The sequence below is a fragment of the Zophobas morio genome, unplaced genomic scaffold, assembly GCF_036711695.1.
Source record: "Zophobas morio isolate AGI-343-1 ecotype UQ-CSIRO unplaced genomic scaffold, CSIRO_AGI_Zmor_V1 ptg000014l, whole genome shotgun sequence".
Taxonomy (NCBI): domain Eukaryota; kingdom Metazoa; phylum Arthropoda; class Insecta; order Coleoptera; family Tenebrionidae; genus Zophobas; species Zophobas morio.
The window spans coordinates 16,052,127-16,286,379 of record NW_026972119.1 but is presented as its reverse complement, the minus strand read 5'-3'; the positions used below and the strand labels follow the sequence as shown (position 1 = coordinate 16,286,379).

General features: G+C 32.7%; 1 protein-coding gene and 1 long non-coding RNA gene across 4 annotated transcripts; both read left to right on the top strand.

Moving 5' to 3' along the window:
- The first annotated feature begins 42,688 nt into the window (after positions 1-42,688).
- Positions 42,689-233,605, top strand: LOC135128579 (neurotrimin-like). Of its 3 annotated transcripts, none has more exons than XM_064055470.1 (11): positions 42,689-42,844; positions 120,807-120,866; positions 154,351-154,451; positions 187,771-187,978; positions 188,028-188,183; positions 204,747-204,875; positions 204,931-205,068; positions 221,448-221,597; positions 221,660-221,725; positions 222,095-222,184; positions 233,202-233,605. In XM_064055470.1, the coding sequence occupies exons 1-11, from the start codon at positions 42,787-42,789 to the stop codon at positions 233,360-233,362; spliced, it is 1,317 nt and encodes a 438-aa protein (XP_063911540.1). In that variant the 5' UTR covers positions 42,689-42,786; the 3' UTR covers positions 233,363-233,605. The 3 variants fall into 3 exon arrangements, with proteins under 3 accessions (XP_063911540.1, XP_063911539.1, XP_063911542.1); XM_064055469.1 differs by having other exon boundaries at positions 42,690-42,844; positions 204,931-205,071; XM_064055472.1 differs by lacking the exon at positions 222,095-222,184 and having other exon boundaries at positions 42,693-42,844; positions 204,931-205,071.
- LOC135128997 (uncharacterized) lies at positions 69,556-71,294 on the top strand. The gene is made up of 4 exons (XR_010280488.1): positions 69,556-69,872; positions 69,934-70,342; positions 70,398-70,930; positions 70,988-71,294. It is a non-coding gene; the product is annotated as an uncharacterized LOC135128997 (long non-coding RNA).
- Positions 233,606-234,253: the final 648 nt, after the last annotated feature.

Sequence of the window (234,253 nt, the reverse complement as noted above, 5' to 3'; positions counted from 1 at the left end):
TTTCTATTCCTCGGTTTTCCGTTATTTCGGGTTTTTCGATTTTTTGATTTTCCAGTTTCTCAATATTGCGATTTTTCGATTTTTGGATATTTCGGTTTTCAAAGTTTTCAATATTAGATTTTTCGATTTAGCGATTTCAGTTTTTTTTATGTTTCAGTTCTTCGATTTTTCAACAAAATTGTTAGAATTCTCGAATTTTCCTTTTTTCTATTTGAGGATTCTGTGACATTATATTTTTGATTTTTCACTTTTTCGACCTCAAATTTTTAATTTCTCGATTTTTCAATTTTTTGATATCTCGGTATTTAGATGTTTCAGTTTTGGGATTTTTCAGTTTTCTGATTCTTCAATCTTCTGTGGCTTTTCAATTTCTCGATTTTTCAATTTTTCGATTTATCGATCAATCAATTTATGGATACGTGGGTTTTGGGATTTTTCAGTTTTTCGATTCTTCAATTTTATACTTTAATTTTTGATTTCTGATATTTTAGATTTTCGGATTTTTCGTTTTTTTGAGTTTTCAGTTTTTCGATGTTTCAATGTTTCGTTTTCTAAATTTTACATTTGCCGATTTTTCAGTTTTGTTAATTTTTTGATTTTTCGAATTTTGGATTTTTTAAGTGAAAATTTTTAAAATTTGAATCCATCGGTTTTTCGATTTTGGACCATTTCGGTTTCTCAATTTTTAGATTTCTCGATTTTTCAATTTATCTATGTTTCAATTTTTCAATTGTTCGATTTCTGGGTTTTTCGATTTTTCGATTTCACAACTTTTAATTTTTTTAATTGTTCAATTTTCAAAATTTTTTTATTTTTAATTTTACGATTTCTTGATTTTCGAGATTTCGATGTCTTAGTTTTTCAACATTACGATTTTTGTAATTTTTTAATTTTTAGATATTTTGATTTGTCGAATTTTTGATTTTACGATTGGTCGATGTTTAGATCTTTCGGTTCCTCAAATTTCGAATTTTAAAATTTTTGATTTTTCTATTAAATTTTTCGATTTTTGAGTTTTTGGATTTTTAAAATTTTAGAATTTTTTGATTTTCCAATTTTCTAATGTTGCGATTTTTCAATTTTTCGACATTTCGGTTTTTCATTATTCCATTTTTTAAATTTTAGATCTTTTTCGATTTCCCGATTTCACCTATTTTTGACTTTTGAGTTCTTCGTATTTTCAATTTTATAGATTGTTACAATTTTCGAATTTTTACTTTTTCGATTATACGGTTTTTTGATGTTTAGATATCCCAACTTTTAAATTCTTTAATTAATTTTTAATTTTTCAATTTCTCCAGTTTTCGCTTTCTCGATATTTCGGTTTGCGGATTTCTAAAATTTTTTACTTTTCAATTTTTCGATTTCTCTATTTATCGAGTTAACGATTTCTCAGTTTTTCAACATTGCTATTTTTTGAAAATTTTCATTTTTTTATGTTTTAATTTGTCGAATTTTTAATATTTCGATTGCCTGATTTTTTAGATGTTTTCAATTTTTCGAATTTTAAAGTTTCGTTTTTCGGACTCTTCGATTTTTGATTTTCCAATTTTTCCATGTTGCGATTTTTCAATTTTTCGACATTTCTGTTTTCTATCATCCAATTTTTTAAATTCTAGATTTTGCCATTTCTCGTATTCAGCTTTCTTTGATTTCTCACTTTTTCGATTTTTTTACTCTTTAAATTGTTATAATTTTCGAATTTTCAATTTTTCGATTTTACGATTTTGATGTTTCAATTTCACGACTTTCAAATTTTCTAGTCTTTCGATTTTTGCAGTTTTCGATTTCTCGTTTTAAAAAATTTTTGAGTTTTCAATTTTTGGATTTCTCCGTTTTTCAACATTACGAATTTTGAGAATTTTCAATTTTTCGATGCTTTAATTTGTCGAATTTTTGATTTTTCGATACCTCGATGTTTAGATTTTTCGGTTTTTTTATTTTTAGAAGTTAAAATTTTGGATTTTTCAATTCTTCAGTTTTTTGATTCTTCAGTTCTAACTTTTTTTGGTTTCCTGATTTCTTGATGAATCGACATGCTGATGTTCCAATTTATCCCGTTGGTTACCTGCTTTAAAAATATTTCATGTTAAAATTATAATGGATTGGATAAGCGGAGGCAAAAATCAATGTCAAAAGGTTTGAGGTCGCACTTCGCATTTATGAATTAGGTAAATATTTTATTGAAACAAGGACGTGTTTCGAAAAACCTCTATTCGCATCTTCAGTCTGTTAAATCAAATGAAAAATTAAGTTTTTACCAGAGAACAGAAAAACATGTAGTGTTGAAGTACGAATTGCAATAAATAAAATATATAACTATAGTTATGTCATATGGTCTCTACTTGTACGGACCCCGACCCCTTGGAATTTGCGCCTTCCGGTCGTAAGATCTCGAACGGCAAGGAAAGTTCTGTCGAAATAACCCTTGACCAATTTTTTAATGAAGTCAATAAATTCTGAATAAGAATATATGATGTTAACATTTATAGAAAACTCGGCTACCGTTAGCCAGCTGCTTAAGAATCCAATACTTTGGTAGAATCTGGTGCCAGCCCGCTATACAAATGAAAAAAATCTCAGGGTTGTAAACAAAAATCCACCCCTTCGTGCGATGCAACGGCGATACTTGGCAAGGCGCGTGTAAAAAACGGGAGAAAATCGTGATTTTCCGGCCGGAGCATTCGACATGTCCACTTTAACACAGCCCTGTCTCACTAAATATTCCTCCTTCAATATTTGATATCGTGGCCCTGGTCGCCGTCAGTGCCAGCTGTGTAGAGTCACACTTCATAACCTGCAGCCTCTCGCTGCCGCTATCTCACTAATATCTATAGACGACGGATGATCGAGCGGCGCCAGCGTCGCCTTATTGGAAATTATATATCACCCAGGACTTTCCCCAGAACAGCGAGGTGGTAAGACGGGGAAATTAAGTAATCAGTGGAAGGACATACGGCTTTCGTCAACGTTTCCGGTTTTTATCAAAGGGGAATTCTCACTCGCTCCCTCTAAATTTTATATAAGTATATTATGCAGTCAAAAGTTCTGGTCACGATTCCAGGCAACATCCGGTGCACCTTACATCTAAATCATATTACCAACTTCTGGTGCTTATATTCTCTGGATGTGTCTTCGACAATTTTCTCTTCCCGCCACCGACGCCAATTCTTTTTAATGACGACTCAAATATTTAATGCGGGGAACAGCAGCCCATTCGTTTTCTTTGTGGGGAGATAATAACCAGAAGGGATGTACAGTGTAGCTAATTACGATAATTGAGGTAATTCTTCTCATTCGTAAAGGATAAAATGATCAGCAATAAAAAGTAGTGTTCTCGTTTCTGAAGTTATTGCTACTTTACTATAAAATAGTTCGGTTAGCGTAATTAGAGTCAAATTTGTACGATTAAAAACCGACGTTTACTGACAACGAACCTTAATCCAATCTAAACTACAAGGTGTTTCAAAATGACTTTCATCTAGTCGCCTATGAATTTTTCATGTGACACTGACGAGAATTCAAAAAACAGTAATTCCAAAGCTAACTACAGGGTTTTTATAAATAATTTTAAGGGCCATGGATAAATACATTAAATACGTTAAACACATTTATATTTACAACATCCGGCTTAGAGACCGTTAAGTAAAGAACTCCAGTAATACGCCTAATTGGGGGTGCCCATAAATGAAGTCCTGGAAAAACCCGTGCGCATTACTAGAAAAGGTTGGTATTTATTTACCTCCATAAAAAAGTACTTTACATTAAAATATACAATAAATGCAAAAAAAATAGTTAAATATATAGAATATTCAAAAATATGCATTTTGCATATTTCCCAAGCCGAGCGTTTAGGTAATCAGTTATGCCAGTGCGTATGGTATATGCCGTGAGTTCTTGGGCATTTAGTAAACTCCAAAACTGAGAGGCGGCACGTTTCCATGACCTCCTTCGACCCTATAATTTATTTAAGTAGTGCAGGAAAAATCGTTTACCACTTAAGGGGGAACGCTAGACGAGAGACAAGTTTGAATTGGGCGCCATTTGTTGCCTTAAACGCAACCAGCAATTCTTCTTTAAATCAACCTGACGCGCTGGGATAGACGACTACCGGACGTGGGTCATAAAAACATCCTAAGCCGATAATGCAGAATAATGATAATTAATGACAGGTGGCCCACAACATACCTTCAGCACAGAATAATCATTTCTCGTATTCTTTTGAGATATTAATTTTAATATTCGAGATAATTATTATATTATTCAAACCCAATTTAGACACTGTAGAGCAAACAAGGCTTATCAAGCCCGTCTATTAGTTTCTTCGCCTAAAGGTATTATTAATACCGTTTTCAAATTACACCAAAATTGAAAAATCGAAAACTTAATAATTGAAAAATTGAAACATTTTAAATGAAAAAAATCGGTAAACCGAAAAATTGAAAAATTTATAAATCGAGAAATTGAACAATCTAAAAATTAAACAATTTAAAAATCGAAACATCAAGGAAAACAAAAAATTAATGGAACATCTAGAACTTAAAAGTTGAAAAATTAAAATACCTATCGAAAAATTGAAAAACCGAGAAATCGAAACATCAAAAAATGGAAAAATTGAAGTACCGAAACATTGCAAAATCTCAGAACTGAAATACTGAAAAACTGAAAAATTCAAAACTGAAATCTTGAAAAACTGAAAAATGGAAAGAAAATTGAAGAATCGGAAAAGTGAAAAAATCCAAAATTGAAACATTGAAAAATCCAGAAATCGTAAAATTGAAAAATCACAATTGAAGAAAGAATTGAAAAATCAAGAAATAGAGAAATGGGAAAATCAAAAAATCAGTTAATCGAAAAATTGAAAAATCGAAAAATTTAGAAACGTCAAAAATTAAAAACTGAAAAATAAAAAAAATTTAAAATCGTAAAACTGAAATATCGTGAAGTTAATAAATTGAAAAACTGAAAATTTTTGAAAAAAAAAATCGTATCAAAAACTAAAAATTCAAAAAATCGAGAAATTGAACACTAAAAAAATCAAAACATTGAAATCCCAGTAAGTTGATAAATAGGAAAATTTAAAAAACAAAAATTTTAAAAATCCAAGAATTGAACAACAAAAAAAATCTAAGCCTGAAAACTCAGAAAATTGAATGATCGACAACAAAAAATCTAAAATTTAAAAATTCGACAAATTGAAAAATCATGGAACTGAAAAATCGAAAAGTCGAGATAGTGAGAAATCTAAAAGCCTAAAACTTTAAAAACTGAAAAATTAAAATATCGAAAAATTTAAAAACCGAGAAAACACAATATCAAAAATTTGAAAAATTGAAGAAACGAAATATTGCAAAATTCCAAAGCTGAAATATTGAAAAACCTAAAAATGGAAGAAAAATGAAAGAATCGAAACAGTGAAAAAATCCCAAACTGAAACATTGGAAAATTGAGAAATGGAAAAATGGGAAAATTAAAAAAATTAGTCTAAGAAATGCTACTGAAACATGTGTGCAACTACTACTAATAAAGAGTTTAGACAGTACTTCCCTCGCTATCGGAAACGTGACGACTGCATGCCTATTATGTTTTTTTTCACATTAGATTTCAAAGCATTCGGTTTTGTGGTTCCTGATTAAATCAATAAAATAAATTTGCGCATTCATTAAATTTTTTGAGTCACCCTGTATATCCGAATCCAAAAAATATGAATGGAACGATAAATTACAAGAAGAGACTCATCATATTTTGTAAATTTTAAATAGGATTATACGGCAAACTTTTGAGCTGACGTCATCAAATTTTTGGAGGGGATATGCAAATATATTTTGACAAAAAATTGATGATGCTCTTTATAACCTTAAAACATTTGCAAGATTTCAAAGCATTGGGTTCTGTAGTTCCTGATTAAATCAATAAAATAAATTTACGCATTCATTAATTTTTGAGGTCATCCTGTATATGCAAATCCAAAAAACATGAATGGAATGATAAATCACAAGTAGAGACTCATCAAAATTAATACAATTTAGATAGGATTTATTCAGCAACATTTTGAGGTGACGTCATCAATTTTTTAGAGGGGATAAGTAAATGTATTGTGATTAAAACGGTCCTGGTTTAATAAAAAAAAAATATTGTTCGTCTATAAAACAAGCTCGTCTTAGACAAAGTATTCGTAAAAAAATATGTCGTAAAAAAATTTACGTATGCTGGTCCCGACTGCGATTATACTTTAAATATTTTTTAGAAAATCCTGTCATGGATGTAGAAACATTTGTGACAGCCAAAGAGGTTTTTTTGAGAAAATTATCTTTGAATTTAGACTAAATTTAAATAGACACTGGGCAACAGGCACATTTGGGAAAAAGAAAGAAATTAGGGTTACGGCTTCAAATTTTGGACGTATTTACAAACTTAGACCGACTACAGCAATAGCTAAAACTGTGGAGTGTCTGTTGTACAGTACATTTAGAGGTAATAGTCATACATACTATGGACAGCAAAGTGAGGAAAAAGCTGTCAAGTGTTTTGAAATAAATAAAATTATAAAAACTGAACGTTGTCTTTATTTCAAAACAATTTCCTTACTTGGCTGATAGTCCAGACAGGGTTCTAGAGGATAGGAGTGCATTAGTCGAAATTAAATAGCCTTCAAAATCGCAAGATTTGTCTCCCGAAGAACCGGTTAGAAAAAAAATAATCAAATTTTGTACATTGACAGACAGAGAATTGAAACTAAAAAAAAAATCGTGATTACTACTTTCAAGTCCAGGGACAAATGCTTGTTACGGGTATTTCACAAGTTTATTTTGTTGTATGGACAACCAATAGAATAAATATAGAAACAATTTATAAAGACGAAGAAATATATGTAAAAAGATGGCAGATAAACTTGGCAGATTTTGCTTTGGCGCATTATTGCCCGAAATAATTGATTCAAGAAGAAAGAGGAACCTGCCTTTGCGAGAGATTTTTTTAAAATAAATAAAATTTGTTTCTATTTTTTTATCTACTTTAATAATTTATTAGGAGTACATTTTTCATCACCAAGACTTGCATATTTTTATTATAAATATATTTTGAAAATGATCTCTCGGCAAATGAAAACATATACGAGCACTTTTTTCGAGTAAACAATGAAGGGAGAAGTTACTGGGCGTAGGGCTTTTTTAAAACACCTCCTTTCTGGGATAAGTAGTAGATACACTTAGCTACTTATACGTGTTAAACAAAAGCTGTATTTTATATATTTTTTATTATTATTATAAATATGTTTATTAGTTTTATTAATTAACAAAGCAAAATATATATTAACAATATATAACAATGAATTTTTAGTAATCATGTGTATTGAATTCAGAATCCTGAGTGGAGTAAAAATATTATAGTTCCCCAGTTTTAATTCGGTTTTATCATAGTACCTCATTGCGTAAAAGTTAATTTCCTTAACAATAGATTACTACGGCCGGTCCTGGCGGCTTGTTATAAAACTGAGTTCCTTGCCATAAATTAGAAAAATCAGCCGAGAACTCTAACAATTAGCCTATGGTAGAGCAGGCGATAAGGGTTTTATCTGGAAAGTCGTTTCCGTAAATTTTAGTGGCGCTCCTATCGGCAAAGTACTGAACTAACTGCTCAAATTCTGTCGAATTGATACCCATTTTTTTCAATAATTGTTAGTTTTTGTTAAAAACTCTGCTAACCAATAGACCATTAATTTTCCTCTGATATTGCTGTTAAAATTATTCGACGTATTTTGCATTAATTTGTGGTATATTTTGATTTTAATAAACACATTATTATTTAAACAAATTGTACCACTAACAAACATTTAATGACTCTGCGGCCTGTAAAAAGTGATGTTTTATCCATGTGCTAATTTTCAAGCGATTCTATGATGGTTATGACTGAGAAAACTTGAAAAGAAAACATACAATGGTGCTTTTTTACGATATTTCTCAGCCATATTTTTTTAATTGAATGAACTGGTTTCTGCGCTCTAGAATATGAAAAAAGCTGCAGTTTGATGTATGATACATCTATATTAATATCATTTTTTCATACAAAAAACCAAAAAAATGTTATACCTCGTCTAGCGAGTCCCCTTAAGTAAAGAACTCCAGTAATGGGCCTAATTGGGGGTATCCATAAATGAAGTCCTGGAAAAACCCGTGCGCATTACTAGAAAATGTTGGTATTTATTTACCTCCATAAAAATGTACTTTACATTACAATATACAATAAATGCAAAAAACTAGTTAAATATGTAGAATATTCAAAAATATGCATTTTGCATATTTTCCAAGCCGAGCGTTTAGGTAATCAGTTATATCGGTGCGTATGGTATATGCCGTGAGTTCTTGGGCATTTAGTAAACTCCAAAACTGAGAGGCGGCACGTTTCCATGACCTCCTTCGACCCTATAATTTATTTAAGTAGTGCAGGAAAAATCGTTTACCACTTAATGTATCCAAATGTACCGTAATCGTACCATTTAGGAAACAACAAGCTCTTCTTGGCCTCCAAGTACGAACAAGAGATACTACATTTTTCAGAAACAAAAGTATGGTCTGGCGAGCTCCGCTTAACGCTGAATTTACCATGTCCACACTTCAGAATCAAATCGAATCAAATTTAGAGCAAATCTCCCGTTCCTCCCAGCTCCAGCGCTTGGTCGTTCTTCCCCCGGAGCGCCAACGCGCTGATGAATAACGAACCCTCGTTCTCATGTTTTCAATTAATGAAATCGACCCTCCTTGTTTATTTTTTTTATCGAGGCGCTCATTTTCCAGCAATATTCGAGTTAATTTCCTTTTTGGACTGTCCAAGTTGCGATAAGTCGGTCGAGCCCCAGCGGCAGCTTCCGGAAGTGGACGTAATGGTTCCCCGTAGGCCCATCCAGGCCGGCTGTACAGCCGTACATCTGTTTTGTCATTGTTTTGCTCGGCGCCGCGACGGCTCGAGGAGCAATTGCAGGCTCTGCGATATCATTTGATGCAATGACGTCTCGAGATAACGGTCACCGACGTCCGTCTCAGTGTACCGCTCCCTGATAACGTCGTATCGCAACATACGTATCAAACGTCGCTGGTAATTATGTTTATTTCAGGGGAGGTTTAAAGTCGCCCTTCGTGATCGGCACCCGCAACGTAAAGCAAAGCAGAAACATTTTATACTTTTTCGCAGCTGCGCCAGCTCGGCGTGGGGTTTATATTGCATTTTTGCAACATTTGTATGCTAGGTTCCGATCTACTCTAGATAAATAACTTTCTATTTCGCCAGACAATGTGTCATATGGAAATGCTAAGTTTTGGGGGTGGAGGAATGTGGGAAGTAGTAAATAAAATGGGGGAGCAACAGCGGAAAGTGCTCGTTTTTGTAATATATTCACACTTTGTATTTATTTGACCAGTTCTGATCAGTTTTTTCATGGTAATAATAATAATGTTTAAGTGTTTTATAAATGCAGAAGTGTTTCTATATATATCAATTAAGCAGGGATTATTGTTACGCATTTTCGTTATTAATATAATCTGTAGAATAAGATGTGCTATTTATTGAATTTATTGAATTTTTGAAATCTTAAGAATCTTAAAACAATATAAAATTGGAATAATTACTGAACGTTTTAAACAAACAGGAAAATTATAATTAATTTGCACAAGACTTTACTAATTTGGTTAATGGGTTAAAAAATATTTTATTGTAGTTCTCCTGTATAATTGCAAAATAATGTTACGAAATACCCATACGCCGCCCCAGTACGACGCCTATGGCCTATGGGTTACCGAGTTTTCTGGTATTTACGGCGATAATGGCTCATCGTGGATGACGTCACCCAGAGCGGATTACCGGAAGTCTCGATTGCGGCGTCCAGAAAAACACTCGAAGCGGCATCCGCTAAAGAAAGGCCTAGAAACGGAAGTCGCAATGGATTCCAGAAAAACCTCGATTGGGAAACATCGAGAGGGGAATACGAGTTTAAACAGAGGCCACCGTCAAGAGCGGATTATTATTGAGTCGCACCACGATTCCAGCGAAGTCAGCAAGTCCCTTTGGGGTTCGCCAGTGATCGTAGGAGGGTTCGCCACAAATTTCACACAGTCCATTCGGTAGCGATAATCCATTTTCGTATCGATAAACGATGACATATCGGAAAATATCAAAACTTGACGTACCACTGAATTAGTTAAAAACATCGTTGAAATCAGAAAATATCGATAATATTAATATTGATGGAATGTTATATAATAGTTTCATTTAGTTTAGTTTAAAACAGTATATTAAAACATGAAAGACGAAATTCCGGAGACGGACAGTGACGGTCCGGAATTTCGTCGATAAAGCGTGGGTGGGGCGTGCCTCCGTGCCAAGCCTTGAGCCCACTAGTGCCGCTGAAAGAGAAACGCGTCCGACCGATCTAGGTTTATGCGGACAGCTTCACGTCAGCAGAGGGTGGCCCTTCCGTCGGTAGCGGCGGTGCTCGGGCACCAGCTCCCTCTCCGGGGAGGGAGCACCGGGATTGACCTACAGCCGGAGCTCTAGGTGGTCTGGCGAAGATAATCTTACGGCTAAAATAATCTTGAATATCTACAAAAGAAACTTTACAAAATAAAAAAAAGAATAAAACGTCCGGTACGGTCGTTCCCTCCTGGACCGGCTCCCCCTGGCACGAGAAATCGCGCGGGGACTTTTGGAAAACTGCACACTGTGGAGAAAACGGCCACAACACCTTCGCTCTCAGACTTCAAGAATGAATCCTCTTTACAGGGTGACTCGAAAAAATTATCATTGTATTTCAGGAACCAGGGGAGTTCTGTCGAAACAACATTTGACCAATTTTTTAAACAGGTTCGCAGGCATCTGGGAAATTTAACAGGGGTACGTGGGGCTAGAAGTTTGAGGAACCCTGGTGTAGAGTATGGAAAAATTGAGATTTTGAAAATGTTGTATAAAAATGCACCAAAAATACTTAGTGTTTATGTCCGAGAGGAAAATTTTAATATCATTCAGTTTGATTTTTTTTTTAAATACTATATTACTTCATTGATTGATTTTTCAATAATTCGATTTTTCAATTTTTTAAATTGCTTTAATTTTCTAATTTTTCTTTTTAGATTTTGCGATTTTTTGATGTTTCGATTTCCCGACGTTTAAATTTTTTAATTGTTCACTACTTCAAATTTTTGAATTTTTAAGTTTCCGATTTCTCCATTTTTCGAGTTTTCAATTTCTCAGTTTTTCAACATTACGATTTTTGAGAATTTTTTAATTTTTCGATATTTTAATTCCTGTAGTTTTTTATTTTTCGACTGCTGTATGTATAGATGTTTCGATTTTACGAATTTTCGAATATTAAAATTTTTGATTTTTTCATTCTTAAATTTTTCGATTTTTCGATTTTTAATGTTTTGGATTTTTTTATTTTTCTGTTTCTCGGTTTTCCGTCTTTTGGGCTTTTCGGTTTTTCAATAGTTTTTTTTTTCAAATTTTCGATTTCTAAATTTTTTAACTTTTCAGTTTTCGAAGTTTTTGATGATTCGATTTTTTAAATTTAAGATTTATCGATTTTCCTACTTCAGTTTTTTTTTATTTTTCAGTTCTTCCATTTTTCATTATTTTAAATTCTGTTACAATTTTCTCTTTTTCGATTTCTCGACTTTTATATTTTTGAATTTTCAATTCGTCCATTTATCGATTTTTCCAATTTTCGATTTCTCATTTTTTCAGAATTAAGATTTTTGGAAATTTTTCCATTTTTCGATGTCGAATTTTTGATCTTTTTAATTGTTCGATGGTTATGTTCCGGTTTTTAAATTTTTCGATTTTCTAGTTTTTCGATTTTTCGGTTTTTAAAAGTTTCTGATTTTTCGATTTTTCTATTTCCTCGTTTTTTCGAATTTTCGGGATTTCGATGTTGCAATTTTTCAATTTCCAAATTTTTCGACATTTCGATTTCTTGATTTCAGCTTTTTTGATTTTTCAATTCTTCGGTTGTCCCATTTTTTAATTGTTACAATTTTCGAATTTTCGCTTTTTGGATTTTGCGATTTTTTTGATGTTTCGATTTCTCGACTTTCAAATTTTCGATTTCTCTGTTTTTCGAGTTTTCTCTGTCTCAGTTTTTTAACGTTCCGATTTTTGATATTTTTCAATTTTTCGATTTTTTAATTTGTGGATTGTTTTTCGACTGCTGGATGTTTAGATGTTTCCATTCTAGAATTTTTCGAATTTTAAAATTTTTGATTTTTCTATTTTAAAATTTTTCGATTTTTCGATTTTTAAAGTTTTTGAATTTTTGATTTTTCTGTTTCTCGGTTTTCCTTCTTTCAGGCTTTTCGATTTTTCGATTTTCCAATTCTTGAATGTTTTGTTTTTTCAAGTTTTCAATTTCTCAATTTTTTGACATTTGAATTTTAGAAGTTTTCTATTATCAGATTTTTAAAGTTTTCAATTATACGAGTTTAAAATTTTTCGACAGTTCACTTTTCGAATGATTGAATTATCAAATTTTTGTTAATTTTAGATTTCTCGATTTTTTAAATTGTTACACTTTTCAAATTGTCACCTTTTGGATTTTACGATTTTTTGTTTTCGATTTCTTAATTTTTAATCGTTGCAATTTTTAGGAATTTTTCAGTTTTTCGATTCTTCAGTTTAAAATTTTTCTTTGGTTAGCTGCTTTAAAAATATTTCATGTTAAAATTATTATGGATCAGATATCTCTAAGCGGAGGCAAAAATCAATGTCAAAAGGTTTGAGGTCGCACTTCACATTTATGAATGAAATGTTTTATTGAAACAGGGACATGTTTCGAAAAACCTCTATTCTCATCTTCAGCTTCTTAAATCAAATAAAAAATTAAGTTTTAACCAAAAAACAGAAAAAACATGTTGTATTGTTGAAAGTACGTCATATTGTTTCTACTTGCACGGCGTAAGATCTCAAACGGCAAGAAGAGTTCTATCGAAATAACCTTTGACCAATTTTTTAATTAACTCAAATTCTGAACAAGAACATGTGGTGTTAACATTTATAGAAAACTCGGCTTCCTGCAAGTTTCGCAGGGTTTCTCAAAGTGGGGTACGCATACCCCTTGGGGTTCGCCAGTGATCGTAGGAGGGTTCGCCACAAAATTCATACAGTCCATTCGGTAGCGATAATCCACTTTTGTATCGATAAACCATGACATATCGAAAAATATCAAAACTTGACGTGCCATTGAACTCGCTAAAAATATCGTTAAAATCAGAAAGTATCGATAATATTAATATTGATGGAATGTTATATAATAGTTTCACTTAGTTTAGTGTAAAACAGTATATTAAAAAATGAAAGACGAAATTTCGGAGACGGACAGTGACGGTCCGGAATTTCGTCGATAACGCGTGGGTGCGGCGTGTCTCGGTGCCAAGCCTTGGGCCCACTAGTGCCGCTGAAAAAGAAACACGTCCGACCGACCTAGGTTTGTGCGGACAGCTTCACGTCAGCAGAGGGTGGCGCCTTCCGTCGGGAGCGGCGGTGCTCGGGCGCCAGCTCTCTCTCCGGGGAGGGAGCACCGGGATTGATCTAAAGCCGGAGACACGGAGCTCTAGGTGGTCTGGCTAGGACAATCTTACGGCTAAAATAATCTTGAATATTTACAAAAGAAACCTTACAAAATAAAAAAAGAAGAATAAAACGTCCATTCAGTTTGAATTTTTTTTTTTATAAAAAATACTACATTACTTCATTGAGCGATTTTGCGAAAATGGCAGCAGTTTTTGGAGAACTGAGGTCAAAAGTAATTTCTGATGGTCAAAATGTACAAAACAACTGTGTAGGTAATTTTCAAAATTGGTCCAAAAAACGTGTTGAAAATTTAAGCTTATGGAAAAATGACTTCATTCTATGTGTTGCCTGGATTATACTTTTAACTCTTTGGTCTTTTTCTAAAATGTCTATATGTAGTAGCTTATAAAATAATTCAATTGGAGGGGTCCGAAATTCTTTTGAGTTGAGTTAACTGTTTCAATGGGTTAAATAAATACCTGTTAAATAAAGTGTTAAGTAGTCAACATAATTATTTAAAAAATAAATTGCACCACCTACGAGGATTTTTTTTTCGATCACATGTTATATCACACCGCACATAAAGTGTTATCAGAAACAATTACACCAACAACCTCTAGATTTACAATCAAAGAGAGGCGCGGTGCGAGAAATAGTTTTAGCATACCACACATAAATGAAACCATAATTCTAAATAAGAAAAACATAATGGAGTTCGGCATTCCGCGACGCTTTTAAGTGACCATATTACATCTCGTCTCGTAGTTTCTTATCGCATATGTGCCCATTTAGATGTTAATGTTTCCAAATAGGGTCCCATAAATATAAAATGTTGAAAGAAATTGATACAGCTTGTTCGTAAATGCAACACTGGTAATTAAGTTCGAAAAGTTTTATTGGTTTAGATGTAAGTTTCCCGAGTCTATCGCTTGGAAATACTGAAAATTGCAATAAAACGCACGGAGCCGCTTTCTTCGTACCGTAGCGCTATAACTGTAAAAATATTAAACGACATTTACATAGGTATTCGCTCTTATAGACAGTTTTATGCAATACATACACTTAAGGATATAATTGCATGAATGCTTAGCTAGGTTAATTCGCTTCATAACGTACAGGGCGATCCATTAACTCAATCATAACTAATAGCATTAAGATTTTTTCTTTACTCGCGTGTCTCAAGTTAGTTCCTCGTTTTTGGCGTTCCAGAATCTTTTGAACAACTTCTTCTAATGCAAGTACTGACTGCTCTTGTTGAGGTGTTTGGGAAACTTTGACTTTGATATCATTGAGCTGAGTCTGAAAGTCAGGTTTAAGATTTTCAAAGGACGATGACAGCCAGGCGCCGATCTTTAACAGATGCAAAGGAACCTCAAGTCTTGTATGAGGCTTTTCAGTGGTCCAGGTTCTGTAACTCTGTTGATTAACATATGCACTTTTTCAAACGTAACGAGCTGTAAGAATTTTCTTCAACTATAGATTCAACCCGATCAACAACGTTCCCTTCTTCCACAGTCCATATTTTTTCCTAATCCTTGAAACTCGAGCTCGAATAGGACTCAATTAGACAAACATCAAAATTGACACAGCGATATATTATCTAGTGCTTAGTAGTGCAAAAATTCGAATGAAGTGGCACATGAACGAATGAATTTCATAAACCACTAGATGTAAATCATTCACCTTCTAGTCTTTCAGAGCATCAACAAAAATCAGAAATTTAATAACCTTAGCAATTTAAATTGTCTTTACAGGAATCACGTTGTGGGTGTTAATTATTCTGGGCGTTTAAACAAGAACAGACGACGCTGCAAAGCCCAGTGCTGTCCTAATAAACATCACAATCAAGCCGTATTGGAATGTGTTTATTAATTGTCCTCTCTTGGGACGGATTTTGCCATATCTTCATCCCAAATAGAAATTAATTGTTGACCAACTCGTTAATTAATTACAGTGCTTAGCTGGGTGCGTCAAACCTGCATTAAACCGGAATTATCTCTCCATCATAATCATTTCTGGCCATTCCACTTCGTTATTAACCGTCGTTGAGCTTCTTCGCTGCGCTTCTTAACTTGTTACTTGCGTTTTCGTCCATTCGCTTTTAATTAGATATGAATTGTTTACGCACAAATAAAGCAGATTAAATTACTTAATGAAGTAAAATGGTGTTTGTATTTTAGAGGATAGCTCTTCTGTCGGTGGTGCTATTCAGAAATCGAAGCCGCCGAGCTGTTTGCCTATGTAAAACAGAGAATGTCTTTGAAAGCAAATTAATGCAGAACGGTACTGGAGCTCAGGGAGTCTTTGATTTTGCATAAATCAACTAATCGCCTAAAATAATATGTCTTGTTACAGCCACAGACGCGGACAAAAACAGGCGGTTTGCCACTTCGAGCATGAGGATTCCGTGCATTAATATTTCAACGAGAAGAGTCACGTCTGCTTTCCATAAAAAATGAGATCAAATCATCCAGTTACTTGAAAACACAAAGTGTGGATGTGGGGCGAGGTTGCGTTCGTCCGGATCGTCTAAGGGTTAGTTTGAGACTTCGGAATCTTGCAATTATCGTTGTTTGTTGATGTAAGCTGTAAATCTCTTTGCTAAATTGCTACTTCAGTTTATTATTATTTATCTTCAATGAATTCGTTGCTCAAGTCGCAAAAACAACTGCAATAAGCTTTTTATTTTCTTGCCGAATGTTGCATCCTGCGTTATTTGGAAAAGTCTGGAACATGATTAAAGTAAAAGAATATTATTCCTAGTGGCAACTGCGTTCTTAGAATTAATTCAATAAGTGTTTTCTTGTTGGATATTCATTCCTGGTTTGTCAAAAATTAATTTAATTAATTAATAATAATCTGAGCTTCTGACAACATTACCATTATCTTGCAAGACGACACTTTGGTATGAAATATATTCCAAGTTTAATGGAAAGGTGATTCCTAAAACGATGCATCTGGTTATTTGTAGTCAGGACACGTTGCACGCTTAGGTTGCGTTGGAAGCTTGACGAAATTATCACCTCTGGTCAATATGGTCCAAACTTTTGACACAATGCACTGCTACACCATACAAAAATAAATTATTTTCAGTTGTAAATTCTGATTATTGGCACAAGCTCTGTTCAGACAGCCTTTTCATAAATTCCTGGCGCCACTGTAACATCAAATTGGCCGGCCCCAATCTAGTGCATCAGGGTTAGTGCCCTTTTATGAGATGTGGTTGTTTGAGAACCAGTTTTTTTTTTTACACAATCCTTGCTCGAATTAAATTTTGTGAGTGCAGATCGCCGTCAAATCGCTAGGTAATACTCCGATTTTGCAATGATCGGTGGCCAAATTTAAAAATAATTCGGGACCAGGCCTGCGGTTTAAAAATTGATTTTTGTCACCCCGCGCATCCACGAAAACAAAAAAAAGAAATCCAACTCTCATTTCCTGGCGACTCACATCGATATTCACTGGATACCGCTCGCATTTGATAAAATTCCATAAAGCTCGCGGCATCAGATCAGCTGTTCAGTGAAAAATCACGCTTTGTTTACAAAAATACAAGTGTGGCGGTGAAACCGGGGAAAACACGTCTGGAATTATCCGAGGACGAGCAACAAGAGCGAAGTTCCTGAAAATCTGTGTGTTGAATTTCGCTAACCAAAAAATTGGATAATATCTAGTTTGGATACGTAAACAATAAGCTTGCTGTGGTTGTAAATATTTCAGTTGGATAATAATTATATAGGTAGATAACATTATAATATTCCTTAGAGAATTGTACGTTGAGTATTGTTATTATTCTAAGCACCACTGAAATTACTTTCAATTTGGACTTGATAATACACATGAATGATCTAACGTGGTTAAGCAGGGCCGTACTCAAGTTGTGTGGTGAACAAATCTTGCAGATACGTGGGCACTGAGAGGATTTTCAGGTGGAAGCGAGGCATCTCTGACGGTTTTGGCTGTTGACCGATCAGCTTTAGGCTCTTGGAATCTTTAAACTTCACAGGATCTCTAGAATTTCTAAGACCTGAAATTTTTGAACTTCCCAAAAACTTCATAGTTCTTGATAGTTTTTGGCATCCTTGAAAGCCTTGAAGCCTTTGAAAGGTTTAGAATATTTGGAATTTTCACAATACCTAGAATCTTCTCACAGTTTTTTAGAATTTCTTCAAACTTTGTTACTTTAGGAATCTTAGAACTTTAGTTATTTAGATTTTTTGGAGTATTTACAATTTGGAATTTCTTTAGTCTTTTTAATGTATAGGGCCTTTATGGTCTTTAGAACGTTTGAAGCCGTTGAAATTTTTGTAATCTTTGAAAACGTTCGCATCTTTAGAATTCTCTGTTGTTTTTCGAGTTTTCCTCGAAATCCTTTAAAGTTTGCGAATATTCGTGACTTTCAAATTATTTGTATTTTTCTCCGAAATTTGATAAAATATATTTAGAATTTCTATAATGTCTAAGATCTTCAGATATTATAATTTTTGGATATTTTAATTTCTTCCGAATTTTCATAATTTGTAAAACTTTCAAAATTTCTAGAATTTCCGGATTTTCCAGGTTAGGCCGATTTTTCAGATATTCGAAAATACACGGAATGTCCAGAATTTCCAGAGTTTTCAAAATTTCTATAAGCATCAGCCTTCAAAAATGAAATTCAACATCTTCCGAAGCTTCTAATATTTCTAGGTCTTCCAGATTTTTTACATTTTCTAAACTTTTACAAGTTTTCTAACAGTTATAGGACTCAATAATCTCTAGAGTTTGGAATTTCCGTAAAGTCCTTAAAGTCTTCAGAGTCTTTCCATTCTTCGGAAATTTTGGACACTTTAGCTATTAGAAGCTCTAGAATGTTTATAGTTTATAGAATTTCTAGAATCTTTAATATCTTGAGTAACTTTAAAATTTTTAAGATCTTGTTGGTTCTTCCTTAAATTTAGAATTTTTAGTGTATTTAGAATTCGTATTTTTAATTTTTGAAGCCTTTAGTCTTTAAAATCTTTCATTTGCTTTGAAACCTTTTGAATCTTTCGAACTTGCTAACTTGAGACAGTTAGAATCTCCAGAAATTTAAGAATCCCTAGAATTCCTATAATCTTTAGAACTTCTACATTTTCATCATTCATTTCTACAGTTTTTGCAATATCTGAAATTTGGGGAATCCTTGGGGCTTTTAAATTATTAAAATCCTTGTAGTTCTTAGAGTTTTTGATATTCTTGGAGTCCTTTCACAACGCACGAAAATTTTTGACAAATTCAGTTAAATGTCTAGGATTAAAATTTCTAATATCATTTTTATGAAGTTTCTAAAATTTATGGACGTCAACAATTTTTGAGTGTCAGAATTTCCAATCAAAAGAAGTGTTTTTAAATTTTGTACACTTTAGAAATACTAGAAGCTCTATAATGTTTAGAATTTCTAGAATGTTTAATATCTTGAGGATCTTTAAAAGTTTCAGATTTTTTTGGTTCTTTCTTAATTATAGAATCTTAAGACTTGAGTTTATTTAAAATCTTTAGGGTACTTACTTCCAAACCTTGGCACCATTTAATCTCCAGAATCTTTAGAATCGCTCGAATTTCTTTAGTCTGTTAGAACTTTTAGATTTTCGGTTTTTCTCGGCCCTCGGTATCTGTAGATAGAATTTAATTCTTTTTTCGGATTTATTAGGATTATTAGCATTTTTACGGTTTTTTAAACTATCTGGAATTTGGGAAATCACTGGAATTCTTGTAATTCATAGAGTTATTGGCATTCTTGGGATCATTTCACAATGTTAGAAAACTTTTCAGAAATTCAGTAAAATGTTTGGGATTTACGTCATTTCTAAAATCAGGTAAATTTTCGAAATTTTCCGGTTATTATTGTTTTCGGATTTTTAAAATTTATCTAAGTTTACACAATTTGCAAAATTTCCAGAATTTCCAGATTTTCGAAAATTTCGAAGACCATTTATACAGGTTTGTTTTAAAAAACTTCAATAATCTTTAAGCGTTACAATTTCCGATCCAAAAAGGAATCGTTTGAGTCTTTCAAATCTTTCCAATTTTTGGAAATTTTCGACACTCGAATTTCTTAAAATTTCTAGAATCGTTAATGCTTTCGGGATCTTTAATCTTTCGAAGATTTAGTTGGTTCTTCTTTATATTTAAAATCTTAAACTTAAACTTAGATAATCTTTAAATATTTCAAAAATTTTATACGTTACGAAAATTTTAAAGCAGAAATTCCAATAATATGACAAGGTTACTAAAGATTCCAAAGACTCTAAAGTTTGGAAAAAATGATTAAAATGTGAAACTATGAAAAATACTGAAAATTGCTTGGACTTAGAATTTCTGCGAAAGTTGAAAATCAGAACATTTTTTTAATTTAAAAATCTGCAGAATTTTATTGTTTAATCCGTCCTGAAATTATAAAGTTTCCAACCATTTTGAAATTTTTCAAAAAAAAAAAATCCTGGTCAACGCGAATTCCCAGAATTCCTACAATTCTAAATGTTTTTTAAATTGGGATATTTTTGAAAATAATTCCAAATCTTCTAAATAATTCGAGGACTGAAAATTATGGCAATTTTAAAGTATCCAACAATTCCAGGGATTTTAAATTTCAGAAAAAATAAAAAAATTCAAGGATTATAACGTGTTCGTAGAACTCAAGAATTTCAGCGAATTGAGAGATTCGTACAATTTAAAATTCAGGAAAGAGAATTGTCTAAATTCTCAAGATACAAAAAGTCTGACGATACTAGAGGTATTAGGGACCCTGAATATTCTGAAAACTCTGGGCACCCTAAAGAAGGTTCTGAGGATTCTGAAGATTTCGAAGACTGAAGATTTCAAAACTTCGAAGATTTCAAAGATTCCATTGGTCTTACAAATTCCAAAAATATATTTCAAGACTTTCGAAATTCTAAAGATTGTCAAGATTCTGGAGATTGTGAATATTCTGAGTGACTATATTGAAGTTTTTAAAAATTTCTAAACTTTTGAATAATTAAAGTACATACATATTTGGAAGATCTAAGATTCCAAAAAATATTCCAAAAATCTGAAGATCGAAGATCCAGGAGATTCTGAAAATTATAAAGAGCGCAAAGATTCCAGAGAATCCAGAATTTTCGAGAAATCCGTATATTCTAAGACTAGAGATTCCAGAAATTCCAAAGATTCCAGATATTCCGAAGATTCTGAAGAACATAAAAATCTCAAAGATTTCACAATTCCAAAGGTTCCGGAGATTCTAGGCAGTGTCTGAAGTTTCTAAGGAATCCAAGGATTCCGACTATTCTGAAGATTCTTAAGATGATACTGAGTATTTAAAAGCTGAAGACTGCAAAAAATCTGAAGCGTTTCAAGAATCCGAAGATTCTAAAGAAAATCTTTAGAAATTTACAATTTGCAATGTTTAATCTTTAAAGTTTTTAGAATATCTGAAGTTTTTCAAATCTTTGGAATCTTTGCATGCTTTGAAACATTTTGAATCTTTCGAACCGGGAAATCTTGCATTGTTATATTTTCCAGAATTTTTAGAATGGCTATAGTTCCAGTTTCAGATTTTCGTATTTAATTTTCTGGGGGAGTTTTAGGATTATACAGTTTTTGAAACATCTGGAATTTGGGAAATCTCTAGAATTTTTGAAATTACTAAATTTCTTGTAGTTGTTAAAGTTCTCGATATCCTTGGAATCCTTTTACAAAGTTTGAAAACTTTTCATAAATTTAGTTGAAATTTTCAGATATTATAATTTTTGATTTTAAAAAACCTTTCGGAATTTATATAATTTGCAAAATTTTCAAAATTTCTAGAATTTGAAGATTTTCTAAATTAACCCGATTTTTCAGATATTCCGTAATACACAAAATGCCCAGAATTTCCAGATTTTCCAACATTTCTAAAACCATCGACCTTCAGATATGTCAGAATTTTAGAATTCAACATTTTCCGCAATTTCCAAGATTTGTAGGTCTTCCAGATTTTTTACACTATCGAAGTTTTATAAAATTTGTGGACCTGTTTTTGTTTTTGACTTTTAGATTTTTCAATTTTTCACGTTTTCAGGTTTTTGATTGTTTCTTTTTTCCATTTTTCGACCTCGACTTTTCGATTTCTCGATTTTTTACTTTCTCAATATATTGGTTTTCGATGTTTCGTTTGATTCGTCAATTTTTCTACGATTTTTCAATTTTTCGATTCATCGATCAATTAATTTTTGAATATCTGAGTATTAGGACTTTTCAGGTTTACGATTTTTCAATTTTTCGTTTTTGAAATTTTTCGATTTGTCGTTCTATTTTTTGAATTTATGTTTTTCAATTTTTCAAATTTTAATTCATCGATTTTTAGATTTTGGACTACAATTTCGGTTTCTCAATTTTTAGATTTCTCGATTTTTCAATTTTTTGTTATCTCGGTATTTCGGTGTTTTAGATTTGGGACTTTTTTGATTCTTCAAATTTTCTACGATTTTAAAATTTTTTGGTTTTTCAATTTTTCGATTCATCGATCGATTAATTCGAATGAATATGTGAGTTTTGGGATTTCTGAGTTTTACGATTTTTCAATTTTTCCTTGTTTAAATTTTTCGATTTTTCAGTTTTATCAATCTATCGATTTTTCAATTTTTCGAATTTTCGATTTTTCGATCATTTTTTTTTTAATTTAAATTTTCCAATTTTTTGGATTTAAGATTATTTCGGTTTCTCAAATTTTAGATTTCACGATTTTTCAATTATTCGCTTCCCGAATTTTCAATTTACGAATGTTTCAATAATTTTCCATTTTTTTTTTTCGATTTTTCGACTTTTGGATGTTTCGATTTTTTAATTTTCGAATTTTTGGGTGTTTTGATTTTCAAATTTTGGAATTCACAATTTTTCCACATATCAATTTGGAATTTTTCAATTTTTGGATTCTTCAGTATTTCGACTTTTGTTTTTTTTTTAATTTAAATTTTTCAACTTTTGACATTTTAATTCGTCGATTTTTCGATTTTGGACTATTTCGGTTTCTCAATTTTTAGATTTCTCGATTTTTCGATTATTCGCTTCTCGAGTTTTCAACTTATCGGTGTTTCAATTTTCCAATAGCCCAATTTCTCGGGTTTTCGATTTTTCGACTTTTCAATTTTTCGATTTCTCAATTTTTCGATTTCTTGCTTTTTCAGTTTCACGATTTTTCGATTTCTCGACTTATCGACTTTTAGGCTTTTAGGTGTTTTGATTGTCCCATTTCTCTATTTTAGCTTTTTCAATTTTTCTAAATCTTGAGTATCCGGTTTCTCGATTTTCCGATTTTCAAATTTTCATTTTTTCAATTTTCCGATTTTTCAATTTTGTGATTTTTGATTTTTCACTTTTTGATATTTTGACTTCGATTTTTCGATTTCTCGAATTTTTCAATGTTTCTGTATCTCGGTATTTTGATGTTTCAATTTTGAGATTTTTAATTTTTCTGATTCTTCAATTTTTCTACGATTTTTCAATTTTTCGATTCATCTATCAATTTTTGAAAACGTGAGTAGAATCCAAAAATTTCAGTAAATTGAGAGATTCGAAAAAGTAAAAAAATCAGAGAATTGTCTAAATTCTCAACTTCTAGATACAAAAAGTCTGACGATACTAGAGGTATTAGGGACCCTGAATATACTGAAAACTCTGGGCACCCTAAAGAAGGTTCTGAGGATTCTGAAGATTTCAAAACTTTGAAGATTTCAAAGATTCCATTGGTCCTACAAATTCCAAAAATATATTTCAAGACTTTCGAAATTCTAAAGATTGTCAAGATTCTGGAGATTTTGAAGATTCTGAATGAAGGTATTGAAGTTTTTAAAGATTTCGAAAATTGACTAATCATAGTGCATATTTGGAAGATCGAAGATTCCAAAAAATATTCCAAAAATCTGCAAATCAAAGATTCAGGAGATTCTGAAAATTATAAAGAGCGCAAAGATTCCAGAGAATCCAGAACTTTCGAGAAATCCGTATATTCTAAGACTAGAGATTCCAGAAATTCCAAAGATTCCAGATATTCAGGACATTCTGAAGAACATAAAGATCTCAAAGATTTCAAAACTTCCAAACGTTCCAGAGGTTCTAGGTACTCTAAAGACTCGAAAGGTACTAGAGTTTCTGAACATTCAAACGAATCCAAGGATTTTGACTATTCTGAAAATTCTTTTTTTGCAAATAATCGGACGCCTTTTAAGATCTTTAGATAGTAAATACTTACAATTTGCAATTTTTAATCTTTAAGGTTTTTAGAATATCTGGAGTTTTTCAAATCTTTGGAATCTTTGCATGCTCTGAAACATTTTGAATCTTTCGAACCTGGAAATCTTACATCGTTAGATTTTCCAGAATCTTTAAAATGGCTAGAGTTTCCAGTTTTAGATTTTCCTATTTATTTCTCTGGAGAAATTTTTAGGATTTGTATTGTTTTTGAAACATCTGGAATTTGGGAAATCTGTAGAATTTTTGAAATTACTAAATTTCTTGTAGTTGTTAAAGTTCTCGATATCCTTGGAATCCCTTCACAAAGTTTGAAAACTTTTCAGAAATTTAGTTGAAATTTTCAGATATTTCAATTTTTGAATTTAAATTTTTTTTCGGAATTTAGATAACTTGCAAAATTTTCAATATTTCTAGAATTTAAAGATTTTCTAGATTAGCCCGATTTTTCAGATGTTCCATAATACACGAAATGCCCAGAATTTCCAGATTTTCCAACATTTCTAAAACCGTAGACCTCCAGATATGTCAGAATTTTAGAATTCAACATTTTCCGCAATTTCCAAGATTTGTAGGTCTTCCAGAATTTTTACACTATCGAAGTTTTATAAAATTTGTGGAACTGAATCATCTCCAACTGTTAGAATTTCCAATCCAGAAAAGAGTCTTTAGAATCGTCAGAGTCCCTAGAACCTTTCCAATCTTTGTAAATTTTGGATACCTGGGAACTACTAGATTTTATAATGTTTAAAATTAGTAGAATTTCTAATGTATAAAATCTTTAAGGTCTTTAGAATATCTGGAGTCTTTAGAATCTTTGGAATTTTTAGAATCTCTAGAATCTTTAGAATTTCTGGAATTTCTGTAACCTTTAGAACTTTTAGATTTACAACAGCAAACAAACTTTTTGTAAAATAATGATGTTCCTGCAAAGTAACTTTGTGCCCTGAAGACGACTCTGTTAGTTCGAGCTACCGATCGACAAGGAGTGGGCTGGATAAGCCTCTTGATGAATGACCCCATTCCAACTATTGTTACCGGACCTGCATTGGAGTATTACGTCTGGAGTCGAGTGAATCGGTCGAGTGCAACTGAATAAGACTATTCGTAACAGTGATGAATTAAGTAACGCGAGACTGCTACGAAAACGGCTACAGGTTTCAGTGTCCTATGCATTAAAATTAAGGAATTCGGAACTAGTTTCCAGTTGCATTTATTTTTGAAAAAGCTGGAAGTGCCAAAGCGGGATATTAGGACGGAAGCGAACGTCTTGTACATTAAACGTTAAAAATAAATTAAAGAAGTTTCGGGTTTTATTTGCGCGTATCCGAAAGTTGTGCCGTCACAGGCGAGTGGCCCGCTCGTCGAGGAATTAAAGCCCGGGGTTCAATGCCGGAAGCATCGCGATAAAAGCATGACCTGCTGCTGGCTGTCGACAAAGCTGCCGCCGCCGCCGGTCCGGATATGCGGAACAAACGACGCGACGCCTCATAAAGTCGATAAGGGAGGAGGTCCCAATCACTTAACTTGCTGGCAGAAGTCACCTGTCTCACAACAACCCCTTAACAATCCCGAGTTCTCACGCCATCAATTATTCGCACGTCTCGGTGGAGTGTTTATGTCGTTTTCGGACGTTTTTATTTTACTTAGTACACACAATTCATCCAGCGAACATACATTGTGAGTGTAAAAAATAAATTGCTTTGGCAGCGAACCAATTTCTGGGAATTTCGTATGTTTTATCTTCGAGCTGATGCGTGGATCCCATTTCTAGCTCTATACTTTACGTAAAAAAGCCATCCCATTTTCATATATTTGCCCTTTATTCGATGCATTCTTACACTCGAAATATTTGTCATCGGCCTCTTTCGCTCTCTTAACCCCGGCGAAAGCACCCCTCGACCACTATATCTCACGATTAAGCGGCCACATTAGCGCCATTCCTTTTTATTAAAATCGGACAACGCTGCAGAGAAATGCACCCGGAGATACAACTTATCGGAACGAGGACACCGTTTGCGGCTCTGTCCCGATTACAAATTACCTTATCATTATCAAGCAATGAAAACTTAACCGCTCTCCAAAAACTTCACGGAGAAAACTTCACACTTGTTCAACCTACTTCTCTTGAGTGGCTGTCATAAATATCTCGGCCGTTTCCGGTTTCGTTCTTTGCTAAATCTGAGATGTGTCTTAGCCACAGTGCCTTCTGAATTTTGTCAGAATTAATCTTCTCGTTTCTCCTACATATTCGTTGTCGCGGTTTTTAGGTCCAATTTCGTAAATGCCCGCCATGCTTTAAAAGCACTTTGTCTTTTGAATTGCCGGATTTTTTGTAATCTTTGTTAAACATACTGAGAACAACTTTGCGCATTGGATTTGTCGCGGTTGAGTCGCCGCCACGACACGAATTGCCGGCGTCTACTAGGATTCAAAGAGCTTAAGGTGTACATGTCATTAAAAAAAAGATAAATTTCACAGCCTTTAGTCCCTCACAACAAGATCTGATTAGATACTATTTAAATTCTATGAAATACCATACTCTTATCCTTGTAGTTTATGAATCCGTTCCAATTTTTTATCGTTGATATCCAGATCAGTAAATTTTAGAGAAGCATTGTAAAGGGACGTCGTAATTGTAAAAGTGCTTTGTTTTTACTTAATTTTCTTGTTTTATTATAAGTAATATAATTTCGAACTATTTTTTTACCTCTCGAGCGTAAGCTAAAGAAGTATTGTAATCATGTTTCATGACCCCTAGAATACAAAAAATAGGTCTCCCGTTTCCGTCCGTCTGTCTGTCTGTCTGCCGTCTCTCCAGATTTTATTAGACAGATAATAGTCTCGGAAACTACTGGACTAATCGTTGCCAAATTTTATATCTGTATTAGTAAATGTTATTTAAATTTTGTAAAATAAGATACTCCTGCATTTGTGGATTATGAATCTGTTTTTATCTTAGATATTCAGATTATTGGAAAAAAAATTCATAATTATATAACATTCTCTAATTTAACTTTATTGAAACTGCCCAAGCGAATGCTCTGAAATCTTATAGACGTTTTAAGGTTATCGCAAGATTGGAAAATCATTACCAAAAATTATTCGTTCATGAGGCCGATTGTTTAATTCTTCGGTTTTTCAATTTTTCTATTTTCTGATATTTCAGTTTTAGGATTTTTCAGAACTTTTGGTTTTCCTGTTTCTCGATTTTTAAAGTTTTCGATTTTTCAATGCTTCAATTTTTATCGTCCCTAAGTTTCGATTTTTCAATTTTTTGATATTTTATCCATTCGATTTCTCGATTTTTCAACTTCCCTACTTTTCGACTTCTATATTTCTAGATTTTTCGTTTTTCAGACTTTCAGTTTTTCAATTTTTTGATTTTTAAATTTTTCGAATTTTCAGTTTTTCGATATTTCGGTTTTTCGATGTTTCAGTTCTGGGACTTTTCAGTTTTTTGATTCTTCAATTTTTCAGTTTTTCAATTTTTGGATACGTGAGTTTTGGGATTTTCCACTTTTTCGACTATCCAGTATGATATTTATATTTTAATTTTTAATTTTTGAATTTTACATTTTATGATTTCTCGAATTCTCGTTTCAGTTTTTCAATTTTTCGTTTCTTAAGTTTTTCGATAATTCAGTAATTTTTGGTATTTCTAAGTTTCGGGCTTTGATTTCTCTATTATTCGCTTTTTCGACTAACCAATTTTTCAATTTTTTGTTTTTTCGACTTAGATTTTTCAATTTTTCAATTTTTCAATTTTTCACTTTTTCAGGTTTTTTATTGTTTCCTTTCTCCATTTTTCGACTTTGACTTTCCGATTTCTCGATTTTTCACTTTTTCAATATATCGTTTTTCGATATTTCAGTTGTTTGATTCGTCAATTTTTCTACGATTTTTCAATTTTTCGATTCATCGATCGATTAATTTTTGAATATCTGAGTTTTGGGATTTTTCAATTTTACGATTTTCAATTTTTCGTTTTTTAAATTTTTTGATTTTTTGATTTTTCGTTCTTTTTTTTGAATTTGTGTTTTTCAATTTTTCAGATTTTAATTCATCGATTTTTAGATTTTGGACTACAATTTCGGTTCCTCAATTTTTAGATTTCTAGAGTTTTCATTTTTTTTGTTATCTCGGTATTTCGATGTTTTAGTTTTGGGACTTTTCGGTTTTTTGATTCTTCAAATTTTCTACAATTTTGAAATTTTTCGATTAATCGATTGATTAATTTTTGAATACGTGAGTTTTGGGATTTCTCAGTTTTACGATTTTTCAATTTTTCCTTGTTTAAATTTTTCGATTTTTCAGTTTTATCAATCTTTCGATTTTTGAATTTTTCGACTTTTCGATTTTTCGTTTATTTTTTTTTATTTAAATTTTCCAATTTCTTCGATTTAAACTTATTTCGGTTTTTCAAATTTTAGATTTCTCGATTTTTCAATTATTGGCTTTCTGAATTGTCAATTTGCGAATGTTTCAATAATTTTCCAATTGTTCGATTTCTCGGTTTTTGATTTTTTGACTTTTCGATGTTTCGGTATTTCAATTTTCGAATTTTTGGGTGTTTTGATTTTCAGTTTTTGGAATTCACAATTTTTCAACATTTCAATTTGGAATTTTTGAATTCTTCAGTGGTTCGATTTTTCGTTCTTTTTTCAATTTAAATTTTTCAACTTTTGAAATTTTAATTCGTCGATTTTTCGATTTTGGACTGTTTTGGTTTCTCAATTTTTAGATTTCCCGATTTTTCGATTTTTCGCTTCTCGAGTTTTCAACTTATCGGTGTTTCAATTTTACGATTGTCTAATTTCACGGGTTTTCGATTTTCCGATTTTCAGATTTTCATTTCTTCAATTTTTTGATTCTTCAATTTTGTGATTTTTGATTTTTTGACTTTGATTTTTCGATTTTTCTAATTTTTCAATTTTTCTGCATCTCGGTATTTTGATGTTTCAGTTTTGAGATTTTTCAGTTTTCTAATTTTTCAGTTTTTCGACGATTTTTCAATTTTTCGATTAATCGATCAATTTTTGAAAACGTGAGTCTTGAGATTTTTCAGTTTGACGATTGTTCAATCTTTCGATTCTTCGATTTTTCGTCTTTTCGATTTTTCGTTTTTTTTTAATTTAAAATTTCCAATTTTTTAAATTTTTATTCATAAATTTTTCCATTTTCGACTATTTCGGTTTCTCGATTTTTAGATTTTCCCATTTTTCAAATATTCCCTTCTCGAGTTTGCAATTTATCGATGTTTTAATTTTCCATTTGTCCGATTTCCCGGTTTTTCCATTTTTCGGCTTTCCAGTTTTTCGATTGTCGATTTTTCGACATCGACTTTTAGGTTTTTCGATATTTTGATTTTCCCATTTCTCAATTGCAGATTTTTAAATTTTTCTATATTTTGATAATCCCTTTTCTCGATTTTCAGATTTTCAATTCCTCAATTTTTCGATTTCTCGATTTTCAATTTTTCGAGATCTCGGTATTTCGATGTTTTAGTTTTTAAATTTTCCAATTCTTCGAATTTCAATTTATCGATTTTTCTATTTTGAACTATTTTGGTTTCTTAATTTTTAGATTTCTCGATTTTTCAATTATTCGCATCTCGAGTTTTCAATTTACGAATGTTTTAATTTTTCAATTGTTCGATTTCTTGATTTTCGACTTTTCCATGCTTTGATTTTTAATTTTAGAACTTTTGGATGTTTTGATTTTGCAATTTTTCGAATTCCCAATTTTTATAATTTAAATTTTTCAATTTAAAATGTTCTCAATTTTTGGATTCTTCAGTTTTTCGATTTTTCAATTTTCCGATTTTATAAATTTTAGACTTTCGATTTCTCGATTTCCAGTTTTTTTTATATTTCAATTTTTCGATTTTACGATTCTTAATTCTTTTAAAACATCAATTTTTCAAATTTTTGAGCTTTACATTTTTCGACTTCTGTTTCTCGCTATTCAAAATTTTTCAATTTCTCGATTTTTCAAGTTTTCGATTTCTCGAATTTTCAACACTTCAACTTTGCGAATTTTTCCACTTCTGTATTTTTTAATTTTTCGATATTTTAATTTTTGATTTTACGGTTCGTCGATTTCTTAACTTTCCGATTTGTCGATTTCTCCATGTTTTAATATTTCGTTTTCTTGATGCTTCAATTTCTCAGTTTTTCGCTGTTTTTTAAATTTTCAATTTTAGACATTTCGAATTTTCGATACGCGAATTTTTTTAATTCAGATTTCTCGATTTTTCTATTTTTACATTTTTCTATTTTTCGACTTTTCAAATTTTCGATTGTTAGACTTTCGAAATTTCATTTTTTGTATATTTAGATTTCCTGGATTTTTCTTTTTTTCAAAATTCGAATTCTCTGTTTGTTTCCCCTTCGATTTCTCGATTTTTCAAATTTTTAAATTTTCGAATTTTCAATTTATTTACTTTTCGATTTTCAATTTCTCTATTCTTCAGTTTTTCCATTCTTCATTTATTTTGTTTTTTGATTTTTTGATTTTTCGAGTTTTCGATTTTCGATATTCGAAATTTGAGTCCTTCCACTTTTGGAATTTTGATTTTTCGAATTTTGTTTTACTATTAAAAATTTCAAATATTCAGTTCCGTTGTTCAGTCCTTCGACTGTTCATTTTTTTGGTTTTTGATTTTTCACTTTTACGATTTTTTGACTTGGATTTTCGATTTCTCGATTTTTCAATTTTTTGTTATCTCGGTATTTCGATGTTTTCGTTTTGGGACTTTGTTTTTCTGACTTTTCAAAGTTTCTACAATTTGGAAATTTTTTGGTTTTTCAATTTTTCGATTAATTTTTGATTACGTGAGTTTTGGGATTTCTCAGTTTTACGATTTTTCAATTTTTCCTTGTTTAAATTTTTAGATATTTCAGTTTTATCAATCTTTCCGATTTTTCAATTTTTCGACTTTTCGATTTTTCGTTAATTTTTTTTAATTTAAATTTTCCAATTTTTTCGATTAAGATTATTTCCGTTTCTCAAATTTTAGATTTCTCGTTCGTTTCCCGAATTTTCAATTTACAAATGTTTCAATAATTTTCCAATTGTTCGATTTCTCGGTTTTTCGGTTTTTCGATTTTTCGACTATTCGTGGTTTCGATTTTTCAATTTTCGAATTTTTGGGTGTTTTGATTTTCAATTTTTGGAATTGACAATTTTTCAACATTTCAATTTAGAATTTTTCAATTTTTGGATTCTTCAGTGTTTGGATTTTTCGTTCTTTTTCAATTTAAATTTTTCAACTTTTGAAATTTTAATTTGTAGATTTTTCGATTTAAGACCATTTCGGTTTCTCAATGTTTAGATTTCTCGATTTTTCGATTATTCGCTTCTCGAGTTTTCAACTTATCGGCGTTTCAATTTTCCAAATGTCTAATTTCTTGGGTTTTCGATTTTTCGACTATTCGTGGTTTCGATTTTTCAATTTTCAAATTTTTGGGTGTTTTGATTTTCAATTTTTAGAATTGACAATTTTTCAACATTTCAATTTAGAATTTTTCAATTTTTGATTTCTTCAGTGTTTGAATTTTTCGTTCTTTTTCAATTTAAATTTTTCAACTTTTGAAATTTTAATTTGTCGATTTTTCGATTTTGGACCATTTCGGTTTCTCAATTTTTAGATTTCTCGATTTTTCGATTATTCGCTTCTCGAGTTTTCAACTTATCGGCGTTTCAATTTTCCAAATGTCTAATTTCTTGGGTTTTCGATTTTTCGACTTTTTAATTTTTCGATTTCTTGCTTTTTTAGTTTTACGATTTTTCGATTTCTCGACCTATCGACTTTTAGGCTTTTCGATATTTTGATTTTCCCGTTTCTCCATTTTAGATTTTTCAGTATTTCTAAATCTTGATTATCCGATTTTCAGATTTTCATTTTTTCACTTTTTCGATTTTTCAATTTTGTGATTTTTGATATTTCACTTTTTGATTTTTTGACTTCGATTTTTCGATTTCTCGAATTTTTCAATTTTTCTGTATCTCGGTATTTTGATGTTTCAGTTATGAGATTTTTAATTTTATTGATCCTTCAATTTTTCTACGATTCTTCAATTTTTCGATTCATTGATTAATTTTTGAATACGTGAATTTTGAGATTTTTCAGTTTTACGATTTTCTGATCTTTCGATTTTTCGTTTTTTTTTTTTAATTTAAAATTTCCAATTTTCAAAATTTTAATTAATCGATTTTTCGATGCTTCGATTTTTCAATTTTCGAATTTTTTAATGTTTTGATTTTTCAATTTTTCGAATTCCCAATTTTTATAATTTCAATTTTTCAATTTAAAATTTTTCAATTTTTGGATTCTTCAGTTTTTCGATTTTTTAATTTTCCAATTTTTTCAATTGTAGGCTTTTCGATTTCTCGATTTCCAGTGTTTTTTAAATTTGAATTTTTCGATTTTACGATTCTTAATTTTTTTAAAATATCAATTTTTCAAATTTTTGAGCTTTATATTTTTCGACTTCTGTGTTTTTCACTATTCAAAATTTTTCGATTTCTCGATTTTTCAAATTTTCGATTTCTCAAATTTTCAACACTTCATCTTTGCGAACCTTTCCATTTCTGGATTTTTTAATTTTTCGATATTTTAATTTTTGATTTTACGGTTTGTCGATTTCTTAACTTTCCGATTTGTCGATTTCTCTATGTTTTAATATTTCGTTTTCTTGATGCTTTAATTCCTCAGTTTTTCGCGGTTTTTCAAATTTTCAATTTTAGACATTTCGAATTTTCGATACGCGAATTTTTTTAATTCAGATTCCTCGATTTTTCTATATTTCCATTTTTCTATTTAGCGAAATTTCGTTTTTCCTATATTTTGATTTCCTGGATTTTTTTTTTTTTGAAATTCGAATTTTCTATTTTTAAATTTTTTAATTTTCGATTTTCCAGGATTTCCATTTTTCAGTTTTTAGACGTTTTAATTTCTTACTTTTCGATTTTGGACATTCGAATTTTCAATTTATTTAGTTTTCAATTTTCAATCCTTCCATTCTTCCATTGTTGTATTTTTTGGTTATTTTGTTTTTTTGATTTTTTGATTTCTCGAGTTTTCGATTTTCGATACTCGAAGTTTCAATCCATCCACTTTGGAATTTTGATTTTTCGAATTTTTTGTACTATTAAAAATCGTACATTTCTTTCAGTTTTTCCATTCTTCATTTTTTTTACTTTTCGATTTATTGATTTCTCGATTTTTCGATTTTTCGATTTTTTAATTTCCGAATTTTTGAGTTTCGAGAATTTGGATTTTAGAACTTTCGATATTTCGATTTTTCGTTCCGCCGGTGGTCTTTACTTTATAGAAGTCAAAAAATCTAATTTTATTGTGTTTTACTCCAAGATTGAGGGAAGTTCTTTTGTAATCCCCTTCTACCAATTATTTAAATACTACAAATTAAAAATTGACATAATATTATGTATAATAACAAATGTAATTCACTGCATATCACGCCATGTTAAAACAACATGTCTGTTTTCAAGCAAAAACTTAATTATTACTGAACAATGAATTAATTATCAGATTTCGAGCTACATACCCTCCATTACAAATTGTTACATTATTAGTTAAGCCTAACAGAAGCTCAGAAAGTTCTAAGTGTGTCAAAATCAGGAATGGTATTTAATCAAAAGACCCCAGGGTATAATTTCAATTTATTCATATCCATTACAAGTTGTTACTGCAAACAGCCGGATAGATACCTACGTTAATTAATCAATTGATAAATGAATAAGCAACTGGCAGCAAAGCATGTTAATTCCTCTGTAATTTAGAGGTCATTTCACCTCATGTCATTTAATAATAACAATTATAAGCAGGTTTCGAACGGCGTAAAAAATGCAATAAATATAGAAACTCTAGTAATAAAAATTCCGAAATGTCGCGGGACAAAGAGCTGTATAAAAATGTAATCAACCTGCAATTATTATTCAAGGTATTTGCATATTTCAACTGAACTCAAATGGAAAAATTAATTAAGGAATATTAAATAGGTTTGATAGGAATTTCTTGTCTCCTGCAAGTTATAAAAATATCGAGCAGTTAGTGTATTCCAGGACTTCCAGCGTCATAGCGTACTTAAATAATAATAATAAAAAAAATATTCCATAATGGGTGACAGTGGAAATGATATTTAAACATACTATTAATTGTGAAACCGGCATAAAAATGCCTACACAATTTATTGAATTTGTTAGCATTTAACTCAAAATCGCATCCAATATTTCAGCTATTATTTTAAACTGGTGAAACTGGCAATTTCCTGTTCCTATTTCAGCAATTGGCAGCAGATGTGTATATTACATACCTATATTATATGTATCGATTACTACTTCATTTATACAAAATAATGAGATTATGTGTAGAATCGTGTTCGATGTATCGCATATACAAAACCTGATGGGCACATAATTTGCGATGGACCGCATCGACTCGTATTATGTTACATCTAACCCCACAAACACAGCAATCCACAGAACTAATCACTTCGCATAATTCATTATTTATCTTTCTCATTATTAATATGTCAATCCATAAATAGGGAACGTACGAAGTTTTATTTGTATGCATAATTAATCAAATCGTTATTCTTTATTGTCCAATAATCTGTTTAGGGGGATTCATACAAAATAAAAATGTGGAATTTGTCAAACAACAATTATTTTTAATTTTATTGATCCACAGAGTAATCAAAACTTATTAACCAAACAAGTTCTACCAAGCAGTAATTATGAATAACTAAAATGGACAATCTGAAAGTATGGAAAGATTGAAGTTTGATTGGTATGAGGAATGCGTTGTGTATAGTCAGTATTTTTTTATTTATGTATAATTACATTTATAGACTGTGCGTGTCAAGAGAATACAAGGTGTGTAAGTTATTTTTTCATGAAAGCAATCTCGGGTAACCAAATATATAAATATATAAGTATAATTATTATACTTGGACTAACTTCCACTTTACCTGTATTTTTCGAAACGTACATTGGATATTTTAGTGGGTTTCATTTGACGAATCACTAATTTCAGATCTCCCTGATGTTTCATAGTTTCTAGAATATGAAAAAGTAGGTCTCTCATTTCCGTTTGCCCATTTATTTGCTGGTGCTTCAACTGTTAAGCAGATTACTATGAAATTTTACTTTAATTTTGTATTTTAATCGCACAGGTAGGACTCAGCAAAATATGTATTGAATTTTCAGATATATATTATTCTCTTGGGATTTTTAAAATTTTTCGGGATTTACATACTTCGCAAAATTTTCGAAACCTCTAGAATTAACAAATATTGAAAATTAGCCCTCTTTTCCAGATAATCGTGTAGAATTTCCAGATTTTCCAAAATTTCCAAAACCATTTTTACAGATTTTACTTTTTCGGAATTTACATACAAAATTGTCAAAATTTCTAGAAATTCCAGAATTTCAAAATTAGTTTTATTTATCAGATATTCGCAAAGTCACACAAGTTCTACAATTTTCAGATTTTCAAAAATTTATAGACGGTAATAATCTTTTGTGTCAGAATTTAAAATCAAAAAAACTACTAGAAGCTCTATAATGTCTAGAATTTCTAGAATTTCTAGAAGTTTTATTACCTTGAGGATCTTTAAAATTTGTTGGTTCTTTCTTATATTTAGGATTTTTAACTTTAGTTTATTCACAATCTGCAAGATTTTAGAATCTCTGCAATCTTTAAAATTTTTGGAGTCTCCGAATGCTTTGAAACCTTTTTAATAGTAGGAATTTGGAAACCTTGGGACTGTTAAAATCTCCAGATCCTTTACAATCGCTAAAGATTCCATAATCTTCAGACCGTTTAGATTTTCGACTTTTGTATGTTTCTCAAGCATCTCTAGACAAAATTTTCTTTTTTGTTTAATTTTTAGGATTTTTACAGTTTTTAAAATATTACTGCAATTTATTTTGACTACTTTGTTTCTCACTGTTGAAAATTTTTCTATTCTCGATTTTACAAGTTTTCGATTTTTCAACTTTTCAGCACTTCGATTTTGGGAATTTTTACTTTAATGGATTTCACAATTTTTCAATATTTTAATTTTAGGTTTCACGGTTTGTCGATTTCTCGACTTTCCGATTTCTCGATTTCTCGATCTTTTGATGTTTCGATTTCTCAATGTTTCAATTTACAAATTTTTCGCTGTTTGGATTTCTCGATTTCACGATTTCGTAATTTTTCGACTTTTCGGGTTTCCGAATTTTCATATTTTCATTTCTCAAAATTTCGAATTTTCTAATTTTTCATTTTTCGATACTCGAATTTTTTTAATTTCGATTTCTCGATTTGATATCTTTTCCATTTTTCGATTTTTCGATTTTAGAATTTTAGAATTTTCAGTTAGAATTTAGATAAATCGTTTTTTCTGTATTTGGATTCTTGGATTTTTCGTTTTTTTGAAATTCAAATTTTCAATTCGTTTCCTTTTCGATTTGTTAAGTATTCAATTTTTCAATTGCTCGGTTTTTCAAATTTTCAGGTTTTCGAATTTTCAGTTTTTGAATCTTTGCATTTTCGATTTTTCTCGAGTTGTCGATTTTTGAAATTCGAATTTTCAGTCTTTCTACTCTTGGATTGTTTGAAATTTCGATTTTCCCATTTTTCGTCTTCTCTGTTTTGCACTGTTTAAAATTTTCCTATTTCCCGATTTTTCAAGTTTTCGATTTTTCAGCTTTTCCACACTTCAATTTTAGGAATTTCTCCGTTAACGAACTTTACAATTTTTCGATATTCTAGTTTCAGATTTGACGGTTCGTTGATTTCTCGATTTCCCGATCTTCTGATGTTCCGACTTCTCGATCTTTCAATTTTTCAATTTTTCGCTGTTTCGATTTCTCGATTTCACGATTTTCCGATTTTTCATATTTCGATATTCGAATTTTTTTAATTTCGATTTCTGGATTTGATATCTTTTAAATTTTTGGATTTTTCTATTTTAGAATTTTAGAATTTTCAGTTAGAATTCGGATGATTCGTTTGTTCTGTATTTGGAGTCTTGGATTTTTCGTTTTTTGGAAGTTCGAATTTTCAATTGGTTTCCTTTTCGATTACTTGAGTCTTCAATTTTTCAATTGCTCGGTTTTCAAATTTTTAGTTTTTCGAATTTTCAATTTTCGATTTTTGAATTTTCGATTTTTCAAGTTTTCCATTTTTCAGGTTTTGATTTTTCAATTTAATTATTTTCGATTTTCAATTTTTCCGTTCTTCAGTTTTTCGGTTTCTCAATTAAGTATTTTAATTTTCGATTTTTTGTTTTCTCGAGTTGTCGATTTTTGATATTCGAACTTTCAGTGTTTCTACTCTTGGATCGTTCGAAATTTCGATTTTTCCATTTTTCGACTTCTCTGTGTTGCACTGTTTAAAATTTTTCGATTTTTCATCTTTTCAACACTTCAGTTTTAGGAATGTTTTTGTTAATGAACTTGACAGTTCTGATATTCCGATTTCTCGATGTTTCAATTTTTCAATTTTTTGCTGTTTCGACTTCTTGATTTCACAGTTTCGTGGTTTTTCGACTTTTCGGATTTTCGATTTTTAAAATTTTCAGTTTTGAAAATTTCGAATTTTCCAATTTTTCATGTTTCGACATTCGAATTTTTTTAATTTTGATTTCTATTTTTGTCATTCTTTCCATTTTTGACTTTTCGATTTTAAATTTTAGAATTTTCAAATTTTGATATTTTGAATTTTCGATTCTTCAAGTTTTCCATTTTCCAATTTGTAGATTTTTCAATTGTTTACTTTTCCATTTTCAATATTCCAATTTTCAATTTATTCACTTTTCGATTTTAAATTTTTCCGTTCTTCTGTTTTTCGATTTTTCCATTAATTTACTTTTCGATTTTTGATAGTCGAATTTTCGATTTTTCAATTTTTAAATTCTCTTCTCTTAGATTTTCAAGTTCTTTTACTTTTAGATTACTCAAATTTTCAATTCCAGTCTGCAGTTTTTCGATTGTTCAATTGTTTTTTTTAATTTTCGATTTTCAGTTTTCGATTTTTAGACTTTCCGATTTGTTTATTTTTTTAATTTTCGAACTTTTGATTTCTCGATTTCTGATTTTTCGATTTCGTAGTTGTTATTTACGCCACTGGTTCATTGTTTATAGAGGTAAAGTCAAAAAAATATATGAATTTTTAAAATTTTTTGGAATTTACATAATTTACGAAGTTTTCAAAATTTCAAAATTTCCAGAGTTTCAAAATTACTCCTATTATTCAGATATTCGAAAAGTCACATAATGTCCAGAATTTCCAGATTTTATAAAAATTGTAGACCTCAATAACCTTAAATGTCAGAATTTCCAATCCAAAAAAGAATCGTTCGAGTGTTTAAAATTTTTCTATTCTTCGAAAATTTTGGACACTCTAGGATTACAGTGTTTAGAATTTCTAGAATTTCTACAATTTTTGAGGATCTTTGAATCTTCTTGCTTCTGAATCTGTGAGATCTTTAGAATCTCTGGAGTCTTTAAAATCTTTGGAATCTTTGAATGCGCTGAAACCTTCTGAATATTTTTAACCTGAAAACCTTAGAACTGTTAGAATCTCCAAATACTTTAAAATCGCTAGAATTTCTATAATCTTTAGAACGATTAGATTTTCGGCTTTTCTAGGTTCCCTCAGAATCTCTACAGAGGACTCAGTTTTTTTACACTGTTTAAAATTTTTCGATTTCCAGATTTTTCAAGTTTTCGATTTTTCAAGTTTCCAACACTTTAATTTTGGGAATTTCTCCGTTAATGGACTTTATAATTTTCGATATTTTAATTTTAGATTTGACGGTTCGTGGATTTCTCGATTTCTCGATCTTCTGATGTTTCGATTTCTCGATGTTTCAATTTTTCAATTTTTTCGCTGTTTCGATTTCACGACTTTGTAGTTTTTCGATTTTTCGGGTTTTCGATTTTTTAAATTTTCAGGCCTCAAAATTTTCATGTTCGATATTCGAATTTTTTTAATTTCGATTTCTCGATTTGTCATTTTTTTCCAATTTTCGATTTTAGAATTTTAGAATTTTCAGTTAGAATTTGGACACATCGTTTTTTCTATTTTCCGATTGTTGGATTTTTCGTTTTTTTTTGAAATTCAAATTTTCGATTTATTTCGTTTTCCACTTCTCGATTCTAAAATTTTTCAATAGTTCGCTTTTTCATATTTTCAATTTTTCGAATGTCCAATTTTGATATTTTGAATTTTCGTTTCTTCAACTTTTCCATTTTCCAGTTTGTAGATTTTTCAATTTTTTACTTTTCCATTTTCAATATTCGAATTTTCAATTTATTCACTTTTCAATTTTCAATTTTTCCGTTCTTCTGTTTTTCGATTTTTCAATTAATTTACTTTTACGATTTTTTGATTTCTCGGGTTGTCGATTTTTGATAGTCGAATTTTCAATTTTTAAATTGTTTTTTCTTAGATTTTTAAATTCTATTACTTTTAGATTATTCAAATTTTCGATTCCAACCTTCAGTTTTTGTTCAATTTTTTTTTAATTTTGGATTTTTCGATTTCTCGATTTTTAGTTTTCGATTTTTAGACTTTCCCTAAGATTTGTCTATTTTTTTTTAATTTTCGAACTTTTGATTTCACTATTTCTGATTTTTCGATTTCGGTAGTTGTTATTTACGCCACTGGTTTTTTGTTTATAGAGGTAAAGTCAAAAAAATATATATATAATATTTTTGAATTTTTAAAATTGTTCGGAATTTACATAATTTGCGAAGTTTTAAAGATTTCTAGAATTTCCAGATTTTCAAAATTAGTCCTATTATTCAGATATTCGAAAAGTCACATAATGTCCACAAGTTCCAGATTTTAAAAAAATTATAGACCTCAATGTTCAATGAATTTCCAATCCAAAAAAGAGTCGTTCGAGTGTTTAAAATCTTTCTATTCTTCGCAAAATTTTGGATACTCTAGGACTAGTGTTTAGAATTTCTAGGATTTCTAGAATTTTTGAGGATTTCTTATATTTAGGATCTTAGAGTTTTGAGTTATTTAGAATCTGTAAGATCTTTAGAATGTCTAAAGTCTTTAAAATCTTTGGAATCTTTGAATGCGTTGAAACCTTTTGAATATTTTTAACCCGAAAACCTTGGAACTGTTAGAACCTCCAGTTTCTTTAAAAGCGCTAGAATTTCTATAATCTTTGGAACTATTAGACTTTCGGCTTTTCTAGGTTCCTCAGCATCTCTACAGAGAACTTAGTTTTTTTATTTATAGGATTTTTAGTATTTATATAGTTTTTAAAAAATCTGGAATTTGGAGAATCTCTGAAATTTTTGAAATTACTATAACCCTGTGTGGTCCTTTGAGTTTTTAGCATCCTTGGAATCCTTTCACTATGTCCGAAAATTTTTCAGAAATTTAATAAAATTTTAATTATATAAAAGTATATGTTATACTTCGACTAGCTTCCACTTGTTTTTCTCATTAGAAGCCTAAACTGCATATTTTAGTGTGTGTCATTTCACGAACCACTAATTTCATTTTGCGACGTTTCAAAGCTTCTAGAATATGAAAAAGTAGACCTTGCGTTTTCGTTTGTCCATTTGTTTCTTGGTGCTTTTACTACTAACCACATTATTATAAAATTTTAGAATATTTTAGCATTTTCATATAGTAATACAACACCAAAAATTTGATCATGTAACGTACGAATATATCTCATTTGAACTGTGTGAATTATGCCTATAGTCTAAAAGAATTAAGACTGCGTAACTTCGAGAGTTTCTGTCAATATTTCGAAAGATTTCGAACGTTCTGTTAACAAAACTCTGCGTAAAAGAAAATGATGTTTGATTAATTTTTTCTCCTCGAAAGTGGGTGTGTTACGGCAAAAAGCCTTTTTTACGTTGACATGTAAACAACAGTAAACAACGTAGAAAACGTACACGTAAATGTGTCAGAAATGTTGACATTTTGAGGTTATATTAACAAACTTAACCATAGAATTCTATAAACTTAACAGTTTGGTAAACTAAATCACTACAATATCCCCAACCAGTAGTTTAGATTTGTCTCAAAAATCCCTAAACCGAAATTTTTTAGTTTCATTTTTTTTTAAATCGAAATTTGAGACACAGGAAGAACAAATTCTACAATCTATCACCATGTCAAAATGATATGGTTGTGAGTAAACAATCACGTAAACCACCTCACGTAAAATACGCGTTAGACTCTCAGGAAAACGAGCCGAATTTATAAATTTATAAATATCAGATATAGACGAGCGCGACATTGCTGTATTTTTAAATTTTTAAAACAGTTAATGTGGTGAACCATTCTTGATTACAAGATAGATTAAACCTCTTGATTAAACCTTTAAACACATATAACGGCTCGAAACCAAGGTAAATTCATAGACCACAAGTAGAGGAGTATAATATTTCATAAATTTATAAAATGTTAATTGCGCAATAAATGAGCTCATGTCATCAAATTATCAGTAGGGATGATTACCCAAATTTTGGTTAGCGTTTTACCATCCACATGATACATAAAAAATTGGACAACAATCGGGCCAGTAGTTTCGGAGGTTATCTGCCTAATAAAAATCCGGATAGACGGCAGGCAGGCAAACACACAAACAAGCAGAAAGACAGAAAAAGGAGTTACACCGATAAAACTTGATAAGTTGCGGAAAAAACCTTTAATGCTAAACAGAGCATTATTATCTACGTGAAAAATTAAGAGTACCAAATACTAATTTCCAGACGTCTTGAATCTAAGAACGATGTTTCCAGTTAAAGGATCAAACTTGCGATCCTATGGATACCAGCACCAAGAAGCTGTAGTATACCACAACTGAAACCTTTAGTGGGGTCTGAAACCCACAAAGAATCGTAAAAAACGAAGGCGAGACCCGAGTGGAATATAAACATGAACAACTGAACTACTTCCCTCATAGATCAAGATTTTTAGTAAACCTGACCTGACCTGACCTGATCTGACTGGACCTGACCTGACCTGACCTAACCTGCCCTGACTTGACCTGACCTAACTTGACTCGACCCGGCCTTTCTATTAATTGACACAATAAGTGTGGCAGAACTAGATATGCCTGAAATATCCTCTTAGATAAGCTGGGTCTAGAAATACACGATCATTTGCAGATTATAGATTCTTTAGAACTCCCTCAGTTCTGCACCAAGGGGAAAGTAGAGTGGATTTGATCAAACCAATGGGATACATTAGATTGATATCTGCACCGAATTAGACTATGAGGCTCCAAATGATTTCTCTAAATGATGGTAAATTTTACCTTCTCCGACTTTTCCAAATCAAAGAGGACACACATAAGGTTAAAATTTGGCTTCACTGAGAAGAGGTCACTTGAAACACTTCACATTTAATGCGATAGAAGACGTAGCGCAGGCTACCAATAATAAAACATATTTTAAATTAGAAATTATTCTCCTGTTGTTCTTTTTCAGCAACACAGAGTCTTGTTAGTAAAATAACTGTTTCAAATTCGTACATTTATTAGGAATTTCGAATCGGATGTTACTCTTATCTCTATTTGATGCTCCCCGTCACCAATTTACCCGAGAAAATGAACGTCTCGGCTGACACTGCAGAAATAATCCCAGAAAACACCAATCCAGCCCTTCTTCCTCGCCCCACAAAAACACCCCGATGCATTCCTCAGCCCTGTCCGTACGTTCGACGCCGTTATAAACGAGCCGCTGAAAATTTAACGGCGTCGCCTAATCAGGACAATAGCGTCTGACGGTTATGTAATTCCGCGAATTTCCGTGTTGATAAAGCGCCATGCGCCTCATCTATATCTACGTTAGCACCGGGCCGGAGTTTGTCGTATCTCCGGACACGTGGATCCGGACGGAGCCTGCGCGAGTCGAGCGCGAGCGGGCGACCGGACTAAAATCAGATTCCGCGTGTCCTCCGGAGCGAGAGCTAGTGTCAGGTGATGCGCCCGGTCGCTCGTTGTCATGCCTTCCGCGCTACTCGTGTTGGTGGTGCTGATGGTCCCTTCGCCGCCGGTGCACGGTAAGTGTCTGCATGGTGCGGGCCGCCGCCGCCGCCCCCGGCACGAACCCAATTACCGCAATTACCCACTAAATCACTTCGTCTAGAAACAGATTAGTCGTTTGCGCGACCGCGGCGCTGCTTTATGTCTACTTGTTGGAAAGTTGGGCCGTCTTGGAAGTTGGGGAGACCGCGAGGAACATATTTCACGCAGCCACCGGGCGGAACCTGGGCGCTGAACCGGAGCGTGTAGAACTTCACGCCGACATGAGCGGCGGCCGAGCCCGGAGCCTGGCACGGAGCGGCCCGGAGCTCCGGAGGAATGCACCGGAGGAGCGCCGGGGGCTGTCACGACGGGGCGATCTTTGACGGAAATGGGACGAGTCGGGGGATTCCGGACCGCGGAATTACGGAAAGCGGGAAGTTTGGGTTTTGATTTTAATTTCTGATGACGATATTGATTGGGTAGGGGCCGTAAACACTTTTCCACATGGAGTGCACGCAAATTCCTATTGAGTAGTTTATTGACTAGGGAGAAAATCGGAACGCGAGTCAAAGTAGAATGATATCGTTTTATTGGGGAATGTTTCGTCGAAAAACGCACTTTTTCTTAGGTTGGGTTTAAGGACTTAACTTTGCGTATCAGAAAGACGCACTTCTAAACATATTCTAAGTCGCTTTTTGTTCGACAAAACGGATTTCTAGACAAGTTTTTAAGTGACGAAAGTTCGCTGGAAATATGAATAAAAATGTACAACTGTGACGACAAACTTTAAGTAACTATAAATCCTTGTGTATAAAATTTGTATAAGTATTTTCTGGAAAAACTAGATCTGTCTTCGCTGTAATAGGTAAGAATCTGCTCAAATTAATGGTCAATTTTGTTTTATGGCACTCGGCGTTCGACGTGGATTTATTTCATGGTCTTGAACTTATTTGTTTAGAATTTCCAATTACAGAGTACACGGGAAACACTGATTTTGATTTTAGATTTTCACGTCGATATTGATTCCGAGGGATTTGTAAACGTTCGTCTACACAGAGTACACGCGAATTCCTACAGAATAGTATTGACTAAGACTCCGATGTCACTCTATTTTGTGGTCGGCTCGGAATTTCCTGAATACCTAGTTCTAGAGTGATGGAATGCACACTTGATTCTAGATTCTGATATCGGTATTAATTTGATAGGGACTTAAATACATAGTTTAATTTAATCTTGGTGTAGTGGAAAATCTTTTGTCTGTGTTTTATGACATTATGTAAATATGCGCTTACGCACACTTCCATTATATTTGTAGTAAACGTAGCTGTAACTCCCATGTTAACCAGTTTAGAACTAATTAGCTGCCACAAGCTTTGGTCCCGAGGGACAGACGGGCGATCTTTGACGGTTTTATCCAAGATTCATTTCCGGCCAGCATGTCTCTTTGTGTCTCCACATGCACTTTAACGAGAAATTTTAAACGATTTTGACAGAAATATACTGACCTGACTGGGCATGAATCGAATAGAGTAAAATAGTGTCAGTTTTATTTAGTTTTGGCGTCTCACGGTTCTGACATCGCTTTAACTGTGGTTTTGAATTTATCCGGAATTTCCGACTTATAGAAGGATGGAACGCCAGACTTTGGTTTTAATTTTTGATGTCGATATTGATTCGGTGAGGTTTCTAAACACTCATCCGTGTGGAGAAGGCGTAAATTTTAGAAGATCATATTTACTCAATCAAGCTAAAAGACTTTGTTTTAGTGGAAGTAGATATATAATTTACACTTTACAATCACTGGCTGATGCGATATTTCGTGATCCGGCTCGAGAATTTCCGAAATACCTAACTGTCTAGTAGTAAACTCATTTGGTGATTTTATGCTTTGATATGGACATTAAGTCGGAAATAATTATAATTATTACGCAGTCGTTGTTGTCACTTCTTGAATGCTCTCATGAAATTTTTCTGCTACTTCCGGTGTGCCTCAATGATCTAACCGGGGTCCGCTTTTGTTCGTTTTATTCATGAATGATATAGCTGACAAAATCTGTTGTAAAACATTATTATTTGCGTATGACGTAGACTCTTCGTCGAAATAAAATCAATTGATAGTGTACCAAACTATTAGGTATCCCATTTACAATATTTACGTGACACTATAATTTAAAACGCTGTTGTTCGTCTTTTGAAGCTTAAGTGTTCGACTTTTTTTTCTTTCTTCCTTTTGTCACAGTATTTTTTAATTTTTAGTTTCTAGTCCTTAATTATATTGTTATTAATTTTATGGTGACCCGTGAGCTTTAATTCTATATATCAATCCAAAAAATATAGAAAAAAAAAATGTAAAAAATATGAGCTGTGTTTGTTTTTATGAGCTAACTTGTTTATTTATTGCAAAAAACAAACTATACAAAGTTAGTTTGACCTTTTCTCTTTAAAAATCACAAAAAGCTCGTCAGGCTAATGAACAATACGACAATTAATTTTTTCTTAACAATTGAAAATCATTATTTTACTATTGATTCATGCACAAGACGAACCATCGTTATTTCTTTTTATATTATTAAGTTGACGTGGTTCGAAGACAAATTAAAAGTATGCGATTTACGTTTCTTCAAGATCCAAAAAATGATTGAAATAGATATATTTAATATTTTTTATTTTACTTATTTACCCCAAATTTGAAAATTGAAAATCAAGATTTCTGAAAGAATGTTACGTAAATTTCCTAAGTTTCACATTACCAAGTCTAGTGTATTGCGTTGGAAACCGATTTTGGTTTAGATCTGATCTCGGTATTAATTTGATGGGATTTGTCAACATTGATCGACACAGATGTCCCGCAAATTCTAACAGAGTAGTGTTTGACTATTCTGGCTCAATCCAAAATAGATTTTGTTAAATTTCAGTTACGAAAACTGTCGAATTAAAATCAATTTACAAATTTGAACTTAATTTTAACTAAGCTTAACTCTAGTGTAAAAATTTTAACAGGAATTGGACACTTAGAGGGTACACAAGTCTGAATATTATTATCTGCGCAGGCCAATTAGCATTCCTGTGATGTCTAGCTGTTCCAAATACATCGCACAATGGTATTATCGGTACCAGTGAGTAGCTAATAAGATTAATTAATGATTTGGGTTTGGCCACGTCTGCTTTGTGACCAGCAATTAGTGACAGACCCTGCTGTTTACAGGTTATTATTATTGTTAAATTTTCTAAATATCTGTTACGTCCAACATTAACAAAAAGCGTTGTTAATAGTCAATAACCGTATTGGAAATTTCGTTATTCAATAATTTAGAAATGATAAATGAATTTTAGTTATTATTTTGAATATATTATCGGCTATGTCGAATGACCAGTAGTGAAAATTAATATAAAATTTGTTGAGTCAATGTTTTAATTCGACCGCAACATTCAATTTTATTTTATTTATTTTAATTCAAACCGGGACAGCGCAATGCCATATTTTTCATCGTGTTTGTTGCTTTCGTACAAATCTTAGTTTGTGTTTGCCAATAATATTGTGACGATAATCGTAAGGTAAACTTAAAACTTATGAAAAAAAATTTTCAAAAACTTTTGAAAAATTAGATATTAAGTGAGATGCGACGATAGTTAACAATATCCTTTTTAAAAACAGGAGTGATAATAGAATATTTCCACATGCCAGGAAATGATAAAGTTTTAATTATTAAGTTAAAGATAATAGATAACGGATAAGCAAAAACGGCCGCACAATCATTAAGTAAAAAACAAGGGATATTATCATAACCAAAAGTTAAGTTAGACTTAATTGTAATCTGATTTGTTAACTAAAGGCTAGATGTATGTTAGTATCCATGGACTCATCAACAAACTAATTAGAATTGACATTGGCAGAACGAGTGAACCCTGAACTAAAGTGGTCAACAAAAACATTAAGTATATTTTTTGGATTATCAACTATTCGATTAAGGTAACTCATCTGCAACTATTCCGGAATGTTCCTTTAAGTTGCTAATATGACTTCAGAATTTCCTAGGATTCTCTTTAATATTGGTTTCAAGATTCCCAAGATATTTCACTGCGATGTGCCAACTTGATTTTATTTTTTAATAAAGCGTCGTTTGAGAACTTGTTTGATCTACAGACCAGAGCGCACTCAGGCCAATATCGTCTCTAAGCGATTTATCTATAAACCGACTTTCGTTAGAGCTGATCTGATACACATCCACTACGAACTAATCCGTTTCGACTATCTGAACAAAGTTTTTGAACATTTTAACGATTTAATACATAATATTCCGGAATGAAAAGAATTACACTTCAAATTGTATTATCAAATGGTAAAAAGGTTTATGAAACCGTGTTGAGTTTTTAGCTTAGATGTCAAGATGTTTGGAAAAAAATCAACATTTTCCAATTTATACTTATTGAAAACATGTTAAATCGTTTGTCAAGATTTATCCGTTCATGCCCCACAGAAATTGATGATGTCATCTTACAATTTTGTTGAATAACTGTTATTTAAATGTTAAAAAGTAGTGGTTTATAAATACGCTACTGAGATTTTTCGGCTTTTCGATTTCTCGATTTTTCAACTTTAGATGTCTCAATTTTTCAATATTTCAATGCTGGGCTTTTAAAATTTTTACATTTCGATTTCCCGATTTTTTATTTTTCGATTTCTCAATTTTAATGTTTCGATGATACGATTTCTCAATTTTTGTTCTCTTCCATTTTACGATTTTTAAGTATTTTGATTTTTCAAGTTTCTAAATTTCCAGTTTTCCCATTTCTGAAGTAATCTTTCTTTTTGTTTTCCCATTTTCCGACTTCTTCAATTTTTCGATTTTTCAATTTTTTGATATTTCTTTCAGTTTTGGGATATTTCAATATTTCGATTTTTCGACTTTTCGATTTCTGGAGTCCTGGATTTTTTGATTTCTCGACTTTATACTTTTTGAATTTTAAGTTTTTCCTGAAACTTTAAATTTTTCAATTTTTTGACTGTTTTATACTTCGATTTATCAATTTTTTAACTTTTAGATGTTTTAATTTTTCAATTTTTAACATTACAAGTTTTTCGATTTCTCGTGTTTTCAGTTCCTCTTCTCATATTTCCAAACTTTAACATTTTCGATTTTCCAATTTTTCTTTTCTTTTTAGTTTTTCGATTATTCAATTTTTTAATTTCTCGATTTCATTTAATTCAGGTGTTTTGATGTTGTGATTGTTCACTTTCTCGATTCATCAATTTTTCAATTTTTAACTTTTCTTCTTGGCTTTCGACTCCTCAATTTCTCGATCCCCTGATTTTTCGATTTCTCGATGTCTCAGTTTTTGGATTACTCGGTTTTTCGATTTTTACTTTTAGGCTTTTCAATTTTTCGATTTTCCAATTATTCGATGTCTTGATTTTTCAGTTCTTCAGTTTTCCAATTTCTCAATTAATATATTTTTGGTTTTCCTATTTCGTGACTTCACAAAGTTTCGATTTTTCGACTTTGCTTCGTTATTTTCGATATCTCAATTTTCCAATTTTTTAATAGCTCAATTTTTTTGATATTTCTTTCAGTTTTGGGATTTTTCAATATTTCGATTTTTGGACTCCTGGATTTTTTGATTTGTCGATTTTTTACGGTTTGAATTTTCAATTTTTAGTAAAACTTTAAATTTTTCAATTTTTCGACTGTTTTACACTTCGATTTCTTAATTTTTCAACTTTTCAATGTTTTAATTTTTCAATTTTTAACATACAAGTTTTTCGATTTCTCGAGTTTTCAGTTCCTCTTTATTTCAATTTTTCAAATTTCCAAATTTATACATTTTCGATTTTCCAATTTTTCTTTTTTTTTTATTTCTCGAATCATCAATTTTTCAATTACATATTAACATCTCTTCTCGACTTTCGACTCAATGTCTCAGTTTTTAGATTTTTCGGTTTTTCGAAATTTGACATTGTTAAATTTTCAGCTTTCCGATTTCTCAATTAGGTAATCTACTTTTGATTTTCCTATTTCCTGACTTCACAAAGTTTGGATTTTTCGACTTTACTTTTTTGGTTTTTCGATTTCTCAATTTTCCAATTTTTTGATTTCTCAATTTTTTAATGCTTTCGACTTTTCGATTTTTATTTTTGGATTTTCAATTTTTCGTTTTTAAAACTTTAGATTTTTCAATTTTTCGACTGTTTTATACTTCGATTTCTCAATTTTTCAACTTTTCAATGTTTTAATTTTTCAATTTTTAACATACAAGTTTTTCGATTTCTCGAGTTTTCAGTTCCTCTTTATTTCAATTTTTCAAATTTTAAATTTATACATTTTCGATTTTCCAATTTTTCTTTTTTTTTATTTCTCGATTCATTATTTTTCAATTATTAACATTTCTTCTCGACTTTCGACTCGATGTCTCAGTTTTTGGATTTCTCGGTTTTTCGATATTTGACGTTGCTAAATTTTCAGCTTTCCGGTTTCTCAATTAATCCATTTTTGATTTTCCTATTTCCTGACTTCACAAAGTTTCGATTTTTCGACTTTGCTTTTTTGGTTTTTCGATTTCTCAATTTTCCAATTTTTTGATTTCTCAATTTTTGGATGTCTTCGACTTTTCGATTTTTCGATTTTTTATTTTTGGATTTTCACTTTTTCGTTTTTAAAACTTTAGATTTTTCAATTTTTCGAATGTTTTATACTTCGATTTCTCAATTTTTCAACTGAAGAGTTACAAAATTGAAGGAAACATGTATCCAAAAATTGGGAATTTAAAAAATTGAAATATTGAGAAATCGAAAAGTCAAAAAAATAAAGTCGAAAATCACAAACTTACAAAATCGAAAAATTGAAGAACTGAAGAACTGAAACATCGAAACTTTGAAAGTCGATAAATGGAAAAATATAAAAATATATTAATTGAGAAATCGGAGTACTGAAAATTCAGAAACGTCAAAATTTGAAAATTTAAAAAATACTGAAGAACTGAAAATCGAAAAAAATCGAAAAATCTAAAATTTAAAATATTGAAAATCCAAAATATATCGTAAAATTGAAAAACAGAGAATTCCAACCAACAATAAAACCAAAAAAATTTAAATTCGAAAATCTAAAAAATATCAGGAAGTCGAAACTCGAAAATTAAAAAAATTGGAAAATTGAAAAATCGGATAATTCAAAAGATCGAGAAATCGAGGAGTCGAAAAGTGGAGAAGTCGAAAAATCGAAAAATGGAGAAAATATTGAGAATAAAAAACCACCAAAATTGTGTAAAAATTAATACAAAATAGAATACAAAGCTTCTAAAACAGAAAAATAAGTGCACTTTTAAAAAAAAATCTATTGCATGATTACGGTTCCAGTACTATTGCTAATTTAGGACGTTTTGTTAGTATCAAACCCAATTGAAGAATTAATTCTGAGTTAAACAAAAAAAACAATTGCATGTCAAAATCGAGTGAAACATATGTTATTATTTATTAACCATTTCCCGCAGATTTTTCGATTTAGCTTCTTTAGTCTCAATTTTCCAATTTTTGCATTTCTCAATTTTTTTGGTATTTCTTGGAGTTTTGGGATTTTTCAATATTTCGATTTTTCGACTGTTCGTTTTTTGGACACCTGAATTTTTGATTTCTCGATTTTTTAGTTTTTGAATTTTCAGTTTTTCGTGAAACTTTAAATTTTTAAATTTTTCGACTGTTTTATACTTCGATTTCTCAATTTTTCAACTTTTAGATGTTTTAATTTTTCAATTTTTAACATTACAAGTTGTTCGATTTCTCGAGTTTTCAGTTCCTTTTTATTTCAACTTTTCAAATTTCCAAATTTTTACCACGTCGATTTTCCAATTTTTCTTTTTGATTTAATTTATCAATTTTACAATTTTTTGATTTCTCGATTTATCGAATTCAGATATTTCGATGTTTTGATTGTTCAATTTCTCGATTCATCAATTTTTCAATTTTTAACTTTTCTTCTCGGCTTTCGACTCGATGTCTCAGTTTTTGGATTTCTCTGTTTTTCGATTCTTTACTTCTGGGCATTTCAATTTTTCGATTTTCCAATTATTCCATTTTTTTTTCAGTTCTTCAGTATTTCTATTTTTCAATTTTTCAATTTTTGTCGTTGCTAAATTTTCAGTTTTCCGATTTCTCAATTAATCTACTCTTGATTTTCCTATTTCTTGACTTCATTCACAAAGTTTCGATTTTTCAGTGCTTCAATTCTTCGAATTTTCGACTTTGCTTTTTTCGATTTTCGATTTCTCAATTTTCCGATTTTTTAATTTCTCAATTTTTTGATGTCTTCGATTTTTGGATTTTTCGATTTCTTATTTTTGGTGTTTCAATTTTCCGTTTTTAAAAGTTTAGATTTTTCAATTTTTCGAATGTTTTATACTTCGATTTATCAATTTTTCAACTGAAAAAATTACAAAATTGAACGAAATGTGTATCCAAAAATTGGGAATTTGAAAAATTGAAAAATTAGGAAATCGAAAAGTCAAAAAAGTGAAGTCGAAAAATCAAAAATTTAAAAAATCGAAAAATTGAGAAACTGAAGAACTGAAAAATCGAAACTTTGAAAGTCGAGAAATGGAAAAATATTAAAATAGATTAATTGAGAAATCGGAAAACTGAAAATTCCGAAACGTCAAAATTTGAAAATTTTAAAAATACTGATGAACTGAAAAATCGAAAAAAATCGAAAATTCTAAAATTTAAGATATTTAAAAATCCAAAATATCCTAAAATTGAAAAACAAAGCATTCCAAACATCAACAAAATGAAAAAAAAATTAAATTCGAAAATCTAAAAAAAATCAAGAAATCGAAACTCGAAAATTAAAAAAATTGGAAAATTGAAAAATCAGATAATGGAGAAAATATTGAAAATAAAAAACCACCAAAATTGTGTAAAAATTAATACAAAATAGAATACAAAGCTTCTAAAACATAAAAATAAGTGCACTTTTTCAAAAAAAATCTATTGCATGATTACGGTTCCACTACTATTGCTAATTTAGGACGTTTTGTTAGTATCCAACCAAATTAAAGAATTAATTCTGAGTTATACAAAAAAAATAGTTGCATGTCAAAATCGAGTGAAACATATGTTATTATTTATTAACCATTTCCCGCAGATTTTTCGATTTTGCTTCTTTAGTGTCAATTTTCCAATTTTTTCATTTCACAATTTTTTTTATATTTCTTGGAGTTTTGGTATTTCTCAATATTTCGATTTTTCGACTTTTCGATTTTTGGACACCTGGATTTTTGATTTCTCGATTTTTTAGTTTTTGAATTCTCAGTTTTTCGTGAAACTTTAAATTTTTAAATTTGTCGACTGTTTTATACTTCGATTTCTCAATTTTTCAACTTTTAGATGTTTTAATTTTTCAATTTTTAACTTTACAAGTTTTTCGATTTCTCGACTTTTCAGTTCCTCTTTATTTCAATTTTTCAAATTTCCAAATTTTTACATTTTCGATTTTTAAATTTTTTTTGTTTATTTTTCGATTTTTCAATTTTTTGATTTCTCGATTTATCGAATTCACATGTTTCGCTGTTTGATTGTTCAATTTCTCCATCCATCAATTTTTCAATTTTTAACTTTTCTTCTCGACGTTCGACTCGATGTCTCGGGTTTTGTATTTCTCTGTTTTTCCATTTTTGACGTTGCTAAATTTTCAGTTTTCCGATTTCTCAATTAATCTATTTTTGATTTTCGACTTCATAAAGTTTCGATTTTTCGACTTTGCTTTTTTGGTTTTTCGATTTCTCAATTTTCCAGTTTTTTGATTTCTCAATTTTTGAATATCTTCGACGTTTCGATTTTTCGATTTTTTATTTTTGGATTTTTAGTTTTTCGTTTTTAAAAGTTTAGATTTTTCAATTTTTCGAATGTTTTATGCTTCGATTTATCAATTTTTCAACTGAAAAAATTACAAAATTGAACGAAATATGTATCCAAAAATTGGGAATTTGAAAAATTGAAAAATTAGGAAATCGAAAAGTCAAAAAAGTAAAGTCGAAAAATCAAAAACTTAAAAAATCGAAAAATTGAAAAACTGAAGAACTGAAAAATCGAAACTTTGAAAGTCGAAAAATGGAAAAATATAAAAATAGATCAATTGAGAAATCGGAAAACTGAAAATTCATTTTCCGCAGAAATTCTGAACGCTTAGAGTCGACATTGGCCTGAGTGCACTCCGGTCTGTGGATCAAACAAGTTCCCAGGCGAATAGTCTTAAAATTACGAATGTTATATTTAAATCTACTGGACCTAGGCAAGCGCCATAATTTGGACTTCAATTTAATTTTCTTTCCAATGAGCTTGTATATTTTAATTCCACTGTCGTCCATTATCGAACCTTTTTTATTCATCTATGTTCCCGGAAATCCTTGCTTGTGATAAAAATAAATATTAACCAATCATTTTAGATCCAGCAACGGAAATTGGCTCCGGTTCGATTTTAAGGAACACTCCGACCTCTAATTTATTAGATTTTTTACAAAAATCGACACTCTTTACAGTAGAAGGCGGCCCGCCCGACGCAGACTAACCATTTGGGCTTTGGCAATTCTTCGGGGCGTCTTTCATTTGGCGCCCGCGGTGACTGTTTGTTTTCGGCTTTGGCTGCCCTCCAGCAGATGAATTGTAGGCTGCTGCTGCTGCTGCGGCAATGCACCAAAGATCCATTAACCCACCGGAACGACGCCGCTAAAGTGCTCTTTTCCTTCTCTTTGCCCGAAGAGAATCTGCCTACAAAGAGGTGCTTACTCAAACTCCTCGGTAGGGCATAGTCAGCCTCGATTAGCTTCCGCAATTTTGCAGCTGAAATGACTGATTTCCGTAATGCCTACCCGAGCCGCTGAAAACTGGAAACAGTGTGTGTCTATTTGCTCCACCGGGATTATAAAGGGGGAAATGTTTCAACGTGGGTATGTGTGCGTCCAGTTGAAATAACAGCGATGCGGTTTTTTCCGGTGACGATTGAAAATAATTTTACTGAAAGTTCGGGACAGTTCTGGATAAAAACGCGTTTTGGTTGTGAGTCGTGAAGTTGCTGTGGACGTGTGTCGCTTGGTTTAACTAGTGATGGACGGTTTCACTAGCAAAAACTATGGAGTGATTCTTGATATCACAATAGTAAATAAACTCAATTTTTCTGACAAGATATCCATCGTTCGCTTTCGACGTTTCCGAAATCATAAATAAAAACACTGAGACACGAATATGTCAAGTTCAAACATAACACATCTGGAGCAGTTTTTTCTGCACAACGCAACGAAAGAAAAACTGGCGCCGTTTAAAAGATTCGCGTGTGACTCAGTTATAAACAATAAAGTATGTCAAGACTAGTTTGTTTAGTTTTGTTGAGAAGAAAATAATCGATAAATTTATAAACAACTACCGAGGACTAAAAATTTTGTTTGCCTTTTAAATTAATTAAATATTGATCACACATTTTAATTAAAATAAATTAAATCTCCAAACGTGATTTTAGCCAATTTCCTTTATCACCTACTATGGTCACGGTTGAACTGATACGCACCAACAATGGTAATATTTGATTTAAGATTTATCATTTAAAAATGGCACATAAATGGAAATCTCTACTTCGTACACGTCTAAAATGATTTAAAACTCCCTTGATTATTTAAAAATAATGCAAAAACATTGTTGGTTTTCATTTGTAAATTTCCCATTAGCTAGAAGTTGCTTCTGTCACTGGAAAGTTTAATCCGATTTATGAATTTTTAGTTCGAATATGAATAAATAAACAAATAAGTAGCCTTACGTGTAGGCTGCGGACTGTTCAAACATGAATCAATGCAATAAAATGTATCTAAATTATTTAAATTTTGAAAGTGCCTCCAAGCTGTATTGAATATAAATTACTTCAGAAATCGCTTATTGGTTATTGTTTTAGCTTGGGGTGACAAGAGAAGGATTAGTGATTTTTATATTTGTTGCTTTTTATCTCAAAATACTTCGTTAAATTTCCAATACTGTGAAAATCAAATTACATTTAAACTGACAACCTAGTTCAGAAGAGGGGTAATGTGTCAGGTTGATTTTCGAATTTTGTTATTTTTTGCAAGTGTCAGTGTCACCTGGACTGATACTGAAATACTGCACTGCTATTTTTGAGTGTTAACATTAACCGTGATTCGACATGAAAATAGATTCGTATTATTTCAGTTGATTTATTGTGAATAAATTATTTCGTTTTCTGGTTTCATTCGCCTATTATATTTATACTTTCTGTTACATAACGAATAAAAAATAAGACCTGCGGCTCCTTGTTTTTCAGCTCATTTTATAAATAATTTTGGCAAAATTTGTAGTTAACTTATGATAATATGATATAAATATTAACGAACTAACAGAGCCCTGGCATTTTAAATGCTCCCATTAGGTTTCCAAACTTGTTAAATAAAATTATAAAGAGATCGGTTTGTTTTACGTCAATTGGGGGCATATTTATGTTTTCCTGGATGATATTTATTTTTGAGAACATACTACAAAAACTTCTCGATCTATAAACAGAAGCAAAAAATCGTTTAAGTATTCGCATTTTTAAACTCTAATTTGTTTTTTTTGTAAGTAAATGTAAAATCTATAAAAAAAATCGATGTAATGACTTTCAATAATTAGAAATTCTGAGTAAGTTTTCAGATCAAAAATGATTTAGAAATAAAAGTGCAATTTGTAGTTAATAAAAGAATTTGGGATTATTTCAGTAAAAAATTTTACAAAAGAAATTTTGGGTTAACTCTAAATTTTGTATAGTAACTCAAATTTTGTAGAAAATATGAGCATATTTTGAGAAAATATGGTTATCTAGGGCGAAATTTAGCTACAAAAATTTGAAATTTCCTGATGCGAACTTCATGACCATGAAATTTCGAAGTAGCTAGTTTTAAGATCAGATGAAATTTCTGTGTAGTATGAACAAATTTTGAGATAATTGTAGAATGTTTCACTTAATTGGTGCGAAATTTAGTGTTATATAGTCAAAATGTTCAGGAAAGAAGTTTCAGTTTCGAAATAAAACTTGACATTTTGGGTAAACTTTCTTGAGGTAAAACTGAAGGCGAAATCTCAATTTAAAAGTCCAGTTTCGAGGAAACAAGGTGAAATTTCAATAAAAAATATTTTTCAGTATTCGATATTTTGGATTAGTTCGTTCAAAATTTCCCAGTAAGTAATAGAAATTTCGAATCTATTCAATTTTCTTGACGATTTAAATCAAAACTTAAGACAAAGTTTCAACGTAAAAGTTCATTTTCGAGGTAATAAGGCGAAATTTAATTAAAAAATGATTTCAAGTCTTCGCTATTTTGGATTAGTTCAATCAAAATTTCCTAGTAAGGAATCAAAACCGTTACAAATATGTAGAAATTTCGAATCAATTCAGCTGAATTAAAAATTTAGTCACGAAAAGTTGAAATTTCTCATAAGAACTTTATGAATATGAAATTTCCAAGTAGCTAATTAGACAAAAATTTCGAAATGAATTAATCGGAATTTTAATTTGATAGGTTGAAATTTTGTGTGATAAGACGAAATTCCCATGTAATATGAACAATTTTTAGGTAATTGTAGAATTTTTTAGTCAATTGGTGCCAAATTTAGTGTTATTTAGTCCAAATGTTCAACGAAGTAATTCCAGCTTTGAAATAAAAGTTGAAATTTTGAGTTAACTTCCTTGAAGTTTTAAATCAAAACTGAAGACGAAATTTCAACAAAAATTATTTTTCAGTATTCAATATTATGGATTAGTTCAGTCAAAATTTCCCAGTAAGTAATCAAAATTTTTACAACTAGAAATTTCGAATCCATTCTACTTTCTTGAAGATTTAAATCAAAACTTAAGACGTAATTTTAACATGAAAGTCTATTTTCGAGGGAATAAGTAGAAATTTTATTGAAACATAATTTCTAGTCTTTGATATTTTGGATCAGTTCAAACAAAATTTCCCAGTAAGGAATCAAAACGTTTACAACTATGTAGAAATTTCGAATCAATTCAGCTGAATTAAAAATTTAGCCACGAAAAGTTGAAATTTCTCATAAGAACTTTATGAACATGAAATTTCGAAGTAGCTAATTACACAAAAATTTCGAAATGAATAATGGGAATTTTTATTTGATGGCTTGAAATTTTGTGTGATAAGACGAAATTTCCATGTAACATGAAAAAATGTTGAGATTATTGTAGAATTTTTCAGTTAATGGGTGCGAAATTTAGTGTTATTTAGTCAAAATGTTCAACGAAGAAGTTCCAGCTTTGAAATGAAAGTTGAAATTTGAGTTATCTTCCTTGAAGTTTTAAATCATAACTGACGACGAAGTTTCAACATAAAATTCCAATTTCGAGGTAATAAGGTGAAATTTCAGTAAAACATATTTTCCAGTATTTGATATTTTGGATTAGTTGAGTCAAAATTTCCCAGTAAGGAATACAAATTTTTATAACTAGAAATTTCGAATCAATTCAACTGAGTCAAAATTTTCCTATGAAAAGTCGAAATTTTCTCATAAGAACTTTATGAACATGAAATTTCGAAGTAGCTAATTAGGCAAAAATGTGTAATTGATTTTATCGGAATTTTGATTTAACAACTTGAAACTTTGTGTGATAGAACGAAATTTCTGTATAATATGAACAGATTTTTAAATAATTGTGTAAATTTTCAGTTAATTGGTGCAAAATTTAATGTTATTTAGTCAAAATGTTTCAGTTTCGAAATAAAAGTTGACATTTTGAGTTAACTTCCTTGAAATTTTAAATCAAAACTGAAGACGAAATTTCAACACAAACATTCATTTTCGAGGTAATAAGGCGAAATTTCAATAAAAAATAATTTCTGGTATTCAATATTTTGGCTCAGTTTAGTCAAAATTTCCCCGTAGGCAGTAGGTAATCAAAATTTTTACAACTAGAAATATCGAATCTAAGTTCCACCTTCTTGAGGATTTAAATCAAAACTGGAGACAAAATTTCAACATAAAACTCCATTTTCGAGGTAAAAAGGTGAAATTTCATTAAAAAATAATTTCCAGCCTTCGATGTTTTGGATTAGTTCAATCAAAACTTCCTAGTAATCAAAATTTTTACAATTAGAAATTTCGAATCAGTTCAGCTGAACTAAAAATTTTGCCACGAAAAGTTGAAATTTCCTGATAAGAACTTTATGAACATGAAATTTCGTAGTAGTTAATTAGACAAAAATTTCGAAATGATTTAAACCGAATTTTGATTTAATAGCTTGAAATTTTGTATAAGACGAAGTTTCCATGTAATATGAAAAAATGTTGAGATAATTGTAGAATTTTTCAGTTAATGAGTGCGAAATTTAGTGTTATTTAGTCAAAATGTTCAACGCAGAAGTTTCGGCTTCGAAATAAAAGTTGAAATTTTGGGTTAACATCCTTGAAGTTTTAAATCAAAACTGGATACGAAATTTCAACATGAGAGTCCATTTTCGAGGGAACAAGGAGAAATTTTATTAAAAAATAATTTCCAGTCTTTGATATTTTGGATTAGTTCAGTCAAAATTTCCCAGTAAGGAATCAAAATTTTTTTCAACTAGAAATTTTAGAATCAATTCAAATGGATTGAAAATTTAGCCAAGAAAACTTGATATTTACTCATAAGAACATTATGAACAAGAAATTTCGAAGTAGCCGATTAGACAAAAATTTCGAAATAATTTAGTCGGAATTTTTATTTAATAACTTGAAACTTTGTGTGATAAAACGAAATTCCTGTGTAATATGTACAGATTCTGCAATAACTGTAGAATTTTTCAGTTAACTGGTGCGAAATTTAGTGTTATGTCGTCAAAATGTTGAGGATTTCAATACAAAAGTCCAATTTCGAAGTAATAAAAAATCCAGTGTTCGATATTTCGGATTAATTCAGTAAAAATTTCCCAGTAAGGAATACAAATTTTTACAACTAGAAATTTCGAATACATTCAACTGAATTAAAACTTTAGCCACGAGAAGTTAAAGTTTCCTGATAAGAACTTCATGAACATGAAATTTCGAATTCATTTAATCAAAATTTTGAATTTATAGCTTGAAACTTTGGGTCATAAGACGAAATTTCTGTGTAATATAAACGAATTTTGAGAGAATTGTAGAATTTTCCAGTTAATTGGTGCGAAATTTAGTGTTATGCAGTCAAAAGGTTCAGGGAAGAAGTTCCAGTTTCGAAATGAAAGTTGAAATTTAGAGTGAACTTTCAAGAATAAAAGTTCAGTTTGGAGGTAATCAGGTGAAATTTCAATCAAAAATAATTTCCAGTACCTGCTGAAATCAGTTTTATCTTAGCAGCTATTAACCCCGCACACCCACCCTCTCTTTTCTTAGAGGGTATGTTATTTGCCAAAATCAGTTTTATCTTGGTAGGCGCTAGCCCCGCCCACCCATCCTCTCTTTTCTTAGAGAGTATGTCATTTACCAAAATCGTCCTTATTTTACAGGTACTAACCCCACCTACCCGCCCTCTTTTTTCTTAGAGGGATCTCATTAGCCAAAATCAGTCTTATCTTAGCAGCTGCTAGTTAGCTAGGATAAGACTGATTTTGGCAAATGACATACCCTCTAAGAAAAGAGAGGGCGGGTGGGTGGGGCTAGTACCTGCTAGGATAAGACTGATTTTGGCAAATGAGAAATTTCGAAGCAGTTATTTCGACAAAAATTTCTAATTGATTTGATCGGAATTTAGATTTAAATGTTTCTGTTAATTGGTGCGAAATTTAGTGTTAATTAGTCAAAATCTTAAGGGAACAAGTCGCAGATTCGAAATAAAATTGGACATTTTGTGTTAACATTCTTGAAGTTTTAAATCAAAACTGAAGACGAAGTTTCAACATAAAAGTCCAATTTCGAGGTAATAATGTGAAATTTCAATAAAAAATATTTTCCATCATTCGATATTTTGGATTAGTTAGTCAAAATTTCCCAGTAAGGAATAAAAATTTTTTTCAACTAGAAATTTTAGAATCAATGCAACTGGATTGAAAATTTAGCCAAGAAAAATATTTACTCATAAGAACATTATGAACATGAAATTTCGAAGTAGCCGATTAGACAAAAATTTCGAAATAATTTAATCGGAATTTTGATTTCATAGCTTGAAACTTTGTGTGATAAAACGAAATTTCTGTGTAATATGAACAGATTCTGCAATAGCTGTAGAATTTTTCAGTTAATTGGTGCGAAATTTAGTGTTATTTAGTCAAAAGGTTCAGGATTTCAACACAAAAGTCCACACTCTAAAAAAAGAGAGGGTGGGTGGGCGGGGCTAGTGTCTGTTAAGATAAGACTGATTTTGGCAAATGAGAAATTTCGAAACAGTTATTTTGACAAAAAATTTCTAATTGGTTTGATCGGAGTTTCGATTTGATAACTTTAAACTTTGTGTGATAAGATGAAATTTCTTGTAAAATAAATATACATTGTTGTTCAATACAGTACAAACATTGTGTAACTTGTTATTCGTTTCTTGTCAATTATTTTACTTCCTGAACGTAAGCTAAGGACTTTTATATGGGTTAAACTTTTCCTTTGTTCATTATTGTTTGATTTTCTACTAACATTGTGATTCAGCGTTAATTGTTGCACTAACGTTTTGGGATTTGGACGTTCTTTAACACTTCCAATTCCATTAAATCTTCAGTAAAACCGTTTCCATACGTTCTAGCGACCCTGTATGCATCCAGGTAAAAACTTTTCCAGTGGATTCGGAAGTTATGAACTCGTTACGAATCAATATTGTTGTTATTACTAGGTTTTTATTATTTATTTAAATAATTAATATAGATCAAGGCCTAATCTAACTTAATTTAGCGCGATTTGTCAATTGACCTACTTAGTGATAATAGTGATAAATAATTGAATAAAAGGAAGACTAGTCATGATAAGGCGACAATAAAAATATCTGGGAGGTAACGACCGGCTAAAAAAATTAACGAGATCGTACAGGCTAGTACACTTTGCTTTATCGTGATTTCATTAAACTTGGCTTCACAATGCGAGGTTTGTCGTTGATTAATTTTGTCGTGCCGGTAAATTTATCCACTGCCAAATGCTACTTGAAATATTTATCAAGCTATGTAAAATATATTTTCTAGTTTAGTTGACACAATTCAAATTAATTGAGTCAGATAGTTGTAGAATTTTGTTTCAGATCAATAAAGTCCTCTTACTATTTGAAGATAATTGTAATTTTTTTATTGTGCAAGTCATTTTTCGTACAGAGTCATTATTATTATTTTGATTATAACTGTTAACAATAACTTTTTGGCAAATATTAAATAAAACACCATAGTAGAATTTAGAAGTTGGTTGTTATCCATCCGTTCCTCTGCCTGCATTTTAGCAGACATCCTCCTAAAACAGTGGCCTGTATAACTGCAAGGATTTCGATCCTCCAAGAAAAAACTTTTTAAATGTTTATTTGTAAAAATTTGAGACTTTAAAGTTCATTACATTGTCAAGCAGCGCTGAACACTTGTATTTATTTGGCTACGAGAAACAACTTACACATGCATTTTTTGCCGAAATCTGTTATGTCAACACATCCACATCATGTGATATTAATATTTCACCCGAAAACTGTTTTGTTTTACTGCCAACCCACACCACAACATCCTCGAAAAAACTGTGTCGATTCGACTCATATATACGAATCCGCCGAATGCAAATGATGGAATAGCCAGTTTAAGCCCTCTTGTTTTTATTGACCTACGTTGTTAAGCTAATTGCGGTACTCAAGCGCGGACATCCGAAAAATTTCAAGCCATGCTCGTGGCATCATTCGTCCGTTTTCAAGAACACCATTCAGTTGCATTTCAATTTGAATAACTACTGCTGTCAAAGTGACCGATTTATCCAGCCCACGCAGTAAATCTCATTAACAGTAATTTTGTGGTCCAGCAGAGTTGTTTTCAACTTCCACTGGTCGACGAAATTAATTTGGCGTGCAACCGTTCGACAACAACGAATCGCTGCGGAGATTAAAAAATAAAGTGTTGACATTGTTTGCTCGCGAGGAGAAGGCATCTGCTTTTCATAATTTTTCTTGGGTGTGAAGTGCTCCGGGATTGTTATTACCACTCCTACTCATTACGAAGTAATGATGTTAGATGAAGACGTAGCGCTGGTTGGAAATGATAGATGGCTGTAGGGTTCGATATACTTCAAGATGGTGGTGAGATACACATGCTCCTTTTAAGAGAGTGTTTTTCTTGTGCACAACTTTCACAGATGTGAGTGACGCTGTCGAAAGTGTACGATTGTTATAAAGTCGAGCGTGCTGAGTTCATGATTTATCACTACATTGCGTTATTTCAGGAGAATCAAATAACACAAGGAAGAAGGAGCGCTCTAGTAGTTCTTAGCTGATTTATTATTATTATTTTTTTTTTGTAAAAAATGTGAACATACTTCAAAATTGCAGGACTTAATATTAAAATGTGCAATAAATGCAAAAAATAGTTAAATATGCAGAATATACAAAAATATGCATTTTGCATATTATCCGAGCCTTAATTATCACTAGGCTTCGGATCTTAGCTTTTTTGCCTTTTATATCTACTTCAGGCATTGCAGCGAAAGTTATATATTTAACGCCCATTTATTACTACCTAAAATGCCTAATTTACCGTTAGAGACCTAAAGTGTTAATTAAACGACCTAATTGTAAATTTTAAAAGACTTAAAATAGGATTCCACGAGCAACGAAGCGGACGTGCTTGCACAATAGAGATTTTTAGTGCATTTTATTTAGATTATAGTCGGAAGGAGGTCAATTTTTGAAAAAGAATTTTATTTTAGAAGTTTATTGTTAGTGATACTGAGTGTCTTTGCGTGTTAGTGAGTATGCTGGGGCCGGTTTTGATTTTTGTGCATACAGTAAAGAATCCTCAAAATGCCTAAGGTAAAATCATCCATGAAAGATAAAATGAAATTATGGTTAGCGAATAAATTGGACACTAATTTTCAATTTCCTTCTTCAACCAAAGACAATGAGTTATTCTGCAAAGTGTGTGGAAGAGTTCTAAGTAAACACTTAAAATACTGAAGCTTGAATTATGTTCACATTTTTGTTTCCTAGTTTAAGTGCGAAAAAAAATCACACTTTGAACAACACTGCAGTGGCGATGCACATAAAAAGAACGAGAATAAATCCAGTAATTTCATTATACATTAGTTGCGACAATGATTTTACGCAATTTTGCACCGATTTATGTAGGGCATTTACCGCAGCAAATATTCCATGGAATAAAGTTAGTTGTAATGAGTTTAAAAATTGTATGCATAAATATACAGGAAGGCATTTACCCTCAGAAAGCACTCTGAGAAAAAATTATTTACCAAACTATTACGATGGTGAGCACTAGAATTTTTATTTAAAAACTCTTTAACATAAATTTTATAATTTACAGGTAATAAAACAAATTAGAAATACTATTGGCAATAATGATATATCGATTAGCGTCGATGAGACGACGGACAGATTAGGAAGATACATAGCCCATTTAGTAATTGGAAAGTTATCTTCTGAAGAAGCTGGTGGTCCATTTCTACTAGATTTGAAGCAGCTTGATAAAACTAATAGCAACACAATCTCGAGATTTATAAACGAATCATTGGGTATGCCATTGATAATTTTAAGCATTGAAATTATTATAATTTATTTAATTGTTAATTTGTGGCTTTATTGTGACGAAAAGAAACTGAACACAGAAAAGTTAAATGGTTTGTATCAGAAGGTGCTTCATACATGATTAAAACTGGTACTAATTTGAGGGTGTTTTATGAAAATATAACACACCTAACATGTATGGCACATGGGTTACATTTGGTGTCTGAAACAATTAGACTGAATTATCCAGATGTCAATGGGATAATTAGCAATGTTAAGAAAATTTTTTAAAAGCACCAATAAGAGTAGAGTTTTATAAAAACAGTTTACCAAATACACCTCTTCCACCTGAACCTGTGTTAACCAGGTGGGACACTTGGTTCAAGCAGCATTGTTTTATGCAAAATACTTTGATGTTTTAAAACAAGTCAGTAAATATATAATGGTTTTTTACTATCATTCTTATATTGAATATTTTTGGGTTGTAATCTCATTGGAAGCCACAGATGCACAAAGCATTAATAAAGTTCAAGAATTCCTGAATAAAGCAAACGTTAGAAATGAACTCTTGTACATTAAAACTCACTTTAAAATTATTGCTGATGCAATAGAACAATTAGAAACTATAGGTTTAAAATTAAACCAAAGTATGGAAATTGTGGAAAAGGTGTATACATCTTTAAAAAACACACCAGGAAAGGTGAAGCAAATGGCGTTCCAAAAATTATGTTCTCTATTAAAAAACAAACCAGGATACGATTTTCTATGTTCAGTAAATAACGTAATTTGCGGTAATGGAAATGCTACCAACAATACATACATAAATGAAAAGGTAGATTGTTCAATATTTAATTTTGCACCCATCACTTCTTGTGATGTGGAACGCACGTTTTCAAAACTTAAAAGTGTGTTAAGCGATCAAAGGTGTAAATTTACAATCGAAAATTCAGAGAAATATAGTGTTTGCTGTTGTAACTCATTTTAAATACCTGAATTATTTTATTTTTTGTTAAATGCGACTTGCTTTAATTTGATCGCCATTTTTTTGCGATAACTTAGAATTAGTGGACATAACTATAGATCGTTTGTTTATTTAATCATTTTTTTGTTTGTTACACAAAATATTTGTTTGTATAATGTTTTGTTTAATGTTTTTTTTAATATATATTTTTTTGATGTAGGTATGCTTTTTCGTTGAGCAAATATTTTTCCCTCCACAATATGTCGATGTGAATTGAAACGTACCTGCGGCTTCCCCCACTCCTCTTTTTGTAGGCCAGTGTCGAGTGCAAGATCGGGTCTGTCCTAAAATTGAACGTTCGCTCTGCTTTATAAATTATTATCATTTTGTAACTTTGGAGACTGTCTTGAAAAATAGTAAAAGTAATAATGTAAAATCTCGTTTCAGAAACTTTCGTGCTCACAAAATAAGTTGTTGTTTTTAGCACTTGTGTCGTAATGAACGGCTTTAATAAATTAGACGGAGTTTCTCCTGCAGTCGTTAATGAACGATTAATTTTGAAATAACGAACCTCTAGGCATTGAAAACTCTAGTGGCACAACAAGATATCAGCTGGTTGAAAAATGTATCAGTGAGAGTTGAAAGTGGTAGTGTACCATAAATACTAGTTTATCGATTTGAAGGAGTGATGGTTTCATTTAAAAATGTGTTAAAGGAAACAAGCAAGCATCTTCCGGCCATTTACCTTCAGTATCATTTAAACACACGCAAAACCTTCGTGATGGCCGGCGTGACGTCATCAAAAGAAGGGTCGAATTTGATGTAAGAGCGACCGGGTGCCCTTACACTAGCCCTAAATTCTAACGTATATTTTACACCACTGAATCGAATCGTTATACCGAATCTTAAAAAAATTGCTGTAGCATAGATATAGCGAAACCGTGTTTTTCATTACGCATCCAGTACGTGTTGAATTTTATATTATTGTGTCAACACAGGGTCACACTGCGGTCCCCTGTCATTTTACGTCCAAGTTTTATAATTCAGGTCGGGGATGCACAGGGTTAAAAGTATCACAGCGTGTAATGCGAAAGTTTTCACCTTAGCTGTGTTTTCGATTCGCTTTTTAAACGTCGGGGGAAATTTTGTTATTGCAGATAGGGATCACTAAACACTATTTAAATTAAGGTTTTGTTGACAAGAAAATTTGTTTGGCTTGGACGGAACGAAAAACAGGAAGTGGATTTCTCGGTTCTTGTAAATAACCTTCGCTTTATATTTTGTAACAAAACATTTGTTTTTATTTAATTGATTATTATTGAGCGAGGTGGTGTTCTGATGAAAAGGGAATGAAGGGAAAATGTCAGGGTTTCACCTGTGGCGTTAGCACCATCATGATTAGACTAATATACTTTTCAGTAATTTAAAATATTTTTGACTTTTTTTTGTTGGTCCTAGCGTATCCTTTTGATTTGCGAAGTAGTTTTGTAAATTAGAAAAACCACACCGGAAAAATTTCTAGTTACATTTTAAATGATTTCCCGTTTTCGGACTTACAATGAGAAAATAATACACGTCCACTTTTTTGAAGTGTTTTAGAATGCTTAAATATTACAATTGAAATTGGCAAAATATCATCTGCTTGTCTGGGTCATAATTTTGAAACATTTTCGGATTTTTTCCACAAATCTTTTTAAGTCACCCCTTGAAATGTTCAGCTACCCAGAAATAAGGGTACTGAAAAAATTGCCCGTTGAATTTAAAATTGCTGTTCTTATATCCATAATTTTCTAAAGTACATAGTACATCAAAGCGGGCAGTAATTTTTTTCTCAATTCTAGTGGTGAATTGTGAGTTTCTTTTTTGTAAATTGCTAGAAAACTTTGGAAGCAGGTGTTTTAATGTTTTAATTTCAACTAGAACCGGTGTTCGAATCTCGGTTGTGTTTTTGTTATTTTGACGGTCACCTCGGAGTGCTTTTTTGAAAAAAAGATGAAACACAGTGCCAGGTGCAGGATTTGAGCCTGCGCTCGTTACTTTTGTACTATCAGATTTGAAAGGTAGAGTTCAAACAGAAAATTTTGGTAATCAAGTTGATACATGAAAAACAGGGTTCATTTCCGTCTATCTGTCGTCTGTCTGCGTCTACCGTTTGCGTCTGTATTCATTTTTTTTTGTGTAACCATTTCCACCAAAAATGTAATAATTACAGAGCGAGTTTTAGCTCTCAAAAATAAAAATGGCCATTAAAACGGACCCTTAAAAGTATAACAAATGCCTCAAAATATTTGTCTCAAGTTATTTAGACAGAATTTCTTCCGCCGCGAAAGTATAGTTCTGCATAGTAAATGATATTCACATTTTGTAAAATAACATCCTCCTGCATGTGATTCATGGATCCGTATTGAATTTTAAGCTACATATTTCATTTTAACTTATAGGGTTGTCATAAAGAAACTAAAATTCATAAATTAAAATTTTAGAATAGCCAGATTTGTTGCGTTGTATTCCAGGATCTAGTATTTGCTAAGATAAGACTGATTTTGGCAAATCACATACGTTCCAAGACAATAGAGGGCGGGTGGGCGGGGCTAGTACTTGATAAGACAAGACTGATTTTGGCACTTTTGAGATTTTCAACCATTTTTCAACCATATCCGAAAATTAGTTGAAGACATTTTCTTCTTAATTTCGATATCCAGAAGTCATTTTCTGCTTGGTTTCTACGAAAATTCCTAGCCTTTCCCAAAATCGCTAATTGAAATACAACAGATTTTAGTTTCGTTAGAATAGTTCGACATAAAATTTTTGTATGACATACCCTCGAAGAAAATAGATGGTGGGTGGGCGGGGTTAGTATTTGATAAGATAAGAGTGATTTTGGCACTTTTGACATTTTCGACCGTTTTTCAACTACATATATCCGAAAATTAGTTGAAGACATTTTCTTCTTGATTTCGATATCCAGGAGTTATTTTCGGCTTCATTTCCTCGGAAATTCCTACCATTTTTCCAAAATCGCTAACTGAAATATAGCAGTTTTTACAGTTTCGTCAAAATAGCTCGGTATAAAATTTTTATATGACATATACCCTCTAAGAAAATGGAAGCGGGGCTAGTGTTTGATGAGATAAGACTGATTTTGGCACTTTTGACATTTTCGACCATTCTTCAACAATATCCGAAAATTTATTGACGACATTTTCTTGTAGAATTCGATATCCACAAGTCATTTTCGGCTTCATTTCTTTGGAAATTGCTACCATTTTTCCAATATAGCAAACTGAAATATAGCAGTTTTTACAGTTTCGTCAAAATAGCTCGGTATACAGTTTTTATATGACATACCCTCTAAGAAAATGGAGGGTGGGTGGGCGGGGCTAGTATTTGATAAGATAAGACTGTTTTTGGGCACTTTTGACATTTTCGACCATTTTTCAACAATATCCGAAAATTTATTGAAGACATTTTCTTGCAGATTTCGATATCCAGAAGTCATTTTCGGCTTTATTTCTTCGGAAATTTCTAGCGTTTTTGGAAAATCGATAACTGAAATACAACAGATTTTAATTTCGTCAAAATAGTTCGATATAAAATTTTTATATGACATACTTCCGAAGAAAATTGTGGGTGGGTGGACGGGGCTAGTATTTGATAAGATAAGACTGTTTTTGGCAATTTTGACATTTTCGACAATTCTTCAACAATGTCCGAAAATTTATTGAATGCATTTTCTTGTAGTTATCGATATCCAGAAGTCATTCTCAGCTTCATTTCTTCCGAAATTTCTAGCGTTTTTACAAAATCGCTAATTAAAACAAACAGATTTTAGATTCGTCAAAATAGTTCGATATGAAATTTTTGTATGACATACCCTCGAAGAAAATAGAGGGTGGGTGGGCGGGGCTAGTATTTGATAAGACCAGACTGATTTTGGAACTTTTGACATTTTCGACCATTTTTCAACAATATCCGAAAATTTATTGAATACATTTTCTTCTTGATTTTGATATCCAGGGGTCATTTTTTGCTTCATTTCCTCGCAAATTCCTACAATTTTTCCAACATCGCTAACTGAAATATATCAGTTTTTACAGTTTCGTCAAAATAACTCGGTATAAAATTTTCATAGACATACCCTCTAAGAAAGTGGAGGGTGGGTGGGCGGGCTAGTATTTAATAAGATAAGACTGATTTTCGCACTTTTGACATATTCGACCATTCTTCAACAATATCCGAAAATTTATTGAAGACATTTTCTTCTTGATTTCGATATCCAGGGGTCATTTTTTGCTTCATTTCCTCGCAAATTCCTACCATTTTTCCAACATCGCTAACTGAAATATAGCAGTTTTTACAGTTTCGTCAAAATAGCTCGGTATAAAATTTTTAAATGACATACCCTCTAAGGAAATCTAGGGTGGGTGGGCGGGGCTAGTGTTTGATCAAATAAGACTGATTTTGGCACTTTTGACATTTTCGACCATTCTTCAACAATATCCGAAAATTTATTGAAAACATTTTCTTGCAGATTTTGTTATCCAGAAGTCATTTTCGGCTTCATTTCTTCGGAAATTTCTAGCGTTTTTCCAAAATCGCTAATTGAAATACAACAGATTTTAGTTTCGTCAAAATAGCTCGGTATAAAATTTTTATGACATACCCTCGAAGAAAATGGAGGGTGGGTGGGCGGGGCTAGTATTTGATAAGATAAGACTGTTTTTGGGCTCTTTTGACATTTTCGACTATTTTTCAACAATATCCGAAAATTTATTGAAGACATTTTCTTGCAGATTTCGATATCCAGAAGTCATTTTCGGCTTTATTTCTTCGGAAATTTCTAGCGTTTTTCGAAAATCGATAACTGAAATACAACAGATTTTAATTTCGTCAAAATAGTGTTACGAGCCAAACTCACAGCTCGTTGCCGGCCTGCTAGTGGAGAAGGGGTGAGTTCCTGCGGGTGCAAAGGTCAGGTCGCTAGAGGTTCGCAAAGAAGAGAGAGCACACTGTTTTGTGTAGCGACGTCGCCAGGGCGCCACCAGTTTTTATTAAGACACAATTACAACAACAAAAAACCGGAAAAATATTTAACTATTGTAATTGCAAGCTGTTACTTAAATTATTGGTTACAAGAAAACCTAAGGTCACTAATTAAAAATAAAATAAGAGTGATAAATAACTAAATAAGTAAGCAAAAGGAAATGAGTAAGATATTAATGATAACGATTTAATGCGACTAACGGTTTACGATGAATACGAGCAATACGAACGATAGTTTAATTACGAAAGGCGATGAACTAATTAACGATAAATACGAGCGATACGAACGATGTTTACGAAACGAACAAGTTAGTTGGGGTCGTAACGAATAACGATTTGATTAATTATTTCGAGGGCTATGAGATAAACGAAGTAGGCCACACGCTCGGTAGTCCTAACGTACGTACGAGGGTATTAACGTAGAGCGAAGCGTCACACTCTTACCGATTGTTATTACTAGGTTATGTGCGAGTGCTAGTTACGCCGAACTTCGAAACGTGTTGCGATACAATAAAGAAAAGGTAAGGCGACTAATACTTAATCTTAATGCGATGGAATGGAAGTACCATGGGCACCTGCCTCCTTCGATATCCACGACGAGATGTCGAAACACAGCGGCGTCGCAGCGAAGTTCCAGTCGATGTCGAGTCGAGGTTTTTGGTGATTCTCCAGCTGTTCTGGGAGGGCTCACAACTGCCCACGACAGTTGGAATTCATAGAATTCGTTCTCCCACTCGAAACTGGCTCCAATTTTCGATCACGGGAATAGCAAGATCAGCGACAAAACAAAAAAACTGCAAGGAGAGCAAAGTCTGAGAAGATGTTCGAACTCAGTCAACCCCAAGGGTTCCACATGTCACATGCACTTGGTAAGTAGCAAAATATTATCGTTAACATGAAAATAACCATAACCACTGTTCGAAGGGATGCCAGGGAAAAGCTAATCAAAAGATTTACCTGCGGATCGACTGCAGCTTCTCCGATGTTAGCGGGATGGTCTAGTGCCCTTAACCCAAAATCCGACAAAGTCGTAGTGCTCGAATGCACTATATCTTTTACAGCTCACAAATGCGCTCCAAGCGATAGCACCTTTTAGGGGACCCAACAGATCCAACGAATGCGATTCCAAACGTAACACCAAATAAAAGGTTGCTAAAACGAACTGCAAAAGAGGAAAGCACTAACCCCCAACACCATTCAACACGAAGTACCAAAGCAAAATGGATTCCCTTCCACCTGCGATGACGTGGCAAGGTAACGAAGCGAGAATTAACGGAAGTTTGGCCCTCTAGTGGCAAACTTACGAAACGTTGAATTCCGACGAAAATCCCTAATCGATGTAACTATTAAGTGGATGCGATGGTTATTACAAAAGAAAAAAAAACAAACAAGGCTATCAAGATTCCAGAAATGACGAAGACTCTAGGGGACGCTCCACGGCGTTTGTTCCCACCTAGGTAAGCAAATGAAATTCGCGAACAAAAATAACAAACAGAACGAAAATCGAATTTCAGAGTGAAGCTCTGGGATGGCGCGATCCATCCAGTTCCTTATAGCAAGAACCAAGCTGAAACGATCCAGAAGACCGATCTACAAACAGCGAGGCTGAAACACTCATCTGAGCCCCTCCAAGCTCAGAATCATCGCGACAGTCTTGCGACTGGGGGAGTCAAAAGCTCGGGACGAACCCTCCACCAAAGTTGTCCTTCATTGCCACCGTGCCCAACCCAACCACCCATGCACGAAATGACGAAACGAAAAAAAAACGAGTAAACAAAATGTAATCCGATCCAAGAATGCCAATAAAAACCGAAATAGCTACTGCGAATTTTCAATTCGTAACAATAGTTCGATATAAAATTTTTATATGACATACTTCCGAAGAAAATAGTGGGTGGGTGGGCGGGGCTAGTATTTGATAAGATAAGACTGTTTTTGGCAATTTTGACATTTTCGACAATTCTTCAACAATATCCGAAAATTTATTGAATACATTTTCTTGTAGTTATCGATATCCAGAAGTCATTCTCAGCTTCATTTCTTCGGAAATTTCTAGCGTTTTACCAAAATCGCTAATTGAAATACAACAGATTTTAGTTTCGTCAAAATAGTTCGATATAAAATTTTTGTATGACATACCCTCTAAGAAAATAGAGGGTGTGTGGGGGGGGTTAGTATTTGATACGATAAGACTGATTTTGGCACCTTTGACATTTTCGACCATTTTTCAACTATATCCGAAAATTAATTGAAAACATTTTCTTCTTGATTTCGATATCTTGAAGTCATTTTCGGCTTCATTTCCTCGGAAATTCCTACCATTTTTCGGAAATCGCTAACTGAAATATAGCAGTTTATACAGTTTCGTCAAAATAGCTCGGTATAAAATTATTATATGACATACCCTCTAAGAAAATGGAGGGTGGGTGGGCGGGGCTAGTATTTGATAAAATAAGTCTGATTTTGGCACTTTTGACATTTTCGACCATTCTTCAACAATACCCGAAAATTTATTGAAAACATTTTCTTGTAGATTTAATATCCAGAAGTCATTTTCGGCTTCATTTCTTCGGAAATTTCTAGCGTTTTTTCAAAATCGCTAATTGAAATACAACAGATTTTAGTTTCGTCAAAATAGTTCTATATAAAATTTTTGCCAATTTTTTATATTTTCGACCATTCTTCAACAAAATCCGAAAATTTATTGAAGACATTTTCTTGTAGATTTCGGTATCCAGAAGTCATTTTCGGCTTCATTTCTTCGGAAATTCCCACCGTTTTTCCAAAATCGCTAATTGAAATAAAGCAGTTTTTACAGTCTCGTCAAAATAGCTCGGTATAAAATTTTTGTATGACACCTTCTAAGAAAATAGAGGGTGGGTGGGCGGGGCTAGTATTTGATAAATTAAGTCTGATTTTGGCATTTTTGACATTTGCGACCATTTTTCAACTATATCCGAAAATTTATTGAAGTTATTTTTTTGCAACTTTCGATATCCAGAAGTCATTTTCGGCTTCATTTCCTCGGAAATTCCTACCATTTTTCCAGAATCGCTAGCTGATGTATAGCAGTTTTTTGCAGTTTCGTCAAAATAACTTGATATAAAATTTTTATATGACATACCCTCTAAGAAAATGGAGGGTGGGTGGGCGGGGCTAGTATTTGATAAGATAAGACTGATTTTGGCACTTTTGACATTTTCGACCATTCTTCAACAATATCCGAAAATTTATTGAAGATTTGTAGATTTCGATATCCAGAAGTCATTTTTGGCTTTATTTCTTTGGAAATTTCTACCGTTTTTCCAGAATCGCTAATTGAAATATAGTAGTTTTTACAGTTCCTTCAAAATAGCTCGGTGTAAATGTTTTGTAGCTAAAAAAAAAGAAATTATTACGTTAGGTCAAGTCAGGTCAGGTGCATGAAATAAGAAATAAATTTTACGATTAGATTAGATTCTATTTTAGTTTCCATTCCCACTCGACAGAAGAACATAATTAGCCCCGCCCATCCACCCTGTCTCCTTTTCAGTGATTGATTTTATTCGATCTGAATCAAATCTTAAACTGAATAATATACTGAGTTCAATCTCTGAGATCAATTTTCCGATAATGAAGATTTTTTCGAACTAATCCTTGTCCTTCAAACCAGTAGTCTTTTCCTCTTTCTAAAGTTAATGACCGGAAGACGTTTTCCTTCCTTAAACAGTCTCAGTTGTGAAAATTCGTAAACGATTTCTTTAGGAAAGAAAAGACAAGAAAATTAATCGATCTTTCCTCGCCCCGGAAGTGTAGTCCAAAAAATCCCGTTTTGAAAAATTCTAAAATTTGTTAGTGACTTTCGTTTAAGCAAAAATGTCGTATTCATAAGGCACGAACAGGAATTTTACCATCTAGATGATACTCATAATAATACATTTACAAAATCGGATAATAATCGATCCAGTAGTTTCGGAGATCTGTCTAATAAAAATCGAGACAGACGACAGACAGACAGACGACAGGCAGACAGAGGGGAACAGGGAGCTATTTTTTCGTTAACTTGGGGTTATAAAACGTCGAGAAAACATGAAAGTACCCAATCGTCCTTGGGTTCGGGAGCGAGGAGTTTTACAGAGCTTTCTTTTAGAATAAATTCGGAAATAGAGCTATATCAAAAGACTCGATCCTGCAATCGTTTAAACATAATTGTGTCTACCCAGCTAGAACAAAAAATCACAGGAAAAGAGTGTGAAAAATTCTGGTGGTGTTTATGGATTTGGATAAAAAATTGACAAAATTAAACCACAGCAGAGGTGATAGATAATACTGTTTGGACCATTTTAGTATTATTATCTTTGATATGTCACATTTAAACAAATCGATAGTTGATATAATTAAGCAAGAAGAAAATCAATTAACTAAGGTTTTTTTGATCACAAAATTATTTAAAAAAAACTTCGTGAAACGCGCTTTTTTCCACCACCTAAACAAGAAACCGGCTATAAACAGTAAAAGAGTGGATACCAGATTGTATAGAACAAGCAAAGAAAAAGTTTTCAACGGATTTGTTATGAAAGTTATTTACTCCTTAGACGAAGCCCTCAAAGTCTTGCCAGAAAACCCCAAGGATAATGTAGAGAACACGAAAAGTCGAGGATTTAAAGATCAATCCAGACGCTACTTTAGATTTTTGACAACAACCATAGGATAAAGAAAAATTTTTTAGGATACTTGACTTAGAACATAGTTGAGATTCCAGGAACTTTTCGTTGTTCTTAACTGTGACAGGGGGGAGTGAGAGTAGAATATGCAGCAGCTAAAAAATAGTAATGAAATTTAGGAGCAGTATGTAATAACTGAAAAATATACGCTTATTAAAGAGATGTCAGATTTAAATTTACTACAAAAGCACGCATTTCTGTAGATTCTCGCTGATTTATGGCAGGACGACTACAATAGAAGCGGTTAAAAAATTAGTGGAAAAAAATCTTAGTAACGAGGGAGGTTGGAAAATGGCCAGCAGCTTCCATTAGATAGTCCCCATATTTCACAACCACTGAAAGACTTTCTTTAATTGAGACTATGACTACCCTTAATAAATCGACTATGTATATGAAGGAAAATACATCCATTACAATAAATGTCCGACGAGAATTCTTACGAAATATAGCGGATAACATTTATCGATGAAAACTGTAACGACAAAGTTTTACAAACAACATCACCACTGTAAAAAGCTGAAAACTTGAAAACGCTCGAGGACAAGACGCAAAACGTGATTCCAGAAAATGAGTATAATTATGCGAGACGACAGAGAGTGTACTCACGATCCAAATAAAGCAGAGTGAAAATTTTGAGAAACAAAAAGTGGTCATCCGGATCGAAGGAGCAGTCACAATCATGGAAGTAATCGGCAAGAGAATCGTGAAGCGCAACTTTGTCTACTTTTTCTTTCCCTTGTTTTGATCTATAATATTGAGTTAAGTAAAGCCCGAACTATAAAGCAATTTCGAAGGAGCACAAATCTCGTATACACACGGAGAGGTTTTTCCCATTTTCCCACTCTGAATCATATTCTAATGGACGCGTAAATTTGATAGAATCCTGGAGTAATCCCAAGTGGAACTTAGTTCATTATTAATTTGCGTGGCTCGTAACATCGTTCGTTCATGTACGTGAGATGTTTTTTGCTGGCGGTTCAGATTTGGAGGGCAAGGTGGGTAGTAAGAAGAGCGATTTTATAGTGTCTGTGATTTAGGGCATCTCGTGGGTTTTAATTAATTTAATAGGAGAGCGGCAGTCGCACTTATTAATGAGTTTGCTAATTACGGCATTTAATAAGATGTCTCTGGGCCGGTGGGTTCGGTGTTATCCTGGCTTCTCTTAGTATTCCGCGCCGGGGACTCATATCGTTTAGTCTTCGGAAGCCGTGATTTGTTTTGATTACGAGTGGATGCGAAGTCAGACTGTGTTATGATTATGAAAGGTTTCGTCTATATTGCAGGCTCATTAATATTCGTAGCGAGCATAACCCATCATGTCGGCCTCACCTCCGTTGCTTGATTGATGAGCTCCGTAGCGACCAATCTTCTCGCAAAATGTAAACGAACACAAATTGGCCAACGACTGCGAAGTGGTCTTACCTGGTCGTAACGTTGATTTAGGGGAGGATCGATGGGCGTCCTAATAAAGAACGTTTTGAAAAATGCATCTCTGCACCGAGCCCGTCCAATTTGCGGGCGATAAATCATCGAAACAGATTAGAGCGGTCCAGTGGCGGGGAGAATATTCCGCCGCCCCCGGCGCCGCCCGCGGCTGAGCGCAGGAACGCTCGACGGCAGAGGTGCTACGAGTTTTTAACAACGGAATAGAGTTCACACATAACGTATTAAATATAACAAATACGACGACATCTGTCAAAAAATAAATAAATAATAATAATAATTACTACCTGCCATCACATTATAAGCTGTATACTGGCCATACGAATAGTAAAAAATGTGACAACAATCGGTCCAGTAGGTTCGGAGGTTATTTGTCTAATAAAAATGGGTACAGACACCAGACAGACAGACAGACAGACAGGCAGACAGGCGGAAATGGGAGACCACATTTTTCATACTCTAGAGGTCATAACACGTCGAGAAAAGATGAAAGTGGCAATTCAGCCGATGGACTCGATTACTAAAATTTATTCCTTAGCTTACGCTCGGGAAGCAATAAAATAAATAAAAAGTAAGGTAACAAAATTTGATCAATAAAAATTTATGTCATTTCTACCATCTGGCATTTTGCTTATCACTGTTAATATTTTTCACAGAAAAACTTCTTTCATTATTTTTTTAAACCTAGTTAAATTATTTTCACTGTTTCATTCTGGGTTATAAAAAATCTTATACATAAATCTATTTAATTTCATGGAAACTGTGTTCTCACCAGTTTAGTTTATCTTTAATTTGAAGACCAAATTTACAGAATTTGTATGAATTTTATCATTACAAACAGGGAATTTTAGACATTGCATTTTATCTTTATTAAGAACGATTTTTTTTTAGACATCCTCTCACATACTTTTATGACGTAGGTACTGACGAGATTAGATGACATGTCCTTTACATAGTTAATCAGGAAATTTGGTCCCAACATTAAACCTTGAGGTGTGCCTTAATTTGTCATCTTAGTACTCCGGATACAGGTAAAAGTTGTAAAAAATCGTTCTGTCAGGTCATTGCGGGTCAGGTCGGGTCAGGTCAGATCAGGTCAGGTCAGGTTGGGTCAGTTAACTTTCTTGATAATAATTTTTATGAAAATTTAATCAATCAAATTAACTGATTCATTAATTTTAAACAACTCACTGACGTTCCAGTCGTAAACAATCTTATCAGATCACATTATTTTAAAAAAGACTATTAAGAATGCGAGCGCAATGAGCACGTTTTTGTTTAATTAAAAATTACTTCAAGCTAAATCATTAATAAGAGAACTTAAAAATACGACTTGAAAGATTGTGTGTGACTAATGTCTGTGGAAGTGGAATATTTTGAATATGCTCGCTACGCTCGCATTTTGATGTAGAGAATCCGAAAATTATTATAATGAAAACTAAGTAGCTTCGTCGATCCTTCATTCCTAAAAGCTTTTGTAACACTAACTTAATAAATAAAAAATTGGTCGAAAGTTTATTCGACAGAATTTTCCTCGCTCTTGAAAAAATACACTCATTTTCAATTTCTCAGTACATGCTTAACTTCGATTATTTATATTTACATTAACGAATAAATTTTGATTAACAATTTATTATGCTTGCTATATCCTTAAAACATTTGCAGGATTTCAGAGCATTCGTTTCTGCAATTTCAAAGTTTTTGTACAATTGTAAAATACTATAACACAGGAGTAGGTAATTCTATAAAATTTAAAGAATTCGGCAAAATTATAAAATGAGGTCATCAATTTTAGTGGGGTATATACGAAAAAATTGTTATTAAAGATTTACCTCAAACGCTTGCAAGTTTTCAAAGCATTCGGTTTAGCATTTTCAAAGTTAAATTGTAAAAGGTTGTTATACGATTTTGATTTTTCCTTTTTTTCTTTCTTTGTTAATATACGTTACTCTATTCATAATAAAATACTTGAATCATGTTTAAAATGGTAAATTTTTGCCGAGAAATATCGTTTTTGAAGCTCCGCCCTCCGCTTTGAAAACGAATGAAAAATTTATGTCAATTGACATCGAAGTGGATGGGTGGGGCTTAATGTTTGACTTTTTTTTTTACTTAATGCATATATTTTTCTTTGAACAACACGATTATTTAAGAACATGTTTCACTTGGTAATTACGTCTAGAAAAATGGGATAGCAATTAAGGTCCTCCTCGTGGCTCACGATGAATAAAAAAAATCACCACAATTGAGATAGGGCGGGTGGGCGGGGTTTATATTTAATATATTTTTTTTACTATACGTAGTCTTCATTTCACAACAAGAAACATAAAGCACGTTTAAAATGGTAAATGTTTGCAGGGGAAGTATATATCCATTTTCCAATTAAGCTCCGCCCCTTGGTCTAACAACGAATGAAAAATTCATCACAACTGAGATCGGGGCGGGTATAGGTGAGGCTCAATCCTTGGCTTTGTTTTTTACTTAAAATATATACTTAGTTTTCTTTGAACAACACAATTATTTAAGAACATGTTTCACATTATATTTTCTTAGAGAAAAATGAGGATGGCAGTTGAGCTTCAACCCTCGGCTCACAACGAATAAAAAAAATTATTACAATTGAGATAGGGTGGGTGGGTGGGGCTTACTTTGTGTCTATTTTTTTCTTAAAATATATTCTTCTTTTCATAATAAAATGCTTAAAACATGTTTAAAGTGGTAATTTTTTACAGAGAAATATCGATTATGCAATTAAGCTCCGCCCTCTGCTTTGATAACGAATGAAAAATTCGTCTCAACTGATATCGAAGCGAATGGGTGGTCCTTAAACTTTGGATTTCTTTTTCCCTTAATATATACCTATAGTTTTCTTTGGACAATTCTATTATTTAAAAACATGTTTCACTTGGTAATTACTTGGAGAAAAATGAGGACTGCAGTTAAGGTTCGTCCCCTGGCTCACGACGAATAAGGAAAATCATGACAATTGAGATAGGGCGGGTGGGCGGGGTTTATATTTTATATAATTTTTTCTTACTATACGTAGTCTTCTTTTCACAACAAGAAACATAAGACAGATTTAAAATGATAAATGTTTGTAGAGAAATATCGACTTTTCAATTAAGCTCCGCCCCTCGGTCTGACAACGAATGAAAAATTTATCACAATTGAGATCGGGGCGGATATAGGTAGGGCTTAATCTTTGGCTTTGTTTTTTAGGTAAAATATATACCTTTCTCTGAAGAACACAATTATTTAAGAACATGTTTCACATTATATTTTCTTAGAGAAAAATGAGGATTGCAGTTGAGCTTCACCCCTCGGCTCACAACGAATAAAAAAAATTATCACAATTGAGACAGGGTGGGTGGGTGGGGCTTATTTTTCGTCTATTTTTTCTTAAAATATATTATTCTTTTGGTAATAAAATGCTTAAAACATGTTTAAAGTGGTGCTTTGATAACGAATGAAAAATTCGTCTCAACTGATATCGAAGCGGATGGGTGGGGCTTAATCTTTGGCTTTCTTTTTCCCTTAATATATACCTATAGTTTTCTTTGAACAATTCGATTATTTAAAAACATGTTTCACTTGGTAATTACTTGGAGAAAAATGAGTATTGCAATTAAGGTTCGTCCCCTGGCTCACGACGAATAAAGAAAATCATCACAATTGTGAGAGGGCGGGTGGGCGGGGCTTATATTTTATTTAATTTTTTCTAACTATACGTAGTCTTCTTTTCACAACAAGAAATATAAAACATGTTTAAAATGGGAAATGTTTGTAGGGAAATATCTATTTTGCAATTATGCTCCGCCCCTCGGTCTGACAACGAATGAAAAATTCATCACAATTGAGATCAGGGCGGGTATTTTAGGTTAGGCTTAATCCTCGGCTTTGTTTTTTACTTAAAATAAGTTTATAGTTTTCTTTGAACATCACAATGATTTAAGAACATGTTTTACATTATAATTTCTTACAGAAAAATGAAGATTGCAATTGAGCTTAGCCCCTCGGTTCACGATTAATAAAAAAAAATTATCACAATTGAGATAGGGTGGGTGGGTGGGGCTTATTTTGTATCTGTTTTTTTCTTAAAATATATTTTTCTTTTCATAATAAAATATTTAAAACATGTTTAAAATGGTAAATTTTTTCAGAGAAATTGACGTCGAAGCTGATGGGTGGAGCTTAATCTTTGGCTTTCTTTTTCCCTTAATGCATATAGTTTTCTTAAAACAATACTATTATTTAAAAGCATGTTTCACTTGGTAATTACTTGGAGAAAAATGAGGATTGCAAGTAAGCTCCGCCCCCGGCTCACGACGAATAAAAAAATCATCACAATTGAGAGAGGGCGGGTGGGCGGGGTTTCTATTTTATTTAATTTTTTCTTATTATACGTAGTGTTCTTTTCACAACAAGAAATATAAAACATGTTTAAAATGGGAAATGTTTATAGGCAAATATCGATTTTGCAATTATGCTCCGCCCCACGGTCTGACAACGAATGAAAAATTCATGACAATTGAGATCGATGCGGGTATAGGTGGAGATTAATCCTCGGCTTTGTTTTTTATTTAAAATAAGTTTATAGTTTTCTTTGAACATCACAATGATTTATGAACATGTTTTACATTATAATTTCTTAGAGAAAAATGAGGAGTGCAATTGAGCTTAGTCCCTCGGTTCACGATTAATAAAAAAAATATATCGCAATTGAGATAGGGTGGGTGGGTGGGGCTTATTTTATATCTGTTTTTTTCTTAAAATATATTTTTCTTTTCATAATAAAATACTTAAAACATGTTTAAAATGGTAAATTTTTCCAGAGAAATTGACATCAAAGCTGATGGGTGGAGCTTAATCTTTGGCTTTCTTTTTCCCTTAATACATATAGTTTTCTTTGAACAATACTATTACTTAAACACATGTTTCACTTGGTATTTACTTGGAGAAAAATGGGGATTGCAATTAAGGTCCGTTCTCTCGTTCACGACGAATAAGGAAAATCATCACAATTGAGAGAGGACGGGTGGGCGGGGCTTATATTTCATTTAATTTTTTCTTACTATACGTAGTCTTCTCTTCACAACAAGAAACATAAAACATGTTTAAAATGGAAAATGTTTGTAGGGAAATATCCATTTTGTAATTATGCTCCGCCCCTCGGTCTGACAACGAATGAAAAATTCATGACAATTGAGATCGGCGCAAGTATAGGTGGGGCTTATTCCTCAGCTTTGTTTTTACTTAAAATAAATATATAGTTTTCTTTGAACAACACATTCATTTAAGAAAACGTTTCGCATTGTAATTTCTTAGAGAAAAGTGAGGACTGATGAGGTGGATTTATTTTTTGCCCTTTTTTTCATAATAAAATATTTAAAACATGTTTAAAATGGTACATTTTTGCAAAGAAATATCGATTATGTAATTAAGCTCCTCCTTCTTCTCTGATAACAAATGAAAAATTCATATCGAAGCGGATGGGTGAGGCTTAACCTTTGACTTTCTTTTTTCTTTAATACATATAGTTTTTTTCTTTGGTAATTACTTGGAGAAAAATGAGAATTGCAATTAAGCTCCCCCTTCTGGCTCAGGACGAATAAAAAAATCGTCACCTTGAGATAGGGTGGGTGGGTGGGGCTTATATTTTATATATTTCTTTAAAACTCGACACGGGTTCATAAATTACACACAGGAACATTTAATTCTATAAAATTTAAAAAACATTCAGTAAAATTTTAAATTGATATCATCAATTTGTCTTTGGAGGGGACATAAACGAAAAAATTAATTATTTACCGTGCTGACAATAACCTTAAAACGTCTGCAAAACTTCAGAGTATTCGGTTTTGTAGTTTCAAAGTTAAATTGTAGAATGTCGATATACAATTCTGTTTCTTTTTTTTTAATTTGAATTCACAAACAACATGAGCATTATTTTATAAAGTTATAATAATTTTTCACTAATGTAATTTTGATGGGGATGATCAGCCAAATTTTGGTTAACATTTTGCCATTAACACGATATTCCTAATTATGTCAAATGAAAATCTAGGTCGACGGCAGACAGACAGACAGACTGACAGACAGACAGACAGACAGATAGACAGACAGACAGACAGATGAAAACTGGAAACCTATTTTTTCGCACTCTATACGTCATGAAACGTCGAGAAAAGATAAAATCAACCAGTCGTCCAATGAACGCGATGAGCTTATGCTCAGAAAGTAAAAAGAAAGTTTTCAATCCGAGCGCAGCGTGTTCAGGTTTTATGAAAACATTTTTTGAAAGTTATAAAATTTTCAGGAAAATAGCGTGGGCCTTTCTTGATTTGATAATTAAAATAGATTTGCTCATTTTTTACACACAACATATAAAATTTGATAAAGGTCGATGCGGCAGTTTCGGAGATGATCGGTTTAACAAAAATCGACAAACAGACAGACAGACAGACAGAAAGACAGACAGACGGAGGGACGAAAACCTATCTTTTCGTACTCTAGGGGTCATGACACGTCGAGAAATCATGAAGGTAGCCATTCGTTGGATAGAGCCGCTTGCACTACTTCCTTAGCTTACGCTCGCAAAGTAAAAATGGGTTAAGATAAAAGATAAGATTGACAACAATCAGTCCACCAAATTCGGAAATTGTCTAAATATCGACACAGACGACAAACAGGCACATCAAAATGGGAAACCTATTTTTTCATACTTTAGAGCTCATGAAACGTCGAGGAAACATGAAAATAAGCATTGGGCGAATGGATCCTGTAGTAGTATATTTTTAATGGAATATGAGCATACCATATTATAATACATTATAAAAGATTGTATATTAAATTGATTTTGTTGCCTCGGTATCATGATCACAACCCAAATTTCTTAAGATTTGTATTATATTATTCTATTATTGTATTTTTCAGAGCTCTTGTTTCACATTTGTTTGATTTTGATTTTAACAAAAAAAGAGACGTTTATTAAGCGATAAAAAAATCAGACAATAGGAGGCTGATCAGAATATCTATTTTCGCCAAATAAACTTGTTTTAAATATTATTATTATTATTACAAAATTATTTGTTTTAAGAGATGTGGTATTTTTCATCTGCTATTAAATCATTTTTATGTGTAATATTATGTCACTATTATTATTATTATTATTATTATTGCTTCAAACTGCCGGTATACAAAGTTTAAAAATATTTATCGCCTTCTTGTTAAAGGCAAGTTGTTTTATCAAATACATATTTTTGCGAATTAGTTGATAACCTTCGGTCGTTTTCCGATAAATTTGGTTTAGTGATTATTACAGATACGGAACAATGTTTGTCGTGTTTTAGTATGTAAATAGTTCGAAATAGTTGTAGATCAACAAGAAATTGTTTTTATATGGTGATACACGAGCATGTGGACATAACTGCAGCTCTAATCATGCTGTCAGCTTTGATGATATTTTTATTCACTTGTTATCCGAATGCAACATACAGCAGTTCGATGCGTAACCGTATTTTCACATCTGAGTGCGTCCTGCATGAAGTCCCTGAACCGAACTAACTAAAGTTACAAGTTGCAATGAAATTTTATTGGATGGACGTCTATAGCAATATTTTATGCCAATTTTATTCTGTTTAAGGGTCCAGTGCTCAATAAATAGACACTAGTGTGGCTTCAGATTTCTCCAAATTTTAGCTTTTTGGTTTACGTAGGAGGCTTCGAACGAATCGCAATAGTGTTAACACAGAATACACAATTGCTTATTTTTCCTCAAGCAGTATCTCCCTTGTTTGTTCGGCGAATTTTAATTACGAGTTGAGCGATTACAAAAATAAAATCAAAGCGGCTGCCGCCCCCACACGCTATTCACCGGTTTTCACTGTCAAGCCCACTTATAATTTTATAATACGGAACATTTATAAATGATTGTTAAATGAAACACGGTAAATCGGCCCCTTTTATATGAGTGCATTGCATCATGCCTGATGTGGATTCAAAGCATTTAATGACTTATTGTGGTCTAACTTAATGATTTCACATTTTGTATTTTTATTTTCAATGAGCTTTTAAAAGGAAGTAGCCTTCCGGAAGAATGATTCGTTCGTTGGAGCTGTTTAACAAGCAGGGTTCATTAAACTGATCAGCGAATTTTTACATTTTCCTTTACTTCAGCGGAGGTCGGGTTGAGGCATTTTTTTTAATTCGTGGCATCTTGCAAATGTTCGTATTTGACGTATTCTTTAAAGCCGAACATACTTATCTACTACCTGTCATATTGTCAAAATTAATAAAGCTCGGAATTATATAAAGGCAAAAATATGTAAATATGCGCAAGATTAAAGTTATGTATTTCTCCATTTAAACTAGTACGAAAATATGTACGCAATAACATATCCGAAAATTTTGGAATGAAGTTGGATACATCTCAACTTTTTTAATTGTAAAAAATAAATGGATATCTAAACGTAATTGTCTGAAAATGTCTGAGAAATGTAAAAATGTAAAAGCCATACGTGAAAAATGTAATTTAATATTTTTTTCGATGCTAAATCAGCGTGGGTTGAAAGTTCTGAAATTTTGCAGCAGCGTTGTTAACCTCTTTCTTTTAAAAAGTTCACGGGCAGGTACACCGTTACTGGGGCCATTTCCATTTAACTCGAGTCTGATTTTCGGCACGAACCAAAGCAATTTTCCGGCAACTTCCGCTTTTGCATTTTTTGTCCAATCGAGCAGACACGTGCAGGAATATTGTCGTTGTTCCTGATTGTTATCGAACCGTTCATGCCTTCTCTTTAAGTCAGATTATAAACATTCCCCGGGTCAGCGATGCGGCACTGGCACCTGGTGGACGCCACTGGAGCAGCCCATATTGCAACGTCAGTCCGAGCGAAACGCCAACTTTCGGACGCTTAATGCCAGACTTCTCCCCGTTCCCATAATGAGCTGTTCAGTGGCGTGGAAAATGAACTGGAGAACTCACAGCCGCTATTATACGAGAGGCAGGTGCGCACAGACCGCCGCCTCACTTCGACCTTTTGCCTATTCATCCTTCCGCTGTTTTATTTATCTTGCTAATTATAATTACATGGCGCCAAAACTTTGAACACTTAAATCAAATTCTCGACCTCTCTCTGTTTACGCATTCTGATATTTTTACCAGCAAAAAGCAGCATGAAGTGCGGAAATGATGGCCGAATCGAAAAACCTGACTTCGGGGAGGATTAGCGGCCACCACATAAATTACGCGATATTAGGGGCGGTGGTAACTGTAAACCAAGCGGTGTTTACTAAGTCGGCGCCGCTAAACAAAGTTTTTTCTGGACGCCCATTTTTCTGTGGAACGCGGCGTTTTCAAATTAAGTCATTAGCACACACGTATCTTCGGCTTTACGCTCCAGAAACCATAACACTATATTCGAGGCACGCTCTCCTAGGTACCTTTCAACATAAATCAGTATATTCTCCGAAGGTTTTAAGGGGTCACCACATAATGCCTCTTCTTTTACTGCTCGCAAAAAAAGAACAATTTTTCATAGTTACAACGCATCGTTCTGATCGCTGAAGGGAACTTATTGCCACTACCGACGAACTAATTACCACTAATGAAGATTAAATTTACTGCGCAGAGGAACTATGAACGATCTGGTCATTCTTTCTGCTATCTTGACATAAATATGGCATATAAAGCGTTTTTTGCTGTGAGATATTTATTAGCGTGAAACAATATTGAACAGTTGAATTATTATGAAAACAATCCATAAACGAATATGTTGTGTGTAGAACGAGAATTTTTTTTGAAAACGACAGAGCTTGACGCTGAAAATGCAAATTGCGGAAGGTTTTGTTGAATAGTCAACAAAAAACATCGTTTATAAATTATTCTTCGATTCTCACTGAGAAATCACTGAACTGCTCAAATGAAATTATTTTATTCAGTGTGAGGATGATGACATACGGAATGAATACACAAACTGGTCCTGCAGCACATGAATTCCTCTACGAAACTCCTGTGCATAGTGCGCGACCTCGTCACACGAGTATCCAAGAAGCCCGAAATGAAGCCCTTCGAGCAGCTCGTCTTCCTCAACACCTCGATCGGTAGCATCCTGGACACGTCCTGGGGCCCGTCAAGCTAGGGACTTTATCGCGTTATCTCACCCAAAAAACACTGAACAACTCAAATTGAATTGTCTTATCCAGTGTGATGAATGATGATTATTGTAGGACAAATTGGGTGGAAAAAAAAATAAATGCACAAATGGCACTTAATATGTTGTTAGTGGCGGTCCATTTTAGTGAGTCTTTATTACTAGAATACAGTGATGAAATATTTTTTTGGATCATCATGGTCCATTTCTTATATTTTCTCATTAAGAAAATTTACCGGCTTCAAAAGCCAATTTGATTTTGCCAACGATGATTTTCAGCAGTTGAGTTACTTTTTAGCCTCTATTAATTGGATCAATCTTTTTTCTGGTCTAGAATTAGATGATATGGTTACTGCTTTTTATAATGTTGTTTACTCTGGAATGGACATATATATTCCTAACAAAAAGGTATATTATTTTCCATCAACTTACCCCCGATGGTTTAACGGTTCAAATTTTCGGTTTCTCCATTTTTTTACTTTTCGATTTTTCAACTTTTCGATCTTTCAATGATACAATTTTTCAATTTTTATGCTCTCCAATTTTACGATTTCTAAATATTTCGATTTTTCAAATTTTGACGTTTCTAAATTTTCACTTTTTCGATTTCAGAAGTAATCTTTTTTTTTTTTATTTTCCCATTTCTTCCCAAAGTTTCGATTTTTCACTTCTTCAATTCTTCAATTTTTCGATTTTTCAGGTTTTTGATGGTTCAATTTTTCAATTTCTCAGGATTTTGGTTTTTCAATTTTTCGATTTTATAAGCTTACGATTTTTCGACTTCTGGATTTCCCGATTTTCAGTTTTTCGTTTTTTAAACTTTAGATTTTTCAATTTTCGACTGTTTTATATTTCGATTTCGCAATTTTTCAACTATTCGGTATTTTAATTTTTCAATTTTTAAAATTCTAGATTTTTGATTTCTCGAGTTTTTCTGTTCTTCAAGGGTGTTATTGAAAGGTACGTACAACAAAATGGACAGTTCTTCGCGAAGTCTAAGAAGTCGGAAAAACTTATTTTATGTTATCAAAATTATAAGGGGAAAATTAACCCTTATCCAACCTTTTTAGACGCTACTGAAGGATAATTAGATAAAATTAATTTATTTTAGTAAATCCTAGCAACTGTAACAATAAAACTTTTGTGAAGACTATATGTTGCTATAGAAACGAAAGATGATCTTTTTATCAGAGGCGTACAATGAATTTGGTCATAATTTTGAATAATTTTTATCTCTAAAAGGAGAACACTTTTACCTGAACTTTTTTTAACTTTTAGCACCCAGACTTCGAGACCAATTGCCGATTTTATTTTGTACGTACCTTTCAATAACAGGCTGTATATTTTAATTTCTCAATTTTCGGGTTTCTTAAAATTTTCGATTTTCCATTTTTGTTTTAACTTCTCGATTTTCCAATTTTTCGATGTTTCGATTTTTCAATGATCCGATTTTTCATGTTTGGATTATTTATTATTGCTAAAAGTAAAAGTAAAAAATAATTACCAAAATTGTGACTAAAAATACGCAAAAATTAATAGAAAATAGAACACAATGCTGCTAAAGCATACAAATAACTGTACTTTCCAAAAAAAAAAATCTAATGCATGATTACGGTTCCACTAGTATTGCTAATTTAGGACGTTTTTTTAGTACTTATCACAATTAAAGAATTAATTCTTAGTTAAACAAAAAAATTTAAATATTCCATAATTCAACGAGACGATAAATTTTGGGCATATAATATGATAGATCCTCCAGACAAATTTTATTTATATGCCTTACTTCCGGAGATAGTAGATTCTCGTTATAAAAGAAGTCAACCCATCAGACAAATTCCAAAAAACAAATTGTAAATTTAAAAAATTGTATTTGCATTCCCAGGAATAAATACTAATAGTGGAATAGGTCTACTGGAGATACCCCGTAAAAAAACGCCCCTATAATACTTTACCTCATAGGTGTTGCGGAAAAGAGTAGCAAAAAATTAAATTTAAATAAATGTGATTGTTCAGGTAAATAACTGGTTAGTGAAGTGATGAGAATCCAAATCTTGTCAGTTTTGTCTATTGATTCATATATAAAATGACAGATTATTAAAAAATATTCGAATAATTTTTTGAAAGAAAATATTTTAGTAGAATGTATCGAATTATAAAAATTTGCATACTTTTAAATCAAATTATGTCAGCAATGAAAGAAGTCGACTTGTAAAAGAGTTTCAACAATGTTCGTCGGCTAAGAGTATTTATGAGTTTTGTGACCTGAACTGATTACCTGAAAGCCCTAGTTTCACCTTATTTTCATTATTCAATATTTTTTAAGAAGCAAATATTTTGATAAATATAAATTTTAAACAAAAATGACCAGTTCTTGCCTATAGAGCTCAATGTTGTCTTTGCACTGATATAAAAGTTGAAGCGAAACATGCTCTCTCCTCGTCTAAAAATTGAATTTCCTTCGAAGAATGAACGATTAATTAAACACTAAACAATCGCTTATTTTAAAAAATATTCTGTCTTCCCCAGGGATTTAGACATAATCTATCAATTGAAATATCGATCTTTTTTTCAAAGTTAAAATTACTTCTATTTAGCTCATTTTTCGGTCTGCTGCTGGGCACCCTTAAGAAAATTTTTCAGATATGATGACTGTCAATGTTTTAAAACGTTAAGGACCCAATGTAAAGAACTTAATGAAAAAAAAAAGCGACAGAATTACAAATAACCTACAATTATTCTTCTGGAAATTCATTAATGATAGGGAAAAATGTAATGGTATGACTGGCACCGAAATTTCCAACTTCTTCGCGAAATTTTTTCCTGGGTGTGCGTAGAAGATGCTGACAATGATTTTGATCAGGAATTTGAATGTAGAAATGAAGTGGCTGATTCTGGACTGAAAATTGATATATCAGAAGTTTTTGAAAATATCGCTGGTCTTAAGCATTCCTTCCATCCTGGAACAGATGGAATTCCAAACGTTCTACTAAAGAACTCCATTTATACAATTACAGTGAACTTTTTAAGGTGTATTTGTCCCAGGGTAAATTTCCTAAGGCCTGTAAAAATAGTTACCTTACCCCTACTTTTTAATTTGAGGATAGTAATAAGTTCGACAGTTACAGAGGTATTTGCAATCAGTCTGCCATTCCGAAAATATTTGGCTCCATTGTTGCCAAACAATTGGAATGGATTTCTTCGACTACCATCTCTATTAAACAACATGATTAATAACCATAGGTTATTATTCTGTAAATTGAATAAGTTAGGGTTTAACAATAATATATATGTCGTCTCCTTATTTTGTTTCATCAGGCGTACCACAAGGACCGCATTCTGGACCAATTTTGTTTTACTATTCATTAATGGTTTAAAGCGTGGTTTTCGTTACTCCAATTTTCTGTTGTATGCGGACGATTTGAAGGTATTTAAAACTCTTAGTTCCGTAAAATATGCGCTTGATATATATCAGATCTTAAAATCTTATATGATTGGACTGAAAGCAACTTATTGCTTTTAAATGTTAACAAATGTCACATTATATCATTTCTTAATATTAAATTGCGAGTAAACTTTGACTATTATTAGGGTAATTCTACCTTGTCTCGTGTTGAAATCAAAGATTTAGCTGTGGTTTTCTGTTCTAGATTAATATTTAAGAATCATTATTATTTTATTTTTAATAAATCAATACGGACTCTTGAGCTTATCTGGAGGTTTATCTTCTTCGATCTCATCTACTTTATTGTTCTTCCATCTGATATCCTAATTATGAAGGAGACTGTGATTTACTGGAAAGAGTACATAGAAAATTCCTTCGCTTATTAGGGTCTAAACTTGATCGAACTCATATACAGGGTAATTACACTTCGATAATGTGTATTTTTCGTATTAATTCACTCGAAACTCGTCTCATAAGTTCCGATATTTCATTTCTTCGAGGACTTATTAAGGGTGATATAAATAATGCCTACTTATTGGGGAAATTATCTTTGATCGTATTGCCTGCTGATAGCAGATTGACTCGTAGTTATCTGATTTGTGGAATTCCTTTGTCGATAACAAACACATCACAAAACCATCCAATTAGACGAATGATGAACACAGCCAACAGACTCGCAGAGGACCAGAGGCTCAATATATTTAATATCAATAAAACTGCTTTTATAATCTTAATAAGGAGTATAAGCTATTTTGTAAATCTTTAATTCATAATTTATAATTTTATTTTGCTCGTATTTATTATTTGTTATATATATTTTTTTAAATTACTTTGTTGTGTTATTAATAAGTTTAATTAATATTGTAATAAGAATAAGAGTGTCCCGGTAATAAAATAATAAATATATTGTATTATATTCTATACATGGTTGGGCTGAAAGAATGTGGTTTATGTTAGAAGTTACAGTGGCAAAGATAACTGGATCAGAGGTAAATTAGATACAAGATTAGGTGCTCAGACTTATCTATGTTCAATTAATTCTTTAAATAATATAGTGTTACGATGATCGGTGATTAAAATGGGCGCGGATAAAACTCAACAATGTAATAACTCAAAGTTATAGGACTGATTACACAGCGATTAGGTACAAAATAATTCCGGCGCAATTTAACTGGAATCTGTCTTCACTCAATTCGACTCGCTAACGGAATGACTTTATCTAAACCCATATTCCCTTCTAGATGTTTCGCAATCGAGGTATTTCTGGAATACCCATCGGCGGCGTATGGGCGTATATAATAGTTTGGGAAAGTTATTGTTCAGGTTGCTAACCTAAGACAATTTAGTGAGAGAAGTGTGAGATATTTAGTGCTAAACAATATTGAACGGATGAATTAGGAGGGTTCTAAAGTTATGAAAAAAAACATTTTTCAGGAGAATCAATCATTTTTTATTGACACCTAAAAAAATAAAGTTCGATTTTAATTTAAGTATTCTACATTTGGTTTCAAGTTGGATCTACTACCTCTGAATCACTGAATAAACAAACTTTGCTTAACTATGCTTTCATTTGATGTTTACTAAACATATTCCCTTTGCTCGAACCCACAAGTAATATTCGCATCAATCGATGAGATATATTAATTATGCACTACTCGTTTTAGTTGCAGAAAATTTAAACGTTTCTAGAACGCAACTCCCAAGTTAAAACTTCCATAACAAAAGTAATAAACACTTCACCTCCACAATCCTCGAAATATATTTCCGCACGTTACTCCTCTCCACTGACAAACTTTATCCAAACCCAGTTAGAACAGTCTCGTTAAAATCGATGTTGTAACATCTTTTTAATCTGCTCTAATGATTGTACTAATGAAGCCAACTTCCATCTATCTCATTTATGTCTGAGTGAGGGACTAACCAGCACAACATAACCCAGTTAACGCAATTAAATTCCATCGTGATCAATTTTCTTGCAATTGTGTGCCACAGTGTTGCGGTTGGAATACCACATTGCTATAGGTTGCCGTGATGCATAGTGTTTACTGTTTTAATGCAATATTGCGCGTAAATCCGCTGAAAACGACTGAAACATATTACGCCGTAGACGTAGGTGTACAAAGCGGATTTCTTTTCATAAGGTGACGTTTCGTTAATTGAAAACGCGATGATTAATCGCGGACTTTGCACTTCTAATCTATTTCTATTTCTATTGCGAAGTGTGCGGCTAGCTTTCTTATGTAGAGTCAACAAAAATTTTCTGCAGAAACTGAATTATGTGCGCCTGTCAACGCTTTATGTCACCCGAGAACGAATTTCGTTTGAGAACATGAAACGTTCATTTACTTGCCTGGAATAGGATGTATAAAAATATTTTGTATCTAGCTGGGAGCCGGAATGGTTTTATGATCAACGCAATAAATAACTCTGTACAGAGCATTTAGCAATTATGTTATTTTTGCGTGGATGAATTTATGGTTTGCGCTGTTTTCAAATGATCAAAATTTATTAATAAAACTGTGTTCGGTGTTTGGGTAGTAGGTAAGCGCTGCGATTTGTTTTTGTTTAATAAAATGAATTTATTATTTGATTGACCACAACTGCGTTTTTACTGATGGAATTATTTGTATTTAATTTTTGCGGGTTTTTCACAGATAATATTTTGTATTTGTGTACGATATGTGTCAGCCAATTTGATATGTTTGTTTTATCGCATGTTTTATAATATTAGTACCCAAGGGTATAGATTATTGTATGTTTGTTAATAGTTATCAAGGAATGCAATGGCTTTATATTTCTTGTTTATATCAAGTGCCACTAATCCCGGTGTCTACCTTAACCGCGTCAAACTTTTTAATTACTTTTCAGCAAATGCGCTAAAATGGCGGCACGGTAATCATTCGGGCTGAGTTTTCTGCAATAAAGTTTAAATTGTGTCCACATAACTTGTATAGGAAACGGTTGTTATTAAACTTCTAGGCAATAGGTTATTTCGTGGTTGTTATTATCGGCTTGTTGTGTTGCTTTTCGGAGAAGTGATTACATTGTTTATTTTAATTATATATCCTAATCGAGTTCAACAGCGTGCAGTAATTATTAAATTACAAATAATTTTTAACGTCAAACGTTAATCTTTGAATTGATTACCCTTTGTTGGAAAGAAGTGCTTCCATGTTGAACTGTTAAGAAGGGTTGTTGAACAATAGTAACGTAAAACTGAATATAACATTTTATTACAATATTTATGTATACATATTTATAGTTATTTTTATTTCTTGCCGGCCAAGATTTGACCAAACAGAATTATTAGTATTACTGGAATTTTGTTGTAAATCAACAAGCCAACTTTTATCAAATCTAATCGTTTTATTACAAACAGACTCGACCTTTCATGACCCCTAGAGTACGAAGAAATGGGTCTCCCGTTTTCATCTGTCTGTCCGTCTGTCTGCCGTCTCTATTTTTATTAGACAGGTAATCTCCGAAATTGTTGGCCCGATTGTTGTCAAATTCTATATTTATATTAGGAATATCATGTAGATGGTAAAACGCTAACCAAAATTTGTCTAATCATCCCCACCAATTATGTGATGACGTCACCTCAAAATTGTACATAGTAAATGGGTTTTAAATCGTATAAAATAACGGTCCTACACATGTAGTTTATGACTCCGTCATGAGTCATTTTAACCGAAACGTCCAGATTTTTGAAAAAAAAATCAAAAGTGTAAAACATCATTTTAAAATTTAATTTTAAATCGAATGCTTTCAAATCTTGGAGATGTTTTAAAGTTATTGTAGGCACAGTAAATTGTTAATCAAAATCCCCCCAAACATTTGATGACGTTAAAAAAATCAAGTGACGTAAATTTTTTTTGACATAGGTTAAAAGATATCATATATCCCATAAACTATCCACAGTTACACCAATGAATGATCATCAGATAACACCTGCCGAATTAATAAATACCATCAATAAGACACACAACTGTAAATCACCAGGACCAGACAAAATCCATAATTTTTGGATAAAAAAATTAAATTGTGTACATATTCATTTACTACATCACTTAAATCAGTTCCTTCTTGACCCATCCTCCTTTCCAACATTCTTATGTCATGGTGTAACATACCTAAAACCTAAAAATAACGACACAAAAAATCCATCAAAATACAGACCTATCACATGTTTACCGACAATCTATAAAATATTAACCTCATGCATTACACAAAAAATCTATCAACACTGTTTTAACTCTGACATCATTAATGAAGAACAGAAAGGATATATTAAAGGATCCTTTGGTTGCAAAAAGCAATTAATCATAGATTCCATCATCTGTGAACAAGCTAGAAAAGAAAACCGAAACATATATACTGCTTTTATTGATTATAAGAAAGCTTACGATTCCGTCCCTCATTCCTGGCTATGCAAAATTCTGGAATTATACAAAATTGATACTAAAATTTGCACTTTTCTCAAATGTTCCATGGAATTTTGGAAGACGACCCTCCAAATAACCTTAAATGAACAAACAATTCAGTCAGATCCAATAATGATCCGAAGAGGAATTTTTCAAGGCGATTCTATTAGCCCGTTATGGTTCTGCTTAGCAATAAATCCCCTCTCAGATATCCTGAACAGCTGCAATTATGGGTTCAATATAAGAATTAACAAACAAAAAGAAAACAGAATAAGTCACTTGCTGTATATGGATGACATAAAAATATATGCAAGTACATAAAATCAGTTAACAAACCTATTAAATCTGACTGAACAGTTTTCCGGTGATATTGGTATGTGTTTTGGTATTGAGAAATGTAAGACCCAAGCAATCAGAAAAGGGGTCCAACACCAAGTACCACATATAACCCAGAATAACGAAATAATCGAAGCTCAAGAACGAAACAATACATACAAATATCTGGGTTTCTGTCAATCATCACACATCAATCATACCAAAACGAAAACACAGTAGAAAGATCAATAATAATAAAAATCAAGTAAGCGAAGTCAAAGTGCGAAGTAAAGTACACAAGAAGTAGTGAAGAAAAAACCAAGAAGAGTAAGCAGGAAGAAAAAACCCTCCGAGATAAGGTCGTACTGCTCCGAACTGTTGAAGTGGCGGGAAGGCCTTTCCGCTCGAGAAGGTTTGTTGAAAATAACCAATGTCGGATACTGAAGGGTCACTAACAGACGACGGTAAAAGGAAAAGGGAAGACGAATTTCATAAAGTGCTCTCCAAGAAGTCGAAAAAAGCACACAAAACATCACCCAAACAACAAGCAAAAAAGGAAGCAAGTAAAGTAGATATGGCGGGAATCGAGGAAAACACGAAATTACTAAATCAGCTGATTGGGATAGTTGAACAAATAAGGAAAGACCAAACAACTTACATTTCCGAAATAAAACAATTGAAAGAGGAAAACCGGAAAATGATAACACGTATCGAGCTCTTAGAAACCAGACTTATGAGGGTAGAAAAATTGGAAAAGAAAAACAATATAGTAATCAAGGGCGCAGATATCCAGAACGATCCACTAAAACAAGGAGTGGCTGAATTCCTACAAAGTAGAATTCAAGTCCAAGCTAAAATCATAGAAGCAACCAAGATAAAAACAACACTAGGAAAGGATATAATTGTTGCGAAACTGGGAAGCTGGGAGGATAAGCAAAACATTATGCAAGCCAAATCCAAGCTCAAAGGAACCAAGGTGTTTATTGATAATGATTTAACCAAAGAAGACAATAGAGTACAAGCCAACCTAAGGAAGCTGGCAAAAAACGAAAGAGACCAAGGAAAAAATGTCAAAGTAGGATATCAGAAACTGATCGTAGACAAGCAGATATGGGACTGGGATGGCAAATCGGAGAAAATAGTAGAGAGGAATACCAAGACATAAAACCAAAAGCATCTAATAAAACGGAGAAAATGACGACGAACTTGGCAAAGAATCTGGCAATGATTAATTCAGGGAATAGCAAGAAAACGTATATGAGAGTAGGAACCTGGAATATTAGAACTCTATCTGAGAAAGAACAAGAACTGGTGGACGAATTTCGCAAGGCGAATGTCACACTCATTGCGCTGACCGAAACAAAACAAAAGGGGAAAGGTGAACTCACACTAGGTGAAGAAGTCATACTATAATCAGGGGTGGAAGAAAACTTAAGAGCACAAGCGGGGGTGGGTTGTATAATCAAAAAACAATTTAGAAACAAAAATGTTTTAGATTGGTCTGGAATATCTGATAGAATTATGTCATTAACACTGGAAATAAACAAAGATCGAAAATACAGTCTTATTATTTTATATGGTCCTAACGAGAATGATCCGAAACACGAAAAAGATTCATTTTGGGAGGACGTCCAAAATGTCTGCGACGAGGCAAAATATCCTGTCATAATATTGGGCGACCTAAACGGAAGAGTTGGAAATATTACAGAAGGAACAGAAGGTTCGTTGGGCAGATTTGGGGAAGTAACAAAGAATACAAACGGTGAGAGACTAATTGAATTTGCTATAACCAACAGTTTCATAATATCAAACTCTTTTTTTGAACACAAAGATGAACACAAATATACAAGAGAAGTTAAAAGTAGGAACGAAAAATCAATCATCGATTATGTACTAATAGAAAAAAAGCACAGAAAATTAATTAAAGATGTAAAAGTAAATAGAAATGCTGAACTCGGTTCGGACCACTACCTAGTAATAGCGAAGTTAGGAATCCAGGAAGAGCCAAGAACGATTAGAACTTCCAAGAAAGCAAAGAAAAGCACGAAAGTATATAAACTAGCTGAAGTAGAAGTAAGACGAGAGTACCAGAGGCAGATAAACACAATGATAATAGATTTTGAAAATAGAGATAGTGATTACGACCTAGAACAAATGTGGGGCTGCTACAAAGGGATACTACATAAAGCGGCAGAGTCAGTTTGCGGAACTGTGACAACAGGGGGAAGGAAGATAAAGACCCACTGGTGAAACAAAAAAACACAAGAAGCAGTAAAGAAAAAGAAAGATGCTTGGAAAAAGTACCACCAATTAGGAACTATAGAAGCATATGAGGAATATAAAACGTACAGAATCATTGCCAAAAACACAATTAAAAAAGAAAAAGCAAAGGAGTGGGAAGAATTTGGGGAAAAAATGGAGGAGAACAGAAAAAGCAACCAAAAACTTTTCTATGCGAACCTAAAGCGATTGAGACAAGAAGAAAACAAATCAATGAGTCAAATCATTAACAAAGAAGGACAGATTCTCAACAACCCCACGGAAATTCTCGACAGATGGAACAGAAAATAATCAGGAAGCATCAAACTACGATGGCACAACGGTATCAGAACCTAGAGCTAAGATCACAGAAAACGACATCCACATAGACGAAGTAACATCGGCAATTAAATCATTGAAAAACGGCAAAGCGGCAGGTATTGACATGATCAAACCAGAGATGATCAAATATATGGGCAGAACTGGCACTAAATATCTACACAAGATACTACAAAGAGCATGGAGATCAAGGAGAGTCCCCGAAGATTGGTCCACTGCAGCGATCATACCAGTACATAAGAAAGGAAATTATAAAGAATGCGGAAATTATAGAGGGATTTCATTATTAAGCGTGGCAGCAAAAATATACGAAAGAATTTTGGAAATAAGGCTAAGATCAACAGTAGAAGATTCACTGAACGATGCACAAAGCGGTTTTAGGCCGGGCCACAGCGTTCAAGATCATATATTCACGATCAGACAATGCATGGAGAAATATAGGAAGTATGACAAAGAACTTTACCTATGCTTTATTGACCTACAAACGGCATTTGACAAAGTCCCAAGAAATCTTATATGGAGAGCTCTAGAAAAACATAACGCCGACAACAACTTATTAGAAGCCATAAAATCGTTATACAGAAACAATTGGAATATAGTCAGGGCCCACAATATGAAATCAACTATATTTGCAACTACAAAGGGTGTTAAGTAGTGTAGGTCACTTTCCAAGTGATGCCCGGATAAATGATCGGTAGTTACGCTAGACTTTTGGGAATGAGGTGAGATTAGAGAATAATAGCAGACTAACTTGTATGCTGTGATTCTAGAATCTCGAAAGTTGTTTTGTTAATCTAATCAATGCATATCATTACTTGGTCTTAATACCCGTAATGATAGAAGTCTTGCTTGAATGCCGGTCATTTCCGGGTCAGTGGTGGGTCTTAATAATAATAGGACTTTATTAAATAATAATATGGGAAGTCTAGCCATGGGCTATTCCACTTAACCTTAGATTTACAAGGAAATAAAACTAACTAAACAGTTTGTACATAAAACCGGAATAAATATCTAGACAGGAGTCAGCTAGGTAATGATCAAATTAAACAATTTAAACTAATTACATCTAAATTAAATAATCCATAATTAGAAACTAAATTTATACAAATAATAATAATAATAACAAAAAGTTAGCAACAAGCAATAGAACCATAATAATAAACCTAAACCTAAGTATTAACAAAGTACATTTTAACTTTTTTCCTAAAACAATATATTGAGGAATTCGAATTAAACTCTAATAAACATTTATTGTAAACCTTGATAATATTATACGTGAAAAATCTCAGAAAGATCTCTGAAAGATAGATGTATAATGTTTTGGCATTGACAGTTCTTGAAGATTCCTTAATGAAAGATTTGAGTTTAACATACTTTTCCTTGTATGAAATTTACGAAACAGAGAGGCAGACGAAAATAACTTGAAAGCAAAGATAGACAGGTGATGCTGAAACAATTTGTCAGTTTTCGTCCAATCAAGCTCGCAGATTTTTTGAGACACATGATCAAATTTCCTCAAACCAAAAATGAAACGACAACAATTATTTTGGATTTTTTGAAGACGGTATCTATCAATACTGTCAAGACATGGGTAATATATTACTAGGCAGTAATTTATATATGACAAGAGAAGAGACTCACATAATTTCTTCCTTAATTTAAAATTTAGTAAAAGGTAATTTGAATAAAATAGTTTCAATACTACATAAGATTTTTTAATAATTTTAGAAATACGGGTCTTAAAACGAATATCGTCATCAATCACCAATCCCAAATTTCTTACAGTATGCAGAACTGGTAGTTTTATGTTAGCAAATTTAACACTAATATTGTCAAAAAAAACATTTTTAAATTTTCGGGGATGGAAGCAAATAACTTTACATTTATTTATATTCAATTACAGGTTAATATCAGACGAAACATTTGGTATATTTTTTAAGTCATTGTTTATATGGTTGGATGCTATATCAACTTCGTTAGGTTGAAAATGATGCTGCAGTTGGGTCTCATCTGCAAAGGCTCTCTTTTTAGAAACTGAAGATATCTACAACAATTGGGACGTATATATAGTAAAAATAATTGGGCCTAAGACCGAGCCTTGCGGTACGCCTGATGTTATTAAGCCAATTTTGGATTTAGCAGACTCGGTTACAACTTCTTGATGTAGATTATGTAAATAGGATTTAAAAAACGAAACAGAAATTTGATTGAACCCATAATATTCCAGTTTGGTGCAGAGGAGGTGGTGGTCCAAAGTATCAAAAATAGATATCAGATAATATCTCTTCTTTTACTATAAATTTAAAGATTTGATTATAGATACATTTTTCTAAAACTTCAGATAACGTTGGAGGAATACTTATTGGTCTTAGATCTTCAGGAGAATTTACCTCATCGGTTTTGGGAATAGGATGAATTAAAGCCACTTTCCATAATTCTGGAAAGTATCCAGTCTCTAGACAGCAATTAATAATATAATAATAGTTTATTTCCCTACAGGTTACACCCAATTACAGGAAAATATACAATACTTAAGATTAAGGCAAACGGCGTGAAATTAAAGACAATAATAATACTAAAAATTAGGCTTATTCTAAATACTTAATAACATAATCAGAAATCTCTTTAAATGGTGTATAATATCAGTAATTGGCTGAACTATACTAGGACAACATAATTTAATCATGTAAGCTGAGGTACCATCAACAGAATATTGTTGAAAAAGCAGTAAGCCAATGGATTTTTTTCGGGAAAATGTTTTGGAAACACTGTTCTATTTTGTATGAATTTTTAAATGTTTTTAGTGACAATTTTTGCATGATATTATCAGTGAGAAAAAAAAATGGAAATTAAAATTAATCGAAAATTCGAAAAATCGAGAAATCTAATAATAGAAAAATCGAAACATTAAAAAGTCGTAAAACCGAAACATTGAAAAATCGAAGTATCGAAGAACTGAAAATCGAAAAATGAAACATCAGAAGATAGAAAAAATGTAAAATTCAAAAATCTAAAATTTAAAACCCGAATAACGAAAAATCGAGAAATCGAAACCCCAAATCTAAAAAATCGGATAACTGAAAAATCGAAACACCGTAACACTGGAAAATCGAACAACCGAGAAATCGAAAAATCAAGAAATCGTGGAGTCGAAAAGTCAAACAATTGACAAACCGAAATAGGCTAAAATCGAAAAATCGAAAAGTTTATAAATTGAACAATATATAAATTGAGAAGTTGACAATCAAAATATCGAAAAATCCAAATCTCGATAAATCGAGAAATCAAAAAACTTAAAAATTTGAAAAATTGAAAAATTCAGAGATTGAAAGATCAAAAGAACGAGAAATCGAAAAGTGATGAAGTCGAAAAATCGAAAAATAAAAACATCGACAAACAAAAAGTTAAAAGTTGAAAAATTGGAAAAGCGGAAAAATCAAAAAACGAAAAAATGGAAAGCTGGAAAAACCGAGAAACCGAAATAGGCCAAAATAAGAAAATTGAAAAACTGATAAATCGAAAACCTGAACAATCAAATTTCGATAAATCGAGAATGAAAAATTAACAAATCGAAAAATTAAAAAACGGGAGGTCGAAAAATCGAAAGATTAAGAAATATTGAAAAATTAAAATATCAGAAGATTGAAAAATCTAAAATTTAAAAATCCAAAAATTGCAAAATCGTAAAAGTAATAAGGTAGACACATCGAAAAATCCAGAAGTCAAAAATAGAAAACCCGAAGAATTGAAGTATTGAAAAATCCTAAAACCGAAATATTTAAAAACCGAAAAATCGAAAAAGTGAAGTCGCAAAATAGAAACCTTAAAAAATCAAAAAATTAAAGAATTGAAGAACAGGAAAATCGAAACACTCGAAGGTCAAGAAATGGGAAAATCAAAACATCGATTAATTGAAAAATCGCAAAATTGAGAGTTTATGAAATGCAAATTTGAAAAATTAAAAAATCGAAAATTTGACAAAATGACTATGAAAAACAGAAAATCTAAAACCGGGAAGTCCAAAAATCAAAAGTTTAAGAAATCGAAACACTTGAAAATTTCGAAAACTTGAAAAATTAAACTATCGAAGAACTGAAATGAAAAATCGAGAAATCGAAAGATCTAAAATTTTAAATATTGAAAAATAAAATATCAATAAAACTGAAAAATCTAAAATTTAAAAATCGAGGTATTGAAAAAACGACAATTGAAAAACCAAATCTAAAACCGGGAAGTCGAAAAATCGAATGATTAAGAAATTGAAACATTTGAAAAATTGAAATATGGAAGAGGTGTAATGAAAAATCGAGAAATCGAAAAATCTAAAATTTTAAATATTGAAAAATAAAATATCAATAAAACTGAAAAATCTAAAATTTAAAAATCGAGGTATTGAAAAAACGACAATTGAAAAACCAAATCTAAAACCGGGAAGTCGAAAAATCGAAAGATTAAGAAATTGAAACATTTGAAAAATTGAAATATGGAAGAGGTGTAATGAAAAATCGAGAAATCGAAAAATCTAAAATTTTTAATATCCAAAAATTAAAATACCAAAAATTGAGAAATCCAAAATTTAAAAATCGAAAAAGTAAAAAGTCGACACATCGAAAAATCCAGGAGTCAAAAATGGAAAAGTCGAAGAACAGAAATATTGAAAAATCCCAAAACTGAAATATCGAAAAACTGAAAAATGAAAGAAAAACTCACGAATCGAAAAACTGAAAAATTCCAAAACTGAAATATCCAAAAACTGAGAATCCAAAGAATCGAAATATGGAGAAATCGAAAAATCAAAAAGTGAAGTCGAAATATCGAAACCTTAAAAAAATCGAAAAATTGAACAATCAAAAACCTGCAAAATCGCAAGATCAAAAAACTGAATAACAAGTAAACTGAAAAATCCCAAAACTGAGAAATTAAAATATTGAAAAATTGAGAAATCGAGGAATCAAAAACGTGAAGTTGAAAAATCAAAACCTGAAAAAATTGAAAAATTGAAAAACCACAAAAACTGAAAAATCGATTAATTGAAAAATTGACAAATAAGGAGTTTATGAAAGTCAAAAATTGAAAAATCGAAATATTTAAAAATCGTAAAATTGAAGAGAAAAACTGAAAACCGAGAAATTGTAAAATCCAAAAATTGAATAATAAATAGGAGTAAACTGAAAAATCCCCAAACTAAAGTTTCGAAAACCTGAGAATTCAAAAGTTGAAACAGCAAGAAATTATGGTCGAAACCGGTTAGGATGTGTATCAGATCACGGATCATGGCTTATAAATGAAATCGTTTCCGAACGCTTAGAGTCCACATTGGCCTGAATGCGCTCTGGTCTGTAGATCAAACGAGTTCTCAGACGACGAATTGTAATTCGTGTGATCTGAATTAAAGTGAAGGAAACAATAAGCAGCTTTTAATATTCCGGTAAATCTAATGTCAATTTGCCGAAAGCAAAACGCGTTGTTAAAAATATTATGAGTTATGACATTTTTTCTAGTTAATTTTATTCCTAGTTAGAAACAAATACTGTTGCCAACATAAGTCGAGGAGTCCTCAACCGTCATTTAATTTAAACTATGTTCTCTGATTCTACCATTACAATTACTTAGTATTTCTCTGCGCAAGGCACTAGTTACTTTTTACAACTTTAATTTGATTCGCATACATTTCAATGTCAAAACCATTTAATATTAAGATGTTGTAAATCATATCTTTGTCTTCCATAGTAGAAACATTCTTGCCAGCACCTCTAACATAGAGACGAGGGTTCACTTTTGGGATTTTTCGACACAATAGTCAGAACCAAGCGAGGACGGAAGGTTATGAGCTTTTTTGAAGCCTCAAGACGGAGAGTAAAATATAAAGTTTGACTTGTTTTTGCATTTTTTTCAAAAACAAATATTGTGTTTTTTATATTTTGTGCATTACTTTATCATAACTCTGTATTTCACTTTGTCAATGCCAACAGAAGAAAAATTAAATAAAAGAGCTGATTTTTTCTAGCCGTGTCAAACGGCTTAAGGGTCAGACGTTTTATCGCGACATGTCGGCAGTGGACGTGACCCAGTGACCAGATCGTTTCGAGCGACTTATAATTGACAGTCGAATTTAAGTAACGGAAACAGGAGTCGGTTGTAAATCTGGCCTTTATCGGTTCCGCAATTAAAAGTTTCGGTCCGAGGTTGTTTCGGGCTCTGGAAACCGTAACACTCTCGGTAAGAAGGCGATATTTCACACAAGTGCTTTATTGTCGGCTTCGCTGTTGGATGTTTAATAAAAACGAGTTGTTTATGGCAGTTCGGATTCATTTGTTAATTTCGTCAAGCGCCGACGTCGGCCTCCGATGGCTTGCTTTATAGTTCCGGGGATCGAAAGCTAGAGAGAAACATTTGGCTTGGTTTCAAATTGCTGCGTTGCTGATAACAGCAAACCGGCGTGATATCTCCGCTCCGTCTGACGGGGGTGAGGTTTTTATAACAAGAATTTTGTTCGATCCGCGAGGGCGCTGATGGACTCGATAAGGACGGGGTTGTATGCAGCAGTTGCTGACAACATCAACCGAAAATGTCCACTCGGAAAACCATCCGCCACCCTCCCACTAAATAAAAAGCTCTCTCCGAGTTCGGACGCAAATTAAGTGCTCCCAAATCAAAGATTAAAGTCGTGGCTTGCGGTCGATAACACATACCCTCAAATTCTAACTTCTAAATTGGAAGGGATGTCTTATTGCGAACTCACTCCTCTAATTATATTCCACTTCGTCTAACCGCATTATCTACTCCTGGCTTTATGCCTATCTTTCATGGCTTAAAACGGGCTACCAATTAAAGTATATACTTACCTTATTACGGCAACAATGCCGACATTGCCGTTTGATACCGAAAATATGCTGCGAGTTTGTCGTAACTCCGCCAAACGAAATCTCCTACATACATCCACTTCTACTCCCTAAATTTCTAATTGTAACCGCCAAGTTCTTAGACCTACTTCAGCGGTTAATTTATGGATGTAACTTTCAAGCTCTTAAGCGTAATTATTGCAAAAGTGAAATTAATGGCTTCCAGAGACGCTTCACTCTGTTTTTGTTTACGTGAATATCATACAATGATCATTTTCATCGAGGAACTTCTATTTCACGAGGATACAAGCACAAAAGCCACCCTTTTCTATCTCTTGTGCAGACAACCGTTTTAATCGGAATTCGCCACTGGTGCAGAAGTGTTGCGTATGTTAAACGGTATCGACACGACTCCAATTCGATTGATTAACACTTCATTGTTCAAGCTGGCAATTCGTGTTGAATGTTTGTGAAAATGTGCATTTACTCGTTGTTTCTTGTTTAAACAAATACGGCTTTTCAATATTGTTTCTGTAAATTAATTGTTTGTGATAAATCAAAGACACAAATTACAATTCTGTTCCGTTTTGTAGTATTATTTAAAGATTTTAGTCTTGTAGTCTTGGTACCTCATTCTATGATCTTTGCCGTGCTAAAATTATCATTAATGTTGTCTTAGAGCAGAGGCAATTTGGTCGTGTACCTTTCACGATGCAACTTCACTGAACGTCCACGAAGATGTGAAGTATCAGTTAATTCGAAGATATTAGAAATATCAGCGCCAAAGCGATAAATAAGGATATTGTATTAAATAGTACGCCGTTATTTGCGTAAAAAGTATGAGACGATTTCAATAAAAACATAAGATCGGTATATACACCGAAACACTATCGGATCCAACACCGGCCCTTGGGGGACACCTGACAGTAGAGTTTTACTTAATCTGTTGGTAGATTCCAACAGTTCGTAAATGAAAATTGTACACACTGCGTAATTTTCCCACTTATTAACGAAAGGTTTATTAAAATACCGTCAAACACGAATTTCGGAAACAGAAAGTCAATATTCACTATTTGGCAGACAATACTTTATATGTTCAAGGGTACATTTACAAAATGGAAATAGAAATTTCACCATCGTTAGAGCAATATCATCACGACATTTTGAATTTCTTTTTATTATATTAGAGCTTCCTGGACCTATTTACTCGAAACTGGGTCAAAATAGGATAATTTTTGTATACGTTAAAGTTTGTACCACTATTGTAGTTTTCTAATTGCTTAATGGAATTATAATCCTGAATAGTAGATTGAACGCAGCAATAAACAATTTTGGAAACAGAAAGTCGATGTTCACTATTTGGCGGACTCTACTTTATATGCTTAAGGGCACCTTCACAAGATGAAAATAGAATTTTCAGCATCTTTAGAGCGATATCATCACAACTTTGTGGATTTGTTTTAGAAATAGAAAGCCAATGTTCACTGTTTCACGGTCTCTACTTTACATATATAACTATTTTGATTACCTTTGACTTGGTGCTACAAAAACTCCAAACGAAAGGGATTTGTAAAGCATATAAAAATATTGTGGCAATATATTTTATTTCTTAAGGTTTATCTGCCCCCGAATGCACCGAAAAAAGAACGGGTAATATCAAACTATTTAAGAATTTCGTTTGTCCATTTGATGAGGAGGAATTAATTATTGTTTTGGTCGTTGATCTGGGAATGGGAATAAATTGTCAAACTGTATACTACAAGTAACAGAAAAAATAGAATCTTTTACTTCCTGAGCGAAAAAATAACTCGAAAGTTGAGCACACATTAATTTCCGCACCCGTGCCGACCAATCAGAACAAAGTACATCGGCGCTAAATTCAAACTGGCCCTAAGTCGAATATTATTGCTTTAATCTGTAGTCTGAGCATTTTTTTTAATTCGCATCGATTTTTGAAGTATTTAAGATTCTTAGCTTTTCGATTTGAAGATTTTTCAGTTTTTCGATTTTTATTTCGTCCATTTTTTCAGGTTTCAATATTATAATTTTTAGATTTGACAGTTTTTGGTTTTTTTGATTTTTCCATTTTTGGATATTTTTATTTTTTGATTTTCAATTGTTGATTTTTTCGTTATGCGACTTTTTACTTTCGCTATTTTTGCAACATTTCGATTTTTCAATTTTTTTTTTTATTGTGCAATGTTTCATTTTTTCAATTTTTTAGTTTTTGGTTTTTAATTAATCAGTTTTTCGATTTTACAGTTTCTTTTTTGAATTTTTCAAGTTTTCGGTTGTTTTGTCAATTATCGAAGTTTTCAGTTTCTCAGGTTTTAAGATTACAATTTTTAAATTTCTTGGTGTTTCAAGTTTCGTTTTTTCTATTTTTGATTTTCAATTTTCAATTGTTCGATTTTTCAGTTTTTTTGAATTTTCAGTTTTTTCATTTTTAAGGTTACAATTTATCCTTATCCAATTGTTGACCTCTTAATTATTCGATTTTGAATTCTTTATTTTTGCAGTTCTTCGATTTCCCAATTTTTAAATTGTTTGGTTTTTCAATGTTTCTTTTTCGATTTTTCAGTTTTTAATTTTTTGAATTTGCAATTTTTCAGTTTTACAATTTTCCCATTTTTTGATTTTTTGAAATTTCACTTTAATAAGTTTGTCCTTTTGTTGAAAAATTAAAAATAAAGTACTTCCAAGTATGTTATTCCAAATTGTTTCGTTTCTTTGATTTTTTATTTTCTCAATTCGAGATTTTTAAATTTTTGTTTTTTTTAATTGTTAATTTTTCGATTTTTCCGTGTTTCGTTTTTACATTTTTCGATTTCTTGATTTTTTAGTTTTTCGATTTTCATGATTTTTATTTTTCAGTAATATTTTTGTTTCGTTTTTCCAAGTTGTTTTTCAATTTTTCGATTTTCCATGTATTTACAATTTTTGGTTTTTTAGATTTTTCAATTTCTCAATTTTTAAATTATCACTTTCTCAGGTTTCAATGTTTTTGATTCTACGTTTTTATTTTTTTTTCAAATTTACAATTTTGTAATTGTTTCATTTTTGAATTTTCCGATTTTTAAATTTTCACTTTTTTCAAATAATTATTGTTGGTATTTTTTTTTCAAATTCTTGGCTGCTCAATTACCCGATTTTTCAGTATCTGCATTTTTTCAAATCTTCGATTTCTCAGTTTTTAAATGTTTCGGGTTTTTAGTGTTTCGTCTTTTCGATGTTACAATTTTTCAATTTTTCCATGTTTCTTTTTTACAATTTCTTGATTTTTTAGTTTTTTGGTTCTCAGTTTAAAATTTTGGATTTTGAAATTATTTTTTTGTATTTTTGATTGTTTAATTTATAGAAGTTTTTATTTTTCGTTTTTTCACTTCCTCGATTTTTAATTAATCAGGGTTTTCAGGTTTCAATTGTTTTTTTGAATTATCCCATTGTTCAATTTCACAATTTTTTCATTTTTCGATTTTTCAATTTTTCGATATCTCAAGTTTCATTTTTCAATTTTTAAGTGTCATTTTTTCCGTTATTTCAAGTTTTCTTTATTTTTTTCATTTCTTCGATTTCTTAATTTTTTGATTTTTCGGTTTGAACAAATTTGTCCTTCTGTTGAACAATTAAAAAATGACAAATCGAGAAAATGGTGAAATAAAAATCGAGAATTTGAAAATTTTGCTTCGTTTTGTCGATTTTTTGGATTTCTCGATTTTTAATTATTCAGGGTTTTGAGGTTTCATTATTACAATTTTTCAATTTTCCAATTCAATTTTTTAATTTTTCCATGTTTCGACTTTTCAATTTTTCGATATTTCAAGTTTCATTTTAAAATCTTTGGATTTTGAAACTAAAATTTTTTGTATTTTTGATTGTTTAATTTATAGAAGTTTTTGTTTTTCGTTTTTTCAATTTTTCACTTTCTCGATTTTTAATTAATCAGGGTTTTCAGCTTTCAATATTACAATTTTTCGATTTTTCAATTGTTTTTTCAATTATCCCATTGTTCAATTTCTCAATTTTTTTATTTTTCGATTTTTCAATTTTTAAATTTTTCAATATTTTATTATTTTTATTGTTTTTCAGTTTTTTCGAGTCTCATTTTTTCGATTTTTTCAAGTTTTCATTATTTTTTCAATCCTTCGATTTCTCAATATTTTGATTTTTCAATTCAATTCAAAATTTCGGTTTGAATAAATTTGTCCTTTTGTTGAACAATTAAAAAATGACAAATCGAGAAAATGAAGAAATAAAAATCGAGAATTTGAAAAATTTTATATCGAAAAATTGCAGAATTGCTTCGTTTTGTCGATTTTTCGATTCCTCGATTATTCATTAACAGGGTTTTGAGGTTTTAATATTACAATTTTTCGTTTTTTCGATTATCCAATTCAATTTTTTAATTTTTTCATGTTTCGATTTTTATTTTTTCGATATTTCAAGTTTCATTTTAAAATCTTTGGATTTTGAAATTAAAAATTTTTGTATTTTTGATTATTTAATTTGTAGAAATTTTTATTTTTCGTTTTTTCAATTTTTCAATTTCTCAATTTTTAATTAATCTGGGTTTTCAGGTTTCTATATTACCATTTCTCGATTTTTCAATTGTTTTTTCAATTATCCACTTGTTTAGTTTCCCATTTTTTCATTTTTAATTCTCATTTTTTCGGTTTTTTTTTCAATTTTTCTTTATTTTTTCAATTCTTCGTCTTCTCAGTTTTTAAATTTTTTGATTTTTCAATTTTTAAATTTTTCAAAATTTCGGTTTGAATATTGACCTTTTGTTAAACAATTAAAAAATGAAAAATTGAGAAAATAAAGAATTAAATATTGAGAATTTGGAAAATTTTACATCGAAAAACTGCAAAATTGTTTCTTTTTGTTCATTTTTTCAATTTCTTTATTTTTAATTATTTTGATTTTTGATGTTTCAATGTTACAATTTTTCGGTTAATCAAAAGTTCAGTTTGAATAAATTTGTCCTTTTGTTGAACAATTAAAAAATGAAAAATCGAGCATTTGAAAAATATTGTATCGAAAAATTGCAGAATTCTCGATTTTTAATTGTTGCATTTTTTAATGTTTGGGTGTTACAGTTATTCGATTTTACAAAGTTTTATTTTGATTAAAATTGGAAATCAAGAACTTGAAGACTTTAAAATTGCAAAATTGCAAAATTGTTTCGTTTTTCGATTTTCCGATTTTGCAGTTTTATTTTCAATTTTTCTATGTTTCTACAATTTTTAAATTTTTCGGTGTCTCGATTTTTTAGTTTCTCTATTTTCATTTTAAAATTTTTGTATTCTTCATTATTTCAATGATACAATATTCCTATTTTCCAATATTTTACTTTGGATAAATTTGTTCTTTTGCTGAAAAATAAAAAAACACGAAATTGAAAAATTAAACAACTAAAAGTTTAAAACTCAAAAAACAGTAAAATCGTAAAATCGAAAACTGAAGTATCTGTAAAATTAACAAATCGGTGCCGATTAAAAAAATGCTCCCACAAAGTAATAAATATAAAAGCAAATCGTATGGTTTTCCCTAGATCTATGATATTGGAATGAGCACTTGAATACACACGATGAATAATATTTTAATTTGGCGCCAATTTGAATGTGTCTTGCTCTGATTGGTCGGCAAGCGTGCGGAAATTAATGTATGCTTGAAACTTGCCAGAGTGGATAGCGCGTACTAAATAAATAAAAATTTTACATTTTTACTGCCAATTTTACGTATTCGTGACGTCTTATGACCCCTGGAGTACGAAAAAGTGATCTCCCGTTTCCGTCTATCTGTCTGTCTGTCTGGCGTCTGTATCGATTTTTATTAGACACGTAATCTCCGAAACTAGTGGACCCATTGTTGTCAAATTTTATATATATATATACTAGGATATCAAACGTGGTTGTTTCTTTTTTTGTTCGATACTGGCTTAATTAGTAATTTTAGTCTTCTGTTTTGATAATACAACTCATTCAAATCAAATTAATTTCTACGTAACATTCTTTCGATGTATAAACATATACACTTGAAGTTAGGGTTGTTATTATTCTGAGAGGACATTTTCTCCCGTTGGTTATCTGCTTTAAATATATTTTTTTTCGTACGGCGCAAAATTTTATAATTTTTTTATAGAAGCAGGATTTGTCGGATTATGCTTCAAATTCCGTCGAAATGACCTTCGAACAATTGTAGTTTTAGAATTAATAGAAAGTTCAATTCTTGTAAAACACTGTGTACAGCATTGTTAGAGTTTCTGTTGTTCACGTAGTTTTAGTTACGCTAGAACAACATAATTGTAATTGCTGGAATAATGGAAACCTCATACTGGCGACGAGATAATTGCAAACCCATTGAATTCCTACAACGAAAACAGAAATTTCAATAAACAAAAGTAATAATCGAATAATCGAACTAGTAAAACCGCATCGAACACAAAAAAGCTGATTTATAATTGAAAACTTCCAATTAAAAACGGCAAAATAACACAGATATTTAAATTATTGTGCGAAAATTTATAATCCTAGAAATGACACGAGTGTAATTTTTAGGGTTCTCTATCTACATTAATTTAAACTGGCGGAACCACTCCGAAACTTAACTTGAGTCTGATTTATTACATCATACTATTGTTTTAGGTTCATAAAACCCGGCAAAATTATTACACTAAGGACAGAATGCGTAAGCTTCCACAAGATACGTCGAAGAGCCTACACACAATACAATTACAGACAAACCCTTTGCCTACTTACCCCGTAGAGCTCCATAATTGGTTGTCCGCAAGTTATGCGTGGCTTTTCTAAGCGTTTATCTTCTACGTTTAGCAAACGTAGCTGTTAATTTTAAGCTCTTTAATACTTAATGCCGAGCTTTAAAAGCCAAGTTAAACTGCCGATAATGTTGCGTTTGGTTTAACTTCATAACCGGAAGTTGCGGAATTATTAATACAATGTGGATTTTTCGCGAAAATTGTTAAGTCGCCTAGTCCGGTAAGTCTAAATGTGTATGATGATTGCTACGAAAATCTACATTTCGCCAGTTCAAAAATCATCTTGTGTAACTCAGTTTCGTGGAGTTAACAAACTCCTAAGTAGATTTGCTGAATCGGAGACAAGGAAATTCAATTACCTATAAAAGATCGTTGTATACCCTACGTGGATTTTTAACTTATAATGTCTATAAATCAACGCAATGTTTGACGAAATCCGGTTATGATCGACTGTGCAGTCTTTATATAACGATAAGAATTTTTTATTATCACTATCTAGAGAGAAATTGTTCCAGTGCCCTAACGGAAAATATCTGATTAACGTACAATTAACACAGTTCTTGAGTAGAAAATAATTTTAATGGGCGAAATAATGACTCAGTTTATGACAGAACGAAGTCTGATTTATTATAGTTCTTGAAACAGGCAAAGAAAATGAACTCCAGAGGTAATAAAAAGCCTCACGGCATCTCCACGATTTGCTCTTTTACACAGGTAAAAATTGAAGGTTCCAGCGCCTTTAAAAAGCAAATTACTTAATAGCCGGCTGTTAATTTTTAATAGAAAATATGTAAATAAACGGTAAAGTTTTTAATTAACGCCCCAACACCTTGCTAAAGAATTAAAGTTTAAAATTTCTTCGGCATAAAGAAGATGAAAAAAAAATTAAATTGGACCTGTCTTGGTTACTCTTCCTTACGAAGGTTATTGAGCAATCATTAAAATTCATAAACAAGCGAGTAAAATGTTGAAGAGAAGAGCGTTTAACTGGCTTACTACATTCTGTTCCCTGTTTTATTTCCTTAATTTTCTCCAACTCCTGGCTATGTGGAGAAAAACAAAATTCATTTGAATTTTAAAACGGCTTCTTCAGGCTCGGTATACGACATTTTTTAAGGCGACTTTAATTTCATTTAAATAACTTACAGCAACATTTGAATAATTTTCGGCAGGAGCATTTCTCACTTCACAACAGGTAAATTCGCCCGGCGCCTCCGCCACTTTTACAACCATCCGAACCATATTCCACTCATGAACATTTTAGCGGAATCTGGGTCTTAATAAGTTTGTTAACGGGAAGACTCGCGTTACGTCAGTCGTAAAAAGTAAATTAATGACAAAAGTACGAGAGCGTCTTGCCTACAGGCGGAATTAAATTATTTAGGAATTTGTATCAAAGATATTTGCGACAGGGTGCAGCGGATGTGGGAGCGGTATTCAAATTAAAAAATAATTGTAAATCGACAGTAAATGACGAAGTTTGGCGTTTGGCAAAAAACGGCGCTGGAAAAATTCGGTGCTTAATTACGTCGAAATTATTATTGAAATGAGTCTGGAAAGACGTTTGGTGGCTGCGGTAAGGAAGAACGTGGAAACGTCGGTTTTGGATGTAAAAATAAGGAACGGAACAATAAATTGTTAATTACTTGGTCTGATCGACTTTCGCTGTTACTGCTCACGGAGTTTACGAATGCTTAATTATGAACGAATTTGTAACGAATGTGAATCCAGATATTGTAAGTAAATTTTGTTCACGTGTACACGACCTTTACGTTTATGATTTAATAAGTAACAGCCAGGAAGATATGAATTATGCTGACTGTTTAATATTAAACATAAAATTGTTCCTGAACTAGATGTCCCATATATTGTTGTTCAATTTAAATACTCAATAATAATAAACACCTATTTAATTAAATTCGGCTGATTTTGAATTCAGCGTATTTGGTTTAAATTTATTTAATATTACCAGTTGCGTACCCTCTTGTTTATTTACTTCCTGCTCTAAACAAAGAAACAGAAGACCCTTTTATACTCGTGCTACGCAACGTTGTACTTTATGAGTTTACGTCTTGACAACATCAGATTAAGCTTTGTATGCTTTCGGATTAAGCAAGCGAAATAAGTTATACAGTTTTTATTTTTTAGCTAAAAATTTTGGAGTCTGGAAATTATTTTTCACTAGTATTATTTCCTTCGTTTTTTTTAGGTGATTTTGCTAGATCTAGAAACTACTCAAATTTCGTGTTTTTATTGTAGAAATATTTTTTCTTAGTCTATAGTTACTTTAAAGTTTGATTTTCGATTTCTTGTTAATACCGGGTGATTTTGAAATGCGTGCAATAAAAAAAAATGGGGAATAACTCACAATAAGATTTATTACGTCGTGTAAAGTTATTTTAGATTGAATATAAATTGTTATACATTCACTGATAGTGTTTGGGTTAATGTCTTTGACAATGGTGAATTTTTTCAATGCAGAGCGTGTCAACATGGTAATGCTTTATGGTATGGCTGATGGAAACGCCACGTTGGCCCGCAAATTGCGAATCGAATGCTTTCCAAATCACGCGATTCCGTGTGCGCGAACATTTACATCAGTGGTACAGCATCTGCGAGATCATGGTATCTTCAAACCTCAAACTCACGATCGTGGCCGTCATAGGACCGAAAGAAAACTGCAAGCTGAAGAACAAATTTTGGAATGCGTCGAAGAAGAGCCCGACATCAGCATTCGCCGACTTGGAGCTGAGTTTCACAATTTGTAGTGCATCGTACGTTAAAAGAACAAGGATTATATCCATACCACATTCAAAAAGTGCAAGCTTTGGGGCACGCTGATTCTCGGCGTTAAATTGCATTATGTTTACGGATGAAGCAGAATTCACTCGAAATGGTGTTTTCAACAGCCACATCACTCATATTTGGTCCGATAAAACTCCACAAGCTCGTCAAGAACTATGATTTCGTCGACGGTTTTCCATAAAAGTGTGAGCCGGTATGGTTTAGTTGGACCTTATGTTTTACCAAACAGACGCTGCACGGTACCTCAAAATTTTTAAAAAATGTGTTGGAAGAGCAGCTAGATGTGGAAGTGCCTCTAAGTGAACGAGTTCGCATGTGGTACTTGCATGATGAAGCACCAGTAGATTTTGTTGGGCCAGTAACTGAATGGATAAATAACCATTTTCCTAACCAGTGGATCGGTAGAAAGGACCCAGCTGCTGGGCCTCCGCATTCACCCGATCTCAATCCGTGTGATTTTTGTCTGTGGAGTTGGATGAAATAGTTAGTTTATGGAAATCAACAGTGTTCACAAACCATTGAGAGCTTCAACGTGCTGAAGCCTGTATTTCTAATCAAGGACAACATTTTCAGCATCTATTGTAAAAAGATAGTATTTTTGTTCTAATAAACCATGTAGAATTTTTGTGACAACGACTAAACATCCATTACCAAAAATGGGTCCTTCTCAGGACCACAGTTTCTTTCTGCAACTAATGATCTTTCGCAGTGAACTTTAACGATGAATGAATATAGAAGGAACGAATGATAACCAGCAAAAAGTAGATTTTACTTCTAATTGCACTGAAAATGTTTATATGGTTTTTATTCGGAGGATTTTCCACCTAGGTACTGTTTAAAAGGTGGATCCGTGGCATTTAATTTTTATTTGTTTTTTTATATTTCCACATTAGTTAGGTACATGATGTCCAGGTGCAATTATTGCATATATTTCCAAATCACCCTGTATTGTTTGGATTATCAACTTTTTTTTGTACATTTGTTATGTTTTGGTGGTTTTCCAACGTGGTTTCAAGAAATAATTTTTAATCCTGTTTCTGTGAGTTTCAAAATATGACTTTAATATTTGCTATTTATTTCTGCTTTTAAGCACAAACACGCTTCGACTGATCCGCGGTCATATTTCTTCGTTCTTGCTGTTTCTTTGTATATTAAATTTTGGAGTCTTTATTTATTCTCATGATATTTTTGTCCCAATTAACAATGTTTCATATATTTTGCATTTATTTATCTTATTATGCTCCTTTCCTTTTTTTTTATCTCTTTAGTCCTCAATCCTAGTGTCTTAAGCAGTATGCGCACAGAGAAAATGGTCATAATGATAATGTTTATTAGTGCCTTAATTACAATACATCATTACTGTTTCTGCACATTTCAAGTAAAGTAGCAAATTTAAAGTTTATAACACATATATATTTAAATTAAATTTTAAATACCTTTATGTCCGATTGCTCTATAAACGTTACTTTATTTTATAATTTAGCGGCCGTAATGTGGTACTTTATGGTATTAGTACAATAAAGACAACTTTATTTTACACTTGTTTTTGTTAAAGTTTTCGTGAGTACAATTAAACGTACTAACTAAAATAATCTAGGCATGATCGCAATGTTTAATATTTACAACATAACTACTACCAGAAAACGTATACTGGATATTTTCCTAGCCACATTTCACTACTTTTGCTTCTATTACTGCTTCTGCTTTTCCACAACTGAACATATCTTCAGCAACATCTTTTTCCGAAAGATTTTTGCCTAGAATTTTTTCCGCAACGTTAATATTGGCAGTTTCACCCTTCACCTTTCCGCTTCAGAAATGCAATGACACATGGGAATTTACCGATGTCAACTCCTTCACGTAAATTTATGGTTGATCTTGATCTTAGCATGGAATACTTGCTCCATAATGATGAACTTTTATACGAGGAAAGCTCAGTAGTGAAATACGCCAAAATACTCTCTTCCGACGTTGATTTGGTGTTCTTTTTAGAGCACCACTTCCGATAAAGTTTGAAGGTTCTTCGTATAAATGTCTTGATTTTGATGGTAGTAAAGACTCTTTAACACTCCTAGCAATCTCTGTTATCTCACTTTCCCCTTGGTTAGATGTACTAGCTTGGATTTTTCAACTTTAAACCCAAACAGCACAAATCAAAATAATTTTTACTTGCGTAAACAGACAATGGGTTACTGTAGTAACAATGAAAACGTAGACTAGATTTTCAGAAATTTATTTTGCAATTGGTTTTCCCTAATTTTTATTTTTTAAAATTATAATAATTGTTGCAATCAGAAATAAAGCCTTGTATGTAACGGGTACATAAACTGGCTTTATTGACGCGCCTTTTTTATCGACTCGGTCGCTACGCTCCCTCGTTTACTAAAATCGGCTTGTCAATAAAGACTTGGTTTATGTACTTGTTACATAAATAGCTATTACAGAATTGTTCAATGCTGTAAAAAGTCTTACCTCCAAATAGTATTCTTTTTTTTTCTTTTTAAAATGTGTAAATAGCGATTTTTTTTTTACAACAGGTAACACATTAAAACACTTATTCCAAAGTATTCAGTACCTGTCCGAGATATTGTTAATCTTAAAACTTTCAGACACAAAAGTATTTTATGACGCGTTTTATAGGTATGGATATCGTGTCTTTTAAGGTGAATTTAGGTTTAACGTAAATTAAAAAATGAAAGATATAAAGCTACAGTAAGGTCGTAATTTTAAAACTTATGAATTAGACCAAATATTCGGTGTCTTAGCTACTCTCAGAGTTTCAAAAGGAACAAGAATGTAGCAGACTCTGAGTATTCTTTAGGGTACGTGTCCACTGGAGAGCAACTCTCACGAGAGTTCTGATTTTGATTTTATACTATCTTTAATCTTAAGTTGTCATTTCAAATTTCAAAGGTCTATTATTGCAATGACTTCAGTTATTACGAAAAAAATACACGTAAAACAGACTTATCGGAGATCACTGTCGCACTTCGAAATGCGTTCGTATTGTGAGAGTCGCTCACAAACTCGGAGAAACCAGGTAAAAACGATACGCTTACCCAGTTGAGGGCAGGGCCGACTATGGCTTTACGGGCTGATTTTGGAGTTATTTTTTGAAAGCGCCCTCTCAAGTGGACACGTACCTTTAGGTATTTATTTCTAATTTATGTCCTTATCTACTGTTAAAATTGTTGTGTCATCGTCTAAAAGTAATGACTAATGAGCGAGTCTGCAAATATCTGGGAAATTCATTGTAGAGGAAAAGCAGTAAGGAGCCCAATACTGAGCCCTGGGGTAGATCGTATGTGATGGGGAGGCTGGTAGAATTTGCAGACCTTTCTCTTAAAATAATTGGCAACAGGTGGGTTGTATATTACCCTTATATAGTTTCACAATTGGTGTTTTATACGGGACGCAGTCGAAAGCCTTCGTTAAATCTTAAAACAACCTTGTGCCCAATTCATCCTTTTCCAAACACCTAATGATTGTATCAATTAATGTCAGTATTGTGTCAGTAGTGGACTGCCCTTTTCTGAATCCATATTGAACTGAAGAAATTAAATTGTTAACCCCCAAAATAGAACTTAATTGGTTGCAAATTATTTTTTTTTATATTTTTGGAAAACCCTGTACTAATACTTTGGGTCGATAAATACTAGGGTTATTAGCAGGCTTTGGCATCACGGAAGTGATCCTCATTGCCGTCCGATCGCCATCGCTATTGGACGGCAATTGCATACAACGTCGGAATTACTAGATTTTCTAGGTTTTCCTCAATCATACGAGTTCTAGATGTTAAAATTGCTTTAAAAAAATTGACTGTTCAGTATCACAGTTTCCGTGATGATCTTGATCAACCATAAAATCACAAACTTAAACCGATAAACTGTTTTCACAAAGAAAATTAACATTCAAATCACCCGCAATTAAATATTGTTTTTCAACACATTTATTTGATTAAGTAGACTAATAAGATTGGTGAAATTCATCCGATGGTGGTCTTAAATATTAATCAAGAATATATTATTAGTATACCAAAAGTGTTATTTTAACTAGTCGAAGTACTAAATCCGGCTCCAAGGACCATTTTCTATCCTACGCAGTAGGAATACAGACCAAAATAGGTCAATAAGTCAGATTGCATTTATAACCTATCTTGTCCGGAAAACTTCTCAGGTATCAAGGGTTGATGGGTGGTGGTTGAAACTGGTCGGTGCCTACCAAACAAACTATTTCCTTCTTGGTCAGATTTTTGTGTCCATCTTAATTTATTTGTGGCTTTCAATCAATTTTGAATCATCGCGATGTGACGTCAAAAATTTTGTGAGTCAGTGTAAGCCTCTCTTTGTGTAGATTATGTTGTGTCGTCATTGATATTGTTACAAAATAAACCCATGATGGGTGGTGAGTCATCGATCTCGATTTCGGCGTCCAGGAAAGTCTCGAAGCGGCGGACCGCCACAGAAAAGCCTGGAAGCGGTATTCGCGAACGACATCGGCAATCCCGAAAGATCCCGAATGCCCGACATCTAGAAGAAAGTACGTTTTTAAATAGAGGCCAACGTCGGGAGTTTTTCATTATTCAATCGAATTCAGTCAGCGAGTGTCGAGAAAATAAAGACAAGAAGTGCCGGAATTATTTTTGTACATAATGGTTGTAGCAGTTAGTCGTGTTTGTAAGAAATAACTTGTTGAGTTTAACACACGCCGATTTTATTCGCCCGTTCAACGTAACAATAGTTTTTATGTATAGTAGAAATGAAATATTTAAGTTTAGCCCCGCCCGCCCACCCTTCCTACATTTCGTTCATATTTCATCTAGCAAGGACAAGAAAAACGACAAAAAGCGAAGAAAACAGTACAAAGAAGGGGGAACAAAAAAGGCGTCAAAAATGGATCAAATAAAAAACTTTTTGGTGAATTTTACTTACAACAAACGTTATAAATTAAAATATCGAATTTGTTGAGTTTCAAAATATATGTAAAGAAATATGCTTATGCTGTGCAGTGGAGTAAATAACATCCTGGCAGCTCCTGCGTCAGTGAGAGCGCAGTCCGCAAGGTACCGACAATGTCAAAGATATTTAAAGCATATAACCAATGATAAAAAGTATATAATAAGTATATTAACTTCGACTCAAAACAGGTTATTCTATTATTATTAAATACAGCCGTGTGCAACATTACTGTATTCTCAAATTTTGAAGAAAATAATAATAATCGGTATTTAATGACCAAAAAGATACAAGATCCATAACACGATATATCGAAAATAAGAACTAAACATGTGCGAAAATAATTACAAAAAAAAGAAATGGATAAAAACTAAAAGTTAGTAATTCATACAACTTAAAGATTTTTCGGGTAGCTGTTTAAAAAGGATAATCTTACATTAAAAAAATCAAAATTATTTGAAATTTTGTTTACAGATCTGACTAGATTAGCCATAGGTCAAGGTACAAAAGTTTCAGCGCAACAAGAACCTAATATAAGTACTCTAATATCAAATAACGTAACTAGGCCAGAGTAGTCAGTGCAATTCAAGAACAACTTATAACCCGAACGAATTTCAGGTCGTAGCTATAATAACTGACGTCTATTGATGAAAATGGGGAAAACCGTATATACGAGTACAATATTCCTAATCGACATAATAAAATTTGACAACAAGCGGTTCGTAGTTTCGGAGATTATGAGTCTAATAAAAATCGACACAGACGACAGAGGGCAGACGGCAGACAGATTTATTTAATATTTCGTACTCCAGGGATCATGAAACATTAAGAAAACATAAAAGTAGCCTTCTGTGCGAAGCTTAGGCGAAAAAAGTAAACAAAAACAGACAAAATAAAGGGACAAAAAAATCAGCGAAAAAGAGACACCAAAAATACACAAAAAATGCAACAAAAAGGTGAAATAACGGTCAATAAAAAGGCGCAAGAGCTCCAAAAAATGCGACTAAAAAAAGAGAGCGGGTATTTTCTCGTTTAAATTTTATAAAGAAATTAAGTACGTATTTTATAATTTACGAATTTATTATTTTATTTAAAAAAATTCAATTACCACTGACATTTTCATTTTATATCGCAACCTTTTTAGGTTTAATTGTTAAAATATTAAAAGTTCCATAATATTGTATAAAGAAAAATTTGCTTGAAATGTTTTATTTAATTTCGTTGAAATATAATGCGAAATTGTAGACAGAATGAATACCTTAAAGTGTACCTCGCTTATAAACTTCTTTGAGGAAATTGTTTGCTAGATGTTTCTATTTATATAATAATAACCGCATCAATTTCAAAATGCCGACTTTTCAAAACATTAGAAAATTACTACTATAATTATTACTGCTATAAGTAAGTTGATAAGATAAAAACCAGGAACTAAATTAATCAAGTCCATATTTCATTGCTTTAATTCTTCACCTTCAATTTCGTTTCTAATCTCTGCAATATATTTCTCGACTTTTTCAACTTAGTCAAAACTATAAACTATTCTAGTTCTTCTGTTTTTTTTTCTTAAATAGGAAATTATGTTACTGTAATCTAAAATGTTTTTCGAATCATAGGGCTAGCGTTGGACGTATATTTTATTGTTCGTTCGAAATAAACCAGAGATGATTTTGTCTACTGTTAAACTTTGTTTAAATTTATGTTGCTCGTTACAGCGCACGCTTATATTTAACATAATAGGATTTCTGGATTTATTCACCAATTTTGCCCTCTGGTGAATTCGTTCATCCCACTGCAACTCCGAAAATATTCCTATTGTAACAACGATTTGTCAATTAGTATTAACTCTATATACATTTTAATAGAAGTAACCTTTTCAAATATTCGTTGTCAATATTTTGCTTTGCGTGGCTGAACATTTAAAAATCAATTATTCAAATTTTAATACTAGACATATCATCAAACGGCTTGTTTAACAATTAGTTGACACAGTTAATTATTTTATTCGTTTTTATTTATTTTTAGCATGTACAGAGTAATAAAACAGTGAACTTTTTAAAATTTGTAAAAATTTATGTTTCACCAATGCAGAATGCGGACGCCTGATATAATTTTCCTACCTTAAATGCAAAGTAGCACTGCAGTTTTAGTAACGTTTCGCCGTACATAATTCCTCCAAATTAAAGTTTTACACCGGCGTTTTTAAAATTATAATGGTAAACTACCGTAAAAGCAATGAACGTACCGTTCGTTCTAAGTTCATTTATAGTCATGTCGTGATAAGCCCGAGATTTTATTTCTAAAAGTCTGAAGTCTTTAAAAGTTGGGCTAAATTTGGTTGTGAATTTTTTGAAGGAGTTTAAATAAGCGTTTAATGTTAATTCCGGGAAATACACGTTGTTAGTACTAAGAGAAATTTTAATAAGCGCATAAAATTGAGCTTCAAACTGAGTGAAACGTATGTCGTAAAAGTTTGTGTTCATGATTTGAATACTATGGCGGCATTCAACTTATACTTAGAATGTAGCACCTACATAAAAAGCATTTATTTAAAATGAAATGGGGGCTACTGAGATAATTCCCGGCGTTGTAACTGTTTACAAGGCAATTTATTTTTAGTAGCAAACTCAAGAGGAATTAACTTAAAGCGCCTACTTCGGCAAGTTTAACTCTTGCGCAAGAGAAGCGACATAAGAAGTCCCGACTTCCATGTTAATATTAGTTTAGAGTTCGGCGGACATCCTTCGGAAAATAGTTTTTCTTCAACCGCGGTCCGGCGAAAAACCCTTTTTTGCCGCGTTTTACGACCATATCGCTCGAAAATATTTCTGTGTTTGCGAATGGGATCCGGGCAATTCTGATTCGGTTTTGTTGTTGCAGGGAGGCACGTGAGGAACACGGAGTCGAACGGCATATCAGTTGTTGGAGAATTTAATCACGGTAAGTCGTTATCATAACTATAACTGTTAAGCAGGACAATAAGTATAATACCTGAGTTCCACGTATATGAGTTCGGAAGAAAAAAAGCCGGCTATTGCTTTCATATAAAGGTTTTATATGGTATAATAAAAAGGGAAACGAGATTAAGGCGAAGGTTGCGAACTGGAATGGTCTAATGCAGGCGGCACATTGAATACACAATGCTGACCCTCCCCGTGGCGTGCGGATTAACCCGCTGTGGACAAATGCTCGACATTGATTGAACATTGCTTGATAGCAACCAGTTTCAAACAATAATCTCACTTTATCCTTTATTTACCGGAAAAACACTCACAGGTCAAGCGGATTTCCATCCCATCAGGGCCTACGGTGCATCCGCGACCGAAGCGTTGGGAGAATATGAAATATTTACGCCTACATTAAAAAATGATGCTTTTGAGTTCGCCGTCAGCATGCGATTTTTTAACTTTCATGGAAAGAAAATTAGAGCAGATACAGACAATTTTTGATATGGAAATTGCAGATTTAAGTTCGCTAAGTAAGTCAAAAATATTATTAAAAAAAAAACGCACCTTGGGTCGATTTTGGAAGATCTGTAACTGCATTTTTAATAAAAATATGTCGCTCTATTGAGATAAAAAATCTCAAATTCGAGCTGAATTACTAGTTGCCTATCTATCAGGCAGCACACATTGACACATCAATAATGTTTAAAACACTAGATTGACATTTATGGTAAGCAATCACCATAACGTAGTGCAATACTCACAAATTTTTAAAGCCCACTTTATGTACGACCTTCCGGGTCCAGTTTAATACTAACAACAGTACAGAATTTTTGATTTAAACGACAAAATTATTTAGTATATTCATCACTTCTTTTAAACTTACTGTAGTAACAAATTTAAAAATATGGATGTAAGCCATAAGTGTGGACCCATAACATGTTGCACATTTTAGATAGGAATAACTAGAGGAAATAGAGACCAAGGAATAAGTTGCTCGGGTTTCGGGCCAACTTGTGGCAATAACCGGTTATGGCGCTCAGGTGTCGAGGTATAATGTAAAATTCAAATCGTTCCGAGGCTGATGCTCTTTTGAGCAACCTACCCACACAAAAAACCTAGGGCGCCAGGCTATAATAGGGGTATTATAATTCCGACGCAGGGGTGCATCTTTATGCTTTATAATTCCGGCTAAAGGTGCACCCCCTCGATTGGTTTTATATTACCCTTGTTATGAGCTCTTTAGAGGTATTTGGCTGAATAATAATGGAACATTGCCGTATAAAATTGAAGCCTGTGGTGTACTCTACTCGTGAAGCCGGCCAACCAACTTGCCTCTATTAAAATAAGATTGTGTTTCTTGACCTACTGTAAGTACAATTACATGACTGGCTCAGAACGACTAGGATTAAGAACCAAAAAAGCACGTACTGATAAGCAACGTGTAAAAACAAGATAACGGCGAGTCATGTATCAGTTGGTTGTCGCCGTGTGTTCGGTTAACGTATTTGATAATGGTGACTCTTTCCAATTCAGGTTGGTCCGTGACTGAAAAAATACTACAAGCTGAAGAACAAATTTTGGAACGCGTCAAAGAACTTGGAGTTTCACAGTTTGTGGTGCATCGTACATTAAAAGAACAAGGCTTATATCCATACCACGTTCAAGGTGTGCAAGCTTTGGACCCCGCTGATTTTCCACGTCGTCTAATTTACTACTAAAGGTTGTTACAGCAATGTCGTGAACGCCCTAACTGTTTATATTGCATTCTATTTACGGATGAAGCGGGATTTGCTCGCAATGCAGTTTTCAACAGCCATAACACTCACATTTGGTCCGATGAAAATCCGCTTAGTTTGACATTATATTTTACCAAACAGATTAAACGTGGCACAGTACCTCGAGTTTTAAAACAATGTGTTGAAAAAGCAGCTGGATGTGGAAGTGCCTCTAGGTGAACGAGTTCGCATGTGGTATTTGTCCACTAACCAGTGGGTCGGTAGAAATGGCCCACTAGCTTGGCCTCCGCTTTCACCCGATCTCAATCCGTGTGATTTTTGTCTGTGGGGTTGGATGAAATAGTTAGTTTACGGAAATCAGCATTGTCCAGAAACTACCGAAGAGCTTCAACAACGAGTGGAAATGGCAGCCACTATAGTGTGTAGAACTCCCGAAGTTTTTTAACTATCCGTTCAAAGATGCAAAGGACAACATTTTCGACATTTATTGCAAAAAGGCAGTAGCATTCTAAGTTGCTCTTATTTTTGTTCTAATAAACAATGTGGAATTGTTGTGACAAGGACCAAACGTCCGTCAGAATAAGAAGACGATCACCATGAAACATTACCAGAAATCAGTCCTTCTCAGGACCACCATTTATTTCTACAACTAATGACATCGTCTCCCAGCCACTTCCAAATATCCAATTACACCTAACCTGACTTGGTGTGACCTGACTTGATCTGACCTGACCTCACCGATCTGACTATTTTGTCGGGAGAATGGAAACCTGCTTTTCCCTTGTCATTTCGTGTATTTCTTCACCGTTTTTATTTAGCTTTCCATCATGATCTGCACCATGTTCTTGGGGTGAAGATTTCTTGCTATCTTCAATTTTGCTCCCTCCTATCTCGTACATTGGAATATCGTATTTTTTAGACTCTCCGGTTTCCTTTATTTTAAATTTTTTCAAGTATGTTTTGAAACCTCCATGAGCTGTTATCATTTGGGTGAGGTATTTCCTAACGTCAGGGATCAGTTTTCTTGTACAAGATGCTTTAGTTGTATTATTCCAGAAATTTTGCCACTTCGGCATAGTTCCCGCATTTATTTCTTTCTCCGTTTTTCTTTTTCTTGCACATTTCTGGTTTTCCTTGGGATCAGTCCAGCGATTACATCCTTATTGGACACCGTCCGGTATGCGCGTGCATTGAACCCAGGAATTTCCTTTTTCCTGTCGCTGGTTCTCTTACCTTTGCCATCAATCTCACTAAAGTATGACTCAATTCTCTGTTTTCTGTAGCTTCCTCTATATGTTTGCTTAAATAATCGCCTGTGTCTAGCTTAAGACCCACATATTTGGTTCGACGTTCTGGAACTATCTACATGTCTTCCACCTGGAGTTCCACCATTCTACATCTTTCGTTCGCAGCAACTGTAATAATGACTTTAGTTTTCTTTTTTGCTATCAATATGTTTATTTTTTTCTCCAGACTTTCCCCAGTTATTCCGGTTGGGTGATTCGTGTTAAGTAGTTCATCATACAGTATGTTTCAAAGTGCTGAGCCCAGGACTAATCCTTGTGGTACCCCAGGCATTAGCACTCCTGTTTCTATTATTATATCCCCTTCCCCCGGTATTATTTCTCTTTCATGCAGATAACTTTGGATCATTCGTCTAATCTGTGGATCAACATTTTTCTAGCGTTGGGCTTCCATGATCTTCTTCCACGGAGCTTGGAATTAAAAGCATTTTGGATACCTAAAAATACCGCTGTAAATAATCTTCTTGTGTGCCTGGTTTCCCTTTACCGGCGTGTTTCACTATGATCATCGTTTTTTCTACCTCTCTGAAAGTCAATCCCCTTTTTCTGAAGCCACTTTGGGTCTCAGCCAGTTCTCGTTTTTGTTATATGTGTGTTTCCAGACAGTGACATACCGAGTGTTCCAATGCGTTCCCAAGCACATCAAGCATGATCTGGCCTGACCTGACCTGACCTGACTTGACCTGACCTGACCTGACCTGACCTGTCCTGATCTGACCTGACCTTTTTATTACTTTTTTTGGGTGGGGAAGTGCTTTACGCATCTCTCTCGCATGATTCTTCCCTTGAGAGAGAGTGTAGGACTCTGAGTCCATCCAAGACCCTATACCCACTAATACCCCACCTTTCCCTCCATCCGGACGGCACCGCGCTAGCATTTCTTCATCCGAATGGTTTCGTTCAATTCACCTCCCGTTTTATCTCTGTTGTTCTTCCTACTCTTTTTTATTCATAATTTTCTCTATCCATTCATTGACAGCATCCCATAGATCTTAGCATACAGTTAACCATGTTTTCAGGCTGAAGTTTCCTCTTTATTTTCTGCTCAGCTCTCTTTCTTATTTCAGCCCATCTTACACATACAAACATAGTGTGCTCAGCACCATCATCTTGGCCACAGTATATACATCGTCGACTGTCTGCCTTGCCTATTCTATACACATACTTTGGAAGATTCTACGACAACTGGTCGCAAACAATTGATCGCGCGACAATTGATCGCAAGCAACTCCTCGCAGCACAATTGGTCGCACGCGACAATTGATCGCGGCGACAATTGATTGCAGCGACAATTGATCGCACGTAAATTGATCGCAGCGACAATAGATCGTACGTAAATTTATCGCAGCGTCAATTGATCGCAAGGTAAAATTCATCGGGAAGTATTTTCTTTTATTAAAACTAAATATTTTGTATTCTGAATTTTAAGTTGCAATAAATTTAGCAACCAGGTAAGGTGTAAATTTCGAATTAAAAACAATTTGAATATAGATAAGTGACGAAGTTTGTAGTTGCACTTTAAAAATTAAAAAATACGAGCGTAAACACCTTGTTACATAAGATTTTTTATTAATAAATTGTCATTTTGGTTATTTTTCTTTAACAGATTGTTTCTATTTATCTCGTTGCTTATTTTACCTATTATATTATAGGAACTACCTTCATTATAATAAGTACTCAACATAAAAACAAGTGTTTATTGTTCTTAACTAGATTACAGTTATTTAAAAAATCATATTTTTAACAACCTTTAAATTTTAACACATTTTGATACAGAATTGCCTCTATTGTCTATTCTTGTCTTTATACATATCACCAAACAATAAAATTTATGAACTAATACTACATCTAGAGTATCCATATGCAGCGAATGTAAATTCCACTGGACGGATATAATACTTATTTTAATCCCTTGTAAATTGCAACGGATCTTTTACAGGGTTTGAGAAAGGTTTACGTGTATTGTAAATATATATTGCAAAAATAAAAATAAATAAATAATTTTGTGTTACCGGGAAATCTAAGAAATGTAGGTCCTTATGCAACTAAAAACTTATTTTTTAGTTATTATTATGTGACTAGTATTGTGCTGAAGAAAAATTCAGTTGTACCATATGTGGGTGTAAAAAAATACATATACAGGGTTAGTCACGAGAAAATTATTTCTGAAAATTATTTTTACGCAACCCAAAATACGAATACCATGTACCACTTGATACTAACTGAATTTAAAATGAAATGCTTAATTCATGATTGCTTTGAGTTTGGCAATGTCATTTTGACAATTCTGGAAAAAGAGGTTACGCGAGTGTCCATGATGGTACCGCAGCCAGTTGGAGATCTCCGCTGGTGCCGCTAATAAGTTTGTCAGGGCTTGCTTCGAGTGCCTCTTGATCTTTTGCAACCGATTAATGACGAGAAAATTATTTCTAAAAATTCCTTTTACGATAGATATTTCTGTGACGTGTAAAACAGCTCTCAGATCTAAAAAAAAGGAAGAAATAATTGGTTCGCAGTTTTCCATGAATGACCCTACTACGGGCTGATACCTGATTTTATTCTTCTCCGCACTTTGCATCCTACAAAAATTTACAACATGGGCTGGAGAAGCCCACCTACATCCGGCAGATTAGGCAAATAATTCTGAGTGAATAGTCGGCCTTCCGAGTGAAAACTTTTCAAACTTCCCAAGCTAAAAATTAGTCACGTCATTGCGAATAACCACTACTCAGTGGCGTCGTCACCCTGCTTGTTTGTACTTTTTAACGGTATTCACTGTTTGTATTACTTGTTACTCGTGATGTATTGATTGATTTAAATATTTTAAATAATATTAATTAATAGAGAATATAAATCTGTTATGTGCGTTGTTTTATTCAACAAATTTTATTCCATGAGCCGCATCAAAAAAAAAACTGTACGTCACTGTCATCGGCAGTCTTATCTGGGTAATGAGGGGTACTGTTTATGACACTTTACCGGTTTGGCTCGAAATCATCATTTTAAGTCTGGCACTTCCTCCAGTATGAGTATATTCCTTTGCTCCATGGTCAAAACTAATCTTTTTACGATCTTGTTTACAGAAATGGCGTAAAAGTGGAGATTGGTATGTAGGTACTTAGCAAAGGGAACGAGATAAATTATTCATTCTGTCGTATCTATAAGCGCCTTATTAACAGTGTGAGCGTTCAAAAAAGTTCTGAATGAAAAAACATCTTTGGTTTTATCATGGATTAAAGATATTCCAGAACTAATTTGTAGTGAGCAAAAAATTGTCTGCAAAGAATGCAATAAACTCCAAGATTAATTGTTAATATATAAATTCAAATTTCTTTGCACCAAATTTATTAAAAAATATATATATTTAATTTTTTAAACTATCAAACGTAATGAAAATAATTCTTTTTCACTTAAAACTGTAACGAGAGTTTTTTCACGATTTATCTATAACTTTTTAATTTGACAGTTGTAATAATTTTAAAACCATTTTTTATTAAAGAAAAATGACGTCTAACACGTTTTGAAAGCTATTTTTTTCACTCGTTTAATTGACAAACTTTAAACTTGTGAGAAGAAAAGCTTGAATCACTTACTTGAGCGTCTAATCAATAAGACGAATAATCCAAATGAACATTACAGTAGCATACCGACGAGATGTCAGCATTAAAAAAAATATTTTACAATATTTTCACATTTTGCACTTTGGTTTAGTCGGAAATGAGCCTAATAGTTACCGTTTTTATGGAACTCGTATGTATTTATTTTGACACTTTTTTTAGAAATAATGAAATTTTTGAGAATATAGCACATTAATTTATTTTCCTCATTCATAACAATTACTTATTTCTCTATAAACGCTATCATTTTTCGCCTGCGATCAATTGTCGCATGCGACCAGTTGTACTTGCGACGAATTGTGTTGCGATCAATTGTGACTGCGACCAGTTGTCGTTGCGACCAGTTGTCGCTGCGACCAATTGACGCTGCGATCAGTTGTTTGCGATCAATTGTCGCGCGACGAATTGTGCACGACGAATTGACGCGGTACCACTTTGGAAAGCTTCCATGGCCGCTGAGGACTTGTGCCAGGTGCTAATTTATCGCTCCGTCTGTCCTATTATAACACGCTCTTATGTCGGGTATGACTCTCTTTATCCATTTGTCTTCACTTTCTCGCCACCTATCCTGCCATTTTTGTACTATGTTTTCCCGAAGCCTTTTCTTTTCAGCTACCGTTTTGCCAATAGCCTGATTCCTTTCTTCAGCTAAGAGCTGAAAAGGTATTACTCTAGCTAACACCCTAACAATTTCTGTAGACATTGTTCTATATCCTTTTGTGATCTTTAGAGCTACCTTTCTTTCCGTCCTAACGTTTTTCCCTGTATTTTTGAAATTGTAATACTTTGCTCCAGACTGACGACAGCTTAAGTCTTTGCCAACAATTACCCCCTGATATTTAGCATCTTTTACAGGCGTTATAGTTACATTTTCAAGATAAAACTCAATATTATTGTACCACTTCCTGCCGGTTAACATAACCGCCACCGCTTTCTCTGGTGCCAGTCTTAGTCCAGCCCTCTTCATTCAATCATTCACATCTTCCAAAACTATTTACTGTTCTTACGAGTTCTTCTGTTTTTTCCTTTGCTATTATGGCCAAGTCGTCTGCAAAGGCGACTGATTTAACTCCCTCTTGTAGCGGCATCTGTAATACCTGATCATAAGCGACGTTCTATAGTGGATGTCCCAGAACACTATCCTGTGGGACTCCACATGTGATTTTCATCCTAGTTTCATCTTTTTCAAGCTTTCGGTCGGACAGGTAGCTGCCTACCAGTCTTCTCATAGACATACTTACTTTCTTTTTCTCTATCTCTTTCATAATTCTTTGCCATGATATTGAATAAAATGAATTCTTCACATCTAAAGTGAACAAACTTCCTAGTTTTTAGAGCCTTTTGTTTCTCTCTCAGGGCCACATCACATACATGTTTTGGTGCCAATATAGTCGATTTACCTCTTCTGAACCCGTACTGGTCGTTAGATATTTCGTTTCTAGTTTCCAAGTAGTCTTCTATTCTATTAGCAACAAGACACTCTAAGAGCTTCCATACTGTGCTGAGCAAGCATATCGGCCTATATGCTGAGGGTACATTCTCTGTTTTCCCTGGCTTTTTAAATAACACTAACTTACCAGTTTTCCAACTTGTTGCTATATCTCCACTCCTCAAGACTTGATTGACGACTCATATGTATTCGGGAAACTGTCTTACCACTATCTTGATAATTTCTGGCGGAATAAGGTCCGGCCCTGGCGCCTTCCCGAGTTTAATTCTCTCACCAGTTTTTATTATTTCTTCTTTGGTGAATAATTCTTTATCCTCAGCAACTACATTTATATTCCATTTAGATTCAAGCCCTGTAGGGAATAATTCCTTTGCTATATCTATCTTGCTTTCTGTTGAAATAGGCTCACTGCTCTTAAGCGTTGTTATAACAATTTAATACCCCAAACGCCCGTTTCAACTTCCTCGCATATCTTGGCCCAATGCAGCTTTTTTGATTTTTTTATGGCATTTTGTAGCTTCTTTTTAGCCGTTCTATATTCTGTATCAATCCCTCAGTTGCAAAACTATTTTTTTTATTTCTAAGTACTGCTGTTCTGCACTTTTCGTGAACTAATCCCAAACTTGGCGAATCAAAATGCCCTCTAAAACTCACAACTATGTCCACTATATGTCACTCTCCTTTCAGCACTAAAGAGGGAATCAGTTTTTGGGGAGGAAGTCAAATTTTCTTATATGTAAACTTCAACAAAAGTGTTGTGTTGAGCTGGATATCTGGACACATGGGCCATAAAGGAAATGCAAGTTCTAATGCTCTGATAAGGCAGGGCACGAGATTACGCCATGTTCTAGAATGGCGGACCTTAAATCTGCGTTATTTAGGGCCTTTCATAAAAGGGCCTGATCTCTTGGGGATTGTAGCATACTTCGTCGCCGCGCCCTGGACCGACTAGTGCCGTTGATACACCACGCTTGGCCGGTTTAGGCGATATGGTCGCCGTTGACGGGAGCGGTTTAGTCGGGCGCCAACTCCGTTTTCCCAAGACCAGTTGGGTTGCTCTGGAGCCAGAAACACGATTGGTTCATCACCAATTAAGTGGAATGAAGTAAATCCGTACTTGGACAAGCACATCAATCATAGGAAAGTTGCATTAATTTAGTTAAATGGAAAACGGAAAAACAGCCGCTCATTCAACAAAAGTGAGATAGATACCAGAACGCCAAAACCAGTCAATCAGAATAGTCTTGACAAAAACACCACCATCGACAAACGGGAACAAGGGAAAAATAATGATCGCAATAACCAGAAATGGATTATATCGAAAAAGAAAAGAAAAATAAAGCGCAATCCATCGTAGGAAAGAAAGCCTATATACATATCTACAGACTGATGTCAGATACAAATCTGGAAGAAGTCAATAATCATATTAAACTTTGACTGTTAGGTATCAAAATAGGGAATCAATAATGGACCTGTGTATTTGATTAGCTGAAACACGACTAAACAAGTTTTTTCATCTAAGACAGAACAAGAAATCGTCAACTTATAAATAAACAGTATCAATTGCTAACTAAACACATTAGTGATAAATATTTAGTCAATTAAATAAAAAATTGTAGACCTAAGTAGAAGCATTAGATAAAAATTTTTCACGACTGACAGTACGAAACACTGGTTCTACATTGTACAACATGGAAGTCCAATGTTTACGACTAGGAGGTTTTTCATGAAGTATCTTCAGTTCTGCAACATGAAATAATAACGCCTACACCTATTGAATTGTGTAAGAAACTCGAATGTTTACAACTAGGAAACTTTTCATGAAGCATTTTCAGTTCTGTAACATGAAGGGATAAGGTCTACCTATTGAATTGTGTAAGAAACTCTCTATTGAAAATCATGTCGAGATCTCTGGTACATGTCTAACAGATAGCAATATTTTCTTTGTCAATATTTATCGGGTGAATTGGAGCGCTTTTTCACCAATCTCAGTATTCTACTTCATCACTTAAACGTGTTGAAAAACAACGTCTTAATTGCGTATGCTTTTAATGTTAATTTTCTTGGTGATAATAATAATTCATCAGCCTAAGTTTGTGACTTTATAGCTCATTATAATCTAACACAACTCGTCCATTTTCCCTTTTTAGATGACAATATTTTCACAAATATTGATCACTCCAAAACTTGCCCATTAGATTTATCCTTACCTATCATAGAGGAGTGAAACTTGAAATGTTCACTTTACAAAGTAATTATGTTCAAATAGTGAATGGAGATTTATAGAGAGTCAGAAAACTGATTGACACTAAATTTAGTAAATTTATAGAAATTATATATAAGAGTATGATTTTTGCTTTTTCTGGAAAAACTATAAATTAAAAAAATAAATCCAAATAATTTGTCAATGATTTCAAAGTTAAGAGCGATACCCTCTATTTCCTAGACAATTTGGATAGAATTATAGACCACCTAGAGATCCGTGTCTCCGGGCTCAGGGTAACCCGGGTGCTTCCTGTCCCGGAGAGGGAGCTGGCGCCCGAGCAATCGCCGCTCCCGACCGAAGGCGCCAACTCCTGTGGCGTGTTAATTTCTCAGCGGCACTAGTGGGCCCAAGGCTTGGCACCGAGGCACGCCACCCCCACGCATTATCGGCAAAATTCCGTTAATAAAAATGATGCTTGCTTAGAAAGAGTTGTCTAAGATCCAACAGGTCACCGTTCGCACCAAATTTAGTTATAGTTTACGGATCAATTTCAGTAGACACATAAGTCCGTCGCAACTTATACAAGGAAGTAAATACAGTCGTTGCTAAACACATAATGTTGTTTGAACAGTCTGAGTAGAGAGTAATTTCTTTTAAAAAAATTGCTTCATTTTATTAATATTCTTCTTAATAAGACTTTACAACCATGATACTTCGTGCCTCTAAATAATTAAACTTTGCATTAAATTATCTGCAGATCGTGAAGAGTATGAGGTCGAAAATCCAAATAAGACAATATTAAACACGTACAATTTCGCAGGTAGAAATACTTTTGCACTTCATTTCCATTCTGTTAATACTAATTCCACGTAAGTACCTAGGAAATGAACTACAAAGTAACCAACTGTTTCAATGTAACAATGAATAATAGAATTCTCAGACGCCTGCTCCGTGTCAAACAAATTGTAACAGCTTTTTCAACCACATTTAATAAAATTACAAGCTTTCGTTGTCTGATTTGACAAAAATAGCTGAACTTTGTTTGCCAAAAGTCATTTTAATATGCTAAATTATTGCTGCTCTAGCGCTCGTAAGGGATTTTACTCCACGAATAAATGAAAGCACACTGAAAGATTAAGATTCGATTTCACCAAGAACTGCTGACTATAATGAATGCATATATTCCATTACGACTATCGCAATTATTTCCATGGAAACGAACATCTGGTCCATGTGTTTCATACATGAATAAATATTCTGCTTTCTGTGAAATGTTTAACGTCCTATTTAATGAACACAAACGAACGTAATAATGGGACAAGAATAAAAAAAAAAAAATGTCTTCTCTTAACGTCGATTTTATTCGACAACGATTCGATCCAACATGTTATAAAATATAAATCTACTTTACTTTTGAAAACGAAATTGAAAATTGTCGAGAAAGTGTGAAGGATTCTGACAGAAAAAAAAAACTAGGGACTAATGGATACGTGCGATACATTTAGCGGCATCATCCCATTTTTTCTCTGATCCGCAGCAGAACATATATTTGTCGGCACTGAAAGTAAAGTCTCATTTACTTACTAATTTATGATGGGTCGTCATCGCCGATACAACGGCTTTTAGTCCTCCTCTCACTAGGAACGAGCTTAATTCCCAAGAGCAACACTCCGAACGGGGCCGTCTTACAACTACTCCGTTTATATTTTCCACAGTTTTCCAGGATCGTGACGTTACTACGTTGCGCCCGTTATATCGGTAAAACGCTCACAAACGGCACTACAAATAATAATAACAATAGACCGCCGGCCCACTAAAAGACACCCTGTATGCTGATATGGAGTCCGCCACATCCAAAAAGCCTTACTTACCCAAACGGTTTGTAAATGGTCTCCATCCCCATTGTCCCCTTCTAAAACTGCTTTAATTTAATTTCGGTTTTTCTTCGTCTTTATTGTGCGCTGGAATTGACTATTCGAGTCGGCCCATTTAGAAGTACAGGAACTTCCGATAGTTAACGTCCTCGATAAGGGGCTTAATTATTAGATGTTTCATTGTCACCCTCCGGACCCGGACTAAATAAAAATGCCGCCACGGTCTGCATCCAGGGTTTACCGGAACCGTTACGAAAGAACAATACGCGAATGCATGCTAAACATTTTTGTGGCTTGTTTACGATTCACTTGGCGCTGGAAGTGGGTGCAGTTTTCTACAACAAAAACGCCATCCGACGTCTAAGCCACGTTTATTTCTCGTTCTCACTATCTAGTTACACCACCCTAATTGTCCACGACACGTGTTCGCCACACGCAAGCAGAACACGTGGTGAGGGGTAATAATCGAAGACGTAAAACTGTTTACAAGACAATGACCAGGGGTAAGGTGCTGTTTTTAAATCGAATTCCTTCAAAACGAGATATAAGCTACAAAGTCAATTTGTGAAAAGGATCTTTTCGAGGATGCTGGAGACGGACCCTTTTCTACTTCGTGCGATAAAAACTTTATTGCATTTTCACTGAATTAAAATAATTCTGGAGGAAATTAACTTGAATTTACACGAAGAATTTAGCTAAAGACACTGCGACTTGTGCGCTTGTCTTGGCATTTTCGTTCTTATAAACAGACTGCGCAGTAACGCGAGTTATTAACTCGGATTTTTTAATTCAACGTTTTCTTGGTGATTTAAATTTATGTGCAAGGGAAGTGGGATCACATGTTTTCATTTGTGGTTTATTAAAAACAGCGGTCACCGAACGTTGGATAATAAAGCGAGATTGGTTATTTTAAATGCACTAACAGTACGTTACTGCACGTTGCATTGACTCAGTGAAGGTTTTCATAAAGCGTACTAACGAGTCCAGATAATTTTCACATTAATTGATATATGTTTGTTTATGGTGATAATGTTTTGATTGCCTCATTATCACCAATTATTATGAGATAAATTGTAAAACAGGAATTATAACACAAATAAAATACGAATTCTCTCAAAAAAAGTCTTTATTGATTAAAACATTTTGGGTCTTGAGCCGAATTGAACCTGCGACCTATGGATCTAGGTACCTTCTACGGGAGGGGTTGCTCGGGCGCCAGCTTCTTTTTTAGGAGAAATTGTTCTCCAGCTACATATCTAAATACCGGACAAAACTACGAAACTCTCTACAAAAGAATTGTTGGCAAATAATATGAAATGAAAAACCCTTCTAGATGGTTCTGGGGCCTAACTGATGATGGTTCCTCACTCGACGGGGCTGCTGCAGATTCGGGGAGCCGGCGATGCTCAAACGCGGAGAGTGTGGGGCTCATCGCGCTCGCGCAAATAAAACGGTCTATAGATTCTTCATGTGCAGTGTCCAACAGGATACTTAAGGTTCTTCTCCACGTCCGGAGACCTTAGACTTTATTTTCTCCCGGTCGAAGACTCAATTGCCGTCGAGGCGTCGCGTCGGTGCAATCGGTTGCCACAAATAATCCCTGCCCTGGGTACCCTCATAAATTTGATTTTTTTGATTTGGAAAAGATAGGGTCACACCCAAGCCTATTTAATAGTATACCATGGTCAATTTTTTTTAAAATACTACGAAAATCAATGCATGAAAACGGTTATCGAGTTTCTCCATGCTGATTAAAAAACTAAAACGGAAAAATATTTTGTATATACATTAGGGTGATTCAAAAAAAAAAAATAATTTTTTTTTTCGTGTCAAAGAGGTTCAAAAGTTTCTTTTCAACGTAAAAAAATACCAGTTAAAAGTTGAGCTCTTAATATTAATATTAAGACCGTCCGCATCGCGTTTTTCTATTTCCCATAAGAATAACATGGGAAAATTTTTGTTTGCACCTTCTGATTTTTATTGCTAGCCCGTCGTGTGTCGTGAAAAAAATTCAATCACATATTTTTATAGAGAATTGAACGCTCTACAAAAAGTGTCTCCTATGATTTTGCGAGAAACCTGACTATGATTTTTTAACCCACTGATGCTGAAAATGTTCGGAAAGAGTTTTACTGGCCTTATTATAGCATAAAATTATAAACAATTACTGTTTAAAAAACTAAATTTAAAATGTGTATAAATTTTTGTGGTGATTTATTCCAATAAGACCATCAAATTTATTGTAATGCATCAAAAACGTCAAAATTTGGATAAATTTAACTTTAGCCTAAAATAACTCTTCAACTATCAGGTTTCTCGCACAATCATAGGAGACACTTTTTGTAGAGCGTTCAATTCTCTATAAAAATATGTGATTGAATTTTTTTCACGACACACGACGGGCTAGCAATAAAAATCAGAAGGTGCAAACAAAAATTTTCCCATGTTATTCTTATGGGAAATAGAAAAACGCGATGCGGACGGTCTTAATATTAATATTAAGAGCTCAAATTTTAACTGGTATTTTTTTACGTTGAAAAGAAACTTTTGAACCTCTTTGCACGAAAAAAAAAATTATTTTTTTTTTTTAATCACCCTAATATACATGCATAAATCATTTTCGCAAAAACATTAGAAAATTGATATATTATTTATTTTTAATTCGTTCGTATATTATTTATTGTATATCAGATTCTGTTCTACGGGAATAATTTTCTATTTAATAGACATTTTAACGGTTTCACGTTTTCATCTCTACTTTTTTTTTCTTTTCCTATTGATTTCCATCGTTGTTATTTACTCTGTTTTTATATTGTCACTGTTCTTAGGCTACAATCGAAAATAGAACGAATTAGAATTTTCTAGTTATAAATTCTCCAGAACTCTACCAAATTTTGGTAGAAACTTCTTATAATTTTTGATTTTCTAGTATTTACTAAAAATTGGTTTTCCGATGCAATCGTCTAGAACTTCCTTCATACTTCGTCAATCAAGATTACTCTTAAGTCATTTAATACGAATTTTACACCGAAATTCAAATATTTTCAAGTCTGCTCGTTCTCCGATAGAAGTCTTTTAAAATGAGATAACATGTTTTCAAATCGAATTAAAAAAAAATAACATTTTCCATTTCCTTTTGTCTTTGAACCTCAATCCTAAACTGCAAGTAAAATTTCTTGGATCTTCCATTTATGGAGAAAATTTTGTAGAACTTCGTTGAATTCAGTTCCAAATAGTTTATGTGTCTTTTATTTCCAACTAAAGAAAGGGCGAATGGCGACTTCCATGTTTTCTCAACGTTTCATGACCCCTAGAGCACGAAAACATACGCCTTCCATTTCCGTTTGTCTGTCATCCGTTTGTTGTCAGGCGGCTAACTATGTCTGAATCGATTTTTATCAGACAGATTATCTCCGAAACTACCGAATCAATGGTTGTCAAATTTTAGATATGTGTTAGGAATATCCTACAGATGGTAGATCTACAACGCTAATCAAAATTTGTCTACTCACTCCCGGGACAATTTGATGACGTTGCCTAAAAATTGTACCAAGTAAATGTTATAAGATAACGTGGTCCTGTACTAGTAGTTTATGAATCCGGTAAGATTTTTTATCTATTCATCCAGATTTTTCAAACAAATCCAAATTATATAACAAGCTTTTTTACAATTATAAAAGGAACGCAGTGAATCGGTCATATACATCAGATGGTTATAGCGTCATGTTCAGGGGCGAGAGAAGTTCTGTGTAACAACCTACGATAATTTTTTTAATTTATTGTAATAGGGCCCATATGGCGAATGGCTACTTTCATTTTTTCTCAACGTTTGATAACCTCTAGACTAGGAAAAAATAGGTCTATCGTTTCCGTCTGTTTATCTGTCTGTCGCGTGTCGTCTGTGTCGATTTTTATTAGACAGATAATCTCGGAAATGGTGAATGCTATTTAAATTTTATAATCAACACATTCTTGAATTTGGAGTTTATGAATTAACCTTGACTTTTTACAGGGGCATCCAAATTTTTGTTTTTTTTTTGTTTATCAAGACTTTCTATAAATATAACAGGATCTTCTAGAATGCGTTCCATGGCTCAAAGGGTTATACGTGTGCTAATAACGCAATTTATTTTTTCTCACTTACTGTCCAAGCGTTATCTATTTTTTTTTCTTAAAACTGGATTTACTTTATCGTTCAGGGACGGGAGAAGTTCTGTCTAATAATATGAGATCAATAGTCGAATCCATTGGACGACTGGATACTTTCATGTTTTCTCGACGTTTCGTGATCCCTAAAATATCAAAAAATATGTCTTCCATTTCGGTCTGTCAGTCTGTCCGTTTGCCATCTGTCCAGATTTTTATTATTTAGATAATTTCCGAAAATACTCGACCGATTGAGGTTAAATTTTACTAATGCATTAGGAATATCGTCTAGTTGGTCAAACAATAAGCAAAACTAGCTAATTGTCCCCACCAATAATAGCATGACGTCAACTCCAAAATTTACATCAGTAAATGTTATTTTAATAATATAAAATATCATACTCCTCCACTTGCAATTTAATTTTGAAATTGCTAAATGGAATGCTCTCAAATCTTGCAAATAGTTTAAGGTTATTGAAAACATGGTAAATCATTACTCAAAATTTGTCTGTGTATGCCCTTCGCAAAAAGTGATGACGTCATGTTACAATTTTGGCAACTCATAAGTGTTGTTTAAAATTTAAGTATTATCGTTAGGCATCCTCTCTTTTGTGTTGAGGAGACAAAATCAAACAAATTTCATTTTCTTTTAACCGCTGACGCTTATAATCTGAACGTGCTAATAGTTGAATTCTTTAGAAGTATTATAAAGATCAGTCGAAGTTAAGCATGTACTGATAAATTGAAAATATCTATATTTTTTTCGTTGGTTATCTGCTTTAAATTTTTTTCATATTGTGTGCCATTGGTTTTTACTTTAAAGAAAAAAAAATGTTCAAAGAAGCAGGATTTTTCGGACTCTGCTTCAAGGGCCAGAAAAGTGCTGTCGAAATAACATTAGAACCCTTTTTTTCTTCGAATACTACGTTTTCCAACTCAATTATTGTTTGTTTCTTAAACCCATTCTTAAGACTAGTAAAATGCAATGATTTTTTGGTATAAATTTTGACTGAAAACCAGAAATCTGCAACCATAGTCTGTTCCGAACTCCTAGAAAAATTAATTGCGTATGTTAACACACAACTTCCACAACTCTATGTAAACAAAAGAACATTATCAGATTTCCTTGACTCCACGCCATTAGACAAGCATGTATTTATTCAGAAAGGGGAAAATTTACCTGACATGAATGAACCATATATGTTAAGTTCAAAACAGTAAATGTTTGAAATGTTTACTACTACCAGCCACTCTTTTGACTTATTCGACCTTGTTCAATCCCCTGGTTGCTATTTATTATTTTTCCAATTCGGGGTACCCCAAGAACATAGCTAGGGACAAATCCCCCCCGACAAAATAGCCCCGATCAAATGGCTCCCGACAAAGTAGCTTCACGACAAAACAGCGCCGTCAAAATAGCTAAAGGTCTCAGAATCACACACAAAAAATTTATACCCAGATAGTTGGTGGATTTTCTTCGAACAGTATGACCTGACCTGACCTTTCCTGCCCTGAGCTGGCCTGACTTCACTTGACTTGACATGACCTTTTTTTCTGTGAAAGGAAAAACCCTCATGGGCACTAGGGACTTAGGTTCGACCATCCCTAGTAGTGCCAGGACTTCTACTGGCTAAAAGCAGCTGTTCTCCTACCGCCCGGAATCCCTTTAGCTTCTCTTCAGAAATCCTCGCCAGTTCTCTTCTTTTCTCACTAGAACGGCAGAAAAAAAGACAATTTGAAATCACATCGTTCAGGATCTGGAGAATTTCCATTTTCCATATTTTGTCTTGGCCATTCTTCTTCCTCTTTGACTTTGACTATCTTTATGATAAATTTGGAAATTACGTCCCAATGTTCTCTACTTTCTAGCATTAGGTCTATTACGTTTCTGGCATGAATTTCAGCTAAAATTTCTCTTTGGAACTTTCTCCTCTCCTCTTTCCACCTACGACATCTAAAAATGTGTTCCGGGTCACCGGTTTCCCCACAGCTTGGGCAGGCATCGCTAGCTGTTTTCCCGATTCTTTTGGTATAGCTCCCAAAGCTCCTGTGCCCCGTCAACAATTACGTTAGTAGGGAATTCAGTTTTTTGTGTTTACATCCCACCCACTTTTTTTAATAATTATTATCAATATTCTGGTCAGGCAGACGTGTTCTCCTTTCTCCACCTCATCTGACATCTTCTTAGCACCCATCTTCCTTTTTGTTGCCTGATGATGGTCGTGATCTTTTCTTTTTTAGACCTTTCGTATAGGATTCCCTTTTCCTGTGCCAAGAGGTCTATGGGAGGCTTCAAGGCTATAACCTCAAGTGCCGCTGTAGATGCAGTGCGATAGGCACACGTGATCCTTAACAGTGACTTCCTCCGGGTGCTTAGAAGCCTCTCGCTATCTCACATGCTTTATACCATGGGGGTGCTCCGTACAGGATAATTGAATTTGTCACTTTATTCAGGAGGATCTTTCTAGTTCTACTCGTTGGCCCGCCAACGTTTGACATTAATTTACTTAGGGCGGCAATATACTTCTTCAGCTTTTCCGTCGCGTATTTAGTGTGAGCCCCAAACGTCCCTTTGTGTTACTTGGCCTAATTTCGGTAGTCCTGAACTTAAATCTGACACTGTCCCTTTGCGTAGGATCGTATAATACAAGTGCTTTAGTCTTCTAGAACCCCAGTTCCATTTTCCTTATCTCCATCCATCTGACCACCATATCAACAGATTTATTGGCTATGTATTCCAGCGTATTTTGGGTTTCTGCCGTAATAATCAGAACCAGATCATCTGCAATACCTACCCGGGATCTTGAACCTTAGTAGATCGTCGTAGAAAACGATCCAAAGCGACGGACCAAGGACTGAGCCCTGTGGTAGCCCGGCCCGTATGTCCAATTCTATGTTACTCTGTATAAAGTTAATCAGATACCTGGAGATATTTCTCTCTGCTTTTTGGCCTGACCTGACCTTTTCTTTGCGGTGGGAGGGGAAAACCTTCAAAAGGCCCCCCGCGGGAAGATTTTCCAGTTCCACGGGGGACTGTGGGATTATTACCTCGCTAAAAACCCGTCTATTCTTCTGGCCTCTCCGGAACTGTTTACCACATTACCTCAGAGACAGCCATTTCTTCAACGATCATTTTCTTCTTCTCCCCTCATTTTTTTCTTCATATATTTTGTTTTCATAATTTTGGTCAAATAGAATTCTGTTTTGTTCTAGCACTGGGCACAGCATCATTGTTGTCATATTGTCCGCATTCACTTCCAGACCAATTTCCATGTTCATCTGTACCCTCTCTCTCTCCCACCTTGGACATGCAAATATGGTGTGGTTTGCGTCATCGATTTCTGGGCAGTAGTCACATATGGGTGTGGAGCATCTTCGGAATCTATATAAGTATCTTTTATAGCATCCGTGCCCCGTCAGGCATTGGGTAACGAAGTAGTCAATCGTCCCCATTTTCTGGTTGCCCAGCATTTCGCGTCTTTTATTAGTCTGCGTGTCCATACTCCTTTCTTTGACCCATCTGATTCGTGCTGCCATTTTTTTATGGTTTCCTCTCTTTCCATCCTTTTCGTATTTTGGTCAATACTGTTGTATTTAAACAGGCGATTTCTTTCCTCGGCACTATTCCTGCCAGGACCAGCAGGGCAGATTCTTAACACCATCAACCTTTGGGCTGAGATCAGTTTTTTCCTGTATACTTGTTTTTGCGCTGCTTCGTTCCAAATGGGAGCTCCGTATGCCAGGACCGATTCAATAGCCATGCACATGACCTTTTTTTTTGTTCTCTGTAGGTCCTGTGACGTTGGGCATTAGTGCGGTCAACGCTTTCTCGCATACTCTATCTATATGGTTCTTAAACCTAAGGCTTTTGTTTATTGTGAAGCCTAGGTACTCCACGGTAGGGACTGGTCTGATGTGATCGTTTTCGATCTTAAAGGTAACGTCGTCTATATTCCCTGCGTAGGGGGATGACTTTAGTCTTTTTATTTGCAATTTTTAATTTGTTTTGCTTCATATATCTGCAGACTTCCTCTAGGCTGCTTTTTGCCTTGGTTGTGATCTTTTTTTTCTAAACCCAAATTATAGATAAAAGATAGATAATCTCCTTTTTTCATCAATTTCGGACTGTAATCTTATGTTGATCAGGTTTCCATACGGTTTTCCGAAAACGCTTATCAAGCATATCGGTTTGTATTTGGTCTTATCTTAAGGCACTTTTTTGGGTTTAGCTATCAATATGAGTTTGGTCTCCTTCCACAATCTCGGGAAACTGTTTTCAGCCAGTAAGTTAAGACTTCTCCACGTTTTCCGTCGCGTGTCTAGTGTGGACCCCAAACTTCCCTTTGTCGTCCAAAATTATGCATAAGTATTTGAGCTCCTTACTTGGCCTAATTTCGATATTCGTGATCTTACATCTGATACTGTTCCTTTTCCTTGGATCGTATAATATAAGTGCTTTAGTCTTCGCGAACCCCAGTTCCACTTTCCTTATCTCCATATATCTGACCACCATATCAAGAGCTTCATTGGATATGTATTTTACCGTATTCTGGGTTTCTGCCGTAACAATCAGTACCACATCATTCGCAAAACCTACCTGGGTCATTCCAGGTATCTTGAGCCTTAGTAGATCGTTGTAGAAGACGATCCAAAGTAACGGACCAAGGACTGAGCCCTGTGGTGCCCCGGCCCGTGTGTCCAAGTCTATGTTACCAATAGAGATCTTCCTTCCTTCGAAGTAACTCTATATAAAGTTAATCAGATACGTGGAGATATTTTTGCCTTTGAACTCTTTATAACTAATAGTCTCTTAGTCCTGTCTGCAAAATTTCCTTTATTGCATCCGCTGTTGACCTTCCCGGTATAAAACCAAACTGTAATGCATGTACTGTAAAAGTTACTTCGTACAATTTAATAAGCAAATTGGCCTATAGGTCATCGGTGCCCTTAGCGTTTTACCTCTCTTTGGCATCAGAATTATTTGACTAACTTTCCACTTTCTTGGAAATCCCTGGCAGGTCGTTCATTATGGCGAGTACTAGCTTTGGTGTTGTCGCCACTGCCATTTTAACGGCTTTGGGGGTTATACTATCAGGTCCAGGTGCTTTCCTTGTCTTCAGCGTCTTGCTTGAATTAATGAGCTCTTCTTCCACAAATTCTTGTCTCCCGATTGTTTCTTCTGCTTGCGCTTCCTGATGGCCCGTGCTCTTTCAAACGCTTCCTCCTATTATTTTGTTACCCGCCTCATGATCATTTTCTAGATTTATCTTCCTCTGCTTTTTGTCGTAGCATTTCTCGGAATTTTGCGTCTTCTATAGGAAAGCCTGACCTGACCTGTTCTGATCTGACCTGACCTGACCTGACCTGATTTGGCCTGCCCCGTCTGACCTGTTAACCTGACTTCTCTGTCGTCTCAAATACACAAATTTGACCTTAATCCAGAAATTTAGAGTGATCAGTGTACTTATCAACTAGAAAATAATTACTTAGTTTTGCTTTGTAGTCGAAGCTTGTAGAAGTAGTATTAACTCTAAATTATAGACAAATCCATCAGGATTATCGAGCGCTCTCAAACTTAAATTTTCCTGCAGCAGCAGGAAAACGCAATATCGTTATTCCGTCCAACTCTCTATTTATTCGAGAAGGATAAGACCCAACTTATTCATTCTCACTTGCACTGTATTTTACTTTGTGATTAAACTTGAGGCAGACAAGTTCGAGCAGACTCTGTTACCATATTTCAAAAGAGTGTAGTTTCAGCGAAAGTGAAACGAACCCTGCTACCACCCAAAGTGTAATATAAAGATTATGGGCAAGTTATCGTGAAAATGGTAATGCTAGCTGAAGACAGTGGAGGCTCTCACGTGTAAGTACCCCGAGTTTAGGGGTTGTTATTTGCAGATGGAGGCGTGGTGCATTCAAATTGCACACCGCCATATCTTAGACCCTGAATATCGGTGAATATCCGAAAATCCTGCAACATCCTGGCGGCGTGGTTTCCGCTAACGACTGCTCAATTTTTGTTCCAATTAACCACGTAATTAGGCATCGAGTAAATTTTGTAAGAGTTATGTTCACACAGCCGAATCTCAAGCGGGGTTAATTTGATAACCACTCTATTATGTAGATTAAACTACGGCCTTTGAAGGCTCATTTACTTAACGAGTTTAAAACAATACGTGCAATGCGGTCATATCGGGCGGGATTTCTCGCGAATTTTATGACGAAAGTCGTAAATTAAATATGTGACGATAGGTAGATAAGTCTCTATCCTAGTGTCTTTTAAATACGGTTTTTACAACTTTTTGGTTTTACGGCGCCTTTTTATGTAGTGATTTTTTTACGGAGGGAAGAGATAAGATATCCTCCGGGCTAGGAATGGCTAGACCAGTAATGCTCCGGAAGTGAGGGACGAGATAGGGTTTTATTACGATATCGCCGCGCAGACAGACGCTTCCAATCGATTTAAATTACATTTAATTATTGGTCTGATTTAGTTTTAATGAAGGCAAAAATGGGATTAATTTCAACCACCTACAGGCATGTTCAAAATTTTTAAATAACACACGCAGTTATTAAAACGAAAATATCGGTGTTTAATGAACAGCCAACACAGTAATTACTGAGCACCTACGTGAATTTTGAGCTGAAAATTAAGGACAGTTGGGTAAATCTGTTACGAACTGTTGAAACATCAAAAGCTTTTACTTTTTCAGATCCTAGCAAACAATGATAATTTTTTGTTGGTTTTACAATTGCCGCAGTAGACGTTGTAAAAGAAATTATTTCTGAAGTTGGTATTAAATTTTATGTTGAATAAATTTGCTCTGAATGGCTTCAGTTTTCTCTGTATGAGATATATCAGAGTTTACCAAATCAGAACGCTGTTTTGAGGTTTTGAAGATGATGATTTTGCAGCTGAATTTCGAATTTCACAATTTGTAGTGCATCGTACATTAAAAGAGCAAGACTTATATCCGCACCTCCTGCAAGCTTTGGAACCCGCTGATTTTCCACGTCATGTTATTTACCGCGAATGTTGAGGTTGTTCATCAAATCTTCTTCAACAGAGCGAACATAACCATTATACGCTTCCCTAATTCTATTTTTACAAAGCTTCCTTATATCAGAAAAGTTAAGATAAGACAATTTCACGAGTATGTTTGAACCACGTATGAGACAACTTGTCTTCCCTATTAATCTGTTGTATGTATAATATCTAGATTAAACCGACTAGGATATTTGATGTCTTTTTTTCTATCTAAATGTACTTGTAATTTAATTTTAGGGGTCAGTCTTCTCTAATCCTAATAATAGTATTCCCTGAGTTATTTGTGGGCTCGGCTACATTTGCGTTTATAACTTCCGGGCCAAATAGAGCGTTCCGGGGAGTATTTGATAGCGCTGCGTTTCCGGCCGACGTCCGACGTCTTAATATGTACGGAAGAAAACAGATTATAGCGGTGGAAAGAAACACACAAGCGAGTTTTAGAACCGATGTTCGTTTCGAGATGGTCGCGCTCGACCAACTCCCCGATTTTCCGGTAGTCCGGATTCGCGGATCGCTTCGCAGACCCTTATCATTCTATTAGTGCGTAAACCATGAGCCTGAAAATGTTGCCGTATTTTCATCATCGTTCTGCTACTTCAGCATATTCATATTTTTATCCAATCCCGGCGTCTTTCATCGGGAGCCCCCGACAAAATGGTGAACTTAATTTAATTGTTGTTTTCGACTCTCTTTCCGCGAACAAAGGAATATGCCAATCGCGGATGTAATCGGGAAATTCATCATTTGCACATCTTTGCATTTCACGGTTTAACAAACTGAATATTTTCGAGGGAGGATATCTTCAAATATGCCGACGAAATATCTTCTTTTGTTAGATCATTCCCGCGGCGCAATTTGTGTAATAATTGTTTGCCTCTTTGTGTGAGCTTTCAAGTCCTGATAATGCTTGCGTTTTCGAAATATTGCACGTTTCAAGGACGGTGTCGATTCAGAGAAGGGGACGGTAAATAAGTGTACTTTACAAATCCCGACGGATAGGTCGACGTAATTACGTAATCTTTCAAAGTGGTAACACAAAAACAATTATGTTTTTGCAGTGCCGATATTTTAAATGGGATCTGATGACCAGCGAAGGTTCGAATCCCACACTTGGCAATTTAGCTGACTATTTTTCTAATTGCATCTAAACCCGAAACCAAATTACCAACATACGTATATTTTATAGCTAGAAAATTTTAATATTAAAACGTTAGATGCATTAATATTAGTAAAAAAATAATAATAAATTTTACGCTGTCCTAATGAAGTGAAATCCTAGTTATGTAAAACGAAACCTTAGAAATGTTTTTATATTAAAATTAACCCTAGTAACTAGCTGCAGACGTATCACTTAAGTTCGATAAACCAGCGCAGGTTCGAATCCCACACCTGACACTTTAGCTGACTATTTTTCTAATTGTATTTAAACCCTATACCAAATTACCAACATTCTTAATGCTCCATCTATATCTAGAAAATTTGAATATTAATGAATTAGTATTAGTTAATAGTAGTGAATTCCTAGTTATATAAAACGAAACTTTAGAAGTCTTTCGAGCCACATTTCTGCCTTATATCCACATTATTTGTACGTTTTAAAAGCAGCGCACGATGCAATTAGATTTATTCTTCAAATTAATTTCACTCTTCACATGTCAAGTATTAATAATGCATTTGGTATTCCTGCGTGAAGTGAATTACAAGACAATTTTCTCATTTTGCGCAGAGTGTGCCTAACATTTTAAAGAGAACAGAGAACCCAAAATTGCTCGAACTGTATATATATGGAAATGACGAAAATTAGAATTAAAAGTCAATTAACCCTCTGTCTTTTCCACGACGGATAGATGTCGACGTGTCTACATCGTACTACACCGTGCACCACACTGTTACACAAGGTATCAACTTCTTAATTAATTCTAAAATAAAAGTGGTTATGTGGACAACGAAACTTTTATTTTGACGGACGTAATTGAATTCGTGACTGAGTTTTATGCTGAACGAAATACAAATAACTCTTGAAATATAATATACTGTCAGTCAGGTTCGCCGGATGTTTCTGTCGTCCTTAATGTGGCGCGGCGTATCGCAAAAAGCGTTTTTATTTCGATTAATTAAATCGGGGATATTGGATTGGGGTTTTTGTTTAAATAAATATGTGCGGTTGTTGCAATAAACCGCATAAATCCGTTATACAAACACTGTGGTGTAAACGGGAAACCACATGTATGTTCTAGGAATATTTGTCTCCCTTATCTTCGCGGCCCGTAAAATGGTAATTTGCTCGATAACTTATAACAATTAATTATTGGAGATTACCTTAACGCGTAATTTATCTTTGTGGGTCTTGCGAAATAAAATACGATTTCTTTTTGATTTACGGTGATGCTTACACGTTCCGAGCCATGAATTATCTGTTACACCCATATATGGTACCACCTGGAACATCATGATATTTTGTTGTATCACAGATCTGGTTGGAGCTTCTAACAATTATAATTTACTTCACACAACTTCAGATTTTCTCAATTCTAGATTAATGGGAGCGGTAATTATGTAGTGGGGCTTCTAGACCACTTTTAAGAAATTTAAATTATTACGCCTCAAAAACTTTTTTCAAAATAAGGTTTGTTTAAAGTTTATTTTTATTATTTTCGGACGTGTATTCCGTTTTCTTTGCAGAGACTAGTTCTGAAGTAGTTAGGATGTAATTTTTCTTTTATCTTGACATACATTCTTGATTCTAAGATCGATTAACAACTCGTTCTTTTTCTTTCTTAGAATTTGTTATCAGCAGGAAGTCTGAGCTATTAGACGTCGAATTTCCTCTGTGTTGACGTTTAAACACTTGTTCTTGTGTGTGTAACAAAAAAATTAAATATGTGCTCAGTCTACGCACTGAAAATCAGAATAAAAATCAAACAAAGGTAGAAGCAGAAGCGACATTATTGTCTTGGAACTTTTTTTCCTCGAGATATAGCACACAGACATTATCGAGCCATCGCATGCAAACAAATTTTAATGAGCTTGCGGAAACAAGCGCCGCGAATACGTTTCGAATTTCGCAAATGAAACCAAAAGAGATGTCAGCGGTAAAATCAGCAGTTACTTTTTCTCCTCAGCGTGTGTAACAGATAATTTTATTACTCCGAAGAAATTGTGAGGAATTTGTCGGGATGAATTTTAAATTTGCGAACCAGTATTAACATAACTCCAAACGCTTCCTTAATTTAGTCGCTATTAAGTAAATTTTGCAACTTCCGCTCTTTTTCCGCTGTCGTTTTTCGTAGAGGGAATTTCGTGGGGCGCTTGTGAGCCTTCCTCGACGGAATAGGGTTAGTTTTTTCCACGCATCAGACACGGAAGGTTAATGATTGATGAGCTTGACGCTCGCCTTTAAAATTTTATAGTCCGTTTGGTGTGGGGATGCACGTGTTCGAAGAAGAGCACTTAATCGGAGAATTTAATAACATTGACATTAATATTAAGAAAATGTCTACCATTCTTGGTAGAAATGGAGGAAATGTTGAAACTTCAGAAAATTTCAATTCTACCTCTAGTTATCTCCAATGTACTCGTAAGTGTGTTACTTAATAGTTTACGTTAAACTTTGAAATTTTTAAACAGTTATTTGTAATGTTGACTTCATGGTGAATTTTTGTTTCAAATCCATAAAATCGAATTTACTCTGATTCTAATTTTTCGAGTTTTTGGAAGAAAATAATTCGGTAACACTGTTTAACTACCTTTAATGTTAGAAATGAGGTGCAAATATATATTGTTACTAAATATATGTACTTATTGTACGCTCACTAATGTTGCAGATGTTATATTAAGTATGTATTATCATTTTATACATTTAAAGGTAATACTAAAATAACAAAATTCCCTTCTGTGTCCATTATAATCCATTTACTAAAATACTAGCTGTGTAAATTAATACACTACCATGATTATTTATAGTTAAGAGCAATTGAAATTAATTTACCTTCCACATTAGATTTTCATAAATTTTTAATATAATTTAACTGTTTTGCTTTTTGCAATTTATTCTTCCGATGCAAATTGTGGCTCTAATTTTAAGTTCACAAATTTAGACTTATTCTGTTAAAAAACAAAAAACAGAACATTTAAAGCTCATTTTTACTTCCCGGGAGTAAGCTAAGGAAGTATTGTAATCAATTCCGTCGGGAGACTGGTTACTTTCATATTTCTTCGATGGGTCATAGCCTCAAGAGTATCAGTTGGTTGCCGTCGTGTTTTCAGATTTGTTCTAATTCAGAGCGTGTCGACAAGGTAATGCTTTATGGTGTGGCTGATGGACTTCATCGTGATAGGACTGAAAGAATACTGCAGGCTGAAGAACAAATTTCGGAACCCGTCTACCAAGAGCCCGACATCAGCACTCGCCGACTACCAGTTGAAGTTGGAGTTTCACAGTTTACGTTACATAATAAGATTATAAAAACAAGGCTTATATCCACACCACATTCAAAAAGTGCAAGCTTTGGAGCTCGCTGATTTTCCACCTTTAATTTACTGCGAATGATTGTTACAGCAATGTCGTGAGCGCCCTAACTATTTAAATTTCATTCTCTTTACGGATAAAGAGAGACGAGAAGATACAAGCTAATTATTGTCATCAACAATTTGATGACGTCATTTCTATCAATGGTATTTTAATGTGATTTGAATGTAACACAAAAATATGGTCATATACTTGCAGTGTACGAATCCATTTTCAGTTTTTTCGTAGAAACATTTGCAAGGTATAATAACGTTTTATTCTCCACACGGTTTGAACGTCTCCGTGGCGCAGTGGGTGTATCGGAGATAATGACGACTTGCGGTACTGCGATTGTGGTTCGATGCCGAATTTAGCCCTTTTCTTTTTTTCCCATAATTATCCATGTTGATGACGTCATCACAAATTTTTTACTGGTCAAATTAAGGAGTCACCCCATTTTCTCGAATTGCTTTGTACAATAGTTAATAGTGACAGAATGAGAATTATAAAATACAGAACATTTTGTACGATTGTGGTTTAATTAATACTTTTAGTCCTGTTTTGAGAAGACAAACTCATTCAAATCGAACTAACTTCTACGTGACATTCTTTCGAAGTATAAATATAAATAAGGACTTGAGCTTCAGATTGCTCTTACCTACTGCTGAAGGACAAGGGGTGTTATTTATGCCTCTTAATTATTTTTTTATCCAATTGTTCAAATTTTCAATCTTTTTGATTTTTTTTTAAATTTCTGGTTTTCCAATTTCTAAATTTTTCAGTTTTGTGATTTTTGGATTTCTGAATTATCGGACTTTCCGATTTTTCATTTCTTCGTATTCCGGTTTCTCAGTTTTTAATCTTTCGATTTTGCGAAATTTTAGATTTTTCAAAGTTTTCATTTTATACTCTTTTGCTTTTTCATTTCTTATTTTCCAATTTCACCAATTTGCTTTTTTTATTCGAAATGTTGGAAAATTAAAAGACTAAAAATTCGAAAAAACTAAATAATCGAAAAATCGAAAAAACGAAAAATTGCAAAGTAGAAGAAGTGCAGAATCGAATAATTGTAAATCGAAAATCTAAAGAAACAAAAAATTGAAACATTGAACAATTAAAAATCGAGAAACTTTAAAATCAAAAATAATAATTAATGAATCGAAAAAGCGGAAAAAAGAAAAAACGAGCGGAACTGAAAATTTGAGAAACCCAAATGTTGTAAAATCGAAGAATTACAGAATCGTCAAAATTGTAAAGTTGAAAAACGGCAACATTGAAAAATCCAAAAATTGAAATATTAAGTATTGAGAAATTGTAAAATAAAAATGGACAAATTAAAAGTCGAATAAATGGAAAAGTTTTAAACTCAATAACCAAAAATCGGTAAAACTATAAAATCGTAAAATTGAAAAAGTGAAAACATTTTAAAATTACAATTATTATTACATATTGAGAATGAAAACTAGACAATTTGCAATTCAAAAATCAAAAAATCTAAAACTTGGAAAAATTAAAATTTAAAAAAAAAGAGAATAAAAAAATTGAAACAAAATTCAAAAATTGGAAATCCAAAAGCTGAAAAATTTAAAAGGAGAACTCCGACAGTTGCATGTCAAAACAAACAAAAAAAAATTGAAAATTTGCAAATCGGATAATTAAAGTACCTAAAAATTGAATTTTTTTTTTATTATTTATTTAAATGAAAATTAAAGAGCGGAGGATAATATCCTTTAAGCACTCAGTCACGAGCATAATAATTAAATTGAAACTGAAAAAATAAAAGAAAAATCAGAGCACTGAAAATCTAAGATTTGTAAAAATAAAAAAAAATAAAAAACCGAAACTGAAAATTTGGACAATCGAAAAACTACAAAATTTAAAAATTGAAGAAACAAAAAAATGAAAAATTGAAAAATAAATTAAAAACCGACAAACTAAAATCAAAAGTAATAATTAATGAATCGCAAAAGTGGAAAAAGAAAAAACAAGCCAAATCGAAAAATTGAAAAACCCAAAAGTTGTAAAAGCGAAAAATTATGGAATCGTCAAAATTGTAATGTTGAAAAACCGTACCATAGAAAGATGAAAAAATTGAAATACTCTTATTAAGTGTCGAGAAATTGAAAAATAAAAATGGACAAATTAACAATCGAATAAATGGAAAAATTTTAAAACCCAATAACTGAAAATTGTTGAAACTATAAAATCGTAAAATTGAAAAAGTGAAAACATTTTAAAATTACAATTATTATTACATATTTAAAATGAAAACTAGACAAATTGCAATTTAAAAATAAAAAATCTAAAAATTGGAAAAATTAAAATTGAAAAAAAAAATTGGTGAATCAAAAAATTGAAGAGCTCAAAAAATCAAAACGCGTGAAATTGAAAATCAAAAAAATTGAAAATCTAAAAATTGAAACATCCAAAAGTTGTGAAATCCAAAAACTGAAAAATTTAAAATGAAAGTTCCAACAGTTGCATGTCAGTATATTGAAGAAACAAAAAAATGAAATATTGAAAAATTGCAAATCGGAAAATTAAAGTATCTAAAAATTGAAAAAATTGAAACTGAAAAAATAAAAAAACAATCGCAGCATTGACAATCGAAAATTTGTAAATATAAAAAAATATATAAAAACCGAAACGAAAAATTCCAAACTGAAAATTTGGACAATCGAAAATCTGCAAAATCTAAAAATTGAAGAAACAAAAAAATGAAAAATTGAAAAATCACAGATCGAAAAATTAAAAATCGACAAACTTTAAAATCGAAAAATTATGGAATCGTCAAAATGGTAATGTTGAAAAACGGTAACATTGAAACATCAAAAAGTTTAAATTCTCCTATCCAGTGTCAAGAAATTGAAAAATCAAAATGGACAAATTAAAAAACGAAAAATGGAAATGTTTTAAAACTCAATAACTGAAAATCGGTAAAATTGAAAAAATGAAAACATTTTAAAATTACAATTATTATTATTACACATTTGAAATGAAAACTAGAGAAATTGCAACTCAAAAATGAAAAATCTTAAAATTGGAAGAATTGAAATTGAAAAAATAGGGGAATCAAAAATTTGAACAGTTAAAAAATCAAAATTCGTGAAATTCAAAATCAAAAAAATTAAAAATCTAAAAATTGAAACATCCAAAAGTTGTGAAATCCAAAAACTAAACAATTTAAAATGAAAACTCCAACAGTTGCATGTCAATAAATTGAAGAAACAAAAAAAAAGAAAAATTGAAAAATTGCAAATCGGAAAATTAAAGTATCTAAAAAGTGAAAAATTGAAACTGGAAAATTAAAAACAATCGGAGCATTGAAAAATCTCAGATTTGTATAAATAAAGAAAATTAAAAAAACCGAAACGAAAAACTACAAACTGAATACTTGGACAATCGAAAAATTGCGAAATCTAAAAATTGAAGTGTAAACAAAAAAATGAAAAATTGAATAATCGCAAATTGAAAAATTATAAATAATTATAAAATCGAAACATTGGAAAATCGAATAAATTAAAAAACTGCAAAATCTAGAAACCGAAAAATTCAAAATTGAAAAACTGAAAAATTTGAACTTGAAAACTCGGAAATATACAAATCGAAAAACTGAAGAAGCAGAGAAAAATTGAAGAATCGGAAAATTCAAGTCAAAAAATCGGTGGGAGTGTTATCTTCGCCACTGGTTTTTACTTTATAGAGAAAATAAAAACCGCAAATTTCTTTATAATTATTCAAAGTTCACATCTTAAGATTTGTAAAAATAAACAAAATAAAAAACTGAAACGAAAAATTACAAACTGATAATTTGGACAATCGAAAAATTGCAAAATCAAAAAAATGAAAAATTGAAAAATCGAATAACTTAAAAAATTAAACAATAAAAAACCGAAACGAAAATTTGCAAATCGAAAAACTGAAAAATTCAAAATTGTAAACTCGAGGAACTCAAATTGAAAAACTGCAAAACCTAAAAACTGAAATATTCAAAATTTGGAAAATTGAAAAACTGAAAAAATTAAACTTCAAACCTCGAAAAGTTACAAATCGAAAAACTGAAGAAACAAAAAAATGAAAAATTGGGAAATTCAAGTAAAAAAATCTGTGGGAGTGACATCTACGCCACTGGTTTTTAATTTATAGAGGTTATCGGAAGATAAAGATCACATTTTTTTTATAATTGTTCAGAATTCTTTTTCTCTCGCCTTGTGTGTTATCTATAATCTATGATGTCATAACAATTTTTTTATTTATGAAATTACCCCGCTTTCACGAAAAGATGAGAATACGCCCTTCTTTATTTAAAAATGTAAAATCTTCTCGGGGACGGCATATGTATTTTTTTTTGAATTTCAAACCTTCTCGGGGGCGCCAGTTGTTTTTTTTTTTTAGAATGTGAAATCTTGTCGGAAGCGTTAAATATTTTTTTTTTACTGTGATACCTTCTCGGGGGTCCCCACTGTTTTTTAAGAGTATAAGACCTTCTCGGGGGCGCCAAATGTATTCTTTTAAGAATGTGAAATCTTCTCGAGGGACGCCAAATGTCATTTTTTAAGAATGTGAAACCTTCTCGGGGGTCCCAATTGTCGGTTTTAAAATTGTAAAACCTTCTCGGAGGTCCCAATTGTCTTTTTTAAAAATGTAAAACCTTCCCGAGGACGCCAAATGTGTTTTTTAGTATGTGAAACCTTCTCGGAAGCCCCAATTGTCCTTGTTTAAAGAAGTTGAAATAACTTTTAACCAATTTTTTAATTAGATAAAATTACATAATACAATTAATCACTCTCTAATTTCAGTCATCGGATTTTCCCGAAAATGTGTGAATTCGCGCATCTCTATTTAATAATGATTAAATAAGAATTGTAATAATATTATTCAAATTTTATTCGACTGTGGCCTAATTAATCATTTTATTCCTGTGTTATGAGGCGACAAACTCATTCAAATCGTACTAATTTCTGCATGACATTCTTCCGAGATGTAGGTAAACATAAACATTTCAAATTGTTACTATTGCTGAGAGGCCATTTTGCTTATTGATAGTAAACTAAGAGAGTATAGTAATAGAGTCCATCGGGCGAATTGGTACTTTAATATTTTCTCTACGTTTTACGACCTTTAGTCTGGAGCATCACATTATGATTATTGCGATTCGTAGAAAATGTCGTTTAGTTTAGTTTCTCTGTTTCACGCTCACATGTACAGAGTCTCGACAAGCGTTATAATTATTTGTCTTAAATTACGAGTACTTATAAATGCTTTTTTATTTCATTTCAACGACTCACTCCATTTTCCCGAAAATTTGAGAATCCAGTAGCGTAATACTGTGTAGAAAAATGGGCGAGGGAAGTTTGGTCGAAATAATATTCGATCAATTTTTTTACTTTGTGACTTGCACATATGTATCGAAACGTAGAAAGAAATTTTTTTAATCCCTCTTCTGGTTTTGCCAAGTTGAGGGTTAAAAATTTTTCTTTGTAAAATTTGCTCGCCGGTGTGAGCTGTGCGGTCGGCGGAGATTGTTTGTTTTGTGTGATGTCTGTGCATAAATTAGGTCCCTGAATTAAGTGGTGTTGTTCCAGAAAGCTTCCCGCGCTTTGCTGAGGCCGTCTCCAACGTGACGGTAACCGTGGGCAGGGACGCCCTTCTGGCTTGCGTGGTCGACAACCTGCGAACATTCAAGGTAAGTGGGGTCTGAGTTGATGGATTGCTTTGGGAAGGATTATTGGATCTCGGGAACGGCGAGGGACCGCGTCTGAAATCGAGTTTCTTTGTCTGATTCGGGTATGCATGATGTCGGCGGAATCGATTCCATGGATCGTCTGAAAAATAATAACATTAGCGTACAGCCAGCCCATATATAAACAATAAAGGAGCAGGAGCGAAGAAAACAAACTTGAAAATGGAAGTGCGATTCCTCAGAAAGGAGTGAGGAATTGTTCGTGAGTTGAATTTGCTGCGGGCTTTTTCGGGTCTCGACAGACTAGGGACGTGCACAGCTTCTCTGATTCCTAGATACCGGCAGGGCATGTTTTCATTTTACCTATCGTATACCTTTTACATCATCAGTTAGCGCGTGCTCCTCAAGCGCTATACGGCGACCCGTCTCATTCGATTTGTCCGAACGGCTCCACTCCTAAATCGTGGACACCACGAGTGCCGGCTTCTAGGGAGGCGAGGGGCATTAAATTATTCACCGATTTTTTGCATATTTAATGCGACTTCTTGCAAAAACTGGCCTAGCCAAGTCGAGAATGCATTAGAACGGAAAGTTTTTTATAAGGTCCTCATGAAATATGTGTTCGGCCTGCAGAGTATTTAACCACCTCAAACCAACATGAAGTATTCTCATAGTTCTAACTTGATACGTTCTAATTAGACAACTATAATGAACACTTGTATTTATTATGTATCTTGCAAATTTACACCACACGGAAATCCATTTCTGTCCCTAAACATAATTTACTTGTGTCTATATGACATGTGTGGCAGTTTTGTTTAGACATTCCCCATGGTTTTCTTGTTTGCCGGTGTTATGTCGTTGTGTTCGAGCCGACGTTTTGGCTTTTCGACCATTTTCCTCGTCGAATTTTCGGGTCACCATCCTGACCTTTAACTTCTATTAGCATTGGACGTACTTACCGTTAAATCCGGGTCTGGCTTCACTTATTCGTATATGCTGCTCTTAGCTTACCTTGGCTGTTTCCGTTTCCAGCCGGCTAATTCTGGCGGCTGGTCGCCTTTGACAGTGGGGTGATTTCTGTAATTTTCGCTGGGGGTGTTATAATGTGATTGTGTTTTGTCAGGGTGTCGTTTAGGAATCACGATGGGGATAAGGAATTAAGAGCATTCTGATAGCAGACCTATTGTTTTACTTCCATATTCTGTTAACAAGAAATCACTCTTTGAGTTGAGATGTGAGGTATTAGTGAGAAAGCGTAAAGTACTACACCACTGGAAATACAAAAAAAAACTACCGAAAGAGCAAAAAATGTTTAAAGAATTGTCTTTGGTAGAATTTTTGTCAATTTGAAAGTTTGAATTGAAAAAGCAACGGTCAAAGACAAACTTTCAAATATCCATGGCTGTTTTTTATCGTGCTTTTTATTGCTCTCTCGGTACCAAACCCGTTTAAAAACATAATTCCTTTATTTCATTTGAGACTTGATGCACCCAGGATATGCAGAATTGACTTATTTTTCAAAAAAGATACGATTGGGTATATTTTCCAGCCGAGGTTTGTAGGTTCAAGGACTTTGTGCAAAAACTTAAAAGTCCAACTTTTGACGTTTTTCCATATGTTTGACAGCTTAAGAAATAATAATTCCAAAGATATATATTTTATTAAATCTGTAAAAGGCATTTTAATATGGCACTTTAAGCACCAAGAACTATAGATAGCCCATTTCTTAGCTCTCAATATGTACTTTTATAATTTTCAGTCGCCTAACATAAAACTTATGACTTATCTAAAAAATACAACTAGGGTTTAATACCTCATCAGATTTTTATTGCATTAATTTGGAGTTCCATATGGTCGTTTATTCTACCTATAGTACTTAATTATTTGGAAGAAGTACTTAATTATATGGTATATAAAAAATAATATAGGCCCAATAATAGACCCCTGTGGTAATGGACATAAAAAACAAAATATTAGTTACCTACTCACTGTAATAAGTTATAAGATTTGATGAGAAATATATATAAATTTTCAAAGGGAGCCATATTTAACTCAACGGAGAACCGCATACTAAAGATATTAGAAATCACAAATATTGCAGAAATTCAATTAATTCCAGATATGCTAAAGATTCCAGAGACTCTCACTAATCTGAGGACTTTAAGGAGCTTGAAGGTTAAAATTCTGAAGATTTTTCAACGATTCAAAGATTTCCTAAATTCTTTAACTTTTGAGATTTTACAGATTTTAGAGGTTCTAGAAATTCCAGAAATTCTAGGTATACTATAGACCTCAAGGATTTCAGAAATCATAACTACTGCAGAAAGTCAATACATTCCATGGATGGGAAAGATTGCAACGATTCTCACGATCCTAATGAAGTAATGACATTGAAGTGTTAAAAGTTTCTGAATTTCTGAAAATTATTGTTCCAACGATTCAAGATTTTCAAAATCCTTGTCTCTTTTGAGTTTTGAGAACCTAAAGATCCTAGAAACTCTAGAAACTCCAAAAATCGTAGATATGCTATAGTAAATAGTTAAAGATCCTAGAAATCAGGAAAAGTGCAGAAATTCGATAAATTTCAGGGATGAGAAAAAATCCAGGGATTCTCGGCATTCTAAAGATTCTTCTATGATTCAAATATTTCGAAAATTCCTAGAGATACTATAGACCTTGAGGATCACAGAAATCAAAAATTATGCAAAATGCATTCTAGAGACCTCGACGAACTTGAAATATCTGAAATTCTGAATATTAGTCCAATGATTCAAAGATTTCCAAGCACTTTCAATTTTTGAGATTTTACAGAATTTAGAGAATGTAAAATTTCCAGAAATCGTGAATATTGTAAAAATTCAATAAATTCCAGGGATGCGAAAAATTATAAAGATCTCACGACTCTGAAAACCTTGAAGAGCTAGAAAATCCTGAAATTCTGAAAATTCTTCCAAAAATTTTCCAAGATCCCTGTAATATTTGAGCATTTAGAGATCCTAGAAATCATAGATGGTATACTATAGGCCTTAAGGATCTTAAAAACATAAATAGTGCAGAAAGTCAATAAATTCCGCGGGTGCGAAAAAATTCCAGAGATTCTCACTATTCTGAAGATCTTCGAAATCTTGAAATTTTGAATATTCTTATATGATTCAAATATTTCCAAAATTTCTAGGAATTCTATAGACTGAAAGCATCCTAGAAATCATAAATTCTGCAGAAATTAAATTAATTTTCGGGATGTAAAACATTTCAGCGGCTCTTATCATTCTAAAGACCTCGAAGAGCTTGAAGGTAATCAAATTCTGAAGATTTTCCAATGATTCAAAAATTTCCAATGTCCTTTAACTTTTGGTTAGAAATTCGAGAAATGCTAGACTTCCAGAGAGCATAAAAAGTGCAGAAATGTAATACATTCCAGGGATGTGAAATGTTCCGGGAATTGTTACGATTTTGACGAGCTTAGGAATCTTGAAATTCTGAAAAATTTTCTAACGGTTTACAAATTTCTCAAATCCTTGCAATTTTTGAGATTTTAGAGATACTAGAAATCCTAGATATTTCAAAAATCGTATATATACTATAGACCTTAAGGCTCCTTAGAAATCATATATACTACAGCAATCCATTAAATTCCAGGAATGCGAAAAAATCCAGAGATTCTCATCATTCTGAAAATCTTGGAGATTCTGAAATTCTGAGAATAGTCTTCCATGATTCAAAGATTTCCAGAATTTCTAGAGATACTATAGAAATCGCAAATTCTACAGAAATTCAAGAAATTTCCGAGATGCAAAAGATTCCAGAGGTTCTCATCATTCTAAAAACCCCGAAGAGCGTGAAGATCATCAAATTCTGAAGATTTTTCAAATGATTCAACTATTTCCGAAATTCTTTAACTTTTGGAATTAGAAATTCGAGAAAGGCTAGATCTGCTACAGATTTTGAGGATTCTAGAAATCCTAAACACCGCAGAAATTCAATACATTGCAGGAATGCGAAAAATCCCAGCAATTCTCCCGATTTTGATGAGCTTAAAAATCTTGAAATTTTGAAAATTGTTCCAGCAGTTCAAGATCTCCAAAATCCCTGTATTTTTTGAGTTTTTGTAGATCCTAGAAATCCTACAAATCATAGATATTGCAGAAATCCTAGCTATATTGTAGAATTTAAAGATCCTAGAAATCATAAATACTGCTGAAATTAAATAAATGGCAGGGATGCGAACAATTATGGGTGATTTTCACCATGCTGAAGATCTTGAAATTCCTGAAATTCTAAAAATTCGTTCATGTTTTAAAGAATCCCAGAATTCGTGTAACTTTTGCAGATTTTAGAGGTCCTAGGAATTATAGATACTCCACAAATCCTACATATATAATTCTGCAGGAAATCAATAAAGTTCCGGGATATGAAAAATTCCCTCCAAAGACATCGAAGAGCTGGAAATTCTGAAATTCTGAAGATTCTTCCAATGATTCAAAGATTTCCAAAATCTTTTAACTTTGGGATATTTTAAAGACCCCAGAGATTCTAGAAATGCTAGATATCTGTGTACCCTGTGGATTCCAAAAATCATAAGTACTGCGAAAATTCAATACATTCCTGCGATACGAAATAAGTATTTCAAGAATTCTTACGATTTTGGATTGCTTAAATGTCCAGAAATTTTAAAAATTCTTCCACCGGTTCAAAGATTTTCAAAATCTTTGTATTTTTGGGATTTTAGAGATTCTCATTATTCTAAACGCCTCGAAGAACTTAAGGATCCTGAAATTCTGAAAATTATTCCAATGAATCAAAGATTTCCAAGGTTCTTTACTTTTTGAGATCTTACAGAATTACAAGATCCTATAATTTCCAGAAATCGCGAATATCGCAAAAATTCAATAAATTCCAGGGATGAGAAAGACTACAAGGATTCTCAACATTCTAAAAAATGAAGAACCTAAAATCTGAAGATTCTTCCATGATTCAAGGATTTCGAAAATTCCTAGAGATATTATAGACGTTAGGTAATGATCTCAGAAATGAAAAATTCTGAAAAATTCTATCATTCTGAAGACCTCGACGAGCTTGAAAATTCTGAAATTCCGAAGATTATTCCAATGAATCAAAGATTTCCAAGCTCCTTTACTTTTTGAGATTTTACAGAATTATGAGATGCTTAAATTTCTGGAAGTCGTGAATATCGCAAAAATTCAATAATTTCCAGGTATGCGAAATATTACAAGGATTCTCACGATTTTGGAGACCTTGAAGAGCTAAAAAATCCTGAATTTCTGAAAATTCTTTCAAATATTTCCAAATTCTCTATAACTTTTGAAATTTTAGAGATCCTGGAAATCTTAGATAATATACTATAGACATTAAGGATCTTAAAAACATAAATACTGCAGAAATTCAATAAATTCGGGGAATGCGGAAAATTTCAGAGACTCTTACCTTTTGAAGATCTTGTATATGCTGAAATTGGGAATATTCTTACCTCGAAGAGCTTGAAGATCATCAAATTCTGAAGATTTTCCAACGAGTCAAAAATTTCCAAAATCCTTTTGGGATTTTACACATTTTAGAGGTCCTAGAAATTCGAGAAATGCTAGATTTGCTACAGATTTTAAGAAATCATAAGTGCTGCAGAAATTTAATACATTCCAGAATGAGTTGAAGAGCTTAAATATCCTGAAATTCCAAAAAGTTTTTAAAACGGTTCGCAGGTTTCTCATCTTGTAATTTCTTAAATTTTACAGATAAATAAATCGTAGATATACTGTAGAACTTAAGGCTCCTTAGAAATCATAAATACTGCAGAAGACCATTGAATTCCTTGGAGATTTTGAAATTCTGAGAATATTCTTTCCTGATTCAAAGATTTAGAAAATTTCAAGAGGTGCTATAGAAATCGTAAATTCTGCAGAAATTCAAGAAATTTCCGGAATGGAAAAGATTACAAAGGTCCTTATCATTTTAAAGACACCGAAGAGCTTTAAGATCCTGAAATTCTGAACATTTTTCAAATTATTCAAAAATTTACAAAATTCTTTAACTTTTGAAATTTTAGAGATTTTAGGGATCTTAGAATTTCCAGAAATCCTAGATATGTTAAAGACCTTAATGATCCCAAAAGTTATAAATCCTGCAGAAATTGAACAAATTTTTGGGATGTAAAAGATTCCAGAGGCTTTCATAATTCTAAGAAGATGCTAAGAAGATTCTTAGAATTTTAAGTATTCCAAAAATCAAGAATACTGCAAAAATTCAATACATTCCAGGAATGCGAAAAATCCCAGAATTTTCACCATCTCGAAGAGCTTAAAAATCTTGAATTTCGGAAAATTGTTCCGATTATTCAAGATTTCCAAAATCCCTGTATCTTTTGAATTTTTGGACATCCTGGAGATCCTAGAAATCATAGATATTGCAGAAATCCTAGCTATACTATGAATCTTAAAGATTCTAAAAATCATCAATACTGTTGAAAATCAATAGATTCCAGGGATGCAAAAAATTCAAAGTAATTTTCACCAGATCTTGAAATTCCTGAAATTCTAAAGATTCTTGCATGATTTAAATGATACCAGAATTCGTGTAACTTTTGAGATTTTCTAGATTTTAGAGGTCTTAGGAATCCTAGATACTCCACAAATCCTAGAGATAAAATTGTGCAGGAAATCAATAAATCTCCGGGATGTGAAAAATTCCATAGATTGTTATCGTTTGAAAGACCTCGAAGAGCCTGAAGATCATGAAATTTTGAAGATTCTTCCAATGATTCAAAGATTACTAATATATTTTAACTTTTGCGGTATTACAAATTTTAGAGATTCCAGAGATTCCAGAAATGCTAGATATCCGTGTACATAGACCCTAGGGATTCCAGAAGTCATAAGTTCTGCAAAAATTCAATACATTTCTGGGATGCGAAATATTCCAAGAATTCTCACGATTCTTGATTGCTTAAAAGTCCAGAAATTGTAAAAATTCTGCCAACGATTCAAAGATTTTCAAAATCTTTGTAATTTTGGGATTTTGGGGATCGTAGAAATCCTAGATGTTCCAGAAATCGTAGATGTAATAGATCCTGAAGTTTGTAAAGGTTCTCATTATTCTAAAAGCCTCGAAGAGCTTAAGGATCCTGAAATTCTGAAGATTTTTCGAATAATTCAGTTTTACAAAATCTTTAAATTTTTGGGATTATATAGATTTTAGAGGTCCTAGATATTCCAGAAATTCTAGATCTACTCTAAACATTCCAAAGATCTCTAATACGGCAATAAATCATAACATCTGCATTCCAGGGATGCGAAAAGTTCTATGAATTTTCACGATTTTGAAAAGCTTTAAAGTTCTGAATTTCTAAAAATTTTTCCAACTATTCAAAGATTTACAAAATTCCTGCAACTACTAAGATTTTAGAAATCCTACAAATCCTAGATATTCCAGAAATCCTAGCTACACTGTAGACCGTAGGGATCCTAAAAATCACAGATATTCTAGTAATTCAATAAACTCCGGGGATACGAGAGCTTATAGAAATCCTCGCCATTTTAAAGACCTTGAAGGTCCTGAAATTCTGAAAATTCTTCTATGATTGAAAGATTTCCAAAATTCCTGTAAATTTTCAGATTTTAAAGATTCTAGAGATCCTAGGAATCCTAGATATTTCACAAATACTGTAGAGACTATTCTATAGATTGCTAAGGTTACTAGAAATGATAAATTTGGAAGAAACTCAATAAATTCACGATATGTGAGAGATTCCAGAGATTCATCGTTCTAAAAACATCGAAGAGCTTGAAAATTCTGAAATTCTGAAGATTCTTCCAATGATTCAAAGATTTCCAAAATCTTTTACCTTTTGGGATGTTACAAATTTTAGAAATTCCAAAAATTTCAGAAATGTTAGATACCTGTGTATGTACTATAGACCCTAAGGATTCCAGAAATCATAAATTCTGTAGAAATTCTATAATTAAAATTAAAATTCCAGGGATGCGAGATATTCCAAGAATTTTCACGATTCTGAAGAACTAGAAAATCCTGAAATTCTGAAAATTCTTCAACGATTCAAAAATTTCCAAAATCCATAAAAGTTTTACGATTTTAGAAATCCTAGATATACTATAGACCTTAAAAATTCTAGAAATCATAAGTACTGCAGAACCCCAGGGATGTGAAAAATTCCAAAAGTTGTCATTCTGAAGATTTTGGAGATCCTGAAATTTTAAAGATTCTTTCATAATTCAAAGTTTTCTAAAATTCATATGAGATACTATTGACCTTAAGCATCCTAGAAATCATAAATTTTGCAGAAATGAAATAAATATCCGGGATGTAAAAGATTCCAGAGTTTTTTATCATTTTAAAGGACTATAAGAGATTAAAGATACTAAAATTCTGAAGGTTCTTCCAATAATTCAAATATTTTCAAAATCCTTTAAATTTTGGTATTTTACATAATTTTAATATCCCACAAATTCCAGAAATTGTCGCTTTACCATAGAACTTAAGAATTTATAAATAATCAATCATAAATAGTGCAGAAATTTTGCATATTTTAGATATCCTAGGGATTCCAGAAATCCTAGATACACTGTAGATCTTAATCATACAAAAATCGTAAATTCTGCAGAAATTCTATAAATTTTCGGGATACAAAAGATTCCAGAAGTTGTCATCATTCATTCTAAAGATTTCGAAGAGCTTGAAGATCATGAAATTTGTAAATTCTTCCAATGATTCAAAGATTTCCAAAATCCTTTAACTTTTGGAATATTACAGATTTTAAAGATCCTAGAAATTCCAGAAATTCTAAATATACTAGAGACCTTAGGATCTCTCACAATTGTGAAGAGCTTAAAAGTCCTAAAATTCCGAAAATTCTTCCAACGATTCCAAGATTTTCAAAATCGTTGTAATTTTCGGATTTTGGATAGACTTTAAAGATCCTATAAACCTGCAGAAATTCAATAAATTCCGGATATGTGAGAATTTCTAGAGACTCAGAGCTTGGAGATTCTGAAATTCTGAAGATCCGTTAGACGGTTCAAATAGTTCAAAATCCCTGAACCTGAACCCTGATTCAAACGATTTTGAGGACCTTGAAGATCCTCAAATTCTGAAGATCCTTTCAACAATTTGTATTTTTTACAACTAAATAGTCACGTTATGAACTTGTAACTACCCCAACAGTTTTTCTGAATTCATTCAAATCCAAAACATTTAGGTATATAATACTGATCCAGGATTCAGATGGGGTGAATATTGTAATTATTTTTCTGAGAAAACTTCAAAAAACACATTTTCTAGCTAATAAGTTTCCCCTAAATTATCTGCGTAACGTAGATTATGTCTAAATTCAGTGCTTTCTCGATTGTTCTCTTTTAGACTGGAGACATTCATCTTTATTAAGGAGATTATTTAAATTTGTATTTTCAAGAAACAAAGGGATAGAAAACGTCAAGAAAACCTTAAAATTTTGGTTTAAGTTACATCCTCCTTCACCCACTTAGTTGTTCAATTTTTCACCAAGTCAGGTATTCTACAAGGATGCGATTTCGCTCCTTTGTTATTTTTAACACTTATCAACGACATTTTAGACTTCAAATCAGCTAGAAAATCGTTGTTTTTTAAATATTTCTCGTCACAAGTCTCTTTCAAGGCTGTCTTAAAGTACAAAACGATTGAAATACTGTTCCCCTCTGATGTTCCCAAGAATCGCTTCACACTCAATAAAAGTAAATGTCAAATTGTCTCCTTCAGCTGTAAGCAATCGATCATCGAATTTCCTTAAACTTGTGATAACACTAGTTTAAACGTGCGGTAAGTATTAAGATCATGGAACAAATTTCGCTCACATATCATGGTTCTGGATAATACTTTTCACTTCGTTTTATAAATCGTTGTAAAAATGTCTAAATAGTGCAACAGAGGGCGATCTTTATGTTCCACTGCTTGGCTGTTGTTATTCAGGTAACATCCAGGTCATCTACATTCTTCCACAAAATTGTTTAGTAAGAATTATTATTCTCATTGTTTGTGAAACTTACGATATATGAGAATACTTCAGACGCAAATTTAATTTTTGAATAATGATGTTCAGACGCCAGGACCTTTCCTGAAAATGTAATAACACACACGAGTAAATGTTGTAATGTTACTTGTTTCTCTTTAAAAATGTAACTACAATGCAGAAAAAACACTATTATTAAATTTCTCGTAGAGCCCGCATGAAAGCACTCGAATGAAATATCTCCTGGAATACCATTATAAAGTATCATTGTTACAGTCGGCGCTTCCACATTAGGATGTAGTAATGCATACTGTCACGACGTAGCTGCATTTCAGTTTACTCTTGATACGTCGCATTTTCTTTGTCCACAGTTGCGTCATTCCTGCAATTATTGAACGCGAGTAGTTTGTAAATGGAGTTTGTACGATAGGTTAGAGTAAAAAACCGACGTTCATTAACGACGAACTGAGAAATAAGTGTATGTTGGTTTAAATATGAATAATAACCACCTCTACAACCCAGGTCTTAAGTGATATTAGGGTCCAATCGCGCACATAGGTACCTTCCCACCGCCCTAAAATTAATAAGACGACACAATCCGAATCGAAGCCCTCCTAATCCACGATATCCGCCACTATCGCTTGAAGAATTAATGGAAAGCTTACCGTTGCCCACTCGCCGGTTTTGCAAGCAACAACCATTGTGCCTTTAGACCCTCCAGATTATCCCACAAAACAACGATTACTGCAGAAATTTTCAGACCGGAACCCCGGCTCGAGTGGTCATTGTTACGAGCAACCTGAAAAAGATGCGTGGAAACATTCGTTTTCTCTGAATGCGTTTCTTTAAAATCTTAGGCGATTTGTTCGGAAACAATTTGTATTCGTTGTATCAGCGGGGGCCGGTCCGGTGGCTCAGTCAAACGGGCTTGTAATATTAATCAAACGCGAGCCTGACAGTTCCACTTTGCAGATTTTGAATTTATTTCGGTAATTCCAATAAAACACAGAGATAGGTGAGTTACAAGCCCATTTATTATTTTAAATTAAATTAAATGAAGTTAACAGCGGAAACGATGATTAAAACGAATTTACATCAAAAATAAATTAAATTAGAAACTGAGTCGTGGCATCGCGCACCAAACCGCCCTCAGCCTAAGCAGAAGAGACAACGTTCGGGAGACAACGGCGTTCGATTAGACATAATTCGGTAATTAACTCGCACTCAAAGATTAATTTGTCGCATAAGTATAGATTTTAACTTGGCTAGAAACTTTAACGTTTCACTGGAATTTGTGGAAATTAATTGAAAATCAGGACTGCACGCTCAACTGAGCGACATAATTGTCAATCAATAATAATAATAATAATAATCAAAGAGTCATAATTTACACATATTTAAAAAATTATTTTTGAATAGGCTAAAAAGTAAGAAAAAAATATCAAAATATAAAATAAAATTCTACTTGACACAAAAATAAGTTTCCAGTAGCATGTTTTAGACTTTTTCCTTGATTATTAAAAACTTGATACAAATTTGATGCGTATATTTTAAAGACAATTTCATTTGCTATGGAAAACAGAACGGGATTATTTTAAGCCTGTTATTTTTACGGAAGGATTAATTACTGACAAAGGACATGAAAGGTGAGAATTGTTGACACGAATCTATCCTTAAAATTTTCAGGATGTGCGATGTCTCTGCCAGAAACAGGAAACAACAGGTGGGCCATCTAGTGTGTAAACCACTACATGCATAAGCTAGAAACTATAACTTAAAATAATTTGGCCCTAAAGGATTAACACAGTTCTTTGAAAAATTTGAAATTTTAGCATTGGAAGTCATGAATGAGGACAAAAAAAAATGAAGATTGACAGAAGTAATAACCCATTAAGGAATGTTCATAATTAATGAATAACGAATAATTTAAGCTCACTCACCTTTCGTACCAAACTACGTTAAGTACACACCACGAACTTAATCGAGCTGTACATTAGCGATATTTTCTTTGGCCTGAAAATCTACAGATGAACACTTTCGCTCAAACCACTTAACGTTTTTCGACTAATCCTTAACCGATTTTTTTCAGAAACTCGAGGTTCACTGCACTTCTAATGATTGAGAGTAGACGACTTTCCTTATAAAGTTTTATGTAGCATATACATAATCTTATTTTGTGCCTTTGTGTGAGTAAAGCACGGAACTAAGAGAGAAAAGAATAAATGATAAAATTTTGCGAATAATTTGCAAGTTATCGTAAAATAAAAGAGCAATAAAAAACATGATCAAAGACAGGCATGTATTTTTGAAGACTTTCCATTTCTGAAGTATGATTCCAGACACTTTTTTTGTTCAGTCGAAAGCATTTTAAAGTCAAACTTTCAAGTTCAGCGTACTCTGACAAGTTGAAAGTTGCATCCAAGACAAATTTCTCTCCCGCTGTTACATTTGTTAATATTTAGCAGATCGCGTAATATTCTAATAGGATCCATTAATTGACTTACTACGCTCCTGGTCATCTGTATCGATTTTGTGAAATTTATCTAACCATGTACTATATACCTATTCTTGTGGTTTATGAATTCACCTTTATTTTGTTCATAAGAATTTGATTTCCGAAGTTTTCCAGTTTTGGCCCCCTCCTATATTTAATAATAATAAAATAAAAACAACTACTCACCCAAAATCATATTCGGACCGTTTTACTCTATTTTACTCATAATTTAATTATTTAATCAATCAGTATTTTCCACTGTTTTGATGAGACCACATCAATTAAATTATATTTGATCTACCGCCGCTGTGCTTAACAGTCGAATTCTTTCTAAATATAAACGTACACTGTCCAAGTTAAGGATGTACTTAGAATACATTTTTTCTCGTTGGTTGCTTTAAATATATTTCATATACATAGTCCGAATCGTGCCTCCTTGGAATTTGCATTTATCACAAGAAAGACATCGCAAAACAGAATTTAATAATTTTTCGAAGAAGTTGCATTTGCTCAACTGTAGGATGAGTTCTCTCTAAATAAACTTGGACCATTTTTTTTCAAATTTTTTGCCAAATAACACCAAATAGTAACAACAATTTTTTGATATGTCCTCACAACAATATCGTCACATACTTTAAAATCATTGTTTGAACATTAAAGAATAATGGTAGGTACCTGGGAAGTACAATTCAACCTACCCAGCTTTTTCAAAAAATGTAATAATTTGACTTTACATATTTGGCAATAATAATCGGTCCAGAAATCATAAATACTGCAGAAATTATACACCTAATTAAAATTAAAATTCCAGGAATGCGAGAGATTCCAAGGATTTTCACATGTTTGAAGAGCCAGAAAATCGTGAAATTCGGAAAATTCTTCAACGATTTCCAAAATCCATGTAACTTTTGACATTTTAGAGATCCTAGAAATCCTATATATACTCGAGACCATAAGAATCCTAGAAATACTGCAGAACCTCAATAAATTCCAGGGATGCGAAAAATTTCTTCTCATCATTCTGAAGAAAAAAATTCTTTTATGATTCAAAATTTTCCAAAATTTATTTGAGATATTATGGACTTTGAACATCTTAGATATCATAAATTCTGTAGAAATTCAATAAATATCCAGCATGTAAAAGATTCCAGAGTTTCTTTCTGAAGTTTCTTTCAATGATGCGAATATTTTCAAAAGCATTTAACTTTTGAAATTTGACAGATTTTAGATATCCTAGAAATTCCAGAAATTCTAGATATGTATATGTAAGTACTATAAATCTTAATGATTCTAGAAATCGTAAATTCTGCAGAGATTCTATAAATTTTCGGGATATAAAAGATTTCAAAGGCTCTCATCATTCTAAAGATTACGAAAAACTTGAAGACCATGAAATTCTGTAGATTCTTCCAATGATTCAATGATTTCCGAAATTCTTTAACTTTTGGGATTTTACAGACTTAAAGATCATAGAAATTCCAGAAATTCTAAATATTATATATTATATAATATTCAACGAATTCTCATTATTGTGAAGAGCTTAAAAGTCCTAAAATTGTGAAAATTCTTCCAAAAATTCAAAAATTTCCAAAATCCTTGCAACTTTTAAGATTTTTGAGATTCTGGAAATCCTAGATATTCCAAAAATCGTAGATATACTATAGGCCTTAATGGTCTTAGAAATTATAAATTCTGCAGAAATTCAATAAATTCTTGGGATGCGAAAAATTCTAGAAATTCCCAACGTTTTAAAGAACGGGATCCTGAAATCCTGACGTTTCTTTCATGATTCAAAAATTTCCAAAATTACAAGATGGACTATAGACCTTAAGCATCCTATAAATCATAATTTCTGCAGAACTTCAATAAATTTCCGGATATGTAAAAATTCCTGAGTTTCTTATCATAGAATTCGAAGAAAAAATTTTCAAATTTTTCATAGGTATGTTATAGATTCTAGAAATTTCAGAAATCCTAGATATATTCTACATTTTAATGATCCTAGAAATCAGAAATTCTACATAAATTCAATAAATGTTCACCATATAAAAGATTCCAGAGGTTCTCATAATTCTAAAGACTTCGAAGAACTTCAAGATCATGAAATTCTGTAGATTCTTCCAATGATTCAAGAATTTCCAAAATCTTTAACTTCTGGAAGATTTTAAAGATCCTAAAAATTCCAGAAATATTAGATATACTATAGCATTAGGGATTCCACAAATTATAAATACTGCAGAAATTCAATACATTCCAAGGAAATGAAATATTCAAGGCAGTTTCAGAATTTTGAAGAGCTTAAAAGAGATTTCAGAAATCCTAGATATTCCAAAAGTCGTAGATATTTATACTATAGGCCTTAAGGGTCTTAGAGATCATAAATACTACAGAAATTCAATAAATTCCAAGGATGACAGAAATTCCACATTCTCAACATTTTAAAGAAGGGGATCCTGTAATTTTGAAAATTCTTTCATGATTCAAAATTTTCCAAAATTCATTGGTGATACTTTTAACATCCTAGATATCACAAATCCTGCAGAAATTCAATAAATATCCGGGATGTAAAAGATTTTAGAGTTTCTTATTATTTTAAAGGACTCTAAGGGATTGAAGATACTGCAATTCTGAAGGTCCTTCCAATGATTCAAATATTTACCAAAATCCTTTAACTTTTGAAATTTTACAGATTTTAGTTACCCTAGAAATTCCAGATGATCCTAGAAATCGTAAATTCTGCAGAGATTTTATTTTCGGGATATAAAATATTCCAAAGGTCCCCATCATTCTAAAGATTTCGAAAAGCTTGAAGAACATGAAATTCTGTACATTCTTCCAATGATTCAAGGATTTCTAAAATCTTTTAACTCTTGGGATTTTACAGATTTCAAAGATCCTAGAAATTACTCAAATTCTAAATATACTATAGACCTTAGGGATTCCAGAAATTATAAATACTGGAGAAATTCAACACATTCCAAAAATGCGAAACATTCCAGGAATTCTCACAACTGTGAAGAGCTTAAATGTTCTAAAATTCTGCCAAGGATTTAAAAATTTCCAAAATCCTTGAAACTTTTTAGATTTTAGAGTCTAGAAATCCTAAATATTCCAAAAGTCGTAGATATACTATAGGCCTTAATAGTCTTAGAAATCATAAATACTGCAGAAATTCAATAAAATTCTGGGAATACAAAAAATTGCAGAAATTCTCAACATTTTGAAGAAGGGGATCCTGAAATTCTGAAGAATCTTTCATGATTCAAAATTTCCAAAATTGCTAGAGGAAGTATAGATTTTAAATATGTTAGAAATCATAATTTCTGCAGAATTTTAATAAATTTCCGAGATGTAAAAGATTCCAGAGGTTCTTATGATTCTAAAGATCTCGAAGAGCTTCAAGATCCTGAAATTCTGATAATTTTCAAAATTCTTTAACTTTTCAAATTTTACAGATTTCAGAATTTCGAGAAATTTCAGAAATCCTTGATATAATCTAGATCTTAATTGTCATAGAAATAGGAAATTCTACATACATTCAATAAATTTTCACGATGTAAAAGATTCCAGAAGTTCTCATAATTCTAAAGATTTCGAAGAACTTGAAGATCATGAAATTCTGTAGATTCTTCTAATGATTCAAGAATTTCCAAAATCTTTAAGTTTTGGAAGATTTTAAAGATCCTAGAAATTCCGGAAATTCACAATATACTGTCCACCTTGGAGATTGCAGAAATTCTCACAATTGTGAAGAGTTTAAAAGTCTAAAATTCTGAAAATTCTTCCAACTATTCAAAAATTTCCAAAATCTTTGCAACTTTTAAGATTTTAGAAATTCTAGTAATCCTAGATATTCCAAAAGACGTAGATATACTATAGGTCTTAAGGGTCTGAGAAATCATAAATTCTGCAGAAATTCAATAAATTCCGGGGATGGGAAAAACTCCAGAAATTCTCAACATTTTGAAGAAGATCCTGCGAGTTTTTCGTGATTCAAAAATTTTCAAAATTCTTAGAGGGAATATAGATCTTAAGCATCCTAGAAATCATAAGTGCTGCAGAACCTCAATAAATTCCAGGGATGAAAAATTCTCATCATTCTAAAGGTCTTGGAGATTCTGAAATTCTAAAGATTCTTTCATGATTCAAAACTTTCCAAAACTCATTTGAGGTACTATAGACCTTAAACATCCTAGACATCATAAATTCTGCAGAAATTCAATAAATATCCGTGATGTAAAATATTCCAGAGTTTCTTATCATTTTAAAGGACTCTAAGAGATTGAAGATACTAAAATTCTGAAGGTTCTTCAATTGATCCAAATATTTTCCAAATTCCTTTGACTTTTGAAAGTTTACAGATTTTAGGTATCCTAGAAATTCCAGAAATCCTAGATATACTATAGGTCTTAATGATCCTAGAAATCGTAAATTCTGCAGAAGTTCTATCAATTTTCGGAATATAAAAGATTCCAAAGGTTTTCATCATTCTAAAAATTTCGAAGAGCTTATTGAAGATCATGAAATTCTAAATATACTGTAGACCTTAGGGATTCCAGAAATCATAAATACTGCAGAAATTCAATAAACTCTGAGGATGTGAAAAAATCCAAAAATTCTCAACATTGTGAAATTCTGAAGATCAAAAATTATGATTCAAAAATTTCCAAAATTCCTAGAGGGGTATTTTAAGTATCCTAGTATCATAATTTCTGCAGAACTTTATTAAATTTTCGGGATGTAAAAGATTCCACAGTTCCTCATGATTCTAAAGTCCTCGAAGAGCTTCAAGATACTGAAATTCTGAAGATTTTCAAAATTCTTTAATTTTTCAAATTTTACAGATTTAGAGTTTCGAGGAATTTCGGAAATCCTTGATATACTCTACATCTTAATGATCCTAGAAATAATAAATTCCACATAATTTCAATAAATTTTCACGATGTAAAATGTTCCAGAGGTTCTCATAATTCTAAATAACTTGAAGGCCATGAAATTTTGAAGTTTCTTCCATTTCCAAAATCCTTTAAATTTTGGTATTTTACATATTTCAGATATCCTACAAATTCGAGAAATTCTTGATTTACCATAGACCTTAAGGATCCATAAATAATAATAATAATCAATCATAAATTTTGCAAAAATTTAATAGATTCCAGAAACGAGAAATATTCCAAGAATGGTCACGATTTTAAACAACTTAAAAATCTTGAAATCCTGAAAATCTTCTATCTCTGCAAAACTTCAATAAATTTCCCGGATGTAAAAGATTTCATATTTTCTTATCATTCTAAAGACCTCGAAGAGCTTGAAGATCTTCAATTTTGAAGATGTTTCGAGTGATGCAAAGGCTTCCAAAATCGTCTGATTTCTGGGATTTTACAGATTTTAAATATCCTAGAAATTCCCGAAAGTCTAGCCATTCCTTAAAGTTTTCAGAAATCTTAAATACGCCAGAAATTCTATTCAGTATGGGGATGCGAAGGATTCCAGGAATTCTCATGATTTTGAAGAACTTAATTACAAATCCTGAAATTCTGAAAATTTTTCAAACCAATCAAAGATTCTCAAAATCACTGTAACTTTTGAAATTTTAGAAATCCTAGAAATCATAAATACTGCAGAATTTCAATAAATATTTGGGATGTAAAAAATTCCAGAATTTCTGATCATTTTAAATGATTCTATGAGAAGATTCTTGCAATGATTAAAATTTTTTCAAAATCTTTTAACTTATGTATTTTTACAGATTTTAGATGTCCTAGGAATTCCAGAAATCCTAGATACACTATAGATCTTAATGATCTGAAAATTCTGTAGAAATTCTATAGATTTTTCGGGATATTAAAGATTACAGAGGTTCTCATCATTCCAAAATATTTCGAAGAGCTTGAAGATCATGAAATTCTGTAGATTCTTCCAATGATTCAAGGATTTCCAAAATCCTTTAACTTTGGACATTTTACAGATTTTAAAGATTCTAGAAATTCTAGAAATTCTAAATATACGATAGACTCTGGGGACCCCAGAAATCGTAAATACTGCAAAAATTCAATACATTCCAAGGGAACGACATATTCCAGGAATTCTCACAACTGTGAAGACTCCTAAATTTCTAAAAATTCTTCCAAAGATTAAAAAATTTCCAAAATCCTTGGAACTTTTAAGATTTTAGAGATTCTAGAAATCCTAGATATTTCAAAAGTCGTAGATATACTATAGGCCTTAAAGGTTTTAGAAATCATAAATACTGCGGAAATTCAATAAATTCTGGGATGCGAATAAATCTAGAAATTCTCAACATTTTGAAAAAGGGAATCCTGAAGTTCTGAATATTCTTTCATGATTCAAAAATTTCCGAAATTCCTAGATGGACCATAGATCTTAAGCGTCCTAGAAATCGTAAGAGTTTCTTATCATTTTAAAGATCTCAAAGAGCTTCAAGATACTGAAATTCTGAAGAATTTCAAAATTCTTCAACTTTTTAAATATTACAGATTTTAGAGATTCTAAAAATTACAAAAATTCTAAATATACTCTAAATCTTAATGTTCCTGGAAATTATAAATTCTACATAAATTCAATAAATTTTCACGATGTAAAAGATTACAGAGGTTCTTATTACATTAACCATGGACCTTAAGGATTCATAAAAAATCATAAATAGTGCTGAAATTTAATAGATTCGAGGGATGCGAAATATTTCAGGAATGCTCACGATTTTGAAAAACTTTAAAAATCTCGAAATCCTGAAAATCTTCTATTTCTGCAGAACTTCAATAAATTTCCGGGATGTATAAGATTAAGAGTTCATGATCATTCTAAAGATCTCGAAGAGCTTGAAGATCCTGAATTTTCAAGATGTTTTGAGTGGTTCAAAGACTTCCAAAATCGTTTTATTTCTGGTATTTTACTGATTTTAAATATCCTAGAAATTTCGGAAAGTCTAGATATACTTTAAAGATTCCAGAAATCGCCGATGGAATTCCCGATATGCCCGAAATTATATACATTGCAGTCATACGAAAAATTACAGGAATTCTCATGATTTCGAAAAGCTTAAAAGTCCTGAAATTCTGAGAATTCTTCAAACGAATCAAAGATTCTCAAAATCACTGTAACTTTTGAGGTTTCAGAAATCATATAAATCATAAATACTGCAGAAGTTCAATAAATATCCGTTATGTAAAAGATTCCAGAGTTTCTTATCATTTTAAAGGAAACGAAAATATATTTCAGGAATTCTCACGACTGTGTAGAGCTTAAAAATCCTCAAATTCTGAAAATTCTTCCAGCAATTCAAGTTCCCAAAATGATTGCAACTTAAATACTGCAGAGATTTAATAGATTCTGGCGATGTGAAAAATTCCAGAAATTCTCAACATTTTGAAGAAGGGGATCCTAAAATTCTGAGGATTCTTTCATGATCCAAAAATTTCGAAAATTCCAAAAGGAAGTATAGATTTTAAGCATCCTAGAAATCATAATCTCTGCAGAACTTCAATAAATTTCCGGGATGTAAAAGTTTCCAGCGTTTCTTGTGATCATAAAGAACTCGAAGAACTTCAAAATGCTGAAATTCTGAAGATTTTCAAAATTCTTTAACTTTTCAAATTTTACAGACTAGAGATTCTAGAAATTCCAGAAATCCTAGATATACTATAGTTCTTAATGATCCAATAAATTTTCACGATGTAAAAGATTCCGGAGATTCTCATAATAAAGTCTTCGAAGAACTTGAGGACCCTGAAATTCTGAAGATTCTTCCAATGATTCAAACGATTCCAAAATCCTTTAAATTTTTGTGTTTTACATATCTTAGATATCCTATAAATTCGAGGAATTCTTGATTTAAGGATTCACAAATAATAATCAGTCATAAATACTGCAGAAATTTAATAAATTCCAGGAATCCGAATCCGACTGCTCACGATTTTGAAAAACTTAAAAATCTCGAAATTCTGAAAATCTTCTATCCCTGCAGAACTTGAATAAATTTCCGGGATGTAAAAGATTCCAGAATTCCTCATCATTCTAAAGACCTCGAAAAACTTGAAGTTCCTAAATTTTGAACATGTTTCGAGTGATTCAAAGATTTCCAAAATCGTTTGACTTCTGGGGTTTTACAGATTTTAAATATCCTAGAAATTCCCGAAGATCTAGATATATTTTAAAGATTCCAGAAGTCTTAAATACGCCAGAAATTCTATACATTATGGGGATGCGAAAAATTCCAGAAATTCTCACGATTTTGAAAAGCTTAATTAAAAATTCTGAAATTCTGCAGATTCTTCAAACGAATCAAAGATTCCCAGATAACTGTAATTTAATTTTTAATTTTTTAGAATATTTTAAATGATCGGTCCCTCTATATTCTGAAATCAAATTCTTTATTATCCCTATAACACCGAAAAATTTTAACGCACTGTTGACTCTAGTAAATACCTCGAGTAAATGAAAACGCAGTGTGTTGAAAAAAGGTATTAAAAAAAAATTCAGTAGATTACATTTTTTCACTAAATTTGCTGATAGTTGTGAGAATAACTTGCGGAAATATAACAAGTACTCATATTATACAGATATTTTGAGATTAGCATGACAGAGGTATAACCGAAAATGAATTTGCCATCTAAATTTCTCTCCACTACACTACAGTGTTAAATAAAAGGTTGATCCAAGAAAAATTTACATTCTCAAAGCTCAAAGCTTCATGAACTGGATTAAATTACTGAAAATTGAAACATTCTTCGTTTCTTTGGAAACCGAAGGTCTTTTTATTACGAAATTTGTGTAGAGAAAGAAGTAAAAAATGATGTAATATTGTAAACTCTCCATTTGGAAATAACGTTTCAAAAGTCGCCGCACTTTTGGATAATACTAGTCACAGTACAAAAAAAAAATTGGTCGAAGATTATTTCGACACAACTCGCCTTTGAAGTATAATCCAACAAATGTGCCAATATATACCCATCGGGAAAAATATCCTCTCAGCACTAATAACAAGCTACAGTTCAAGTGTTTATGTTTATTCATCGAAAGAATATCAAGTTAAAATTGTGTTGAATTTGAATGAGTTTGTCTCCTCAAACCAGAGGACTAAGATTATTAATTAAGCCGCAATCGAACAAAATGGTACGAACATGATAATTCTTATTGTATCATTATTAAATAAAGACGTTCTTATTTTCGCCTTTTCGAGAAAATGGGACGACTCGTTCTTAATTTGAATAATAACAAATTTGTAATGACATCATCAACATAGATACTTGATTGTCAAAAATGGTGCAAATTTGAAAATAGATATTTAGGTCATGAATAGTAGAAAATGCACAAATTTCCATCTGCACAAACATAAAATTGTTATTACAATCTGATAAACCGAGTGTGGGTAGACAGAATAATAGGATGAATTTTGATTTTGTAAATTATAAACACTGAAATAAATATCAAACGTTATATTCCCACATATTTAAGTACAAATTTCAATCAATAAGCAGCGTTTTTGGCGCAGCAGCTTGCATAAAACAACAGACACAGACTTTTTAATGCTAAGTAAAATTAATAAGAAATTTGCAAATTACATTTCGCGTTTTCACAATTCCAGTTTCATCTACACATTTTCCGTAAAGCAGCCTTCCGTGTGTAAATTAAAATCGATTTAATACAACCATCATGAGTGAAATATGTCGCTAAACAGTTTTATAAAGCAAACGTTGGAAACTTCGTGCCTATCCGAGAAACTTATCATATTTAGAGGCCAAAGCCTGAAAGGTGAGATCCAATCCTTTCCGAAGAAAATTAAATGAGCAACAGTCTCTTAATGCCCCTATCTGCTCAAAACGGCGCAAACATCATGTCGTCCAATACTATTATCGAGGTACCTAGGAAAACTTGGATTTAAACGAGCTCAGTCAGCAAACTCGCAAGTTTTGGTTCGCTAACTTTGCGCATCCCTTAGTTTTATCTGATTTGCTTTTTTAATCGATATCATTATTTTCCGTGACGAGTAAATGCTCTTTTCGACTTAACTGCAAAATCGCCTTTTTTCGAACCGAGTCCGGAATATCTCCGACGATCACAGGGAATTATTGTTTTCATATATTGAATTCCGGATGCAGGATATGCAAACATCGCCGTGACGAAGGTTGTGAATATGACGCAGGAAAGTCAGAACGAGTATATAAAGGGAAGCACATAGCCCGGAGAGTTGAAACACCGCTCCGTTAGGTATTTGCGAGTTTTTAAATTTATTGAAATGTGGAAGGAGCAAATTCTAATTTAAAATTATTGAAAAATTCATGAAACGGGGTTTTGCCTCAAGGTGGTTCGATATTTTAATAGGTGTTGAATTTTGTTGATAGGGCGGTTTGGTAAAGACGCTTTAAGGACGAATATAAAAGCTTAAATATTCTATTGTTACGAATGGCACAGTGAGAACATTTTTGAAATTGAGGCTTCAACGGTTTTTTATACATCAACATGATATTCCAAGCAGAAACGTAAATATATCTATGCTAATAATTGTGCTAAAATTTTTCCATTTCATGAAACATATTTCAAAAACAGCTGAATCGCATTTATGTAATATAATATAGAATATAAAGTACATTCGGTGAAGAAATTTCAAATTATGTGTTTTTCTTTTAAACGCCACTTATACGAAAATTAGGGGTAGCAGATTCTATACCGGATAATTTGGCGTTAATGTAGAAAAATCGTGGACGGCGTAGACGGCGAGGTTCGACGGTAATTACTGAATATTATAACGACTCCATGGCGGTTAATATTTATAACGATGAACCCTTCGTGGTCTTATTAAATGAATTTGTCCCGAATCTTGATGATAATAGGGTAATAATATCCGCTGCCTTTCCTTAAGCTGAATACACTGTTCGTGTAATCATTTTCTGGGTGTTATAATTTTTCGGGTCTGCGTTTTCTTGCAGTGTTTTATTATTTTTTGTTTTTTGAAAAGAATCTTGGGTATCACGTTCGAGGGAGTTTTATATTGTTTCATCCAGAAAAGTGGTAGGTCGTAAAATCTCTACCATGTAAAGTTTATGGCTTCTCAAGTTCCAATAACAAATTTAATTTCGGGCACTTGAAGTGGTAAAGCGTTTATTTTATTTAACGGAGAAATGAGTATATTTCGGGTTAAATTTTCGACAAAATATGGGACATACGAAACATGTCTATGTTTTTATTATTAGCTACTTTTTTATGTTACAATTTTTCTTTAACTATGATTAAAATTGTTTAGTAATTTAGTCTAAATTTGGGGCAAACCGAGTACTGTCACTGAGACACGCCTCTGATTTGGCGCTTTCTACGGGGGCGGTTGCTCGGGCGCCAGCTCGCTCTCCAGAAATGGAACACATGGAGTAATCTAGCTGGAGAAATGGATGGAAAATATTCGGCTTTTATTTTCTACACCAGCGGCATATTTGAACACAGAAAAAACTAAACAATTACTTTCGGCAAATCAAAAGAAATAAAAATCCTGTCAAGGTCATTCTGTGGCCTCAAAGGGACTGCTTCGGTTCTTGGGGAAGCGGCGACGCTGAAACGGAAACTAAGGAAGGAAAATATGAAATTGACAGAACAAGTAGTAGAACAGGAGGATAGAATCGAAAAGAATATTATAGTGAAGGGAAAAAGACGAAAAAAAAAATTAGAAGAATTATGAAGCAGATTACACAGTTTATTGCCGATTCAGTCGATGACGGCTGTGAAACTGACGTCATCCACCTAGATATACCAAAATTATTTTTACAGGTTGGATCATGCTATATTCATCAACAAAGTTCATGCCCTTGGCTTTTCTCCTATGTTATCCTCATATTTATTGCAAAGGAAACAGTTGGTTCATTATTTTGGACACAATTCAAGAACACAATTCGGATCGGGGGCACTGCAGGGTTCTGCTCTGGGTCCTCTGTTGTTTGATCTTTTTGTTAACGATACTGCAACCGTTTTAAATATTAATTTGTTAATGTATGCAGATGACGTAAACATTTTTTGTATAATTTTAAAAGAAACTCACTGCATGCGGTCGCAAAATAATCCTGAGGTTGCCTTGGACTGGTGTCTTGACAAGTTGGTTATTAACGAGGATAAAGCTGTGGTGACAATGACATTCTTCGATAAACTTGGGTAGGAATGTTCAAGACCAAAGATTTTTAACAATAAAAAATCCAAAGGAGTCGTAGAAGTGGACATACGAACGGGTACTCAGCACACTTAAGATATAATAAATTGACACTAAATGATGAGGAAGACGAGGAAGAAATAGGACAAGACAAGCTAAGAACAAATGAAAATGAGGAAAAATACAACCCAATCTAAAAAGACGGTATTCGATGGATTAGCCGGCAAACTCAAGCAAGAAAAGTCACTAAAATTTGGAAGCGCAAAAACGGAGAACGGAAAGAGTATATGATATACAGCGGAGTTGAAAGTGAAAAATAGGCACAGCTGGGGGTACCATATGTAGTAAGTAGAGGAAATATTAATGGAAAAAACAATGGAAAAGTATACTAGACCAAATCCTGAAGGTAGAATTGGAAAAAAATTAAGAGTCACAACATGTTGATAGTTATAGATCAAATGAACAAGGTAAAAACAAGAGAAAGATGAGTTTTGAAATAGGTTACAAGAAGACGTAGAAAACACCAAGGGTACTAGTAGTCATAGGAAATATGAACGAAACAGTGAGGAACCGTTCCGAGGGCACAGAAGGAAGGGTGGAAAGATTTGAAAAACATAAATGGGCTGGTATGTACTGGTAGAGAAAACGAATTCAAAAATTTTAAGGAGTTATAGATGAAACAATTGGTCCAAGGTTACTTCGACAGAACTTCCCTCGCCCTTGATATACGCTCCAACAAATGCCGCTTCTTTGAAAAACTATAATTTTTTTTTTCTGATAACCTTTATATTGTAAAAACCAGCGGTGTAAATGACACCTCGAACCCCCTGCGCCGCGGAGGCCCAAATTCCAATAGGGGCCTTCCGCAGACATACGAAATCTCCTAGCAAGTACCCTCTCTGAACACATGTCATGACTGTTAGATTGTGTTCGAATCAGTTAACGATTAAACTCCTAACATGAACTGTGAACTTTCAAACAATAAAACAAATTTACACCATTTAGCGTCGGTCGAGAATTCGCATATTTCCACTCGGAAAAAAAAGCCGGAAGAATTAGCTACGCTTGTTGGGAAAACTGTGGCATCGTCGTCGTTACGATTAATTTTCGTTAAACAAAGGTTCTCCATTTTTATTAACTACCAACTCAACTAAACTTAACCTAGCTAACTCATGACGTTTCATTCACAACAAACAAACCAAAAGTACATCAGAGAAGATAAACGTCGTAATGAAAAATCCACAGTGAATTATGTACTGGTAGAGAAAACGAACTCAAAAATATAAAGGAGTTTTAGATGAAACAATTGGTCCAAGATTACTTCGACAGAACTTCCCTCGCCCATGAAATACGCTCCAACAAATGCCGCTTCTTTGAAAAACTATAATTTTTTTTTCTGATAACCTTTATATTCTAAAAACCAGCGGTGTAAACGACACCTCGAACCCCCTGCGCCGCGGAGGCCCAAATTCCAATGAGGGCCTTCCGCAGACATACGCACAATATGAAATATATTATTCAAAGCAAATAACCAACTGAAAGAATGTATTGTTATCAGTGTTCATGCTTAACTTCGATTGTTTATGTTTATACATCGAGAGAATGTCACGTAGAAATTTATTTGATGTGAATGAGTTGTCTCCTCAAAACAGACAACTTAAATTATTAATTAAGCCAAAATAGAACAAAATATTTTCAATATGATTATTATTATTTCTATTTGATCATAATTAAATTATTGTAAAATTTGATTTTACAATTTTCGTTTAGCCATAACCTGTGCAAAATAAGAACTAGCGCCATAAATAACAATAATAAAATATATTTAAAGCAGATCTAACAGGATAAAATGTCCTTCAGCACTAGGTACTAGCAATCTAAAGCTCAAGTGTTTATTTATGTTTATACATAGAAAGAATGTCACGTAGAAACTACAATCGAACAAAAGATTCTGAATATAATTCTTATTTTATTAATTTTATTAATTATTAAATTTAATTTAATTCAATTTACAGAAAACCCTTTTTTACAGTAAACTACAAAACAAAAGCACGTTCTTAGCGTAACATATCAATTTAACTATTATTATAATAATTCAATAAACTAATAAATAATAATTAATGTCTACAAAAATAGGAATATTATTTAATTAATTCTGCAACTTTCTCCTAAATTAGTTACTACCTTATTCTTATCTTTCCAGAATTTTAAGAATGCTTTAGGATTACAGTTAATATCTTCCTCAGTTTGTGTAAAATATTTACCGTAACACTCTTGTGATTTTATTTGACATAGATTTCTTATTCGAGAAAATTCAAGATAATCAGCATAATATCCGAAGTTGTGTATTTAATATGAAGGCATTTCTTTAACGCGATTAATTTTTTTAATTCGGTGGATAACCATCTAGGGAATTCAGATGATTTGAATTTTTTCTTAGGAACAGTATTTTGAATTGCTATTGACGAAAATGTGTTCAAAAGTTGATATCCTGCTGTAGGAAAGCGTATTCCCAAATAATTTGACACAATTGTTCGTTTATTATATGTTGTGATAACCCTAACAACCCTCCTTAAATTGGCATGTGAGATAAAAATTGACAGCCCGCGAAAAATTCTAAAATTAAAAAATTTGCCCTTGGCTGTGATCGACACTCAAAAGGGAACCTACGTTGTGTGTTTTTTTTGTGGTGGAATGCGTTCCGATGCAAGTACTGGACCCCAAAGTTGGAAAAGTACCTCTAAATAAAACACAACATTTATGGAGGACGCAAAATCATTTATTCCTCCACTGACAAAAAAAAGAAAAAAAAAAGCTGTCATTAAATTGTGCCTACTGAAGACACTTCTTAATGCTCAGATACAAAAAAAACTTGCCTAGCTGTTAATGAATTCAACGTTCTGAATCAATGCAAAAATTTGAAAATCACAAATTTAATAAAAACAAAGAGAACTGGATGCAAATACACAAGTTATTACGGATATATGGCACCAAATTTACATTATGGCAGTCAGCAAGAGTACAAAATTTTAATAAACTCTATGCAGCCGAGCGTACGACAGCGGCACCAGAGCGCTATAAGAGTGTGGCGATCGAACTATCTCAATTTCATTCTAAAATATAGCAGAATTACCTATAGAGGCCTGCATCCTTTGTGCAGATGACGCGACCACCTGCTCGACAAGGAACCGCACACTCCGCTTCCGCCACGTGTTATTATGTCATTTACCTCAATTCCATTTAAATTTTCAATTTTTATAACTCTGATATCAACTGCAATCAAACAAGTGTTAAAGTTTCAAAAAAAGCAATAAACAACATTTAAATTCGCCATACATTCTCGTGAAATTTTAATCAGCAAAGAATTCTCATCTGAGATTAAGACTGGACATCAGACAATTTATATGATGGAAACATTAATCAACAAAATATTTACATGGTAAAAAACAGTCTGGTGTGAAATAAAACGTGTGCAGATAAAAATATTACCTGAGGTCAGAAACTTCAGAGCATGAAAATTTACGTTCAATGTAAATTATACATCAAAGAACGGTACTGAGGCTACAATTGTGAGATAGAGATAAATTGTATGAGGTGAAAAAATTGCAAACCAAACAAAATTACATGAGTTTAATATTTGTCCATTCGAGTTATTGGTTAATTTTTAAAAGTGAAGTTATTCATCTGTACTGTGGGCCATCGTTTTACATTCCCCTGAACAAACACAAAAAAACAAAGCAGGCAAACTGGAGGTTTAAAATGGCGTCGGACGAATGCCTGGTTCAAAAAGCTGCGCCAAAAATATGTCTCCCAGAAATTGCGATCAATCCTGTGACATTTTGCAAATAATGGTTTAAATCAAAGGAATAAAATGCACGTCCCATATGACCCACCCTTTTGTTAATTCGTTCAATGAGATTTTACAGTTCAAACATATGCTCAGTGTGAAAATACTCTTTCCACGTGGTCGCGGCCAGAACAAATAATTTACCTGAAGTTAAATTATGCCACACTTTATCAGAGATTCAAATAAAGAATTTACATTATGTTAAATTGTGCCTTGAACCAAGTGACTGGTTACTTAGAAACAATTGGCTTTGTGAGTTTAGATCGTGGACTCGCCCCAGCTTATCCCAAACAAAGACATGATAAATAAACGCAAAAATGCATCCAGCCTTGCGACAAAAGCTTCTCGATGATGTAGTTTTCCACGTTGCAAGAAAATATGTCTCGGTAATATACCTTTCCACGTTACGAGGAAAATGTCTCGGTGATGTGATGATGATATGATGATAATATCTGCCCAAGGGGAGAAATTTTTAATCCCCCCGTATCTCGGTCCACGATATTATGAATTCTGCCGTACTTTCGCGGTCCTTTTCCCAGAGTGGGACAACGTTAGATTGATTCAACTGCCGTAAATTAATTATTAGCAATCTTGTGTGAGGAATTTAGCAGTATTATGTTCAATTGTGTTCGAATCAGTTAACGATTAAACTCCTAACAAGAACTGTGTATTTACAAATAATAAAACAAATGTACACGACGTGTTAGCGTCGGTCGAAAATTCGCATATTTTCGCTTGGAAAAAACCGCAAGAATTAGTTTTTTATTAACTACCAAACCAACTAAACTTAACCTAGCTAACTTAGCACGTGGTTTTACTCACAACAAACAAACCAAAGTTCTTGCATCAGATCTTGATTCAAGCAACTGCTTAACACAGTCACTATTTTATTATTATCATATAAAGACGTGCGTATACAAACATCAGATAGACAGACACATAGACGGGAAAGGGAGACTACCTTTTTGGACTGGAGGGGTCATGAAATGTCGAGAAAACAGCTCGTTCAGAACTTTCTGGCAGGATCTAAAATGTTCACCCTTGGGATCCACTTCTTCACAACGTCTAAAATACAAACGCAAAATTGATAATCTACATTAATGAACTTAAATATTCTGATAATCTCGTTTTATTTGGAAGTAATAGAGAAGAACTGAAACAAAAAATAGAAAAATAGGAATCGGACGCGAAACAATACGATCTGAAGATAAACACAAAAAAAAATAAATCTTGACAATTCGCCAGAGACAACAATAAATACTAGTTGTGGTTAAGATATGACTATTACACAACTTTTATATTCCGTCGCTGACCAAGAATGCGGGAAACTTTTCAAATATTATTATTTATTCATATATATACTTCCATGCTGTTTTAGCATCGACCTTCGTGTTTGTCAATTTAACTAAAAACGGGTATTAAGGAATGTTCATTTTATAAAGCGGACACTGAAAAATTGCTACTAATTCGAGTACTTTGGGCTGATTTAATTTTTTTTGTTATAAAAATGTTTAAAAATGTTAAATGAAATAATTATTCCTATTCTCTAATCAATTAAGGAGTGTTCATTTTATTAAACGGACACCTTTAAAGTAACGCCACTTTTCTAATTTTTAATCTAAATGATTCTAGTTTTTATATATGAAAGCTTTAAGTTGTATCTATTAAATGCCATTTTTGTTTTCAAAATAACGTTATTTCTTTTTAAAATGAAGCGAATCGCCACTGGGGCCAGAAAATTATCTTTGCAAAAGTGAAGCTACGAAAAATTTCCGTTGGGGGGACTGCCTAAAATAACTAAATGTTCAAAATCAGCAGTGTTCCAAATAATCAAAAAGTTTGGGGAGTTTAATACTTTAGAAGATTTGCTCAAATCCAGACCGAGAAAAGGCCCGCTTAACGAAAATATTGAGGAAAACATCATTAAACTGCTAAAATTAACGAAATGTATGTCTGTGTGGGAAATACGGAAGAAGCAAGGTGTTACCGTAGGTACTGTACAAAATATAAAGACTCGGAATAACATTAGAACGTATTAAAGCAAAAAATCCCAAAAAGAAGCGAAAAGCAGCGCACAAAGTATCAAAAAAAAAAGCAGGAAGTTATAAACAATTTTGGTCAGGAACAAAAATCGTTGTGTTTTGATGGACAACGAAACGAAGGTTAAAATGGACTGCAATACACTACCCGGCTCCCAGTTTTATAATGCAGTCGTAGGGGAAGATGTCCTCGATGACATGAAAACAAAAAAAATTGAAAAGTTTGGGAAAAAAATCTTAGTGTGGCAACCGATTTTTTCTTGTGGGCTAAAAAGTTTTAGTTTTTTTTACGATTGGAACAATTCGGGGCGATGATTACAGGAAAGAATGTATACAAACGCGATTATCGCCTGTTTATTGCAAACACAATAACCCTCCATTGTTTTGGCCAGATTTGGCTTCGGTTCACTACGCTGGTGCCACTCAGGAGCTTCTTAATGCCAATAATGTACAGTTTTTAAAAAAGGAAGTTAAACCACCCAACTGTCCTGAGCTTCGTCCACTTGAGCAATAATGGGCAAATATGAAATCAGTGTTAAGAAAAGATGGCCGAACAACATCATGAGTTGGAGAATTTAAAAAAATGTGGCCTCCTGCTATGAAGAAAATCACAAACAAACCTGTGCAAACAGTGATTCGCGGTATTCGCGCAATAGTTAGAAAATTTTATAGTTTCTGAATATAATTGATTAGAGAATAAGAATAATTATTTCATTTAACATTGTTAAACATTTTTATAACAAAAAAAATTAAATTAGCCCAAAGTACTCGAATTAGTAGCAATTTTTCAGTGTCCGCTTTATAAAATGAACATTCCTTATATTCAGAAATTATAAAATTTTCTAACTATTGCGCGAATACCGCGAATCACTGTTTGCACAGGTTTGTTTGTGATTTTCTTCATAGCAGGAGGCCACATTTTTTTAAATTCTCCAACTCATGATGTTGTTCGGCCATCTTTTCTTCACACTGATTTCATATTTGCTCATTATCGCTCAAGTGGACGAAGCTCAGGACAGTTGGGTGGTTTATCTTCCTTTTTTAAAAACTGTACATTATTGGCATTAAGAAGCTCCTGAGTGGCACCAGCGTAGCGAACCGAAGCCAAATCTGGCCAAAACAGTGGAGGGTTATGATGTTTGCAATAAACAGACGATAATCGCGTTTTTATACATTCTTTCCTGTAATCATCGCCCCGAATTGTTCCAATCGTAAAAAAAAACTAAAACTTTTTAGCACACAAGAACAAATCGGTTGCCACACTAAGACTTTTTTCCCAAACTTTTCAATTTTTTTTGTTTTCATGTCATCGAGGACATCTTCCCCTACGACTGCATTATAAAACTGGGAGCCGGGTAGTGTATTGCAGTCCATTTTAACCTTCGTTTCGTTGTCCATCAAAACACAACGATTTTTGTTCCTGACCAAAATTGTTTATAACTTCCTGCTTTTTTTTTTGAAACTTTGTGCACTGCTTTTCGCTTCTTTTTGGGATTTTTTGCTTTAATACGTTCTAATGTTATTCCGAGTCTTTATATTTTGTACAGTACCTACGGTAACACCTTGCTTCTTCGGTATTTCCCGCACAGACATACATTTCGTTAATTTTAGCAGTTTAATGATGTTTTCCTCAATATTTTCGTTAAGCGGGCCTTTTCTCGGTCTGGATTTGAGCAAATCTTCTAAAGTATTAAACTCCCCAAACTTTTTGATTATTTGGAACACTGCTGATTTTGAACATTTAGTTATTTTAGGCAGTCCCCCCAACGGAAATTTTTCGTAGCATCACTTTTGCAAAGATAATTTTCTTGCCCCAATGGCGATTCGCTTCATTTTAAAAAGAAATAACGTTATTTTGAAAACAAAAATGGCATTTAATAGATACAACTTAAAGCTTTCATATATAAAAACTGGAATAATTTAGATTAAAAATTAGAAAAGTGGCGTTACTTTAAAGGTGTCCGTTTAATAAAATGAACACTCCTTAGATCTATTTTTAGGTTAAACATTATGATTCGTTGACTAATAATAATCGCGTTTCTGGTATTTTTGTTCCGACTGGATTCTATTGTTCGGGATTTATAATTTTTACCATACGCGATATTAGTCACAATTATACAACAGCTTCCGATCTCTCCCTTTTTGTTAGCTCATTCAGAATGGACTTGCTAATGCTTAATTTCTGGAATCCTCGAACTCCTGAGAGTAATATTGTTTAGGCCCCAATTTAGTCCGCAAATCGCAGTCAAAATCCCGACACAACAATAATCGCCAGATAATTCCCAAACTCTTAAAAAAAGCCCACTTTTTTGGCGCTTTGGATCCGTAATTCCGGAACTGAAATTTTATTCGGCATTTTGAAACTACCACTGTGATAAGAACAATACCAATTGAAAGCATTGAAAAAGCCATTACAACGAAATTTTCCCCGATATTTTAATAGAGGTGGCGAATTTTGTTAATACGTCGGTTCGGTCCGGCACGCCCCGAGGACACACATAATAGCTTAAATATGCCATTGTTACAAACGGCACAATGAAGCTTGCAGTTTTTGAGGGCTTAATGGGCATTTTTATGTACGCTGACACATGCCGCCCGGGTTGATATTTTAAGCATGTACCTGAAATATTCATTCCGTAGTGCAGTCGGCGAAATGCTTTCGGAGGAGCCGTCCCTCGATTAATCTCCCCGGAATTATAGCTTAGTCCTAATATCGAGCTTTCCGGGTAATTCCGGGCCGATCCGGCCTCCTTTAATTATTTATTTTCTTGATTTGCAGGTAGCTTGGGTCAGAGTGGACACGCAGACGATTCTATCTATCCACCACAATGTCATCACGCAAAACCCGAGGATATCGCTGAGCTACAACGACCATCGATCCTGGTTTTTGCATATCAGGAACGTGCAAGAAGCTGATCGGGGTTGGTACATGTGCCAGGTCAACACCGATCCGATGCGGAGTCGTCAGGGCTACCTCCAAGTAGTCGGTAAGTGCTCGAGTGAGTAAAAAATCTTGTACTAGTTTTGCGGTTGCAGTGCCGCCGAGCATCGTAGATCGGGAGACCAGCTCGGATATGGTGGTTTTGGAGTCTACTAACGTCAGTTTGACCTGCAAGGCGACGGGTTATCCGGAACCGTACGTCATGTGGCGTAGGGAAGACGGAGAAGACATCCGATACAATGGAGAAAACGGTAATTGCATATTTATGACTTTTTATTACGTTGAGGTTTCGCGCAGAATTTCACCTTTATGACGTACGAGGGAGATCGGGAAAGAGACTAACGCCATTACGACTCTGCGGGAGTATCAAAATCCGACTTTATCTACAAATACGAACGATACAATAATAATAATAATAATAACATAAATAATAAAACTTTCCGTCCTTTACCTGGCCCCACTTTTCCACTTCGCCTCGTACTCGGGTTTGCACTGCAGACCACAGCATAAATGAGGAAAATGCGGAATTGGATACTCTAGCCCATCACAATAACCTTCCATTCCGCGAATTTTTTTTTATATAATCGGCTTCGCTTTCCCTGCATTCAACTTTGCTTAATAAAATCGTTATCAGACACGGAAAGAACACAATAACCTGATGAGTGCGGCAATTTGCATGTGTTACCGCAAATTCAGAAATGAACAATAAAGGCCGTATGTCGCTGTTTTACGCACTTCTGATATCGTTATGTTTCCGGTTCTATTTAAGTGCTACACAGCCGTTTTTAATACTAAATCGAACACAACCCAACAGTAAATTTAGATAATGTAGGTAGAGCTACAAATTTTATAGCGTGAGAGGTTAGTTGGGAAGTTTTAACAGCGCTGCCTTTGTTTTATGATTTGCATACCGAAATGTTTATTAATTAAGTAGCAGATTTGTGAAGATGACGAAACGGTGTTTATTGCTTGTTGTTTGGCGTGCGTCGTTAAAAAAAAGATGGAAAATCGCAACAATGAAATTCGGATAATGCGAAAGTCAAAAATTGAATAATTGAAGAAACCAAAACTTTTTAAAACAAAGAATTATAAAATTTAAAAATGAGAAATTGATTAAAAGAGGTTATATTCAATAAATGCGCACGTTGAATATGGTGAAAATCGGAATAATCTTTCTCGGTACACACTTCACTATGAGAGCAGGGTCCGAGAATAAATGTTCAAAATATAAGCCGTTGAACACATAAATTACAACACAAAATCTGCATAAAATCCCCTTTTCTTCTTCGAAGTGACGATGACAATTACTTAAGTAAAGTTTGAAAAATTGAGGCAACAAAAAATTATAAATGTATAATTGAAATAAAGACGTTTTTCGAGTGTAGATCGTGTGCAATTTATAAAAGGTTTCGACGTCTTAAACCTCTTGAACTTCGATTTCTTTGTCATCATTGAACTTTTCGTTTCTCGTCCTTCACTTCCTGAAGGTGTCCCTTACGAAAGTTGGCGAAACGTCGAGACCTTTTCTACATTTCACGTGGTTCAAACCAGAAAACTTAAAAAACTTGAAAAACTGTTTCATTAAAAACTGGACAACTGAGAAATCGAAAAATTATAAAAAAATATATAAAACTGAAAAATCAAAAATTTGGAAAATCTGATAATTGAAAAATCAAAAATTGATTCCTTAAAAAGCGGTTAATTGAGAAATCGAAAAAATGTAAAAATATAAACTTGCAAAATTACAAATTGCATAAATATAAAATAGAAAATAGTTTAAATTTCAAAATCGAAAAACTAAAAAATCAGATAATTGAAAAGTAGAAAAATTATAAAACTGAAAAATCAAAAACGAAAAAAATTGAAATAAAAATTTTAAAATATTAAAAGTCAAAAAAATGGAAAATCGGGACAATGAAGTTCGAATAAGGGAAAAGTCAAAATTTGAATAATTGAAAAAACGAAAACTTTTCAAAACAAATAATTATAAAATTGAAGATTGAGAATTTGATTAAAAGATGTTATATTCAATAAATCAAAAATAATTCATTATTAATTATATCGTGAATCCAATTCCCCATTTCATAAATAAAGACGCATGTTGAAAATGGTCGAAATCGTAATAATGTTTCTCGGTACACACTTCGCTATGAGAGCAATGTCCGAGAATAAATGTTCGAAATACAAGTTGCAGAATACATAAATTATAACACAAAACCTGCATAAAATCCCCTTTCCCGTTTCGAGTTCACGATTACATTTATTTATTTAAATTTTGAATAATTGAGGCAACTAAAAATTATAAAAATGTATAATGGAAGTAAAGATGTTTTTCGAGTGTAGACCGTGTGGAATTTAAGAAAGGTTTCGACGTCTTAACCTCCTGAACTTCGGTTTCTCCGTCATCATTGAACTTTTCGTTCCTCGCCCTTCACTTCCTGAAGATGCCCCTTACGAAAGTTGGCGAAACGTCGAGACCTTTTCTGAATTTCACGTAGCTTAAACCAGAAAACTTTGGTCGTGAAAACCCCCGAATCCTTTGCGAAACTGAACAATCCAAACAGTCTGACATCGAAAAATTGGAAAATCGGATACCTTTAAAAACGGAAAATTGTAAAATAATTAAAAAGAAAAAATGAACACTTGAAAAATGAAAACTCAAAAAAAAATTGAAAAACTGTTTCTTTAAAAACTGGACAACTGAAAAATCGAAAAATTATAAAAAATATATAAAACTGAAAAATCAAAAATTTGGAAAATTTGATAATTGAAAAATCAAAAATTGATTCATTAAAATGCGGTTAATTGAGAAATCGAAAAAAAGTAAAAATATAAACTTGCATAATTACAAATTGCATAAATATAAAATAGAAAATAGTAATAGAAAAATTATAAAACTGAAAAATCAAAAACTTGAAAAATTGGACATAAAAATTTTAAAATATTAAAAGTCAAAAAAATGGAAAGTCGCAACAATGAAATTCGGATAATGGAAAAGTCAAAATTTGAATAATTGGAAAAACGAAAACTTTTCAAAACAAATAATTATAAAATCGAAAAATGAGAAATTGATTAAAAGATGTTATATTCAATAAATCAAAATTAATTCATTATTAGTTATATCGTGAATCCAATTCCCCATTTTATAAATAAAGACGCATGTTGAACATGGTCGAAATCGTAATAATGTTTCTCGATACACACTTCGCTATGAGAACAATGTCCGAGAATAAATGTTCCAAATACAAGTCGCATAACACATAAATTACAACACAAAATCTGCATAAAATCCCCTTTCCCGTTTCGAATTCACGATGACATTTACCGATTTAAAGCTCAAATAAATGAGGCAACCCGAAACTATAAAATTGAAGTAAAAACATTTTTCGAGTTTGGACCGTGTGGAATTTAACAAAGGTTTCGACGTCTAAACGTCCTTTATTTCGGTTTCTCCCTCTTCACTGAATTTTTCGTTCTCTCACACTTCACTTCCTGAAGATGGCCTTTACGAAAGTTGGCGAAACGTCGACATCTTTTCTAAATTTCACATGGTCCAAACCCGATAACTTTTGTCATGAAAACCCCCGAATCCTTTGTAACACCAATCAATCAAAAAAGTGTAACATCGAAAAATTGGCAAATCGGATAGCTTTAAAAACGAAACATTGTAAATTACTTAAACTGAAAAAACCAACAATTGAAAAATGAAAACTCGAAAAATTGAAAAATGGAACAATTGCGAACCGAAAAATTGAAAAATCTGATTGAAAAATCAAAAATTGAAAAAGTCTTTCATTAAAAAGTGGACAACTGGGAAATAGAAAAATTATAAAAGTATATAAAACTGAAAACTCAAAAAATTGGAAAATGACAAAACTGAAACATCGTATAATTTTAAAATTGAAAAATTGAAAAATTTAAAAATCAGACAGTAGTAAAATCGATAAATTGGAAAATTATAAAACTGAAAAATCAAAAACTTGAAGAATTGAAAATGGAAATTTTAAAATGTTAAAAGCCAAAAAAATGTAAAATCGAAACAATGAAATTCGGATAATTGAAAAACGAAAACTTTTAAAAACGAAGAATTATAAAATTGAAGATTGAGAAATCGATCAAAAGATGTTAAATTCAATGAATCCATCAATTACATCGTGAATCGAATTCCCCATTAAATGTGGTCGAAATCATAATAACGTTGCTTCGCCATGAGAGGAGTGTCCGAGAGTAAATGCTCAAAATTCAAGTCGCAGAGCACTAAATGACAACACAAAATCAGCATAACATCCTCCTTTCCTCTTCGAGGTCACGATGACATTTACTTAATTAAAAGTCAAATAATAGAGACATCAAAAAATTACGAAAATGTAAAACTGAAATAAAGACGTTTTTCGAGTTTGCACCATGTGGAATTTAAGAAAGATTTCGACGTCTAAACCTCTATAACTTCAGTTGCTCCCTCTTTAGTGAAGGTTTCCGTCTCTCGCCGTTCACTCCCTGAAGATGCCCCTTACGGAGGTTGACGAAACGTCGAAACCTAAATTTCACACGGTCCAAACTCGAAAAACTTTGGCCGTAAAAACCTCCGAAACTATTTTAGAATTGAAAAATCAAAAAAGTGTGTAATCGGAAAGTTGTAAAATCGGATAATTGTAAATTTAAAAATCTATTAAACTATAAAAATGAAAGACTGCAAATTTATTAACTTGAAAAAACGATCAATTGAAAAATGAAAAATGGAAAAACTGAAAAACCACACCGAAAAATTGAAAAATTGAAGAATGGAAAAATCAGTCAAGAGGGAAATATAAAAATTAGAGGATTCGAAAACCTAAAAATTGCAAAATTATGAAATTGAAAATGAAAATAAAAAATCGAAAATTTGAAAATTTGCAAATAAAACTCTTAATATAATAAAATTCAAAAAAAAAGAAAAATCGAAACAATGAAATTCGGATAATAATCAAAAAATCAAAAATTAAAACTTTTAAAAATGAAGAATTATGAAATTGAGAACTGAGAAATTGACTAAAAAATATTAAATTCAATAAATCACATCGCGATTCGAATTACCGAGTATATAAATACAAACGGGTATTAAATATGATCGAAATCATAATAATGTTGCTCTGTACACACTTCGCTATGAGAGGAGTGTCCGAAAATAAATGTTCAAATTTCAAGTCGCAGAACACATAAATAACAACACAAAATCAACATAAAATCCCCTTTCCCTCTTCAAATTCACGATGATATTTACTTAAATAAAACTCAAATAATTGACACATCCAAAATTATAAAAATGTTATATTAAAATAAAGACGTTTTAGGAACTTGAGAAAGATTTCGACCTCTAACTTCGGTTTTGAAGATGTCCTTTACTAAAGTTGGCAAAACGTCGAAACCTTTCCTAAATTTCACATCGTCCAAACCTGAAAAATTTGGGCGTGAAAACCTAAATCTAATTCAGTGTAAAATTGAAAAAACAAAATTGTTTAAAATTGAAAAATCGTATACTTTTTAAAACGAAAAATTATAAAATATTGAAATTGAAAAATCACCAACTTGGAACATTAAAATAGAAATTTTGAACACTAAATAAGTGTTGAAAAATTGGGTAATTGTAAACTTGGAATTCTATTAAAGTATAAAAATGAAAAATTTCAAAATTAAATTGAAAAAAGAAACAATTGAAAAATGGAAAATCAAAAAACTGAGAAACCGAAGGATTCCAAAAATTGAGAAATCAAGAAATTCCAAAAATTGAGAAATAAAGAAATTGCAAAAAGTTGAAAAATTGATCAACAGGGAAATATAAAAACTAGAAAATTCAAAAATCGAAAAATTGTAAAATTATGAAATTGAGAATGAAAATGAAAAATCCAAAATTTAACATTTTAGGAATCAAAAAAATGGAAAATCGAAAAATCAAAATTGAATAATAAAACAAATGAAAATTTTTGAAAACAAAGAATTATAAAATTGAAAATAGAGAAATTGGCTGAAAAGTACATAAATAAAAACGCATATTAAATATTTTCGAAATCATAATAATGTTGCTCTGTACACACTTTGCTATGAGAGGAGAGAGAATAAATGTTCAAATTTCAAGTCTCGTAACATATAAATAACAACACAAAATTAGCATAAAATCCCCTTTCCCTTTTGACATTTTCTTAATTAAAATTCAAATAATTGGGATATCCAAAATTATAAAAATGTTAAATTGAAATAAAGACGTTTTACCTTCTTGGACCATTTGAAACTTAAAAAAGGTTTTCGACCTCTTTAACTTCGGTTTTGAAGATGTCCGTTACTAAAGTTGGCAAAACGTCGAAACCTTTTTTAAATTTCACACAATCCAAACCCGAAAAATTTGGTCCTGAAAATCTCCGAATCCATCGTAAAGTTGAAAAATCAAAAAGTGTAAATTCCAAAAATTAGAAAATCGAGTAGTTTTAAAAACAAAAAATTGTAAAATAGGAGTAATGAACTTGAAAAATCACGAACTTGGAGAATTAAAATTAATAATTAATAAAATTGGAAATGGATAATTGTAAAACTGGAACTCTATTAAACTCAAAAAATTGAAAATTGCAAAATTTCTAAATTGAAAAAACGAACAACTGAAAAATGAAAAATTGAAAAATCAAGAAATCGGAAAAATGTGATAATAATTGAAGTCAAAAACCCATTAAAAATTTGACAATTGAGACACTGAGTACTTGTTAAAATATAAAACTGAAAAATCAGTTACAAAACTGAAAAACTGATTAATTATAATTAATATCGAAATTCTCAAAATTAAGACATTGAAAAATCAGAAACTTGGAAAATTGGAACTCGAAATTTTGAAGTAGTAAAAATAAACATATTTTAATATCTAAACAATAAAATTCGGATAATTGAAAAACTAAAAATCGAAAAGTGGGAAAAATTGTAAAATAATTAAACTAAAAAATCAAAAATTTGGACAATTAAGATTAAAAAAATGAAAATTTGTACAATTACCAAATTTAAAAATTGCAAAATTATAATAGTTATTGATTTTATTAACCCTTGTATATACAAAACCATTATGGCATTTATTATTATTAGATTATATTGGAGTGTAGTTATTGAAGCAATAAACACATTTCGGTCGTATAATAATATTATGAGCGTAGTGCAAAATATTTGATAAAAATAATAAATAATAATAGTTAAAATAACACGAAAGTTATAACGCTCAAAATTTATTTCAAACTGATGATTCGACCTAATAACTTTAAAATCATAAAATGCTTTCAATATGAATCTACAAGCTTCCAGAAACGTATGGTTTTACCAATGACGACACTGAGTTTGTTTCTTCAATTTCCTCTGTGTCGACTTTTGTTAGAACACTATCGGACCGATGGCTGTCATCCCCACCCACACTGAAATGACGTCACCTCATAATTTTGCTTAGTAAACGCCATTTCAAGTTTCAATAGGGCAATTATGTCAACGATACATTCTACATGCCAGACAGTTGTTAATTAAACACTTTTGTTGATTCAGAGTATTGAGGGAGATAATCACATTTTCAATGTCCATTAGCGCACAGTTTTTACTTTCGGATTTTGTGAACGTATGAAAAGTTTAGTAAAACACTGGCATAACCTTGAAAAACTCGTTTTATTTCACGCATCAAAAATAAAAGCCCTCAAAAAAACAAGCTAAAAAATTAAATTTCACACACCCACAGACATCACATTTAAATTTTGCAACATCTTTCAAAACAAGAAAACAATTTTCTTGCATAAAGATCTCTTGTATTAAAGTAAGCTAGATAAATGTTTTCAAAATTTGTTGTTGTTTCCTTGTTTAAATCGACAGCCGAACCTTTGGCAGACCTTCGACTTTGCGTTCGAGTGCGACAATATTTGAATTAAACGTGGGTGAGCTCGAAATGTTGATTTTCGCCCGAGTGTTTGTTGTTTTGCATTTGATTTGCTTTTTGTTATAAAGTTGGCAACAGCCAATCTTTTCGGCTGGTTTATTAAAAAAGTGGCATTTGCCCCATATCTCTTCAAAAATCGTTCAACCGTGTCGTTTAAGCACAACATCGTGTGCAGAGTAAACAATAAGCAATCAATATTCTATCAGCTCTGTATCCATTGATGCCACTGTTTAATTTAGCAATTAACCTCCCAATACGTCTGCATATAGCTACAACGTCGAGAACAGGCAGTTTATGACAGGGTAACAGGACTACATAATGTAACAGTTTAGTTTCCACCGCAGATGGTTCGTGGATCATTTGAATAAGGTGCATGCTCTTTTTTCAAAAACCACGATTTTGTTTTGAAACTGATATATTTTTAAGATTTTTTTTTTAATTTTTATGGAACGATTTGGTGCTACCTAAAAGAGGTTTAAATAAAATTAAATTATTTTTAGAGTGTGGTCTTTCTCGTACTGAAACGCAAAATTCCCCATACTTGTAGTTTATAAATTCGCCTTATTTTTTAAACATAAGCTTCCAAATTTTCAAAAAAAAAAAAAATTAAAAACATTTGATATTATTAGAAGAGGAACGTTCAATTGTTCAATAGCTTAGTGTATTGAAGGTTACAGGTTTCATTCCCTCGTAGCCCTCTTTTTTTTCAAAGACTGGATTTGTTTGATCGTATTTCAGGGGCGGAGGAAGGTCTGTCTTCTAACATGAGACCAATTTTTTACCATACGTCTCAACAAAGCTCTTAATCTGGAGATACTTCACTTATGTGACGGGATATTCGAACCCTCTTCATTTTTTGTTGAATTAGCAAATACTGTTTTTTGTACAGATTTCTGAAAGACGTTGGTTGAATTTCTCTTTTCACAATGCCTTTTGTGACTGCGAGTTCCATAACACAGATCGCTCAATAAAATTATCTTCCTCTTTCTTACGAAATTATGAAGTTAAGGCCATCAACAAAATTCAAGAAAGATTTCAGCGCTAAGAACTACTGTGACCATGTTACGTAACCTAACTTTTTTGCAAAATGTTGTCTCCTCAAAACATAGGAGGCGAATGAAATTATTAATTAAGCTGCAATGGAGCAAATCGTCATGAATGTTATTTTATTATTATTAAATATAGGCTGGCCGAACATCACTGTATTCTCAAATTATTCTTGAAAATGAGGTGGATTCTGCAGGGACGCAAATTCCAAGAAGGCGCAGGACGTCCAAGTGCGGACAAGATGAAATATAACCAATAGAAAACTCGAAAAACTGAAAAATCGTAAATTCCAGAAATCGGAGAATTGAAAAATTGAAAAATCGAAAATCAAAAATTTGAAAAATCCGAAAGTCGAAAACTCGAAAAGTCGAGCGATCGTAACATCGAACCGTAAAACTTAAATACGAGAAATCGAGAAATCTAAAAATCCGTTTAAAAATCGAAAAATCGAAATATCTAAAAATTGAAAAATAATCGAAAAGTGAAAAGTCGAGAAAATGAAAAATTCAAAAACTGTAACGGAAATTGGGAAAACAAATTATCCAAAGATCGATAACTCGAAATATCGAAATGTCAAGAAGTCGAAGAATAAAAAATCGAGAAATCGAAATAGCCCAAAATTGAACTGAAAAATTAAAACGTGAGAAACAGGAAAGGAAATGAATAATCAACAGTCGGTATCCCGACAAATCCAGAAATCAAAAAATTGTAAATTTTAAAAATCCAAAAATTGAAATTTGAAAAATCGAAAAATCGAAAGGTCGAGCAATCGAAAAATCAAAAAATCGGGAAGTCTAGAATTAAAAAAATTGAAAAATTAAACTATGGATATAGTGGAAAATCCAGAAATTGAAAAATTCCCAAAATTGCAACGTTGAAGAAGTGAGAAATCCAAAATTTGAAAAATCGAGACATCGAAAAGTCGGAGAGATAAAAATTTTAAACAGCGAAAAACCGAGATGTCGATAAATCGAAAATTGGGAAAATCGAAAAATTCTAATTTTAAAAAATTAAAAATTCAGAAAATCAAAACATCGAAGTATTGAAACACTGTAAAACTAAAAGGACGAGAAATCGAGAAATCGAAAAATCTGTAGTTTACAAAATCGAAAAAACTAAAAAGTTCAAAAAGTGAAACAGAAATGGGGAAATCGAAAAATTGAAAAATCACAATATCAAAAATTGGAAAATCGAAAAATCGGATAACTGAAAAGTTGGCAAATCGAAATAACTAGCAATTAAAACGGAGAGAAATCGAAACATCAAAATATCGATATCTCCAAAAATCAGAAAGTCACGAAGTCAAAAAATGAAAAATCTAGAACTCGAAATAGCCTAAAATCGAATCGAAAACTATGTAAACACATGAATTTTAAGTTAAAAAAAAACCTAAATGGAAATATCGAAAAAATCTAAAAATAAGGAAATTAAGCAAACGAATAATCAAAACGTCGGAATCTCGACAAATCCAGAAATTAAAAAATTAAAAATTTTTAAAGCGAAATATGTATTTGAAAATCAAAAAATCATCGATTTAAAAAAAAATGAAAAACCGAAAAATCTAAAACCGAGAAGTCAACAAACTCGGAAGTCAGGATATCGAAATATCGAAAAAATGAAAAATTTAAAAATTAAAAATTCGAAAAATTGAAAAATATGTAGATAAATGGCGAATCGACAAATCGAGACAACGAGAAATCGGGAAATCAGAAATCGAAAATTCGAAAATCTAAAGTTTAGAAAAACGAAAAATTCCAATATCGAAGAATTGAAAAATAGAGAAATCGAAAAAGCTAAAATTCAAAAGTCAAAATCGAGAAATCAAGAGAACGCAAAATTGAAGGTCGAAATGTTGAAAAATCGATAAATGGAGAACTCAATAAATTGAAAAATTAAAAAATCGAAAAATTGAGACATCAAAAATACGAAAAGTCAAGAAATCTTAAGATTGAAAAATCAAGAAATCGTAAAAAGGGAAAATCAACCAATCAAAAAAATGTAGAAATTGAACAATCTAAAAATCGAAACACCGTTGTATCAAAAAATCGAAAATTCGAAAAATCGAAATATTGGAACATTATAAAACCGAAAAATTGAAAAATCGTGAAAACGAAAAATCAAAATTTAAAAAGTAAAAATCCATAAATCGAGAGAACGAAAAATTGAAGACCAAAATATTCAAAAATACGTAGTAACATCGAAAAGTCGAAGAATCTAATTATTAAAAAATGAATAAACTGAGAAATCAAAAAATCCAGAAGGAATCTCAACATTGAAAATTCCACAAATCGAGAAATGGGAAAATCGAAAAATATAAAAGTCCGAAAATCGAGGAAAAATTGAAAAATCGAAAAATCAAATGAACGGAAAATCAAAATTTAAAAAGTAAAAATCGAAATTCGAGAAACCGAAAAATTGAAAAAGCGAAAAATCTAAAACAGAGAGATCAACAAAATCGGAAGTCGTGATATCGAATCCTCAAAAAATTGAAAAATCTAAAAACAAAAAATTCGGGGCATCCAATAATCGAAAAATCGAAAAACTGTAAATTTAAAAAACGAGAAATGGATAAATCTAAAGTCCGTAGTTGAAAATATCTAAGAATTGAAACATTAAAAAAGTGAAGAATAATCGAATTGTAAAAAATCAAGAAACTGAAAAATTCGAAACATCGAATTAACGAGCAATCAAAATTAGAAGAATCGAAATGTTCAGAAATCGAAACACCAAAAGATCGATAACTCGAAAGATCGGAAAGCCAAAAAGTCGAAAAATGAAAAATCTAGAACTCGAAATAGCCTAAATCGAATCGAGGACTGTAACACAGCATAAATTTTAAATTAAAAAAAAATCATAAGTGGTAATGTCGAAAAATGAAAAAATCTAAAAATTAGGAAACTAAACAAACGAATAATCGAAACGTCGGAATATCAACAAATCCAAAAATCAAAAAATCAAAAGTTTTAAAACCGAAAAATTGAAAAATTTAAAAATCATTCATTTGAAAAAATTGAAAAATGAAAAAAACCGAAAAATCTAAAACCGAAAAGTCTGTTGAATATCGAAATATCAAAAAATTTAAAAATCTAAAATTTAAATATTTGAAAAATCGAAAAATATGTAGATAAATGGTGAATCGACAAATCGAGACAACGAGAAATCGAGAAATCGAAATGGAAAATACAAAAATTGAAAAATTTAGAAATTGAACAATCCAAAAATTGAAACATTGAACTATCGATAAATCGAGGATTCGAAAAATTGACAAACTGAAACATTTTAAAACCGAAAAATTGAAAAATCGAAATTTAAAAAGTAAAAATCGAGAAATCGAGGGAACGAAAAATTGAAGACCGAAATATGCAAAAATAGTAGACAAATCGAAAATTCAAAGACTTTAAATATTAAGAAATAGAAAAATTGAGAAATTAAGAAATCGAGAAGGAATCTTAACATCGAAAATTCCAGAAATCGAGAAATGGGAAAATCGAAAAATAGAAAAGTCCAAAAATCGAGGAAAAATTGAAAAACCGAAAAGTCAACAAAATCAGAAGTCGGGATATTGAATTATCAAAAAATTTAAAAATCTAACATCCAAAAATTCGAAAATTAAAAAAATGTGTAAATAGATAAATGGCGCATTGACAAATCAAGAAATAAGCAGTCGAGCAATCGAAAATCTAAAATTTAAAAAACCGAAAAATTCTATTTTCGAACAACTGAAAATTCTAAAAATTGAAAAATCGAGAAATCGAAACAAAAAGCTCGGAGTATTGAAAATTTGAAAATTCAAAAAATCTAAAATTCAAAAGTAAAAATCGAGAAATCAAGTGAACGAAAAATTGAAGGTCGAACTATTGAAAAATTGATAAATCGAACACTCGAGTAATCGAAATATTAGAAAATTGAAGAATTGGGAACCTGAAAAAACGGAGTCAAGTAATCTTAACATTGAAAAATCAAGTAATCGAGAAATGGGAAAATCAAAAAATCGAAAAATCTAGAAATTGAGCAATCGAAACATCGAAATATCGAAGAAACGAAAAATCAGAATTTAAAAATTAAAAATCCAGAAATCGAGAAAACAAAAAATTATAGGCCGAAATATTCGAAAATATGTACAGAAATTGAAAAGTCCTAAAATATAAACATTAAAAAATGGAAAAACTGAGAGATCAAAAAATCGAGAAGGAATCTTTACATTGAAATTCCACAAATCGAGAAATGGGAAAATCGAAATATAGAGAAGTCAAAAAATTGAGGAAAATTTGAAAAATCAAAAAATTAAATAAACGAAAATTCTGTATTTTAAAAGCAAAAATCGAGAAAACGAAAAGTTAAAGATCAAAATATTTAAAAATATGTAGAGAAATCGAAAAATAGAAAAACCGAAATATTAGAAAATCGAGAGACTGAAAAATCAAAAAGTCGAACTCTGCAGTTCTAGAAATCGAGAAGTGGTAGAACCGAAAAGTAGAAAAGTCAGGAACGGAGGAGAAATTGAAAATCGAAAAATCGAATAAACAAAAAATCAAAATTTAAAGAGTAAAAGTCGAGAAATCCAGAAAACGAAAAATTGTAGATCGAAAGATTCATAAATATGTAGAAAAATCGAAAATTCGAAAAATCGAAATATTACAAATTCGAGAAACGGAGAAATCAAAAACTCGAGAAGAAACCTTAACTCTGCAAATTCCAGAAATCGAGAAATATTAATAATAATAACATTAATAATAATAAGGCTTTATTCCTAACAGGTTTACACCCAATAACAAGGAAAACTAAAACTTAGGCTCAAATCAACCGCAAACAGTAAATAAATAACATACAGAAATGGAAACATCAAAAAATAGAATAGTCAAAAATCGAGGAAAAATTGAAAAATCGAAAAACTGAATAAACGAAAAATCTAAATTTTACAAGTAAAAATCGAGAAATCGAGAAAACAAAAAGTTGAAGATCGAACTATTCAAGAACATGTTGAGAAATCGAAAAATAGAGAAATCGAGATATTAAAAAGTCGAGAAACTGAGAAATAAAAAAATTGAGAAGGAATCTTAACTCTGCAAATTCCAGAATTCGAGAAATGGTAAAATCGAAAAGTAGAAAAGTCAGAATTGGAGGAAAAATTGAAAAATCGAATAAACGAAAAATCAAAATTTAAAAATTAAAAATACAAAAATGGAGAAAACCAAAAATTGAGGATTTAAATATTCATAAATATGTAGAAAAATCGAAAAGTTGATAAATCGAAATGTTAAAAAATCGAAGAACTGAGAAATCAAAAATCGAGTAGTAAAAGAATCTTAATATTAAAAATTCCAGAAATCGAGAAATGGGAAAATCGAAAAATAGAAAAGTCAAAAAATCGGAAAAAAAAATAAAAAAAATGATTTTTCGAGAAACTGAATCCCAATAGTGAAAAATCGAAGGATTGAAAAAAACCAAAACTGAGAAATCGAAAAATTGTTATCCAATTTTAGGGTAAAAATTCAACACGGATTCATAAGTCACAAGTTCAGGACTATGTCACTTGTTAACAATTAAATAACATTTAATCGACAAAATTGTAAAATGACATCATCAATTCGTGGGGGCCATGAATGGATAAATTTTGATTAACCATTTACCATACTTCCGATAACCCTTTAAAACGTTTGCAGAAAATTTGAAAGCTAAATCGTAAAATGTTGTTGTACAATTTTATTTATTTTTTTCTACAAAAATCTGGATGCTTATAGTAAAAACTCAACTCGGATTCATAAACCACACGTTTCTTTATAAAACTTGAATAACTGAATTTGAATTATCGTTTTACCATCTTGACGATATTCTTATCGTACAAACAAAATATATAGTCGATCAACTGATTTCAAACCCTCATCTTTTTATTAACAACTTTTTTTGTAGTACAAGTTTTTTCCAGTATTTTTTCACTGTGGACAATTGTTATGTTTGTTCAAGAGCTGTAAATAAGTACCAACTAAATAAATAAATGTAATTGAGAAAAGGCTCTCAACAGAAGTTCTACATTTATTATTAATCTATAATCTAAGAACGAACTAACTCAAGCACGTTATTATCCCCGCAACAGCCAAAAAATTCAAGTACTGGAAGCTTAGTTTACTCTGAGGTGGTGACAAAATTACTGTAGAAACTCGTCTTCCACACCCTTCTAACTTCAAAACGAATCAATAATAAACCTAACGCACTCCAACAAAGGTAGAAATATGCAAAAATTGCCAAATTCCGTAGACCTTCCGTACAAATTAATGAAAAAGCAGCCGCGGCAGCACTCGAGTTAATGAGACTATTTACTTAACCATTATAGATTGGAGTTGGTGGAAGACCGGCATCAAAATTGTTGTACTTCCCCATCCACAAATCAACAAAATTAATTATGTTCCGTAATAGGGGTAATTTAAACATCCGAACTATAATTAATGCTAAATAGCCATTTACGATAAATGATTAACTGCTGGCAAATTTGTACGAACACGATGTAAGCAAAACAAATTTATGGCTGGTTGTGTGCCCCACACTTACTACTTTAATAAAAAACATAAATCGCTTCGTCTAATAAATTGAAGAATCCTGCAACCCTAGTTACAAAAGTTTATGTTTTGTTTAATTAACCGTCTAAGATAAAAATCGCAACCTGCTTCTCCAGCGCCAAATAAAAAATGATTCTCTTTGTTCCCGCACAAAGCTATAGTAATATCTCTTAATATTGAATTAAGAAAAGTAAATTAAATGCCAGGTTTTCCTAAATTCTTGCCTTAAATTGATATAAATTGAGCAAAGGAAAAAGTTACGAGTTTCGTGGATTTGTTATTCGCCTCAAAAAATATCAGATTTATGAAGTTAATTATTTCTAGTCTGACCCACCAATTTTAGATGCTTTGCGAGTGCTCCCTATGTAAAATATTTAACTAATTCTATTGATTTATAAGTGGCGGTTGGTTACGTCTACAGTGCCTAAATTTTATCGAAATCACATAAATAATGCTGTTTTATTCGTTTGATTTAAATTTCACCAGGCGTTCTCAATGTGAATCATTCATTCCTTTTTTCAATTCTACAATGATTTCGTGGAGTTTGCTTCGATTGGAAATTAGTTACGGAAGTTGACTTGGATTTTACTGAACACGCGCTTTTCGGACCGATTTTTGACACAAAGATTGTGGTGTGTGTATTAATTGTTACATTTTAATACAACGAAAAGTGAATACATTACACATACAGGGTGATTTCGAAATGTGTCCAGTAAAAAAAAAATTGAAGAGCTCACAATAAGATTTATTACAGTGTGTAGAGTTCACCTTCGTCTGTCTAAAAAAAAAAAAATGATTTGAAATTAAATGTAAATTGTTATACACGCCACTGGTAGTATTTCTTGGCTTACATAACTACTATTCAATGAATGGGACAGAACGACTAGGATTAAGAATCAAAAAATTAATTTTATGCTTTCACTTTCTGTAAAATGAGTTTATCTTTATTTTTAATAAAAACTTAGTCGACTTACACCTGTCTTTGAATTCACACATAAAACAAACTTGTCAAAAAACCGTGGATCGGAATTACGATATCTAAATCCCCGCAATATGTAACTACAACGCAAAAAAGAGTAAGCCTTCGCATAATATAATCCTCAGCAGAGAATTTTCATAAAGCGAATCCATTTCAGACACTGCGTTTTCCTTTTTCCTTGCTGCAACAATGTAGAATTCCTTTGCATCGCAAAAATTGTCTGCTAAATGAAACCACTGAACGCGAAATAAAAGCTCGCATTCACCGTTTTGCCTACTGCCACTAACATTGTTCAAATGTACTATTCTAGTGAACGTTGTCGATGGAGAGATCTTATTTATTACGAAAGTTAGCAGGCTTCACATGGCCGTCTACTTATGCATCGCTTCAAACGGAGTTCCCCCTTCTATAAGCAAGAGGGTTCAGTTAAAAGTACAATGTAAGTCTGACTATACTCCTTAATGTCTATGTTGATTTATGTCTTATGTGTGCAGTTCCTCCGATGCTATCGATTCCGAATCAATTGGAGGGAGCTTACATAGGCCAAGATGTCACTCTCGAGTGCCGCACTGAAGCATTTCCAACCTCTATCAATTATTGGACCACTGAACGAGGAGACATGATCATCTCAGGTAGTAGTATTTGTCTAGTAACACAAGAAATGCATTAATGGTTTTGAAATATTTATGCTGTGGAAATTCTTAGCGGTGAATTTAATGTTTAATCCTGTTAGGTGTTGGATTATAACGTTTTGGGTAGTTTTGCATGATGTAAGATGGATGGTGGACTTGAACCAATTCGAGTACCAAAAGAGAGGCACTTCAGACTTATTACAATTATTATTATTATTGACCATTACAGGAAAGCTTTGACTAACAAAAAATTCAACATCGTGCTAATAAAAGAACAGTGTGCTCACTTTGTAACGAATTTTCGCAACAAGCCTAATTTAAATTTTTATGTTTGGTTTGTAGCAGAAGTGTGCTATCGTAGTAATGATGCAATCTCATACTACGAAGTTTAATTAAAACTAGAAACTAACTAAGTAGTTAAATTTATTTCTCTAATTTTATTCTTTTATTGTAAACACTAATTCTCTCTGGAATAAAAATACACCTTATTTTTTAGCTTATAGACAACGAAAATCATACTCTGCAAAATTTACAAGAAAAATACTTAATTTTTCGACACCTGGTCCTTGTTATGAAAATGTTTACTCCTTTTCGTGCACTTTTGAAAATCACCCAAGAGAATTTTTTATTGTTTCCGATTTGCAGATGTTATATTTGACTGTATAATTTCAAAAATTCTAAAATAGCAAAATTTCTATACATTCATTTTTGGGACATTAAGTAAACATTTTTTTTCTAAACTGAATGTTTCGAAAATTTTGGGATACCCTTTCCGATATAGCTGGTCGAGACCTATCTCTAATGTTTTTTAGGTTGTTAGGCGAATATGAAGTGTCCCAAGCTCTTTTGAAAACTACATAAGGAAATTTTTTTGTTGATTTCACTTTCCAGAAGTTGTTCTCGATTAGGTTTCTGTAAACATTTCAAACATTTTTCCAAAATCGCCAAAATGAAATGTGGCGTCTGTTGGGATATTTTAAAAATTTTATTTTGATTCTAGTTATTTCGAAAATCTCGTCTAGGATCATCACGAGCCTATTCTTTTGAATTTCTAAGTTCCAACTATTTTTTCAAAATCGTCGAATTTAAATATGGCAATTTTCGAGACATTTTATAAACTTAATTTCAAAGCCATATATTTACTTCGAAAATCTTGGGTTACGCTTTATGAAACAGCTCGTGGAGATCTATATGCTAGAATATTTCTGGAATTTAATTTTCATTTTCAGTGTTCCTCTGATGGAATTTGTGACCTTTTTCGGAACATTTTTGAAAATTAGCTAGAGATTTTTTGTTGATTTCGACTTCAGAAGTAGTTTTTAGTTACATTTTTTGGGAAATTCCAACGATTTACCTAAAATCGCCAAAATGAAATATGGCCAATTTTAGGATATTCCAAAAATTCGGTTCTGAAATCAAATATTTAAAAAATCGTGGATTGGAACCATCACCTTTAGAATCAGCTCGGTGAGATCTAAAACTCAGAATAACTTCTGTATAATTAGGCAACTTCGAGAAAAGCTAAAATTTTCATTTTTCTCTCATAATATTTTTTGCTTTTTTCCCAGCACCTTCGAAAATTACATAGCTCCTTAATATGAAATTTTTGATCTTTTTCTAAAAACTTTCAAACCCATCCTAGCAGATTTTTTGAGTGATTTCAACTTTGAGAAGTTGTTTCGGGCTATATTTCTTAGAATTGGAACGATTTTTTAAAATCGTCAAATTAAATATTTTATTAAATTGCCGATTTTGCGACATTTTAAAAATTTGAACTAGAAACTAAATATTTGGAAACTTTTGGGCTAGAATTATCAACAAGTTCGCTTTTCATAAAGCTGTTTCATAACAGCTCCTCACCAACTTTGAGGAAAACTCAAATTTTCACTTCCCCTTCATGAAATTTTTTACTTTATTTCGAACATTTTTGAAAATTACTTGGTTTTTCAAGACCACCCTTTTTGAAAGTTTCGATCTTTTTTTGAAAATTACCGAGAGTTTTTCGTAGATTTCCACTTCCAGAAATTGTTTTCCGTTACAATTCTTCGAAAACTCCAACAATTTCCCTCAAATCACCAAAAATCTTGGATATTTTAAAAATTCGGGTTCAAAACCAAATATTTGGAAAACTTGGGTTAAAACCATCACCAGACTGCACTTTTCGAAATAGCTCGGCGAGATTTATAACTCAGAATTTTTCCAAATAATTAGACAACTTTGAGAAAAGTTCAAATTTTCACTTCCTCCTTTATGACTTTTTTTTACCTTGTTTCGAACACTTTCGAAAATTACTAAGTTTCCAATTTTTAATCTTTTTCTGAAGTATTTTTGAAAATTATCTAAAGAGATTTCCTTGCTAATTTCGACTTCCAGAAATTATTTGCGACCACGTTTCTTCGAGGTTTTCAACAATTTTCCAAAATCGCCACAATAAAATATGTCCTTTTTTGGGATATTTTAGAAAATAAAATTGATTTCGAAATCGAATATTGCGAGAATCTTGGATTAGAACCATCAACTGACTGCATTTTTCGAAACAGCTCGTCGAAATCTATACCCTAGATTTTTTTCTGAACAAGTAGGTAACTGTCATGAAATTTTTCTTCTTTTCAGATCACCTTGGACAATTATTTTTCTGAATGATTTTTAAAGCAAGTACCGAAAGAAATTTTTTGTTGACATCAATTTTATGAAGTTGTTTTCAGGGTACATTCCTTCAAAAATTCCAACCATTTGTAAAAAATAGCCAGAATGACAATTTTTTGGGATCTTATAAAAATTCTATTTTAGAACAAAACATTCGAAAATCTTGATCTGGAACTATAAACAAGCTCTCTAAGTAGCTCTATTATATGAGACAATTTTTCGTGAGAAAATAGGCAATTTTGAGGAAAGCTCAAATTTCCACTTCATCCCCCATGAAATTTTAAACTTTTTTCCAAATACTTTCGAAATCTACTTGGAGTTTAAATATCCTTCGTCATGAAGCTTCTGAGCTTATACTAACTAATTTTCCACAAAGATATCTTTTTTGGACAATTTTAAAAATTTTTGTATTGAAAGCGAATTTTTTCAAAATCTTAGGGTGGGACCAGCTCGTCGAGATTTTTATTTTAGAATTTTTTCTGTACAATTAAACAACTTTGAAGAAAGCTCAAAATTTCACGTTCCTTTTATGAAATTTTGACTTTTTTTCAAACACTTTTGAAAATTACCCAAACAGATTTTGTTGTTGATTTTGACTTATAGAAGTCGTTTTCGGCTACATTTCTTGGAAAATTGCAAGCATATTTTCACAATTTTGCGATATTTTAAGAATTTGATCTTGAAACCAAATATTCCTAAAATCTTGACTGGAATCATTAACATGTTACGCTTTTCGAAACAGCTCGTTGAAATTTATACCCCAGAATGTTTCTCTATAATTAGGCCCTTTGAGAAAAACTAAAATTTTCGTTACTGCCTCATGAAATTTTTGCTTCCTTCCGAACTATCCAAAGATACTTTTTGGGTGATTTCGACTTCCAGAAGTTATTTTCGGCTACATTTCTAGAAAATCATTTTTTAAAAATCATCAAAGTTAAATATTGTCATTTTTCCAAGATTTTGAAAGTAAACATTTCGAAAATCTTGGGCTATAAGAACTATCAAGATTTTTTCTGGATAAGTCAGCTTTGGGGAAACTCAAATTTTTACCTCCCCCTCATGAGATATTTTACTTTCTTCCGAACACCTTCGAAAGTTACTTGGTTTTTCAGTACCACCCCGTTTTGAAATTTTTTACCTTTTTTCCAAAGTCTTTCGAAAATCACCGATATTTTTATTTCCACTTCGAGAAATTGTTTCCTCCTACAATTTTTCGAAAAATCCAAGTAGTTCCCCGAAATCGCCAAACTTTTGGATATTTTAAAAATTTGAGTTCGATACCAAATATTTTAAAAATGTTGGGTTAAAACTATCAATTGACTACACCTGTCGAAACAGCTCGTCGAGATTTGTAGTCCAGAATTTTTATAAATAATTAGGTATCTTTGAGAAAAGCTCAAATTTTTACTTCCTCATTCATGATTTTTTTTTACTTTTTTCCGAGAACTCCCGAAAATTAGTAAGTTTCTCAATACCTCCTTATAGAATTTTTGATGTTTCTCTGAACTACCTAAAGAGATTTTCTTGTGAATTTCGATAAATTTTCCAAAATTGTCAAAATGAAATAACCGTCCATTTTTGGGATATTTTAGAAAAATTGAATATTTTGAAAATCGTAGATTAGACCCATCAACAGGCTGCATTTTTTGAAACAGCTCGTGAAGATTTATACCCTAGTTTTTGTTGTTGACATTTAGGCGACTTTGAGAAAAATTCGAATTTTCAATTCTCTATCATGAATTTTTTTAATTTTTTTCCTTGCACCTTGAACGATTACTTTGTCTTTCAATAACCCACTTTTGATATTTTTTACATTTTTCCGAACGGTTTTGAAGACTACCCAAAAAAAGTTTTTGATACATGGATTTCCAGAAGCTGTTTTCTTTCAAGGTACATTTTTTCGAAAATTCTAACCATTTGTCCAAAATCGTCAAAATTACACATAATCATTTTTGGTATATTTTAAAAATTTGATTTGAAAACCGAATATTTTGAAAATCTTAATCTGAAATTATCAACAAATTGTCTAGATCTAGAGTAGAGAATGTTAAGTAGAAAAATACATAAGTAATTTTGATAAAAGCTCGAATTTCCACTTCACCCCTCATGAAATTTTTAACTTTTTTCCGAACACTTTCGAAAATTAATTAGTGTTTCAATATCCTCCCTTATGAAACTTCCGACCTTTCTCTGAACACTTGAAAATTATCGAAAGAATTTGTTTTAATTATTTTTGACTTACTGAAGTTATGTAACGTAAAAATGTAAAACTTTAACACATTTTTCAAAAAAGGATACGGCCAATTTTGAGTTACTTTAAAATTTTTAATTTTGAAACCGAATTTTTCGAAAATCTTAGCTTGAACCCCTCAACACACTAAGCTTTTGAAAACTATTCGTTGCAGAATTTTTCTGTATAATTGGACAACTTGGAGAAAAGCTCAAATGTTTACTTCCTTCCATGCGAAGTTTTTTTGATCTCGACTTCCAGAAGTTGTTTGGAGCTAGATTTCTTCGACAATCTCAACCATTTCTCCAAAATCACCCAAATGCAATGTGGCCATCTCTGGATATTTAAAAAATTTGGATTATAACTGAATATTTCGAAAATCTTGAACTGGAACCACAACGTTCTATGCTTTTCGGAAATAGCTCGTCGAGATCTTTATTCCAGAATTTTTTCTGTATAATGAGGCGACTGAAGAAAGCTCAACTTTTCATTTCTTCCTTATGAAATTTTGACATTTTTTTGAACACTATTGAAAATTACCCAAAGAAATTTTGTTGCTGATTTCGACTTCTAGAAATTGCTTCCAGCTACATTTCTTCGAAAATTCCAACCATCTTTTCAAAATCGTCAAAATTAACTACGTTTGGAAATTTTTAGGATATTTTAGGAAATTGATGTTGAAACCAAATATTGCGAAAATCTTGACTAGAACCATCAATGCTATGCTTTTCGAAACAACTCATCAAGATGTATATCCCACAATTTTTTTTCGATAATTAAGCAACTTTGTTGAAAATAGTTCAAATTTTCAGTCCCCTCTTCATGAAATTTTTTACTTTTTTCCGAGTATCTGTAAAATTAATTGGCGTTTTAATACTCCTTCTATTACAGATTTTTTTTTTTCATTTTTGATGTTATAACTAAATAATTTGAAAATTTTAGTCTGGACTCACCAACAAACCATTATTTTAATTTCCTCTCTCTCTCCCTCTTTCTCAAAATTTCTTGTTGATTTTAAAGAACTTTACCAAAAACTCAATTTTTCATTACTTTCTCCCCTTTATGACTTAATTTCATGAAAAAACTTTCAATCTCCCCATGTTTGATCCTTCTGTAATACTTTCAGTGTGTCGTCTGTCCGTCATTGTTGGTGATTTTATAAAATACGGAAACTTCAAAATTATTCCACTGTTAGATGTAGAATTTTGGGTGTTTTAAGATTATCATGCACATGGCTAAAGACTAACCAAAATTTTGTTTGTGCATCCACATCCACACTTTGATGACGTCACCTCAAAAATTTCCTAAGTAAATCCTGTTTAACATTTGTAAAATAAAATGTAATTTAGTAATCCAACCGTGTTAAAAAATCTCATGAAGAAGCCTGCATAAAAAAGGCGAGGGAAGTACCGTCTAAACTATAATATGAAATTTTACCTATTTTGTTAATCAGTATAAATTCAATAATCTTGGAACAGACGCTACTTTCAACGAAAAAAGTTTAATTTCCTTATTACAGTTCTTAACTTAATTTTAACAGAATTGAAGCCATATAAATATTTCCAATTAACTTTTTTAACACTTCGTAGCATGTTCTGCAAACATCGGATTATACTCTACTCATCTAATTACTTAGCGTCGTCATGACTACATTCGTTTTTGAATGCGTAAGTGAAAATAATGCTGCTTCGCCGCCTTTGCTAGCGAAACACACAAGAACAGACAAAAATTCAAAAACATCAATTTAATTATTCTTCTCTAGGTAAAACTTTAAATGAAATATGTTGATTCATCCGCCCTGGAAAACTGATGACGTGATCAAAATATTATTAAATGCATAAATAGTAAGGAGCGTCTTTGCAGGTCCGGACGTCCATCTAATACAATATAGATTCTTCGGGGTCAATACTAGATCCATTACTCTATTTAATTTATGTTAATGATTTTCTAACTAACTGTGATGTCGGGGAAAACGGAGAACACGACCACTTACTGGCTTCACAGCAGTGGACTGTCAGATAATAAAAAATGTCTAACGTTGTCTACGCCAGGGGAAGACTTGGGTTGCTTGAGGACAGTGCAACTATTTTATTTTTACCTTAGGTGATAATTTTACTATCAATTTTACACATTAGTGTCTGTTCATTACAACTATAAATAATTTAGTTAAGCACTTGTTTGGTTTGCTCCAAAACCCTAATACTTCATGGAGACTTAAAGCTCATAAATAATTGTGAACATTTTACAATAGAGAATTAGGAGTTTCTGAAGTTGCGAAACTGGGAATATTCTAGTTTTGAAGTTTGTTTAGATACTTCCACCAATAAAGCTGGTTATAAGTCATGGAAAAACATGGTAACCTTTGCAGCATTAAAACTGGTTCCTGTACAAAGAGTAATAGGTTGAGCCGATTGTAACGACAATATTTATTGTCATCCTTCACGGCTAGTTGAACTTTCGACAACCCGCAAGGGAGATCTGCTAATTAAACAGGTCAAACGATTGTGCTAGTCTGCGCATCCGAACACTCGTTTTTTTATCTAACTAGGTATTAACACTACGTACACGTTTACTCACACAATTGATAAAGTTATCACACCCTCTGAACAAATATCTCACCTGCTATTTGTCACCGAAGATCACCCCAACCTGTCAATTTTCATTAAGTTTAAAGTAAATCTGCATCAATATTCCCGTATTGTGCACGTCTTCTCATCCAAACACTCATTTTTTATCTAACTAGGTAGACGTTTATAGAAATATTGACAAACACAAGGTCATTAAATTCGTAACCATGGCGTCAACCAAGATATTGGTGGTTAAAATCCTGGCAACATTTTCCTGCTTTCGCTCGTCGTTCCTGTACGTGGAGGAATTCAGCGCGACATTGTTTCATGTAAATGATGAAACACTTCCCAATAGCTCTGGCGTCTACAGCGACCCAATATTTCTCTAAACCAATGTAATTTATAAATGGAGGTAACCGTGCACACACAATTTATTTTAATTAAAAAAAGGCATCTGCACAGTTTTGATATTTATTGAGAGAAGCGTGAAATATAGAAGTGTCGTACATAAAAGATGTTGGTCCAAGTTAATAGAAACGCGACGTTCATTATACTTAGTCAATTAATTACCGGCCGTCGTGACACAAAAGTCGGAGTAATTATTTATAGAATTGAGGATGGACAGCTAATTGGGAGAAAGTTTATACGCACTCAAGTAGCACTTAAGTGGACTTGTACGTACGGGGTAGTGATTAATCAATAAGGGTATATAAATCAACGTAGTCGTTAATCATGCTGGCTGAGACTTATTCCACCCTAAAATAGTTTACACAAAAACAGTGTTTCAAAACAATGTTCACTGCGGATAAAATGTACAGGAAGAAATTTTAATTATCATACCCTAGATAAGCGCCATCATTAATTTACGACATTATTCGAAAATATTTCATGCGACTGCGGTGCCCTGAATAATTGAGGCCGAGATAAAAAGATGGATTTCGCTATTTCGTTTCGCGCAAATTAATATTTCAATCATCCCTTCCAAGCACAACCCAAATGTGAGCGTAAACACGAACAGATTACAGACTAGCAAATGAAAGTTCCAAACCCGCATAATAAATAAATATCCTTGCAACTACTCGTGTACAGACCAGTGCAACTACAAGTTCTTTGATGGAGTGGCTAATGTGGGCTGTGGTTTATTTAGTAAGTATAATCCACGATCACTTCCGTAAACAACACATTAGGGTTTAGGAAATTAAAATGCTCACTGAAATGTTAAGTTCGTGTAGCATATGTTGTAAACTGCGTTCGGGACAACAGTGATAAAGTTTATATCGGCATAAAGTGCATTCTGGTGCAGTTATGGCTACAGTTTGGGGAAAGCATGACTTCGGAAAATAAAGGGATTTATATAGCAGTAATCCCGTCGACTTTGATGTGCTAATTCTGACCAAAACAAAAATAAACATCTGGACGCAGAACCGACCGGGGTTGTCAGTGATATTTGCTTTGTCCAAAACTCGGTTCCGCAAAATTTGTACTTCGTGTAAAATGATAAACACAAACAGTTGTACAGCATACAGGATGGTCCAATGAAAATTTCATTAAATGGAAATAAGTATGGCAATGAGACTTCTCGGATTCCATAACTGGACTTCAAAAGGCAACGTTAACTATTATATCTCACCTCAAACAAGATATGTATTAACAAAAAAGTAAAAAAGGAAATTTGAAGAGAAAATTACGTGATTTTCAGAACATTGCCGGAGCAGGATTTTCCAATTATTTTGACTTTCAGTTGTTTTGAATATGGTAAAAAAACTAACCATACAACAGCATTACATATGTTTACTATGGAAGTTTAATAACATTTTTAAACCTTATTTTGAAGTCTTTGGAAAACCTACACACTTTTGGTTAGTTAAATATCAATTCGGTGTACTCGTTAGCATTAGTCGGGTTTGCAGTTTTAGACTATCTTACTAAATGTGGTTGATTTTTATAATTGTATCGACACCATTTGTCAGAAAAATAGTTTTGAACGAACTAGACAAACATATGATGTATCATGAAATTTTGAAATTTGTTGTAACCCTTTTGGAAAAAATATCAAAAAAAAATCAGAGCTATTAGAATCGAACAATTTTGGTGAGGCTTTTTTTGACTTGAAAATATATATTTAGTAAGAAATAGCATACAAAATTTGAGGAATAACATAAAACATCAAAAAGATATCAAGATAAAGAACGATAATTGGAATAAATTTACGTAACGTTTTTAGACAGAACTTTCCTGGTCCCTGAAATACAATCAAGCAAATGCAGTTTTTCAGAAAAAATTATAGGTAATTCTAGTCACAGTTTAAGAAAACAAAATGTCCCAAGACTCGGGATCTAAGGACGCTCTAACCAATTGAGCTAATAAGCTGTTGCTCAGCGTTCCTCTTCTGTTATAAAACATCGATGACTGGAGTTACAGTTTTTTTTTCTAACTCAAATTGTTAAAAGTTGTTATTAAATTTTGTTTTTTTTTGTGAAAATCTGGGTAAGAAATCGGGGCAGATTCATAAACCAGAAGTACAGGAGCATGTTATTCCATTATCCCGTTCAGATTGTGGGTGGTCAGATTAATCTTGGTTAGTGTTTTACTGTAAACAAGATATTTCTAAAATTTGATAACAACGTGAAAAATGAGTTTAAAATTTGTTCAATTCAAAAATTTTTTTGGAAAAATAGTTAAAATGACTGAGAATTGGTGTCACATTGTAGATAATTTTCCACCAGTTACAATTCCCAAACCGCAGCCACGACATGTATTCAAATGAAACGTGAACATTTGTTTTACCATTTTCAAAATTTCTTGAAATATACTGTTAAAATGGATTCAACCTACTGAAAATTAGTGTCAAACTTTAGATAAACTTTTGATTATTACAAATTAAAATCATCGTCACGACACTTAATCAAACAGACGTGAAAATTGAGTTTACTATTTTCGAAACTTTTTTGAAAAAAATTGTTAAAATAGGCTCATTCGACTGAGAATTGGTGCCAAATTGTGTAGAAACCTCCGACAATTACAAATTAGAAATCGCCGTTATGACATTTAGTCAAATAAACGTAAACAACGGGTTGCAAATTTTCAAAAATGTTCCCAAAAATGATTAAAAAGGGGTTACACTTGACTGGAAATTAGTGTCAAATTGTAGATAATCTTGACGCAATGACAAATCCCAAATTGTCATTACGACACCCACTCAAATAAACGTAGAAATTGAGGATAAAATTTTCAAAATTTTTCTGGAAAGTTTGTCAAAATTGGTTACGTCGACTAAAAATTGGTGCGAAATTGTAGATAATATTCTTCTAATTACAAATCCGAAATCGCCGTCAAAATGTCTTCCAAATAAACGTGGATAGTAAGTTTACAATTTTCAAACTTTTTTCAAAAAATGATTAAAATGGATCCAATTGACAGAGCGTTAATCTCACATGGCAGAAAATATACTGGCAATTAGGACTCCGAAATCGGCATCACGACATCTATTCAAGTAAACATGAAAAGTAATTTTATAATTTTCAAAATGTTTCCAAAAAAGTGGCTGAAATGGATTCAACCAGTGAGAATTAGTCTCAAGATGTAGGTAAATCTCTACTAGTTACAAATCCAAAATTGCCGTTACGGCATCTAGTCAACGATGCGCCTAAATTCAGTTTAAAATTTTCAAAATTATTTGAAAGAAATTGTTAAAATAGGTTTAATCGACTCAGAATTAGTACCAAATTGCGGATAATATTCGCCAGTTAAAAATCAAAAATTACCATCACGAAATCTATTCAAATAAACTTGGAAAGTGAGTTTATGATTTTCAAAATTTTTCCAAAAAAATGGTTAAGATGGCTTCAATCGACTCAGAATTGACGTCAAATTGTACTTTTGTATTTCTACTAGTTACAAATCCAAAATCGCCGTCGCGACATCTAATCAAATAAATGTGAAAATTTAGTTTACAATTTTCGAAATTTTTTGAAAATGACTATTAAAATGGGTTCAGTCGAATGAGAATTGGTGGCAACATTGTGAACAATCTTCGCCAATTACAAATCAGAAATTACCATCACGAAATCTATTCAAATAAACGTGGCAAGTGAGTTTACGATTTTCAAAATTTTTCCAAAAAAAAAATGGTTAAGATGACTTCACTCGACTGAGAGTTGGTCTCAAACTATAGCTAAATTTCTGCTAATTACAAATTCAAAATTGTTGTTAGGACATCTAATCAAATAAACGTGAAAATTCATATTATCAAAATTTTTTTGAAAAAGATTGTTAAAATGGGTTCGATCGACTGAGAATTGGTATCAAATTGTGGACAATCTTTCGACAGTTACAATTCCTAAACCGCCGCCACGACATACTGAAATAAACGTGAAAATTATTTTACAATTTTCAAAATTTTTCCAAAAATATTGTTAAAATGGGTTCAACCACCTGAGAATTAGTTTCAAATTGTGGATAATCTTCCGCTTATTACAGATCCAAAATGGCCGTCCCGACACTTAATCAAATTATAAATTTTACTATGTTCAAAATTAAAAAAAAAAAGTTCAATCAATCGACTGAGAATTGCTGCCAAATTGTGGACAATCTTTCATCAATAAAAAATGAGAAATTACCATTAGTGGTCAAAATGGCGTCAATCGACTAAGAACTGGTGTCACATTGTAGATAATCTTCCACCAACTACAATTTCCAAACTGCCGCGAGGACATATAATCAAATAAACCGAAAATTGATTTTTAGAACTTTCAAAATTTTTCCAAAAAAAAAAGTTAAATTGTGTTCAACTGAGGATTTAATTTCAAATTGTAGGAAACTTTCTGATAATTACAAATCCTAAATCGCTGTCACTGCATTTAATCAAATAAACGTGAAAATTGAGTTTTGATACTAAGTACTTATTTTCGAAGTTTAAAAAGAAAATTGTTAAAATAGGTTCAATCGACTTAGAATTGGTGCCGAATTATGGACAAACTTCGGGCAATTCCAAATTGGAAATCTGCGTCACGACATCTAGTCAAATAAACGTAAGAAACGGGTTCAAAATTTTCAAAAATTTTCCAAAAAATGATTAAAATGGGTTATACTCTACTAGGAATTGGTGCCAAATCGTAGATAATCTTGCGCCAATTAAAAATCTGAAATTGCCGTTACGACATTCAGTCAAGTAAATGTGGAAATTGAGGTTAAGCTTTTCAAAATTTTTCCTGTAAAATGCTCAAAATTGGCAAAATCGACTGAAAATTTGTGTCAAATTGTAAAATTTTCGTGTATACGAATCCAAAATCGCCGGCAAGATATTTTTCAAGTAAACATGAAAAGTAAATTTACAATTTTCAAAATTTTTTCAAAAAATTGTTAAAACGGGTTTAATTGACTGAGCATTAATCTCACATGGTAGAAAATTTTCTGGCAATTACTACTCTGAAATTGCCATTAATTGACATTTATTCAAGTTAACGTGAAAAGTAATTTTATAGGTTTAAAAATTTCTCCAAAAGTGGTTTAAATCGGTTCAACCAGTGAGATTTAGTGTAAAGCAATAGTTACATTTCTGCTAATAATAAAATCAAAAATCACCGTAATGACATCTAATCAAATAAACGTGAAAATTCAGTTTACAATTTTGGATTTTTTTTTCAAATGTGAAAATGGGTTTAATCGACTGAATCGGTGTCAAATTGTTGACAGTCTTCGAACGATTACAAATCAGAAATTACCATCATGAAATCTGTTTAAATAAACATGCAGAGTAAGTTAACGATTTTCCAAATTTTTCCAAAAAAAATGGTTAAAATGGCTTCAATCGATTGAGAATTGGTGTCAAATTACAGATAATCTTCCACCAATTACAATTCTCAAACTGAAAATTCAAATATACGTGATAATTGATTTTACAATTCTCAAAATTTTTCCAAAAAAAGTGTTAAAATGCGTTTAATCAACTGAGAATTATTTTCAAATTGTAGATGATCATCTGATAATTACAAATCCAAAATCGCTGTCACAATATTTAATCAAATATATGTGAAAATTGAGTTTATTATTTTCTAAATTTTTTGAAAAAAATTGTTAAAATGGGTACAATCGAATTGGTGCTAAATTATGGAAAATCTTTCCACAATAATTATAAATCGGAAATCAGTCTCAAGACATATAGTAAAATAACCGTAAAAAGCCAGTTCAAAGTTGCCCAAAATTTTCCAAGAAAATGGCTAAACTGGGTTTTACTCTATTGAGAATTGGTGTCAAAGTGTAGGTAATGATTCACCAATTACAAATGTGAAATAAACGTGGAAATGAGGTTACAATTTTTAAAATTTTTCCGGAAAAATGGTCAAAATGGGTTCAGCCGATTGAAAACTGAAAAGTGAGTTTACGATTTTCAAAATTTTTCCAAAAATATTGTTAAAATAGCTTCAATCGACTGAGAATTGGTGTTAAATTGCAAATAATCTTCCACCAATTACAATTCACAAACTGAACATTCAAATAAACGTGATAATTCATTTTACAATTTTCAAAACTTTTCCAAAAAACTATTAAAATGGATTCAATCAGCTGAGAATTAGTTTCAAGTTGTAGATAATGATCTGATAATTACAAAACGAAAATCGCCGTCCCAACATTTAATCAAATACAACACAGGTGAAAATTGAGTTGACTATTTTCTAAATTAAAAAAAAATTGTCATGGTAGGTTCAAACGACTGAAAATTGTTGCCAAATTGTGGACAATCTTTCGACAATTACAAATCGGTAATTAGCGTCACGAAATATAGTCAAATAAACGTAAATAGTGAGTCAAAAATTGTCAAAAATTTTCCACAAAATCGTTAAACTGGATTTTACGCTACTGAGAATTGGTGTCAAATTGTAGGTTATTTTACGCCAATTATAAATTCGAAATCAACGTCACGACATCGCATCAAATAAACATGGGGAGTGCGGGTTGAAATTTTTAAAGTTTTTCCGGAAAATGGTCAACATGGGTTCAATCGACTGAAAATTGCTGTCAAATTGTAGCTAATTTTTGTCTAAATACGACTCCGAAATCGCCGTCAAGATATCTTTCAAATAAACGTGAAAACTGAGTTTACAATTTTAAAAATTTTTCAAAAAACTGGTTAAGATGGTTTCTATCGATCGAGTGAGAATTTTTTTTTTTTTTTGTTAAATTGTGGATAATTTTCCACCAGTTACGAATCCGAAATCGCCCTCACGACTTCTATTCAAATAAACGTAAAATGTGAGTTCAATTTATCTCATGTTATAAAAATTCTATAAGTTGAGTTATAATTTTTAATAGAATAAAAATTTTAAATAACGCTTACTAGACTTACAGTAACCTTCAGAATATTTGGTTTTGCAGTTTCTAAGTTAAATAATTATTAAATATCTTTATACAATTTAGTTTTTTTTTTTTAAATCTGGATACCTACGTTAAAAATTAAGGAAGCAACAGTGATTTACATCTAGGGAATAAAGGACAAAAGTTGGAAAAAGAGACAAGTAAAGTAAACACGACAGATACACATGTGTAATGTAGAAAGAAGGTAAAATATTGGTAGAATAAGAAAACATAATTCAAGGGGTGGAAAGAATATTTGGGTCAAAACTGACTATGGGAGATAATCAAGAGGAGGATGACGATGAATAAAGTAATAAAGAAGATAAATGACGGATGGAACAAGAAAAATTCCAAGCAAATATAATTATAGAATCCCTAAAAAAGCTCAAATGAAGCGAAACAGCAGAGGACAAAACGCTATAAATATTTTATCGGAGTTCTTCACTAAAGACTCAAAGGAGAGTCAAATAACCAAGTTTTGGGAAATTGAGACAAGTATAGCAATAGAATAAAAAAAGTAATAAAAGGCAACATTACAATTGTATGGTCATAACACTGGTAAGCACTGTCTTAAATTTAGGTAATAATAGAGCGAAAGAGAGAACAGAAACACAAATAAAAAAGTTTTTTCGAAAAATATTAAATTTGTTGTGAGAGCACAAAGCGGATTCATAAACCACGAGTATATTATTTTATCAAATTTAGACAACTTAACCACCCAAAATCAAATTGCAGGATTACAAATAAATAACAAAAATACAACATGAGTAGACAAACAACGCATAAATAAACAACAGGATTGAAAATGCTACAAAATTGTATTGTGAATAAATAACACCTTCCTCAGATCAACAAAAAAAAAAACAACAAAAACGAACTGGTAACGAACAAAAAAGACTAGGAAAATTTTCATCAGAAAGCTTACTCAACTTGATTACGCAGAGGAATAAAATGGAATTAGGAAAACTGCAGTTGAATTAATTACAGTAGTAGACTTGTTAATGCGCTTTTTAATTTGTTGAAGCTATAGAGAAAAAAGAAACATTGGGTAAAAATTTCAAACGTAAATTGCATATAAATTATTAACTGCGAAATAAATTGCATCAGTTCCATTAAGAGCGTTAAATATTTGAATAACTGAAGTAAACAGAAAATTTTACGATGCTTTGTTATATATTTCTGTAAAATACATACATACTGTACATTTTTTTTAAAAACGTCTCATTTCAGTTAACTCGTGGTTGTTGCTTGGTCAAAAACTCACTGGCCCATTTCGTTCAAGAAACACAGTTCCCAAAAAATATATGTCTGTACAGAGTGATATTAGTTTTCTTAAACCTTTTTAACACACTTTAGGTGAATGACTTAATCGAAAGTTTAGTCGAATTAATAAACTTTTATATTTTGGAGCTGCTCAAAAAGAGTTAATCAAATCACTTTCGCATTTTTGAAACGATATCTTTTACTTTTGTAACTTTTACAGCCGCTTTATCCGGAAGAGCCGAAAATATGAACGAAAATGCTATGCATAATTCCCGTCAGCCCCGTTCTTCCGTCCAATTTACACTGAGATCTCTTTACAGGTGATAAGTACGAAGCAGTGTCCATGGATAATGGCTATAAAAAATACATGATGTTGAAAATTCGCCGAGTCAACAAATCGGATTTCGGCTCCTACAAGTGCGTCGCCAAAAATTCCCTCGGGGAAACTGACGGCGTGATAAAACTGGAAGGTAGATTCCGCCAAAATCGATGGTTTTCTATATCAAACGCAAAAATCAATCTCTGATTTCAGAAATTCCAGCGCCCACGACGCTTCGAACAACAACTCAATTCCCGTCTCTGCCAACGAAAAAGAAAGGTAAAGAGCGAATTTATTATCTAAACGTCTTGTAGCATTTATTAGTTTTGTCGTGTATCTTGCCCGGAGTAATAAACTCTTCTATCCGGATCTTCTTTGGTTGGTGACGCCGGTAAACATAAAAACGTCGCCAATTACGCTCATTGCACGTTTTGAATGAGCTTTAAAATGTTTTATGTTGGCTGAATGATCACCGTGGAAGTTATATGAGTGCCTCTGAGCAAGCCTAAGTGGTTTCGTGTTGTGCCTTACAGCATTTTATTGGAGTTGAATAAATAAAGGCTTTCCTAAATATTACGGCTGCCGATAATATTTTTATGAGATTATATATCATAATTGAATGTAACCGGTGATGAAATGTGTGTTTAGGTAAAACACGAGCTGGGGATAGATTCGGACGCGGAGGATCTAACAACCGGGTCAATTCGCCGAAAGACTATGACGATGCTGGAATGCCAGGTGACTTTCCTTTAGTAGTTCGACACGCAATGCCAATAGCGCCAACGCTAGAAACCAAATACCAATATTTTCTGCGATTATTGATCGAATGACTTGCTACTTTCCGCAACGCATGTCTATATTCTAATACTTAGATTGGTTCTTGATCGGAAATAATACTATGCCTTTAATAAAACGCTCATCGTGTTCTAAATTTATGCACACTTGACTAAAACGAATAAATGCTTCTTTCCACTCTAAAGTGTAACCAGCATCTTATATTTGAATATTTCTAGACTTTCCAGAATGCTTAGAAATTCAGGTAGAGTAATTATTCATTTCAAATTGTTTCACGTTTTTGCACATTTCTGTTCCGTTTCTACACAGCATTAGAACAACCAACAAATTTTCCTATGAGCAGCCACAAAAGTATATTTTTTGGAACAAAAAAAGCGGAAAGTGACACAAAAGGGTTAAAACTCAATTTTCTTATAATTAAAAAAAAAACGAAAAAGCTCATAGGAAGAATGTTGTTCACACTACAAGCGAAAGATGTTTTTATTTCGCACGTTGATCCATAAAGCACTGCTGCCAGCATTTACCACGAAACAGCTCCTGGCTATTGTTAACACTAAGTTTAAGTGTGTAAGCAAAACAAATATGTATATTCGTAGAACCCTAGAGCCACGGTCTGGTAAAATCAGTTAATTTAAAGTTTAAGGTTATGTTTGTTCCAGTAGCCTGAAAATAATGAGAATAATCTTGTTACTAGATACCACAAAAAATAAAAATAATGAGATTCCAAACGTACAATTACTATGACATTCACATCAAGTCTACTTTAAAATAAAATTACGTCGAACACAGCAGCGACTAAGAATCAGTGGAATTAAAAAAACATTTTTATATAGTACACAAAGTTAGCACGATCGGGACATTTAGATAAATTTCTTAAGCATCCATAACCTTTAGTTGTTTACTTAGTTTCGCCCCTGACTCACCACAACAGTGAATGAAAAAGTGTGGAGAATAAAACCAGCATCTGCGTGGAACACTCTATGTTTGTTTTTAAATATTTCGAGACCATCAAAACATCTCAAATTATTAGGCTTCGGATTTTAGGCCGTTAAAAAATTAATAAAAGAAATGAAAAAATATTTGCTCAACGAAAAAGCATACATCAAAAAAAATATATATTAAAAAAAAAACATTATAGAAACAAATATTTTGTATAACAAACAAAAAAATTATTAAATAAACAAACGATTTATGGTTACGTCCATTAATTCTAAGTTATCGCAAAAAAATGGCGATCAAATTAAAGCAAGTCGCATTTAACAAAAAATAAAATAATAATTCAGGTATTTAAAATGAGTTACAAAAGCAAACTATATATTTCTCTAAATTTTCGATAGTAAATTTGCACCTTTGATCGCTTAAAACACTTTTAAGTTTTGAAAACGTATTTGCTGCGGTAAATGCCCTACATAAATCGGTGCAAAATTGCGTAAAATCATTGTCGCAACTAATGTTTAATAAAGTGTGTTTGCTAGATTTATTCTCGTTCATTTTATATGCATCGCCAATGCAGTGTTGTTCAAAGTGTGATTTTTTTTCGCACTTAAACTAGGAAACAAAAATGTGAACATAATTCAAACTTCAATATTTTAAATGTTTACTTAGAACTTTTCCACACACTTTGCAGAATAACTCATTGTCTTTGGTTGAAGAAGGAAATTGAAAATTAGTGTCCAAATTATTCCCTAACGGGCTTTTGATAATTTGAAATTTTGACAACTTTTTCAAGTTTAGTAAAAAAATGTCCAATTCAATTTACACAGAACATTGAAAATCACAATATTGTCATATACAAGCAAAAATTAACATTCCCCAAATACGTACCTTTATAATAAACAACCATTTAACCCGTCCTAGACCCCAATTGCTCTCCTGGTAGCAACTTTGTAGAAGAAATATGTCAATATATCCTTCCATGTTTGGTGTTTAACAGTGTTTTATTACCACGTGTACACTAAATGACGATGCGAGCTCTACATGACAAGGAAAAGCTTTTTAAATCAAGTTACACACAAATGTGTTTCGAAAACCCACAAACTTTTGCACTATTTAATGTCCACGACGAGGTGATTTTGCACGCATGATGAATGGTTGTTAAAATGACCAGACGCAACAAAATTTATTGATTTATTACGCCGGACTATGATAAAAAAGCTCGTTTAATAAACTGTCACAAAGATATGAGTCAGCTAACTAAAACTCTTATTTACACAGGACACGCAATTAACAAATTCTGTAATTTTTGGTGATTCGGTATTTTAAATTGCTAGTTCCGCCCCCACTAAACGGGAGCAGGAAAATGCCTGATTTGGCGGAATTGTTCGACGATTCCGGTTAATAAGTGGGTAGAGTCAGCATTCGTTGCATATGCAGTGCGTACAAAAATTAGTTGTGAACAAATTCGGCAAATTTTAAAAATGTAGAACTTTTAGATGTACTTTTTCTACCGCCCACATTTTTTGGTTTTCTAATAGAGCTATTAACGCACGCAAATGACGTCACAGCAGTTCGTTAATAGCGGAAAGGCGTTCTTTAATAGATCTGGTGTAATTTAGATCGGTAAGATTGGTAGCAATGACGAGAAATGTCAGGTGAATGTCAGTGGCAAATCTAAACTTAAAATTTCCCACGTTTCCGGACGCGTAACTTCTTCGCAAGACATTTTAACCAATTTTAAATTACGAAAACTCGAATTGATTCGAATTACAATTGTTGTTGTGAAAATTCGAACCTCAAATATTTCGTGGTTAGTGTCAGACCAACCCATCACCAACCACGACAAAAGTCCCCAGATTAAAAAAAATGCAAATTTTAATTAAATTTTGGGAAAAAACGTGTGCGGTAGAAAAAATAGTATAAATAACTCGTTCATAAGGCCATTGAGGCACTCATCCTTTATATAACTCGCGGCTTCGCCGCTCGTTCTATAAACTTGGATTCGTGCCTCAATATTTGCCTTATGAAACTCGTTCTTTAATATACTATTAGGCAACACAAACTACTTATTACAGTTGTAGGGATGTCATACAGGGTTAAAGCAATTTGTTTTTGAAAAAAATGCAAAAACATGTCAATTCATTTTACTCTCCATTTTTTCACATATGTCAAAACAATTTTACGTCAAATTTGTAAAAGTTATGACGTCAACTTATTGCATATAAACATATGAAAGACAAATTGACTAAACATATTGGTATATTATGTTTTGTATAAGTTAGCTAATTCTTGCGAGTGAAAAGGAGTTAGACAAATTCGACTTTTTCTTGATGATGGAAAATTTATTCGATCATGATTATCGTTTTGCTTGGATTGAATCAGATTAATAATATTCACTGGAGCATATTTGAAAAAGGCATTAAATACGTTAGCAATTAATTTTGGTTCTGTAAGCTGGATACCATTTTTTTCAATATAGTGTATATATAAAATATAGTGGGGCTTCTAGACCAGGTCAAATGAGGTCAAACTGGTGCAGCAGCCCCATTAATTTTAGCGACGTTCATTGACCGGTCGTGATCTTGTCCTCAGGGACGGTTGTAGCGTTTGTCATCGTCCTGTCCTCGGTTGACCTGGCCCCTTGTTCGGCCCGGTTCGGGCACTGCCTTTTCGGTTGGCACGTGACTGTTGTTGACCTGTGGGTTTAATAACCCCTTGGGTTGTGTTTTGTTCTCTAAGCTGACTCATGTACCTTAGTAGGAAAATATGAAAAATATCAGCATTTTTTCAGAGTACTTGTCAAGATAAGACTGATTTTGGCAGATGACCCACTCTTCTAAGAAAATAAGGGAGGGTGGGCGGGGGGCTAGTAATTGTCAAGATAAGACTAATTTTGGCAGATCGCTTATTCTGCTAAGAAAATAAAGGCTGGGTGGGTGGGGTTAGCACTTGCTAAAAATAAAAAAATTAAAAATCAAAAAATGACAACTTGAAAAATCGGATAAATGAGAAATCGGAAAATTGTACAACTATTTAACCCGAAAATCAAAAACTGAAATATCCAAAAATTGAAAGAAAAAACAGTTCTTATAAAATCGAATTCGAATTTCCAGTTTTCACTTTTTTTTTAGTTTTTAGATTTTTCAACTTTTGAATTTTTCATTTTGGATAATTTGTTTCGCAATTTTGCAGTTTTTCATTCCAATCTATTGTTTTTGCAAATTTTGACTTTACAACTTTGAATCTTTTGATTTTCAAGTTCTCAAGTTAGAGTTTTTCTTTTTCACGATTTGTTATTTTTCGATTTTTTAACTAAAAGAACAAATTTATTCCAACCAAAATTTTGAAAAATCCAAAAATTGAAAAATTGAAAATTAGAAACAAAATTTACAGATGTTTAAAAGTTACGGTAAGCATGGGAAGTCGCTGATCAAAATTACTTTACTTCCTTCCAAAAACTCGGTGACAAAAAATCAAAAATCGAAAATTAAAAGAAATAAACATCTATTTTCTCGATATTTCTCGATCAAATAATTGAGAAATCGGAAAACTGCCAAAATTGCAAAATTAAAAAATCCAAAGACAGAACAAAAAATCGAAAATTTAAAAAGCGAGAAATTGAAAAATTCGAAAGTTGAAAGATCGAAAAACTGAAGAATCTAGTAGTATTCACTACGATAAGACTGATTTTGGCAAATGATCTACTCTCTTAAGAAAGTAAAAGGAGGGTGGGCCGGGCTAGTATTTGTCAAAATAAGACTCATTTTGGCAAATGACCTACTCTTCTAAGAAAATAGAGAATAGGTCGTCTGCAAAAATCAGTCTTATCTTCGTAAGTATGAGACTGATTTTCGCAAATGACATATCCTGTAAGGAAACAAGGGTGGGTGGGCGGGGCTAGTACTTCTTAGAATAAGACTAATTTTGGCAGATGACCCAGTCTTCAAAGAAAATAAAGGGTGAGTGGGCGAAGCTAGTAGAAGATCTTGCGTCATTTTTGCAAGTAGGTGCATGCTTTCAAGTTCAGTTCGGATTAAAGAGATATCGACTTCAACTATTTATTTAGAAAAATATTAGAAAAACCAAACAGATGTTCAGATGTTCTTAAACTTTATTTTTTATAATGAAACTTGAACATGCTCGCTGCGCTCGCATTATAACCGTTGTTTTTTTTAAGTTTAGCCTCATCAATGTTTTAAAAAGTGTCGTAGCGAAATTGTTTGGGTTCAATTATAGCAGATAACAAATGTCTTGATTTTTGAAAAATACACCCGTAGAATACGAGCGCAGCGAGCACTGTCAGATCTTTCCAATTTTAGTTATTAAATGTAAGTCAGTGAGTGAGAAAGAACCTCAGCCAAGTTGCCTAGGCTTTGTTGAAAAAATAAATCTCTTATTATTTTAATTAATTAGTGAAGTTCAACTATAGTAAACAATAAATACATCTCTAGATTTTTGAAAAATATACCCTTGGAATGCGAATAAAGAGAGCACGTTCAAATGTATCCAACTTCAGTTATCGCTATTGTTTTTTTTTTATTTACTATTCCTGTAGACGATAAATACGTTTTTATTGTAATCGAGTCCGTCAGCCAACTCCAGAGGGTATGTTATTTGGCAATGTCAGTCTTAACTTGGTAAGTACTATCCCCGCCCACCCACCCTATTTTTTTTTAGAGCGTATGTCATCTGCCAAAATCAGTCTTATCTTGGAAAGTACTAGCCCCACCCACCCACCCGTTATTTTCTTAAAGGGTATGTCATCTGCCAAAATCAGTCTTAACTTGGAAAGTACTATTTATAAACTAATCATTTAAATGTAGTCAGGTTGGCCGCATGGAGTAAGGCGTTCGATTTATGCTCTAATTCTCGAAAGGGAGCGTGGGTTCGAATCCCACACCTGGCAGTTTTTTTGCGTTTAATAAAACACATCTTAATGTTATGTTATTTATTGAGGAAATATAGAATACAGCCCTTTGTAAATATTTTTAGCATTATTTAATGAACAGGAACATTTTTTAATATTAGATATATGATTATCACATGCTGGGATTTCTTTGGTCAGTTTCACACAGTCTTCAATGGCTTCCGGATTCACAATTTTGGGGCAGTCTTTCATTTCATCTTCTTATCTCAGCCAGAAGCTTGTGAAAAATCCAAAAATTGAAAAATTGAAAATTAGAAACAAAATTTTCAGATGTTTTAAAGTTACGGTAAACATGGCAAGTCGCTGATCAAAATTACTGTTTACTTCCTTCCAAAAACTCGGTGACAAAAAATCAAAAATCGAAAATTTAAAAAATAAACATCTATTTTCTCGATATTTTTAAAAATTAAATAATTGAGAATTCGGAAAACTGCCAAAATTGCAAAATTAAAAAATCGAAAGACAGGTCAAAAAATTGAAAATTTAAAAAGTGAGAAATTGAAAAATTCAAAAGTTGAAAGATCGAAAAACTGAAGAATCTAGTAGTATTCACTACGATAAGACTGATTTTGTGCAAATGATCTACTCTCTTAAGAAAACAAAAGGAGGGTGGGTGGGGCTAGCATTTACCAAATAACCTACCCTCTAAGAAACTGAAAGGCGGGTGGGCCGGGCTAGTATTTGTCAAAATAAGACTCATTTTGGCAAATGACCTACTCTTCTAAGAAAATAAAGAATAGGTCGTCTGCAAAAATTAGTCTTATCTTCGCAAGTATCAGACTGATTTTTGCAAATGACATATCCTGTAAGAAAACAAAGGTGGGTGGGCGGGGCTAGTGCTTGTTAGAATAAGACTAATTTTGGCAGATGACCCACTCTTCAAAGAAAATAAAGGGTGGGTGGGCGGGGCTAGTAGATCTTGCGTCATTTTTGCAAGTAGTTGCATGCTTTCAAGTTCAGTTCGGATTGCTGAGTTTTTGTTCGGATTAAAGACATATACATAAGAAATTGAAAAATTCGAAAGTTGAAAGATCGAAAAACTGAAGAATCTAGTAGTATTCATTACGATAAGACTGATTTTGGCAGATGATCTATTCTCTTAAGAAAACAAAAGGAGGGTGGGTGGGGCTAGCATTTACCAAATAACCTACCCTCTAAGAAACTGAAAGGCGGGTGGGCCGGGCTAGTATTTGTCAAAATAAGACTCATTTTGGCAAATGACCTACTCTTCTAAGAAAATAAAGAATAGGTCGTCTGCAAAAATTAGTCTTATCTTCGCAATTATCAGACTGATTTTTGCAAATAACATATCCTGTAAGAAAACAAGGGTGGGTGGGCGGGGCTAGTACTTGTTAGAATAAGACTAATTTTGGCAGATGACCCACTCTTCAAAGAAAATAAAGGGTGGGTGGGCGGGGCTAGTAGAAGATCTTGCGTCATTTTTGCAAGTAGGTGCATGCTTTCAAGTTCAGTTCGGATTGCTGAGTTTTTGTTCGGATTAAAGACATATACATAAGAAATTGAAAAATTCGAAAGTTGAAAGATCGAAAAACTGAAGAATCTAGTAGTATTCATTACGATAAGACTGATTTTGGCAGATGATCTATTCTCTTAAGAAAACAAAAGGAGGGTGGGTGGGGCTAGCATTTACCAAATAACCTACCCTCTAAGAAACTGAAAGGCGGGTGGGCCGGGCTAGTATTTGTCAAAATAAGACTCATTTTGGCAAATGACCTACTCTTCTAAGAAAATAAAGAATAGGTCGTCTGCAAAAATTAGTCTTATCTTCGAAAGTATGAGACTGATTTTTGCAAATAACATATCCTGTAAGAAAACAAGGGTGGGTGGGCGGGGCTAGTACTTGTTAGAATAAGACTAATTTTGGCAGATGACCCACTCTTCAAAGAAAATAAAGGGTGGGTGGGCGGGGCTAGTAGAAGATCTTGCGTCATTTTTGCAAGTAGGTGCATGCTTTCAAGTTCAGTTCGGATTGCTGAGTTTTTGTTCGGATTAAAGACATATACATAAGAAATTGAAAAATTCGAAAGTTGAAAGATCGAAAAACTGAAGAATCTAGTAGTATTCATTACGATAAGACTGATTTTGGCAGATGATCTATTCTCTTAAGAAAACAAAAGGAGGGTGGGTGGGGCTAGCATTTACCAAATAACCTACCCTCTAAGAAACTGAAAGGCGGGTGGGCCGGGCTAGTATTTGTCAAAATAAGACTCATTTTGGCAAATGACCTACTCTTCTAAGAAAATAAAGAATAGGTCGTCTGCAAAAATTAGTCTTATCTTCGAAAGTATGAGACTGATTTTTGCAAATGACATATCCTGTAAGAAAACAAGAGTGGGTGGGCGGGGCAAGCACTTGTTAGAATAAGACTAATTTTGGCAGATGACCCACTCTTCAAAGAAAATAAAGGGTGGGTGGGCGGGGCTACTAGAAGATCTTGCGTCATTTTTGCAAGTAGGTGCATGCTTTCAAGTTCAGTTCGGATTGCTGAGTTTTTGTTCGGATTAAAGACATATCGACTTCAACTATTTATCTAGAAAAATATCAGAAAAACCAAACAGTTGTTCAGATGTTCTTAAACTTTATTTTTTATAATGAAACCTGAAAAAAAAATACGTTTTTATTGTAATCGAGTCCGTCAGCCAGCTCCAGAGGGTATGTTATTTGGAAATGTCAGTCTTAACTTGGTAAGTACTATCCCCGCCCACCCACCCTATCTTTCTTTAGAGGGTATGTCATCTGCCAAAATCAGTCTTATCTTGGAAAGTACTATTTATAAACTAATCATTTAAATGTAGTCAGGTTGGCCGCGTGGACTAAGGCGTTAGATTTTAGCTCTGATTCCCGAAAGGGAGCGTGGGTTCGAATCCCACACCTGACAGTTTTTTTGCGTTTAATAAAACACGTCTTAATGTTATGTTATTTATTGAGAAAAGATAGAATACAACCATTTGTAAATATTTTTAGCATTATTTAATAAACAGGCATTTTCTTAATATTAGATATATGATTATCACATGCTGGGATTTCTTTGGTCAGTTTCACACAGTCTTCAATGGCTTCCAGATTCATAATTTTGGGGCAGTCTTTTCTTTCATCTTGGTCTTATCTTTCGACATACAGATTCTGTCTGGATTTTTTTTTTTTTTTTGTTTGATGCTATAAGTTTAATGTGATTTTTTTGCCTATTTGTAGATTTCAATTAACTCAGGGTTTGTACATTTGCGAATATAAAGATCTTTAAGTTTCAGGCTGGGTAGCTTCACGTCATTATTTATCCAATTTTGTGAAGAGTATTCTAAAAATATAATTTTCTAGGAAAGTATATATCGAAATAATAGTGAAAAGTATTTATGAAATATTCAAAAGCGTAACCTATGTTCCCGATTTTGTAAAAATCATCCCAATTTGTTTGGGAATAATTCCGGCGTTACTTAATTGGACTCTCTTGACTGAACCAACTGAATCATAATCGTTGCCGAAGGTGGTCTGTATTAAAACCCGTACTGTCCTTCTAGAGGTTTCATGATCGAGGTCTTTCTGGAATAGCCATCCCGATTTCGGCTTAAAGGCTTTTTTTTAGCGAATGCCGCTCGGCCATCGTCACCCACGATGAGTTACTCATCATCGACGCACATACTAGAAAACCCATAGGCGTCGTACCGGGGCGGCGTATGGGTTTATTTCGTAACAAGATCATTGACGGATCCATTAATTTGTGGTTAATTTCTGGCAGATGATTTATTTGATCTTCCAGATCTTCTATTTTTATCAAAAACTTTGCAGTTTCGTGTCTGACAATATCACTAATTGGTCGTTAGAATTGCAAACGTGTCTTAATTTTAGCAACAGTTTCGGGATAACATTTACCTGCAAATTCCGATAATCAACTGTATTAAAATTGGATTAAAATTAAGATTTTCACCAATTACCACGAAAAATGCCGCAAAAATTTTAAAATAAAAATGCACTTAACATTAAAATATGCAATAATGCAAAAAAAATTGTTAAATATGCAGAATATGCAAAATATGCATGTTGCTTAGTATCCGAACCTTAGTGGTGGTTAACTCAGTGGCAACTGAGTAGAGGAAGATGGAACAAAAAATGCACCCTTTGAAAATGAAAAATGCAAACAATAGTTTCAAAGCTTGCGAAATTGCACAAAAATGCCAAACCAACGAAAAATGGAGAAATAAACACGAGACAAAAACAATTACCTTTACAACTTAACCCAACAGAACATGCTATTCAGGGTTTGTGCAGCCATCAACTGTTTGCCAACGATATGGCTGCATTTTACGTTTTGTGTGCAAATAAAAGGTAAATGACTGTAATGGATAAAATGGTTTTCAAATGGCCGTAGGCTCTATCGAAACGAAAGCACATACACGTGTATACAAATAAACTTCACATTGTAAACTTGTTTATGTACAAATTTTTTTCATTGTTTCTTGCTCGTATTTTCGGATACAACAGAAAATATGTGGGTGGTCGGTAGAGTGAAATTACTTAGGTTATCCACTGCCATAATTTGTGTAAACATGCTCTAGTTCTCTATTCTATTACGGGAGCTACAGGCAAAAACTTTATTATGGTAGAGAGCATTTGCATAATCATTGCCTTACAAAAATACCGTCCTTTCCCCGTTAATCCGAAATTGCGATTTAGACGTAATCCGATTAGACAAGAGAGTTTCACATATATCGATCTGGCTCAATTCTCCACATCTCATCCACAATACCGCCGTTTATGAGTTGTTGAACGCTGGAAAACTATCCGACTAGCCGTAAACGCGGTATTGTTTGCAATGGACATGGCTCCAGGAGCATTATTTCCGATAGCTCTGCTCGAGTAGGTAGACCTGCCTTGCCCCCTTTGAATTGGTTGGCATGTGAATGCTGAGCATGTTGCAATTTGTGTGCATAAACGATTAATAAAAGAACGTTTCAACAGTCGCAAATGCAAAATTTGAATTCCGCATCGGCGTCTGGCATCGCCTAACTCAGGAATCGCGTTTGCGTTTCGTGCAGATCAACAACCCTTTTCGCATTACTCTTTAATGTAATTTTGTTGCAGAGTACGACGACGACGGAGAGTTCACTTTGTCGTCGAACGGGTCTCCGCCGATCCAGGAGCCTCCGGGAGCTTTCAGCGCGGCAGAGAGCCCTGAAAAGTTTAACTGGTGTATCTGTATCGTGTTCGCGATGACATGGATATTCAGTATGAGCCTGAGGTGATCGTGCGGATCCAATTAAAAAATACACGGAGAAGATACGTGGTGATAAAAACATATCCAGTGCGAGACTGAGCTGTAAATATGTACAAACAGTGCTAAAGTTAGGTATAACGAAGTTGTGTATACAGTCGCTGAGCTACGGTGTATATTAGAGACTGCCTAAATCTGAATAGTGCGTGATATTACAATACATGTATGTAGTATAGTGTCAAATGAATCAATAAAGTTTAAATAACATTCTCAACAGATTTTCATTGTTCCTCTTTACACACAAGAGCTCGCTAAAACACCACTTTCAAGTAATAGGTCAACCGACCAAAACTATCCAGTTCTACTTTCAAACTGTTAGCAACTACATCTGGAATATTGCCAGAGACAATTAACTACTTCAACATTTTACTGCAGAAGTTTACAACTCTGGATGATATTATGCTGCACTAGATTTTTTTCTTCACAACAAAAACGCCCGAATTTCCACAGGTCTATCGCTAAGTTGCCATGAGTCTAGTAACTTAATTTGTGGTATTTAATGCAACTAACTAATTTTGGAACGATTTCAGCAGTTTGTCATTAAGGTCTTCTAGTCATTAGTTAAATTGTAAAGTTTCACATGTAAACAGCACAGATGGTGAATGTCAGTAGTAAAACGTGTGAATAGCAAACCTTCAAGCCAAATCCTTGAGGAACTCCGCTTAACACCTTGAGCGGGGAGCTCTAACACCGGCGGATGTATAAAGCAGGTTTAAACTCGACTTGAGTAAAGCTGTGTTTGTTACTGTGTGTCACCTACTGCAGTCGGATTGAACCTATATTACGGTAGTTGTGATGAGTTGAAACCAATTTCAAGTTAGAACTCGTTTTATACGATTAGTAATAACGATGTCATTTCAAT

Bases quoted from the DNA above. Each gene is read 5' to 3' on its own strand.
- LOC135128579 (XM_064055469.1), top strand. From the start codon at position 42,787: ATGCCTTCCGCGCTACTCGTGTTGGTGGTGCTGATGGTCCCTTCGCCG. The intron at 187,979-188,027 runs GTAAGTGCTCGA...TTGCGGTTGCAG, and splicing joins GGGCTACCTCCAAGTAGTCG to TGCCGCCGAGCATCGTAGAT. The intron at 221,726-222,094 runs GTAAAGAGCGAA...ATGTGTGTTTAG, and splicing joins TCTGCCAACGAAAAAGAAAG to GTAAAACACGAGCTGGGGAT.